Raw genomic sequence first — 288,358 nt, forward strand, 5'->3', positions numbered from 1 at the left:
TCGCGAACATGTGTTTGCTTCTTGAGAAATGTATTGAAAATACTCGAGTTAAAGATGCAAAGAATTGTTCTGTAAAAGTACATTGATAACATCCTTTGTTTCTCACGATCACATATCGACTTTTTACGACATACAATCGGCCTGCGAAGAGCTAATGAAGCTATAGTCTTTACTTACCAGCTTGTTTTTACTGTTTTTACTACTTAACCCTTCTTGTTTATTGGCTTCATGGCTGTGCCATATGTTAGTTCTTACTCCCCACCTGGCCTCATCCAATTATACACCACTTACTAATCAATTACATGCTGTTGTTGATTTTATGTTCTTTATTTTTAATATCCATTTAAATGATTATTGAAAAGCATTTAGAAGTTGGCGTGATGGATAACATGGAAGGTTGTTTTGAAAAACAACTTCCTTATAAAAATATAAGTTTACAATCCAATAAAAAAGTTGTATATCCATAGAACCAAGATGTAAATGTAATGCTGGTCTCATTGGAATACAGTTTTGTAATATTCTGCAACGTTTAACGCGGCGTTGGTTGAGGGAAGGCTCCCCAAGGCGAAGTGATATAAGTGTAGGAGGGTAATTTGATCAGGGAGTGGTGTCTACACACTTCAGAAAAGCATTGGTCAGACCACTTTTGAAGAAACCAAGCCTCGACCCAACTATACATCCGTGCAAAAAATAAGCACCACCCTCTATTTTTACCAATTGATTTTGTCTGAAAAGAAATTCTAAACTTTTATAATTTGATACAGTAAGCATTTAACATTTCAAAAACCAAAACATCATTGAAATTACCATGTACTTTAATTAGGATAATTGCGTATATTTAAAACAGGTGTTTTTCTGTCCTAAAACACGTTACCATATTTTGCAAAGTGAAAGTAATTATTGATTGTCATGTTGCCTATAAATTCGTTATTTACTGTGAATGGATAAAAGTTTGTAAACTAAGATTGAGAAAAAGTTACAGTCAAACTAAAAAAAAGTTTAAACTTTTAAAATACAGTAAAAGTTGCTTTACAAACAAGACAAACAGATTTTAGCTGTCATTATCAGTATCCGGCAAGGAGAAGTGTTTATTCAATACAATAAACTCAAAATCATGAAAGAATTATTCCAAAATCTTATTAATGTGGCCTTTGTCAGTTTTTGGCAATTAGCAATCTGGATTGTTGGAAAAAGGACTGAATCTTTGACATCTGGTTCTTTCTGATTATGCATAATTAAAGCTTACTTGATGTGTAAATGTCATCTTCGTATATAACAGAATTGTAAATTTTAGTCAAAACCTCATTTAATTGTGTAGTTTGAGCAGGAGAGGAATAGTTATTTTGGGTAAACAGTCAGTCCCATCACATTTTCATCAACATATTCTTTCATAAAGAATAGAGAAGGTTATGGTATTTGTAAAACTGTCAGTGGATAAAGCTTCTTTAACTATAGGTTAATTAATTGATGGCTGTATCCTAACTTTTCTGTAGCATCACGTCTCATTTTCAAAATAGGGTGGTGCTTAATTAATGCACGGGTGTATATTCTGAAAAACTACTGCCCCGTTTCTAATTTACAGTTTCCATCCAAAGCCTTGGAAAACCTTGTCTTGAAACAACTAAACGACGATCTTGTCAGTCATAACTTGATGGTGGTGTATCAGTCTGCATACAAGACCAAGCATAGTACAGAAAAGACACCTACCAGAGTCTAAAATGAGGAACATGGATCGCCAGGAGGTAGTACTACGTGTGCTCCTCAACCTTTCAGCGACCTCAGACACTCGGTCGACCACCAGGTACACCTCAACAGACTGGAAAACACCATCGGAATCACTGGAATAGCTTTAGACTGGTTCAGATGATACCTGTCAGATAGATTGATGAGGGTATCAGTAGAAATGTGCTTCACACATTGTACGCATGTGGGGGAATCGAACCCGGGTCTTCGGCGTGACGAGCGAACGATTTAACTACTAGGCTACCCCACGGCCCCTTGAATGATGACAATACGGAGTACATGATCATTGGCACCAGGGCACAGTTTGACAAAATGACAACATTCCCACTCACGATTGGTGACTCAAGCATACACCCCACCAACCAGGTGAAGAATCTCGTGTTTACTGAGACAATGTCACCAGACCAGCAAGCTCTGAACACATGCAGGACACCAAACATTCATCTGAGGAACCTCGGGAAGATCCGACGCAAGTTTGACACAGATGCGACAAAGCTTCTGGTCCACTGGTATGTAACATCGAGACTGGGTTATTGCAACTCACAACAGTACGGAGTTGCAAACATTCAACTTCTTCAGAAAGTCCAAAACAGAGCGGCGAGAGTGATCACCAGGACCAAGCCACACTAATCCTTAAACAACTACACTGGCTACCTGTTGAGCAAAGGATAAACTTCAGGACGCTGGCTCTCACATATGGAGCAGTGAATGATCCAGATTCCCTTGTTTACCTCAGGGACTTGATCAGTCAATACACACCTGCACGGAGTCCATGGTCGAAGAACAAAATCCAACTTGTCATCTCAAATAAAAGGACAAAACAAGCCAGTCACGCCTTTTCTGTCTCTGCCCCAACCCTCTGGAATTCCATCTCCCTGAAGATAAGATGTGCAGAAACAATTGACTCCTTCCGCAGACTGCTGAAATCCTCTTCTCAGAAGCCTATTCCTACTATACATTGTGATGCGCCTTTTCCTACTATACTTTGTGATGCGCCGTTGAACAGCCTCGAGTTGGATACCATGCGCCATAGAAATGCATTATTATGTTATTCAGTTTAAGATAAATATGCAGCAGAGAGGGTTCGGGTGATCCTGGCACAGTCAGGCTGGTAAGGCTCATCATCAGCTCAGGGACCGTGTCCCCTCTACAAGCATCCCAGGCAGCGAGAGAGAGAATGTGAAAACGTGAACTCTGATTGTATGGTGATAAGAGGTACTACCAGTCAGAGATTATGTCATGATGTGTTTTATGACGTGTGTGTGTCGTGACTATGTAAAAACTAAATCCTGATTAAAAGTACAATCGCAAGCAGATACTTCACCTAACCGTTATTCGCAGTCGCTGCAGTTTTGTACGATTCAGACATGTATGCGTCTGCTATCAACAAAGTCACCAATATCAGCCCAGTTTGGCAGATGTTGAAAGTGGACTTCCATAGTAAGTTCAGTGCCCTGCCTAGTAAAATTGAAGATGCTACTTCGCATGCAGTAACTACTGACCCCGCTGCTTCGAGACACCAAGGCAAAAGTTAATATGACACGCAAACAACAAACCGTTACTACCGCGAATATAAACTTATAACATTATAAGTTGTTCACTGGTCATGAGGGGACATAAACATATGCAAAGTCTTGTCAATTTTTCACCTGAAATAATTTGGAAACGAAAGGCACACGTTAAAATAGGGAATTGCATCGGACAAAATGGTTGTCACTGATGCATCAAATTTCGAAATGTCCTCCACATGTTTACCATGAAACGTTTGAAAGCTTTACTGAGGCCTTGAATGTTGTATCAAATCTTGATCAAACAAATTCTGAGCAAGAGTGGTACGAGGCTATTTGTAATCTTGGTGAAAAGAGCACGCTCGGTTGTACTTCTAAAGTGAACACCAAATGTGTTCTTTAATGTAGCATATTATTTTTATCAAGTGTTTTGGAAGTTCCTTGCATAAGGAAAATAAAATTTTGGTATAAACGGGAGGTCAAACGAGATGTGTGGAAGACTTCAGCAGATTCAGATTCAGAGACCGGTTTCTTAAAGGACGCAGAGTCTGTTGTATTCTACATTCTGGTTTCTACGCGCAGGGTGTGCAAACCACGTTATCAGTTTTAAAGGATGAAAATGAAAGTAAAAGTGATTTTGTTAGCACAATTTATTTTATTGATCTTTCGATTAATTATTGAAAGACCCATTCCATTGTTCGAAGAATTTATCAATATGGGTACGTTTAACGAAAATTGGTTGGGTACATATTGTGAAGTCCATAACGGAAACCGATCACACGAATAATGTCTTGGGTAGTGCCAAGTAAATAAACTATGTGCCTAGTTAACCATATACACAGATATCGACGTGGAAAGATTGACATTCAGTAAGTGTCGTAAAAACTTAATGTGCATGTTGTATTATATTAGTTCTTTTTAACCGTTAGAACTGGTCTTCAGCAACCAAAGCTAGTCGTAAGATCAGGTGTTCATGCCCGCTAACTTGTTGACACATGACAGCGTATCTGAAATGCGTAGATCGATACTCATAATGTTGATCACTAGATTGTCTGCTCCAGACTCGATTATTTACAGACTGCCGTCATGTAACTCGAATATTGTTGAGTGCGGCGTTAAACAACAAACAAACAAACAATATTAAGGTAACTCTCATATACGTCTTTAATGCAGTGTGTAGACCAATATATTTCCCTGCCTTAAGTCCGACGTTGATCCGATGTAACACAAGGAGTATTGAGTACAAAGGACGTTTATCGACTATATAAAGGTCACCGCAGTTAATGAAACGTGCACTCATTTGGTATCAATGCTGACAAAGCTTTCAAAATTCCACTGTGTACGATACTGTAATTGAACGTAGTGTATTTTGGCGCAAACGCAAGCCACGGAGTCAATTCATTCAATAACTTCAGTGTACAATGAAACTATTTGTATTGTACTGCGTACTACCGAGGTAAAATCTGTAAACATGTAACACTTCATATTTTTACATGTTTGTGAACAGCATGTTATTTGACAATGAGATCAAAGAAACACAGTACTTGCATACTAAGAAGCTACCTGTACTGTACTACTGAGGTAAAGTCTGGGAATAAAAACATGAAAAAAACACAACAAAAAACAAACAAAACAAACTTCAGTGATTTGAACGCTTTTGCGATAATTACTTTCTTTCTGGTACAAAATTGCCAAATAGATTGTTTTGTTAAAGGATGTTTAGAGAATATGGATTATTTTCTGCTTGAAGTCTGGTATTTAATTTATAAACTTCTATTCCCAGACGTCTGTCTTTGTTTCCACATCCCGTCTATTGTTAACAAGGCGACTTAAGGTGGAGAACGATCCCCTCACAAATGGATCTTAATAGACTGGCTCGTGCTGCTGACAGTGTTATCCGCTTACATCACATAAGCACGTCGAAATAAAAAAATTAGTATTACTGTTTATATCCGAAGTGACAAGAATACAGAACTCAACGTGATATTTTCAAGGATAAAGCATTACATTTTATCGATTTTGATAAACTTCTTAGAACGGATACGTCACACTTTCACTGTGAACATACTTAAAAGAGTTTCAGGTTTCAAGTGGCCTCAACTTGGATTTCCAAGAGGTCTCCTCTCTGCTTGTGAAGTGTCATACTATTCCAGAATCAAATATTTACGAATTCAGAAATCAATAAAAACAATCTAAAAGATCTCAAAATCATACGAAGGGAGGCGGGTCGGTGACCGAGCGCTACGGTTACACCCGAGGGACTAAACACACTTGAATACGTGCAGGCTGTATGTGCGGCAGAATGCGTACGCAGTCAGCATACATACGCACGCACGTATGCATGCACGAACGCACTCATACATATATACATACATGGTGGTAAAGTAACATAGTTAAAGCGTGCACTCATCACTCCGAAGACCCGGGTTATGAGGACAATGTGTGAAGCCCATTTCCGGTGTCTACAGACGTGATATGCTGGAATATTGCTAAAAGCGACGTAAAACCATGCTCACTTTATGTGTATCACTGTAATATCCTTAAGTTAAGCAAGCGCGTGCATCAGTCCAATGTTTGTTTGACCTGTATAGCCCGAAAGTTGCACGGTGAACGGGCAGAGGTGTGCAGACATAGGAATGATATGCACGAAACCTGTGTCTGCACGTATCGAGACATAATCGTTCCACATAATCATCCTGATGATTGAGGTTGAATAAGTAGAAAAAGATTCCTGTGTTCATGTCCTCCACTAAGACGCACTTATTCTGCTGGTGTACGTAAAACGCAAGCTGGTACAATCGGAAAGGACTTCATATTCATGGACGATAACGCAGGACCTGTTCGTCAGAGTATCGTTGATACATGCTTGCTTTAGGAGTCCATTGTTCACATGGTATTGCAAACCCTGGTACCAGACCTTACACTAATCGAACAATATGTGGAACGAGATGAATACCACCCTCGCAAGACCTCCTGCACACGGCAATGTTCTTTCTGAGGAGTGAAATTATCTATTCAAGGAAGGCATCCAGATATGAAAACCACCCTCTCAAGATCTCCTGTACTTCTGGCAACTGTACAGGAACTCGGCAATGTTCTTTCTGAGGAGTGAAACAATCCATCCAAGGAAGCCATTTAGATATGAAGACCACCCTCTCAAGATCTCCTGTACTTCTGGCAACTGTACAGGAACTCGGCAATGTTCTTAGTGAGGAGTGAACACAATCCATCCCAAGCCACCACTGGAAGAGGCGACGGTGACACGCTGTGATCACCTCACATGGACTACATACACACACTGAGTGTTTTTCTTATTGACAATGAAGGAGTTTTCGTGATTTTTTTACGTTTCTATTTTGGCCTCATGCTCTCAGTATGAAGGTGATCTAACTGATTATTCATCGCAGTTGAATGTTTGTTGAGACTTCTCTTCATGATCACTCTGTACTGTTTTTGGCGATTTCAAAGGATGCACACTTTTTCAGGTTTGAGTTGCATGGTTTCTTTAGATGGTAGCTTTGTAAATATTGCTATCGTTTTGTGTCTTGCTTTCGATATATGAGGTGATCATGAAACTGAAGTAAACTGTCTACATGTCCATAGGATCCATATTCTTCTTGAATAAAATATGTCTAAAATAAAAATAGTGCTTCCTAAAGTCCCACTTTACTTTGTATACTGGATAAGAAACGTTGACAGTTTATGTGTAATTCTATCGAGAAATCATCCTTTTGTTAAACCTTGCGAAACATTTCTTATTTTAAATCAAAATTAAGTCAAATTTCCCTAGTCGTTTTAACAATTACATCGACTTATTCGTCCGTAGCGGAATCCAGGGCAAACGAGCATCAACAATATTGGCCTTACACTGTTTGTAGAAACTCCTTTGTGCACGCTCACTTAGTGACAAAATGACCTCATCTAGTGTTGCCCTACATTCAGTTTCACCCACAGTCGTAAATGATAGATTAAGGGCAACTGGACGTACGCAACATCAGCTGACCCCCGTGGTCCAAACCCAATAAACGAAGAGCCAGCCAAACCTAATTCATTACGGACTTTTGATCTTTGCAGAGGACAAACAGACCTCGAGCTATTGTAATTAGGGACGAATAAAGAAAGGGTCGCACAACTCATTAACCTTACAGTAGAAGAACATAATGCATAATTGTCCACTGCCGCTCAACACAATCTCAAACAAACATCGGACTGATGCACACGTTTGCTCAAATTAAGGATATGACAGTGATACACATAAAGTGAGTATGGTTTTACGTCGATTTCAGCACTGTTCCAGCAATATCACGGCGGGGGACACCAGAAATGGGCTTCACACGTTGTACCCATGTGGGGAATAGAACCCAGGTCTTCTATGTGACAAGCAAACGCTTTAACCACAAGGCTACCCCACTATCCCGATATACGGTCGTGTTCCTCAAAATGAAGAATCTGACATCCAAAATTCTCGCCTTTTGTGAGATATCAGTGTTTCCTAAACTGATGCATGCTGGGAAAAGAACGCGTCATTCGTGTCTGATTTGTCATAAAGTAGAAGAGCATTTAAGAGAATGTGACCAAATGTGACAGGTGTGTAAATATGGACATCATTTTAATCACGTACAAGGCGTGAAAAGATCTTAAATGTTGTTCGTTGATGACAAACATGGAAATACCCATGGCTAGAAATCGTGGATGATGAGGTTTCGATTTATCCGACAGTCCATATGCTCTCGTAGGTCTGCTTCCCCAACCTTAAATCACTCACGAGGGTAACCGCAAATCTGATTAAGGAATATGTTGTAATTTTCCCATGGTTTTATGGATGTATATGTATTTTTACTTTATAACAGTGCCCATGACATTATAAAACAAGGTCCAGCAATGACGAGTACAAGTAGCAACACCACAAACAGCCAACATACATTTCCTCGGAATATCTCAAACAAATGTTTTTCTTTGTTCAAATGTGTTAATAAATGTGACAAAACCACCACCACGTCTATGAAGAATCTCTGCTAAATAGAATCATCGATTGTACAATTCCGACTCTATTATGTACATGTGTTTGTCTGTCACCCCTTCGCAACATTACAGGTGTATGTAATGCTTCACGGTCTGTAAATAATCGAATCAATCCAGTGATCGACGTAACGAGGTGCGATGACCGCGCATGCGTTAATAAACCCAAGGCTATGCAAAGACAAGTCAATTGTTCACCTGAACATATTCAGGAGCGGATGGTCAAAATCACTGATGCATCAAATTTTGAAATGTCCTCCACATGTCTGTTATAACACTATTGTTAAAACTTTAGAAACTTGAAATCATGCTTTTTGTCATACAGCCTCGTGGAGAGTTTGTTGTTGTTGTGAAGCTTTTTGCAGAGAGATATTATGAATCACATGAAGCGATCTCACTTGTTTTTCTATATTTCAACTTCTGGGTGGGAAAATCAGTAGAATGGGATTAGCAAATTGATTGATCATTGACATATATGAAGCTTAAGCTAAAGTATTGGTAGACAAACCAGTGATCAACATCATGAGCACTGATCTACACATGTGCCAACAAAGTCAAGCAGGATTAAGAAAGGGACGTAGAACATCTGTCAACATCTTCAGACTAAAAACCATTATTGACTGTTCCAAATCTATAGCATATATCTGACACAATGCTTCAAGTTATAATTTCCTTATATACCAATGGCCTTGATAAAGAGGAAACAGGTGAGGGAAACTCCACATACACCTTGGGAGGACTGTCTCTGTGATCAATGCTCAGTCCTTGGGGAAAAAGACCACTTCATGTATTGTAATAAATATTCAGGATGTAAGAAGCTCTTATCTTATTCTCTTTCCTCTCAAATTAATTACACTTTTGGAAGCTTCATCATAACACTGACTGAGTTTGGTTTTACGCCGCTTTTAGCAATATTCCAGCAACATCACGGCGGGGAACACCAGAAATGGGCTTCACACATTGTACCCATGTGGGGAATCGAACCCGGGTCTTCGGCGTGACGAGCCAACGCTTTAACCACTAGGCTACCCCACCGCCCCTTCATCATAGCAGAAAGATTTAGCCTCCTTTTTACAAATAATGATCCGGTCAAAATAGAAACAATAGCTGTGGATAATCATATATAGGTCATTACAAAAATGTATTATTGTATGTAATGTTTCTCTGACGTATTATGATTCTGAGTGATTCCACATGTAATGTTTCTCTGACGTATTATGATTCTGAGTGATTCCACATGTAATGTTTCTCTGACGTATTATGATTCTGAGTGATTCCACATGTAATGTTTCTCTGACGTATTATGATTCTGAGTGATTCCACATGTAATGTTTCTCTGACGTATTATGATTCTGAGTGATTCCACATGTAATGTTCTCTGACGTATTATGATTCTGAGTGATTCCACAAGTAATTCTTATGATTCTGAGTGATTCCACATGTAATGTTTCTCTGACGTATTATGATTCTGAGTGATTCCACATGTTATGTTTCTCTGACGTATTATGATTCTGAGTGATTCCACATGTAATGTTTCTTTGACTTATTATGAATCTGGGTGATTCCACATGTAATGTTTCTCTGACGTATTATGATTCTGAGTGATTCCACATGTAATGTTTCTCTGACGTATTATGATTCTGAGTGATTCCACATGTTATGTTTCTCTGACGTATTATGATTCTGAGTGATTCCACAAGTAATGTTTCTCTGACGTATTATGATTCTGAGTGATTCCACATGTAATGTTTCTCTGACGTATTATGATTCTGAGTGATTCCACATGTAATGTTTCTTTGACGTATTATGAATCTGGGTGATTCCACGTGTACTGTTTGCACATTAAATGCCTTGTATTTTGCATTTGGTTATCTTGCTATGCACATTCACCTGATGACGGACAAAGAATTAACTCATGTCATGTTTAACAAATACAGAAGTTGATCAAAACACTCTTTGACACATTGATCACTTCCAAATGCACTTCCAATTCCAAATATCATATACTAACGAAAACGGTAACTGTGGTTCATATGTTCAATACAATATTCATGTTCTGAAAATGAAATCTGAAATACACTCAAGCAAAGAGGGAGACCTCTATTCGCCCAAATCCTGACCTATTGCATTCTTTTTACGCACCAAGTCCACGTGGATGTAGGATGTAGACGTGGAACCAACGAGCACGACGGTGATGGGACACATGTTGACAAACAAAGTAACATAATCTGGCCGAATCTAGAAGTACAGACCATTCTGGAGTGTCTTTGTTATCCAGGTCATCTGTCTTCCTGCATGTTTAGAATGTAACACGTTTCAGAATCTGAACATTCAAGCATCAGAGGACACGTCGGAAGTGTCAAGGAAAACCATGAACGTATGTGCATATGAAAAAACATACTGCACTAGTGTCAATAAAGCGAGATCACTACAATTAGAAATCTCCGACGGCCATGTTCCCCTTCAGCGTCAGCCTTCACAAATACACGCAAAGGCAAGACAAGTATGCACCTAAAAGACAACGGAACATATTGTTCAGTTGAAAATATGGAATTGTATCAGACATCATGATGATCATAAAAGCATCCAGTTTGGAAATGTTCTCAAAGTTTCAACCGTAATCGTTAAGGATAGATTTACTGAGCCCTAACGTTCAGTAACTGAGATGAAACAACTTTTGAGGAGGTGTCGTGTGATGTTTTTCTCTCCACAAAAAGAGCCTGCTTAGTTGTGTCTCTAATTGTGTGACAGTTACTCGTCACGTGCTGCAGCTATTTGAAATGTTGTCTGGAGGTATATTGGACGTTCCAAGGTCATCCATACTGCAACTATATAAAAGGTATCCCATTCGACTTGATCTACCATATCTACCACAAGCATGACATACATCAACACAGGAGCGGGATGGTGGGGCAATCTAGTGGTTAAAGCGTTCGCTTGTCACGCCGAAGACCCGGGTTCGATTCCCCACAGGGTCACAATGTGTGAAGCCTATATCTGGTGTCCCCCGCTGTGATATTGCTGGAATGTTGCTAAGAGCGGCGTAAAACCAAACACACTCACTCAACATGGAAGCAACACCCAGAGTAAGACTAAATATTCTCAGTAACATTAATGAGGACCATCGACTGAACAGAAACAATGTACTACCTGCTAAAACTTGCCAATGTGACATTTGGTAGCCATAGATGTTTCGTTCTCTGCCTTCTGACATAAAGCACAATTTTATTGTGAATTTGAACTTAATGTATGAAGAGGCATTGTATGTATTTTATGAAGTTGTTTTGTGAGTTGATCATCTACTGCTGGTTTACCATAATATCTGAACCATTAATGGGTTGGACAAGCTGTGTATAGACATGTCCATGTTAGCAGTCGTTTTCATTTTGAACAGTCCCGGGCGAGAGCGAACGAAGGATTACACTGTCACTGTTAGTGTAAGTAGATGAAGAATGGCGATTGCAGAACAATCAACACAGCATCATCAGTCAGCATCTCTCATGTATCCACAACAACGTGTCTTATTGAAAACAACAATCCTCAATAATCAAGTAAAAACGTTTTAAATACTCAATTTCAAATACAGTCGAGGCTTCGTTCATGTCATTTCGAAAACAACATAAAAGCGCAATCAAGAATATACATCTATAGAAAAAAATCGATTCTTTCAAAAGGTCCATGGTATAAAGATACCGATACGCTCATTATGTCACCGAAAAGACAAACTCTCAGAACGCCATGTTTGTATTTTTGTTTGCCTGGGACGATATGTACTTGTATGACGATAGAGGACACGACTGCACTAGAACTTCATTAAGTAATGGGATAACGGATAAATTCTTAATGTTTGATTAAGTAATGGAGACATAAAGTGGGTTGTTCAAAGCCGTTATTCAACTGTCATTAACTGATGTTATTTTTTGTCTGAAACGTCGCATTAATCTTGGGTAATCAACAATATTTTCCCCACAACAACTAAACACATCCAGCTTCTGCCGCCTGACTCAAAAGAGGTATACTTGCAAACTGTATCATTTCATTTTGTGGCGTACCTGTTTAGACGTTGATGGTCTAATCCCTGTATATTAGCACAGGCTATTAGGCATGCTTCATGTTCGGATAAAAGAAACCAATTATGTAAATGCCCCGTACGGACATCATAATGTACGTATAATGTAATTATAACTTACAAATCAGCAAATGTAATGGTACATTGTTTCATAGTGGCTTCTTGACACTGTAATGCTACAGAGGAATACAGTCTCAACTATCCTATATTCCACTGGGTTTAAAGGGCGTAGTAACTGTTGAAATTATATGAATGAGTTAGTCCGTATGTTTTCACGCCGCTTTTAGCAATATTCCAGAAATATCAGAATTGGGCTTCACACATTGTACCTATGTGGGGAATCGAATTCGGGCCTTCGGCGAGACAAGCGTACGTATTTAACCACTAGGCTTCCCCATCGCCCCGGAAATTATATCAAGCACCGGAAACACGTGATGCCTCAAGCTTTAGGAAAAGGGTAAGCATGACCTGCACTACTGGTCACGCCCACATTCAGACTATTTTCCTAAATGACATGTAACAGCCAAGTCAGCGAGCCTTACCATCCGATTCCGTTAGTCGCCTCTTACGACGAGGATGGACTACTGAAGACCAATTCTAACCTGGATTTGGAAAAATCTCCTTTATTAATGGATGAACGCTAGGATTACAGGTCCTGGCGTGGCAATAACAGTACCTTAAGTTAGAATTAAACCGGGATAAACCACCAGAGATCCACTCTTTACCCGTCAAGCAACTGCAGAAAGATTCATCTCAAACAGCGAATAGGGATTTTACAGCATCTTTTTGACGTTGCAAGCTTTTGCTGGCTTGAACCACAACGCTCAGAACGTTCAGATCGCGTGTGATTAAATGGGAACTAGGATTACTTGAATCGGTGTACTCAACATATTATCAGGTGTTCGAATGAAGGGATTATTTTACCTGTAGTCGGTCACATGGATGTGTTGTTAGTTACTAATCAATATTGCGGAACATTTTTTCGCCCAAGTGTTGTCATTCGAATCTTGTGTTGTACAAAACATTAGTTGCAAATGCCCAAATATCAATTCAATTCTGTATTCCGTTAGTGTCATGTGACCAAAACTGCGTGTACCTACATATCATAGACAGGTGTTATAATTCGTTCAAATGTTGACATTCAAGTTAGTGTTCTACAGGGGGGCGGTGGGGTAGCCTAATGGTTAAAGCGTTGGCTCGTCACGCCGAAGACCCGGGTTCGAATACCCACATGGGCACAATGTGTGAAGCCCATTTTTGGTGTCCCCCCGCAAGGTTGTTCCTGGAATATGGCTAAAAGCGGCGTAAAACCAAACTCAGTCAGTCAGTAGTGTTCTACAGACTGACATTGCAAAATTCCAAATTAGGTGAGTGAGTGAGTGATTTTAATTTTAGGCCGCACTCAGCAATATTCCAGCTTTATGGCGGCGGTCTGTAAATAATCGAGTCTGGACCAGACAGTCCAGTGATCAACAGCATGAGCAGCGATCAACGCAATTGGGAACCGAAGACATGTGTCAACCAAGTTAGCGGGCCTGACCACCCGATCTCGTCAGTCGCCTCTTACGACAAGCATGGGCTCCTGAAGGTTCATTCTTACCCGGACCTTCACGGGTCTCCCAATAAGGGTACACTCGTTGGTTGACATAGGTAAATTAGATTTTGAAGGATATAACTAATAGTTTGTGGGTACATAATTGTTACGTTCGCTTTCTCTAAGAGGGTACTTGTCTTCCACATAACACAGTCTCATATTTCTTACAGTATTAATATATATTCCGATCTTAATACTTTACTGACGCGAGAAACGTCGAAATTGGGTGAGAGCAAGCCTTAATCTTTATAGTAGTTACATAACTAACGTATAGCTCTGTACCAAACGAGATTTTGAAAAAGGAGTAGGATAAGGTTTTGTTTACATTTTGAAGTACAATATGCAAGTCTTGTTCATGAATACATTCCAGACGAGATAAGAATTCAGATATGAAACATTTATGGTAGCCTACGTACTGCTGTTTCGCTGAAACAATTTCACGTCAAGTGACATAGCGACATCATTGGTGTGAGTGAGTTTAGTTTTACGCCGCACTCAGCAATATTCCAGCTATATCGCGGCATCAGTGGTATGAGGAAAGCCAGCTCGGGATAATCGTATTGGGATGAATACCCGTGAAGATCCGGGTTAGAATTGAACTTCAGTAATCCATGCTTGTCGTGAGAGGCGACTAACGGGATCGGTTGGTCAAGCCCGTGACTTGGTTGACACATGCTATCGCATCCCAATTGCCTAGGTCAATGCACATGCTCTTGAACAATGGATTGTCTGGTCCAGACTCGATTAGTCACAGAACGCCGCTATATAGTTGGAATATCGCTTAGTGCGGCGTAAAACGAAACTCACTCACTTGGGTGATGTCATGTCATCTAAAGATGAGTCTCGCACTCGATTTTCAGGACCGAAAGAATCTAGTTTGGAGACATTATAATGGGGGATTTATGGACGCTAACGTCGTAAAGCGTGAACATTATTTTTTTTTAGGGTTTTGCCATATCTAGGATGGAAAACTGACGTCCGTATCAAAACTGAACCAGCTGGGGTGGTCTCACAATGACTTTCTGATCTGCGCTTAATCAAATTCAAACCATCATTGAATGTGTACAACGTTTTGCGCAACCTTTCATGTTTTTATGCTGATGCGCACAACAAGTGTCCACAACACGTTATGGTCAAGCACTCAGTCTTGACGTCGAGGAACGTCAGCCACTGGTAACGGTGCAACAAGGTATGATATCTGTTGCGTTTTGGCAACATGTACACAATGTTTGTTACGTCTAAGTCACAACCAAGCACTTTTCAAAATACTTATGTGGATGTTTTAGAAACTAACCCCAGGTGTGTATTTACTACATTACGTCAGTATATGTATTGAGGATTTTAACCATCCCCGATATTTTTGGAACAGTATAATACCACGTTTTGTCAAATTTACAAGGTACACAATATCAAAGTGGAATCAATCGGCAATACAGCAAGAACTTGTAAGTCACAATCAAACACTTTTCAAAATACTTATGTGGATGTTTTGGAAAGTAGTCCCCCGAAACCCTAGTATGTATTTTCTATATTACATGCACATAAGCTTTCCACCATCACCGTTGTTTTGTTAAAAGTATCATGCAACATTATGCAAGGTCCGGACGAAATAGTTCCCAAAAAGAAGCATCAACAGAGGAGAACAATGTATTTTATTTCGGGTCGAAATCTTCCGAATACATGACAACATATACCACGATACATATTATACACGTAAAGGTAAACCGGAAATGCTTTGTAGTTCCCATTTTTTTACAACTAACAGTTATGCACATGTACAATGAAAAAGTGCTTTAAATGTAGACTGTTTGACAACGTTTGCATTTTTGTGGTCCAACGTTTACGTATGTTCCAGCCTTGATCTGTTGGAATAGTGGTCAAGTTACAGGAGTGCGATGGAGTGAACACAGCACATGACAAGACATTCACAGTACTGGATGTACATCTTCGTTACCTCCTGTTAGCAACTGTTCCATCCTAACTAATGTTCCATAGAAGCAATGATTTTATCTCACGGGAGATGTGAACTTCCTTCCCTGATGAGATCCGGACGCGCCAAACACCAGCTTTGAGTAACGAAAAAAGTGGCTGCGATGTTTCAATTAGCTGATGTCGCGAAATCAGCACTGATTGTTCCACATTGACAAAAGCAATCTGCTTGTTCCTGAAGTCGATAAACACGCCAAGGTCCAACGCCCATACACTGGTCTCAGACTTGTTACGGTAAATGCTCTTCGTGACCGAAACGATTCCGTCATAAAGTAGTCCAACATCCACCTGTGTGTTACTCATGATACAGATCTCAACTCCTACTGTGTTTGGCATATGTAGGATGGAAAAGTGACGATCCTGATCGAAACTGAACAAGGTGGCATTGGACCCTAATAGAAACAGAGGTTCTACGAGTTCATACAAAGGCGGGGGCATGGTGATTTCCACCTGAAGAACAAAATAGACAGAGACGGGTCCTGAAAGGCTTTGAGAGGTTCGCGCTGCACTATCAACATCTGGAATGGCGGCAGGGTTTCGGTGAAAAGTTTGACCGTTCTCTAACCAGCCATTTGCATCAATTTCTACAAACCCCAAAAAGTGTTCTTGGGTCCAGTGAAAGCTTTGGACCTGTGAATAGGATTGAGAAAACATATTAAAGGATTTGGTGACTGAAATGAATATTTTTTTTTTGTTATCCCGCTGAATGTATCCCTGTCAGTTATTCAAAACTTCAGAATACAATATATTTTGTTGGTTTCCACACTTCAGGTGATCTGATCAAAGATATATGTTTCATCCCGAAAACTTAATATTACTACCCCTGAATGCATTCGGCCGCCTAGTATTGTAGTAAAAATTCTTAACCCACAAATCAAACAAGTTGGATTGGATTACATCTCCTAAAACTAGCAGACTATTCGTAGTTATTAACTTGAGTGTCAGTTCCCATACAATGTTTGCACATTTCAGAACATCATGGGCCACACGAAAGATCCTATGTACACGAGAAACATGAGAAACCTGACTGTTACCCATTAGTTTTAAGTAAAACGATACCCAACGAATTGAAGTGAAATGTAACATTCACATTGTACTATTGAAGCGCTATGTAATATTCACATTGTACTATTCAAGTGACATGTAATATTCACATCGTACTATAGAAGCGACGTGTAATATTCCAATTGTGCTTTTGAAGCCACATGTAAAATTCCATTGTACTATTGAAGCAATATGTAACATTTACATCGTACTATTGAAGCGAATGTAACATTCACATCGCACTATTGAAGTGGCATGTAATATTCCCATTGTACTATTGAACCGACATACAATATCCCCATTGTACTATTGAAGCGACATGTAATAGTTACATCGTACTATTGAAGCGACATGTAATATTCACATTGTACTATTGAAGCGACATGTAATAGTCACATTCTGTTAGTGAAGCAAAATGTAATATTCTCATTGTACTATTAAAGCGACATGTAATATTCCCACCTACTATTGAAGCGACATGTAATATTCACATTGTACTATTGAAGTGACATACAATATTCCCATTGTACTATTGACGCAACATGTAATATTCTGATTGTAGTATTGAAGCAACATATAATATTCCAATTATAGTATTAAAGCGACATGTAATATTCCCACCTACTATTGAAACGACATGTAATATTCCCACTTCGCTATTGACATGACATGTAACAATTACATGGTACTATTGAAGCAACATGCAATTTCCCCATTGTACTATTGAAGCGACATACAATATTCCCATTGTGCTATTGACACGACATGTAATAATTACATGGTACTATTGAAGCGACATGTAATATTCCCACCTTCTATTGAATCGACATGTAATATTCCCACTTCGCTATTGACATGACATGTAATAATTACATAGTACTATTGATGCGACATGTAATATTCCACTATACTTTTAAAGGGACATGCATTATTCCAATTGTACTACTGAACCGACTTGCAATATTCCCATTGTACTATTGAAGCGACATGCAATATTCCCATCGTACTATTGAAGCGACATGTAATAGTCACATTGTACTATTCAAGTGACATTTAATATTCCCATTGTACTGTTGAAGCGACATGTAATAGTCACATTGTACTTTTGAAGCGACATGTAATGTTCCCATTATACTACTGAAGCGAAATGTAACATTCACATTGTACTATTGAAGCAACATGTAATATTCACATCGTACTATTAAAACGAGATTTCATATTCACATTGTACTATTGAAGCGACATGTGATATTCACGTTGTACTATTGAAGCAACATTTAATATCACATTGTCCTATTGGAGTGACATGTTATATTCCCATTGTACAATTGAAGCGATATGTAATATTCCCATTGTACAATTGAAGCGAAATTTAATATTCACATTGTACTATTGAAGTGACATGTAATAAATGAACTGTATACTCTAATAACAGAAAGTCAACTTTATAAACAGATGTCATTAAAGGAAAGTAAAACAACTAGATATAACACAGATTATACTTGAGTGAATGAGTGAGTGAGTTAGTTTGGTTTCACGCCGTTTATAGCAATATTCCAGCAATATCAAGGCGGGGTACACCAGAAATGGGCTTCAGACATGATATCCATGTGGGTATGGAACTCGGGCCTACGGCGTGACAAGCAAACGGTATAACCACTAGACTACCCAACCGCCCCAGATTATACTTGAAACTAGTGTGAGATTATAGTTCATATCTGTAGTGCGCCTAAATCAAAAATTTGCTCAAAGGCGCAGGTCATAGGCTCGTTTAAACAGGTGGGTCTTCAGTTCACTTTGAAATATGTCATTGATTTGCTGGATATTTAGCGGGAGTTCATTCCAGAGTGCAGGGCCTGCTTTGGCAAAACTCCTGTCACCGTAGAGTGTTGTTCTTGTTTTGGGGACATTCAGTTGTTGAAGTGAAGCTGAGGTTGGTATCTGTATAAACGCTGTTCCAGATATAGAGGGGCTAGACTGTGAAGAGCTTTAAACACGAACATCAGTAATTTGTAAACAATCCGATGGTGAATTGGAAGCCAGTGTAGGTCGTATACGATTGGCGTAATATGCTCGTGTTTGCGTGTTCCATTTATCAATCTTGCCGCTGAGTTCTGTACCTTCTGAAGTTTGCTCAGGCATAGCTGGTTCCATCCCTACAGCAGTGAATTACAGTAATCCAACCGAGATGCCTGAAAATCATGGATAAGTGTCTTGGTTGCCGCAATGCCAACATACCGCTAGATTTGACTGATATTTCGCCGGTGGTAGTAAGCAAACTTGCAATACCGCATTCGTATGATGTTCAGTCCCTTGTGTTGCCTGACAGATGAAACCTAAGTTTCTGGCTTGAACAGATGGCCTGATAACAAATTCTCCAATGTGAAGGGGTGGTGTTGACATCTTGGAGAGCATTTGTCTGGAACTGATGATCATGAGTTCCGTTTTGTCATCAAGTTTCAGAAAATGGGTCGATATCAATAGCTTGATATCCTGTATGCATGATGACATGCAATCAAAGGCATTCGTCACTGATGTTGACACCCGTGGCCTAAAGCCTAGATACAACTGTGTATCATCCGCATATATGTGAAAGGATAGGCCAAGTCTTCTGGCTATTTTTCCAAGAGGAAGAGTATAGATTGTGAACAATACGGGCCCTAGGACTGATCCCCGAGGAACTCCATATTTAAGGTGATGCTTACTTGATGATGAGCCATTGATGACAACTGTTTGTCACCGGTCAGTTAAATACCCATTGAACCATGCAAGAGCGTTACCTTTGATTCCAATGACGTTTTCAAGAAGGGCAATGAGAATGCAATGGTCAATGGTATCAAAAGCTGCGGATAGGTCCACCAGGACCAGCACAGCAGAACCCTTAGTATCAACTTCAGTAAGAAGGTCGTTCTGTACACGCAACAGGGCCGACCCAGTACTTTGACCACCCTTGTATGCTGATTGCATGACTTCACCAAAGTTGTTGGCTTTCATGTGGTCCTGAAGTCTAGCTGAGACTACTCGTTCAACCAGATCAGAGAGAAACGGAAGGTTAGAGACTGGGAGGTAGTTCCGTAAAACATCAGCATCCAGACTCGCTTTCTTTAGTAGAGGTGTGACTAGTGCTTCTTTGATAGATTTGGGAAATATGCCAGTTGACATTGATTGATTGACGATCTTGGTGAGAACTGGTTTGATAGGATTGACGCACAGTTTCAGCAGCCAAGTGGGAATCGGATCAGAAGAGCACGATTTTGTTTGACTTCGTTTAAGAATCTTTTAAATTTCCAAGTCGGTATTGTGGTAGAAGGATGACAGCGTGTTTGGGTTGGTAGTCAATAATGTCTCATTTGTAGACGACATGTTGGCTGTTGGCACCTCCAGTTCAGATCGAATCTTGAGAATCTTTGAAACACTGAATACCTTTGTTTGACTTGTGGCATTTGTAATTGCTGTTTTAAAATGGCTAACTTTAGCCTCTTCAATAAGTCGGTTCACAACATCACGCTGAGCTGCATGCATCTGTTTATGGATTGTCAGTTTAGTGCGTCTCATTTGCCTTTCTAACTTGCGTCGGAGTTGCTTGGCTCTCCTTATTTCATCCGTGTACCATGATGTCTGATGTCGGATGGTAACTTGAGATTTCTTGGATGGCGCATGTTTGTCAAGAAGTGAACCAAGTTTATCATTGTTCCTGTTCATGGAAACAGCAACGTCATCCGACACAATATCTGAGCTTACTGTTTGAATGTCCTCAGCAAATGATGTCACATCAATGTCTTTCCACTTCCTACAGAAAACTGTCTTCTTGGGCTTTGGTGGTTTTGGAACACTTGCAGTCGCTACGATGCAGCAGTGATCAGACTTGACGGAATGGTCATATTTAAAGTTCCATAGTCGAATTTCATCGGATCATGTTATGAGAAGGTCTGAGGTATGTCCATTTCTATGGGTTGGTGATAGTACATGTTGGATGAGACGCTTGCGCTCATAAAGAGGCGAAAATGTTGAGCGTTTTTGTCGAGCTCAATGTCCATGTGGAAATAAAGGTCTCCACAAACGATAACCTTCCCACGGGTGATATTCCATTTATCCTAAATATCATCGAATTCGGAGAAGAATAAATCAATGAGTGCTTGATTGGGGGTCTGTATACAACGTGAAGAAGTACTTCTTGATTGTAGACTGATATCTTTAAGGAGAATATTCAAATGAGACCGCCTTGAACGGCTAAACAGTCTTACAGTTTACGGTGTCAGGAGAATAAGCCCGCATCCACCACCGCGCTTGCTTTTCCTTGGAACATGAATAATTCTGTAGCCACAAGAAACAATTTTGATTTTGGCAATATCATCGACGTTACCATCTCGTAACCACGTTCCGTTATGGCTAATATGTCAAGGTTGTTTTCAACTATTAAGTCGCTGATAGCTCTCGCTTTGTCATTGCCAGGACTGTTGGCTTTGACTTATCGAACATTAAGAAGACCCATGTGTAATATCCTGCAAATCTATCTTGAAAATGGAATTTTCTAGATTTACCTTTGGAGGAACAATATCTTCAATATTCTTGACAGAATGGTCTTACGGTACCCTCTCGGGAGCACACTGATTTTACATTACTTTAATTCTCTCGGTGGCACAACCACAAACAATGTCAGTTTATTATCATACACTTCCAGTTTATAGGAAACATCGGTGTACATGCAAGACATTGTATTATCTTTACAAGAAAATACTTAAATAAGAACAAATACTGATAAACAGATCCTTCCCAGATGAAGATGTAAAACACTGATCCCTATGATAGAAAAATCAAGTCAAAGCGAACGATGTAAGAACAAGGCTTGCCCTCCGTCCCAGTTATTATAATCCGTTTATTATAATCTAAAACTTACGTATGATTCGTTGTCTCCCCAACACACACGAACACATTCCATCTTCCTTGTGGAATACCTTGCATACAACAATTTCCTTCGACTGATCATCAGGGTAACGGAGTTCCAGGATGGCACCCCCTTGCTCCTGATCGTAGTGGGCGCAGAGGAACACCGAGAACAGTCTGTGAAGCAGCATCACCCTCAGCCAGTTTACCTCACTGTGGAATCAGACTCAGTTGACATCTGCATATATAATGAAACAATAATGAAGGCTTTATCGCATTGCCGTTTTGAAACGCATCCAGTTCAGAATCGAAGAATCGGTCACGTGTCATCAGAGCAATGCTAACGTAGGTGTATGTATGTTCCTGTTGTAAGAGTGAAATTGTTAAGTGAATTACAATTATTTCGGCATTATTACGTGTCCATGTGTAACCTGTATATGAATGAAAACAAAAAAAGACGATGTAGATACTTGTCGACAATGGTCAAAAATAAATGACTAGACTATCACAGATTGACATTTAGCACTAGTTTGTTACCATAAAACGGTATTTCTATTCGTAACAACTGATGGTAGGTCATCATACTAGAGACATGGGTATTTACACCATCCCCACATTTCGTCTTCCATCACGATCAGACTCACTTAAATAGACGCGACAAAACCCACCCCTATTCCATAAGAAATCTGTGTTTAACGCCGAGTCGATTGTAAAAGTGTGACGATATCAGAATATATATATTTCAGTAGTATTAAAGTTGTGCGATCTTGTTTGTAAACAAAGCGTGTCTGGACCAGACAATCAAGTGATTGTCCTAATGACGGACCATATGTGTTTATGAATCACTATAAAATAGTGACGATACCAAGTGTTTGCGAAAAGGTGAGCATATCCTGCCCCACCGGTGGCACCCGTCATAAACATATGCTTAGTCTAGTCAACTGTCCAAATGATATATCGGGAACGTATGATATAAGTCAAAATAGCGAATTGCATCGGATATCATTTTGTCACTAATGCATCAAATCTGGAAATTTCCTGTACATGTCCACCATAAAACGTCTTGAAAGCTTGACTGAGGCCTTGAATGTTGTAGCCTTGATCAAACAACTTCTAAGCAAGAGTGGTATGGCGCTCTTTGAAATCCTGATGAAAAGAACACGCTCGATTGTACCTCACAGGTTGTAAACATCAAAGGCTTGAGCTGTTGGAATATTGCTCGACCTGACAGGGAAGGTGACTATTGGAAAGTTGAAATCATTCCTTTGGTCATACAGCCTTGTGGGAGTTTTGTCACTCTGAATCTTTATGCACAAATCTAACTATAAAACAATTGAGGCGGTCTCACTTGTCTCCTTAATTTCAAGTTCAGCATTTCACATTTTGCTTATCGGTAAACTTCAAATGACATTTGCTTTCAGGTATGTAGGTATATCTTTATTCAGCACGTTTGTTACAGATAGTGCTGAGCAATGTTGACAATCAATGTTGTTTTGACAAAACGGAACTCGGTTCGTTTCTGAGATTGTAAAAATGTAAGCAAATCCTTTGAGTTTTTGAGAATCCACATGGTATTAATTCATGGTAATTAATGGTAATTAATTTCGAGACATTTCTTTCTTGATATTATTAAGGAGTATGGTTATTCTTTGAGATAGGGATTTGGTGATATATTTACTGGAACCAGCAGTAAATCCCTCCTTCACTTTAGGGTAAATATCTACATTCCTAATCCCGTGATATGTTATATATACAGTTGCTAAAAGAATGACCATAGCTCAAAATCATGTCATAACCCACCTATCTGTCATGGATGCCGTGGCAATTGTGAAGAGAGAAAACTCTGTGATAAACCTTCTGCATGGGTAAACAGTCCTTGAAGTCATCTGTCTTTTTCCAGAGGATGTCCTACATGTAAACTTCAGTCTAACATTTCACGAGTGAAACGTGACCGTAATATCACTTTGTGGAAGCAAAGAAATTCGTCCTGGCTCATGAAAATACAGGGTCGTCTTATAACGCTGCTGCTTCTGTTTCAACTCCCAGATCTATTCTATTCCATCTCAATCAGTAAGTTGCCAGGTCGAATACACGTGTGCATAGACTCCGTCCAAGCAAGACGTCCTCAAGATACAACCCACTTCACAAATAATAATTTATTCAAATGCATTGTATGATTCGTCGTTATTTCCTACGAAACCATCAGCTGAAAGAAATCCGAAGCAGACACAAATGAGAAACAAATTGATAAAAAAAACACACCTGTAAATTTAGACCTGAATCTAATAAAAAGAAACAGTGTGGTAGAACACCAAAACGGGCAAATGATCATCTCCAACTCTTTAATAGGTTACTCGAGGGCAAGGATGGTGAGGGTCGATCTCCTGTTACTCCCCGAAGAGATACATGTAATTAATTCACCTGTAGCGCATTGGAATTATAGAGAGCTAAGTGTGAATGTTAATGATTTACAGCTATCAGTCCAAGACTTTAAACCAACAGCATTCTGCCTGCAGAAAACATATCTAAAGCAAACAATGAATTGTGACGTGTATTTAATGCACATTGCTATTTTCTCCTCCGGATGATATGGCCACTGGAGGATTTTTAATCTTTGTGACTTAAAAATAATCGACAAAAGGGAGTGCATTTGCTTTATGCTCTTTATACATTCCGCCTTCATCACCTCTTCTAATCCTATCTTCAAGCTCTTTTTGACCAACTCCCTAAACGACGTGTGATCATGGTTATTTAAATGGTCACAAATACTAAAAGTAAGATATTGGAGGATTTTATTTCAAATAATGATTCATATATTTTCAATGATGGATCAAAAGCATATTTGCATCCTGACACAGGGACGTATTCAATTAATGAAATGTCAATTATAGATTCATGCCCACTGAACGAATGGAATGGTCAGTCTACGATGACCTATGTGGAAGAGACCATTTTCCTACAATACTGAAACCTGCGACCACAGTTGATGTAAATCCATTATCAAAATTAAATTTTATAATGCTAAAGACAAAGATCCCGGGCTGTTTAGGAGGGGATAACTGTGTCTGCCAATACAGAAGTCCATCAGTGGGTCCACAACACTTTATTCTGGATTCAATATGTATACATACATGAAGTTACAACAATGACTAGGCGGCATGTCGGAGGCGATGGTCAGCCAACCTGCCTAGTCGCTGTCTCAGGATCAAGTCCCGACCAACACAAAGCATTCTCAATTTATCCCTAAGGGTCTGATCAGACTGTCACGTGTCGCATTTACGACAGATGTGTGGTCAGCCTGCAGTATCCCGCACCTCATGCACAATGCCATGCTTCAGTGGCCAACCAGCCTTTGTCTAACTTTGATTATAGGCAGCTAATGACTCTATGGTGGTGGCCATGATGACAATGGTCAAGCTGTGTTGATTTCATTTCCATTGACAGCATGGCCGTTACTTAGAGAGATATTCAATTTGCATAACTCAAGGAATATCAAAAATATCCCCGATAAACACTGTTCAAACGTGCCTACGATACAAAACTAGTAATTTTAGGCCCATGAGACACCGCCTTTTCTTCATACGGCAATAGGCAAGCAAGAACGTTTACCAATTAAAGGAGTGTTAATTCGCAGAACGGATGGGTGGGTTACAGCTAAATGATTTCAACATGAATTCCAGTATTTGAATACCGACAAAGATTATGTGTGGTACTAATTGAAGCGAAGTAACCAAAAACATGAAGTGCTGAAAGCCCTCGTCGAACCATATAGTCTCTTCACAGAAATCCAAAGGGTCTCCTTTCGTTGGTAGATGTTCATCTTTTTTTCATGATGAACCTGAGTATCGCTATCAAACAGTGAAGAATATTCGTTAACAATTTCCTAATGGAGGAACTTGAATAATTTAAAGTAAACTTAATAAATAGTACATGGCCATCCATTCTCGTAAAGAAATCATTCTGACGAGTATATTTCCCTTATTTACACACACGCTTGCTAGCCACAAATTGGCTTTATGGAAGAATATGCTCATTTGTTCATATCGTGATAATTAATTTACACTTTTTGAGTATGCATATTAGATCAGTCTATCCATTATCATACAAAATGCTTGGAAGCTTGTCTAAAATTTCGATATGATTGAATTGGAACAGTGATGATGGTTGTAACTAAAATGAAAATGATTTTTAAGATGACTTGATCTGGTGACATTTTCGTGTGAACGGGCCATTGGTTACTTGTGTTGTTCAGTATTATTGGTACAGAAGGCGCAAAACAGTGGGCATGGGTGTTGTTGCCATGGTTATGTCCTGTTCAGGACAGGGATTGCCGTCAATAACATCTAACCATGGACGAATACACTCACGTCCAAAAGAAACGATACAAAGAATAATTTGACTATAACATAAAGAAACAGCACATAATGTTTGAAAAGACATTTGTATTTGATAAACAGATGAATAATCACCATAATTTTTCAGAGATTCATCTAATTATCGATGACAACAAACTTGGAAAAAGTCTTGAAACAAGAGAGTGTCATTTGTCCAGTATTCGATTAGGTCACAATGTATATACACATCATGATACTGTGAATTTATCAGAGCGATCAGTACCTGGTATGTCCACCTCGTGCATCAATACATGCGGCAACTCGACGTCGTACTGAGTAGACCAAACGCCGGATAACATGCTCGGGTATCCTCCTCCACTCCTCTTGGAGAGCCTGAGCAAGCGTCTCTCTGTTTCCTGGAAGCACAGGTCCTGCACGCAAGCTGAAAGGGTGACATGTCAGGTGACCGAGCAGCCAAGGCAACACGTTGACGTTATTTCTTTGGAGGACATCTGTGGTAACACAAGCTGTATGTGGAGGGGCGTTGTCCTGTTGAAATATGATGCGGTTTTGGTGTTGTTGCAAGAAAGGCACCACCTCCTGGACGCAGTTACGTTGGTAACACTCGCCTCGTCTTCGATAGACTCGAGCCCTGCCATCATTATCGAATATGAGGAACTTGCTCTCGTCAGAAAACATGACCCTTTGCCAATGCCTGTTCTGCCATTGTCGAACGGTGCGTGCCCACTGCAGACGTCGACGTCGATGTTGATGCGTTAAAACTACGCCTCGAAAGGGTCTGTGAGCACGAATACCATGCCGTCGGAGTCATATACATTTTTATTCAGAATATTTATATTTTTAATTTTGTACAGTTTCTTTTGGACGTTAGTATAAGTCTGTTCAGTGTGAAAGCCAAAATACATTTTGAGTGAGTTAGTGGGTGTGTTTAGTTTTTCGCCGCACTCAGCATTATTCTAACTATATGGCGACGGTCTGTAAATAATCGAGTCCGGACCAGTGAGTGAGTGAGTTTAGTTTTACGCCGCACTCAGCAATTTTCCAGCTGTATGGCGGCGGTCCGTAAATAATCGAGTCGGGACCAGACAATCCAGTGATCAACAGCATGAGCATCGATCTGCGCAATTGGGAACCGATGACATGTGCCAAACAAGTCAGCGAGCCTAAAATTTCTAACCCAACTACTCTTCTACCAGTATTTTTCAATGCCTGTATTTTACCTGTTCTTAACAATGGTAACATGCGATCCTTTTGAAGTACATTTAAATAATGATGTTTCCTTTGAAATTAGAATGTTTTACATATCCGTTGTCTCTCCAACGTTATATTATATCACAAGAAACAAATTCCACATGAAGTTTACCTAGCACTCGGACGTCACAGACAATGCAAATAGAAGGTAATCTGTATCTAAAATATAATACATGTGAAACACGCACAAATATAAACAATGTTGCAAAGTCATGTGTTATTGGGAAGGGGATGTAGGTTTGAGCTCCGTTCGTCCGTCCGTCCGTCCTTCATAATACATATACAGTGGAAGCCCTCTAAACCGGCATCAGGTATCTCGGCTCTCCTGTTGATTGGCTGAATGTGTATTAACAACACAGTGGATTACCACCGGCATTAAAGTCATTGATGTATTGATCAAAGAAGTATGGATAAGGATAAGGCCTAAGTAGGTGAGGTAATTTGGTGAGTGACACGTATCTCTTGTATTATGAATTAAGGTTAACCTAAATTAATTGTCGTGTGAATGAAAACAGTATATTTCACAAAGTTACCACACTGACGCATGCTTGTTTTTTTGACTGCTCGCAGTAAATTCATCCCCATGCCTGGTCCTATTTTGAAAGAGAAAGCTAGTCAGTTTGCTTCAGAATTAAATGTGAACGAGTTAAAGGCATCAGATGGTTGGCTGGCAGGTTCATTCTCAGGACGTGGACAACCTGAAATTTTGCATTCGCAGGACGTGGACAAACGGTGTACCTTTGATGTCGCGTGTTGTTTTTGTAAGGGATTACCTTGTAGGGAAGTGCTAAAATGTGAACTGTTATCCGGAATTGTTAAGATTTCATGAACTCCGTTCACTCTTGTAAGCATATGACTATGACAGGTGAGTGAGTTCACTCAGAAATTGTGTTGATTGATTTCATATAATATGTTCACTCAGTAGTAGGGGGAATAGCGGTACGGGATCAAGTCCAACAAAAGCCTCTGCAAAGTTTTATTTCACAAATAAAGCTTTTGTCAGGCCCTTAGATCTCGTACCAGTATATCTACTACTTTTGAACCCCCAGTTAACTTCCCGCCCACACGTAGCACTGCTGTGCCGCTATGTCGTGTTGACAGGGGGTAACATTGTACCATACGGTATGATCAATAATTCCTGTCTGACGAACCCTCTCCCTGGCCCATCTCTCAAGTAGTACAAGTTCGGGCTCGTCGGCTTTGATGTCCACTTTATCTATGTTGTAAGTTTTGACTGACCATATAGGATCGGTGGATCGCTTACGGCTATCACCCTCGTGTTCTCCCTGCTGGTATAGATACCTCACTAGGGCCCTATCTGGTATCTGTTTCTCCTTCCCACGCAATGGTGCAGCCGACTCTGCCACTATTGATTTTATAGAAGCCTTAAAATCTGTAGGGTACCATGAGTTTCGGCAACCCCAATGCAATGGAACCAAAAAAGCCCAAGATTTCGAGATTTTCCATTTAGACATTTGGTGCCCAAGCATGTATACAGCAACCTATTGCATTTCCAGAAATATGGCAACCGAAGCAACTTTCGAAAATATGGGCTTGCGAGTCGAAAAAGCAGTGGCATACCACCTCCTACTGGAAAATACCGTGGGAAGCAATCTTCTCCCGGACATTGCCCGTGTAGACTATCTCGATTGCCATCTTGGCAAAACAAACCTCCAACCACTGGAAGGCCTACCTACATTTGTGGACGATATATACGTATTTGGCTATCTTCGGCGAAAAGACTGTGTCTATAGAAAAGGAGCCGTGTATTGCACCATCGGAGAAAAAGGAACAGCATCTATTGTAGTTTCCAATATAGCGAGTGCAGTACGCGAATCTTTCGAGCAAGAGGAAGGCTACGTGCAAACCAAAATCGTACATACGCTACAACATGCCATAGATGCCCCCTCTGCAATACGGAGCACTGTACGAAGAATCGAGAAAGAAACCAATTCTGCGGCAAAGATACAATGGGAATCTCTACACGTAGACGACCCGATATTTGGAATATTCGTGGCAAAAGTAGATGTCTCGGAAATACCTATGGAACAAATACAAGCCAATATATCCAAATTCGAACGATTTCTATTGGCACATGGCTATGGCCTGTATTCTATCGACTATACGAGGGATTTCTCCGGCACCCTAGATAGAAAGTATCTCGTGGAATACCTCCAAAGGATACACGACTTTCGAAACCAAAGAGATCTTGCAACTGCCATGGACTGTGAGGGACCCACCATCCTGGACAATACAAGAAGTGTAGGCAACCACGTCTGTACTTGGGTTGGAACCTGGAATAGCTATACCATGCGAACAAAAATCTACAACAAAGTAGTTTCCAATTTCGAAGCGGGAGAAGTACGAGAGCACATCGGTGGCCATTTGGCAGACTATGCGGATTGTTCCAACGAACACCTGCGGAAAACCTTTCTCCATCCAGATGTCCAGGCTAGAGGTTGTACTCGCATAGAGGTCTCTTTGTACGCGCATAGAACCAACACTCACTCCGATTAGTATACACCGATGGGTGAGTAAATTTACTCGAACGTTTAATCAGTGTCAAGAAATTGTACTATATAATTCTGGCAAAATGAGGTAAATCATGCATCACTTTCGTTATGGCAAACATACAGTTGGATTACAAATTTCTTCCCATATCCTGAAGTGGACTTACTTACAGAATCCTAAAGAGAAGACGAAAAAATGACTGGTGTTCTTGGCAATGTACCATCAAGGATTGTAAATCAATTGTATGATTTGTATCAATTGAGGTTTGTCGATGTGTAATAATAAAATATGCAAACTTGCAAGAAAGATACAAGGCCACCAGGAACAGATTGAACCGTGGGGACACCAGCGCCATTGTGTTTGTCTTATTTATTAAAATTGTAAAAAGTACTTGTTTCGTTTCCTTATAATTTCAAGGATTGCCCGAAGCCTTGCAATCACACACTCTGTCTTTTGTCTGGCGTTAATGAGCTCTGTAACACATTCGCACGAAGTGGACACTTTTTTCTGGACTTTGTTTTACACGACACAGGGTGTTCACGTCCCGAGAATACCCCGGCTATGATGTTGGAAGACACGACATGAAACAGTGCAAAGTGAGCGTCAAAAGTGCCATTGTAGATCAGAGTGATGTTGTCAAGCTTAAGTCCCTCCTCCCGACTTTGATTGACGGATATGCACCTAGTGAAGATGTCTTTAACTGCGATGAGACCGGATGTTATAAATTTTGATGACTATCAAGACGTTGTTCAGTTCTCTATACCGGGAGTTTTTCCAGGGCCAAGGAATGCCGGTTTAGTATATATACTGAAAGCTATAGGCTTGAATACGACATGATACGAAAAGGTGAGCGTATCCTGCCCCACCGGTGGCACCCGTCATAAACATATACTAAGTCTAGTCAACTGTCCAAATGAAATATATCGGGTACGTATGATATAAGTCAAAATAGCGAATTGCATCGGATATCATTTTGTCACTAATGCATCAAATTTGGAAATTTCCTGTACATGTCCACCACAAAACGTCTTGAAAGCTTGACTGAGGCCTTGAATGTTGTAGCCTTGATCAAACAACTTCTGAGCAAGAGTGGTATGGCGCTCTTTGAAAACCTAATGAAAAGAACACGCTCGAGTTTGCCTGAAATGTTGTGAAACGTAAACACCAAAGGCTAGTGCTTAGTATATAAGTACTACTTGTGGGTATATAATTGTCACTTCACTGGCTATAATAGGGGCATATTAGGAAAAAGTGGAACTTGCCTTCCACACAACACAGTCTCAAATTCCTTACATTATTAATATATGTTCCGGTCTCAATACTTCACTGACGAGAGAAACGTCGAAATTTGGTGACAGCAAGCCTTAATCTTTTTATAGTAACATAACTAAAGTATAGCTCTGTACCAAACGAGATTTTGAAAAAAGGAGTGGGATAAGGTTTGTTTACCTTTTTGAAGTAAACTACGCGAGTCTTGTTCTTGAAAACATTTTAGACGAGATACGAATTCAGATATGAAACATTTAGGGTAGCCTACATACTACTGTTTCGCTGAAACACCTACACGTTACGTGACATAGCGGCATCATTGGTATGAGTGAGTGAGTTTATTTTTACGCCGCACTCAACAATATAACAGCTATATGGCGGCATCAGTGGTATGAGGAAAGTCAGCTCGGGATAATGGCATAGGTTTGAATACCAATAAAGATCCGGGTTAGAATTGATCTTCAGGAACCCATGCTTGTCGTAAGAGGCGACTGACGGGATCGGGTGGTCAGGCTCGTTGTCTTGGTTGATGTCATCGTATCCCAAGTGCGTAGATCGATGCTCATGCTTTTGATCATTGGATTGTCTGGCCCAGACTCGATTATTTACATACCGTCGCTATATAGTTGGAATATCGCTGGGTGTGGCGTAAAACAAAACTCACTCACTCATTGGGGTGATGTCATGTCATCTAAAGATGAGGTTCGCACTCGACTTTCCAGACCGAAAGAATTTGCACTGAACCACAAAAGAAATGTCGCACTGATAGCGGTTTCTTAAAGCACACACTTTAATTCACTCTAATTAACAATCAAAACGGAGGATTGAGTTCAAACTTGGCAATTAACACATTTTCGGGAATCACTGTTTGTTCACACAAACAAAATCACCAAAAATGTACCATTAAGATACCTCAAATTTAGTATTGTGTGTGGCCTCCATGGGCATCGATGGGAGCGTTGCATCGTCTGTGCATGAAATTAATTAGCCGGTTGATGAAGGCCATGGGCACTTGGGTCCATACTCTGAGAAATGCCTGCTCGAGTCCATCCGCAGTTGTCGGCCCTGGTTGGAGGTCATTCAGTCTTCTTTGAATCTCGTGACAATAGTGTTCTATTGGACTTAAATCCAGACTGAGTGGAGGCTATTGTAGAGTTTGGATGTAATGTTGTCTTAGGAAGTCCAATGTTGCTCTGGCAGTGTGGGCACGAGCGTTGTGATGCTGGAATATGTGATTTCTGTAATTTCCAAAATGTGGTACAACGTGGGGTCTTATGACTTGGTCGATATAGCGAGCAGCTGTCACGTCAATTCCTCATCCTGGACCCACATTCTGGAACACCACGGTGTCAACTAACTGTTTCAGACCGATTGCACCCCATGCCATGATGCTTGGACCACCCCAACAATACACTCATTGGAAAACAGTTCCCCACGCCTTCACCATACTCTCACTCTGCCATCGACTGTCGAAACACAATATCGGCACTGATTGGTCTGCTGTGAGTCCCAATGGCCTGGCGTGCTGTTTCCGTCCCTCTTGGGAACCGATCCTGCAGATGGTTGCGCACAATCTGTCGGTCTTGACGTTGTGATGTTACTGAAGGTCTCCCACTGCGTGGACGGTCTTGGATGCTGTTACTGACCTGATACCACTTCTGCAGTCGGTTGATTTTCCTAACATGAACATTAAAATGATTGGCTACCGTCCGTGTAGTCTGGACAACTTGAAATCGTCCCAAGACTTGGTTCCTCTGTTCTCTCCTAAGTCGTAGCATGGAGATTGTGTCAAAACAAAATGATTTCAGGCGAGTTTGGGACTCACTCTCATTGGTAGGGTTGTCACGACATGGACATGCATTTTCGTTTTTACCTTTACCATGTCTGCCTTTTTTTGGTGCGTTTGGTCGATATGCTTTTTCATCAGAAAACACACTGATGTTGGTAATGACTGTCAATTCAGATTGAAAAACATGTTAACAAAACGGTACAATCATAATAAAAACACCACCTTGTAAGAACAAACTTTTGCATTTGGTTTTGAATGGCGACGTTTCTGTTGTGATTCACTATAGTTTGGAAACATTATATGATGCATATATTCTCATCAGCAGCAAAGGGTCCACAACACGTTATGGTCAAGCACTCAGTCAATACCTCGAGGAACGTCAGTCTCTGGTAACGGTGCAACTAGGTATGATATCTGTTGCGTTTTGGCAACATGTACACAATGTTTGTTACGTCTTAGTCACAACCAAGCACTTTTCAAAATACTTATAAGTTTGGGAAACTAACCCCAGGTGTGTATTTACTATATTACGTCAGTGTATGTAATGAGGGTTTCAACCATCCCCGATATTTGTGGAACAATATAATGCAACGTTTTGTCAAACTGACAAGGTACAAACTGGAATCATCGGCAATACAGCGAGAACTTGTTAGTCACAATCAAACACTTTTCAAAATACTTATGTGGATGTTTTGGAAACTTGTCCCTCGGAACCGTGGAATGCATTTTCTATATTACATGCACATCAGCTGTATTGAGAATTTCCATCATCACCAATGTTTTGTTAAAAGTATCATGCAACATTATGCAAAGGTCATGACGAAATAGTTCCTAAAAAGAAGCATCAACAGAGGAGAACAATGTATTTTATGTCGGGTCGAAATCTTCCGAATACATGACAACATATACCACGATACATATTATAAACGTAAAGGTAAACCGGAAATGTTTGTAGTTCCCTTTTCACTTTTTTTACAACTAACAGTTATGCACATGTACAATGAAAACGTGCTTTAAATGTAGGCTATTTAACAACGGTTGCAATTTTTGTGGTACAACGTTTACGTATGTTCCAGCCTTGATCTGTTGGAATAGTGGCCAAGTTACAGGAGTGCGATGGAGTGAACACAGCACATGACAAGACATTCACAGTACTGGATGTACATCTTCGTTACCTCCTGTTAGCAACTGTTCCATCCTAACTAATGTTCCATAGAAGCAATGATTTTATCTCACGGGAGATGTGAACTTCCTTCCCTGATGAGATCCGGACGCGCGAAACACCAACTTTGAGTAACGTAAAAAGTGGCTGCGATGTTTTAATTAGCTGATGTCGCAAAACCAGCACGGATTGTTCCACATTGACAAAAGCAATCTGCTTGTTCCTGAAGTCGATAAACACGCCAAGGTCCAACGCCCATACACTGGTTTCAGACTCACGGTAAATGCTCTTCCGTCACAAAATAGACTAAAACCCACCTGTGTGTTACTCGCGATAGATATCTCAACTCCTACTGTGTTTTGTACATCTAGGATGGAAAGGTTACGATTCTGATCGAAACTGAACAAGGTGGCATTGGACCCTAATACAAACATATGTTCTGCGAGGTTATACAAAGGCGGGGGCATGGTGATTTCCACCTGAAGAACAAAATAGACAGAGACGGGTCCTGAAAGACTTTGAGAGGTTCGTGCTGCACTCTCAACATCTGGAATGGCGGCAGGGTTTTGGTGAAAAGTTTGACCGTTCTCTAACCAGCCATTTGCATCAATTTCTGCACACCCCAAAAGTGTTCTTGGGTCCATCGAAAGCTTTGGACCTGTGAAAAGGATGGAGAAAACATATTAAAGGATTTGGCGACTGAAATGAATATTTAAAACGTGTTTTTATCCCGCTGAATGTGTCCCTGTCAATTCTTCCAATATGTTCAAAACTTCAGAATACAAGCTATGCATGTTATGTTGGTTTCCATCAGGTGACCAAATCAAATATATGTTTCATCCTGGGAACTTGATGTTAATACCTCTGAATGCATTCGGCAGCCTAGTATTCTAGCAAATAATCTTAACCCACGGATCCAAGGAGTTGTATTGGAATACATCTCCTAAAGTAGCAGACTATTCGTAGTTATTTACCTCAAATTACCCGAGTGTCAGTACCATACAATGTTTGCACATTTCAGAACATAATGGGCCACACGAAAGATCCATTGTACATGAGAAACATAAGAAAACTGACTGTTACCCCGTACTTTTATGTGAAAGCGATACCCAACGAATTGAAGCGAAATGTAATATTCACATTGTATTATTGAAGCAACATGTAATATTCACATTGTACTATTGAAGCGACATGTAATAGTCACATTGTACTATTGAAGCGACATGTAATATTCACATTGTACTATTGAAGCGACATGTAATAGTCACATTGTACTATTAATGCACCATGTAATATTCACATTGTACTATTGAAGCGACATGTAATATTCACATAAATGAACAACTCGTGTATCTGTATACACTTCTGCCAACATTCCACTTTTCGAGCCTGGTAAATTTTAAAAATCGTTCATACATAAGGTATCCAAAGTGCTGACACATGAAGAAATGAAGAAGTTGAGTTTTGCATCTGCTCCTGACCATTAAAGATTCCGGGGTAGGATACGGTTGCTCTGACAAGATCCGACAGCAAATAATGGTGGCCACATGTAACCTGTCAGATTGTATGTGCTCTGTAATGGATCGTTGATCAGTCAACGCTTTCAACCACTGGTTTCCCATGATCAAGTTCAATATACTATTGAGTGAGTGAATTTAGTTTTACGCCGCACTCAACAATATTCCAGCTATATGTAATTAATCAAAATCAATTCAAACCCGGATCGTGAAGGGTACATTATATTAATGAGTTAACATGGCTTTTAGCAATAGTCCAGCAACATCAAGACGAGACACCAGACTAGGCTTTAAACATTGTCACAAAAAATCGATCGAAGGTCTTCGATGGGATGAGCGAATGATTTAGTGAACACTATTTCAGCTATGTCGTAACCCCAGAAAGTTAAATATTAACTAAACTTCATAAAAAAGCTGTCATCAAGTTAAAGTAAAACAACTAGATATAACACAGATAATACCTGAGTGAATGAGTGAGTGAGTTAGTTTTCACGCCGCTTGTAGCAATATTCCAGCAATATCACGACGGGGGACACCAGAAATTGGCTTCAGACATGGTACCCATGTGGGAATTGAACTCGGGTCTTCGGCGTGACAAGCGAACGCTATAACCACTAGAATACCCAACCACCCCAGATTATACTTGAAACTAGTGTGAAATCATATTTAAAACCCGGCTATAGAATCGCCAGCAACCAATTCTGGGGACCGTGGGGAATTACAATACTTCTGTTTCCTAAAGAGATCCCGATAGGGTTCACACTATCCCGCCAGATGCTTGCGATTATACACAATTTCATCCAGCAATTAAAATTCTGAAATATAATGCGAATATACCTACGGCAGGATCAACTTTCTTGAGGGAATGGTCTTACGGTATCCTCTCGGGAGCACAATGATGTTACATTACCTCTTGGTGGCACAACCACAAACAATCTCAGTTTATTATCATACACTACCAATTTATAAGAAACAAGGGTGTACATACAAGATTTTGTACTATCTTTAAAAGAAAATACCTAAATGAGAACAAATACTATTATTCAGATCCTTCCCAGATGAAGATGTAAAACACTGATCCCTATGATAGAAAAAATAATACAGTCAAAGTGAACGTAAGAACAAGGCTTGCCCTCCGTCCCAGTTATGCTAAATCCGTATATTATAATCTAAAACTTACTCATGATTCGTTGTCTCCCCAACACACACGAACACTTTCCATCGTCGTTGTAGAATACCTTGCATACAACAATTTCCTTCAACTGATCATCAGGGTAACGGAGTTCCAGGATGGCACCCCCTTGCTCTTGATCGTAGTGGGCGCAGAGGAACACCGAGAACAGTCTGTGAAGCAGCATCACCCTCAGCCAGTTTACCTCACTGTGGAATCAGACTCAGTTGTCATCTGCATATATGATGAAACAAAAATGCAGGCTTTATCGCATTGCCATTTTGAAACGCATCCAGTTCAGAATCGAAGAATCGGTCACGTGTCATCAGAGCAATGCTAACGTAGGTGTATGTATGTTCCTGTTGTAAGAGTGAAGTTGTTAAGTGAATTACAATTATTTCGGCATTATTTTCTGTCCATGTGTAACCTGTTTATGGATGAAAACAAAAATAGACGATGTAGATACTTGTCGACAATGGACAAAAATACATAACTAGACCATCACAGATTGACATTTAGCACTAGTTTGTAACCATAAAACGGTATTTTTCCGTAACAACTGATGGTAGATCATCATACTAGAGACATGGGTATTTACACTATCCCTTCAGGTGTTAGCGATTTTGACAAATATAGCCATTTATCAATTAGCATAAACAACACTTATTTGTTTACATTTCGTCTTCCTTCACGATCAAACTCACATAAAAAGGCGAGACAAAACCCTTTCCACTTCCATAAGAAGTCTCTGTTAAAAGCAGAGTCGATTGTAAAAGTGTGACGATATCAGAATATATATTTGTTTCAGCAGTATTAAGCTGTGTGATCTTGTTTGTAAACAAAGCCAGTCTGGACCAGACAATACAGTGATTGTCCCAATGACAGACCATATGTGTTAATGAATCACTATAAAATAGTGATGATCCCAAGTGTGGGATCACCACCCAGCGGTGGCACACGTCATGAACATATGCTAAGTCTAGTCAACTGTCCACCTGAAATATATGAACGTATGTTATAAGTCAAAATAGCGAATTGCATCGGACATCATATTGTCACTCATGCATCAAATCCTGTTCATGTCTACCATGTAACTTCTTGAAAGCTTGACTGAGGCCTTGAATGATTGTAGCCTTGATCAAACAACTTCTGAGCAAGAGTGATATGGCGCTCTTTGAAATCCTGATGAAAAGAACACGCTCGATTTTGCCTGAAAAGTTGTACAATGTAAACACTAAAGGCTAGTGCTGTTGGAATTATTGCTCGACATGAAAGGGAAGGTGACTATTGGAAAGTTGAAATCATTCCTTTGGTCATACAGCCTTGTGGGGGGAGTTCGTCACTCTGAATCTTTATGTACATATCTAACTATAAAACAATTGAGGCGGTCTCACTTGTCTCCTTAATTTCAAGTTCATGATCAGGTGGGTAAATCAGTGGGTGGCAAATGGCTATCTGATGGTTAATAGATCGATATTAGAACATCGATGTACCGGAAGCTTAAGTTCAACGTTATCCAAATTACCGTGTTTTGATTTTGCGAACCCAAGCAGAAATTCAGATTCATACATAGGGATGCCTACATCTCGGCGAAATGTGTGAAGAGAGCAAACTCTGTGATAAACCTTCTGCATGTAAACAGTCCTGGAAGACATCTGTGTTTTTCCAGAGGATGTCCTACATGGAAGCCTTCAATCTAACACTTCACGAGACAAACGTGACCGTAATATCACTTTGTGGAAGCAAAGAAATTCGTCCTGGCTCATGAAAATACAGGGTCGTCTTATAACGCTGCTGCTTCTGCTCCAACTCCGCCTCCCAGATCTATCCTATCCCATGTCAATCAGTAAGTTGCCAGGCCGAATACATGTGTGCATAGACTCCGTCCAAGCAAGACGTCCTCAAGAAAGAACCCACTTCACAAATAATAATTTATTCAAATGCATTTTATGATTCGTCGTTATTTCCTACGAAACCATAAGCTGAAAGAAATCCGAAGCAGACACAAATAGAGAAACAAATTGAAAAAAACCCACACCTGTAAATTTAAACCTGAAACTAAAAAGACAGTCTGTTAGAACACCAAAAGGGGAAAATGACCAATTCCAACTCTTTAATAGGTCACTCGAAGGATGTGTCGGATCGCAACCATGGTAGGACACAGCCTGTTGCCCACAAGGATGGTGAGGGGTCTATCTCCTGTTAATCCCCGAAGAGATAACTATTTCACCTGTAGTGCATTGGAATTATATAGGGCTAAGGATGAATGTGAATGATTTACAGCAATCAGTCCAAGACTTCAAACAAACAGCATTCTGCCTGCAAGAAACATATCTAAAGCAAACAATTAAATGGCGTGCATTCAATGCATATTACAATTGTCTCATCCGGTTGATATGGCCACTGGAGGATTTTCAATCTTTGTGACTTGTTTTATGCTCTTTATAAATTCCGCCTTCATCACCTCTTCTAATCCTATCTTCAAGCTCTTTATGACCAACTCCCTAAACGATGTGTGATCATGGGTATTTAAATGGCCACAAATACTAAAAGTAAGATATTGGAGGATTGTATACATTTTCAATGATGGATCAAAAGCATGTTTGCATCCTGACACAGGAACCTATTCAATTATTGAATTGTCAATTCCAGATCTATGCCTACTGAACGAATAGAATGGACGGTCTATGATGACCTATGTGGAACTGACCATTTTCCTACAATACTGAAGCCTGCGACTACACCTGATGTTCCTCCATCATCAAAATTGGATGTTATAAGGCTACAGAAGAAACTAGTAATTTTGACGAAATAGGCCCATGGGCCACCGCCTGTTCTGCATATGGCACTCGGCAAATAGGAAAATGAAATGTAATAAGTAATTTCCAAGACTTACAAAATCATGTCATCAGTTTTGTGCAACATTATAGTAGCAGTAAAGGATTTGGCATGACCGGCCGATACATAGAACCGGACCCATTCAATCGCCCGTGTAGGTGAAGTAAGGGTCGAAGTGGTGTATTGGCCAAATGGACGCTATTCCTGGCTCCTGTGTCCTCAAACGCAAGGATCCCTTCCTCCACTGACATGGGCGCCACCTCCGGGAAACAGGTTGCCCAATTTAGAACCTATACCTAACTGAGAACGTTTAAACCAATTAGTACGTTACATTTCAAAGGGGACTTTGTGTAAGAGGGGTGTGTTGCTTTCACTTTAACACTTAGCAATATTCTATGTGACAGCGATCTGTAAAGAGTCGAGTTTGTGCTAAGAAAATCCAGTGATTGACATTATGACTAATGATCGATATCTTTACGACTGAAATATGATGACAGGCATCAACTAAGTCATCAATGCTGACATCAATTTTGTAGTCAACTCTCATGACAACTACAGGCTGTTGATTGTCAATTGTATTTCAGTTGACCTTTTTGACTTAGGCTAGAGATGTTAGTTGACTGCATAATGACTCAAGGAGCCTTTGTTGAAGGAAACATTTTAGCAATGAATTACCAAGCAAGAACGTTTACCAATTAAAGGACTGTTTATTCGGAGATCTGATGCATGGGTTACAGAAAATGATTTCAACGTGAATTCCAGTATTTGAATACCGACTAAGACTATGTATGGTACTAACTGAAGCGAAGTAACCAAATACATGAAGTGCTTAAAGCTCTCGTCGAACAACTCTTCACAGATATGATCCAAAGGGGGGCTCCTTTCATTGGTAGATGCTCATCTTTTTTTCATGTACCTGAGTATCGCTATCAAACAGTGAAGAATATCCGTTAACAATTTCTTAAGGGAGGAACGTGAATAATTAAAAGTAAACTTAATAATTAGTCAATGACCTTCAATTCTCCTAAAGACATCATTCTGACGAGTATATTCCTCTTATTTACACACAAGCTCCTTAGTCACCAATTTGCTTTATGGAAGAATATGCTCATTCGTTCATATCGTGATCATTAATTTACACTTTTTAAGTATGAATATCAATTCAGTCTATCCATTATCATACAAAATGCTTGGAAGCTTGTCTAAAATTTTCGACATGATTGAATTGGAACAGTTATGATGGTTGTAACTAAAATGAAAATGATTTTTTAAGATGCCTTGATCACGTAAACTTTTACAGTGAACGGGCCATTGGTTACGTGCGTTGTGCAGTATTATTGGTACAGAAGGAGCAACGCCAATGGCTGTTGTTGCCATGGTTATGTCCTGTTCAGGACAGGGATTGCCGTCAATGACATCCGACTATGGAAGAATAAGTCTATTCAGTATAAAAGCCGCATAAAGAAACAATAGATACGTACAGTGAGTGAGTGAGTGAGTTTGGTTTTATGCCGCACTCAGCAATATTCCAGCTGTATGGTCCGTAAATAATCGAGTCTGGACCAGACAATCCAGTGATCAACAGCATGAGCATCGATCTGCGCAATTGGGAACCGATGACATGTGTCAAACAAGTCAGCGAGCCTGACCACCCGATCCTGTTAGTCGCCTCTTACGACAAGCATAGTCGCCTTTTGTGGCAAGCATGGGTTGCTGAAGACCTATTCTACCCCGGATCTTCACGGGTCGAGTCTGGACCAGACAATCCAGTGATCAACAGCATGAACATCGATCTGCGCAATTGGGAACCGATGACATGTGTCAAACAAGCCAGCGAGCCTGACCACCCGATCCCGTTAGTCCCCTCTTACGACAAGCATGTGTTACTGAAGGCCAATTCTAACCCGAATCTTCACGAGTAACTACATTTTGAAAGAAGCAATAGAAACAATGTACGTACAACGTGGTGGTGGTGGTTAGAAAGCTGTACAACTGAAGGATATACTATCATAGAAATGTTCGGATAAAGCGTCTTTGACATATTTTGAACACTTAACTAAGGTCTTTGAATGTTCAAAATTGTCCGTATATATAAATATGTCTTTTGTTTTAAACAGCATGTATGAGAAATATTTGATTTCAAATCATAATAAATGGGGACATTTAAACATAAAATTCACATTCAGTGACAAAATATAATGACAAAATCTATAAAATCCTCAAATTTCTAACACCAACTACTCTTCTACCAGTATTATTAAATGCCTGTAATTTACCTGTTCTTAACAATGGTAACATGCGATCCTTTTGAAGTACATTTAAATAAATATGTTTCCTTTGAAATTAACATGTTTTACATATCCGTTGTCTCCCCAACGTTACATTATATCACAAGAAAAAAAACTCCACACGAAGTTTACCTAGCACTCGGACGTCACAGACAATGTAAATAGAAGGGTAATCTCTATCTAACAGAAATAATGCAGGTAAACATAAACAAATGTTGCAAAGTCACGTGTTAATATCCCCCGCCACGACCTGGTAGGGAGACATAGGCTGAGCTCCGTTCGTCCGTCCGTCCTTCATAATATAAAGACACACACACACACACACGCACGCACACCTATATATATATATATATATATATGTGCGCCTGTGCACACACCCATATATACATGTATGTGTATATGTTTCAGTAAATGTGTCAAATCAGGAAATGTGTAAATTTCCTGGAATATTTAAGAAATGTGGACATTTCCTGATTCACTCAGTAAATGTACACATTTCCTAAATATTCCAGAAATTTACACATTTCCTGATATGATTAATGGCATCACAAGTGATGTTGGCATACTTGTCTAACTCTTTGAACATTTTGTCTCTCCCACCATGACCTGTCAAAATGTGGGCCCATTCTCCTGTTTTCATTGCAAATTAAGCAATAACTTCATATCAGGAAATGTGTAAAAAAATCAGGCCCTAAAATCAGGAAATGTGTAAATTTCCTGTAATATTTAGGAAATGTACACATTTCCTGATTTGACACATTTACTGTAACATATATATATAGTTATATTATGAAGGACGGACACACACACATATGTGTGTGTGTGCGCGCGTGTGGGTGGGTGTGTGCGTGTGTGTATACGATAGCGGAATCCTTGTTTATTCAGTAAGATTTACTTGTAGAGACAACAGAAACTAAGGTATTTTTCTTGCAAGGCAAATAAGTATTTGCATGTTGGTAGCTTACTGAATCAGGAATGTCTAAAGTGTGTGTCTTCATCGTTTCATGTGGAAGAACCCTCCACACAAGACCAATGGTGCAGTCTGGTTGGATGAAGTAACGTGTTACAAGGCGTTTGAATGTCGGAAATTGCTGAAAGTTATAGTCTTGAATACGTCATACAAAACGTTGGTAAATATTTAAATAGCGAATCTATTCAATAGATACACAAACATTTAGCTGAAATCTGCAAATGTCATTCTCTGACAAAAGAATAGATTATATATGTACATGGGCATCAGTTTATCACCACCGACGTTTTCTTATAAGTACGGAAACTCTACGTTGTATGTACTGTGTGCATTATAATTTGTTCTCTCCAGTGTGCTCGGCCACATTGCAACTGTAGAAGTTGATTGTGTTTGCACTATATAGTATCAGATCCGTGATCTGATGGTCATGCTAGCTGACTTGGTAGACACATGCCATCGTAAACCAATTGCGTAGATCGATGCTCGTGCTGTTGATCACTGGATTGTCTGGTCCAGACTCGATTGTTTACAGACAGACGCCATATAGCTGGAACAAAGGTGCGGAGTAAGGACAAAAGCAATCAATAACATTCCACTCCTAATAAAGCGCGCACGTCGACGAGTACCGGACCTTGTCTCTAACGGCGACGGAAGACAGATAGTTACGAGAGATGGAGACGGTGTCGTCACCAGACCGTCAGTGAAATAAGGTTAAACAGCCCACGGCCAGAGCTCTAATGAAACTAATTCGGAGTCACTATCCCACTACACACTACTGCCGAAATATGCTGAGTAATGAGCTTTGCACTGAACATTTTTACATTAAAAACAGTCTGATAAACTGAGACGCCGTGCAAATATGATATGCCTTAACCCCTAGGTATTGGTATATGCACAATAGTAGGTATTGGTACAGACACAATAGTAGGTATGGAATATGCACAACATGATATGCACAATAGTAGGTATTGTTATATGCACAATAGTAGGTTTTGTTATATGCACAATAGTAGGTATGGTATATGCACAATAGCAGGTATTGTTATATGCACAATAGTAGGTATTGTTGGATGCACATTTTGTTATATGCACAATAGTAGATATTGTTATCTGCACAATAGTAGGTATTGTTATATGCACAATAGTAGGTATTGTTAGATGCACATTTTGTTATATGCACAATAGTAGGTATTGTTATATGCACATATTGTTATATGCACAATAGTAGGTATTGGTATATGCACAATAGTAGGTATGGAATATGCACAACATGATATGCACAATAGTAGGTATTGTTATATGCACAATAGTAGGTTTTGTTATATGCAGAATAGTAGGTATGGTATATGCACAATAGCAGGTATTGTTATATGCACAATAGTAGGTATGGTATATGCACAATAGTAGGTATTGTTATAGGCACAATAGTAGGTATTGTTGGATGCACATTTTGTTATATGCACAATAGTAGGTATTGTTATTTGCACATATTGTTATATGCACAATAGTAGGTAATGTTATATGCAGAATAGTAGGTATTGGTATCATACATACAACCAACTATTTCGCTCGTCACCCCAAAGACCCGGGTTCGATTCCCCACATGGGCACGTTGTGTGAAGCCAATTTCTGTTGGTGTTCCCCGCCGTGATACTGCTGGAATATTGCTAAAAGCGGCATAAAACTAAACTCACTCACTATAACCAACTACTGACAACACCAATAATATCCGAACGTATAAATAGAAAGATAATGTACACAGTTGTACTAAACGGGACTGTTTGATAAAACTATTCGACCCGCGCTTATTTAGGATAATTTAATTATTCAATTGACTGAGTTGAGTTTTACACCGCACTCAGCAATATTACAGCTATATGGCGGCGGCCTGTACATAATCGTGTCTGGACCAGACAATCCAGTGACAACAGCATGAGCATCAATCTTCGCAATTGGGATACGATGACATGTGTCAACCAAGTCAGCGAGCCTGACCACCCGATCCCGTTAGTCGCAACTTACGACAAACGTGGGTTACTGAAGATCAGTTCTAACCTGGATCTTCACGGGTTTATTTAAGATGAAATACGGTTCAGGCTAATGTCTGACATGTGGTGGAGTTAGTTTGACCTTTACACAGGTGCTCAGCTGTCTGATTATTTGAACGCTGTGCGTGTTTCGATAAGCCGTACACGTTCTATAGTTTGGAGATTTTCAACTCAGGTATGTTTTTTGAAACCACGTTTAAATGTTTCTGTGTAATACAGGTGTAATGAGTGAATGTGATGTTACGTAAAGGGCAGCAAAATACAAACTGACTGGCCATGTGTCATTTCCCAGAACTGGAAAATATGGTCCTGACCATGTCATAAATGTTGGTATTCATAATGTGGGTACATAATCCATAGACAAATTGGTTTGAGGGGAGACCTTGGGGTTGTGGCTTGGCACTGTGTGTAGGCACTAGTCACGAAACAAGACAAGAAGGTCAATATGTATACTCAAAATATTGGACGTGTCCAATGATCTCCGAGAGGGAAGTCTTACTGTTTTGGAAACATAAGTAGAACATTGAAATAATGTAGACAGTGATCGCGACATTAGATACATTTTGCAATGTCTACTTAGGTTCGCGCGTTAACAACGGAATTATCTAAAGCCAGGAAATAGATTACTTAGACACTACAGATTATTCGTCAAAAGGTCAAAGATAAACATATGACGAAAGGGTACGCTACCGTAAATTTAATGCAAACATCTTGATATGAAGGTGGCTTCTTTTCATTTGATTTTTGTTTCACACCGCACTAAGCAATATTCCAGCTATATGACGGTAGTCATATAATCGAGTCTGAACCAGACAATCCAGTGATCAACATCATGAGCATCGAACTATTGGGACAATTATGATACGATAACATGTGCCAACCAGTCAGTGAGCTTGACGACCCAATTCCCTCAGTCGCCTCTTATGACAAGAATGGGTTGCTAAAGACAAATACAAACCCGGATCTTCACGGGTGTGCTTTTTATACTTCACAGTTATTAACAAACCATTTCTTCTGATGAGTGAGTGAGTAAGTGAGGGAGTCATATCAGTGATACTTCAGTCCCACATATCATGATAATGTATGCACTTCGTTGCAGTTGTCACGCAAGATTATGGACGGGGTGTCTGTATACCAAGTGTGTTTGTTCGTCTCAACCCTCGGCTCTGTATATGCCGCCCTTCAACCGTCCGTCCTTCTCGCAGTGTTGTGGCTTGTCATTGGTTACATGTGTTACACGACACTACACAAGAAGTGTGTCAAGACACTGTCAGCATATGGCAGGGTTGTCCTTATCACCGGCTGTGATACAGGTACACGTGTACTTTGTCCATTATATTCAATATTAGCGACGCTTACAATAACAGGAGCCAAATATTTTATTGAGCTGTCAAACATGGGGGTCCTGAAGACCCCTAATTATTAGCTTTAAGGGTCCCTGCAGGCAATACGAGGGTCCCGTGAAGTAATGGTTTAGAGAACTGCATGTTTTGATAATTTCTTTAGAGCCTGGAATGAATAATTGATCATATAACTCATTTTGTGAAAGAAACAACCAAACACTCAGCAAAGACTGTGATAGATGTTTTATGGGTACAGTGAATAAGGACGCAGCAAATTTTGTCTGCGTCCATTCTCTACATATGTGCGTCGCTTAAAACCCTGGGTTTTGTATAATGTTATTGAGGCACTCCTGTTTCACTCCCGGTTGTCGAGAAACCGATTGTTCGTTTTGGACCAGTTAGGAAACAACTGTTTTCATAATTATACATACATATTAGGATAACTCATGGTATGAAAAACAATAAAATTCTGGGGAGAGAAAACGTATTACAAGCATTCGTATAATATACAGAATAATTCGTCTTTTACTATACGTGCTCAGTTTGAATGCATGTTTACTCATTGTGTTTGACTCGTTATATTGAATAAAATGTCTATTATGTATAAACCTGTAGGATGATCAAACCTATGTTATGAATACATGTACATACTATGTATTTAGCTGACGAAAGCTCACTATATGCAATATTGGTTCTTAGAAAGGATGTTTCACATCAAAGAACACAAGCGCATGGTAACGACTATGTATTTATAACATGGTAATAGCATTCTGTTATTTGTCAAGTTTGATAAAACCCTCACTATTTCAATGACCAGTAATTGATGTGATTATTCTCTTGCTTGACAATAATGAAAGAACGTTTCCAACTGAAGAATATTAGTTCACAGGATGGTGAGGTGAGGTGAAATGAGGTTTAACGTCGAACTTAAGATTATTACGCTCAAATGACGACGTGCGTGCGTGTGTAAGTGTGGCTGCTTGTACTAGCTCTAACCACTACACCACGGAGACGGTTTCACGGGGAGGCAGTTTGAAGAGCGACCCTAGCTTCAATGTAAATAGCTCCTCAGTACCCAGGTCGAACACAGCACATGACTTATCTCGCCCATCTAAATATACTGACGGACTAAAGAAAGTATACATCCATGTGTGATGGTGACTAAAATAGCAACAAACAAGAGATGATTATTCGTCGGGGGAGTACTTGATACTGGTATCATAGACGAATTTACACCTTAGGTTTGAAGTGTTTTGTCGAATGCTTTAGCCTAGTAACTGTTGTCATGTTTTGATTAAATCTATTTTAAAGTGTTTACGTTCTTTTCCCCAACTGTTTACTTAACGCTTGAACGGATCGCTTGTTAGTGCCTTTCTAACCTTGATCATGATGGATGAATAGTATTAATGCAGTTCGAATATCTAAATGAATTCCAAACAAATTTTGATGTGAATACGATTAATTTTACAATACACAAGACAAGATTGCCTGTTGATTAGAATGGATCTTTGAAAATCAGTCACAACACCAGGTGTTCGCGAATAGGGTAAGGATCTACCTTTAGCACCCGCCACCCGTACACTTTGTAATATGTTTGTTGCCGTATCCATCAGCAGTAGTCATGTAAGGAAACTATAAGTAAAGAAACTTGACAATCAAGTGATAGACGAAAGCCCAGAAAACAAACAAACATTTAAATATGTTCTAGATACAAGTATTATTGTCGAGCTTCAAACATTTCTCATGTTGCTGACTCAGCATAATTGATAAATGTTCCTGAGCTTATGGTGAAACTTTGTGGCTTCAGTCCACCAGCAGAAAAATTGGGCATGTCACCAAGCAACAGCACAATCTGATGCTTGATACCAATAGTCCGTATGTCTTGAGAACAACGTCATGCATCCCACGGTTAAGTAGGGCACATGTCAGACTTCCTTTCAGGTGGTTAGTGGTCCATCTCCAGCAGATACTTTGCTCAACGTTTCACGCAGTATACATCTTTACAACCAGAACGTCCCAGTTTGACTTACTCTTTCATGACAACGATGAGATCGAGCTTTGACATGCGTTTTCAATTTTGTGTCTTACTCCGGATGGTTTTCTTTTTGATGATGATTTAAGTTCAGGAAACATGAGACATTACACATCCAACAGTTATTCCACTTAGAAAATTATGCACATTTATGGTTTATCATTAGGAAAACAAGGTCCGGGGTTCAAGGTGGTTTGATTGTTGTAAGGTCTTTTCTATCAGAGCCAAGAATTATTCGTTCTACTTCATGTTCAACGATACAAATCCCATCTATACCATAAAATGTTGTCTGTCTGGAAATACATAAATGTTACCAATAAACCGTGTTTCCGTGTGTATGAAGGAATAGGTTACGGACTGGCACAGCGGCTGATCCTGGAGGGGTTCACTGTCGTAGCGACATGCCTTGACGTTGAGGGGCCAGCTGCTCGGGAGATGAAGAAGAACCAAAATGGTCGTGTGCATGTCTTGACACTTGACGTCACTTCCGATGAAAGCGTGGAGCTGTGTTTTGAAAGAACAAGAAAAATATGTAAAGGAACAGGTATAAACTCTGTATCTAATGATTTATTTGCTATTATTCTTTATAGTAGTATTTCGGCCATCGGCAAGGCAAAACATGACATGCGGCTTAGAGGCTTATTTTTATGAAAAAAGTTCCTCAGCCACCATTAAAAACGGCGATGGTCTAGCGAGAGGCATCCTTCGATGTGCCGCCAGCCTAGACCCAAAGTTCCGAATATTGACTGATCGCGAGTCCCGGTGGTGCGATGATAGAGCTTTGCAAGTGAAACAAGCACCGTCGTTGCTAAGTTAAACAAGATGGTCGTCCATCCTGATAACGCTGGGCCTGCCAGACCCGTCGTTGCTAAGCAAAATAAAGATGGCCCTCCAGCCTAGTAACGCCGGGTGTGGCAGACCCGTCGTTGCTAAACCCAACAAAGATGGCGGCCGAGCTTAGCAACGCCGTCTAGACCTGACGTCAGAGTATTTCTCTGGCTGTGGCCTGTCACGCGGGTATTGAATACAAAGCAAGGCACATACCCATTTTAGGGTTGTTGGCTGGTTGTAGCGAAAAGGATGTTTGAAAACAGTCGCTGAAAACATTTTTAGAAGCCACAATCAATTATTTTAAAATCGGGTTATATAAGCTTGAAAGCGTATGGGTTATATATAGCAATGTTAAAATCTACAAAAAACAGTTTGCTTGATGTGCATTGATATAAACAGTAGCTGTTGCCTAGCTGCTCTCGTCTGACTGCCTACGGTCGGGTTGACCTAATGTGGGTTTCTTGAAAAGTAGTAGTACAATGAGGGTTTATTATTTTTTACTAGGTTATGTTTACATCAACAAAACAGTTTAAGGTGAATCTTTGATGAGATCTTTGTTCTTGGTAAGGAAGGTTTGAATGATTTGTTGTCGACCCTGTTCGTCTTCGCCGATGTCAGCGTTTTTTCGAGTCTTGGTTCGAATCTCTTCTTTCATTCGGTGGTATTTTGCGATTTCCGACATCACCAAACGAAACTCTTCCTCGGAGATTTTGCTATCGGTGATCGCGGTGGAAATATGATAGTAGATCGTGTTTAACTTGGCTTCGGCCAGAACCCTGATCTCGTCATGCTTCAGCGGTTTCCGTTGCAGACGACATGAAATGAATTTAAGGGCTACTCCCACCACCCCCGATACCCCGGCGGTTATTTCTAACCCGAGGACGACGGGCGTGGCCACGATGGTGGATAATAAGCCAACGCCTGCTACACCTAATCCAATGCTAACTGTCACGAGAGATGTGTCCACATGGTCGATGGCATTGACGGCCCGATGGTATTTTTTGTGCAATCCGAGTCGCACGTCGCGTTCTCGTTCCAATTGGTGTTTAATTTCGCAGATCTGTCACAAACGAAATCCATCCACGGTTTTGAGCGTCGAGCCACGTCGTCCATGGCCGGATACAATCCCATCTGGACTATGTTATAAGCTTCAATTGGTCCTCCGTCACATCTTTGATTAATATATTTATAGCTAATGAGGTTGAGATTGTCATATAAATAAGCCCTTGATACTATAACGGGTTTCGTGGTATCAGGAAAACGACTAAAAACTCCCACCAGGTTGGTCGTCGGAACTGTTCCAGGTTGTATATAAATACGGCAACGTTGATGTTTATATTCGCTAACCCAACGTATGTTTAACCCATCCAAAAGATCACCTCATTTTCGGGGGTATTTCCAAGATAGCAATCTATAATCAGTGTTGAATGTAATTTCATACTGAAATCTGGATTTATAAAATCAAACTGATATGGGGGAATACCAAATATCAGTGCGGCTTGTTTATGGGTGGGGGATAACATAGAGCCACTCTGATCTGGCATTTGCAAAAGTATGAGGTGAGGTGCACCTCGCATCGAATGAGGTGCAGTCGTCCAAATAATCCCTTTATTTTTTATTTCGATGACATAACCATTATCATCTAAACTTATGTAGGGGTAGATGAATTGAAGGTTAATAAACCAGTCAACTTTTAGTATCTCTTGTCGTTGGTACACGTTGTTTTGTAATTGCAATACGTACAAGGCGTTTTCCGTACCGGGTTCGTCGAATCCTCGCATGTCCCCAAGATCGGAAAACGCGATGGTGGCGATTTGATTCGTGTTTGACACGTCGCCCATGGTCATGCTCGTATTATGGAAGAGTCTTCAATTGATTCTCAGACAATTTCTCGTGCGTAAACTTTAAGCTGATGAGGTGGATTTTTGGATGTAGAAAAATCCTCATGAGTGCGATTGTATTCTCCAAGTTAATCGTGAATGCTTCGAGACTCGCGTAAGCGTTGACGTTTTTCTGTATGTAAATCGAGCACACGTGATTTTGATGTTTTCGAGGCCAACGGAGGTTTACTTCCGTGATAATTTTTTAACATTTCGGTCGGGTGATGCCTCCCGAGAAAGACTTTGATATAAAGTGTAGAAATGTTTGGAATCCCTTGTGTGAAATCGTCCGTGTATTCCCCATTCAAGCACCAACTGTAAACTCGTATTTCGACTATCCGGTCGACTCGCTAGCAAATGACCCGCTTTATTCGGGATGAGGCTCACGATCACAATCCTTCGCTGTGAGGGGATGTAAGCCGCGATGAGAATCCCCTTATTGAGTACTTTCGTTAAATAATGATCCCTCGACTCCACAAACACATAGGGAGAAACGAGGGTGATATCGAGTAGCCAGTCGATTTGGGAGGAGAACAATGTCCATTGGTTATCATCGGTTAGGACGAACTGGTACAACATGTTTTTTAAGAGACCTCGGGTCTCGACATTGTCTAAATCACATAGACTGCCATTGAATGCCGGGACCATCACCCATTTGTTTCTGTCGTTGAGGACGAGATTGTACTGGGTGTTTTTCCTGAGACCTCCGGTGATGACATCGTCTAAATCTCCTAGGTTACCACCACCACCACCGCGGACTTCCGCTCGCCTGTAAGTGTTGTTTCTTAATTCTAAACCATATATTTTGCCTTCTTCCCCAGGGTTGTCGAAGCCGCGCGTGTCCCCGAGGTCAGAGATCAGTGTGGTAGGGCATTTTCTTACTCGCATGATCGTTCCGGGACCGGAAACTTGAGTCATGATTGTTTGATGTGCAATGTGGCACTGAAATAGCCGATATGCATGGGTTTATGTCTTATATCTAAAACGGATAGTTTGAGTTCCGTGATGTTGCCCTGCATTAACTTTCTGTACTGTAAGGTCGAAAACGATTCTGTTCTGACGTCGTTGCAGTTTTCCGTTTTCACTGGCACGGATCTCAGCAGTGTAAAAAGGGCATTCGCCTTGAATGTTGTCCGTCGTGCTTACCCAATCAAGATGAACAAACACCTCGTGAAAGACCATGAGGCTCGGTAATTTCGAACCCGTGACGGTGTCTCGGGGTTGTACGCTGTTTGACGGAAAACCGAGCGTTCTCGCCAAGGGCCTACCGAATCGGATGGGTTTTTCCCCATTCGTGAACAACGTTGACTGATGTTCGCCCATTGTGGGTAGTAGGTGAGATCACAGAGAGCGACTTCGATGTCCCCCAACGTGTTATCGATCGTGTGCAGCAGTAAAACGGGGTCGCCGTTCGTGATTCCCGGGAGCGTGATGTACATGTTACACATATACGGGACACTGCGGTATGCTTTCAATATGGCTACACCCAAGTACAAGCCGGGAGTGATTTATCCTAAAGGCGATATTTTTAAGTGCTACCGATCTCACGCACATAAAGATCGTGGTGGATGCGAAGGAGGGTTTCCACTTTCAAGCTCGATTTATCAATGTATTTGAAAAGTATAGGCTTTCAGTCACGAACGTCAAGGCAGTACACGCATGGTTTCACAACCTGATGCAGTTCTGGCAGAGTCAATTCAATTTCGCCGTGTGGTGCGTGACGATGGGATGTGGCGTGACCTTGAACGACAAGCGTCGGGATGTGCTGAGTCGGTCCGTGTTTATTTTCCACGTGTATTACCAGATCAGACGCATCCTGGACAAGGCGTAGGTTGCGTCGAACAATCCGTACGATCGGCGGGCTTATGAACGGATTTTACGGTGAAATCGAAATCGATCCGAACACGGATTTGCATATACCGGGTACGAACCACGGGTTGGGTATTTCCTACAATGATGGACTTCCCGTGATAGAAGCCAGCACTGCTTTGTTAAAACAAAATATCCTACTAACACCAGCCTATGTTCAGGAAAGTAATGAATGGAGAGATGATCGCATGAACATTGCAGGTCAAGGTAGGATTCCTTTCACCATCCAAAAAAGTCGAGCAGCTCCGATACGTTGAAGACGATTGGAAAACATATATGCTGGGCACGTCGAAAGGGTTCTCTCACGCGGGTACCGTACGGTTGAACGATTCGATTGGCATCATGGGTCAAGGGACGTACTAAGACACGCAGAAACAGACCATCGCCAGACCGGTGGATTTACTGAGTGTCATCCGGCGTTACCAGGACACATTGGAATACGCCCTGTTGAAAGTCGACTATGTGTTTCGTGTGGGACTGTACAAGGCTCGCGACATGCGACTGAGGATCCACAAAGTGGTGGGCTACAACAACGAAATCGTCATCACGACCGCCGATCAGAAACTGGGCGTCAACCCCGATGTCAACGTGATTCACGTCCCATCGCCCACACATACCGGTGAAAGGGGGATCGTGACGCCGCCACCAGCACCAGAGCCCAGCGTTCAACCATCACCACCATGCCTATCACCACGCGAGAAGGTCGACCATCAGCAACACCTCGATCATACAATGGTGCTCGCCGTCTCATTTGGATAAAAGTTCTGGCCGAGCCACGCGACCGTTTTCTACAACAAAGCCAGCAACCAGGACACGATGCTGCCAAAGATGCCGGGTAGGGCTTCCGCGGCTTTGCCGGCCAGTCTCGCCAGGGCTTCCCCAAGCTATTTCAACTGTTTTTTTATCCAGTCTCTGACGTTGCCACCTGTTTTGGGTGGTGGTGGTGCTGGTGTCGTACCCCCGCCGCCCGTCAGCGCTAAGACCAGGGTCGATACAATGAAACCCAAGCTGTCAGAACACTGGCGATGATGATCCCTTGTTCCCGGAACAACTTTCGTTGTGGTACGTCTCTCAAATCATCTTGACCGACTGCACCTGCCAAGGCATCGAGCTCGGCTTTCGCTTGTCGTAAAGCCTCGAGTCAACGAAAAGTATTGGAACCCCGAGATCACGAAAGTCGAGGTGACCGTTGAGGGCGTGCCGAACCAGCTGTTCAGCCAAGGCATGCGCGCTTACCATCAGGGGGACGAGATCCAAAAGTAACTGGCGATCAATCGCCCGCCAGAAATCAACGCGATCATCAAGGACCTTGGTCTCGCCACCGTGTCGGTAGGAGAGTACCTGACGACCAAGTATGCGCTGTGGCTGGACATGCGATCCAAAGACGACGATCGATTGCATGGCAGCGGGCATCGCATCGAGAACGGCAGCGAGGGGATCACCATCCAAATCACCAAGAAGGCTCAAACAGCCGGTAAATTAAACCTTTTTTTGTACGTGATCATGGATGCGCAACTTAATATAGACAATGGAAGATTTGTGCAGGCCATCTATTGATTTGCCTTGCGATTCGCATTGCGCCATCGTGTGCGGTCAAACGGGATGCGGGAAGATCATCTTTGTCTTGGATATGCTGGAAGGGTACTATCGGAAAGTGTTCGATCATATCGTGATTCTTTGCCCTACGATATGCGTCAATAAAACGTACACGGAGAGCGTGGCTGATGAACGACTCGGAGGTGTATAAAATCGACCCGGGAGTACATTTACAGGACTGGTTGCGAGCCTTTCACGAGAATTGACGCTGTTTATCCTAGACGATTGCAGCGCGAATAAAGAGATCACCAAAAAGAGAGACATGAAACACAGTGTTTGGGTCCTCACGAAAAACCTCACTGTCGGCCCTGGATACCAAACGATGGATTGCGAAGATGGCATCCACACTTATAGCTATGGGTACCAACAGTTGACCTCGACGCATTGGGAGTTTCCGAGACTCCTAATAAAGGAAACTCCACTCGATGCGTCGAGACAATTGAATGAACGATAGCGTGTATACATCATGTAGAAGGTTTACTACAGCCCTCGGGGTTACTGGAAAGGTGTGAGCGCCATTCCGAAGCTTGCCAAAGCCGCTCGCGTCTCCGAGGATACCGCAAAAAGCCTGGCTTAAAAAACAAGCCATGTGGCAAGTGTACCTGCCGGCTCCCCGATCCATCTCGAGAAGAAAGTTTGAAATTTCCATACCCAATCATACCCATCAAGCCGACCTCCTGTTTCTCCCGGGGAGCCGTGTCGCAGCTGTTATCAAAGCATGTAAAGTCCAGGTGAGATGAGGTGTGACTGGAGCTCACCGAAGCCAAGCGATCGTTGTGTCGGCTATCAACGAAGTCACTCGATTCCTCGATAAAAGACCCGTCGAAGCCATTCGAATGAAATCCGTGACGACCGAATCGACTGCGCCATCTCGTCACGGCCAAGAGGAAAAAACTACCGGACAGGGTCGTCATGAGGTATCTGTACCAGCCCGGTGAACTCGAAGGAGGGGGATAAACGTCGGCCACAGACCCCGTATGGTCCATGAAAACGTACCGGGTCGACCGAGTGGACATCAAAGATGACGAACCGAATTTGTATTACTTGCAAGACGGACCAGGTAGGGGATTCGACCGAGAGGAATTGATGATCGTCCCTCATGACACGGTATTGCCCCCTTCTTATTAAAGACTCGTCTTATGTATCTCATTATCATGTGGAGATTGATCGAGAAACGGTTGTTCAGACACGTCGGGGTGGACGTCAGTGGCCTCGATATTTACGCTTCCCTGCGTCGAGTCATAAGTCGAGGTAAATTCACCAGCCTGTACGATAGTTTAGGTCTCCTGGCCACCGAACGGTTACAACGTCTCATGGATACGTTAATCGATTATAGCCTGACAACCAGGGAACACACCGCCTCGTACTCAACCTACTCCGTAGCTTACTTGGACGAGTTCATGGCAGACCCACTCCATAAAGTCGTCGCGGAATATTATGGCTAAATTTAATCCAGTCCAAACTCTGTTTGCTTAACAAGCTTATGTAACCCGATTTTGAAATAATTGATTGTGGCTTCTAAAAAATTGTTTTCAGCTATAGACTGGTTCCCTTGAAACTTTTAACAGTGACCGGTTTTAAAACTGATTTCAAACATCCTTTTCGCTACAACCAGCCAGCAACCCTAATACGGCTGTGTGCCTTGCTTTGTATTCAATACCCGCGTGACAGGCCACAGCCAGAGAAATACTCTGACGTCAGGTCTAGACGGCGTTGCTAAGCTCGGCCGCCATCTTTGTGTGGCTTAGCAACGACGGCCATCTTTGTTTGGCTTAGCAACGACGGGTCTGGCAGGCCCAGCGTTACTAGGATGGGCGACCATCTTGTTTCACTTAGAAACGACGGTGTTTGTTTCACTTGCAAACGTTTCCGCCGATATCCCGTTTCGAACTCGCGTTAATGGTTTACGAGTTGTACGCTCTACCACCGGACCACCGGGACTCACGCTCAGTCAATATTCGGAACTTTGGGTCTAGGCTGGCGGCACATCGAGGATGCCTCTCGATAGACCATCGCCGTTTTTAAGGGGGACTGGGGAACTTATTTCATAAAAATAAGCCTCTAAGCCGCATGTGCGGCAAACCGCCCCTCTACTACTAGTCTTCCACGTGACATTTATTACGTCAAACGTCTTTTGTTAATATGATGGGTGTGTGGAATCACTGAGAACACCGGGTGCTCGCTAAAAGATAATTTACTATAATGTATAGGCGCAAACACTTCTTTAGTAATTGAATCACCTTAATCGATAAAAGCTGTGCAGCGGAAATAACATATATGCCGTTTTATGCATCAATTCAGGTAACTTGAATATAACCTGAAGCTGCTTTTGATTCCTTTTTGCTTGTGACTACATCAGTACGCATAATTCTTTTCATGATAATTCATCTTCCGTCTAAACTATAATTCATGATCAGGACTAGCATAATCAACGTAATGGGAATACTTGCTCATATTGCCCAATCGAAAACATGTCAGTATCTCAATTGTGTGACTGTTGAATAATGTAGCCAAGCACATAGCCTGAACTAATCCGATAATATTGAGATCAGATTGTATTAATCGATTCATCATTAAATATACTCGTGTAAATATTATATTATAATCGTCGTGGTATGTGGTACAAAAGTACCCTACAGGGAAAAGATACCCTCATAAATAACTTATCTTATTTCTTCCATACCCCCTTGCAGATGTGGTCTAAGTGGATTACTTCACACGGCCCTTGCCGGCTGTCAGGTGTTTCGAGCACAACGTGATACAATATTCACATTTAGGGCTTTTAGTAAATTAAACTTAGAATATTACAATGAATGTTTTGTTAGAGCGTGCACTGAAAACACGTGTGCCACTCAACTTCTGTCAATGACATTTCTTAGGATTACACTGTGTTGCAGCGATCCGCAGATATGCATGTAAAACATGCCTGGTACCTGACCTTGGAAGAAGAATACGCAGTATCGCGCTTGGCTAAAAAAATCAGAAGAATGTTTTTCCACTGACGAGTCTGAGCATCTGCTTCTCTTTGGAACAATCTGCCTCTCACCATCAAAGAGTCTTTAACACTAAGTAGATGTCAGTCAAAACTAAACACATTCTTGTTTTCGAAGAATACCATGTCGTTGTCCAGGTTAAAATACATACTTTGGTCAAGTGGAATCACATCCCATGCGCTACCCACGACTAAGTGCCATGATGTAGTCACTTATAAATAGATGCCTTAGTTTGATGTAGAAGTTGAAGTTGAAGTGATGACCAATAACGCAAGCCAACAAATACGATAAATGCATTGGTTATGTTAATTTCATTTTAATCAATTTATCCTTGTTTCAATGGGTCCAGAAATTTGGACTTAAACTGAGTTAACCAGGGATGTTTGGGAAGAATATCGTCAAACGTAACGCAATCACAAGATTTGATAATGTAACCGTGTAGTACTTTCTTATAATGATTGGTTTGTGCATATCTGTTTTGTTTTATTCGCTTGGCTAAGATGTTTAAAGTTACATTGATATATATCGATAACTTTCTATAGCTTTCAAACAGGCTGTTCCCTTCCAACGAGTTAATCGAACAATGAATGAATGAGATCAGTGATACTGCTTCCCGTGTTTCATATTTAGATCTATGTATGAAGACAAAGAGCGACGAAACACTCTCCTAAAGTTTGAATGACAACAGGGATGACTTCAACTTTCCAATAACGTTTTCCATTTTGGGGAATAATATTCCTGCAGCTCCAATCCAATATTTGGTGTTTATATTTCAGAATGTTCGAGATACACTCGAGAACTCTCGTTCTACTGCCATTTCAAAAGTGCCTATATGATTCTTGTTCAGGATTTGTTTAATCAGGTCACAACATCCAAGGCCTCCATAAACCTGTGAAATATGTGGAGCCATCTCCATATATGAAGCATCAGTGACCAAATTGGTATCCGATGAAATTCTCTAATATGACTTGTACGACACGTTCCCTTGCTTTTCCAGGTGAACACTTGATTTGTCCCTGCATGTGTTGGTGATTGGTTCCACTGGTGGGGCAGGAATTGCTGACCTATTTACGAACACCTGGTGTCATCATTGTTAGAAAGTTATATCGAAACATATGAACAAGTGTAGTTGGAATCGTACACTCGATTTTGCCTTTTAGAATTTTCTTATGAAAATGGAAGGGTCTTTGTCCCCTGCATTCCTATGTTTCAATCTGGGTTCATGATTCAATCTCATTGACCTAATAATACTGTTAAATGCTTCAGGCTTATGGAGCTTGGTCAACAACGCGGGAGTGGTCAGCTTCGGGGACGTGGAGCTTACTACTATGGACATATTTCAGAAAGTGGTGGACGTCAACCTCCTCGGTGTAACAAGGGTCACGAAGACCTTTCTGCCCCTTGTTAGATATGCTAAAGGTGATGCTGAATGAGTGACATAGTGAGTTTGATTAACTGCCGCTTTGAAAAATAGTTCAGTTCCGTCGCGGCGTGTGAGCTTGTCGATGGAAAGTCTCAGTGTTTCTTCACTGAAAGGATGATAGAGTGTTGACGCACCTAGTATAAACAAACACAAATGTGAATCTTTACGAAAATGTAAAGCATATCGTCTTTATCAAAGCTATATATACTTTGCCAAAACAGAAGAGGGGACACCTGCACTTTACGGGTACCTAACCTAACCTAACCTTACCTAACCTAACCTAACCTAACCCTCGCTAGAACATACAAAAAATGGCGTAAACTACCGGGGACCCATAAAAAGCAGTCTACCCGCCTGCATTTTACGGGTGCCCTAACCCTAACCCTAACCTTAACCCCAACCTAACTCTAACCCTCGCTAGAATTAACAAAAAAGGGCGTAAACTTCCGTAATCATCAAGATATGCTTCTGATCTATATGGACATGATATGATCATATCTGCTCGGAAGTTGACGATCAGATCTAATGGGCTGTAATGGTTGCTATGATGGGATGGTGGCGCAGTAGGTCGTTAAAGAGGTGGTTGTCAAATTCGAAGTCATCAGCAGCCACGTCACTAATAACTACTGAAGCCATCTCTGTTGACAAAACATGCACGTAAACGTTCAGCCCGTTTCAAACGCCGCATGGTCGAAGCCGTAACATACTTTATGATAAAAGTTCCCTGAGCATGTATATGTTCACGTCTATGTTCTTTATCTGAGTAACAACGGTCATATGCCATACCATCATTTACATGTTCTGTTCGAGGTCACGCACTTCATGGCCGTAGCTTGATGTCTTGTTCCATAAATCACCACACCACTCCTTCATTGTCTGGAACTGTTGTATGCTGTTCCTTCCTAAAAAAACGTCAAACAAAATATCCCTACCTTTTTGATCCATGCGGAAAGAACGGATATCGAGTAGCTGATATTGTTTTGTCCTGAAACTAGCATCAGTGATACGCTTTTTTACACAAATGAAAATAGGGTATCTGTTCACATTTGTAAATTGATCTCATCAAGGTACCATGTCAATAACGTTGATGTAATTTTATGTTCAGGGAGAATAGTGAACGTCACTAGTGTCAAGGGTTTGTGTGCCTATCCGTGTTTTGGGGCTTACAATATTTCCAAATATGGCGCCGAGGGACTGACGGACACATTGCGCCTCGAGATGAAACGTTTTGGAGTGAAGGTCATTGCTGTCGAACCCGGAAACTTCGGAGGTGCGACTGCGTTATGGGATGAAAGGAATGTAAGAACAATTCCACGTGATTTCAGTAAATACTGGATTGTGATTAGTAAATTAAAATCATTCAGAGGTATATCATTATGTTATACGGGTCTCTGATTTTCCGTACGCAATAATACATGGTTTACGGTAATGCACGTATTTCTTTTGCCCACCAACATGGTTCGGTTTTAGATTGAATTTAGAACTATTATGATTCCTTTATGCTACCTTTAATTTCAAAACACGGTAGGTTTATCTCCTAATGCGAGGTATTGAATATAAGGGACATAACCCTTTCTATAATCATCAGAATTGTCTTGAAGAAAACCTTTTCAAAACCTTGTGGTAGTAGATAGCTGTCTGTATGCTGCAGCAACAACGGTAAGTAAGTGAGTGAATGAGTTAAGGTTTTAAGTCACATACCACACAAAAATTACACTTTCTTCCTTTCATAATATTTTGGTATGATTTGGAATTGGTATATTTACCGCTAAGTGACGGTTTCTATGATTTATGTTTGAGTGAGTGATAGAGTATGATTTCGTGCAGGATTTTGCTAAATACAGCACTATAACTACGAGGGACACCAGAAGTAGGTTTTCATGTAGTGTACCAATGGACGTCAAGTCTTCAGTGTATTCAGACTACTAACCTAGCATAAGCCAAGGATGTTCCCACCACCCAATCCTCCCCCGGTATAAACAATAGTCTGCACTATACATATTCATCTCGAACGTAATCTTTGACACTGTGTACATACCATTTGCTCTAAACATAGTTGACATTTGTCTGCGTCTACCCGAATTTCATCAGCAGAAAATAATCTTGATTATATACGGAAACGGCTTGTATGGGTTTAAGAGGCACATTGGTGATGGAACTTGTTCCAGACTGATCAAACGTAAAGGTTGCGGTTTCAAACACATACACTGTCGGGAGATTCGGGCTGACTGTATAAAAAATTGCCTTCTCCGGCTGACCCGTTAAATCGATTTTACTTGTACCAATGTATATCCTTAAATTTGTCAGATTTAAATACATTTGTGTATTTCTGAATTCAATTCATACATTTGCTTAACAGATTTTAAGGCCAAGGTTCAAACCTATACACAGATGAGGTGTGGCCTCCTTGCCTTGTCAAAGCTGTCTTTCGATGCAAAGCAATGCAGTATTCAAGTACATTCCATGAAATATCACAAAATTGACTCACCGTTCCATGACGAAAGTAAGCCATAGTGTGGAGAAGTATGTTAGGAAGGCTCACGGTAAAATTTATGGATACAGCCTACAAAACATACATTTTGAAAATATATTTCTCTTTCTTTTAAATCCAGATTTGAATTTCCCACTGTGTCAGTCAGGTGATCAGAAGAGGTGCGTTTCTATAGAAACAGGCCTTTGAGTGGGTACAAATTTCATTCAGGGTTTCATATTTCAGGCAGGCAGTGAACATGACCCTTCCTATACCCCTGACAGCATGCTGTGAGGGGTTAGGGTTGTACACTTATTTGATGCTGATATCAATATGTTGAAGTTTTTATTTTTTAAAAAAGAGAGTAAAATTTGAAATTCCATATATGCAGATCAAATTAATCTCTTTAATCATCAAAATATGTAGTCAAAGGGTTGTTGGGCAGTTACTATAAGGCAAATGTTTATTCTAGTGGTAAATTCCAAAGTTAACCTTTGACATCGCCAGGCTCTTGCCAGGCTCCCATAGCCGTTACAATCCTGACACTCATGGGTTTTGGGGGAGGTTTAAACCCCGACCATTTAAATTTAAGAGGCTTCATCACATTTGTAATGAATCGCAAATTATTTTCATTTACGTATTTACCTATGTTCCTGAGTTCACCGACATTTGAATGTTGGCAATGCAAACTGAATGAATAAAACCCAACAGTATCTTTTATGTTCTTCTGAAGTTTTCCATTTAATATTTTTAAGTGCGTGTTCTTTAAATCATTCCGCAGGAGGTATTACTGGTTTTGTCTAACCTAAAACGCGACTGTCTCTAGGGGCCATTACAACGACATCTCTAATGAGTTGTATTGTTTTATGTTTTCAATCAATGAATACTATTAGGGACGCAGTACTAAAGTACGCCCGAAGACAGAAAATTAATTTAGAACCAAGAGCCGAAGTAGAACGTGTTTGAAAATATAGATCAATAGTGTTTTCAATTGATGAGGTGACGACAAAGACGGCCCATACATATTTCACCTTTGTAATCTTCCCCAGTTGATGCGTGGCATAGACACTTTAGTATGAAGATGAAAGTATGATGTAATTATGTTCAACTGCACTGAAAGAAAACATAACAAGACATTGAAATCCTAAACTTTGTCTTAAAATGATACAAGGATCTAACATAACATAAACCGTTAGGATTCACTTTTTGTTATAAATTGTAATTCAAATCCGAGTCCGCATCCCTAAATCCCATTCCGCATTGCAATACCACTTTTTGTAAAAAGTCAGATTATACACTGACCCGGCCTTCACATGTGCTTGCAGTGGAATACAGCATGGAAATCATAGCTGTTGTTCAACACTTTTCAAAACATATTTGCATAGCTCGGTGGCATCATGTTTGTTGGGTCGACTGTTTTTGGTGCCATACTTTGATAGTCCATTAGAATTGTAACCACAAGCACTTCAACACTCACCTGATAAAACAGAATTCTTGTTCTTACTATTGCGGCGTCATACAAATCATAAAGATAAAAAAATACTAAAGTCTCATTCTCAACAAGAGTGCTGTTCAGTTGAATTTGGTAAAGACAATTTTAACAGAAAGCGTGTGTTTTAGATCTCTTCATCACTTCAATGTTGCAATTTTCATTGTTTACAGCACGGCATGAGTACTGCCGTAGGGGGTCGAGCTGTAGATATTTACTCGTTACTAACAAGTGAGTCAATCGCAGGTGTTACCGGTAGAACATGAGATGCTTACCCTTATTTCGAACACCTGCTGTCATCAAGTGGTCATCCTTGAGTTCAGGTGGTTTGTAAATAGCTCTGTCGCCTCGAACAACCACTGTGACAGTCATGTCCAGGATTGTGTGCAGGAAGTAGGTCAAGTTCAGCCAGGTCGACGTCCAGAGAGATAGTCGGGCTTAATGTGTATTCCTGATGGGGAGCTATTTCAGATCAACTGCTGAGTAGGACTTTAACATAACCATACCCATTATATTTAAAAAGCGAAAAGTACGTTAAGACTATGTTATAGATTGAGATAGACGATATCATGTTGATTTCGAATACTTGACTTTCCAGAAATTACCTGATGTGTCCCAGAAGTACAAATATATAACAGGTTGGGATAAACTTAGGACGACAAAAACAATATTTACAGTCGAGCACCGTTGTGTCGAACTGTGATAACTCGATATCTCGGTTGTCTCGATATAACATCTCGGTCCCGGCAAATTTATCATTATTGAAGCTCTTCTAACTCGACACGGATGTCTCGATATTTCGGATATCTCGATATAATTTCATGGTCCCAACAAGCAAAAATACCCTTTTAACTCGATATTTGCAAAGAAACTCGATATTCATCAACCATATTCACCTATATTCACTTGTATTTATAAATATTCATTTTGAACTATTAGTAACTGAACTATATTAGTAATCAGTTTTGACTGTATTAGTAATCAATTTTGAACCCGGATAGTTCCAAGAGTCGTTAAATGGAAACAAAACATATATTGTGTTTTGGAAATTGAGGTAGCCTTGAATGTACGTTAAATGCGCTTTGCTTTGATAAATATAGTCAAAGAAAGATCAAACTGACCTGGGGGTAAGAATTTATGGATGTCAACTTCTTGATGGACTCGACGTTTCGAAGTATATTTTTCAGATCTTCATTCACCCGATGAAGGAGTAAGAATATACTCCGAAACGTCAAGAAGGTGACATCGAAAAAGTCTTGCTTTTATGTGTATCACTTCTAAATGCCATTCAAAACTGACCTGTTTTTTTATAGATTAGTGTATTTGTAACATCTTATAAGGGCATCAATAACCGTAGCATCTGGAATATCGGAGACAGGACAGCTTGTTATTTTTTCACGTCGGAATTCAATTCAGAGCGGGTGGAAAACACAGAAACTAATATGGACACCCTCAAGGGGATAAGACAAGTTTATAGTCACTCGGGGGTTGTAGGGTAGCCTAGTGGTCAGACTGTTCGTGCGTCTTTTTGAAGACCCGGGTTCGATTCCTCACATGGGTACAATGTGTGAAGCTCATTTCTGGTGTCCCCAGTGGTGATATTGCTGGGATATTGCTAAAAGCGGCAAAAACTTAACTCATTCACTCACTCGTACGTCATTCACAAGATGTTGTGGTACTGACATTGCAGACAGAACGGTTAAGACGGGAAATGGCCGAGATGATGTCGGCAGCTACAGACGAGGCCTTGACTGCCTACGGTGACGACTACCTCGACCAAATGCTGTCTGTGTTCAAAGAAGGCACCACCTATTCCCGTAGCAACATTGACCCCTTGCTGGATGACTTTGTAGATGCTCTAACCAATGAGCATCCAGCGTACAGATATGCCACGCATGGGGGAAGCACCTTATTGGACATAGACGTGGCGAGTATTTTAATTGTTTATTGTTTTCAGGTTTGGATTATTTTAAGATTATCACCACATCTGATGAAGCGAGTCAATGTCAATGATGTCATGTCGGGGAATAAAGTGAATTTGAAAGGGTGTAACATACTAAATACTCAGTCACATTGTTAACGTGTATTGTTGGCCTAAAACACAACCTAGAAGTGCTTGTTGGTTGCTCGGATGGTTTGCGCAGCAAGCTTAGCACTTGTAGCCAACAGGGGAAGGCGAACTTTGATTAGTATATTTACCGTATCATTTAATAGGTTTACAAATGTATGAAGCGTTAATTAATTACGAAGTTTAAGATTGTAACTGTGGTCGTATTCAATTGTTAAAGAAAGCAAAGTTTCTTCTCGGTTATTTGGATTCAATGAATGTACGTTCATTGTTGTCGAATCGTGGTCTACAAGACATTGACTATCGACACTACCCGTGTTAGTAGATAGACACCCAGTCAGTGTTTGAGAGACGAGACGATCTTTGTCAGTGATGCACTATCAGCCTTGCAGTTAATGAACAATACTGCTTATCATACTGAATTTCTCCATCACATCAACTGAGTCAAAAGAAAGTACACTCTTGGTCCTTTGGGATTATTTGCTGACCTGGTGTCCCCCGCCGTGATGTTGCTGGAATATTGCTAAAAGCGGCGTAAAACCAAACTCATTCAGTCAGTCAGTTATTTGCTGACAGCGCGCTATCCTCTCACCACTGCGTTCCTGCTGGTGCGGACTTATCGCTCCTGATGCTGATGGCGACACTGTGAGCTTCCGGATGTGTAGGTCATCTTTCTGGGTGGTTACTCTCGGTCTGTGCAGTGGACTCTCAGATACCTGGTCAGTCTGGTTGACGCGTGTCAGTCTGTTGATAGTCTGCCTTGTATTGCTGCCAATATGGCTGATGAAACACCCGACTGCGACACTCCAATGGCTCGTTCCAGCTCCGCTGCTGTTAATCATGGCATTTTGATGCGCACCTTTAACAGTTATTCCACTTACAATCTGACTAGAGTGTTTTATACTCTTGGTGCATACCATGCACGTGAAGTTGAAAAGAATCAGGATGTTTATGACATTCTACGCACAACACTGCAACACAATGTTTGTTACTTGTAAGTCACAATCAAAACACTTTCCAAAATAATTACGTTTGTCTAATTCCAGCTGTTGACAGTGTGGAAGAATTACATACCAACCACTTTCCTGGACTACCTAGTTATGAAGTACAGAGGAATCCCAGCTCGAGTAAAGGAAGGATGCTAACAACTCTCTGTTTACCATGTACCTTTCTTCTAATTCAGGAAAAACAATTGTTTCTAAGCTATTTCACCGAGGTCACAGAAGAATAGTTACGCAATATAGTCAACTCGTTGTTTGATTGGCATTCTAAAAGTTGGTGCTTCGTCAATGAAACATACAACTTTTTGGATGACAACTACTTGTTTATTGCATAGAGCTCTATGAAATAAGCAAGAAGTTGTCATCCACAAAGTTGTATGTTTCATTTTTATACTCAACTCAACTACTTAAAGATCCGAGTAAGAATTGGTCTTCAGCAACCCATGGTTGTCGTAACGGGATCGGGTGGTCAGGCCCACCTTATCCCAACTGCGTAGATCGATGCTCATAGTGATCACTGGAGTTTCTGGTCCAGACTCGATGATTTACAGACCGCCACCATATAGCTGGAATATTGCTGAGTGCGGCGTTAAACAACAAACAGACGCAACAAAACTTAAGAATCACCAATACAGTATTTGATGTTACAATAGGGCTTTTGAATCTGGAACAGAATGCAATACTTCAGCTGTTAAAGACCATATTGATGCGCATGTGTGTGAACTGTTTTAGAACTGTTTGAAAGGCATTCAAGAAGTTGTAAGCAGATGGAATGATAAATTTCGCTACCGCATGCTTGAAAACGGTATAAGTTTCTGTACCAAAACGTCATTACTGTACAAGTTCATCATCCATAAACATTTGTTATTCCCAGGAAAGTTTTTGATCAACTTACGACGACATTTTAAAGTTCTGACGAGATAATACGTAATTGCCTATGAATCAAACGAGGAGCGGTGGGGTATCCTAATGGTTAAAGCGTCCGCTCGTAACGCTGAAGACCCCCGTTCGAACTCTATCAAACTGTTGTTATCTACAAAACAGGGTGTGATGTAACAAAATGCTATTTATATAAATAATATTTTAAATCCTGCAAACCACTAGACAAAGACTGTAGAAGGTCTTCACCAGTGCACCATTCACTTATCAATATAACACGTGGTGGGTAACTAAGCCAAGTAAAAACATTTGGATACCGAGGCACATTTCACATGTACAGGTCAACATTAAAACAATCAATCGTAGGAAATCGGGAACCATTCAGTGTAAATATTTGTACTTCAAACCATTAATGATAATGCAGACTGGTCGTACAAAGGCCAATTGTTTTTTTCTATAATACAAAAACAATGATTATATCGAAATGAATGGTTGCATATGGTACTTGTTGACACATGTTTCTTTAGTCGTGCCTCGAGTAGTGATGATGTTTATACGTTTGGAAATCGATAATCTTAAAAGTATTGTCGCATTGATGTGCTTATATATACAGATCATCAAATACTTTCTAAACTGATACTATTATTGTATGAGGTGTGGGTCTTCCCTCGATAAATATGCAACGTATGTCTCTGTACAACGTATGTCTCTGTACAACGTGTGTCTCTGTACAACGTATGTCTCTGTACAACGTATGCCTCTGTACAACGTATGCCTCTGTACAACGTATGTCTCTGTACAACGTGTGTCTCTGTACAACGTATGTCTGTACAACGTATGCCTCTGTACAACGTATGCCTCTGTACAACGTATGCCTCTGTACAACGTATGTCTCTGTACAACGTATGCCTCTGTACAACGTATGCCTCTGTACAACGTGTGTCTCTGTACAACGTATGTCTCTGTACAACGTGTGTCTCTGTACAACGTATGTCTCTGTACAACGTATGCCTCTGTACAACGTATGCCTCTGTACAACGTATGCCTCTGTACAACGTGTGTCTCTGTACAACGTGTATCTCTGTACAACGTGTGATGTTTGAAACGTCCACGTTGCAACAGAACAAGAACCCTGTCGAGGTATACCCCCCCCAACCTCCTTCGTTAACAACTAGACTTTCAATACACCTTGTTTCGAAGGAGCCTCAGGGAAAATGATAGTTTTTGCTCGTACTAATTATAAATAGAAATAGTGGCATTGTAGCTTACCACATGTTGTTAACAGTTTCATGTAAACGAGGCCAGACGTTCATGAACGTTGACGTCGCCAGTAGTATTTAATGCTTTTTTTCTGGATAAGTACACAACTCATTAACAATTCGATGACATGAAAGGGAGATAAATACTTGCCAGTGTTTCAGAAGAGGAGATCTCCTTTAAGAGCATTTAGAATGTTGGTCTAAACGCTCTAATATCAATAAAGATTACTTGCACTTTAAACGCACCATAGATGGCTATCGTGGGTTGTAAGGCTGAATCGACCGTCTGGGAAACAGGTCTCTTTCATTATCAGTGGCAACAAAACTTCAACTTATCATATCAGTGCTTTGTTCGAAAACTGATCATTACTGTTTGAGGACGGCATTTGGAAAGAACAGAACAGGAAGGATAAACAAAGACGTGGTTTTTAAACACGGAACATTTAGTTGCCAAAACATACATGTAATAAGCAAACATGACTTTTTTTATAACAATGTTAGGTGTCGATTTTCAAATCGAAACAAACCCAGACATTCAACAAGAATGTAATCGCAAAACATTTCAGTGGGGAGCCTGTAAACAACTTAGAAATGATATACAATTACCAATTGTACTAGAAAGTTAACTAGATGAATAGATAGCGATTACAGCAAACCAGATATAATGACAGAAACACTAGTGGTAGTATAAACAGCAGTAATACAATCAGGGATAACCTACACATGGTCAACAATGGTCGAGCTTCTAAAACAGACCTTGGCTTGATATCTTGGGTGAAAAGACTATAAAGCGCGATGTATAATGTGAGACGATACAGACGTACTACTGGTCAACAATGGTCGAGCTTCTAAAACAGACCTTGGCTTAATATCTTGGGTGAAAAGACTATAAAGCGCGATTTATAATGTGAGACGATACAGACGTACTACTGGTCAACAATGGTCGAGCTTCTACAACAGACCTTGGCTTGATATCTTGGGTGAAAAGACTATAAAGCGCGATTTATAATGTGAGACGATACAGACGTACTACTGGTCAACAATGGTCGAGCTTCTAAAACAGACCTTGGCTTGATATCTTGGGTGAAAAGACTATAAAGCGCGATGTAAAATGCGAGACGATACAGACGTACTACTGGTCAACAATGGTCGAGCTTCTACAACAGACCTTGGCTTGATATCTTGGGTGAAAAGACTATAAAGCGCGATTTATAATGTGAGACGATACAGACGTACTACTGGTCAACAATGGTCGAGCTTCTAAAACAGACCTTGGCTTGATATCTTAGGGTGAAACGACTATAAAGCGCGATTTATAATGTGAGACGATACAGACGTACTACTGGTCAACAATGGTCGAGCTTCTACAACAGACCTTGGCTTGATACCTTATGTGAAAAGACTATAAAGCGCGATGTAAAATGCGAGACGATACAGACGTACTACTGTCTTCAAATCATTCCAGAAGTGTTCACACTATGCTGAAAAATTGACACTTGACCGCACAACTTCCGCACAGTTGCTTTCGTCAATTTGTAATACATTCCTGTCAACTGGCTATTGTCAAAATACAGCTTTATCAACTTCCACTGAATCTAAACCGGAAGAATGTAATAGAAATAAGTCCTTGTTCAACAAGACATTACACTCCGTAATGAAACAAGCTATGGCAGCTGACTTTAAGGCAGTTGAACTAAAACCATTTCATACTTATATACAGAGCTGTTAATACGTGTGTGCTTGCGTGCGTGTGTGTGTGTGTCTGTCTGTGTGTATTGATTTTACAAATAAAAGACAGCATACTAACCCATTGTCATCCACGTCTTACACAGACGATCCGCCCATTTTATCATACAACCAGTTGAATAATATATAAGTCTTAGTTGATGATTAGAATTGTTTTTAACACACGGCATGAAATGCATTATATCACCACGACTGCGATCAATGCCAGTAGTTAGATAGAAGAATCACCTCAAGATTGGACTAGATGTGATCGATTATAACTCATCAGCGACAAAGAACCCTTTGATGGCTAAACAGACCTATTTACCTCAAGAGCTCTTTCTATGCGGTAAATCAATTGAAGCTCACATGACAAGAAGATGCAGTCTAGCGAGTCGGTAAGAGGTTATCAGCCGCCACATGTGATAGTAGAATTTAAAGTTGGTTAAAGTTGACAAAATGAATTCAAGACTTGACGTACTGGGAATATTGTCTGTGTTACCCTTTCTGGATCCGTGTCACGGCCTGGGATTCTGCTATAATAAGACAATTTCAGCGGGTACTGTAGATCTGCGGCCTATCAACTATAAAGTCAAAAACTTCATGTCTTTAAACCTGGTTGACTGTGCCAAGGAATGTGCCTATGAAGAGACTTGTATGTCGTTCTCTGTTGACACAAACACAGGATTGTGTATCCTCAGCTCTCGTCCCCTGAGTGGTTTAAACACTCTGGATATGGATGGTTGGGCCGGTTTTGACTTCACCGGTGAGTATTCTTGTTTTTGGCTCTGATGACTCTTCACTATAAAAAAAGTGTGTGTCAGTTAATAGTTTAAATTCTTAAATTCGACTTAATCCTTTTCATAATCATACGAATCTTTGCTCAAAGCATAATCTATTACTATTTCGACCATATCATGAGTTTAACATCATGTCTATCATCAATTATTAGCCTAAATATACACGCAAGAACGGTGCAAGTTGAAATAGGGAACTGCATTGGAGTTTTTGCCACTTATACATCCTCAATGTGTTTACCATATGCCTGTTCCATTGATAAACTGAAAAAGTCTTAGAAAGACTTTTAAAAGTGGTACGTTATGGATGTCAACTTCTGTGTCGCCACCTGCAGGTGATCTGGTATTTATCCTCTGGGCTTCGGTCCTGAGCTGTTGATGTGCAGAAGGGCCGTGATTTTAGTTTTGCCGCTTGAAAAGGTGACATCTGTGTTGATTTTGTTCTTCACGGAGGGAAATCTGAAGGCTAACAGGGTATAGGCTGGGGATAGTGATTCTGAAGGGCAATGGAACAGGTTTGTGTCTTGGCTTGGAAGTCTTGTTGTTTTTAGACGAAGTGAAAGATTACCATTGAGTGAAGTAAGTTTTTTATAGGGTCCAAATCGCAGCTGAGGGCATCAAGATGCCAAATTACTTTGATACATCGGGTGATGGTGGCGATGATGGCTTGTTTTATCTGCGTGAGACAGCAGGGAGTGTTATAGATGTACTGGACTGTGTGAATCGGGGGTAAATATTAAACATTACGCAAATCAGAGTTCATTCAATTAGTGCATAAAGAGTCACATAATGAGACAATGGCCAGGGGACATCAATAGAGAGTGTGACCACCCTGGGCATCTATAACGGTTCCCAATTGAGCAGATCGATGCTCATGCTGTTGATCACTGGATTGTCTGGTCCAGACACGATTATTTACAGACCGCCGCCATATAGCTGGAATATTGCTGAGTGCGGCGTACAACTAAACTCACTCACTCACCCCATACACGCCAACACACTGATTGACGTCGTTAGTCGGATGATGACGTCAGCAGGAATCCTGTTCTATTAGTCCAAGAGAGTCTGTTCACGTTTCTGTCCTTTCGCTGGAGCTGGTACACGCTGACGATAAAGATGATCCCAGAGATTTGGTTTATGTCTGGAGAATGCCCTGGCCAAGGAAATACGTTGACGTTAACGTTGTGCAGGTATTCTCGAACAATTCTGGCGGCGTGAGGCCTTGCGATTTCGTGCTGCACATTGACTCCTATTGGTAGTTGTCGAATAAAGGTCTCAACACTTCATCCCCGTACCGCTGAACATTCAGATTTTCCTCAGATGATAACCAGTGTTCTCTGGCCACAAATGGCCGCTTCTTCCATCGAACGGTCGGTCTCCTCTACCTCGAAAAACTCGAACTCTGCCATCGTTTCTGAACCGACTGAACTGACTTTCATCTGTAAAGAGCACTCTCTACCGGTAACGTCGCTGCCCTCGACGTACTGTTCGTGCCCATTGCAGTCAGCGTTGACGGTGTAGACGGGTCAAGGCCATTCCATGGTAGGGGCGGGAGTCTCGTATACCAGCCATACCAAATCGTCAAAGGACTGTTTGTCTGCTGATGGCGTGTCCTAGTGCTGTCGCCGTCGCTGCCGTTGCCGTGACGAATCTGTTTCGGACGTGGATCTGCCGAATATAGCGGTCTTCGGCCGGTGGCCAATCTTTGGCGGTCTTGGGCTGTTTGCTGGTAGCGATGGTGGTCTGGCTGCAGATGAAGGCTCTTGCCAGCTGACCTTGTGAACATGTCTTGTTGCGCTTGCTTAAGTCTTGGCATATTCATGGTGGCTTTTCAGTTATTGCATGAAGGCTCTGTCCAACATTGGTATTTATGCCACAATCAAACACGAGCATTTGGACCATTGTCCCACAATTACTTTTTTCACGTTTTGAAATTTTGGGCCTGCTGCATTGTTATCGAGACCATGTTGCGTTTTGGCGAATGTTTTCTGCATGGGTTCAAACCTGTACCAGCGTGTTCATATTTTGTTTTACAGTTAACTTTCTTTTGCCCGGAACTCGTAAAGATCCGGGTTAGAATTTGTCTTCTATCAATGCTTGCCGTAAGAGGCGACTAACGGGATCCGTTGGTCAGACTCGCTGACTTAGTTGACACATGTCATCGTATCCCTTCTGCGTAGATCGATGTTCATGCTGTTGATCATTGGCTTTTCCGACCGCCGCCATATAGCCGGAATATTGCTGAGTGCAGCAATGTTTGTATCATGAAACCAGAAATCGGCGATATCTATCTGACAAATTTTCAATAAATGAAAGTCCCCATTTTTCATCATCTGAAAGAATTTACAGACTAATATAGCTGAAACAGCTACATTAGTCTTTTCAGACAACATTATTATGCTGATAATCTTTTATTAGCCATGGATAGCATATGATTGGTCGTTAGTAGCACCCACCAGTCAATAACACACCAGTAGAATTCATAAACTGCATCGAATGTCATTTGTTCTTGCTGGTGTATGATACTTGTAACCACATGTACCATAAAACCTATAAAACCTTTACTGAGGTCCTACATGTTGCATCACTGGTCAAACAACGTTTGAACACAATCGTAAATCGGGTGCTCGACGTTGATGTTTCTTAGACCGGAATAACATTTGTTGAATCGTACGTTTACCATCGTGATAACTCACTATTGCTAATACGATTCCGACAAGACTATGATATATTTGCAGATGGAACTCGGACTCCTGCGCCGGCTGCGCAACCTACAGAACTGTGGATAGATTCCGTCACGGGAGCGTCGTCAGAGTATGATGTTGCGTAAGTCTACTGATACACGTTCCTTTTAGCCAAGTAAAAGGGTAACGAATACTCATGAACGTTTCTATAACAACCACAACATTCAGTCACACAGACGTTTATCAAACAATAGAACATGGAGGATTCAACCCTTTTACTTGGTTGATACAGGTAAAGGCATTGGAACAATAAGTACGTTGAATTTCATAACTGAGCAAAATCACCGATGATACAGACATGTATACTATTAAAAAAAAGAAACGCACAACCCAGAAATCTGTTGCGAATATGTTCTATTTTCAAACATGTATAACTCGTCCACAAATAGACTTCAGTACATGACTTTTTGCATCGGTTTAGAAGAAGGAAATATCTATACAACCAAGTGGATAATTGTGGATAATTATAGATAACGGAGACGTTGAGCGCGATGGTGATGACGTAGTGCGGTCCCGACGTTCTCTTCCTGGCTCTCAGTCCAATCTCTCTCAACCTGTTCCGTACAGTTTGAGCGGATATCCTCCGAAGTCCAGGCACCCTGGCTGCTGTGCTCTCACCCGTGGCACGATCACGCAAATGTAGTACCCGGATGTACCGATCTTGGGCTGCAGTGGTGACTCGAGGTCTGCCTGTACGGGGACGGTCATTTGTTATGCCTGTTTGGTTGTAACGCTCTGTAAGCCGTGATATCGTGCTCAGACTAACATTCAGATGCCTGGTAACAGAAAATGGGTAATCTCCAGCGTGCATTCTTTCAATGGCGATGTTTGGTGTCGCAGCGTCAAGACGTGGCGTCGTGATTTGACCTTGAAACTCCTTCAAAACGAATGCCGATTTCCGAAAGTAATCTGGATTTTATAGCCAGACAGTGCATGCTCTTTGCTGCACAATTTCAACTTGAAGGTGATTTCTGTTGTGTTGTGGGGATGCCTTGTTAATCCTTGTAAGAAATCTCATCAAAATTAAACTTTTTAGGTAAAGTCGATTTTTTGCTTGTGCAGTTGTGTAAAATCATGTTATCACCAATTTTGTTACATATTTTGACGATTGTTTGAACACAATAGGTAATTAATAGATTTAAAAAATACAAAATGCCCATGCGTTTCTTGTTTTGAATAGTATATATATTATTCCACTTGATATGTGTTGTTTTAAGGTGATTTCTTACTTAAAACGCAAAGGTAAAGGTTAGGTGAGGTAAATGGGATTTTGTTAACCAAAGAAAGTGGAATTTAAACGCCACTGTCATTGTAAGCAAGTGCAAGGATAGTTGACTGTCATGTGGCAAACTCTGGTACATAGTCAACTCATGTATTTATCACAAGACAAGCAGTTGTCGGACGGGAAGGATCTCAACAGCTGAACTAAAACAATCATGATCTCATGAATATTACCGGTCAATATTACCGTTACCGGAAAGTCAGACAAAGTTGGTACATCAGATGATACCATACTCGCAGCATACCTCCCCCCATGTGTATCTTTGCCCGAGTCGATCATTATTTGAGAACTTTCCAGGTTTGATCGGGTGTGGATGAATGCTCCTGTAATATTTTCGAAATAAGTCATTGTCCAAAAATGTAGCCTCGTCTAAGAATATTGAATAACGCTAGTATCATGCGATGTTGAAAGAGGATTACATGCAGAATTATTCTTGCTTAGTCTTGGGGGTATGATATTACTGAGTTCAAGTTTGTGTTTCTAACTTGAATTGATTAACTTATTTGTCTTATATATTCTTGGACAGCATTTACTTAAGCTTTGATTTATTAACCCGCGTCTGGACAAAAGATCGATAGTATCTTTGGACAGTACGCTCTTTCTTTATAATGGATCCTTATACTGAACCGAAATCGACATTTTCTCTGATGTTGTACATAATTTCCACCAGATACAAAACATTCACGAGTGTTACTTAGTTCGCTAGAATAGGCGAAGGATTTGCTTTGTATGTTGGAATGATCTACATGCAATTATTTTGTAAGAAATGGGTTGTTATTGTATGCTTTGTATGGTGGAACAATAATAAGTTTGTCTTTCAATTCTCTGACTGAATTATGTGTCCAGAAATGTCTTGGTATGGCAGAGTTTATCAGTATTGTCAATAATCTGGACTAATTCACTCACAAATACATTCAAACAGTTCGTGCCCTCGTTTTATTGCACTTCAATAGCATTCATTGTGAATTTGAAATTATAGCCCCAATACATATTGCCTTGTCTGTGTTTTGGGGTCACTCAGAAATAGGCATCAATCTCGGCCATACTGCATATTATCGAGAGATCGGTATTGATTGCTATGTTTGCCATCGAATGTATTTTGCTACAAACGTTGCAGGATGTTGATGTACCTGAACCTTTTGAATGCTGTAGTGTTGGAAAAAGTGTATGATAAAGGTATGATGATCTCCACTTTAAAAACAAGATGGGGTGGTTCTGGAGATATTTATGCCTGATTTTATTGCTAAAATATTCACACCCCAGCCCTGGTTTGTAAATTTCAAATCTTTAAACACATTGACTCTTTTGTCAGTTGAATCATCACCGTTTTCTTTTGGCAGCGTTGAACAAAATTCAACACTTTAATTGTAGAGACTTGGAATTTCCTTAGACAAAAGGGGAAATAGCTTTGTGTAGAATTCATGGACGGTTTTATAAATGGCTAATATGACATCGAATTTAATGCGAACATTATATGATTTGCTGCCCTTACTGTGTCGATGAAGACACGGAAGATGGCGAAACCACACGCTAGTTTGTGAAGTCCCAGCACTGGACAGTACCAACATATCACATCCACAGTTCGCAGCCTTGACTTAAAACTGGGTATACTCGGTTGCAATCACTGAAGAGCATTTGATACTATAACTGGAGTACGATCCGACTCTCTATTTGTTCACATAATATCATCTCACGTGATCTATTTATCCTTTAAGCCAAACTTACCCGTGAAGGTCCGGGTTAGAATTGATCTTAGGTAACCCATGCTTGTCGTCAGAGGCGTCTAACGGGAATGGTGGTAAGGCTCGCTGGCTTGGTTGACACATGTCATCGGTTCCTACTTGCGCAGATCGATGTTCATGCTGTTTATCACTGGATTGTCTGGTCCAGACACGATTATTTACAGACCGCCGCCATATAGCTAGAATATTGCTTAGTGCGGCATAAAACTAAATTCACTCACTCTTTTTAAGCCAGACTACGCGATATTTGCATCACCAAATATCACAGACGAGACGAGACATTGACTCCAGTTCTTGATGATCGGTTCCTTACAAAACACATAGCATTTATTTAGAAAAGAGAAAAACATTTCTCTACTGAACCCACGATAAGAATACGTTAGATATGAAGCGCTTTTACTTCTTCACATCAGAGAAAATAACATACAACAGAAGAGAGAATGATGTCTTGCTTGCATACCTTTGAAGACTGGTAACACTATATTTGACGCTAATAAATAAACATATTGAAGAATACATCTATCCCAGCATCTGGCTTTTTTTACAAATAGCTTTAATATTTTATCCCTGTGACACTTGTCTGTGCTTATTTAACATGCAAGGACATACGGGAGAAACTGCACTTAACAGAAGTATGTTATACAACAGAATACATATCGCATTGTGTACCATAATCTGTGGATTCCTCCTTACGGAAAGTACAGACTGGAATAAACAGACTTTCTGTTCCAATACCCGGGTTCGGACCTACTTGTTCATTCCTGGTGTCTCCCGCCTTGATATTCCACAGGTGACTGCACAGATAGATATCTGTCTTTCAGCAATATTCCAACAACATCACGGCGGGCTACATTGCACCCATGTGGGGAATCGAACCCTTGTCTTCTAAACGCTTTAACCACTAGGCCAGCCAATCACCGCGAACAGGAAGAATGAAAAGCACTAGACAGATACTATGCCTTCTCGCTCTGTGCGTGTACAAAAGACGACAAGCTATGAGTATGTGTGACGTAAATCTCAAGGTTCAACTCTCGACGATACCGAGATATTCTCCAAGAGATTACCTCCAGTAAATCTTTGTAAACACCTAGGGATGTACATTGAGCAGACAGCACCATAGGACGACACACAGTATACCTAGACTCACAGTGACGTTATCCCATCATCATTTGAAGCTTCTATAGGTCAGCAAATTATTCTTAGCGGGGAATATGTCCAACAGATATTATGCAGATAGTGCTTCACTTCTAGAGATTTATTTTGCATTTAACATATTCATTGGAACCAACAATACAATTTGAACTTGAGAAACTGTGCGGAATTATTCATGTGCAAGTACACAATACTTGTATTTAAAATGGGTTGGAACTACAGTGTTCATACTTGAAGCCTTCAGTGAGTCTTCTGCCAACAGAGGCGCAAACAAACCACTAAAGAATCGGTCTCCATCATTTGTACACCAGGAGGAGATATTTTAGGTCCGCTTGGTAAGGTTGATGGGAAGTGTGTTGGTAACATAAGCGGTAAATCAGTGTCCTGTGGGTTTGGTTCATGATGTCAGCAATTGGGGTGAAGGTCACATGGCCCACCTGAGTTGTCTTCATACAACTGTTTCACTATAGCGTTTGTACATGTATTAGTTGGAGGAGATTTTAGGTGACACACTAATCAAGTTGGAAAGGGAATACCCCTTAGAGATATCCAATCTTCCAAGTGTTAACATTTTCAACCATACGCTCGTTAGCGTCATATATCCCTTGCAAGAAATATACATTAATAACTACAAGTAATTTATTAAATATCAACACAAAAAAGGTGGTTTAGACATTCTTGGGAAAGATAGAATCACCTTGCGATAGAGGGACAGGCCATACAAATGTTTACGGCTACGAAGATGACCAGGACACAGAGGGCTGACGTAGATGTAAGCAGAAGCCAAGAATAAAGAGGAAAACGTCCTGATTGACCACATATGTAGACACGCCACAGACAAAATGTAGAAGAGTGAGTGAGTATGGATGTACACCGCTTTAAGCAATATTTCAGCAATATCATGGAGGGAACACCAGAAATGGGCTTCACACATTGTACCCATGTGGGGACTCGAACACGGGTCTTCGGCGTTACGAGCTAACGCTTTAACCACTAGGCTACCCCACCGCCCCGAATGTAGTAGAACATTCTGTCTGTGATGGACTATGCTGGCATCGCGGCGCACCTTAAAGGACTAGGGACGCTTTGTAGATGAATGACAGGTCATTGACTACTTGACACGTATTGATCTTATAAGATTATATTTTTAAAGATGTTTATGATGAGATAAACGAAGTCAATCATCACGTCCATAGATGCGTTGCTGATTGCGACATTAAACAAAATTAATTTACTCCGACTCTGTCACGGTTTTCCCTTCAAACGGTTCCCTGTAATGTAAGGAGGTAAGTCTGCCATTAGTTGAATGGAATGCTGGATATTTAACTTACACAGTTTAACTACTCCAAATGAAGCATGGTTTCTTGTTGATGAACAGTCTACTGTGGACTAAACACAAATTTATCATGTTTAAATATTCCGAAACAGCATCTGGTCAATATGTTATGTGTTCTATATATCATGTGAGCTCCGCTCAAGCGGCTATATGTCCTTGTAATACTTGTATGTAATATCATATTGTTGCATCTTTCCAGTCATGGCGCAGCTGAAATAGCTGGCCCTTCTGACGTATACCCGAATCACGGCGATCTGGCAGGTGCTTGGGCCTCGAAAAACTGGAGCAAAGGCGATGAGTGGATCAAGGTGAAAACAGTTGTCTAAAGTATCAATAACTTGGCTTGAACACAGATCACTACCACAATGAACAGAATTCACGCTGTATGGCCGCAGCCTGCCAATAACTTGTTCAGTGAGAAGAACGACACTCACCTACTGATGTTATAAGCAATATTCCATTAATGAGTGGTGAAAACAATCTATAACAATCATGAGCACGAAATGTTTTCGGTCGCTCCTTACGACAGACATAATTAAAACATGACCAAACTGAGTCAGTGCCGATGTAAAACTCATTCTAGTTTGGTGAGAAATTTGGTTGCTAGGTAACAGCAGGTAGTTTGTAATCGGACAGTATTCATGCCCTAACATCGAGTAGCGAATAACTTACATTTGTAAATTACTTTGCTGCAATTTGCTGAAATTATCAGATTTTGGTACACTTGTCTCAGGTAAGTTAAGCGAAAGGTTTCGAATTGGTCTTTGATCTTGATAAACAAATTAAAAGAAAAGGTTTTCAGGTATGTGGTGAGCGGTTTGGGCAGTTTTTGTGGCTCAGGTGTTATACATGTAAGGAATGCACACTCGGAAACAGGAACAAACTATTTTCTTGTTATATTTTGTTTGTGTTTCTGATAGAATTCTTCTTTGCTGTAGAGTACTTACGAGTGTACCGTATGAACATAAAACTTCCCCTATTAGTTGATTTTTATAATATAAAAAAAAATCAAATTTCTGTGCATCCTGTGAAAATAAAATGTAAGTTTTGAGGCGTGTTTTAGCATGTGGATTCACTTCGAACATAGGCAACTGTGGGCATGTGGCCTGTTTATTAGAACATATTTCAATCAGTTGTCTGTGTTGAAACGTAGCAACCTACAACATGAAGTCCGCCGTGTGCTGTATCCGTACACAGTACAAAATAACATCACCGGAGTCGATAAGTGAATGGTTTTGCCACTATATATAAACCAATACGCCTACTTTACTTGGGCAACACGTTCTCCTGGGGCAAATGTTCCTTTAGGGAAATCGAACCCGCGACGAGCGGATACTTTAACCATTAGGCTGCCCCTTTCTAAATTAAAAAACCCTCGTGTGTACATGTTGTAACTCATTGTGCCATTCCAGGTAAAGATTGCCCAACTGCTGTACATCCTCCAGATTGACATTTATGAGACGTACCATCCGGGAGGCACAAAACACATTCAGGCGATGCAATCCAACGGAGTCTGGGATATGGTATGGACCACTTCGCAGTTGATCAAGCTCACAACGAGCAGAATTAACTCGATTACACTGGAGGTATATATCTTTCCTAAACTGTACAACAATGTTACTCACCTATGATAATAATATATGATATTTGTATAGCGCTAATATCCAGCTCAACTTAGCTGCTCAAAGGCGCTTTGTTTTCCCTCGATCATTGGATGTCAATCTCAACGGCACATCGTATTTTTCAATCTCAACTCCATGGGGACCATACAACTCTTGCAGCCATTAAGGCATACCAAGTTAATGTGGCATTCCTATCCTTACAAGGTACTCACAGCTGGGTGGACTGGGACATATAGTCACAGTAGTTTGTCCACATTGATGTACCCGCAACTAGGTGCTTGCACCTATTCATGTGGCTACAATCTGGTCATATACCAACGGATTCATGGGTTCGTTTAAGTGCACAGGGTTGTGTAATGTACACTAGGTGTTGTGATAACACTGAAAGAGTCTGCACACAAAGTTGGCTGCACGGTGTTTACACCCGGTCACAGGTGGGCTCGATCCAGGCACCTTAAGCTCCCCGGATCACTAGTCTGGCGCCTCAGATCGCTCGCCCACCCCCACCCATCTGTAATACCACACGGGTAAAGGTTTCTCCAGGGGGTTCTGCATATAATGTCATTACATTTGTCTTTACAGATGAATTATACGACCGATGAGTTGTGGATAACCACAAGTGGTGAAGCTGCGCAATACTGGGTCGAACTGGATGCGGTCAAGGTCATCGGATGGCCAGCCTAGGATATTTTCACATGGTGCATCGAATGCTCATAGCAGATACTAAGACAAGCCTGGTTGTTAACTATAAGCTTATCAGTACATTGAGGATGTTCTGGCCGAAATAGTGAACCACAAAATATTTGGGAACAATGAAAATCTGAAATAATGATTATACATATTTAATACCTTGCGTGTGTGGAAATACGGAAATAGAAAATACATTAACTAAAAGGAAAATATGTTATACGTTTTACTTAAAATGTTGAATTTTCTTAATATTATATATTTTTCCAAATATCGTCCAAGTACCAAGTACCATATCGTATATACCAAGCTGTTTGGCTTTTCTTGTCTGAGAAAACAGTTGTATGTGTTTGTAAGTGATACCTTAAACAGTGTTTCCTTAACTGTTGCACAGCGTAAACCGTTTTGAACATCTTACATGCTATAACATCTTTACAAGTTCATATTAAGCAAATATAGTTTGGCAGCCCTGTTAGTTCAAATGTAAGTGTTATTGGCATCTTAAAATGTTAAAAATGAATAATCACCATGTTGTATAGGAACATGCCAGGTTGTAGGCAGGAATCGGGAAGAAGCCATTCATTGTTAATATTTTGTTTAACCTTTTGATTCATAGTAAAAATGCATTGTATGTATATCTACAAATAAAGACATATTGCGTTAAAGTCATTTCGTTACCCATGAGAGGAAAAGTCATTGTTCTAAACATCGTTGAGTGCCAAGTTAGGAAGTACAATATAAATTTATGGAAAACAACTTATTTTATTTCGACGTTTCGATACAGATGCTTGTACCTTTGTAAAGCAGGTCAGGTTTGTCCATATTGTTCCAAACAGTCGCAAATTTCTTGCGTTAGAACAATGACCATATTGTACGTACGCTTCTGTGAATATCAGAGGCAATACAGGTCAAGTTAACTTTCATGAGGTCCACAGCTCTACCAATAGGCGTATCAATAACTGTTGTCGAATATATGTACATGCTATTAGATGTAGATTTCCAGGCTGAAACATTAAGTTTACCCAAATTGAGGCCGTAAAGGCTTTCGGTGAGAAACCAACAAAGAGCAAAGAAATGTGTAATATATTTTTTCAGCTAACATTAACTAAGTTTAAAATGAACACAACATTCTGACATGGGTTTTAAATGACTTTATAAAATAGAGTGGTAGTACAAATGCAATAGCGGTTTAATATCAAAGCAGTGATTACAGCAAAGAGACAGGGGTGTAATAGTCCCCAAGCTGCGGTTGTGAAGCTTCCGTAATATGCCTAGGTTGGGAAATCTGGATGAAATACAGCTCCTGGTCTTGATATCAGGTGAGATAAGTGAGGGAGTGAGTTTAATTTTACGCCGTACTCAGCAATATTCCAGGTATATGGCGGCGGTCTGTAAATAATCGAGTCTGGACCAGACAATCCAGTGAACAACAGCATGAGTATCTACCTGCGCAATTGGGAGCCGATGACATGTGTCAACCAAGTCAGCGAGCCTGACCACCCGATCCCGTTAGTCGGCTCTTACGTGACTGAAGATCAATTCTAATCCGGATCTTCACGGGTCAGGTGAGATGAGACAAGCACGCCGTGTCCAGTGAAACATTATGCAACATGCTGGGTTAGATGATGCTGAATGATTCCAGCTGATCCAGAAGATTCCGGACCTGTCGACTCCAGTAACTAGCACACCGCTAAACATACAGTGTAACAGAGTTACAACACTGGTTTTTCCAACACTGACACATGACAATATGTTTATATACCGACATACGATGGATTGATTTTATTGTGTACATTTGCCGTTTAGCCCGGATATCAATTTGACGAACATGAATATCTTGAGCTGTTGTGTCACAAACTCTACCTCTCTAACAGACCAAAAGCTTTGAAGATGCACATTTTGTCAGTTCTATGTGCCTCACATGGCGGGTCGGCCTTCCCAAGGTAACATACGGAATCCACTACCAATACCTGAATTACCGTAGCCGTTGTAATTAATTTGATTAGTTGACCAGTGAGTAACACTTTATAGTGGCGTCGACCAGGTATAGGTCATACAACCATACCATTCAATGACAACATAATAGCCTGTAATTTATAATGTCCACATTAGGAAAACCCTCCAACTGTTTGTAGGACTTTAAAAACTTATTTTAAACAACATCACTTTCCGCCGTTAGTCTTATCTACAGTTATGGATGTACCACGTGCCAGAGAGAATTTACCAACATGTTTAGGTATGGTCATCTGGCCAATACACTTGGCATGACCCTTCATCAATCAGCAGTTATCAGTGTTCTTATCGGAGAACCAGAACAGAAAGAGCAGCATGAAATGTGGCATTATGTTTCTGTATTACTTGTCATCCTCTCCACCCCCAGCATCCTCTTCCCAACTGCTTCCTGACTCCTCTGAAGACACGGCACGGATCACTTCAGTAGACGCCTTAGCATGAACTGAAGTTAAAAGAAAAATACGTCATACTGCGTGCTTATAACACAAGTACAGAGTCGAATGTAAATTAGACAATACAAGATTATATTATTAATTGGTTACATATATCCACACGATCATAATACAACTCAATGCGTAGATTACTATTGCTTGATTGAGGTTTCCATGTTGCCTACATTGCCTTGTTTCATCTACTGACAAGGCTTTTTAATAGATGAATCATTAAATAAAGAAATGATTATGCAAGTCGTGTCCAACACCGCTCTTAGACCCAGTCGTGCCCCGTTTATCCGGACCTTAGAGAAAACTCGGCTTTCGAACGAAAATTCATTAAAACGAATTCACAACGTTTTAAAATTACTCACTTATCCGGAAATCCGGTTTCCGTAACCGGAGGGTCATTTTCACATACTAAACGCTAAATTATATGCATTTTTTTCTCGAATATCCGGATGGCTGAGCACCTGTCAGTATGTTTAAACACGCATTTTGCAGAGTGGCCCTAACATGAAAAAAGCCGTCATTCTTTGAAGCTTGAGAGGATTAACTGCCCTTAATTAGCAAGGTGACACTGAGTTAAATTTGAGGTATCTTTATTTGTGGGTCACTATAATTACGCTGATGAATTGTTGTGATCAGAAACGTTGTCTGTCAAAATGGCAAGCCAACCAACAAAGCATAAACGCCATGCCATTACAGCGAGAGAAAAAAGAGAAATTTGCAAGTACAAACAGCAGTATCCCTCAGCAAGTCTGGAAACCCTGAGCAAACATTTTGGCACAGAATTCGGTCACACCATTGGCAAGTCGACAATCAGCGACATTCTAAAAGACAAATCAAAATGGCTAGAAATTGTTTGTTTGTATGTCTTTTTACATATGGTCCTCGGTTCATATATCCTGAAATTCATTTATCCGGACACTTTCAAGAAAATCACAAGTGTCCGGATAAACGGGGCACGACTGTACTGACTTCTAGATAGCAAATCTGTCAATGTGTTGGCAGGGTAACTAGCTCAGAATTAAACCGAAGAATTCGTCGAGCCAAACAGATTTTAATTACTAACAGTGAAATGAGTCGAGCGGTGATTATAACTCTGAAACGATGGGACAAGTCCAGCAAACAGGGTTATACAGGTGCAGGCTGCCTGACTGAACAGATACACACTTTTATTACCCACGTGGTCAACGTATGGGTAGTTGCATACTAATCTCGTACGTCACACGAATGCGTGTCGCGTTGACCTGTTTCGTAACGGCTTGACCTGAGATTCTAACGATTTGATTGGATAACCGATGACCTCTCAATTAGGTCACGTTGTGACGGAACTACTTTTTCATCCATAACAAACTCGTGAATTCATTCATTCTACAACTTATATGCATTGTGGAAATGTAAACATTGCGAACGTTGCCGTATCCACACTCCGGCGCAGTGATGACTTAGTATAACATCACTGCCACAGGCTGATTGGCATATCACGTGACCGGACTTTTCTCTTGTTTGTAAACAAACGCACATATTCATAATAAGAAGAGACTGGCCTTAAGCAATCTTTCTGCGCGCTCTTCACAATGTTTTACATTGTTACATTTATATTTGTCCATAACTACGGCAGTAAGGTTTATGACAGTACATATTTAGATATCAAACTGGCTGCATCGTTCATTCTCCGTCGGCTTCGATGACAGCACGTGGAGCCGTACAACCTATGTAAACAAAGGATCGCTACGCAAATCGAAATAGTGCTTTATGTTTTAGGATTTTTTCTCTGTGGAACTATACCATTCCATTACAGATGTTTAATTAGATGTGCAGACTCGTTAAAAATAAAAGAGTTAAGAAATATGTACATTATATTAAATGGACTGGCTGGCAACATGGAACTCTGGGTAGGAGAGTGTGCCGTATCGATAATTAATTGTGAGTCGAACTGAGACATTATATGCGTCGAAAAACATGAACGCAAAGTTCATTTAAAGTAATTTAATGTAGGAGGCTGTACGAGGCGATGACAACTGACATGCATCGTGACGTCGGTTACCAAGGGGGCGGAAAGAACAAGGCGTAGTGACGCCATTACAGTGTGACGTCATGCAAAAAGTGTACTACAGAACAACATTCTTCCGCAACCTCTTTATGAAACCGGTTTCGGTTTGAAACCGTAAAAATAACAAAAATACGCTTTTTTGTCACTTTAAAGCATGTAAGACGTGGGTAATAAATAAAATACCACACGAGGTCTCATAACATACGAATTATACGAAACTCGTGACCTTCTTATGGGAGGACACTCGTTTCGTATAATTCGTATGTAATGAGACCTCTCGTAGTATTGTCGATATAGGCAACAAAGACACAACAATAGGCAGATACAGAAACAATAGAATTACCTTGGACTTATTGATGTAATAATAATAATAATAATAATAATAAATAATAATCCCCAACACCACTTACTCATCTCCTTTACATGGATGACATCGAGCTACTTGCCAAAGGAGATACCAATTTGAAAGAACATGTTCTCCTTGTCGAGTCCTTTTCTAATGATATTGGCATGACATTTGGATTCGACAAAAGTACTACTCTCCATTTGAAACGTGGCAAGGAAGTTATGGTGGATCGGTCAAGTTACAGGGGTGAGGAGTTATTGAGCATCTTGTGGAAAATCAGGTCTACACCTATCTTGGAATGCAAGTTCGAGACAAGCTCCAGAATGCCCAAATTCAAGAAAAACCTCGGGTCGAGTACAAATCTCGCTTAAAGAAAATCTGGAGCTCAGAGCTAAATGCTCGAAACAAGGTCAAAGCCACCAATACTTTTGCTGTGCCAGTCTTCTCCTATTCCTTTTTGGAGTAGTTGATTGGACAAAAAAAAGACATCCAGAGTCTTGACCGCCTGACAAGAAGGATCATGTCTGATAACAGAGCCCACCACCCTCGTTCCTCTCTCAACCGTTTATATATGCCAATCAATTCTGGAGGTCGGGGCTTCATTAATGTGGAGGCTCTTCATGATAGAATTTTATTGTGTATTTTTGCACATATCTATTTATCGGATGATCGTCTGGTGATGCATGTCAAGACTCATGATGAAAGCAAGCAATTCCAAAGCTATTTTAAGCGTGCCAAAGTTGTTGGACAGAATCTGAAATTTGAGGTTGATTTTGTTGATGGCGATGTACTGCTGGACGGCGATGGGAGTAAACCAGGTGAAGTCCTTCACCAAGTCTGCCCAGAGTCGGTGTTTTGTGGAGAAGCTTTCTGAGAAGCCATTGCATCGTGTGTACATGCAGTGTGTAGAACAGAATAGCAATCTCACCGACTCCTTCGCCTGGATGAAGTTGGCTGGTCTCAAATGTGAAACTGAGGGCTTCCTTTTCGCTGCTCAGGACCAGTCACTTCCCACTCGCACTTGCCAAAATGTGATTCTTAAAGAGAATATTAACATGAAATGTCGACTTTGCAATGAATTTACAGAGACTGTCCAACACCTTGTCAGTGGATGCCCTTCTTTGGCACAAACAGCATATCTTAAATGACATGATGGCATGGCTCGCTGCTTTTACTATCGTCTCCTCCATGTCTGTTGCTTTGACTCTGAGGTCCATCTTTGGTACGACCCTGAACATGTCCAGGGCGTCATGGAAAATGATGCTATCAAACTTCTGTGGAATAGGCCCATATACAGCCTCAGAAGAATTCCTGCCAACAAACCTGATCTTGTCCTTTTTGATAAAGCCAATGAATTTATATATATCATTGAATTTTCTGTCCCTTTTGACACCAATGTGATTGGCAAGATTCAGGAAAAGCATACTAGGTATGAGGACCTCGCCTTTGAAATGTCTCGCTTGCATCCCAAGTACAGTGTCGTCAGGCTCCCCATTGTTCTCAGTGCCCTTGGTTTGGTGCCTCCTGATCTCTTGGCGCAGATCAGGAGAGTGCCCGGGTTCTCCACCGGGAGTACAGCCCTTCTGACACTCTGGGTAATGCAGAATGTTGCAGTGATGGGGAGCCTTCATATTCTCCGGAAAGTTCTTGGTGAGTTTGACTAGGCAGCGTTTCTTGGGAGAAGTCCCATTCGCTGTCTGGGCTGCGTGTAGAGGTGACGAGGGCCCTGAGCTGATGATGAGCCTTACCAGCCTGACTGTGCCAGGATCACCCGAACTCTCTCCGCTGCATTGTCATCTTTCATCTGTAAAATATAATAATAATAATAGTGAATTTATATAGCTCATTAATCCATGCTCAATGCATGCTCTAAGCGCACATATTTGTGGGTATTAAGAGTCATTCTAGAAAGTAGGTTTTAAATAAGTAGGTTTTTAGCTGAGATTGGAAGGAGGCAAGAGTTGAAGACTGTCTGAGATTGAGCGGGAGATTGTTCCATTCCTTTGCTGCATTGAAGCAAAGGAACGTTGTCCATAGTTCCCAGATTTCACAGATGGAACAGGAGCTTGTTTTCTGAACATAGTAATCGAGCTGGTTTGTACTCTGTGATCAAATCACACAGATATTGTGGAGCATCTTCAGACAGGCATCGATACACATGACACAAGATCTTATAGCTGATTCTCTGTCGGATTGGCAGCCAGTGTAGGTCATGTAAGATGGGGGTGATGTGGTCGTACTTCCTGCAGCTGGAGACTATCCGAGCAGCTGTATTCTGGATGTGCTGTAGCTTAAGCGTGTTGGTAACAGACTTGGGTGCACCGGCAAGGAGGCTGTTACATTAATAAATCCTTGATGTTACCAGGGAGAGAATCAGGATGATAAGAGATTCTTTGGTCAGGTACTTTCTGATGTTGCTGACATTCCTCAACTGGAAAGAGCAGACTCTGGCGATATGACTGACATGTTGCTTCGTGGACAGTCCAAAACAACACCCAAGTTCTTCACAGACCGAGTGACATCAATGCTTGAGCTTCCAATCTGAACTGCGGTGAGACCTGATTGGGGTCATCTTGCAGATGGGCCTATTAGCATACACTCCGTCTTGTCGTCGTTAAGCTTGAGTTTATTGATGTTCATCCAGCTTTTTATCTGTGTACAGCAGGTGGTAACGTCGGCAGAGGCTGCTTCTGCAATGGATGCTATTGGTCGGAACATTTTCATGAGCTGCGTATCATCGGCGTAGAGGTGTCTTGGCAACTTGTGCTGGTCGATGACATGACCCAGTTCTTTTGTATAAAGGGTGAATAATATCGGACCCAATACTGAACCTTGAGGCACACCGTAGTTTAGATGTACTGAATCTGAGAACTGTCCATCTATGTACATACACTGTGATCTCTGAGACAGATAGGAGCTAAAGCAATTCAGTGCAGAACCTTGGACACCAAAATCGTCCTGAAGTCGCTGCAGCAGTCTTTGGTGATCGATGGTGTCGAAAGCCGCGATCAAGTCCAAGAGAACAAGCAAAGCAACATTCCCCGAGTCGATGGCACATCTCAGGTAATTGACGACTTTGAGGAGAGCTGTCTCGGTGCTATGTCGAGGGCGATACGCTGATTGAAGTGGATCATACAAGTTGTGCTGGGTCAAGTGCTGTGACAGACGTTCTGCAACAGCTGTTTCGATGAGCTTGGAGAGGAATGGAAGGTTAGAAACAGGTCTATAGTGCTTGAGATTTTCTGTGGCAAGGTCAGGCTTTTTGAGGAGTGGCTTCACAATGGCATTGTTTAGAGAAAGGGGCATTTTACCTTCATGCAGGCAGCAGTTGATAATTGATGTCCAAGTTGGAAGGAGGATATCCATACAACTCAGTACAATGTTAGTTGGAATCGGGTCGAGTACACAGTAAGTCGGTTTAGATTTCCTGAGAAGTTTTAGTGTTTCTGGGACTGTGAAAGGGGGGAAAACATTCAAAACAGGTTTTTCATCAAAAGTATCGTCACATCCTAAAGAAGGCGCCAGTGTTTCGCTGTCATGGAGTGTGCATCTAATATTTTGGATTTTTTCCTGAAAGTACATTGCAAATGATTGAGCAATTTCTTTGGTGGTACCAATATCAGGTGAGGGATTATCCGCGGACTTTCCCATCAAGTTAAACATCAGCTTGTACAAGGCGTTTGAGTTAGATATGCTGTCAATGATTTTAGAGTTCATGAAATTCTGTTTAGCTTGTTTGATGACAATGCTGACCCTATTTCTGGCTGCACAGTAAATCTGACGGTGTACTTCCAGACATGACTTTCTCCATCTCTTCTCGGCTACTCGTCTCTCTGACTTGGCTTTCTTGACATCTGGACTGTAAAGCCAGGTAGCTTCAGGTCTGTGGGGGATTCGCTTGACCTTCTCTGTGGCATGTTTGTCCAGGAGCTCTAGAAGTACTGTGTTGTACATGTTTACATATGCTTCACAGGTTGAAGGAGGATCGGTCAACAAAGGTGACGTCAACAGATCTGAACGGAAAGTAGCAGTATCCATGTTTTTTATGTTTCTACACCTAACATATCTGACTGGATGCGATGGTCTTGCGATATCAATGTTCAGGGTTACTAAGTAGTGATCTGAGATCTGATAGTCGGTTACTCTGGAATTAGTTATGATGGGGTCAGTCTCTCCTGATTTATGAGTTGGCAAGGCTATGATTTGATGGCAGTTGTGAGCTTCTAGCATGCTGAGCATCTGTAAGGTATCACTTTTGGTTGTTACACCAAAGTTCTGTCCACACAAATTTGATGCAAAAGAATAGAAAACTCCTGATAGAAAACTGAGAATGACAATTGGGTTTTCTTTGGCGGGGGTGGACAATAGAGAGATACAATGTCAGTGGCAGTCTTGCCGTGAGTCACCTGAAACTGCATTGACTCAAAGGAGTTGAACTGGTCCACATGGCGAAATTTCACATGTGGCTGAGTAGCCTGTGTCCAATGAGAAAACTGATCGTATAATCCGAGGCCGAATCATTCTATAATAGACAATATGTGAATCCTGGATATATTATATTGATGAGATATCGACGAACATTCAGTATACATGTACATGTGAAACGCATAACATGATGCTTAATGAAGATTATACAATACCGGACCATCATATGTCCTGACAGTTTTATATCATGTTAGGTATAGCTACCTATACCCTAATGTCCTAGTTAAAAGCGGAGCAGTCTGATGGTTTAATATGTAGCTCGTCAAACCAAAGCATATGTAAGTTTATAATGCAACTAAACGAGCATTGGGCGGTCCGCTGCTCGTGGATGGTATCGATTCAAAGATTCGCGCAGTTACTTTTCATTACCACCAGTATTGTTTCAGGCTTCGTTTTTCAGTATATGCATTTATAATGTTCACTGAAAACTCACATAGTTGTTCAGCAAATATATTAACCATAGTGGAGGCAAGATACTTTTATTTATTTTTAATTTTTTAATTTGATTGTTTTTAAAGATGTTTTAGAGTCTATTCCGAAAACTCAACAAAGGACATTTAGGTTACAATACAATACAAGCATATGATGTACAAATCATGTGAACAGTTCATGACATGAAGACCAGAACTTATAAAAGGCGCTGATATTACACGCCATTAAAGAAGAGCACTTTGTTATCATATAATAATGTCTAATTTCATTCTGGAAAACATGGAAAGGTGGCACACTGTTTTTTTAATCTGCTTCCAAAAATTAGGTTTTTAAAGAAAATAATAATAATATTGAGAGGGTCATTGTTTTTGTCTGGGAAACCGAGCAATACCTGTTTTCTTGATACTTTGATATTGACAAGACCTTTATGATTTAGCCAGATTTTAAGTTTTTGCCAGATATGGTTGACTTTACTGCAAGACCAGAACACGTGATCGAGTGTCTCAATTTCGTTTTGGCAAAAGCTGCATTTTGAATTATTTATATACCCAATCTTAAATAACTTTATATTTGTCGGTAAGATGTGATGTAGTATTCCATATTGGATACTTTTATGGGTTACTTGTCTATTCTGTTGTGATGCGACGTGATGGTACAGATAATTACACCATTGTCAAGTGTGAAATACTACAGCACAGGCTTATATACATCACCCAAGGAGTAAGAAAAACAATATTAGGTTATGTATGAAAGTTATTAACAACAACAATGGATATTGGCGATGAGTCTGTAACAAGCGAATGAGGCCAGCTGTACGCGAGGAGAACCAAATATGTAATGCTGATAAGATTATTTAGAGACAATAACTGGAGTGTCCTGTTTCATCAACACAACGTAGTGAGATGTTTTGCTTCACATCTGATCTATACCGAAACACCGTATCATAAAATCATTCATAAAAATATCTTGGGTTTACTGTTGATCCAAAAGATCTAAAATGCCAGTCAGACAGTTAAGTTATTAACCATAATTCATAACACAATCAACCATGAATTTCTTCATATATTCAACAAATTTTGAGACGAGAAAAAATCTACCGTGTGAATTCTCAATAATAAAGGATTTGCTTGACCTTTTGCATTTTTCAAAAGAACCAAGATTAATGTTATCAAAACAAATAGTTGTTTTAAACTTTGCACAATACTATCCCACAAGAAAAATCTGTGGACAAACTTTATTCCTTGATCCAGGTAGTAAACCTATTTGGTACTAAACGCGGTTATGTAGATAATGTTACATTCCTTTCTTGAAAGGTTGAAGGAAAATTTACCAAAATTGAAAGCCAGTGTCATCTGAAGTTATAACAATATTTGACACGCTGTACCTTATCATAGATACGATCCATGTATACGTTTGGGGTAAGACATCCGTACCCATTTTGCTGATAGCCAACTTTTCAATAATGTGGTATAATATATCTATTGTAATTTTACAAGAGCCTCTTAGATTTATCATGTGACAACACTGATAAGGTACCTGTAATGTAAGCCCAGCATCAACACACCTGTAACGCATTACTGTAATGTGGGCCATGGCGCCTTGATTACATGAATAAAACTGTCTGTGTGTCTGTTTGTCCAACTTTCCCTTTATACAATATCCATGCAGCTCGAGTCGCTGGTGCTTACATTTTCATATTGAGCATGCTTCTCAATGAGCGACATAGAATTCAGAAGTTGTTTCAATCAAGGTTTATTGGCTCGTTATAAATCGTAAATCAATTATGATTTCTAGAGTTCATAACTTACCCAGTTTGAAATAATAAGAGAAATAGTGATCGGCATGAATGGTGCAGTTGCTGGTGAGGTTCAGAGCTTGGTTGTACAAATGACAGGTGCTTGTGGTATCGTCGTAGATGAAGGAGATACAGAGACGGTCGGTGGCACACGCTCGGGTACAGTCCAATATGGTCACATCCGCTACTTCACCCCTGATCCCCTGGCTGCACAACCGACCATTCAGATGGTCAGAATAGAGGAAGTTAACATACTCCCCGGAAAACACAGTCGGCCGAAGCACCAATATGAATAGAAGAAGAACAGGAACCTCCAGATGACGGCACGTTCTTGCCATGACATCAATCATTTGACACAGCGCTCTCAGTTTCTCCGATCAGATAATGATGGGATGCTTGATCCAACTGTCCAGCCTGTTGCGATGCAACGAAACTACACCAACGAATATTAGATATGACAAATCAAATATGAACTGACATAGTCTTGTACAGGCTGAGAAGTATTTGCAGTACTGGACGGAAATACCTCCACGGAATAATAAAACTTGATTTGTTTTCAGGGTTAAAGTTAATCCGTCAGGGTTTAGAGAAAAACGTGTAAGGTTATAGCGTGTATATGCCATTCTTGTGCAATAATAGCACTGTGTTTTGACATACAAATAAATATTGTCTTTTCTCCCATGGGCGTCATTAGTGGAATGTGAAATGTTTGTAAGTCAATAACCAGTGGTTTATAGAGTAAGTATTCACTTCATTTCGGTATTTCTACAGCTCATGTACATATGATCATTATTTACAACAAACTGTTAAGCATCGTTAGGGTTCGGTTTGTGTTATGGTCTAGGAGAGTGGGATTGATTGGTGGCAGTGCTTTGTTGTGTCATGTAAAATACGACACTCCAGAATCAGCTTCAGTCAATAACTGCTGGCGTTTCTCGATCAAACGGGGGCGGTGGGTAGGTTAAAGCGTTCGCTCGTCACGCCGAAGACCTAGGTTCGATTCCGCACATGGGTACAATGTGTGAAGCCCATTTCTAGTGTTCCCCGCCGTGATATTGCTCGAATATTGCTAGAAGCTGCGTAAAACCACACTCACTCACACAACATAGGTACAATTGGATAGACATGCTATATGCATGTGTATAAAAGTGATGTTTACGTTGACAACATTGATGTTGGCACGTCACAAGGACGATATTTCCATGTAAAATGGCAGAATTGTGGAATATAGGATACCCAAGGGGTCAGCATGTTCATTAGCCATTGTCTTTTATATACAATGTTACATTATGGGCGGTAGGGTAGACTAGTGGTTAAATAATTCGCTCGTCACCCCGAAGACCTGGGTTCGATTCCCCACATGGTTACAATATGTGAAGCCCATTTCTGGGGTCCCCCGCCGTAATATTGAACGAGTATTGCTAAAAGCGGCGTAATACCATACTCACTCACTCACTCACTCAACGTTACATTGTCCATGCTTGTCTGCTATATGTAGAGTATTTACAGACCGCTGCCATATAGCTGGAATGTTGTTGAGAGCGGCGTTAATCAACAAAACTCCTACGTAGACAATAACATGCTTTAGGCATGTGCCATATATAATAATGTAAAAAGACAAAGCAACAAGCTCTAACGAGCAAGCCAATTTTCAACAGCACTATTCGAATGAGAAAAAATGTCTTCAAAACTCTGATTCAAGCTCTCAGAATCTTATCACGTTAATAGATGTTGGACAGTTACTGTAGGTATTCTCTTCACAGGTCAGCATATCCTTGGTGTAACTGAGGTGTGTGTGGCAAATGTACGTCCTGGTCTTGATGTCAGGTGAGATAAGTGAGGGAGTGATTATAATTTTACGCCGTACTCAGCAATGTTCTAGCTATATGGCGGCGATCTGTAAATAACCAAGTCTGGACCTGACAATCCAGTGATCAACAGCATGAGCATCGATCTGCGCAATTGGGATACGATGACCACGTTAGCGAGCTTGACCACCCGATCCCGTTAGCCTCATACGACAAGCATGGGTTACTGAAGATCGATTCTAACCGGATCTTCACGGGTCCAGATCAGACTGGCGGTTTGCCGCAATGGAGCACCGTGACTGTAGGAAGGGTCTTCTATGAGATTTTGCGGGTGTTTGAGAGTGACGACGGTGCAGATCAAAGCCGCTGTTCGCCTGCGTTCATCAAAATGAAAAGTGACGAATCGCTGAAATGCACTGAATTGTAGACGAAGCTACTTGACTCTCTGTTGTGAATTAGACTTAGTGGACGAGTCAAGGAAAGGTTGTCAGTGATGCGATAGTGGTTAATATGTGGATAGATAGTGTCAGTGTGGTTCTCTATTCAGGCAAGTGTTGTGTCTGCAGAGTCGACCTTGCCATGTTTAAGGTGACCGTTTTACGCCGCTTTTAGCAATATTCCAGCAATATCATGGCGGGGGACACCAGAAGTAGGTTTCACACATTGTACCCATGTGGGGAATCGAACCTGGACCTTGGGCGTGGCGAGTCAACGCTTTAACCATTAGGCTACCCAACCGCCCCTTAAGGTGACAGGCTCCAGCTGTCCCGTATGTAAATGTATGATATGGTCGTGTATGTTTATATCTATATGACTTTAGATATTTAGTTATTGATAACAGAAAGTGCATGTACATTCTAGTACTCAAGAGTTTATCAAATCATTCATCTTTGCCTGTCCGATCGGAATTCAAAGGTTTCAGTTCTTCGACAGCATGAAACCCAATAGCTATATGTGCCTTTGTGTTGCCCAGCTCTCGCAGAATGTATGAATCGTCACTAAGCGCCCTGGAGGCCTCATACACCCAAACGTTTACGTGCACCTGATCATGGTCGTGTGTACTTGTCCACGAAATGTCCATTAATTACTTGGTTGTTTGGTTTTGAGCTTGTTTTTTAACGCCGCACACAACGATATTCCAGCTATATGGCCGCAGTCTGTAGATAATCGAGTCTGGACGAGTCAATCCAGTGATCAACAGCATGATCATCGATCTAAGTTTTGAATCTAACTGTGATAGTTTAGTTGTTTTACTGTCCCTTGACGACAGGTTTCATATTATACATTTATATCGTATTAATGTCAAATTGGTTCTTGTCACAATATGGCTGAAACATGTAACGATAAAATATAACTCACTCACTCACTCTAATCCTGATTATAGTAGCAGCAAATGTAGGTCCGAAATAACCACCCAACGAGTTATTGATGATCATCGATCAGCATGTGGAGCATCGACCCGCGAGCATGATGACGACACATCAGCAACTAACAACCGGTTTGTTATAGTATTCACGTTGTGACGTGCTCGTACATACAAGGCAGCCAGCGAAGGGAACCCGCTTTCTGGTATTCGGGACCCACAAGTTCTGATAGGCAGCTGAATTATTCCATGCATGTGTAAATGACATGTAACATGCCCTTGGCGCCCTCTGTGTCCGTTCTTGATGACTCTGCTGGACACACTACAGTGGACAGCGTCAAAGGGCACATGTTTGGACACGGTATTCACGTGTGTTAGTTGAATATGTTTGGAAAAGCAATGAACGGATTTGAGATTAATATGTGTTGGATTTTCTTGAACATGGCAGAGAAATTATTTGTGTATACTTGGAATGTGTTTGGACATATCATGAACGTGCATGACGTAAATCTGTATTGACATGTCATGAAAGTGTGTATGTTAAATAATTATGTTTGGACATTATCATGAACGTACAAGTGTTGAATCTATATCGACATGTCATGAAAGTGTGTATGTTAGTAGATATGTTTGGACAAGGTATGAACGTACAAGTGTTGAATCTAAATTGACATGTCATGAAAGTGTGTATGTTAAATATGTTTGGACATATCATGAACGGGCATATGTTTAATCTGTATCGACATGTCATGAAAGTGTGTATGTTAAATATGTTTGGACATATCATGATAACGTGCATGTGTTAAATCTATATCGACATGTCATGAAAGTGTGTATGTTAATATGTTTGGACATATCATGAACGTGCATGTGTTAAATCTGTATTGACATGTCATGAAAGTTATGTTAAATATGTTTGGACATATCATGAACGGGCATGTGTTAAATCTGTATTGACATGTCATGAAAGTGTGTATGTTAAATATGTTTGGACATATCATGAACGTGCATGTGTTAAATCTGTATCGACATGTCATGAAAGTGTGTATGTTAAATATGTTTGGACATATCATGAACGTGCATGTGTTAAATCTGTATCGACATGTCATGAAAGTGTGTATGTTAAATATGTTTGGACATATCATGAACGTGCATGTGTTAAATCTGTATTGACATGTCATGAAAGTGTGTATGTTAAATATGTTTGGACATATCATGAACGTGCACATGACATCATGTGAATGAAATGTGTGTATGTTAAATATGTTTGGACATATCATGAACGTGCATGTGTTAAATCTGTATCGACATGTCATGAAAGTGTGTATGTTAAATATGTTTGGACATATCATGAACGTGCATGTGTTAAATCTATCATGAACGTGCATGTGTTAAATCTGTATCGACATGTCATGAAAGTGTGTATGTTAAATATGTTTGGACATATCATGAACGTGCATGTGTTAAATCTGTATCGACATGTCATGAAAGTGTGTATGTTAAATATGTTTGGACATATCATGAACGTGCATGTGTTAAATCTATATCGACATGTCATGAAAGTGTGTATGTTAAATATGTTTGGACATATCATGAACGTGCATGTGTTAAATCTATATCGACATGTCATGAAAGTGTGTATGTTAAATATGTTTGGACATATCATGAACGTGCATGTGTTAAATCTATATCGACATGTCATGAATGTGTGTATGTTAAATATGTTTGGACATATCATGAACGTGCATGTGTTAAATCTATATCGACATGTCATGAAAGTGTGTATGTTAAATATGTTTGGACATATCATGAACATGCATGTGTTGAATCTATGTTTCAATGGCATGGACACGTGCAATCTTTATGTAATGTGTCTCTCGGATTTATCCAAGCAACATATATCAGAAATGCTTAAGAGCTCTCCAACACGCTACACAACTACAATTAACTTAGACTGGCGCTATGCTCCTTCGATCGTGGACCCGAATGATTCACATTTTGTCAGCTCCTGCGATTTGCGGCTGAAAAAATCAAACATTAACCGCTGACCGTTCTTTTCTGGTATGTGATATTTACTACATCTTAGCTGTTAGCATCCCTGACTGTTACGTGATCGCTGATTGGCTGTCCCAACCCACGGTTTGATTATACATAATGGTAGAACTACACGTCTCCCAGGCGTCACTGCTGAAACTGATGTTAATTACAGAACTTGAGATCCACGTACAGAGCCAGATATGGACAGGTGTGAACATGAAAGCACACAGTGATGAGGACACTTATCAAGATGCATTTTGATATCAAGGATACATTGGATATGAATTACTCAGCCAAGCAAAGCCAGGTCAGTTTATTTATTTTCTCAGATAAACATGTGTTGGCTGTTTGTGGTTATATTCCCTGTCTCAGTTTTAAAAAGGATATAGATGAGGTTGGACAAGTTCTTGCTTGATTGCTTGGATCCATAGGTCGTTGTTCGAACCTCATATTCGTCCCGATTATTATCAACACCTATTCTTAGTTCAGCAGTTCCTTAAACAAGGTTACAACATGTAATTACTAATTAGAGCTTTTACATTTTTTGTAGCATACATCTGACTCTACCTCATCAGTGCCAGAAAAGATATCCAATAGATTCCAATATTTCTGTAAAATCTGTATCTCCTCTCTTTAGAGGAAACAGTTTCATATCTGAACATTTTCTCTTTTGGTGTATACCTGTAAGGTTCTACCGATTAGACGAAGTTACAATACCTGAGAGGTATTAATACATTGAGGAACAAGATCTGGATACCTACAGCTGCTGTTATATGTAAACGTAAACGCGATAAGGAAAACGTTATTCCAGGCTTGCCAAGTGGAATACGTCAGGACAAGCTGACTGAAATAAGAATGAAAGTTTTCTATTTGGAACATGACCAAACATTTTTTGAGTGTTTTGTACAAGAATTATGAGTCTGCCCCAGTGGGCTTAATTCTGCTCCCTACATGCAGTAAGCAAATATGAAGAAACACCGGATACGTATGATGAGTACTATGGTATCACAGTTTGATTAAGCCTTTATTTTATTTTGTTAATAAATATATGTGCAAGAACTCATTTCGTAACCACAGCAAATATAAGCTAAAAACAGAGTCGATTCCGCAAATCCGACTACCGTCAACATGACTTCTTTTAGAGGCATTTTAGAGTTGTATAGATGAAGGAAAACACAGGTTCTATGGATAGTCAACTTCTTCATTGCACTGAGTGCCGTCAACATGCTTATGTGTATCACTATCAAATAATGATGGTACCAGATATTCTCGAAATGGTAAGTGTATGTTATTCCTTCTGTGGCACCTGTCACAAACACTTGCAAAGGCACGTCAGTACAGCATTCAAAATCAAACTTGGAGAACTATAAATATTGCTTTTATGACTGCTGTTAGTTTGGATTTGTGATCATCGCGGCTGGAACTGGTGTAGTTCAGGAGTCCTTGAGCGATGAACTTTATGTCAATATACCGGTTGTACATGTATGCAGCCAGAATTCATGGACTGGAAGTCAAACGTCGTGATATCCCTATTGTATGGGGTGTTTCCGATTAATAAATATACATTTTACACGTCAGTAAGTCGCCTGTTTGACACAATGAAGCCGTTAGCCATATATGTCAAGTCGTAAAAGAAATATAGTGATGCATAACGTGAAGGGTGTTCCATTTTTATGAGATGCATACTTGGATAAGTGTTATTAAGGCGCTTTTCGACTCACTAAATAATTTCTGAAAGCAAGTTTTAATACTCCTGGAACATACCAGAACGAACTAAATATAGTTCGATATAACCGTGGTTTGCTGTATCATGTGGTGGTGTGTGGTCCTGTGCATAGAGCTCAGGTCACAAATCCGTTGACGTTAACCAACGTTGGGCACGGAGTCTTTGGATTGTTGACCGTATTTAGCAGCTTGACTCCTGAGAGTTTCTAGGACTTCAGTCCTGCCCCATAACGAAGCACATGTGATACATGTGAGTTTGTTCAAAATTGCCTCTGTTCACCCAGCAGAAAATGGGTACCCGGTAGGATAAATCATGTGACTAAAACCTTCTAGTGCCTCACAGGCAGCTTGGGTTATGCGGGGTAATAATGAACTGTCTGTTTGTATGCGCTTCGAGCATGCACTTGGTGTATGGATATTAGCGCAGTAGAAGTACACATTACTATCATGTAAGCAACCTTTAAACCGAAGTATGACATACAGTTTACAGGTTCTAGCACTCTATGTACATGGGAAATGTACATGTTAGTGTATTGCAGGAGGTCCGTAATCCCGTCAGTGATTCATGACATGTGTATTGTAACATACATTGAAGCACATCAGCTAATTCCCGACTTCACCTCGCATCAGCAAGGGGGCGTTTTGATTGATGGAGGACGCCATAGTAATTATAGAGCATTATCATATGTCGAGGATCATCACCATATTAGTCAGAATACATACTGGTAGCTGTGCATGACGCGGATCACATGTTTGAAGTTTGACAGTCGAAATTGAGTATCAAACACATTAAGTCAGTGGTGGTTTTATTAAAAGCATTCATCCAATAAATCACAGCCTGTCCGTATGTTAGGCCATATAGTTAATGGAATGACACCGTGTGTGCTGCCAATATTCAAAAGCCAGGTCTGCACTAATGCACTGTGCATAGCAGTGGAAGATGTCAGTTTGGACCCATGTCAATCAAACATTCGGCACGTAGAGTTCCTACGTTGAGGAATTGTTGATTTTCATGAGAACTCAAAGGATCTCAAAGTACTTCCCAATGAAAGTCTTCAAATGTTTTCAATGGCCTGAACTTCATGTGAGTAGTTATGAACACGCTAACGTAAATTAGAAAAAATCGTACCACGAAGATTGTTTACCGAAGTAAAACAAATACTCGCTAAACGTGTAGATAATGTTACAGGGAGCAGACACCGACTACCTACATTTAGATATAACATTAGGTTCAGCCGAACTGTTATGTAATAATATCATGATAATATAGTCACTTCCTAATATACCACAGTGTGACTTGGACTGTTGACCTTGCATTGACCTTGGACTGACATGCTTGTCGTAAGAGGCGACTTACAATATTCTGGTGACAAGACACTCTCATTCTGTCAATACATGCGATCTTATCTCAGATTGTTTCTCGGGATGTCAATTACCGGGTTGTCTCATGGGCAGAATTGATTGAATATTTAAAGACAGTCGCCATAAAGCTGTGTTATTGGTGAAAAACAAACAAACATATAAACATAACACACCAAAGAACAAACTATAAACTGGCAATATCCAGCAACTTCATCCGAAGATACCAATCACTACTGACCTGTTTCTCAACACAACGAAACATATATCTTTATCCTCGCTTCACAAAGTCGTTCCCCATGGCAACCCCAAACAAAACGGACTGTAACATGTTATTGGAACCAACCAGGAACAAACTGCTTCCTGCTTCCAACAACCAGATCAGCAATATCACCAGAATACGGAACATTACTACACGACAGCATACCGTGAACCGTATCAGGAAGGCAGTTTTCACTTTGGTAAATCGATATGTCTACAGAAGCTTTGTAACCGGTGTTTTCCATTGGCAATGGCGTCTATATCATCATTTATAACAGCTTCCAGTATTTTCCCTTACCAGACAGGTAAAGGTATTTGACAGTATTGTCCCTTACCAAACAGGTGAAGGTATTTGACAGGATTTTCCCTTACCAGACAGGTGAAGGTATTTGACAGGATTTTCCCTTACCAGACAGGTGAAGGTATTTGACAGGATTTTCCCTTACCAGACAGGTGAAGGTATTTGACAGGATTTTCCCTTACCAGACAGTTATTTGACAGGATTTTCCCTTACCAGACAGGTGAAGGTATTTGACAGGATTTTCCCTTACCAGACAGGTGAAGGTATTTGACAGGATTTTCCCTTACCAGACAGGTGAAGGTATTTGACAGGATTTTCCCTTACCAGACAGGTGAAGGTATTTGACAGGATTTTCCCTTACCAGACAGGTGAAGGTATTTGACAGGATTTTCCCTTACCAGACAGTGAAGGTATTTGACAGACAGGTGAAGGTGTCCCTTACTAGACAGGTGAAGGTATTTGACAGGATTGTCCCTTACCAGACAGGTGAAGGTATTTGACAGGATTGTCCCTTACCAGACTGGTGAAGGTATTTGACAGGATTGTCCCTTACCAGACAGGTGAAGGTATTTGACAGGATTGTCCCTTACCAGACAGGTGAAGGTATTTGACAGGATTTTCCCTTACCAGACAGGTGAAGGTAGTTGACAGGATTTTCCCTTACCAGACAGGTGAAGGTATTTGACAGGATTGTCCCTTACCAGACAGTGAAAGTATTTGACAAGATTTTTCCTTACCAGACAGGTGAAGGTATTTGACAGGATGTTCCCTTACCAGACAGGTGAAGGTATTTGACAGGATTTTCCCGATTTGTCGATAAAAAGAATTAAGTACTAAGTAGACTATAAATCTCAATTTTAGGAATGGACTTCCATAACTTATCCAACGTGCAGGAACCTTCATTCTCATCGGGTGACACCAATGACGCAAGACACGCTCGACCCTCTACGGACATCTATGTACTAATGTATGAACGGATCTTTTGTGAGAGTGTTCTACTTGTACATTGTGTGCAACTGTGGATGGAGATTTGGATCCGTCGCCGGGTCACACCGTATGAAACTGCCGCAAGGCTTACATGTAGCCTATCTCAATAAAACCGGGCTAATATGCTCCACAGAGCTACACACTCAATGACACACACACACATACACGAACACGAACAAAAGTTACCCTATGACTTATATACGACCATATTCATGTATATACAATACCTTATATATTCAATATAACATGTGTTAATATATGTTACTGTTAACATCGACCATTAAATACAATTATCGTTCCTGTTGCAGTGAATAGCAGTTTCTATATTATCAACAGCATCGCGTCTAGCGCAAATGATATAACAGGAGACTGTACTGAAGATGGTTGAACTCTTTGTAGAAGCTAGATTATGACTGGTGCGCAATGCATAACACTTTCAGGTTGTAACATGAAGTGTGGATACTTTTCTGTGAGTGATGATAGTAGATGTTTATTGTCTTTATCACCCTGTGGCTTTGACATGTGTCTCGTATACTGTGATGTAGCTTGTAAATTCAAGTAAATTTAAGTCTTCAAACCCAGACAATCGATATCTTTGGAAACTGGTCAATCAGGAAACTGATTTTCCATGTCAGTTGAAACATGAAAAATAATCCGTGCAATCTTGGATTTCAACACGCGTAAGAATGGCGACAGTGGGTCGTGATCCGGAGTATTGATTCATCGCCTCACGCTGGTTTTTAAAAACATAAATTTAATAATTAGATCGAGAGATCAGAAAACCCATCTCCGACCCATCTTGACAGCGGTCGTGACCTTCTGAAAGGAATATTTACTCTCTGTTGACCACATTTATAGTTCAAAATAAAATTTTCAGTATTTATGTGGACATAAAATGTACAGCCGATTATTAGCGCGATCGTTTATGCCACCCTGACGCCAATTACTTCACACCAGTGGCTTGTCAGTACCGGCTCTTCACTACACGCCACATCGGTTCTCGGTAACCAGTGGGGTTGATGCAATGAGCCCGCTCCCTTATGACTGTCATGTGTAAAAGGGGCGGTGGGGTAGCCGAGTGGTTAAAGCGTCACGCCGAAGACCCATGTTCGATTCCCCACATGGGTACAATGTGTGAAGCCCATTTCTGGTGTCCCCCGCCGTGATATAGCTAGAATATTGTTAAAAGCGGCGTAAAACTGAACTCACTCACTCACTATTGTGTAAATGATGTTTCGATGCATATACATTCATTAGATGTACTGAAATTACAGTTTGTAGGGTGGTCCATATATCTGCAATTGTGTCAGGGGTTCGATACCCCCCCCACACACACACACACAAACACACTCGCGCGTGAAATAATGCTCGCTCACCAGCACTGCATATATTTATGCAATATTCAATGGATATCAGTTTACCGCTGCACGACGTCATCTAAACTGCATCCACTTGTCATGGACGTATCATACTTTGAAGTCTTCCTAAATCGATGATTCAAACTGATTTTGATGATGGTGTCAGGGTGATCATAAATGAGATGTGAGTGTGGTTGTGAAGGAAACCGGCTCTCATTATGATATGAGTTCCATTCCATTCTTCAATATTCCTGATCTCTCGAGAGGCCATTAGGCTAGAAATGCAGCTGTAAATACTTGTCGTAACAAAATATAAGTATAAACATGATTTCACATGCTAGCATATTTCTACATTTAATAACAAAAACGTCATTTCAAGCGTAGAAAGAACCTGTTATTCTCGTAGTGGATATCCAGAAAAATGAACGAAGCGAATGCAGATCTGTTACGCTGGAGGGATTGCCAGTCAAATTATTATAGGATATTTATATAGCGCACATATCCAGGCAACTAGTGCTTGCTCAAGGCGCTGGTATTTTTTTCCCTCGATCACTGGATGTCAATCTCAACGCAACATCATATTATCAATCTCAACTCCCTGGGGAGTATACAACTCTTGCAGCCACTAGGCGCACCGAGTTATTGTGGCTTTCTCATCCTCAATCGTTAGAAGGACTGAAACGTGAAGTGGGCACACTGTATGTTTACCAATGTGTAAGTATCGGGTGGCTGGTGAGGTGGAGTATTTGAAAGAAACAAAACCCCATTACAAATGGCCTGTAAGTATACCGCATCAAATTAATGATTATTGCATTCACAACGTTTAATGAATTTCCCGCAGACACGCGAGATAGTGGTTTAGTAATATTCTCCATCACTCTTGGAGCACAGGTGAAAGTGACTTACCGAACGTTCATACATCAGCATGTATTGGAGATAGGCAGATGAATCATGTCACGGTATCTCTGATGCCAAGATTATAATATACAGAGTATTTGCGAACCGTCTCTTTGGTTTGTATATTCCAATATACACGTCTTCTTTGAGTTGCATGTTTTAGAAGTTGGAGAGTCAGATGAGGAAACACTTCATGGATGAACAACCTCTCTATTGAATAAAGAAGTTGTTCATCCATACAGTTTTCCCTTAAGTATAATGACTTTATATCATTTTTCAGGACTGATCACCTCATTAAACACATGGCCAGGTTATTTCCCGTTATTCACTGTTTAAAGAGGCGGTATGCAATATACACTGTGGAAACCATATATCTTCTTTTGGGATGAGTGATATGATTGGTTTTCCCGACGCCAAATCTCATTACATGCCTTCATTTGGATTGATCAAGTTAAGGATTGGAATTTTATCACACACTAAATTCTTTAGATTTCATGAAAGTCATATCGATAAACTGGATATTCTTTTACTTGTCAGTCACAATTCGGATACCCTCTGGATACCCTACACGTCATCATTGACGACATTACTAGGAACACAACACACATGCCCCTGAATGTCCCATCCTCATGGTGGTGAAACATTAACCAATAGATACGTTAGTGCTGTAGCTTGGAGACCTGTGAAGATCCGGGTTAGAATTGGTCTTCAGTAACCCATGCTTGTCGTAAAAGGCGACTAACGGGATCGGGTGCTCAGACTTGCTAACGTTATCTAATCCCAATTGCGTAGATCAATGCTCATACTGTTGATCACTGTATTGTGTGGATCAGACTCGATTATTTACAGAACGCCGCCATATAGCTGGAATATTGCTGAGTGCGGCGTTAAACAACAACCAACAACAGGAGCTTGGGTGTTCTACTCCAGTGTCATGCATGCGGTATTTATGTTGTACGTTGCGGCCTGACGTAAGTTTTAACAACTAAATCTATGTAAACATCAACATCCATTATAAAATATACGTTTTAGGGAACATAAAGTAAGAACTATTAAACCGCGACGCGTAAATAGCCCCCGTCGATTATGACTGAACTTACAACTGATTACAACACCCAGTTTTAACTGTGAATACTACGAGGTTTGCTGAAACCACGCCATACTTGTTCATCTCAACAGCCCAGGAAAATACCAATTCTTTGATTGGCATTCTAGAAGTGAGTCAAGTCAACAGTGAAGCAAACAGCTTTATGGATATCAAGACCTTGTTTGCTGCATAGAGTGACGTTTCGGTGTAGATTCTTACACTGTTAAAGGTGAAGACGAAGACACGTATCGGCGTGGGATTTCTGCTCACATTAGATAGACATGAACTGATAAAAGTGAAATTCTGTTTAATCGGTGTGAAATCCATCGCATTGTTAAGGACCAATCTCGATGGTCGATACCACATGTACTCTACGCATCAGTGGCACTACAGACCTTGCCAAATCTGTATAAGAACCTACCGCCTGTTGCTCAATCAGAAATCGCCTATCGACAGTTCATGTCAAAAGAAGAAAACGATATGCCCCGATATATGAAGGACACGGCAAACCAAAATGTATAAAACTCGTAGCGTTCATTTAACAAGCTAGCTATTAAGTCAACGAATGTACGCTTGTCTAAGTTCATTGCAAACAGAGTTAATGACGTCTGACAATGTCACCTCGGCCAAATAAGAACGTGTCATTAGTGAATAGTTTTTGATTTCGCATATTAAAGTTGATAAGTCCATTCAAGCTAAACTCCTGAAGAGCCGGATACCGGCAGAATAATTTGCCATTAAGCTTTCTGACAGCAGAGAAACACAGGACGCCATGGTGAAGACACAAATCGTAGAAATGTATACGCCCCTGCAGACTGCCTTCTGTGCCATGCAGTGCCTGAAGAAGAGCTCATATGCATATTTCCGCATTCGTGACGACCCGCTCTCTTATTTATGAGAACAGTAAAGAATACCGTTGTAAATTGCTATTGACACGTGTGTGGAACCATTGCGACGGCGCATTTTCTGTTGTGAACAAACTGCAATAGCGATTCCTAACTTCTTGTCAAACGGGAACCACGCTCCCATTTAGTATAATCCTTCATGGCGTGCTTCTAAGACTTCTGAAGTCAGGAATGGAATCTGATTATTCCAAAGCTGTTGCTGTGAAGTTGTGAAATCCGGCTCGGGAACTGCCCGATGATCAGCGCGATAGGCAGTCACAATGAATAGACCGTAGCTATAGGAGAATATTAAACCTTTTCATGAGTCTGAAGACTTTTGTGTGGGAGGGACAGCGAAACCCAGAAATTGTCGATATTTCGGATAAGGTGCTTGCCGTTTGTAACTAGAGCAGGTTCTGTGGATGGCTAATGCTGCTCTTGACAACCAGTCAGTAATGCGAGGGAGGTTGCACGTTAAACGGCGTGGTATTCTATTCATATACAGATAGGAGGCCACTATCAGAGAAAGGCGCAAGGATCAACAAGTAAGTAAATGTTGCAGCGAGCACCTGTTGTCATCTGTTTTATGTATATGCTTAAGGTATTGTCAGAATCGTATGCCACATGATGTCAGCCCTGTTTGATAGAAATTATAAAATGATTTTCATTGATCTCTTCATGTAATGTTTGTCTTAAAATTACGTCCATGGAATCTGTTTGTCGGTTAATTGACGGTGATTGTTCTCTAGTGGTGACTTTATATATACTATTAAAACTATTGGGGCATAGTATATTTTTTGGCTATTATTTGGGAAACAAATTGTATGATTGTATGTGGATTTAGAAATGATTTATTATCCACAACGTGTTATGAATTCTGTGCAAACACGACAATTGCATGCAAGCGTTGTCATAATGCGTACGTGGACATGGTCAGGGTAAACTTCCAGGTTTACAGTGTTGCTGTATATTTCAGTGGTAAAGACCAGACTGAAGGTTGTTCTGATATTGTTTTAAACTATTGTTTTGAACTGCTCCATTTGTTACGTTAGAAACGGCTTCTTGCAATTTGCATTTTGGATGTCGGAACAAGACAGAGCATTGTGTCACGAGCATATAACGTTTCACAGTAAATAATTAGAAAATTAAAACAATGACATCGACAGACAAATAACGTTGATGAAAGCGTCGACCTTGGCCCTTTCATCAGAACGACTGTGTTCCTCACAAATTGGAGATGAACGTTCCAAAACTACAGGAGTGAATAGACAGACGTTTCGTAATCGGTTGCACAGATTTGACCTGCATGCCCACGTCCACGTGTTATCCAACGTCGTCCGTCACATTACTGCAAGACGTCGGTGGTGTCAAATACAGCAGCTCCAGACCAAGTGCCGTTGGACAAGCGTTATGTTTCCGAAAGAATCAAGTTTTACTTTAGACTTCCTTGAGTGGCGTGGACGGAATGACCGTTGTCATGCCCTCAACGCAAGCCAGCAGGATTGTAGGGGTGGGGGTGGGTGGTCATGTTATGGTGTGGGATGGGATCGCAGTAATGACACATTTACACGTTATACACGGACGTGTCACTGGGCAGTACTACCGTCACAACATACTGTTGTTAAGACTCGTTAGGGTGAGAGCCTAGTGGTTGCAAGAGTTGTATACTCCACACGGAATTGAGATTGATAATACGATGTGCCGTTGAGATTGACATCCAATGATCGAGGGGAAAAATACCAGCGCCTTGAGCATGCACTAGTTGCGTGGATATGTGGGGTATATAAATATCCTATAATAAAAAGAATAACAAATAAACTGAAGGTACACGTGGTGCCAACTGGGCACCGACCTGGACGTCGTTGTGTGTTTCAGAAGCACAACGTAAGATACCTTATAGAGTGCTTCCTACAGGAGAACATTACCACCTCGCCATGATCAGCTCTCACTCGACTTGTCACCCACAGACCATTCGCAGTGAACTTCCATGTAAGACTGTAATGTAAGAATGGAATGGAATTAACCAAGTTGACATTGAACGTTTGAGTAGAGGCGGATTCACAAACGAGAAAAAATGAGTTTGACTTTTCATGGTAAATGACTTAATTAACGACATCGCGCCTTGGCCAATCATCTGACAAAATGTCAGGACATCTGACGTTCATTGACTAGAGCAAGTCCATTCTAAGATGTGTACTGCGGGAAATACGCTACTGGTAATCAATTGGAAAACATAAATATTTAGACGTATGTGTTTAACTCGAGATTAAAGTAAACGAACAATATGCTTTTCTTCTAGTCAGTTAAAGGCAATGTTGTAAGGTATCAAAGTAGTACTAGATTGTAGATACTAGATCGTAGATATCATACATTGGTAACAGAAACGTTGATGAGCATATTTTTATTTTTATGATTATCTTTTCTTTCTTAAAATGGACGTTCACGAACTGACTTCGCACATTTGGAAAGATTAAGACCACGGTGACTGAGTGGACCGCTTCATTTATCGTATTGTTTACATACTAGTTACCTTTCGTCAGTTAACACCGCCATACATCACATACAGGAACCTCCTTTAAGTATAGTAGAATAGTTTGTTAGTTTATTGAGAAAGAAGGCACCGTATCGATGTGTTGATCTTACAAATAAGTTAGGCCACCTGATTTGCATATATATTGGATAGCGATACCAAAATAATCGTACTGATGTATTGTATCGATAACATCAGAGATTGGATGATGAGCTCTGTTATTCCATAGATGGTACATTTGACACACATGCTTTTGGGACTGCCATTTGGGCGGAGCTTAGCCTCAAAGTATTACGAACATTGATCATCAGAACAATCCTTGCCAATATTACACAAAGTCGTGAACATCCCTGGTATAACTTTTTCACAGCAACCCATATGTGTCCCGAAGGGCGTATCCAATTTGCGTGACGTCATTCACCGGATTATCTGGTCCACTCTCATTATTTACATTTACAGACCCAGCTGGAATAGTGTGGCGGTAAACAAAAAAAACAAAAACAAAACAAAAATAAAAATAAAAAAATATTTAAAAAAACAGAAAAAAACAGAAAAAAAGGCACAAGACAAACAAAATGGTTGGTCCATCTGCGATATATTGTTAAAATGGGCTACGTGAGCTATCAGTCCGAGGTGTCCAGTCGAGGTGCACGTTTTGTGAGGGAAATGGCAATCAGATTGTGATAAGAAACATTTGGTTTTCGACCTAAAGCCCCTATCGCACGTTCCTTCAAAGAAAGGCACACCCCAGTTTGGAGAGTCAAGGTGATTAAATCATTTGTTATTTTCGGATGCAAAAACTGTTATTTTGTTTGAACAGCTGTTGCTTTACTGTTATAGTTACCTGCTTGCTAGTTCTTATCGCTTTAAGCTTGTGTTTATGTTGTAAGTAACTGCACGTATTATGCTTTATTATATACCTGTTGTATCAACTTAAACTGGCGAATTGTAATCTTGTTTACACATATATGCCATGCACATAATCTTATATTCCTTACTATCAGTCTATTGAAAATATACATGATGATCCCAGCTATGTCAGCTCATACTATGAGTGTACCCGTAAAGATCCGTGTTAGAATTGGTCTTCAGCAGCCCATACTTGTAAGCTGATCAGGTGGTCAGGCTTGTTGACACATGCCATCGTATCCCAGTTGTGTAGATCGATGCTCATGATGTTGACCACTGGATTGCCTGGTCCAGGCCGTCTCATATTAGCTTAAATATTGCGGAGTGAGGCTTTAAACAACAGACAAGCATCATACTATGAGTGTGGTCTTTCTAGATATCCTTCTTACGTGCCCTTAATTATCAAAATGTCAGCGCCAGAGAATAATATGTCATCATCTGCCGTAGAGGGTAAAAAGGTGATGGAAATGAATAGACAAAATGTAGTTTATGGATGAGCTGTAATTAGTAAAAAAATTAACCAATCATTGAATAGGACGAATCCTTAGGTTGACAAGGACGGTTCGTTTGGTTCGTTTGGTGAGGTGAACATGGGTAAAATGTCACATTCAAGATCATTTCACGAAAATGACGGCGTGCATTCACATGTGTGATTGTATGCTTGTGTGTGTGCGTGCGTGCGTGCGTGCGTGTGTGCGTGCGTGTGTGTGTGTGTGTGTGTGTGTGTGTGTGTGTGTGTGTGTGTGTGTGTGTGTGTGTCTGCTTGTCTGGATTGACGCCCGTAATGTAGTGCTAACCTACTAATATACCATGCAACTGTTCAGCATGGACAGTATGAGTCAGTGAGTGGGTTTAGTTTTACGTCGCACGCAGCAATATTCCAACAATATGGCGGCGGTCTGTAAATAATCAAATTGGACGAGACAATCCAGTGATCAACAACATGAGCATCGATCTACGCAATTGGGATACGATGACATGTGTCAACCAAGTCAGCAAGCCTGACAACCCGACCAAATTAGTCGCCTAGTACGAGAAGCATGGGTTACTGAAGATCAAATCTAACCACAGTATGTAGAGATTCCGAGACCGTCAGATGTTATTCCCTTTATACGAAGGGTCAAATTCGGTAAACAAGTAGCATCTTGTGACGTCTTGTAATTGGCAGATTGTATTGTAATTGGCAGTTACATACTACATGGCGTTATTTAGAAAGAAGGAGTCAGATGGGTTTAACACGGCTTTGAACAACGTTTTAACCTGAGTTAAAGGGAGCTAATTCGTGAGATGCATGTTACGTTAAGTACACAGCAATCATTTCAGATCGCTCACATCATGTCGAAGATGGAGCAGAAGAGGTTGTTGCTGGAGGCGAAGGTGGCGTGTTACTGGAAGATGGTGGAACAGGAGAACAGGTCCACACTAGGTTGGTTTTCTCTAGTCGCTCTACAAGTAGTCAATGTCAGACAGTAACCAGTCTCCATTATCCGGCCGCGATATCCGTTTGGCGTGACAGAAAAACATGAGATGGAAATTATATGAATGGACCACTGCAAATGTGTTGACATCAAGTGTTCGATGACAATTAAGTGTGTCGATCTGGTATGTCCTGTTTTTGAGACAGTGTGTATGTATATTGGAACGAAATGTAGATTTTAGCTTAACGTATTAACTCATTAAAATTATGCTGTTCAGTCGCAAATTTAAATTAAATGATATTTTTGGACAAAGCAAGGTGATACATGGCCGGATACATGGCATTCACTAAACTACCGGTGGTGATATCGGAGCACTGAATTATACTATTGTGATCGTGTTGTAACGTGACTGCAATGTGATGTTACGTGGTTTCTTACACATTTTAACCGTACGACGACTACGTATAGTCGGACACGAAGAACATATGACCAGAAAAACATTCGCCAAAACAAAACAAACTTCAGGTCCAAAACACAAGGAAACCTCGCTGAAAGTACAGACGTACACAAACCCTAGACATTTTAGACGTTGTGGAATGGAATAGTAAATATTAATATCTATAATTGTTTAAAACAGTGGCAATAGGAAATGACAGCGCTTTCAATCACCGTCTCAATTTGTCACTCATAACGGTGGCTAGTTATAAGTGAAAGTTAAGCCAGATGATGTGGACTATATATCAGATGTCTAAACAGTAAAACCAATGCATCTGTCGTCATAGTACCACAATGTCCCAACTGTCGGATTTATGACGTCTATATGTATTTATCAGGTTATGAGATCGAGCAGCCATCGACGAACTGTGAAGTCGTGTGGGATGACGTGTTATGTTGGGACGCTGCCCCTGCCGGCTCCATCGCCACTCAGCCTTGCCCGGACTACATCAGCGGTTTCAACAGAAACGGTGAGTTCACGAATTGGAAATTAGTGTCGTGAGAAGATCGTATACTTCAAGAGCAGCTATTCCAATATTGAGTTTTCCATCAGGACCTGTTGACATCTTTTTCATGGGATTTTCGGAATCGTGGTCCCTATTTTTCCTCCACCCGTTTTCCCCTACCCCAACGCCTCACCCCACCCCCAGAGCATTAACCGGCTAACCGGCCTGCATCTTGATGGATATTACAACTGTGTAGACCACCGGACATTTCCCACTATGCAAGCTATAATTCCAATGCGGGGATGTCAGCACACAGAGTGGATAGTCTGGCGTGTTTATATAACCTCTGGGGATCGAAGCTGTGTGTGCGACTGTCGGAATAAATATTCACTCTGACGCCGACTTGAATATACCCAACCGTTTCTGCATGATAATTAATTATGTATTATCATAGGAATCAACAAGTAGGAATAGAAAACAGATCTTAATACATGATATAGGACAGTATTGAAAAAAGAATACCCAGTTTTTCCTATGCTGAGAAACAAATTCCGTGAGGTTTGAAGGGAAAATAGGTGTGCAAATTATATGAATGGATCACTGAATAACAGTGATGACACCCGGTGTCCGTGACCAGGGTAACTGTGTCCACTTGGCTAACACCGCTGAGACACATATACATAGTATGGATAGTACATAGTACAAAGTGCATACGTATTTATTAGGGGTGACTATTGAGGGGGTAATAACTATAGCAATAGTCTATTGCGACCAATGGACATTTTCCTTGAATTGTCTCATTTGAAGTCTTTTCCCAAATTAATCTATAGTTTATATGAAATAAAAACAAACTGAAGTAGTTGGAATCTCTTTTAATAACTGACAAGAAACATAACAGGGGCGGCGGGTAACTCTAAATCAAATTGAACGAATCTAGTACTTCCTGTATTTTGTACTGCGCATTTATCAACGGACCCGTGAAGATCCGGGTTGGAATTGATCTTCAGTCTGGTCAAGACTCGATTATTTACATACCGCCGCCATATAGCTGGAAATTTAACTGAGTGCGGCGTAAAACTAAATTCACTCAGTCACTCATTTACTAAACTATCAGTCGATTACTAAACTATCGATAGTCACACAGTTGTTCTATATTAAACTGTTATTGTCACTAGAACGTCGCACAATATTTCATGCTTAATTAACGTTAGTAAATGAAACTTTGCCAACGCCTGTCAGCATAGGGAATGTCATTGTGAAGGAACACTTTAACCAAGCTCTTCTTCTCTGACCGTTAAGAGGAAGATTTGACCAATAAGCCAAACCAGACAAATCACTTAACTGCACCTACTCCTCTCGAGTACGGACAGTACTTACAAACTACCTTTCAACCACTCGGCCCATGTCATACCGTTTTACTGCACAGTGACCTCCCACTGATTACATGCATTCGGACAAGACGGAACGATGTGTATGTGTGAGAACCACGTGGTCTGATTGATAGGAACATACTACAGAAGCTTCTATTATTAACTACAGGAATCTCGTTATTTGAAGCTGGCGTTGAGGGGGCAGTCAATGCCGTTTTGTAGTCGGGAACAAAGATGCAGTGATCATAGCAGGAAGACGTTGCGGGTGTGATACCAGTTACTTCCGACAGCTGTTATGCTGAAGCTGTAGAAGGTTCATTCTTATCATGAACATTGTATTGGAGATGTGGAACTACTAGTATATACTAACCTCATTGCGCCAGGTGTTTGACCGTGTTTAGTATTCGCTACATCGATAGAAAGACAAGAACAGAATTCACCAGAAAACCAAAGCGTGCGTTAGCATTAGTTGTAAGCGACTTGATATTACCTTACGTAATTATTTGAAATAGTTGAAAGGGAGCGTAAACCATATTAGATATGGATGGGACAAATTATCCACATGATCCCATGCATTTCATACAAATACAATTAAATATTACCAAATAGTTTATATAAATCTGATAATGTACACCAACTTCAACGACCCAAAATAGTCATGATGGTATGCTGAATACATGAATATACAGTGACAATATAGTTATGATAACATGCTAAATTTATGCATATGCACAGTGACAATGTGGTTATGTCTATATGCTGAATACATATATTCACCGTTGCCACCGTTACGACCATATGCTAAACACATGTTACAAGCCATCTATTTCTCAGCCACTGTTGTGTGTGTCATTGTAGATTCCTAAGTATTCACCTCTGATAGACCGGGGTAAATATTTAGTTTACAATTTCGGTACACAATCTATGGTATGTATTGGGCACTCAGGGCTGATCAGAATACCAAAAGACGATCCTTTGTTCTAACAGAGACCGCCACACCTCCGACGTAGCTGAGCATGGAGCACAGTTAAACCCCAGTGGGCATTCCACACGAGCTCAGTTCGTGGTCAAAGAGGCACTGGACAAAATGTGTGCCTGCTAGAATCGCTACTCGAGTGATGAATTGACCACTTTCCTGTTGAAGGAGAGTTTGTGTGTCCACAGATCATGATTTATTGTGAGGGTTTTCTGTCATCAAAACTACTGAAATCTTCACTCGGCTGATTAAATACAACTCGTGGTGTCTAGCAGGCGCTTCGAGGCAATCAACGTGGACATACATTGTAGACTGAAACTCCCACAGTTATCGTAAACAGTCCTGCTGGCGCATTGTTGATTGGTGTTCTTGTAGTCATCCAATACATGTGAACTACATTTTATCACAGGAATGTGATGTGATTATTAGGAAATCTAATCATCAACAAGAATCCGAATAATGAAAACTTCAAACTTTTCTCATATAAGATTCGGCCGCAAATGTATATTCATAGCATATCTTAGTCAATACGTGTTCAAGAAGATCGTGTTCATTCATATGACAGATTATATCACAGATTATCAACAGTAACATGACACGGCCGGGTGTTCCTTCCCTTTTATGAGTGGTACATGTATATCAGCTGTATGGACATCATAGTGAATGTGCACCTAATGTTGTTAAGCGACTGTCAGGACCGCCGTAAAGATTAATGTTAAGTGCATCATTTAATTGATTATTTGTTCCTTACATCACGTAAATATTACGGATTAAAACACGTACCTAGCAACCAGCTTATCGATATGGATGATCAGTCAGGGGGACTATGTTTTATTCCGTGTTATACTGCTTACCGTATCGATCACTGAATCTTCTGCTTCAGACATGATCATGTACACGACACCGTAGTAAAAAATGAACATGTACTTGTGGAATAGTGATATGTGCTGCATTACACAATGTAACATCTCATATATCTGACTGGGACATGGGCAATAACCACATTAAACTCAATTAGATCGTGAACATGTTTGAAACACAATAACATTAATAGTTCTCATAAAGCAGGAAATAACATATCGGTCAATGAAGTGAAATCATTCATGAAGACGAATTGTGACTATGACCTTAATTTTGGCAGGAAATAGAAATATCAGCCTCAGCACTTTGTCAAAGCCATGCAATATCCGTTAATCCGCTCAACTTAATAATTTGATGTACGATGCAATTCTCTAGTCTCTATATAACTATTCACATTTTAATTCTGGAAACCCCAAAGCCCAATGATATATTAATATACATATCATGCATATCATCTGAATCGGTGTTTATTGATATCCAAACTAGGGATGAAACAATGCATATAATGGGATGCATGCGACATGAGATGCAACATGAGATGCGACATGTCTCCACAATGATGAACAGCAGTAGTTGCCCTGCCACTTCTCCATCAAGCCAGTCAGGGCATCGAGGCATGTAATGTGATAGTAACAATTCCAGCCTCTCAGTGATGCGTTCCGTGTTATCATACGGCGACCAATGCGAGCAGTTGTGGCGCGTACATTGTCCTGTCCTGACAATTCATCTTATCTGTAGACGTTTGCTAGTCACTGTAGGAATATCTTTCCAGTCGATGGCCTTGCTGAACAATAACACATACATGGCTGCTGTAAAAAGCAAAAAGAGTCAAATAGCTTCGTGTATGTTGTTTATGAAACAGCCAAGACTACATGAGGGAATTAAATAAAAACAATAATTATATAAATCAAACAAGGCGATAATGGAAGTATCAGTACCTTTATTTCCATAGCTGATGTGACACAGTGGTGGTTTTACTGTACACGGTGTCTAACGATATGTGCAAATGATTGGTTGGACTTCTTTTGTGATGTATTTCAGGTAGAGAAGAAGGCGACTCCCGTCTATTAGCTATATGCACGATGTTTTTCAGCCATTCTCAGTTCAAATGTACAATTGCCAGTGGAAACTCGAGGGAAAAAAATGTTTCATGTTCGGTAAATTGCATTACCTTTCATGAAGTACAAGCATTAGAGAACCTGTTACTAAATATTCAGCACTCAGGCACAGACAATTACCCTGCAACAGCTCTTTATACTACTGTACCCTGAAGTTACAATGAAATTTACGTGACGACACCCAAGCCACAATGACCAGCTGCCTTTCAAATAGCAATACATTGAAATTGTCAAAAACAGCAGAATAAGATAGACAGTTTCACATGTCATCACACGTGGAAAAGCAATATGAACATCCGGGCGTGTACTTTATTTTTTCAGATTTTGTATATTGGGTATGAAAGCAAATGCCATTGTTAAAACTGATACGCTTTCTCCACGATAGTGCTAAAACAGAATTGCTGCGTTTCCAGTCACTGTGATACTGTATTGTCAGGCAATAATCTCACATGCTGGTCCCAACGATCTTAACAGTCATCTGTGTAACAACTCATTCTGTTTTTGAGTGACGTAAATTACAATGTTTCATTAATTTTGATACAAATAAACAATACCAAATGACAAACGTGCAACTATTAAATGCTTCTATTTAGAAGGGTTTCTCCCAAGTTGACAACTAATTAATGAAACCAACAACTTATGGCTAACCTGACCTTGAACATTAGATACATAGACCCTGATCAAAATACGACTGTCACGTAAATTATAATTACCAGTCAATAATTGCAACTTTAAATAGAAATGGGCATAGGTGATACTATCATAAGCAAGGACAAAAGCAGAACTTTCGGAGAACATTTGACGTATATGAACGTATAAAACATAGAAACCTGTACATGAATAAAAGCGGGTAGCTTAAAATCACTGGTTCGTGTGTTGTACTGGACACACCATTCTCATCAGACATTTTAGTCACTAAAGGCTCCCGTGGAACAACTTCTGCAGTCGCTTCATTCTGGGTCATAGTAGCTAGAATGGCTTTTACATTTTCTCCATATTTTCTGACATTACTTTTTGTTTCTTTCTCTACGTTTTCTTTTCTTTTTCAGCTCTAGACAGTGTACTGGTCTGCTTATAATACTTTTAACACGTTCCAATTCTTTCCTATTCCATTTGTTTCCCAATTCTGATTTTTCCGTTCTCTGTATTCTCTTTGTCTCTCTGCTTGAGATTTAGCTATAATACCTGCAATAGATGACCACAATTCAAGCAATAATGTATAGATTCCATCATTTAACATAATGTCACTTTCCTAACAATCCCAAATAAAGTAATGTAATTTACGTTAACAGCTAATACATTACTTCATAAATGCTTTATTATGAATCACATGCAATAACATCACTACTTTGAAGAGTATCCCAATAGCAATTTCTTTAAGGATAAAACATGCATGTTTTTAAGTATTATCATCATACCAACTGTGCAGTTTCACAAGTATCATATAAAGTACATCAACAAATAATCAAACACTGAAAATAGTTCTGTTTACATCTTTAAATTTAAATCCCCACGATCCAATCACATGTTTACTGCTTTATCACTTGATAGGAAACCATATGTTTCAACATTCAGCTTACTTTATACACCTGTGCTTTATACAGAAAAGATTAATGTAGAGGCAATGAAAAGTAATTTACGTCACAATTCCTGTAATTTACGTTACAGGGCCATGCACGGAAGGCAAAGAATGGTTTTCATAAATCATGTCTGAATTATGAAAGTATTTAAACTGATTAATCAATATATTATCGTAATGTTGCAAAAATGTAACTCGGAATCATTATACAGCATGTGTCAAGACAGTACAGTCATCCTTATCATTGAAAAACACTTATTCCACTTCAAAGTTCACATTCGAATGACGTGCTGAAATAACCACTGCTTCCAACGTGTGATTGCATAGGGTATTTGTGGTGCACTTTTTCACTTACAAGGAATTTCTGAACATCTACTAAACGTAAATTACAAAACGTAAATGACATCCTTATATTAAATGTCCAGGATGAGGGCCACATGACTCCGTTTTGTTGATTTAATGTTTGGAAACTTACACGGTTATGCTATCCATGTAAATGGATTAGGGCCAGCATCGATTCCTATGAGACTTATTTTACTGTGACCGTCACGTATGATTACATCCTTAACAAATTGTTCCAAGAACTACAGATAAAATGGGTTAGTTCGTTCTATTAAATCTCCTTGTCGATCAGTTGACATTTGTTTGAAAGCAATATTGAGTTCGGCATAGAATACAACCCATTTTACTTGCTAAACGTGTTTATATGTAGTAAATCTTATGTACATCAGTTATATATAACGTAAATTAAGGTTACTTCTACCGACAAAATTAAAACAAAAATGTCTTTTTGTTTCTTTCTCATTCTTGATTTTTATGTTCTTAAATATAAAAGCACCCTTTGAAGTTTCATTATGCTGGTTTATTACGTTTACTTGTAATTAATTAGTATTATCTAGAAGAGAATCATTGACGGCAATATGTTTTGCCGACAGCAAGAAAATCATAACCAACTGTAAAGGAACAGTCAGTTTCAGATATTTTCTCCAATGTTTGTGACTATTGCAGTTTACCAAAAACTTCTATTACATTTGACTATTGAATACTGTCGATTTCATAGGAAAAACGGTTTCACGTTAAGGATAGCGGGGCCTGTAACCAGTCGAAAGCATTTGTACAACTTAACTGAGAATGACTGTTTTGCGTTAAATGTATTCGCTATCTAGATATGACATAATATCCAATTGTTGCAAGTTTTATTTAATAAATGATGTCCTTTATTTCCTTTTTTGACTTGTACCACACGTGGGTAAACAATTGGCTTGCCTTTGCATCTGTTTATGAGGGGAAACCGGTGGGGCACCGGGCACTGTGATGGTGATAAACACATGATTTCGTCGGAATTACACAATCGATACTTTTAATGGATGTAATGAGGTTTTGTCGCTTATATTTAGTGGACGGGATCCGGAAACCATTTACCGATACTGTATTGTGCCTGCATGTGATAGATTGTATTATTTAACAATTATTCCCCGATATAATGACATTTATATCGATTTCATTTGCGTTTTCCGTTTGGCAGATGCACGATATTATTACCAATGTTTCATGTATACATTTCGTAGTATTACATTAAAATTAATTCAGGTGGTGGATGAAATTTGTCTTTATACACGTCAAGGTATATTACAGCTAAATAGATTCATAGTGATGTCCAATCATGCACGAAGTCTAAAGCCAACATGACATTATTTCTATTTTAGACCAAACCTGATCCATCCAATTGTTTAGAAGCATAACAACATCCCCATCAATGTTCAACCTAGTGATTTCAGTTGTCCTCAAACAAATCCTTCCTGTCCATTAAGTCAGTTTATGAAGTCAAAGGTGGCAGCATGGTCGTCACTTTGTGAAATTATATTCAGGGTCAAGCGATAATGTCGTGACACATCTGGCCACGTATAGATCATATCACAGCCAGGCTAATCTGGTCTGATTGCGTCTGAGTACGAGTATTCGATAAATGATATATGAGGCCGCTGAGTTGATGCTCAGGCCACAACAGCGCCTGGCAATGGGGGATCTCTGACCAACAGCTGGTTATTGTAGCAGATCACACAAGCTGATAGCAGTGTAACTAGTTTCATTTTATAGACTGAGTGCTACTATTTTGGTTTACGATGGTTTAGTATATCAGTTGGTTCATCGAGTAGTGGTTCATCGTGGGTGGAACTAACGCCGATTTCTGACGTGGAAACACGATCAGCGTTAGGCGGGTAGAGTCAAAGACACCTGTTTCCTCCATGCCTCCCAACGTGATGAAATAGAAGCAAAAAGGCTTCAAGATTCAAATACCTTGAACATTTCTGTGGCATAAATGTTCACTGAACAGGGTACCTGTTAACAAAGCGATATTGGAGATACAGTTATCGAAATGCCAATACTATAACATTGACTTACATATACGACCATCGTAGCGCTAAGATCGCAACACTAGTTTCGAATCCTGGTTTTGTGTAATATTTTATCTTTTCTCCTGTTACTTAGAACGACAACAACAGTTCTGATCCTTGATATATCAGAGCGGCGGTGTAAAACACAACCAACTCAGTCTTGACATAATGCTCTATTTGACCCATTTTACAGAGAACGCCACGAGACAATGTACAGTCAACGGAACCTGGTTTGTGTCCCCTGAGAGGAACCACACCTGGACCAACTTCACAGCCTGCTCAAAACCAACCATCGATCTCAAGTTTCATGCGGTTTGTTGACTAAGTTGGACTTTGATTTGTGTCTACTATAACATGACATTGCGTAGAGTACCGACAGAGAAATGATCATATTTTTGAAATTGGAACCCGTGTGAGTGTTTCGTTCATTGCGCCTAACAGGCAGCATGGCTGTATGACCCCCAGGAGTTGAAAAAGTATCGGAAAGTACGATAGTGTCCTACGACCGGGAGAGCAGAAGGTTGCGGGTTCGATCCCCGACCGTGTCATACCAAAAGACGTTAAAATATGGTACTTGTTGGTCCCTGCCTGGCGCTCGGCATTAATGTGTACTGGTCGGCTCGGAGTCAGTATAATGGGTCTGAGTGGGGTATTCATGCTTTACTGCTGCATGGTATCTCAGTGGGCTAGCACTATAAAACCAGCTTAAGTCTGGGCTAGTACAAGCAGCCGCACATACACATACACAAGCATGCACGTCGTCATATGAGCGAAATATTCTCAAGCACGACGTAAAACCCAATTTCACCTCACCTCACCTATGACCGGAGATATTAATGTACGAAGCGCCGTGAGCAAGCAATGTGCCTGGATAGGAGCGTCATATAAGTGGACTATTACTATAACTATTATGTCTTGCCGACCAACTCAAAAGACCATCATTTACTTTTGCTGCTGTCCTTTAAATGTGACGTCTCTTTATAATGTCGACTCGATCTTCTCTGAGGTATAAAAGTTCTTCTATTGACATAGGTCGGCGGTGGGGTAGCCAAGTATTTACAGCGTTAGCTCCTCACGTCGAGGACCCGGGTTCGATTCCCCACATGGGTACAATGTTTGAATCCCATTACTTGTGTCTTTCGCCGTGATATTGCTTAAATATTGCTAAAGCGGCGTAAAACTAAACTCACTATTGACATGTAGATCTATTAATGTGTTTTTAAATTGCATTATACACACATTGTTTACACAAACTTAGTATCAAAGCTTACGTTATAAATGCCTTATGAAATTCAAGATGGTGTACCTGACACAAGTCGACGGACTGACTGACTGAGTTTAGTTTTACGCCGCTTCTAGCAATATTCCAGCAATATCACGGCGGGGGACACCAGAAATGGGCTTCACATATTGTACCGATGTGGGGAATCGAACCCGGGTCTTCGGCGTGACGAGCGAACGCTTTAACCACTACGCTACTCAACCGCCCCCAAAGTCGACGGAACCTACAGTTTATGTCAAAATGATGTCGAAAAGGATTAGCAAGATCGCTAAATGCCCGTAAACTATTATCCCTCTAAAGAAACGTCTTTAATGTGGTAAATTCTTTGAGTGGCATTTTAGAAGTAGGGAAGTACAATATAGACAAACTTTATGGATAACAACGTCGCACTCACGAAATAAAGCAAATGGTATCCAAAATATTTATGTATGATGTGGTGAATTCCTCTGAATATTTCTGTATTGTCGACTAAAGGTAAACCCGGGCTTAAAATTTTAAGTTGTAAGCAACTTGTGTTTTCCAATGAAAATGTAACAACATGTTCATCCTTAATCTCACTCTAAAGCGAATTCTTGACGTCATAATCTGGCGCTAGCCATAATCTTCAATGTGAAGGAGGAATTTACGATCGGAAAATCGAAATTATCCATCACAGATCCATTCGCTGGGGATCAGAAGGTTTTCTGGCCTAAATGTAGGTCATATCCTGTGGATTATGACCAGAATACATCCAGGTCTTGTTGATGCGGATACAGCAGGTGGTTTTGTTTTGGATCAAACAGAGCTGGTTGCCACTGACAGAAAACGACAACATGTAGGAGACATTTATAACGCCCTGTATCTTTACTGATTTTCAGCCACCCCCCATATTTTCACCATTGCTAAAATGATGTCAAAAAGGCCGTAAATGCCCGTTAAACTATTATCCCTCTAAAGAGACTTCTTCTTCTTTCACCGCCAGTAGAATCTGATCGGCAGGTTATCCCGACGGATTATTGTCTAGCGTTGACGTTTTTGAAGTTCTTGTTCCGCTGATGCTGTACTTCTTTATTCATGCGGTTATTTTCTTTATGATATTTCGTTCCCGTTTGTCTCGGTGTAGTTCGAGAGAATCAAGAGGCTATTGTGACTATTGTTACTATTATAATTTATATTTCGACATACCGATATATCCTTCCAGGAGAACGCTGCCAGATTGCGGCTCATGTACAGCGTCGGCTACAGCGTCTCCGTCGCCTTCCTCGTCGTCGCCGTCGTCATCATGCTGTGTTGCAGGTCAGACTAACACTGGGAATGTGTGGAGGGAATGTTGATGAATGTCATGGCGCAATATTCTAGCTTTATCATCCTGTGAGTGAGTGAGTGTTGACAAAGTAAAACAGTAAAAACATGACACACTATAAACCATCTGTGAACGATAACACGCCAACCGAACTAGAGCTCTAATCAATTTTAGTCGACTCTCTTGTCATGCGTAGGATGGAGGGACCGATTCTGGCTTTGAAGCACCGTGTTGTTGAGGATGATACAGCCAAGGACTTGACATTAAAGACAATCTGATAAAGCATCACCATGACTGTACATAGCATGCTAATATCCAGGAGGATGAAATAGGAAACTCACAGGCTATAGAACAAGGCTGGAACCTCGTTCTTACGGATAGTCACCATGTATTGATTGCATTGAAAACGTCTAGATTTAAAGTAACGCATATCACTTGTATTCATTTTTGTTCGAAATTATGGGGGACAATTTCACTTGTTGTTGATACATGTCCGTATCAATTGAGTATCGCTCTATTATACCATCCAGGGGCACAGGCCCTCGTGACTTTGCAAGGATTAGAGATGTTTAAAAAACATAAAACATTGAGGTGACCCCCGACTCGAAACGCTTCACACTACATTACATTATGACAAGGCCGGACACTTCGGTATACCCTATCCGCCTGCTTTGCCGATCGCTACGCTACCATCGCATGCAATCGATTAAAACTTAATGTAAACATAATCATTGATGGAATCGATCACCGATTGGTCAAAGCAAGCCCTCTGGTTGATTGATCCCTGTTTATGAGACATTTACAACTGATGCTTCCTTTTGAGAAGCCATTGCCCGAAAAATATCCTTACATTAAGCAGTCGATGAAAGGAAAAATTCCCGCGAATCTATAAAGAATGTGCAGATTTGCAAGCTTTGACCAATCAGAGGGCTTGCTTCGACCACACCCTCGTTTTGTGCGGACATATCGTCATCCATTTGTGTCAAGATCGTTTAGTTGAGGGTCAGAATCGGGTTTCAATCGACTTGCAGAAATAACAATAAAGAATTGGTAGGTGTTATGAGTTGTGATCGATAGGCCAATCATCCATGATTATGTTTACATTAAGTTTTAATCTACTACATGCCATGGTAGCGATCGGCAAAGCAGGCGGGTAGGGTACACCGAAGTGTCCGGCCTTGTCATAATGCATAGTACTGTGTAGCATTTCGAGTCGGGGGTAATCTCAACAACAAAAATAAATTAATCTTTAATCTTCGCAAAGACACGAGGGCATGTGTCCAGGGGCCCGTTTCACAAAGCGATCGTAGCGCTACGACTGTCGTACGTTTACATTAAAGTATGGGAGTTACGATCATCTTAGCGCTACGGTCGCTTTGTGAAATTGTTCCCAGGATATGTATGCGTCCCTCAGCTGCTGCTGGATCTATTTATGGTCATGAAATGAGACTCCCGACAATAATCCTTGCCTTATCAAAGATAATACACATAATAATGTGGGTGTCACAAACAAGTAGTACGGAAAACCTGTACAATTACGTCAACTTATAAAAGGTCATAATACATTCATGACCGAAGTGTGTGTTAATTCTACCATATTTGTACATGCAATACGGTGTTTTACTGACATTGCAAAGTGGGTTATTGGTCACAAGTGGGTGGGACATTGGTGGGTGGTGAGGAACATATAAGGGAACATGCGTCAGTGGCGTCTTAGAGTCCTTAAAAATTGTGTTTTTAGTTTAAATTACATTGGCGATAGAATTTAATTATAAACTATTTAAGTCGCGAATGTTTTCCTCTGTGTCACCAAATACAATGATTTGGCGTCAAATATCTTCATCTGGAATTTACAAAGTTCTCTGATCCGTTCTACGTTATTTCAATTCTTATGCCAATAATGAACAGGTTTTACTCAAAATAATGCTCTCTCTTCCACGGCAGCCGGTACGTTATGTGAAGCATTGCCTTGTTTCTCTCGTACACATATGCTTGTTAAGTTGTTACCTGAAAAGAAATTTCTTTCTTTTAAACACACCTGAAAATAGAATCATTAAGTTAGAAATAAGCTATAAGTTATGTCTCTTAAAAGAGAATTGCGAGAAAACAAGATAAATTTATGCAGGTAGTTATTGCGATAAAAAGGTTACTTGTCATTATTGAGACTTGTAAGTAGGTCATAAGAACGGTCGATACAGTATTTCCTTCATGTGTGAAATTATATGTTGAACAAAAGCATAAGACATCTGACAAAATTTTGTAATCTAGTAGGGCACGTTGGTGTCTTTTTCATATCAACATGTATAACCCGTCTTTAGCACATGAAATATGCATTTGGGGGATCATTTGCAGTGTGTCATTTGAAACAAACAACGTGGTATATTTTTCCTTCGCTAGTTTTTCTGTTTTACTGGCCTAACGCAGAAGCACAGCAATGCCATATTTCTTTGCAAGCTTCAGCAAAATACGTTAGCGAGACGACGTTTTGTATTGAAACATTTCAGCTGATGAAACTGTACCTACTCAACTACCATCTTCACACAAACATGTGCTTTCTCAAATATGTAGACATGATCTCAACATTACACGTAAGGATTCGCCGATAATTATATTTTTTGCTTAGAGGAGTGGAATGGTCGGGTGGCCAAGTGTCTGGAGTGTAAAAAATCCAGGTTCGATTTCCCAGGTGGGTACAATGTGTGGATCCAATTTCTGGTGTCCTCCGCCGTCATATTGCTGTAATTTTGCTACAGACGACGTAAAACCATACATTACATGCATTTTAAAACAAGCCAGCGAGCAAATCAAATCAGTGTCAGTTGCTGTACAAAAGTTCACGGAAGAGTTATACTGTTATAATAGCTACATATATGTATATAATACCGAAAAACTGCTTTGAGAAAATAAATGACTGACACAAATAATAGTTTGAGGATCTGGAAGATGGATCGTGGTCAATTATGTCTGTGTCATCAATGTACGGCTGGATACACCCTTATCGAACATCTGTGAGCGAAGGCTTGTGACCAACAAGTCTTCAGTAAATACCAGGTTTTAAACTATAGGACATCCGTTCCATGGTAACAATAAAACATAATTACACATCAGATGAAACAGAACAGTTATTCACAAATACCATTATTATAGGTACGCTTAGAATGGATCAAGGATTTCTCAAATAGTATGTTTGGATAATATAGGGATAATATATTACACAACTCTCGTCGCTATGTGGCTGAATGAACGTCGATGTTAAGTTAACTTTCTAAATCAGCATATGAGACCATACAACTTTACTATATTCACGTATGGGTATGTACGCCCCGTTTTTGTTGTCTAATTGTTATTTTGTTGAGTATACTTCAGCGTATAACATGATAGTATTTTCCCATGGAATTGGTACTGGTAGAATGTTGTCTTTATCTTGTTTCATGAAGACGGATGCACAGCAAGAGTAACACCCTTCACGTCAATCTCTTCATTGCCTTCATTCTGAGGGCATCCGTCTCCTTCCTCAAGGATCTGTTGTTTAAAGGAGTTGGTCTGGACATGGATGTCAGACTCAAATCAGACGGGACCTACGAGTTCCTGGAAGGCCATGTGAGTTGTGATAAATGCACAACTGTCAATATGACACCAAAAATGTTGATACCCAAAATACCGAATATCCTTCTTCTTAATATCCTTGTCCTGCTAAGAGTATGAATTTATGTGTTTGGTATGAAGGTCATAGGCCCTTGGCAACTGAAGATTATGGCTTGCTGAGATTACATCAGGACATTTCTTGATATAACAAAGTCTTTAACAATTTTTGTACAGTTCTTAAAGCATTTCTTCAGATTACAGATAATAATGGTCGTTCTTGTAAGTAATATCAGAAATTCAGGTTATAGCATAATATGTTGTATATGTAATTCCCGTTTATGTCTGGGCACTGGGGAGCAATAGTAAGGTAGTAACGCAGATTGTGCGACATAATTAACAGATGTCGGACAGGGTAGACAATGTTTCGCTTGGAAAACGTTCTCAAGTTTCAAAGTCACAAAGATTCCATACTTTTACTTGCGCAATCGAGGATACATATTCAGGCTATATATTCAGGATACATACTCCGGCACTGAGCGGGCAAGGGGATATGGGCTGGGCATCACTACTGAAAGCAGAAACGGACAGAACCATTCATTGACATTTCGATTTCAGCACTGGCAGTGCAAGCTCGTGTTTGTGATCTTCAACTACAGCATATCAGCCAGTATCATGTGGATCTTTATAGAAGGCCTGTATCTCAACATGCTGATATACAAGACTCTAGCCACAGAGCGGAGAGGCGTAAAGATGTATGTTATTTTAGGCTGGGGTGAGTTAACAGACTCCCAGGGGTATTGGATGTTAATGTTAATATGACATTGACACGAAGGTGAACATCATGACTTGCATTGGAGTTAATTATCAACAGTATGAGACAGAAGGTATACATATCTGATCCGTCTAAACCTCCTTACACTCCACTCTGTCATGGGAGCATCTCGGTTCAGTCTACCTGGCAAAGAAGACATAATGTGTGTGACCTGACGCTGAATGCTATTTGGAGCGGCAGTTTTCGTACACATAAGCTCCTGTGTTGTAAAATATATGAACAGGATAAACAAAACACCGTCTCACAGGGGAATTTTGAACTTTCTTCAACAAATATTTTATAGGTCTGATATGGTGAGATGCTGTTTATCCAAGATCATGTTTAAAGTTTAAGTTAATTTATTTTGTAAACAGTAATTATCTTTATTGGCAGATATTCTAGTGTTATTTGGGGCGGTGGGGTAGCCTAGTGGTTAAAGCGTTGGCTCGTCACGCCGAAGACCCGGGTTCGATTCCCCACATGGGGTCAATGTGTTAAGCCCATTTCTGGTGTCCCCCGCCGTGATATTGCTGGAATATTGCTAAAAGCGGCGTAAAACTAAACTCAGTCAGTCAGTCTAGTGTTATTGGATTGTGACAACAGCATAATCGTTCTGATGTCACAATGGTCTCCAAAGTATCGTGATGCAATTTCATGTTAGCCATGTGTCCCATGATGGAAGGTTTGGATAAAACATTATGTTTTAAGAACTTATATGTTTCTTCCTTTCAGTCATGCCAATATTCCTTCTGATCCCATGGGTTATTGTAAAAGCTGTATATGAAAATACATAGTGAGTATATTCTGGTCACCTTGGGGATTCTGGGTAAGATTGTAGGTAACCTATACTAATGGCAAAGACTAAAAAGAATCTTTGGTCATGATGTCAATTACTGACTTGTCTGGTCCACAGTCGGCTATTTCAGTATATCTTGAATACCGCCTTGCGTTGCGTTAAACATCAGATCAAAATACATCTTGGTAATGCCTAAGTCACTGTGAAATGGGAATAACTCTATAATCTATGTGTATCGCATATTAATAGACTCATCGATTAAGTGTTACTTTTACTATATTTTCTTGCTTTTGAGCAATCATTCTAGTAAGCATTCTAATAACTCTATTGGGTTCTTCAAGATGAGCAATTGTACTTTCAGTAGTTTTAGTTATGTCTCAGTCATTGTGGAAGGGAAATAACTATGTACATAGTGTACTTTCAGTAGTTTTAGTTATGTCTCAGTCATTGTGGAAGGGAAATAACTATGTACATAGTGTACTTTCAGTAGTTTTAGTTATGTCTCAGTCATTGTGGAAGGGAAATAACTATGTACATAGTGTACTTTCAGTAGTTTTAGTCATGTCTCAGTCATTGTGGAAGGGAAATAACTATGTACATAGTGTACTTTCAGTAGTTTTAGTTATGTCTCAGTCATTGTAGAAGGGAAATAACTATGTACATAGTGTACTTTCAGTAGTTTTAGTCATGTCTCAGTCATTGTGGAAGGGAAATAACTATGTACATAGTGTACTTTCAGTAGTTTTAGTCATGTCTCAGTCATTGTGGAAGGGAAATAACTATGTACATAAATATCATTTTCTCTGATGAAATAATTCCTGCTTGCATTAACCAACCTTGAGGATATAATCAATGTGTGTCAGTGTAGTGATTGTTAATGCACTCGTTGCAGTCCCTCCCAACATTTCATTCCCTTTTTACATAAATCATTCATGTCTATTAAGAACTTTTGACAGAATATGAAATATGACCGTAAACTTTGTATTTTCAGTTGTTGGAATATTCAAGAAAATCGGCAATATTTCTGGATATTGAAGGGCCCAGGTGTCGCAATCGTCATTGTAAGTGCCAGTAAATGTGAAAATGTTATTAACAACATCACAATAATATGTCGTTATATATATTATACGTTAATGTTTAGAAACAAATATAAACATCTACAATCTCTGGTTCATCTGAATATCTTTCATTACTACCTTGTTTGTGCCGTTTAATTTACAGATTAACTTCATATCGTTTGTCGACATTTCCCGGATATTATGCATGCGTGCTCGACACAGCAAGACCAGCGCCGGGAAGGCGAAATACAGGTAAATATGATGACCAGGGTGTATACAGGTAAATATCATAACCAGGGTGTATACAGATAAATATGACCAGGATGTATACAGTTCAGTATGATGACCAGGGTGTATACTATTGTTGGGAATTGGATAAAACCTCATAATTGATGATTGTTTCATTACAACCGATAAATCATCGAATATAATTGGTTAGCGTCATTTATGAAATTTTCCTGTTTTTTGTTAATGAAAAAAAAACATAAAGAAAAAACATGTAGTTTTGGGGGGATTTTTGTGTGGCAAATTTCACATCTTGAAAAGATTACTACTTAACTAGTATGTTAGGAACATAAAATTCCATGAGTCTTTAAGATATTTAATCATGACTTGGAACAAGCTTGTATTGGTTATGAAATGTAACTTACAAAACCAACCTTGTGAAAAATATTGTTAATGCAAAAAGTGTTCCAGAATTGTTTGTGTTCGATTATGAGAAAACATGATCGATTGCTTGGTCGTTTAGTCACCGCGACCAATCTTCGATTATTTCAATTAATCGGACCACCACTAGTGTATACAGGTAAGTATGATGACCGGGATGTATACAGGTAAATGTGATGACCACAGTGTATACAGGTAAATATGATAACCAGGGTGTATACAGGTAAATATGATGACCAGGGTGTATACAGGTAAATATGATAACCTGGGTGTATACATGTAAAAATGATGACCAAGGTGTATACAGGTAAATATGATGGCAAGGGTGTATACAGGTACAAACATGTGATGACCAAGGTGTGTACAGGTAAATGTGATAACCAGGATGTATAAAGGTAAATATGATGACCTGGGTGTATACAGGTAAATATGATGACCAGGGTATATACAAGTACATGTGATGACCTGGGTGTGAACAGGTAAATATGATGACCAGGGTGTATACAGGTAGATGTGATGACCGGAGTATAGATGTAAAAATGATGACCAAGGTGTATACAGGTAAATATGATGGCAAGGGTGTATACAGGTAAATATGATGACCAGGGTATATACAGGTAAATATTATGGGTCTGTGTTATGATTGAATGGCGTTTGCACGAATTTGTGTTTCTATGACCGATACTTGGAAGAAAGATTTCGAATCAGTTGTGGTTCCGCCGCATCCTGCTTTACAGAAAAGTGTAGTAAACAGTGATGGTATTATGACGTCGTCACGTGACGTCATGAATGTCATGTAAATGAGCTTTTAGACTTCATGCAAAAAAGCGTGATCGTTAAACGTTTATATTTACGTCGTCGATTCAAAGGGAAATTTACCGACATGACAATATCCCCCGAAATTACATAATTTACTTTCCTACTTATTTGGACAGGAAATTAGCCAAGTTTATCCTGGTATTGATTCCGCTGTTTGGCGTGACGTACATTGTGTTTCTTGTGGCCTTCCCTGCTGAGTTCAACACACACTCCATCAACATGGCGCATCTCTACATAGAAATGGCGTATAACTCCTTCCAGGTAACACAGGGACACTCACGTCAATGGTGGATTCAGGTTTTAAAATCATTTTACATAATTCTGTATTTCAAGAAATAAAGAAAGTATTATACATCTTTCTTAGGGAAGTTTCGAACTATTGTCATTTTTGAAAGATCCAAACCAACTGTAGCTTGGAAGAGATGATTAGATTCGCAAGTGTTTAGTAGAATGTAACGTGAATAAAGCGTTCCAAATCACAAGTCAAGCTAGGTTCAATTTCTCGATGCTGCTGCAAAGCTGCTTGTAAACCATTAGCAAAAGCGTTCACTTGTCATCCGAAGTCTCGGATTACTGTGAAGCAATTCTCGCGTGATATAATTCGCCGTGATGTTTCTGGAATGTTGCGAAAAACCTTGTCAAAGTAAATTCACTCTCACTTGACGAGTTGACACGGCTGTTTCCGAACCACCGTCGCCGTTAGTCTCTCCGGGAACAATTATGGATGATTTGTAAAGCCGCTGTACAGATAAATTATTTTTAACAATACAAAATGTCTAGTCGTTAGTTACATGTTGTAGTCATGCAAAATTGTTAAGGAAACGGAACCTGATCGCGAAAAATATTATGTGCTGAACCAGATCATTTCTGTTTTGACAGGGTCTTGTTTTGGCAGTGCTCTTCTGCTTCTTAAATGAAGAGGTGAGTGAAGCTGCAGTAAAATGGGAATACAATATGTTCACGTTTTTTTTGAGGTTTTACTGTTTTATTGCTAGAAATCTCGCTGGACTGTGACGGGTGCATGTAGATTGCACCCATAGCTTAATAGATAATGATTCGCAAGGATTTGTTTAACGTTTCGAATACAGTTTTAAGTTTTGAGTGTATGTTAAGGCATTTCTGGGTAAGAATTCGGCTTCTAGTACCCACTGCGTGTGGTAAAAGGCCACCAAATTGGTAGGGTTGGGACTCGCTGATTTAGTTGATGCATATGCATTGTATCTACTCAAATAATTTAGACAAGAACTGGATTGTTTGGTTCAGAAGCGACTACACCCTGACTATACCCTGTAGATTGTTTTATCTTAATTCCAATGTATAGAATCTGTTCTGAGATAATATGATATATGCTAATGGAAAAGGGCAATTTCAGCTTTTGCTCTTAAGAAAACTTCATTTGTATGTTTTGTATTTTGTATGTCTTCGTGTAAATACTTTGGTTTGTATGATTGAAATATTGCATCAGCAGAGAAATTTGGACAAGAATTTTCAATAGAATTTATTGTGACGTTTCAACTTTAAATCAAAATGTCATTACCGCAACGGCGGCAAAAATACTGATCAATTTTGCTTAAAAACAGCTAAGAAATCGAAAGAGTTGTTAGGCGTCACATATGTGGCTGTTTATGAGTATGTTTGTGGAATAAATGGTCATTCTTTTAAATTATTTTGATGCATTTAATTTTTTTTGAGTTTTTAGCATGAAGGTAAAAATAATAACCGAGGCAACAATAGCTCTTTTTTCAAACAGTTATCAAAAAAGGATAAAACATTGAATTCCTTTGGGCCTCCCATGAGTTAAAAGGGTTCAAAGAAATAGTTGGTTGTATAATCATAAATACTTCGTAAAAGGTGTATGACTACGTACGCAAGGCAGCTGATTGCGTGATCTGGACTTTTCTCCACGAACAATTCAACTTGATTTCTAGATTTTACATAATGAATGGTTCAATATTTGATAGACATTATTTACGGTAACATGGATCAGCTAATAGCGCATTGACACATTCATACGATCACTCGGGGCGGTGGGGTAGCCGAATGGTTAAAGCGTTGGCTCGTCACGCCGAAGACCCGGGTTCGAATCCCCACATGGGCACAATGTGTGAAGCCCATTTCTGGTGTCCCCCGCCGTGATATTGCTGGAATATTGCTAAAAGCGGCGTAAAACCAAACTCAGTCAGTCAGTCATACGATCACTCAACCATGCCCTTTGCCGGTTGAGCGACACCATTTTCAACTCTGTTTTTCTTAAATGAGGCTTTCCCGTGGGATTATATGACTATTTGAAGCATTAATGAATTTGGTTACTTAATTTGAGTCGTGTCAATCAACTAATTTAGGTATATATAATACATGTAGTCAGTGTAATTTGCATTATAACCAGGGGAAAATGACTTTTGTTCCCAAAACCATTGGCAAACGGCATTATATCTAGTTTGGCATTATAACCAGGGTATTGTATAGGCAGGAAATCCGTCCTGGCAAAAACATGCCATTATATCCAGGGTGGCATTATAACCAGGGTATTATATAGGCAGGAAATCCGTCCTGGCAAAAACATGGCATTATATCCTGGGTGGCATTATAACCAGGGTATTATATAGGCAGGAAATCCGTCCTGGCAAAGACATGGCATTATATCCTGGGTGGCATTATAACCAGGGTATTATATAGGCAGGAAATCCGTCCTGGCAGAAACATGGCATTATATCGGGTCATTATAACCAAAATATAGGCAGGAAATCCGTCCTGGCAAAAACATGGCATTATATCCAGGGTGGCATTATAACCAGAGGCAGAGTGTTAGTGTTAGAAACAAGAATCATCCTCGCATGTCTCGCATTGACAAATGGGTCATTGGTCCAAATTCGTTTGCTTGTAGTTTCGGCTACTCAGTTTGACCCGATGATGATCGCTGGTTTGTGAGTGTTATTCGTGTTCGTTGTACCTAATGAGAATGAATGACACGCGAACGGATATTATACATTTCCCATGATACTTTAATCACTTCATTTCCTTCCAGGTTCACGGTGAGCTAAAACGTCTGTGGAGACGCCATCAGAGCCGAAGGAGCGACATGGCAGCTTTCCGTATGTCGTCCGGTAGTTCATGGAAGAAGTGCTCTAAACCATCGCCTGCTCTGGACAGAAGACACCACAGAGAGCAGATGAGGAAACAGGCTTCTACAAAGCCTGGGTATAACCATGAACACACTAACGAGTTACTGAAGACAACGCTGTTTACCAGGGCGTATAACGTCGTCAGTATCAGTGATGACATTGCTGGGGGTGGTGGAGAGGAGATCGTCCTCTTCCGGTGAAAGGGGTTTCTTTTGCCATGGACAACAATGCTAACACACACTCTGTTGGAGGAAACCTACTGTGTGACCACGCATAAGGAGGGCATCAAAGCTAGGACAGAGGGTCAAGACTTGTGTAATTGTAGGTCCACAATCTGGGGTTGTTCAGATCATTGAGTTAGGGAATCTGGAATAATATTCGTTAAATTTCCCATGTGTATATCACTGTAGTAGATGTGATGGATGTGGAGGCACACAGCAAGCAGCACGTGGTCGAATCCGGACCAGAGAAACCAGAGGATGTAAATCTAGCATGGTCAGCAATCCAGGCTGTTGGGGCACAGCCACACAAACGAGTATGACTATCAAGTACAGTACACGTTGAATCCCCAATGAGAAGAAACAAATACTAACCATGATGAATATGAGATGCCTCTAAGACGTATGTACATAGTCACCTTATGTGTGTACGTGTATATGTATGCCTTTATGATAAAATTCATTATGTTTTGAGAAGGTTAACTGTTTAATATACGATCACATGCCTGTGTGTCATTCATTGTATCAATGGTTCGCTTTATAATCTTATGTCAATGAAAATGATATGTCCCCACACACCTTACTGTTGCTCAATGTAATAGATGTTTTTGTAATAAAATTATCCATGGAAATAATATGTCCAGCTGTGTCATGATCTGAAACGTGCTCAAAAGACAAACCAGAGATGAAAATTATATGTATGAACCACTGAAGCTCGGGGGAAATCGTAAATGCTATGAAAATACTTTCCCCCGTGCGTCATAACCTTGTGTACAGACATGTCAACTGTCAGAACCGCTGATCACAGATTCATGATTAGACCGATTCAGTTTGTCATGATCCTTTTCTTGCCCATACCTTTATCCTGGTGCTGATGTGACGTAACTAAGGTACTTTTTACAGGATGTGAAACCGTAACATACTTACAAATGATGTTAAAATGAACATACTCATATTCCCACCTTTTTCGTGAACTCGTCTCGTATTTTGGCTTGATTCCTCGGGGACGGTACACATTACGTAAAGTCACATACATGTCCTGACCGCCCTCAGAGACGGTACATGGTATATACGGTCACGCCCGTCTCTGACCTTCCTGGAAAACGGCACACATTATGCATATTCATGTTCATGGCTTGAACTGTACATACTAAATGCAGTCACATTAGGCTAAATATCCTCGGAGAACAGTATTTACTGTATACATTTTCGTTTAGGTCCGGCCTTCTTGGGAAACTGTGCAAACTACTTACGGTGCCCTTTCCCGGAATTCTGGAAGAACTTTCAACATTATGTTATACAGTCTCGTAAAAGCACTAGGCTACGTCACCGCACTTTAATGAGAGAACCGGCCAATATACAACACAATGTGATATGAAAATAAAATTTATTCAATTATGGTAATGACATTTGCATAAATGCGTCGAAGACAGCACAATACTGAGTTTAACCGTAGCTGTGAGGTCATCAAGGCGGCTTAAGGCTGGGAAGATCAACTGGATAACGTTTGACGAGAACAGCGAAGCCATACCGTTGCCCTGTAAAGCTGCAAACGGTGTTACCTACTAGTTTGATTGGAGACACTTATCGTTTGAGGGACGGACCATTCATTTCCAGCGAGTTTGGGTACTGGTCTTGTGAGGGGGACGACGAAACCATACTGATCGTCCACTCGTAGAATGTACTGTGTGACTTGTTAGTTTCACCGGGTTGAAAACATATATCGTTGGAGGGATTGTCTAGCGATTATTGGTCTGCCCTGGGTTTCATTTAAAAGAAATATTGACTTCCATTATACACTGAACAAATATATTTGCCTTATGCTGTAAATTATGCACCTGATATTCCGACTAATATTTTTACCTACCGCAGTCTTAATTTCGGGATATACGCAGTCTTGGATAAACGATCGTCTAGTAACTGTGCGTATATGTTGAAACATGAAACACAGAACTGTCGGAGCGTTGATGTAAGTATGTGATGTATCATAACTGCACATAACCACATTCTACACAGGCAGTGTCCATCGTTTGTGCAATATCACCACTGATAGACCAGCAGGAGAACCTCATCAGCAGTGAGTCCCTGACCAGAAGAGGTAGACCAGGATCCACTGATTTACATTGTGGAAATTATAACTGAACTTATATCCTAGACATTGATATTTGTGTTCCTGTCCTGTGAAGAGAAATAGGATATGGTAATGAAACATAGTACATGGGTCCGTCACTTTGTAGCTGGACAAACAGCACAGCGGAATATACTTTGTCAGTCTGTAGATAAGATGTCCCAATCTCAGATGTATTCACACTCAGTATTCTATCACATTAACGTTCGGAGGTATTAAGACTCAACAGATATGAGAATACTGCCGTCATTCCAAGATCGATAAGAGACATATGAAGTACTTGCAAGTCTATTACGAAATGACCATCGTAACAGTGTTCCATGATATATTTTGGAATTACACTTTTTTCCACCGCAAAAGGAACTAGAATCTGTACTTTGCAGGTAACGTGTAATCCCAAATATAACATGCATTGTATCTGACCACATTCTAAAAGGCATTGTGCATTCGTCATAGCATAACGTCTTATATGTCAAGGCCTTGCCTGTATATTTGTATGTTACATTCCGCGATGGAGTAAAGCCACATGCCAATCACAGGAACATCCAGAAACATAACATGACAATCCCCTGGCGGTTCCATTAAATACATCCTTATATCATCCCATACAAACATGATCCCATAGGAATTCAGTCACAGAATTAGTGAATTTCAATTGGATAAATTTTGTACCCAATAACTACAAACATTCTGTCACACATTCTCTGCGCAATTGGTAGCAGTTACGTCCCTTGATGGCACAGAGACTTCAAGAGAGCTACATTCAGTGTTTTGTTCAGAAAGAATGCGCTTTGCATTTGCAATTAATGCTTTTTTCAGCAGATGATCTGATTTGTCATGTTCACATGAGGACGTTGGGCCAAGTTTGAGCCTGCCACACTCTCCCTGGCGGCGTTCTGAAGCAGGAGAAGACTTGCTTCCAGAGGACTTCCTCCATGACGATGCACCCAAGGATCTTGTAAATGCGGCATCGTCTGCTCGTCTGGATTTGTGGCGGTACCACATCTTTTTAATCTCGGCGTGGACCTGTAAAGTTGAGAGGAGGTTTATCTAGATGTATTAAATTATAAATCAAGTTAAAAAATGTTTCCAGATATTGAAACTTTGTCCTCAATGAAACACAGGTGCACCTTACACGTACCAGTCCCAATGTAATTGGACAAACAGGTACATGAGAAAGGGTATTCGTGATTACAAGTATCAAACTTTAGACATTTAAAATTCCATTAAACAACCTTCACCTATATATATATATATAGGTATATATATATATATATATATAGGTGACCCGTCCGATTAGTATTGTGCCACGACAACACTGGCACATCAATACCCTAACGTATATATCTGTGTTGGAAGTAGAAGAAAGTGGACATACCTCTTCATTCAAAAAGCAGAACAGCAAGGCAAGAAGAAACCCCTGAAATACATACCAAACGTTTTGTTTCCGAACTAAACACAATCTAAATGATAACGCAATAAGGTATGAAATAAAATGTGATATATTAAAGTATAGCTCATCTATCAAGTTACTAATCAGGAAACTAATCAGGATACTAATCTTGAAGTTATCAGGTTTGCGTGATACACAGATAATAATGAGTTGCTTCTCGACAAGAGAAAAACAGGCACGGATGTCAAAGACATTGTGCTTTGTTTTGATTGAAACCTTACTTGTACATTATTAAAGCATTATTACAATGATCTGTTGATATATTTCATATCGATGAGTACAAGTGTCAAAATCATTTCTCTAATCACAACAAATATCTGCTACAATTATAATCTATTGTACGATTTACCCTTCAACATAAGCATGTGTTAATTGTGTACTTTAACTTATAAGTTGGTTATTATTCAAGGTGTTCCTGAAAAGGCGATTGCATTCTGTATATTACGTACAGTCATGATAACAATATTATCAGGGTCCCAATCCACAAAGCGTCCGTAACGTTACCTGTCGTAACTCTATAGTATATCATATATAGGCTTACGAATGTCGTAGCGCTACGGACGTTTTGTGGGAACGGTAAATGCACAAAACTGGCTATTGTACATGTAGTCAGACATCCCAACTGAAAGCACTAACTTGAACAGCTTGAACTGGGTGCCCGATTTTCGTCATCAACACAGATGCATTTGTCGATGCTATGTCGAGACATTACAACTGACACCTACGGTGGAATGGGTAGCTATGTCCAGCTTCGTGCCATTATGATTCTTACCGAAGCTATAACAGAACGGAGGCGCAATACATTGTATAACAGAGTAATATGGAAATCATGATCAAGAGGGATACCTGAAATGAGTTGTAGCCCATTTCTATGTACAGATAAAACACGTTGTAATCCTCCTGTGTGAACTCAGCAGGAAAGGCGACGATGAGTATAACGTACATCAAGCCGAACAACGGGATGAGGACCAGGATGAACTTAGCCAGCTTCCTGCAACATAAACAAACACGTTTCACAATGTACATAATTCATAATTCATTCAGTCGTCCTCTTTTTGGGGGTTTGGTTTGGTTAGCCTAGTGGATAAAGCGTTCCCTCGTCACATCGAACTGTACACACTTTGTGTGTTTGACATACTTGTTGGAATTTGTCAGCAAAGAATAGATTATTTAATATTTTCTGTAATAACTAAAATATATCAGTTCATTTGGTACTGATGTGCACTAGCAGTATAAAACGCCCTCTATTGAAAGTATTAGTGGAATAACTGTTAACACATAAAAAAGCCAAGATTATCAGTCAGTGAATTAGTTTTTAGCAATATTCCATCAATATCACGGCGGGGGACACCAGAAATGGGCTTCACACATTGTACACATGTGGGGAATCACACCGAAGACTCGAGTTTGTTTCCCCACACGCGGCGGGTACAATGTGTACCTCGCCGTGATATTGCTGGAATATTTCTAAAAGCAGCTTGAAAACATATTCCCGTTATCTGGAAATAATTACTTCAAATGTTCAACAAAACAAACACGAAGAAAACAATACCATTTGAATCAAAATTGTAGTTCAAATGGTGTTGGGCTTGATTTATAGTTTGCAAATTGTGCTTAAAAGACATTATAGATAATCATGTTCAATTTCACATTTAAAAATATTCACCCAGTTTAAAGACTAGAGGACGCTGACATTACATGTGCCCGATGACATTTTCCCCCCAAGACTCGTCAACGGCTGTACATGCGTGAACTCAGTTAAATAACGCACGCTCCAAGTATATTATGCAGATTACAAGCAATTCATGTGTCAATGTTTTAGATGCGGAAATGTATGGTTTAGAATGTGAAAATGCCCAATTAAGTACCTCTGTCAGGTCAGATATATTTACTTATTCAAAGGAGGGTTTTTTGTTACGTCGTTCTTGTGAGTGAGTGAGTTTCAGTTTTACGCCGCACTCAGCAATATTCCAGCTATATGGCGGCGGTCTGTAAATAATCCAGTCTGGACCAGACAATTCAGTGATCAACAGCATGAGCATCGAACTACGCAACTGGGATAAAATGACATGTGTCAACCAGGCCCCGATTTCTCGAAACAAACTTAAGTTTTACTCAAATTTCAAACTGAGTTTGACATTTTGAAACAGCTGAATTTTTAACTCAGCTGCATTTTTAAAATAAAAAAGCCCAAACAACATAAGTATTCTATTCGCCAAACTCCAATTGTCTACTATGTTTGAGTTTAATATCGATTTCAGTTCAACAATGGGAAATGCGTTTTCTCAAATTTGAGTAATAATTTGAACTTAAGTCAAAACTCAGACTTAAGTTTGTTTCGAGAAATCGGGGCCAGGTCAGAGGGCCTGACCACCCGATCCTGTTACACCCCAATTAAGCATGGGTGGCTGAAGACCAGCAGTTACTTTAATCCGGATCTTCACGGGTCGTTCGTGTGATGTAAAGACATATGTTCCGTCGAGCAATTATATACTTTGCCCTGTCATACAGTACATGCATATACTGTACGGGATGTCATGCAAGGGTCCATGGTAATACCTACTTGTACTTGGTTTTTCCTAAATGCCGCTGGTTCGCCCTCACTCGTAGGAACAATATACGGAATATGTCCAGGAAGAAGAAAAAGTTAATCTGCAAGGACACAAATGAGTCTCATTACAACACGATCGTGTGATAAACCTTAGGTTTAAATATAAAACGTCAGTGCGAAATCTGCACAGTCTATCCTCAGAAACACGTTCCTTTTGGTGAAAAGGGAAAAGATATGTGAAATTTATATGGATGGGTTATTGAAAATATGTGACGACAGCCAAAGGCCCGGGTTCGATTCCTCACACGGGTACAATGTGTGTAGCCCATTTCTTGATACTGTTGCAATATTTCTTAAAGCGGCGTAAAACTAAACTCACCCACTCACTCACTATCACACAATATCCCACAGGAGTACCAGGCAAGCAATTGATCGAGTTTGATAATTTTGAACAGCGATTGCTGTGTAGAAGAGCCAATATTTCGATATTTATAAGCGCAGAAAAAAGTGTTTCTTAATAAAAAAGACTAGACAAAAGGAGCAAAATGACAGAACAGAGTGACCAAGTTGTTTCAGAGTTATGTCCCCTAGATTGGTCATCTTGGGCGTTTCACGTCTCGACACACACTTTCTGTTCTCGTTCACTCACGCACGCACGCACGCACGCGCGTCAATATGAAAGAATCTAGAAGCATGTCTAGTGAACAATAGCCATATGAAAAATACCGCGTGATCCTTAAAATTGTTTGTGGTACATGACAGTGTACTCTTATACGTTGTTCAATCTGCCATGTCACTTGTACGAAAGCAGTAGTAAAGAAACGGTGGGTCCTAACCATACTATTTCATCAGAAACGACAGAAACATAAATACATGTAAACATATAAACATGTGTCATGATTACATAGATGACCTGCAAATTATGAACCATAGAACTGTTTCAACTTACTAACACCACCGCTATTCCTGGACCCTTCAGTATCCACAGAAACTCTGGCCGTGCCTGTATGTTCCAGCAGCTGGAGAAGTAGAACAAGCCTGGATCAGGATACACATAACGTCATCATGTCCAGAACACAGCCTTACATCTCACAGAGACATGTGGTAGATACTGCTGATTAAATACCTCTACACAGACAGCACATTATAATGAAACAGTACTACACGATAACTTTCAAACAACATTGTAACGTAGTTGTTATTGAATGATAATTAAATCCATATATTTTCATCACCTAGTTCCCCTTCGAAATCAATGAATGTGTGCATAATTTGTCGTTGGAGGTGACAAATCAAAGGGCTGATATGATTCCTGGTTTGATCATTTGCGTGTTGCCGGTTCCTTGGTGTATCTGATATCTACTTGATATCTTCACAGCCACCGGTATGAAGATGGGATGTTGGTGAGTGAGTGAATTCAGTTTTACGCCGCGCTCAGCAATATTCCAGCTATATGGCGGCGGTCTGTAAATAATCCAGTCTGGACCAGACAATCCAGTGATCGACAGCATGAGCATCGATCTATGCAATTGGGAACCGATGACATGTGTCAACAAAGTTAGCGAGCCTGACCACCCGATCCCGTTAGTCGCCTCTTACAACAAGCATGGGTTACTGAAGATCAATTCTAACCAGGAACTTCACGGTTAGAACGTACTTATAGACACCTGCATATCCATTTAACTGTTCCAATGAAATCGATATACACTTTAAACAAATACAACAATGTGTGTTGGAAGAACAGTATTTCCAAGATAGAATGGTCACCAGACACAAGTCTCTATCCGGTATCAAAGTGTCATCTGTATATATACGCATTATCTGACTTAGTGTTAATTTTGTAACATTTGTTAAGTGTAGTCCCAGACTTGGAATACGTCCGTTAATACTTACAATGTATTTTCTAGCAATGCTTTGACGACAATCCAGGGTATTAAGAACACCAGAGGTAAAACTGAAATGAGACACAGACCGTTAATCCCTTTGTGCTGCAAGTGAGATATGGGATCTGGCATGTGTGATGTGATATTTCTAGGGATCAGACAAACAAATCTACTGCATACGTACGTATTTACGCAAGAGAAGGTCTGTCTAATATGACCGTACTGAAACATCGCACTTTCTCCTTATTGTCGTACTATTCATCGTCACTGATTTAAGCGAGTTAGTAGTAAGCCTGTAATTAATGTCTAATGCGTCACAATGAGTAAGTGAGTTGAGCTCAGTTTAATGCATCTTTAGACAGTGCAGTTAGAGTGTCTTGAAGTGGAGGGAAGCCCGAACTGATTTAGATCTTATCTTGGTAAAACCCATTTGTATGATTTTGGGGGGCGGTGGGGTAGCCTAATGGTTAAAGCGTTGGCTCGTCACGCCGAAGACCCGGGTTCGAATCCCCACATGGGACAGGGTACAATATGTGAAGCCCATTTCTGGTGTCCCCCCGCCGTGATGTTGCTGGAATATTGCTGAAAGCGGCGTAAAACCAAACTCAGTCAGTATGATTTTGGTGTTGACAAAACTAGAGGCAGGTAAGTGGTTCCCTATTTTTGTTCCCACGGTAAGCTCTGTAAATAGGTGATGGCCCATACATTTGGTGCAGGCCCTTAGATACTATTTCCAGTACCTATCAACATTGTTATGCGATAGTGCAAAATTGCAAGGTTGAGTCATGTTTTCACGTCAATAGTATTCTTCTTTTGGCCCGATAGCAATTGCAACAAATTCATCTGGTTACATTATTCGCTGCGAGAGCAATTTTAATTTCCCCCAAAACACTGCATTGGGACTGCCATTATCTTTCCACATCATGAAAACCAATCGTAGCCAACGAGAAATCGGCCACCGCCTGTCTACAGGTAAGTCAGGAGCTCAGGTAAAAAACATAAATAGGGAAACCGCGTTTCGAACAGACGATGACAAGTTTCCAAGATTGAACTACAGAATAAACTAACAGGCCAGTAATTCAAGCGGGCCTACCACTGTGCAGGGAACATGACGCACACATGATATACAGTGGAAGTGTAACGTACCCCAGCCCAGCACTATATAGTACGACACGCCGTTCCGCTCTGTAGACAACGTCCTGTATATGAGCATGTGGAGATACAGGCCTTCTATGAAGATCCATATGATACTGGCGGTGATGGTGTAGTTGAAGAGACAGAACAACAGCTTACACTGCCAGTGCTGTGGGAGAGAAACAATGGAGTTCCGCATTTTTGGTAACCGAAAACTAACGGATTTGCGTCTAATTTAGAAACAGTAACAAGGGTGTATTGAAGGAACGTTGAACATAACGAGGAACGAGAAACCAGATTATCAATTTCATTATTCTAAAAACATAATTATTATATATCAGATAGTTAAGTATCAATTAAAAAATATTCAGGACATTCCTCTGAAAGTCGCCATGTTGTTGAGCCTTGGAACCCCATGAGAATCAGATTTGTTTTTCTGACTGATTGTTGTTTAACGTCGCTCTCAGTAATTTTCAAACTATAAGCATGGTTATATCCAGGTTAGAATTATTGGTCTTCAACAACCCAGTAGTAGTGACGACTAACGGGATCAGGTGGTCAGGCTCATGTCATCGTATCATCGTGGGGACGTCAGACATCGGGTTGTGTTTGTTTCCAGAATCGATTATTTACAGACCGTCTCCATACAGATCGAATACTGCTGAGTGTGGAATTTAACAACATGCAAACAAACAACATCCATCAATTCCCCAGTAACACAGAATCGGTAGGGATGCTGGAAGGGCAAGTACTTACTGAGCCTTCCAGGAACTCGTACGTCCCGTCTGACTTGAGTCTGACATCCATGTCCAGACCAACTCCTTTAAACAACAGATCCTTGAGGAAGGAGACGGATGCCCTCAGGATGAAGGCAATGAAGAGGTTGATGTGAAGAATGTTGCTTTTACTTTTTAATCGCCTGAAAAAACAACAAATATATATTAAGTAGAGCCTACATCCAGAGGTATTACTGTCTGTAATACAAGTAGAACATTGCCGATGTGCAAATACATTTTGATATGGAAATAATATCATAGTTTGATATTGCAAGGGAAAGGTAAAGGGTGATATGTTGATATTTCTGAACAGTATATTCACATACTGTTAAATGATAACGCTTTGAGTTGCACAGACAGAATGGTACAAAAGTGAGTTATGCTTTCTTAGATGATTCTTTAAAAGGGATGTAAATTTGAAGGGACCGACCTGCAGCATAGCATGATGATGACGGCGACGACGAGAGCAGACAGAGACACACTATATCCCACTGTGTACAACAGTCGCAGCTTGTTGGCTATGTCCTGAAATAAGGGAATCATACAGACATGTTTACAGTGGAGGAAGTGTTACATTAAAGACAGAGTCTTTTATGTGGGTATTTCATTGTTGTTAACGTGGTAGGTATGTGTGCATATTTGTAAAGCTTCAGGTGCATCGTTTGGCGGTTATATAGCGTGAAGGGGTAATTGCATCACCACCAGGTGTCGCCAGTGCAAGGATTGAGAGCTGCGATGACTGCATCAGATATTGTCAGAAAGACAATACGCTGCATCAACGTGTTCACCTATTCCTGACAGCAATGTGCTCCAGCAGCCTAATGGTTGTCAGCTTTGTGTCGGTAAGATCAAGGGGCAGGTAACTCAATGTTTGTTGGGAAACGTACACACGTACGGCATGATATCGGAGGTCAATGGGGGGCTTCTCGCAGGCACTGAAGTTGGTCCAGGAATAGTTGTTGGCGGGGTTGATCCACCAAGACCCGTTCGCATCACAGTACCGTCTCGCAAACTCTGAAATAATAAGAAAGTAGCCTATATAATGTGCTCATGCCTACATGTATATTTGCTGCCCTTGTTTGTGTCGCAGTTGTTACAATTGTATGACGTTGTATTTGTTTGTTGTTGAATGCCACATTCAGCTGACATTTCATAACTATGTGGGGCGGTGGGGTAGCCTAATGGTTAAAGCGTCGGCTCGTCACGCTGAAGACCCGGGTTCACATCCCAACATGGGGCCAATGTGTGAAGCCCATTTTTGGTGTCCCCCGCCATGATATTACTGGAATATTGCTAAAAGCGGCGTAAAATCCACCTCACTCACTCACTCATAACTATGTGACGGCCGTCTGTAAATAATCGAGTATGGGACAGACAATCCAGTGATTTAAATCATGACTATAGATCTACTGTGACAAAATTACACATATATCTACATCAATAGCCTGCCGAGAGTGTATACTTGTCAAAGCGAACACGCATTGCAACTTCCGTAAAATAATATTTAATTTTCTTAAAAAATATATAACACAACAGTGACTCTCTTGATTCGTAGCTTTACCAAGTTTTTCTTGAAACGTCATCCATCTTATTTAGATTTCTTAAGGTTCCGACATGATTAATTACAGTTACAGTTTGTGATGACAACGTCGCCGTGGTCGACCACCTGAATGCGGCACAACTGTATCAGAACGAAATGTCTCTTGTAAGCACCTGCAGACCACATTGTTCAATAGGGAACCATTAACACGACAATACAGCACAACACTACATCTCCTGACTGATATAATGTGTAAGTTTTCACACAACACATTTACTTTATGGCACATGTCACTGTGTTTATCGTGACGAACGTGTCAGTGATGAGACAAACGTGTCAGACTGATCTACCAATATCTGCTGGTGTCAGAATATATAGACACGAGGAACGCCGAACGAGTCGCACTGACATGGGGTCCATGTCGCTTTTGATCCAGAACTGAAAAGACGGTTGGTTGGGTTGTTGTTTAAAGCCGCACTCAGCAATATTCCAGCTATATGGCAGCGGTCTGTAAATAGTCGAGTATTGTGATTAGTCTGTCTCACAGTCCCTGAACCATATTCTTTCCCCACTGCCTAGTCCTCCCTGCAATGCTATAGCCCTAAATGAAGCAAGTCTCCCTAGGGTTCTTTTTCAAATTAAATGGGTTTATTTGTCACATACGTTATATTAGGGATTACACTTTCTTAGCAAAGTACAGATCCTACTACTTTTGTTGGGTTGAACCCCATCCGGGATTCGAACCCACACCCTCTTTACTTTACTAAGAAGGTGTAATCCTAAATATAACATATGCTACATTTGATCACTGGCATTGTGTATTCATGGGTATATTTGTTAGAATCGAAATTATATTTATTCTGAGGTGAGGTGAGGTGAGGTGAGGGGAGGTGAGGAGGTGAGGTGAGGTGAGGTGAGGTGAAATTGGGTTTTACGTCGTACTTGAGAATATTTCGCCGATATGACGACGTGCATGCGTGGGTATGTGTAGGTGCGGCTGCTTGTACTAGCCCAGACTTAAGCTGGTTTTATAGTGCTAGCCCACTGAGATACCATGCCGCAGTGAAGCATGAATACCCCACTCAGACACATTATACTGACTCCGAGCCGACCAGTCCCTGTTGTACCCATTAATGCCGAGCGCCAGACAGACACCAAGTGCCATATTTTAACGTCTTTTGGTATGACGCGACCGGGGATCGAACCCGCGACCTTCCGCTCTCCGGGCGGACGCTCTAACCACTACACCACGGAGGCGGTCTTATATTTATTCTGAGACTAAGCGTTCGTAGCCCTAAGAATTCTTAACTTTGATGGTAGCCAGTGTGTTAAGAATGGGCTTAAGACGTTCGTAGGGCTACGAACGTTTCGAGAATAGCTAGCCTGACCACCGGATCCCGTTACTCACCATCTAAGTAATGTGAATAGGAGGATAATAGCATCTACATGGGACTCGTGTATTTATCTATATATGTCACTTTGGGTTCAACCTTCAGTAACATTTGGTGTCGATTAGCTTTCCATTTGTTTGTTTTCTCCGAATAATTCAATGCCAAGGCAAGACAAATATTTTTCTACGAGATCTTATGTTTGGGTGATGATCTTGGTTTCCTGTATTTCTGACACAATGACAAGTTTAGGAATGTTCTTTATACAGATGGAAATATACTCAGTGTTTTGTTTATCAATCAATCCCAACACTGACGTCAACTCCCAACTGATCTATTTTCTTATATCACACACCTGCTGTGGTTTATATGATTTACTCAATGGCTACTTCAGAAACAAAGAAAAACGGTTGTTCGTGGTGCCAGAACTCTAAGAGGTGGAGATGGTTTCCACTTTCAACAAAACACCTTCACAAGGGCTCTTATTCCAATTTTCGTTTATTTATTCGGTGTAATGAAGTTGATGTTACCCTATTTATGTGTGTGCTCTATATAGCCCAATGTTTTCTCCGTGGTTCGTAAAAACAGAAGAGAGCAAGGATGTTTGCTTTGAGAAACAAAAATACTTTTTATACCAAATATTCTCTGTGGATGAAGAGATGGACACAGTATGTGCCTTTGGTCTTTTGAGCGAACACGTTCAAGTTCTTCAATTAAGTGAAGTCCGATCCTTTACATATCGTATGTACTTTAAAAGAAAACAGTGTAAAAAGTGTTGGAACAGGCCTACATGTAGGTGCGCACATTGGAGTGCAAGATTTCTATACCTGTCTTCAACGAAAAGAGGACGATCGAGATTGGCTGCTGAGGGAATTATGTTTGAAGTTTTGCTTTTTTTAGATTTGATGTAAGCTTATGATTACATGTATATTGATTAACAGTGATATTTGAAAATGTGAATCAGTCAAACTTATGTATTACAGGCACGTGCTGTGTATTCGAACAAGATGGAGAAATTAGCAATGCTCTGTGTTTGCATATTCCCTCCGTTCTGAGCTAACAACTGGGGAGATGTATTAGCCCAGGCCAGGAATGTGGCGAGACTGAACTGGCGTCAAATCTGTCTAATGACAACACGTACATGTCGTGACATGTCATTAGCTGATTCAACCTATTCACCGATCGTTTCAATCATACGAATTTCAGACTCCCTCGTGCATAAATATATTGACCAGAATAAGCAGAAGTTGGAATAGAAACTATTAGCATCCTCCATCTTCATATCTTCCGGCAGATATAGCAATGCTGGGACCAGCAGCATATGACCATTTGGTTGTCCAGTAAATTTTCATAAACATGCATGGTCCCAGACCTGTCGTCCCCAATGTAGAACTAACCCATCCCATATAGAGCAAGGAGAGTATTGCAGGAACCTATATATCAATATTTAGGCATATATTTAAAAGGGAATATTTTATGACGGGAAGACAAAATTCATGATATATGGTGGATACATACCGCTGGCTTTCAATCGCTAACCGTATGAAAGAGTGAGTGAGTGTGAGACAAGGTGTGTGTGTGTGTGTGTGTGTGTGTGTGTGTGTGTGTGTGTGTGTGTGTGCGTGTGGTTTGATAGATTTCTGTAAGCATTGAATGAGTTCCACATGGGCCTTGACGTTGCCCATTCAGTATATGACTGGATACAGTCGTCACCAAGGGCACTCATGTGCGACCTTCGTACTCTTCGTCTTAACGAGTACACTGGAAAACAATTTATAGTAATGTCCTTTTCTATCAAACACCAATGGACAATTGAGGGACACACTAGCTTCACACACTACGATTCCAAGTTCAATATATATTTTATCAAACTGAAATCATAGAAACATCGATTTCTAACTTTTCAGGAACTAACAGTTCAAAGTTGTTTCCTCTAAAGTATAAAGTGATAGTGTTTTTATGGTAGACGTGAAAAGGTCGAAGACATTTATCACTTTGTGAGATAGGGCTTCAGTTCTGTTTGACACGAACAACGAGTGTTGGATGCCGTTGTCTCTTTGGCAATGACAGAGATCAATGGCGATCACAAGATAGCAGATCAAAAGGCTACACAGGTCATAATCATTCTGAGGGAATGGCACTCTTCACAGCACTTCGAAATGATAATAACCAATGTTACAATGTCGTCATTAGAATATTCGAATTCTTGAAACATAAAACATCGAACTAAAATATGCCTACAAAAACAGTGATGGATTTGCAGACAAAATGAAAAAGTGAAACAGCTTCTGAGGAAATGCATCGGCTTGGAGCTCTAATCAATTCCACCGTTTGCAGCCAAAGAACCCCTTTGGAAAAACATTCTCCCCACCTCTTGTAAAAGGTCACTAGATGGAGCACTGACATTTACCACAACGATAATGAGTCCTAGTACTGGGTTGTTGCCGTGTTGTCTGTACGGTCAAAGCAGTTGGTGTTTTGACATTGTCACGGCCTGGGGTACATGGTTCTTACGCAAACAAATGCCGATATACTCAAATATACCCCTTTTATGAGGAAAGATATAATTTAAAGAACCTACCAGTGCTTAATGATGTAACTCTAATGAACTGGAAATAGAGATTTAACGTTCCCTGTAACTTCATTGCACTTCAGTGGCAGCTTAATGTAGGAGGGAAGCCTGTGTATTCTGCAAAACCAGTGGGAATACCTAGAATACTCATCAGGGTATGACTCCTTCTACTGTCGCGGGCATTCTACAGGTCATTGTTCCGGAAGAAACATCTTCCCATCTATCGTACATTGACCACCCTACATTGTACATATTCGATGCCGTTCATATGGACGGTTTTTTCCTTGCAGCATCCTCTTGTCGAACTGTTGAGTACATTAATATATCAGTTTACACTGCAGGAAGAGGAGATTTATGACTCAACAGATGGATGGAAGCGGTTGTTGACGATCCTTCATTGCACCACTACCACTGTGTAATAGATTCACGTTAACACGCTCAGAGTAGTGGCAGGTTTCATTCTTCACTTTCTCCTTGTTTTTCAAAGAAGTATGTAAACGTACATCCACTTAAAACGGCACATGTGTTAACACGTGCTTTGCTTCATATTCGTTAAGTGACAGATTTGCACTGTTAATACAGAGCCAGGGTAAACACATGGAATTACTGAGGAAGGAAGCAAGCCTGTATGAGGCAACATAGGGTTCGGAGAAAACTGAACCTGGGATTCTGAAAACTTAGATACATAATTCTGATATTGATATGCATTGACCGATAACGGTACAAATAACGAAGCCTATAATCGTGGGTTCGAATCCTTGCTTCGCCATTATAATGTTCTACTAATTTACACATGGTCCTTTGTTTCGCCACAGAGCTGAACATCTGAGATCTCATACATCAATGGGTTACTTGTGTCCTCCACAGCCCACATAGACTAAGGCTTAGTCCCTGATTCCTGAATATGTATAATTTTGATAGTAACAAATAAACCCATTTAAATTGAAAAGGAGCCCCTGTGAGTTGCGAGATTCGGACCTGGGGAAATCTAGACTTGCTTCATTTAGGGCTTTAACTTGGTTCAGGGACTGTGAGACAGACTACAGACCACAGTGCTGCCCAGCGTCTGTCCACTTCATTAATTACAGCCTCCCGGGACATCTCCTGGACTGTGGTGTTGCCGACAACCGTGCTGGGCTTTGTTGACTGATGAAGGCAGGGATAACAGTATAAGGATGAAGTGAAACCAAGCACCTCGTCCTTCGCTCAGATAGCGGCAAAGCCCGTGTTTGGGTATTTCATTGTTAACGTTCCTTGTTGCACGTCAAATGAAAATAGACATAAGCGTGTGGGTTTATCGACACAATAAACACAATTCACATGCGGATATTGTTTTTAAGAACGTCACGTACTTTCAAGCAAGGCAAATACCTTTTTCATGTTCACAGGATGTTTTATGTTTTATGGTTTAATTTTTTAACTGTTTTGGTTTATGTTTCATGTTGTACAGTTTTATGTTGTATGTGTCATGGTTTTATATTATGTGATGATTAACATATCCCAAAAAGAGATGCTATTCGATATGCGCTATAAAGTTCTACCAAGGTGCATTCAAGGTCATTCACTTTGTTTGAAGGCAGAAAAATTCTGTTTCCGTTAGATCCTCGGTGCCATCATCATTATACTGAACACATGAAGCTATAGCACATTGAAAGTTTCTTTTACAAACTTAGTCATTAACGACTAATATCCAAAATAACGCTTGTAGCTGGCATACATAATTAGTTCTGTTACTGTTCTAACAGTAACAGGCTACGAACTAAAACTGAACAGGCTTCGAGTGATTCATTCATCCATGTAACAGTAATGGCCTTCTTTCATAATTAGTGTCGACTTTGAGTCGTTATTTCAAATTAGCCAACTGAAAGTTTAGTTTTTCATACATGTACAGGAAAACAAATTGGCTAGATGACGCCTCATAATCGAAGATCCAAAAGATCTAAAGGTCATTGATACTATTAATCTATAGTTTATCAGATTACAGGATTGATGTTTTTTGTTGGCCTACCGAGGGAAGTAGTAAGGGGAGGTCCCCGCTGGTAGTTCCTTCCACTTATCGTGAATAGCATAAGATGTAGATTGGCAAATCTGAGTCTAACCATCACGCTACGTGTCACAGAAATGAATTAAGTCTATTCGTAAGCCGTTTTTCATTTATTTCCTTCGGCGCAGCACTTTCATCTTCATTTATTAGTAAATACACGTCATCAGTTTACATGAAGCCTTTGATCCAATTGAATATCAGAACATTAAATACGTAACCTCAAACGTTAGGCCACGTCGCTGAGTTACGTCCCGTAGTCCTGTCAGTTCGTTGGGTGCAGGTTCATTTCCACATTTAACCCGATCTGGATATAATTCTTGGTTTATAAGCCGCCTTCATGGTGGAGTGGACACAGCGGCTGATCTTAGAGGGGATCCTTGGGGTTCGATCCCCGACCGCCTCATCCCAAGACGTGGCGTTTTGCACTTGGGGATAAAACAAGGACTGGTCGGCTAGAGCGAGGTACTCTGTGGTGTGTATTCATATTGACTTCTGAGTGCACTATTATGCTGGCATTATTCCGAACAATTGCAAACAACCAGTTATCATGTATCGTCTCAGTTAACAGTCTGCGCCCGGTATAACGTGCCAGTCGTAGATGTTGTACATTCCAAGCGTTTGTTTATCCTACAGCAACATTTTCGTGCAGATAATCGAAACTGATTATTCTCTGAAGTTGATGTTTTTCACGTTCATATCTTCAAAGCGAAATAAACTAAGGGAGCGTATTTTCACATCCTTGTATCGGTTATGGCCGCCTCCGTGGTGTAGTGGTTAGAGTGTCCGCCCGGTGAGCGGAAGGTTGCGGGTTCGATCCCCGGCCGCGTCATACCAAAAGACGTTAAAATATGGTACTTGTTGTTCCCTGTCTGGCGCTCGGCATTAATGGGTACAACAGGGACTGGTCGGCTCGGAGTCAGTGTAATGTGTCTGAGTGAGGTATTCATGCTTAACTGCGGCATGGTATCTCAGTGAGCCAGCACTATAATACCAGCTTAAATCTGGGCTAGTACAAGCAGCCACACATACACATGCATGCATGTCGTCATATCAACTAAATATTCTCAAGTACGACGTTAAACCCCATTTCACCTCGCCTGTATCTGTTACACCAATATACTACTATAACAGTACAGTACTAGCCGCAAAAAGGAAATACATATTTCACATCCCTTACCATTTTTGTTGAAACCATTGACATAATCCGGGCAGTGCTGTTGGGCCATAGTTCCCGGGGGTGTCTCATCCCAGCACAGTAAGTCGTCCCAGGCCACCACACAGGGGGTAGGGCCGTCCGCGGGGTCTGCAATAACAAACACCACTGGTCAGTGAGGGAGGTCATGCAATATGGTTTAAACAGCAAAATATGTTAAAGGTGAATTTGCCGCTTATAGATAAAAGAAATCGTGAACAACATTACGGAATTGTTGTCTGCTCGGTCATTGCGTTGTTGCCCGCAGCCTACATGTACACAACCTCTCAGCGCTGCAATACGCTTCACGCACAAATGTCAACTTATCATTCAGAGGCGAATATAGTCGTCATAAACTTAATTCACGCACAATGCGTGAAAGTGTTATGGGTACAATACGTGAGGTCAATTTCAGGTGTGTCCAGTTAGATTTTGCTGGAATTTTGGTAATAGCTCGCTGTCCGACCGACACTCTCCAGTGCCATGGCTGGCCACTCTACTCTAAGATACTCTCTCCAAACAAAGCTATACGCTGTTATACTTGAAACATTCCACAGATCAGACAGTCAGTGCAACAAGTTCTAGATGCCACCATGGGAAATGTATGTGTCAGATATTTTATAGATACACAACGAAAATCACTTTTAATAATTAGCCTTACAATAACAACACTCTCCATTGTAGAAGTTCCTCTTTAACATCATTGTAGGAATTTGATCTATTGACTGAATAGTTTCTCTGCAACTTCATTGTAGGAGTTTGATCTATTGACTGAAGAGCTCCACGTCACCTTCTTTGAGTTTGAACTGCTGACTGATGAGTTCTACTTCCGCTGATGGTCTGGTTGATCTATCACAGATTAGCATGAGCGGACTGCTTCAGAGGGTCTACATGCTATTATAAACAGCTGTTCATTTTCAGCCTTATCTCTGCGACACCTTCCATTTACTCCTGCCGGGTTTTAAAGGTTATCAACGATATGTTCCTCTTTCAAGTCAGGGGCCTTTTAAAACTTAACCAACATGTCTATATAAAACAGCCTTCACTGCACTAAAACATTAGTGCACTCCGTAAAACATTCACTGCACTAAAAACGGAGGGCATGCCATGACAGCATGATTAATTAAGTTCGGTACCTCAGATAAAGCATACACAGATTGTTGGGAGTGATAAATTATTCCAGTCGAAAACATTCGTCTTATGAAGACATTTCAAACTCCAAAAAGCGTTTCCTGAAGAAATCGGTAGTTACGAGTTATACACCAGACGGCGATGATTACGGTGAAGATAACGTTGATGTATTCCCTGTTGAACGTAACAGTAGACGCCGTTATATCATCATCTGATACTCACGTTACTAAAAGTAGAATCTCTGACATGGAAACGGAACACGGATTTTGATTTTCGTCAAGTCTAGCAGATACGCAAAAAGACTGAGAGATCTAACGGCAGTAACAACTATTGATATGGCGGGGAAGGTTAGGATGTATCTCCGTTAGGAGTGGTTATTCTTTTGCACTGACGTTGAATATTTAGTTGAACTGGGTGCAAATTTCTGGTGGTGAGGGGCGGTGGGGTAGCCTAGTGGTTAAAGCGTTCGCTCTTAGCTTCACGCCGAAGACCCGGGCTCGATTCCCCACATGGGTTAAATGTATGAAGCCCATTTCTGGTGTCCCCCACCGTGATATTGCTGGAATATTGCTAAAAGCGGCACAAAAACCAAACTCACTCACTCACCCTGGTGGTAAACTGAAGTACACGAAATTCATCATCAGCACAGTAGCATTTATCTATTCAGAGTCAACTACTAAAGACATGTTTGGTCCGAGACGTTGATACTGCCTCCCATGAATGTGGTGAAACGGAACATTTTTCTATAATCACGACGATCGGAATTTCTACACAGCAACCATAACTCAAATATATTTTACTGGATTTTCTGGTCATTGCATTACTTCGGGCTGTCCTCCCATATGAAGCTGTCACACCGTGATATAGAAATACTGTTCAGAGTGACGTTAAAACACTCACTCACTCTGTAAATCCAGGGAATTGAGTCGTATATATGGCTGCGTCGGTTTAGATAAGTGCAGCAACATGCGATCAGCAGTATGTATAATGTGATCATGTTACACATGAACAGGTATATTTAGGCACCAACTGCAATAAAATATCATATATGCGCATAAACATCTTTGAATTCTCTAAAGTTCGATCGTTTAATCGTTTAGTCATACTGGAGCTAATTGGGACGGCGATCTTTCATATGGACTCGATTATCAAATATGATTATAATAAATTATGATAGAATGAATTCATGATACCGTGGCTAATCTGATTCCTCCGTGGCGATGGATGGTTGTCCTTTCGTCATGACCAGTACACGTATATAGAAGCGACAAGCTAAAAGCGATTGTACAATTGTGACTGTATCGTGTAATGCATTAAATCAGCAGTTCATCAGTGGCTGTAATTGTGTGTTGTTGTGGTGGTTTTAGAAGGAGTTACAGAACTGGCAAGAGAATCCCTTTTACTCGTTTAACTCCACCTAAAACGTACAATAAAAGTTCTGCATACCCTAAAGACACTTTACGCTGCATAAACAACTTCTAATCAAACCAGCAGATTCTGAGTAATCGTGATCGGTATCAGTGCAGGGGTACCTTTGTGAGGTATTATAACCAGTTTGAGGTGCCATTACTCCCAAACGTGTCGTTAATGTGAGCATTTACAGGCAGGCGCCGATATTTCCAGGGATAGTTTACGATAAAACATACACGTAGAATAGTTACAGTTTAACATGCGTCGGCAAGAAGTCGGAAGCAATATCTTGCCAAAGTATAATAGGATTGGTTTGGGTCTTCTCTTCGCGGCATGTAACTGTGTATGATGAACATTAAGAGCAAACCAGCAATGTTCGTGATGGAGGGAATGAGGTATGAATGGTGGTTCAATATTCATGCTTCAGCCATAAATGACAATTTTGTCAAGAATGGATTGTTCACATAACATCAAAAGGCACGCTCAGTCAGCACTTCAAACGGCTTTGAAAGATTTCACAAATACCTATTTCGTCACCATTAATTAGTTTTAGGATATATAACCACAAATTCCAAAATAAAACGAGCCCCTGAGATTACACAATCATGCATACAGTGAACTTAGCCCAGCGTTCGTTTCAAACTGTATTGATCTGGGGTTGTAACTTCATAACACAATATAACGGTCTCAATTTCTATACTCTAGAGAGTTATATCAAAACTTGAAACACGAATAAGCTTAAAAATCAATCACGATTATCCAGTATAGGTTTTAAAGAATGTATATATCCATGATTTTTCACTTGTGTACCGTACCACTGCGGGTGGTTATACAGTACAACCAGAAATAATTGAGAATTTAAGATTGTATTTTTTTCCCACTCATTACTCACATTTTAAAAGTGAATATTAACAGAACATAACTCCAGATTCAAAGACAGGTGAACAGTTAGTATTTTGTCAAGTCACCATGGGCAGCAATGCAGGCTTCAATGTGGCGGGGCATACTACTGATCAAAGAAGTTACAAAGTCGTGGTCCACGCTGTCCCAATATCGGACCACCTCTTCTTTCATTTCAGCAATATTTGTCAGATTTTTCTTATTGACACTTTCCTTCATAAGTCCCCAAACATTTTCTATTGGATTTAGGTCAGGGCTATAGCTTTGCCAATATAATAATGTCATATTTTGGGTCCGAAACCAGGCCTGTGAATGCTTTGAACGATGTTTTGGGTCGTTGTCCTGCTGGAAAATCCAAAATTTCCATAGAACACGTGAGCAGATGGAAGTAAATGTCCCTCAAGAATGTCTGTGTACCGCTCACTGTTCATATTCCCTTCAAATACACAGAGGGGCGTTGCCCCTAACACATATATGCCACCCCACACGTTAAATTTCGGACTGTACTTTGGGCGCTGATACAAAGGTTTTTCAGTTTGTTTGGTCCAGAATTTCAGTGTATCAGGAAACAGCCACACAGAACTTTCATCTGAGAATATCACATTGTCCCAGTTAAAATTTCTATGCTGTAAGCACCAGTTCAACCTTCGCTCCTTTTGTTCAGATTTCATGATCGGTGATGGAATTCCTCGACTTTTCTGCCAACCCATTGCATGCAGATCAGTTCAAATTGTCTCCTTTCAGACAGCCACAGTTCCTCTATCAATCATATCCAGCCTTAAGTTTTCTAAACTCCTTCCTTTGTTTTCAGAAACAAGAATACCAAGCGCCTCCTGTCACCGCCAGTCAATTTTCTGGGCCTACCTGCGCCTCCCTGGTGCTCATTGTCCATATCCATTTGCAATATTTTTCAAAACACGATAAACAGTGGACAAAGGGAAGCCTGTTCTACTTGAAATCACTTTAGCTGATCTGATGTCCTTGTTATAATACTCTAAAATCAACTTCCATTTCTCTAGATCATCCATACTGAGGATCACTGAAAATGTCGTCTGCTAGCAAGTAAACAAAGGGGGGATAACTCTTCACAAACTAATGAAAATGGATTAACGGAGTTGTCTCTCTTGAATGAAAACAAGCACTTGACAGCTGGTCAAGGTTGTTTATACTAGAAATCCAATTAAACATATTCCTAATTTTTCCAATAATTTCTGGTCATACTATAAGGGAAGATTTTAATAAACAGTTGTATGGAGACGATTAGCGTGATTTTAAGGAAACTATGGGAGGAAAACCCATGTTGATGCAAGTAACCGACGTTTACAACACCAGTAAATACAATGATACGATGCTAACAACATAACCAAGTGAACTGGGATTCGAACCCACAATCGGACGCTCGCCTGCCTAAGCCAAGGTTAAGTAATGACGTTTCCACAGAACACACTCATTCATGCAGTGGTAGATCAGGGGCGTAGCTTCCATATGATAAAAACCCGGGCTTACACATGATTGTTGCTAAAAAGGGTTGGCAAGCCCTCAAAAGCTTAGCAACCTATCGGGCTTGCTACGCGCCTGGTCTAACATAAATGAATAATGTTGCAGAACAACATCGTCTACTACAACTACTACTAGTGCCATTGCTGCTACTGCTGCTGTGGCTACTACTACTACTGCTACTACAATTGCTGCTGCTACTTCTACAACTACTACTGGTGCTGCTGCGACTACTACTACTACTACCACTACTACTGCGACTACAACTGCTACTGTACCTTCTCCTACTACTACACTCCTACAACTACTGTTGTATAGTGGTGTATGTCCAGCTTACAACAGTATTTACATTTACATAACACCATGCCCACACAAAGTATGCCTGTTGCACTTACAGTCCAATTGCACATGACAGACACCCAGGAAGTTGGTAAAAAGTGACAACGGTAACAGCCTTTCACTCAAAACTGTCGTTTGCAATAAATCACATGTTCTGTAAAAATGTTCTCAGGTGAGATCGAACAGATGTTCTCATGATGGTGATTTGTTTTTTCTGACAAAATTTTCTTTCCTTCACGACACGATTGGAATCCGCATGTTGTTGTAACTCATTTAACACAAGAAGTATGCCATCTCCAACATGGATGGATGGTTCTGCCAAACTGCCACATCCTTGACTCTGATACACTGACATGCACAGATTACTCTCTCTGACAGACCCACATATTCACGTTTATCTAATGCGTAACTGTTTGAGTGAACTATGTCCAAGTTAATTCAACACCCCATAGTCAGAAAGTAATCAGTTTATCTCAGTGGGCGTGAGATGTAAAACTGTGATGAAACATTGATGATGAATCATTGTTAAGTCAGTGACGAAAGCAGGTTCTCTGGTAAAGGGGAAGCATGCCCTGCCTAACGAAACATTCACGGCCGTATAGAGGCTATGCCCTAATGTTCAGCAGTGAGCCCCTCTGACTTGTGAGTGAGTGAGTGAGTGAGTAAGTGAGTGACTTTCGTTTTACGCCGCATTCAGCAATATTCCAGCTATATGGCGGTGGCCTGTAAAAAATCGAGTCTGGACCAGACAACCAGCGATCAATATTATGAGCATCGATCTACGCATTTGAACAGATGACATGTGTCAACCAAATCAGCGAGCCTGACCACCCAATCCCATTAGTAGCCTCTTACGGCAAACATTGGTTACTGAAGATCAATTCTTACCCGGACCTTCACGGGTACTCTGATTTGTAGAGGACGTTAAAACTATTAACTGAATTTCTGTGTGACGCAATTTGATTGGTTAAAAAGGCTGTTAAATTGGATACGATATCGGATATAGCCTTGGCCTTACCATAGGTAAGAACTAAGTACATAATACGAAGAAAAAAACAATGGGTCTATTGGAGGCATGTATATGGAATTACTGTGTGAAAAACGCAGTCTATAAGTGTATAAGTTTCCTGTTCCTGCCACTCTTCATTAGTATTGTTAAAAGCTGCTATTTCATACTTCATACTCATACTTCATACTCATAGGCCTTAATATACACAACGTGTCAGTGCATGCATATCAGTTTTGAGATTGTACATCCGACGAAGGATGTGTGTGCGTGCGTCTGTGGGAATGTGTATGTTTGTGTGTGTATCTATATGTTTATGTGTGTGTGTGCGTCTGTGTGTTCTTTTGTCTGTTTACGTCTGTGTTCGCGTTAGTGCGTCTGTGTGTGTTTCATGTGTGTGCGTCTCTAATTTTGGGTATGTGCGTCTGTGTTTGTGTTGCTGTATGTTTGCGTATGTGCGTCTGGTGTGTGTGTCAATTTAACATGGTTACCCTACGAAGACATACTCTACTTGTATAACTCCATAATACCATAATAACAAAAAGGACCATCTGGTGTGTGTGTCAATTTAACATGGTTACCCTACGAAGACATACTCTACTTGTATAACTCCATAATACCATAATAACAAAAAGGACCATCTGGTGTGTGTGTCAATTTAACATGGTTACCCTACGAAGACATACTCTACTTGTATAACTCCATAATACCATAATAACAAAAAGGACCATCTGGTGTGTGTGTCAATTTAACATGGTTACCCTACGAAGACATACTCTACTTGTATAACTCCATAATACCATAATAACAAAAAGGACCATCTGGTGTGTGTGTCAATTTAACATGGTTACCCTACGAAGACATACTCTACTTGTATAACTCCATAATACCATAATAACAAAAAGGACCATCTGGTGTGTGTGTCAATTTAACATGGTTACCCTACGAAGACATACTCTACTTGTATAACTCCATAATACCATAATAACAAAAGAAGACCATCTGGTGTGTGTGTCAATTTAACATGGTTACCCTACGAAGACATACTCTACTTGTATAACTCCATAATACCATAATAACAAAAAGGACCATCTGGTGTGTGTGTCAATTTAACATGGTTACCCTACGAAGACATACTCTACTTGTATAACTCCATAATACCATAATAACAAAAAGGACCATCTGGTGTGTGTGTGTCAATTTAACATGGTTACCCTACGAAGACATACTCTACTTGTATAACTCCATAATACCATAATAACAAAAAGGACCATCTGGTGTGTGTGTCAATTTAACATGGTTACCCTACGAAGACATACTCTACTTGTATAACTCCATAATACCATAATAACAAAAAGGACCATCTGGTGTGTGTGTCAATTTAACATGGTTACCCTACGAAGACATACTCTACTTGTATAACTCCATAATACCATGCATCTTCCTTGGTAACAAAAAGGACCATTTTTTTCCGTCTTATAATATGCCGCGGCCGGGATCAAACCAACCACCCTCCGCTCTCAGAGAGACACGCTATCCAGTACACCACGATGGTGATTCAGCGTAATGGACGTTGTTGTAGAAATAACATCATTCCCAGCAGGATGTGATATTCACATATTTCATGCAATATTTATTAAAATTGTAAATGAAATAGACGCATTTCCGATAGCGTATTTTTATTCCTAGTAAATAGGTCCAGTTGGAAATCCTAATTAGATCAGTTTGCCTCATCAAATTCAACATGTGCAGTGGCTTGTCACCAAATGACCAGTAATAACATCACACAAATACTGTCTATGACCGGTAGAGAAAGGAACCACCATTCCTTAAATACACTATACCGTTACAGCTGTCTACCCATACACCAATCAATCCCTAGCAGGAAATTATACCACATATTCCCGGGTTGGTATACAAATGCTCAGTTAGGGCTTGTGATGGATGTCACACGGTCATTATGAGGAATACAAACTGAGCATAAATACTGTACAATATCCATGTTCATGGTAGCTATAGTCAGAACTACAGCCCTAATGTGGGATAATATGTGTCGATGCAGATCAATAACCTCCCGTGATGTTTATTGACAGGAAACTAATATGGGGGTCTACCGGTATTGGCGTAACGTTTCTGTGTCGCTTCACCTGTTGGTCAAAGGATACAACCTGCTACAGAGAGGACATTGGTCTGGAACCACCCAATTAGACAGGTCCATGAATAATGATGGTTTGTGGAACACTAATCGCCCTTGTAAGCCGAAACTAGATTAATAACATGTTCTGCTTGTGCGCTGTACTGTCAGGCTGTGGGGAGAAAATGAATCCGTTATGAACCCTTGAGGACGCTGTACAATTGAATCAATCAAGTTATCAAGCTTCCTCTGATTTCCTCCCTGGAAGTGAACATAAAGGTGACCAGTGGAATAATTTCATTTGTTTCATACTTAGGTCACGGTATAAAGATTCAGAGTGACAAAATACTAACCCCCATGACTGAATGAAATGAAGGATGGCTTCAACTTTGAAATCTTTTGCTTAATGTATAGCAATATTCCAAAAGCTAATTTTTATTGTCAACAATTTACAGCTTTCGAGGAAGGTCGAATCAGTCCCTTATTTCAACTTGTATTATATGTCTCTTTCAGGTTAACAACTAAATACTACATGTATGCAACCCACGAAGGTATTCATTTTAAAATCTGCCTTTCAAAGAATCCTGATACACATCAGTTCCAGTTGTGAAACCCAATTCGATATATTTTAATTCAACCTTGCATGCAGGCTACATTAACGTGCCTGTGCATGTATTTGGGACGAGTGTCACCTGTGTGGCTGGATATGTAAACCTTGTCGAGAACATCTGGGATCATCACAAAATGAGGGTGATCATTAATACATGTTCATTTTATAGTCGGAATCATAGAATCTGCCTTGGGGGGTATTTCTATATGATTACGAAAATCTGTTTATCGCTGTTATTACACTCATTATGTATTTGAGTTCAAATTTCACACAAAACCTAGTGTTCTATATCACACCTAGGAATCCTTATTAGTGAGTGAATATTTATGGAGTGTATTCAAAATATCTAGTGATGTAGCGAAGGTGTATTGTACTTATGTATTGGTAAATACTTTCAGTAGGTGTATTGAAAATATGGCGTGGCATTACCATAACCAGGTGTACTGAAACTATGTGCTGACCTTAAGTACTTACAGTGACAAAGGTGTATTGAAACTTTGTATTGGCTTTAAAAAGGTATATTAAAGCTATGTATTGGTATCAACATAAGTAGGTGTATTGAAGCTAGGTACTGACCATGGCTGGATGTATTGAAGACACGAACCATCTTCCTGTAACATCGGACCTTGGCTCGCAGCAGGAGCTTTCTCTGCTCCGTCTCCGACATGACGGACACCACCTGCAACATCACAACGGCGAATCATGACACATTCCACACTCATTGCATTCTGTAATCGTTTCATTGATAAATAAAACGACAAAACAGTGTCCACATCCATCAGAAGATTCTGCCCAGAACAGAGTCGATTGTACAATTCCGTCTATGCCATAAGGATGTGTTTATGAAGCGCCATCAAATGGTGATAATACCAGTTGTTCGCAAGAAGGTGAACGTCTCCTGCACCACCGTCATGAACACACGCAAAGTCTAGTCAATCATTCATTTGAAAAGAAATTCGGGAACGTGTGGTACAAGTCAAACTGGGATTTGCACCAGATATCTTTTTCGTAAAAAGAGCACGCCCCTTGCAAATGTTAATGGTTGGTGCCACCAGTGGGCAGAATAAACTTACCTTTTCGCGTACATCTGGTATCATCACTGATTAATTTATAAACAGTATCCTGTTTGCTGGGATTTCTTATTGGTTGTTTTGGTCCTTAATGTACTGAGATATTGTTTACAACGACAGTGACCCGATTCAGTTAATGACAAATAAGCCAGCAGCACACTTATCACACTCACATGATCTGTCTGGTCCATCAACACCCACGTGAATCAGCCCAGTTAAAAGTACACAAGAACACTCTGCCTCTGAGTGAATACCGATCACAACGACAACCATGGCATACCGTTGACTTGAACAACTGTGTCGCCATGAGACCCGCCACTGTCTCCAGAGCTAGGAACTACAATTCCCTGACATCCTGTTAGCCTCTGATAACCCATGTAGGCGTGTTCGAGATCGTGCTGTACTTTTCAAACTAAATAGTACTGTGACAGCCGGCATGTGTGTCGTGTTTGATAGATTTATGGGCTTGCGGTCAAGGAGATGTCTACGACTAACTACAGTCACATACTTGAACGTGCACTACACTTATTAGTCTGTCACACAGTCCGTGAAACACATTATTTTCCCTTCCGCCCAGCCCTTTCTGTAATTTAAAAGCCCTGAATGAAACACGCCTAGATTTGCCTGTGAATCTCCCAGCTTCATGCTACTTATAAATGGAGATAGTTAATATTTTAGCAAACTGTTTACATTCAGAAACTAAGGCCTACCTAAAAGGTCAAATTGTAACTAACTCTCATCTGTGTTGCCTCTAGAGAGCTGTGGAATAGATGCTTACATAGCTTATGTTTATGCAATGATATACTTGGTAGTATTAAGCAACATATAGCTTAAGGATATATTATTTCATCAGTGAAATAAATTGGTTTTTGAAAGAAAATGCATTCGCGATCGGCTTTGTGATATGATCGTAAATATCTGGAGTGACTGTAAATTATATTTGAAATTAGACGAGTCAGCAAGACATGTAAGTTCGGATTGGTCCAAATATTGGTTCAATAGTATCGCCCTCTGTGTATTCTTTCAGAGCCAAAACAATAAAAAAAATAGCAAAGGCCCTGAAGCAATGTAACTGTTATGGAAAAACAATATTTATAGTTTTTAACGCCGTTTAGCGGCTACATGTTGTTATTGTTACTCCCGTAAATCTGCGCAAAATCTACGGACTCCAAACATTGTGTGTGGACAACTTAGTGTACTGGGGTGGTGGGGTAGCCTAGTGTTTGAAACGTCCGCTCGATTCCCCAAATCGGTACAATGTGTGAAGCCCATATCTGGTGTCCCAAGTCGTGATATTGATGTAACATTGCTAAAAGCGACGTAAAACAAAACTGACTCACTGACGTATTGAACTAGTCCGGTCTTAGAGATCTCGCCCACTGAGATAAACACAGGGTTACAACAGTCCCATCTTCTACCAAGTAAGGCACAACCATCAGATCCCCGGGCGGTTCCAGGCTACACGTATGTGGTATTCTACTAACTTAATACGCAGGTGTATCTGGACAATTAATTCATTTTGGCCATAAATATGACTGTGTAGAGTGTAACTTTCTGAATCAGCTTTGGCCAATGTATATGAGACAGGGAAAGGTGTTGACTGGTCTGTTAAGATGAATAATATCACTCTTCAACCCACTGACCCGAGGTGGAGATGAGATCACACAAGCTTAAGTACATGTATACATGTAAACGCTAGTGGGCAATAGATCAAAGGCATTATTATATTGTCCAGTTTGTTAATCCTAGCACTAAATTATGGATATATAAAATGGATCAAGATAAAACCTGAGATCTGGAAACTGATCTGATGACAAATGCAGTCAAACGAAATAGATAGTCCCACATACACACTTTGCAAACCAAAATGTCAAATTACCGCGTCCGTATGTACATTGTACTTGATCAATTAACAGCAACAACCAGTATAGGTGAGGTCTCAGGATGTGTCATTAAAATGTCCTCATGAAATCGGGATAATGTCATTAAATCGGGGGAAATACACGATGGAACCCACTTTATTTTCATTGCCATGCACAAAGACGTGTCAGAAATTGTTCAGTTGACATTCATCCACTTTCGAATGCTATTTGAGGACATACCTTGTGTGTGTGTGTGTGTGTGTGAGTGTGTCTGTGTGTGTATATGAAGAACGACAAAACCCTTGTCGACACCAGGTGTCATTTAACAGATTATTGGGACACAACTGTCAAGCAACATTGGTGTCTCTCATCCTGGTAGGAGAATGTAGAGAAAGGATGCGCATAACAAAACTCACGCACACTCGATCAATCCTTGTAACAATATATTTAAAGTAACGAGCGAACAGTACAAAACGCACGTTTACATTAATATTTAGATTTTCCGTTTGGATATTATCTTACTAGAATATACCCAAGGTGTTATACTGTTTGAACATATAACGACTTTGCATCTCAGACAAAAGGATGCATGGAGCCTGAGGTTCTTGGAAGCAACGACCAATAACTTTTGATCGATCTCTGCAATGCCATACTTTTCTCAAATCACGATCAGGATATGGCATTCATATGAATTCTGTTACCAGATCCTGTTTTCAGCTGATTTGCTATCAGTTTGGATGTTGTATTGCTGCTGACGGAGAAACGTTTGCAAATGGTCCGTGATAAAACGCGTACTCTCTGTGTGATTGTACACTTCCCAAATACCCGAATGAGACATTAGTTAACCATGATAGCATTCCAGTGTAGCATGATTTAATATCAACTGCTAATGTGCGTGTGTTGCTTCGCATACAATTACATAAAATCCGTCACGAATATAAAGTTATAATACAATAAGTTGTAATTTTGACATTGTCTGGTGTGTTCGTTCTTGAAAGATCAAAGCTAACCAATCCTAACTAATCAGTTAGAATCCTTGAAACAAGAACAGTCGAATCAATGATGCAAATGATACTCACGGAGATAAAACTAACTTTTTATGATTGAGAATAACAATTTGTTTTCTTTGATATTTTGATATTGATTTATCATGTTCATTACGATTCAGGGCACTAATCAATGGATTGATTTGGTCTTCTCAAAGACTTGACGATGAAAGAGTTGGGTTGTCTTCACTTTGACCGCTACCTCAGTATATACCCTGTAATGGCGTATTCAGTAGGTTTAGATGGACGAAAGCCGAAGTAACACAGGTCATGATCACCGAATTCTTGATACAAAAAGGAAACTATTGTTCAAACTTATTAGTATACCCAACAAAGAAATACCCCTCCCAATCCCAACACTCACACACACATTCCACGCAACATAGAGTAACACGTGTACACACACATCATACCTTATTACTGAGCTACGACAGCTGTGTGTCATTCTGAACGCAAGTACAACAAGGTGTACAAACCCTCGTCTTCAACACCAAAGATGCGTCCTACATCTTATTGCACTTGGTGTTGTGTTACGAACCACTGAGACAGTGAATATTGTCGAGACGCCTCATTTGTCTCCTCTGGTTTCGGCTTCCTGCACCCAGACACAGCTGATGAGCTTTCTCGCTAGCAAGCATTCGCTAAGTCGCGCCACATTGGTGACTTGTGGGATTTGGGTGGCTGATTGCCTTGTTACTGTATATGACAGAGCTGGTAGACAGGTAGTCTGTCTCACAGTCCCTGAACCACTTTATTTTCCCTGCTGCCAAGCCCTCTATGCAGTGCTAAAGCCCTAAATAAAGCAAGTCTAGATTTCCTCAGGTTCTGAATCTCTGGTCTCCCTGGGGCTCCTTTTCAATTTAAATGGGCTTGTATGTTACTATCAAAATTATATATATTCAGAGACTAAACATTAGTCTAGTAGACAGGGAAAACCTGCTAACACATTTACAGTCAGACAGCCAAGGAGAGGAGTTCTCTGGAGCGGAGTGTCACCGCGTCTGCCAAGTAGGAATTATTGCGAGGTGAGACTCAGGAAGGACAGTGCAATAACACATGTTTTATTTAACCTGTCTGCTCAGTTCAATTACACCGTCACAGGAGGCAATAATGTAATTTTGTTGTAATGTGTCTGCATAATATGGAATATCGTCTTTGTCGAAATAAGTTTGCGTTATCTCAGAAGGTGCATTTGTAGATAACCTTTGTGAGAGTCACGATAATAACATTAGGCATACATTTCAGTCCTCAAGCAATCGTGATTATTCTTGAAACAGGTTTCCTTGACCGAAAATATTGCACCGAGAATGATCACACAATGTTTCTATGGAACCTCAGTACCCTAGCAACGAGACGACTATTTCATATGATATCGTGGTTGTAGCCAATCAGGATGAACTGATTTGTTTCGTTTGTTATGACGTGAGTGGGAAGTGCATAGCATTTCAATTTTCGAGGTGTTACACATGTAATAAGCACAGTCTTAAACCTTCTTGAAAGCAGTTAATTGAATATTCTTATGGTCTTTAAATCACGTCACTGCTATCGGGTATGGGTTAACGTGTGTGCGCTTTGGTCTCTGTAGTTTAAATCCTTGAAGGGCATTTAGAAGTGGAATACATAGGAAAAGCAAGATTTTATGGATGTCAACTTCTTTATTGTGAATTGCACGACGTTTCGGAGTGTATGCTTGATCCTTCGATGAAGGACACTCCGCTCCAGAGAACTCCTTCCATGAAGGAGCAAACATACACTCCTAAACGTGGAGTTATTCACAATAAAGAAGTTGACATTCATAAAATCTTGCTTTTCCTCTTTAGTTTAGATGAAAAACAGTGAACTAGTGACTGATGCTTCATTATATGTCAAAGTCGTTCATAATCGTATACCTGTCACATGAAACAGCACAACAGCCACATAAAACAAAAGTGTAAGTCACAAAGAAAGTTCACACTGACGACACTTCTTGCTTGGGAAACACGTTAACGTGTAGAGAGAAATAGAAAGTCAATTTACAGTGATGACACCCAATGTTTATAACATACATTAAGCTGAAGGGAAGTGAGAGTCGACGTTTACAATGATAAAACCATGTGTTTGGCGAACACTCTAACAAGGAAGTTCGCATGGATAACACCGTGTGTTTGTGAAGAGAAATTTACAAATGGAAAAAGACAGGTGTTTGTAAAAGAATTTAACGTGAGGTACATATTATACAGTGATGACACCACGTGTTTATGTTAACATTTACGTGAAGTGGAAATGGCAAAGAAACTATACTGATCATGATGGCATTGTGTGTATACGTATTGTATGTTTACGTGAAGTGGAAATGAAAAGGAAACTTTACATAAATGACACCATGCGTTTGGGAACAGTATTTTTGTTATGACAGTGATTGACGACACCAGGTGGTTGAAATATATGCCAAGCAGAAGGAAGTGTAGTAACGACTCTAGATGGTTTAGTAACACATTTACGTGAAATGAAGATATATTATAACATGTGTTTGTGAAACGCACGATGGCATTTGAACAGCATGTGTGACATAAATCATGTTATAGTATTTTGAAATAGAGAATTTACGTGAAGTAAGGAAATATTACCTACAATTGGCCGTGTAAAACTGTCGAAGTGTGATTAGACCACATCGCTCAGGCCAGCAAGTGGGATGCTTGTAGAGCAAGTACAACATACACAGGGCAGCACCGACATGTTTGTATTGGCTAAACACCCTGCACAGTGTCAATTGGTATCTCAGCAATGTGCACGTGCTGGGTTAAGACGTAATCATTCCCTAACAATCCAGTTATATATGCCCAAGGATTAGGACAGTTAAGGCACGTTAATCGGTAACTGGTTTTATTCAATAAACTGTGTCAGCGATGACAACTTGTCTTTGCGAAGGGAATAAGCAGGCCTTGTTCAGGTAGCACGCCCCTATATAAGCTGACCATCGTGAACGGTCATTTCATCTCACCAACCACATAAAGTGTCTGACTTTAGTTAGTAAACCAGGTCGGACAAAACGACTTTACATATGAAACAAACACTAGTAATCCCTGAATACTGAAACGGTTTCGGAAATATATGTTTAAGCAATACTGGCCTCAAACACACCAGCCATGCTGCAGATGTTAATGTTTTCAAAGTCACATCAGGATAAACATAGCTGATACCTCTGCAGTGAGCTGACTGGGTGCAGCCAGCCTATCTCCACTCTGTGACTTATCGAAGACAGTGTAAAACTCTCGTTAAGAGTACGATGTTAACTCGTGCGACTTCTGAACACATCCGTTGGTCCAATTCCAGATCTTTATGTTGTTTTATTAACGCTTTTTCATCCCGGGTAGTCAAGACCGCTATCTGTCAATCTGCTGCTGTTCTTGATAACATGTCCTAGCCTTCATTTCTGCACATTCCGACTCGCATTCCACCGCCAGCATGAGTTAGATGATATTTGGGTTTAAAACGTTGCAGGACCGGAGGAAGTATTTAATACATTAAGATGGTAAAAGAAAAGTAATGATGTAATCAGAACTGATATAAAAACATGCATGACAATGACATAGGTATGCGAATTAGATAACCGGAAGTGGAGCTATGTTTACCGGTGCTTTAAGTAAGAGCGCGGTTTGATTCGAAAGCTATATATCAAGTAAATAATACGAGAGACATAACCAAATTACGGGGAATCAAGGTTGTTGCCGTTAGCTATTCTGTCAAACTCTGTTCAAGTATATTTTTTTTATATTTAATCCCAGGAACTCTTTTTGCAACGAATGATATGCCAGAATCTTTCATAGGATATTGATCTAGCGCACATATCCACGCACTAGTACATGCTCAAGGCGCTGTTTTTTTTCCCTCGATCATTGGATGTCAATCTCAACGGCACATCATATTATCAGTCTTAACTCCCTGGGGAGTATACAACTCTTGCTGCCACTAGGCGCACCGAGTTATTGTGGCTTTCTCATCCTAACGAGGTACCCATTCACAGCTGGGTGGACTGGGACACATAGTCACAGTACTTTGTCCAAGTTCACTGCACGTTTCTGTACCCGCAACTAGGTGTTTGCACGTATTCATGTGGCCACCATCATGTACCAACGGATTCGTGGGTTCTTTTAAGTGGACAGGGTTGTGTACTGTATACTAGGGGTTGTGACAACACGGATAGAGTCTGCACACAAAGTTGACTCCGAGGTTTTTACACCCGGTCACAGGTGGGCTCGTTCCCGGCACCTCAAGCTCGCTGGATCACTAGCCTGGCGCCTTAGCCGGTCTGACCTCATCTCGCCTACACCGTTATCAAAACAGATTTAGGGTAGACTTCACATTACGTAAAAGCTGTTATACCTTTAGAAAAGCCAGCTCTTAGCCAGCTCGCCCACCGCGCCCCCAGACCAGAAACGAGTTGTTACGATTGTTTAATATGAGAAATGTCAATCTCGTCCCGTTAATTGGTTGATATGTGCCAGAGAATCTAACACTCGGGATGAATCCTAGCTCTTTGTATCGTGTATACAATTTCCACCAGTTCTTTTGAATTCCGTCCAATTCTTGTAGCTTCGTGTTATTTGACAATTTTCAAAACACATTTATGCAAACGAAACGACTAAACGATAACATCAAAGCCGAACATCGTTTTGTCCAAGTTGAATTGACAATTGTAAATACTTCGAGTTATCTGATGTTCGACACAACCGAAAACTAATTGATATAGAGAGCATATGAAGGGACCAGTGTTTTACTTCGAGACAACCGAAATCATTGTTCAGCTACCTGTAAATATCTTAGTCATGACCTATTTTATAGACACATCCTCTACACATACACAAGCAAGAAACTAAACCGAGAAGCAAAAGAAACAATACACAATAATCATATTTGTTTGGGTTAAATTTTCAGTTGAAAATATCTTAATAGCGAAATCACATGTAAAGTAAACTGCACTGTTATCAGCACTCAAATCAAACTTCGTCGTAAAGGTAACAAAACCATATTTTGAGTTAAGACTTTACAAGAATGGTTGATGGTTCAAAAAGATATGATTAAATCTAATTATACTTCATTGACATAGACAAAACCCGCATCCAATTAATCACTGAAGGGCCCTTAAATATATGCTTTGAGTAATCCTAGGTCCGTAAGTGTTTGTACCTCCCCCCCTTCCTCAGTTTATGTTGTCTTCGAGATGATGCAATACACGACCAGTAGGTCGCACCTCCATCCTGGCGTCATAGATGTTGGTGATTCCTAACGATCTGGTACAAGGCACAAACATCAACCTGAAAGCCTCATCAATGTCTGTGGGTAAGTAGAGGAACGATTTAGAGCCACGTTGAGAAGGAATCATTCAAGGATATCAACAGCTGGTCTAATTATCACAGATGCTCGCGGAGAGATCGTTCACTGTTGTTGGTATTCTAGATCACTATCGTTATACACCTGTCCTTTGCTGGTATTTCAGATGGTATCTATCATTTTGGATTGAATTGACTTAATTGTGTATTTTCATGAATATATGCCCCAAATACTCGAAGAATGGATTCCCATATTGATAAACAAGCAACTGGTTACCAGGTATTGTCATTTAGACGTGATGTGAATGAGTGTATGTTGCATTCGCAAAACTCCAACCCACTTTAAAGTTGCATTTGGTCTTTCAATAATAAACCCATGAAAATTCAATTGACAAGTCAATACAACTCACGTGAACCCTTTCAATCAATGTTTTGTCAATGCCGATCAGGGGGCCATCTAAATACAAGCGTCATTCATTCATCCAAGATCAATAGCGTTACGACACAATATTCCCAATATAACACAGTTCGATAAGCCGTCCTTCGCACACCTTGTATTTATAAGTGACGTTTAACTCAGCATTCTGTTCATTAGCCTGTAGATGTTCAAAGCGGCCACAGCTTTACCCAAGGACCTCCCACGATCCAGGAAGAAAGCCATCTGTCAGATCTGGGAGAGTAATTAACATCTGTCTCAGTCACGAGTGTCTCTGCCAAGAGTATATCCAGCGTAACATGTATCAAACACTCCACACTGTTTGGGATCCGGACAATGAAGGGATATTAACTGAGATGAGGATGAAGATTAGTGAACGTACACATATCCCCATCCTTTCATCTGACAGACACACAGTGTAACAAGGTTGCACTGTCAGGAAGTAAGTGATATGTATTGATTATCACCTATAAAAACAATATGAGCATGGAGTTATCTGCCTCACGTTTTTTTGTTGTAAGAAAACAAAAGATAAATTGAAAATCGACATACGGTTCAAATTAAACGGAAGATTATCCAGCTCCCCAAAGTGGAGAATGCCTGCGTTAGTGTCGTGTTTTTCAGTTGAACATTTGTTTTTGTTTGTGACGTAGACCAAGGATGGGTCAGGATACGCTCACCTTTGTGTGAATACTTAGTGTCTTTGATACTGATATTACCCCACCATGATATTGCTGGAATACTGCTAAAAGCGGCGTAAAACCATATTGCTCCCTCGTGACTGATATTGATATTAAACACCGATATTGTCAGACTCGTACAAACGAGTATGGACTGTAACCGTCACATGAGTTTAGTTGCATATATTTCAATTTAGCATATTTTTATATTTGCAGAAACAATTTACCGATTGCTTTAAAAGGACCAAGACGCATGTGTCATAATACCTTACATGTTATGAGGGAATCGGGTAAAATATATGGTCTTTGAACAGTAATTGTCAAAGAAGCTGTCGATTCAGAGCAGCTGGTGAATAGTTTGTTCTTGTATTGAAGTTTTTACATCGAACCTCATGTGTGAAACACAGAAGGTATTGGTAATGATAAAACCATATTTAGAAATGGCTCATCTAAGAGGGTTTCAAGAATCGTTCCAAACTGGCTTTTAAGCATGAGTACAGCTTTGAAGATTTTGTATATACACACATCTCTCCATTTTGAAAAGAATCATCATTCTGTCACGGATTTACCCAAACTTAGAAATGTGCCTTTTTCACTCATTTCAGCCACATATGTGCATTTGACTCGGCAGGCCTCGGATATTTGTAACTTTATCAACTGGTTGTTATATTTGATTTTAAAGGACACTCGGGTGAGAATTTCTATATGTCAAATATAAACAAATTGTTGTCAGAAGTATTAGCAAAACCATTTCAACATTTGAGTTTCTACTGATATTTCGATGTTTTCTGCAAATGTAAAATTTATCAATTCCGCCTGGTCAAAACGACCGCTATCCAGGCTGTTAGTGTACTGTAATCCAGCTGACAATAAGTGATGATAACATCACTATTTGCCGTTGGGTCCTGTGGATAGAGCTCAGGTCACAAATCAGTTGAAGTTAAGCACCGTTGAGCGCGGAGAGTCTTTGGATGGGTGACCGGTTAGGCAGCTTGACTCCTGAGAGTTTCTATGACTTCAGTCCTGCCCCACAACGAAACACATGAGGTCTTACCTTAGGCAAGTGAGTTTGTTCAAAATTGCCTCTGATCACCCAGCAGAAAAATTGGTACCCGGTGGGATAAGTAATATGACTATAACCTTCAAGCGCCTAACAGGCAGCGAACCTGCCCCTCTGTGGTGTGGAGTATTGCGCGGTATCAGTACCCTCTTTATTATAGACGTATAGACGCAAGCCACAGAGAGTGAGTGGAGTGAGTGAGTTTGGTTTTACGCCGCTTTTTAGCAATATTCCAACAATATCACGGCGGGGGACACCAGAAATGGGCTTCACACATTGTACCCATGTGGGGAATCGAACCCGGGTCTTCGGCGTGACGAGCCAACGCTTTAACCACTAGGCTACCCCACCGCCCCCAAGCCACAGAAAACAACACTAGCGAGAGTGAAGCGCTTGTTCCTCAACGAACTGTCTGTGCAAGTTTATTAAGCATCTTGCACTTTTGTCGTTGGTATATTTTGCGACTGACCCTCAAAATGTGGCGACACATTCTTCACAAACACAACTTATATTTACAAGATCTATTCGAGTTATTTGAGCAAACCAAGATGTCAAGCACGTAATGAAATATTGCCTGTACTTGCGTGATCTTGGGAAATTGTGTAATCGCTGACGAGTAAAAAAGCGGACATTAATGGAATAAATTAGGGGACGGGTTACAGTGTTAAAGACTTATCAGGATGTGGCAAAGTTAACTGCGAAGTTGAAGTAATCACGCAGTTTGAGTCGTCCCGAGGGGATAGCGAGCATCTCCGTTAAATTGCACACTGTTAGTGGGGAAGATTGTGCCTCTGTGGGAAGATATTCCTTCGTTATATTCAAAATTAACTCTTTATGTCGGTGTTTACCCTCATGCGAACAATACATGGTGCATTTTGACCTTCGGTTTCATCTCCCATTTCGAAGTATTTACTGCCCCTGTGGGTGCAGGATGTCGTATTAAACGTCTTTGTTATTTACTCAGAATTTACATTTTTATGTGCGATTGACCTCAATGACCAGAAAACCGTGCGTTAATGTTAGGCACTGACAGTTCAGGGAGGCTATAGAATACTGATGGCGCCAATCAATTTCTTTCATGTAGTATGTTGGATTTTACACTTCCACTTTATTTTCAGATATACATATCTGAAATGCCATGTATAGATAAATTCTCAGCAAGATGCTCTAAACATTTTATGATATACACGATGTTGTAGATGAAATGATATTAAAATATCTCCTAGTGCTTTAATCATGTAGGGATTCCCTAGTAGAACCGAACCCCATCATTATATACTACCCATCAAAAGTTTAGAACTCACTATATATTATGTATTATATATATGTGGTTACATCGAAGATGAATTTCTCCACTAACTTTGGGGAACCAACTGCAAACCTTATGCAGATGAATTGCACGAGGATCATGCATCAAATTGCTGAAAAGCATGTGCAAATATCGTGCATGTCAACAGCTGCGTTTTGGTGTAACGTTTTGTTAAGAATTCGCTAATTGTCACTTAGTTTCATCATTTATTGTATAACTGAAAATAATCTTTTCAAAATTTAATTTACTAATATGTTTTACAATACATCAGTTCATGTGTAAACAGTACCTTTAAACAGTATGGAATATTTTGCCAAATCTAGTTCAGAACAGTTGACTGAAGTAAGTGGCTACATTTACACTAGTGAGTCTAAACTTTTGATGGGTAGTATATGATTGTCATTAGAGTTGATTAAAATGTGAAGTCAATGTCGTGCACAACGCTGCCTACTCTTTACCACTCTCTTACTATGGGTTCTCGCCTGTGTGGTTTGCCTGGTCCACGGTCATGTATTAATAGGTCGCCTTGGACTATTACCGACAAGCTTCACACACGTTACATCTCGCGTGCTGTGTATCTGACAGTAAAAGAACTCCTGGACTCGTTGACTGATACAGACACGTACATATACATATATATTATCTGTATTTTGTGGTACCTCGATATATGAGCGGTGTCAGATGTTAATGACAGCAGTACGCATTAAGAAATGATTCTATTCATCGTGATAGGTTACATTTGAACATAAACGTTGCCATTGTATAGCAACAAAAGTCCTGGGCCTAGATTTTCGAAGCTCTCTTAGCGCTAAGATAGTCGTAAGTGCCATACATTAACATTAACTTACGACTATCTTAGCGCTAAGAGAGCTTCGAAAATCTAGGCCCTGGTTAAGTGGCCAGCTCGCTCAACATCGGTACTGTCACACTATTCTGAACACCTTTAATTATTGGAGAACACCCGCTATCACCATTGTATGTCCTATATTTCCGTCAAGCTTGAGTTGCTCTATCCTTTACACACTGTTATTATGTTATTTAACAGTATGGTAGAAATATTAATCAACCAACTGCGTGATCGAAGACAAACACGTAAGACCCTCATCGGTCGTCGGTGAATCGTCAACAGCATGTATCATCAATTAGAGACTTCTATGTATACCGAGGGGTAATCTACAACAGGGATAGGTCACTCGCTTGCTTTCTTTACCATTTGTACTGATTAGCGTGTGCCTCAAATACACCCTAACAAAAAAAATTAAATGATAAAACTATCACTGTTACTTGCAAACACCTTTCCCCTGATGGTATATTCCCCTCATAAAAATTAAAGGTGTAAGTGAAAGATGTTTGAGAACAATAACTAGAAACACTCAAACAACGCCCTGTAGTATTTCAATGGCAGATGGGCGATATGTCATATTTTTCACACACCTCAAATACACCCTAACAAAAATTGTTTAGTTATAAAACGATCACTATTACTTGCAAACACCTTTCAACTAGAGGTATATTTCCCTTCTAAAAATTAAACGAATATGTGAAAGAAGTTTTTAGCGATATAATTTAGTCTTTCTTCGCTGTGTACTGAGAATTGAAGCCAGTGAGCTACAACATGCCGACTTGAAAATTTACTACAAATCTACTGTACTAATACTGACACTAATAACAATTATTTGACTTAAAATGAAGTGACAGAATAGGTAACTTATCTTCTACATGTAGGTTTTCCGTTGTCACAACACTCAGCGAATGTAATCAGCTGTTGAAAATATACCGGGCTCTATCTTAAAAACTACGCTGCCGCCATATTGCCTACACTGGTCACGTGACGAGCCGAGGCATACACTAAGGGGCTTTTCGAGGAGTGACCACTCCCCGTTATATAGTCTCCCTGGTATACCAGAGGCACGGTGGGGAAACCTAGTGGTTAAAGCGTTCGCTCGTCACGCCGGGTTCGAATCCTCACATGGGTACAATATGTAAGGCCTATTCAGTTGTTCCTGCCGTGATATTGCTGGAATAGTGCTAAAAGCGGCGTAAAACTAAATTCAATCAATCAATCAATCTAAGTATATGAGAACATCAGGAACAGTCGGGGATACTCACCGAAGTCATCATGTGGTGGTTACACTCCCTCTAAGACACACAGCCTACACAGGCAATAGAGAGCCCGAGGGTCTTAAGCCTTGCGTCGACTACCTCCCATGCTCCCATGGCCTTCGTCTAAGTGTTCTAAGATCACCAGCCTGATCCGTGTACTCAAGCTGGTCGCGTTGTGATTAGAAGCATATAAATGTGATTGAGTCGATCAAACAGTACTTCATTGATCCAATATGAATTCTTGGAAATGTGCAGGATTAACGATCTGAAGTGAAGTCAGGAATCGTGTAGAATCGATTGATACAGTCCGTGATCACGAATCAGTGTTGCTGATGCAATGGGAGAGTTAGCAGATACAGTTAGAACCTGCAAAACGCATTTACCTAACTAGAAATACAGGTCTGTGATGAAAAACCTAATTACAAGTACGTGGAATGTTGGCTAACTGAGGTGTCTGATTCCTTACGGATGTTTGGCTTGTTGGTATGTTGGTTTTCTAACGCAGCAAAATGTTCAAGATGTGATATGACCCTTGTTAATACTCTCATTTGTTAGAGGCAATCAAGTGACTGACATGGTGAGCAACCACTCACCCCTTATGATTACATAACACACATCAGCCAAGTCAATTAAATGCTGGATCGTCTTCCCAGAACAACAGCAGCGCCTGATCCACTGCATGCCAATAATCGCTTTGTTCTCTTTTCAAGAATGTGGACCAAGACAAATTGAACATGACAGACAAATAGAACATTTCCGACGGCCTGTTTGAGTTTCATGCTGTAGGCATGTGACTGTCTCCACAGCAGCCCCAGGACACGTCCGGTAATTTATCTGAGAGGTTTCATAGGATTTCCGGTAAAGAAACAGTTGCTCAATTTAGTCCGACGCACCATAGTGAGATGCCACTCCGATTCGTGCAATTGTTGATTGGTTTCTGCATATCTTGTAGCAAGCATAGGAGTGTCGACAGCAGGCAGTGATCATTACGCGAGGAAAGAGCTGTTCCGGAGGTCGATGAGATGTTCCATTTGGATAATACATCTTACATGGGTTTTCATAGACACCCGTAGAACAGCCTGTTGATTGAAGTCTCAAACCTGACTTGTTCAGGAAGGCAGTGACACAGATTGGAAGGTTTAACCACACATTTATATAAACTAATTATTTAAGAGAGGTTGATCGTTGGAGAGATTATCCTTGATATGAAAGCCGGTTTGTTTGTTGAGAAGTTTATCATACAATAAAGTCTGACATTGACGGTAGAAATCACTTAATAAATTAGAATAAATTATGCTTAAATTAAAACCTCAGATCAATTGTGCGCAAACACTGAATGCTATTCACCATTGTGTTGATCGAATTGGTTCAAACAGAAAACGATCGATTTCATTTCAAGAGAAGCTTGTTATATGTGTTAGCGCTATGTTAACAATGTCGAATTTTATGAGATTATTGGTATATCTGATATGAATGTAGAAACTGATCGTCAGCCGAGCATCATTTGTACCCCTGGTGATACCCACGTCATGCCCATGCTCCCTGTACACTAATTTCACAGTGATATCAATGATTCCAAAATAGGAAGGCAAACTTATCATATTGTTTATTTTCTCAGGAAGCTCCAGATGTCATTTACTTCATCCCTGACGAATTATTCCGAATCTTAAAACTTCGTTAAAACTCATATCGTACCCTGAACCCATGTTTTTGCCGCGATCGGGTAAACACCGAGTACTTTATTGATTTCTTTCACCATCTAGTATATTTCGTGTTTTATGACTGATGTGCCTGTAACATATGGAATCCGAGAAGGGACATTTTCACGTTGTCGCATTGTCGCGTTGTCGCCCTCTCAAAAACAAGCAAAATGAGGCACAATTAATCAAAGCGCGAAAACGCGACATTTCACCCATTTGTCGCATTGTCGCGATGTCGCATGTCGCGTTTTGAATAATATTTTTCTATTGCTCCAAAGGGCGACAACGCGACAATGCGACATATATTTTGTCGCATTGTCGCGTGTCGCGTTTTAGTTAATATTTTATAATACATACTATACTCACGCGTCATGTTATAATACATACTATACTCACGCGTCATGTCGCGTTGTCGCATTGTCGCGTGTCGCGTTTTAGTGCATTTTTAGGCTTTCTTTTACACATCTTAGATAGGGCGACAATGCGACAACGCGACATATATTCTGACCTTGAAAATTGTCGCTATGTCGCGTGTCGCCCTTTGGAGGAATAGAAAAATATTATTCAAAACGCGACATGAGACAATGCGACAAATGGGCGAAATGTCGCGTTGTCGCATTGTCGCGCTTTGGTTAATTTTGCCTCATTTTGCTTGTATTTGAGAGGGCGACAACGCGACAATTAGACAACGCGACAATTTCCCTTCCAGGATTCCATAGTTACATGTATTTGGTAAAATACCATAAGATGATCGCAACATCGAAACTGTCACGTTATTCCCCGCAATTGTAAATGTTGAATTTGTGATGATGTTATGTTTTTTTCAGGGGCATTTTGTCTTATAATTATATTTTCTGATAATATTTAGTGCGTCCGTCCCCGGTAGTATTAGGAGCTGCTGGATTCGTCAATGTGTCTCTCATTGCACTGGGGTGTATGGAGCTTTGAATCAAGAACAGGAAAGGGATCGATATGTCTTCAGACTTTAGGCAAGACAAATGATGATAGTATTGAATCAGCTCAGGTGCATATTTTGGGCAGATTTCATCCTCCGTTATCATATTGGTGTTACACGTGGTACTATCTGATGTGTCACTTATTCCAGGTTCTGAGGTCAGTCAAGCTCGTGTTCGTCATCCCGCCATACGTCATTACTCAGGCTAGATGTTATAACTGACAGGAGCAATCAGGCTAGCGCACGAGTTGAACGACACCTCCATTGTCCTCCGCCCTTTGCTGTGAGGTTGTAAACTAATTAATTAAATAAACAGACATCCGATGTCATTCCATGTATAGCATGCATTGTCCTACTCTGATCAATTCCTAACTTGAACCTAAGGCCTGCGTAAACAGAATACTGTAACCCGACATCTACATCAGATTAGAGGGCAAGTTCAGGAGATGAAAGTTCGTTTAACTGAACGATATCCTGTCTATTTCCCTGTATCTAGAAGCAGGGAGACTATATAAGGAGAGCATCCCTGCTAGAAGGTAGGCGCCACTATCACTAAAGGTACACAATATAAAAATATCATGCTTCAGTCGACATGCAATCATGTGCAATTCTACTGGAAACATGACTATTTATTAACTGCCCCGTTCCAAAGAATGCATACAGTTGAAAAGACATTTGACCAGAAATATACAAACTGTTACTAGGCTGAAACGATTGCAAAGAAGTGGTAAAAAAACACTGATATAAAAATATTCCTATCAAATCACCACCTTCCAAACACAATTCTGTGATTGCTGCATATTTAACCACCATTACACATGGATGCATACTTTCTGTTGCAACAAAGAGAAGATGTAGTTTCACAGGTGATTGCACCTATTCCAATCCTTTGCTTCAAATCCTAGTCATGCCTGGACTGTTAGCTATGGTGTCTGGGTATGGTCCTGTGGCTTCAGTATTTGTTAACGTTCACCATGCTCACAAATAATCACAATACCCTTTCATGCTGCAATCGATAACCCAAACTATGTGTTAACGGTTAAACGTCGATCGATGCTGCCTGCGAACAACATCATGAATACATCAAGTAAATATAACATTTCTGTGCTTAGGAATATCTTGTACAATTCAACTTAAGCAACATTAACAATGCTGATCTCTGCGATCACACATGACAGTGTCGACGGTAACGGACAAACGTTGACTAATCCGGACTGCTTTATAATCGGACAAATAAGTCGGTCACAGGCTTGTTCGTAATAGGCAGGTTCCACTGTATTGAATATTCTAAAAAAACAGATTCCAAGTGGCAACTGAAACTCAATGACACCAGGTGTTCGTGAAAAAGGGTAAGCATGCTCTGCTCATGTAGCAACCGTCATAGATAAGACGTCACCTAAAGGTAACTACGTGCAGTCCGACACTTCACAGACATGTATGCTTCGACACCCAAACTGTATGTTTAAGGTTGCCGTCTCTATCGATGCTGTCTGCATGCTATACAAAGAAAACATGTAAAAGCAAGTTTGTCTCGGCAGCTTCTAATTTAAGAACAATTAGGTATATTGTCTCAGGTTTCTGTTATATTGTTCACGTGCAATTCAGTAGGCGGTATGTGTGGATGTGATAAGTATCAATCTCTGAGACGGACATGACAAATGTCAATAGTTTTGAAAGAATGTGGATAAACAGTACAGTAATGTATGACTACTTCAGCATAAATTTGACACATTTTTATAAGAACCTTTCGATCATCGGCTAGAGAAGACTGACATTTTGTCACAGGTTCATTGATAGCTTCGAAAATCTCTCCCGTCACGTCGGCCATTTTGACGTCCAGTACTTGATGTCAACGTACGTCATGCCACTGTGACTGACTTAGTGAGGCAGTAAAGAGACCTTTTCGTGGTATGATGATATTGCTTGAATCTACTACAATGAAACTACGACAGATGATGGCTGTATCGGTGTCAATGTCGTCACACTTACTGCATGAAATTATGTCAAAGTGCTTCAAATTACACATTGGCCGTCGAGCTATGAAGGTCTATACTCCATGGAAGCAGGAAATCATTTTCAACTTGAATAACACGGTGCACAAACTATAGCTATATATACACCTGCCAGATAAGTTATCTTTGAAATAGAAGATTATAAAAAAACCTAGATAAATCGCATCTGTTATGAAGTCTGATAATTGTGATTGCATTAGAATATTTACACTTGGCCCTCCACTGCCACTCTCGTGATGATTGATACATTATATCTACCTGCTTGAGTTCAGTACAGGAAGCTTGTTGATGTAAACTTAGAGCGGGTGAAGGAGATTCGCAATTGCGTCCAACCATTTCATATTTTTCTTTTAAAAAGGTTAATATGCTAGAAGTTAAAAGCACAGTATGACATATCCTAATTAAATACCATTACAATCTGTTCCTTGTATTTGTGGATAATTACATGATGCACGGGATTCGCAGTGCCAATTCTGGTTATAGGCACACCAAGCTAGACATCTAGTCTCTGAAGTGAACATATTTAACAGAAAAAATACAGGTCCTAAATTATATCCATGAAATATAATAAGAAGGAACCAAGAGACTTTCGTCATGTTTAGAACCTGACCCTGAGCTGTGGTAATCTAGACTTGGCACATATTCTTGACTTGCATGAGCTATTTTTGTTTCAGTGTCTGTATGACACGCTACATACCATATTACCGGAGGAGATTTGCAGTGCATGGCAAGGACTGATGGATTGAACCGATAACATCAAATATACCACTTGCTCTTCCTCGTTACTAATAGAAACAGCTAGATTTAGCATAAAGCGAGGGATACATGTATTTGACTGACAAGAACAATCTACATCCCAAACCTCAGAGCACTACTGTTAAGGACGGTCACTGATTTTTCACTGGTCCATTCCTATAATTTTCACAGCAGTGCTCTTTACGCCAAACGGAATCTGTTTTTGTGGATAGCCAATACCGGTTATTCTAACGTTTAATGTACACTCATTATGTTGTCACAGGACGGGTATGATGCATGGTGGGTGTGTCAAATCTACTACTTTCATTTCCATTGAGAAGATTGTTTCACCTCTTCCAAACCATTAGTATCTGGAAGAAGAGGGCGTGAGAGGTAGATGAGCCAAATCACACAACCGCAATCACTACTATATTAATTATGTAAAGGAACACCCCCAATACAGTCGTCGAAGGAATAGTAATTCGCAGTGGGTTCGAATCTCAGTTTGGATTATGTTTCCAGGTTTCCCTGCACATGATTTGCTGTTGTTGGCAGTACAAATGCTGTAGTTGTCACACCTGTCCTCCCACATCAAGCTTAACACCGTTATAAGTCTAAGACATTATCCACAGAGGCATTAAACCCCATATGTTCACATGTATATGGACGAAACAGCATATTCGCCTTTGGCTTTTAGTATAGTTGGTTTTGGCGACGTCCATGGTTCGGCTCCCATATTGGTACGATGCATAAAAGCAGTTTGATTGTTGGGATATTTTTTTTAACTCGAAGTACAACACATTCCCACTCAATCTGACATGGATCCCGGAGTCGTAGTAGTCATCTTGTCATTACCATTCCAATACACGCTTTGGTTTTAAATCAATAATTACATTTAACCCAACAATTCATCAAGCCCTGTGTTTTTAGTTCCAAACTTGTGAGAAGAGATGCCATGATTCAATTCCAGGAGATTCAATAGGACAGATCATATAAGAAGCTTCACAGAATACTTTACCAAGCGTTAAGAGACAAACAGAGGCAGTTAATTCAAGACAAAGAACACACCAACCGAATGTCAAAAACAGCTTTTGGAAAATGCAGCGTTTGGCGTATTTTTGTACCATAGATTACAGCCTCTTTGCAACCTAGCACTATACTATACCTGCGGGAGGTATCAACAGGTTACGTGATATTCCTTTCCGGTAGAACATATATTTTCTCAATTTTTATCGGAAAAGGTTTGATCATGACAGGTGTCTTTGGAGCGCACTCTGAAATATCACTTACGCCCATCCTAACACGATGAGAGATGGATCGCAACAACTGCGCGCATGAAACACCGTTATTAAAATTCTATCAAGTTAGTAGCGACCTTTGTGTGGTAAATCCTGTTTGTTTGTGCATGCTTGGAGGATGAATAAGCGTCACAAACGAGGTAATAGACAGAACGGTATTCCAGTACGTACATCATGAGTTGATGAAACAGGATCACTGTGGAAATACTTCAGAAAATGTATTAAAAAATATATAATTACGTATTCATGACAGTGGGAAGTCGTTTTGTGAGTTTTCGCACGAGTTACATGTTGACGTTTCACGTTTCAAGCTTTTATTTAGATGCAGACTATGTCATAACAAATGCAGTAGCACTCAGTGTTCATGTTGTTAAACATGAATACCAAACACGATTTTGACAACCTTTAATTGTCCAACGTGATGAGACTATATATTACACGTGTAAACACACGATGTGTCCTCTTTTTTTGTGTAAAATGATCATGTGGACGTCAAAGACATGGACCTTTTACTTTCATTTCTTTATGGCCTCAAATCATAAAGTGAGACTGGGAAGACATTCGGATTTTAGTCCAAAGATACTTTGAATTCCCTTACATATTTCTTCTTGTAGTAAGACCCCGTAGATGGTTTTGTTAAGCGATTGCCATAAATGGGTGTTCCAAAGTTTAACTTAATAAAAGAAATCGAAGAAGCATTCAATGATACGTTTCCAGCACATATATTGTAAACCGCCAAAGGAACACGTGCCTAATCTTGCCTATCTTCAGACACAGATTCTATTTGGCGTTAATTGCAAAATATGTGAACATTATTTAAATGGAACACTGAAAACCAATTCAAAAGATTCTGCAAACTGTATGTAAATCTAATCTGGTACGTACACCAAAACAGGAGCGATTATAGAGGGCGCGTAATTGATCAATGCTTGTAACGTTACATTGTAACTCGGGGACTTCAACAAATTGTATTAGTGTCGACAGAACCCAGTGGGACAGTTTCAAATCATCGCTTGTGTATGGTCTGAATCAAGAATTTAAAGAAAAAACTTTGCTTTGAGGATATAATGTCCCCCTTGATCCATAACAAACAGTAGCAATCTTCTGACTCAGAAGGAGAGACATGACTGACGTATCTCTCTGAATTCACTGTATGTAAGTTATCGTGACCTTAAGCTCAAAGGAACACACGACTAATGCAGTATGAAAACAAACTTCAAACGGAGACAATATAGCAGCCGCCATTTAGTTATGTATTTGGTCATCGCAATTCCATAGGTGTCTTGCGAAAAACATAAAGAAAAGTAAATTTAACTTTAAACGTCAATGTCACTTTTTCCAAGTTTGTGGCAAGTGCCTAGCATCAGAGGTATAATGAATGACACTAGATGTATCTTGTAGTAGATTTCAATACTGACGTTTCTGCTTCCAGACTGAAATAACCGATGTGCTTCAGATCAAAGAGGTCGAGTTTAAAGTATCGTTTGTCACAACTGTACATTATAAACCATCAATGCAAGATAATAGCCTGTCTTCAGACAGATTCCATTTGGCGTAAATGTCGAAAAAATTGTCATAATGATATGAACTGAACATTGTTATGCTTTAAAGACTTTTTAAAAATTCTGCACGATTCATTAAACTAAGACGAAATATCACTCCCGTGTTTCTATGCATTTATTACTGATTGGTAATGAAAATTAATGACACAGCATCTTTCAGTTACGTCGGGATTTGTAATCTCTATTTAAGCATCGGATTCCAGTAGAGATAGACTTACCTTGAAGTTCTAAAGACGGCATTGTAATGGACGGCATCATATGGCTAATTCTAGCAATGGGGCCTTCTGGTATGGGAGTGAAATGTAATACCAGGCTTACTTCAACATCGGATTTGTCAGCGAATTAAATAGGATAGAATTCAAGGAAAACGAGCAACTCTGTGTCCGACTACATAATCTCTGAAATTAAGTAGAGACATTTAAAAGGTCGTACTTCGGATGAAGTCGAAGCCACTGTGCCAGGTCTAAGTAAAAGATTCCTGCATGTACACAATGCCGGATGACATGAAGTGTTGATTCATCATGGTCAGTTACTACATCCCTCGCATAATAGGAGCGGTGGGGTAGCCTAGTGGTTGAAGCGTTCGATCGTCACCCCGAAGGCCTGGGTTCGATTCCCCACATGGGTACAATGTGTGAAGCCCATTTCTGGTGTCCCCCGTCGTGATGTTGATGGGATATTGCTAAAAGCGGAGTAAAAATAAACTCACCTCTTACAATAAGTTATATTATCTAATATAGAACTATACGGCTGGAATAGGCATTCGAACGTCGGCTCATCGCGTCTAGTTCCCGGTTCGAACGCCAGAAATGGGCTTGCTTCGGCACTATAATTACTCTACATTTACCTCCGACATTGATACTGCTTGTCTTGTACATTTTCAGCAGACAACAATGTTTAACCTACGACGCCATAACTATCCTTCACACTTTTCTTTAAAAAAATACCCGTGAAGGTCCGGGTTAGATATCTTCAGTAACCCATGCATGCTTGTTGTAAGAGGCGACTAACGGGATCGGGTGGTCAGACTCGCTGACTTGGTTGACACATGTCATCGATTCCGAATTATGCAGATCGATGCTCCTGCTGTTGATCACTGGATTGTCTGGTCCAGACTCAATTATTTACAGACCGCTGCCATATAGCTGGAATATTGCTGAGTGCAGCGTAAAACTAAACTCACTTACTCATTCTTTAAGGAAAACGTTTCTTAAATACCTGCATGGACATAAATGACTAATTATCTTATCAGTATTTTTTGCGCCTATTTCCTCATGAAGAAAACATTGACAAATACTATAATGGATCATAATTACTGAATCATGTATTAAAGCAATGACCATTTACAAAGAACAGTTGCTTGCTGTATATCATGTTGCCACCTGTAATATGTTCGATGTTGATGTGTATCCAAGATGTAAGTGTCTTTATAGCCGTAAACTATTGCTTGTTGTTGTATGGAATGCAGGTTGTGAAACTTGGTGAGACACTATTGTACTGATAACGTGTCCCCATGGACCTTGTTCAATAAATTGATAAATGATCTAACAAGGGCGGTCACTTAAACATTAAGATTACTTGTTGAACGGGGCCCAGTGTATCTGTTCACAGACCCTGTTCAATCAGTCTTGGGAACCGGTACTCTAATCTGGGCTATTGTTAATTACCACATGCAAGTGGGAGGCAACACCAGTTCTAATGCCCCGCCGCAGGTTTATGATCATGCCATCAAACCAACTATTCGCAAGTAATATACGCAATATTACTGACCACTTTTGATATATTGGAGCTAAGCACTTAAATTAACATCGGACGAGAAATGACCCTAAAATACAACCTGGGCTGATTTATCGCTCCTGAATCATGTCATATCGGCCGGTTACCATAGCCCATTTCCATGCAGGTCAATGGATATTAACCAGCCCATTTCCCAACAACGCCAGCCTCTATTGCTGTAAAGTGATGAATGAACATTGTCTAAGCTTGACGGCGTTTTCTAAAAGAGTGGAATTTCTTCATGAGCAGCTTTTGGCAGTCACTTAGAGCCAGCTAACTAAGCAGAATTAGAGGAACAATATTGGTGATTCGGAATATACATGATACATGAATATACATATCAGGTGGACTAAAATCGCATACGATGAGCATTCATGTTCACGATGCATAAAACAGAATATTCGTCAAGGTAATTACTTAAACGTTTTGTTATGGTAATATCGCCATGCAAAAACAAAGGTACAGCATCCGGAAGACTGTCAGAATAACAGCAGTACGGCATCATAAACTTCTGTTTCGAGGATATATGGTGATTGCTTCAAGGCTTAACATGACAGGAACAACACAAGTAAGAAATATATGTATCGCAACTGGTTAAGGTTATGTCGTAACTGAGGCATTGCGACCAAAGTGTAGACTGTTGCCAGTGTTATACTGCACTACATTCTGTAGACTATGGAACCTCGGTCAAGTCTGAGGACTATGGAACCTCGGTCAAGTCTGAGGACTGTGGAAACTCGGTCAAGTCTGAGGACTGCGGAAACTCGGTCAAGTCTGAGGACTGTGAAACCTCGGTCAAGTCTGAGAAGTGTGGAACCTCGGTCAAGTCTGTCGACTGTGAAACCTCGGTCAAGTCTGAGGACTGCGGAAACTCGGTCAAGTCTGAGGACTGTGAAACCTCGGTCAAGTCTGAGAAGTGTGGAACCTCGGTCAAGTCTGTCGACTGTGAAACCTCGGTCAAGTCTGAGAAGTGTGAAACCTCGGTCAAGTCTGAGAAGTGTGGAACCTCGGTCAAGTCTGTGGACTATGGAACCTCGGTCAAGTCTGAGGACTGTGGAAACTCGGTCAAGTCTGAGGACTGCGGAAACTCGGTCAAGTCTGAGGACTGTGAAACCTCGGTCAAGTCTGAGAAGTGTGGAACCTCGGTCAAGTCTGTCGACTGTGAAACCTCGGTCAAGTCTGAGGACTGTGGAAACTCGGTCAAGTCTGAGGACTGTGAAACCTCGGTCAAGTCTGAGAAGTGTGGAACCTCGGTCAAGTCTGTCGACTGTGAAACCTCGGTCAAGTCTGAGAACTGTGAAACCTCGGTCAAGTCTGAGAAGTGTGGAACCTCGGTCAAGTCTGTCGACTGTGAAACCTCGGTCAAGTCTGAGAACTGTGGAACCTCGGTCAAGTCTGTCGACTGTGAAACCTCAGTCAAGTCTGAGGACTGTGAAACCTCGGTCAAGTCTGTCGACTGTCGAACCTCGGTCAAGTCTGTCGACTGTGAAACCTCGGTCAAGTCTGTCGACTGTGAAACCTCGGCCAAGTCTGTCGACTGTTGAACCTCGGTCAAGTCTGTCGACTGTGAAACCTCGGTCAAGTCTGCGGACTGTGAAACCTCGGTCAAGTCTGTCGACTGTGAAACCTCAGTCAAGTCTGTCGACTGTGAAACCTCGGTCAAGTCTGTCGACTGTGAAACCTCGGTCAAGTCTGCGGACTGTGAAACCTCGGTCAAGTCTGTCGACTGTGAAACCTCGGTCAAGTCTGTCGACTGTGAAACCTCGGCCAAATCTGTCGACTGTGGAACCTCGGTCAAGTCTGTCGACTGTGAAACCTCGGCCAAGTCTATCGACTGTGGGACCTCGGTCAAGTCTTCATACCGATAGACGTGTATAATGTATAAAAGTTAAACTATCTTCAAACAGTCGTAATCAATGATACACGGGTATTCTAAGATTATCTGTTATGAAGTTTGTCATATAGTAGGTAGTATGTGTAAACATCACATCCATCCTCAAATAGTTACCCAAAATACGTTTGCAACGTACACGATCTGCGTACAGTTCCCCCTACTGTGGATTGTTGAGAGCACTATCAATCACTTGTCTGGTCCAGACTCGATCACATAAAACCCGCCGTCATATAGCTGGGATATTGCTGAGTGCGACGCAACTATCAGACAGACCCATTAAACTGATTAAACTGTGATATCACTGAAGCACCCTTGTAAACGCATGGTGCATGCACACAAGAATCGGTATACCTGTCACACATTTCTCTACTAATAATTGCATGTTATGAATAATGCATGTTTACCTGGAGGTATTTTGCAAAGTAGCCGTGTGCTATTAAACAGACAGAGACAGATACAGATACTGACGATCGCGAAATGTAGAGTTGTACATTCATCATAACCAGATAATGACAAGCAGGACAGTCATAAACCTAGTGCTGGACAAATTACAAAGTTTGTGAGTCACCAACCAACAGAAACTATCTAACAGACATATACTGCATTGTACCGACAATGAACAAACAGTTGAACACAATTAAACATTAAAACTGTTTCAATGTATAAATTGAATAAGATGACAATTGCAAATGTAAGTGTCAACACAGCTGACGTAAATGACAGTATGCAAGTAACAGTAGAACAGATGGAGGAAACAGTACAGCTGGAAGAGTGAGTGAGTGATTTCAGTATTTTTGCCGCTCTCAACAATATTCCCGCTATATGGCGGGTGCAGTAGCAGTATTACTGATAACAAAACTGCCCATATAAGTAACAGAACTGTTTATATTTATAACGGTTCTCTTCTGATTCTGTTTATGTAACAGTTCTAATATGTAACATTACAGCTGATGCGTGTAACTTTTCAGCTGATGTAAGTAACACTACTATTGCTGGAAGTAACACTACTGCCGATAGCGGTAACAGTACTATAACAGTCTTATATTGAAGAAACTTGACGAGATAAAAAAATGTGAATTATTGCGTTTACAGATAAACCAATGTTTGCCGAGGTATTGAAACCGTTTTGCTGATCAGCTTGAATGATCCATCACCCTGGCCACACTTATCAGACTGCACAAACTAGTAAACTAAACGTGGAACTGTTATCGTTGTATATTAATGCAACTCACCAAAGCTTGTGTTGATAAATTCCTCGGCATCGTTGTTTGGTAGGTAATCACTCTACGGTAAACTCACAGTGATACAGCTGAACGTCCCCTGCTCATATTGAAGTCTACTGACACACTGGGCCCTGGCGCTTCCACTCCCCAGCTTCTGATCACCGCGAGGCTTGAAGACTCACTCACAGCACACAGACCAGGGTAGCTTCAGAGCCTATCCGAGGCCGTCACTGAACGCCAGCAACGCCCAGTGCTTGTAATGAATAGGCAGTAAGGGGTCGATTGTACGATTGTCTACAATAACGTCCTGCGGTCTTCTTATCGGTAGATGATATTCTTCATGTTTGGTTGAAATTATTAATGTTCATCGTTCAGACAGTACACGAATTTTCTGAATCTGCATGTCGAGTCATAAACACATGTCTCATCTTGTTCTTTCTCTGTGGGACCTCGTTAACGTCTTTGTACATGTTCATCACAGAGAAGCAGGGCGATGTTGGGGTGACGATTATGTGTAGAGCTGTGTAGAAACTCTGCTATATCTGATAATGGCAGATAATACTTAAATACATATAAAACTGATAAACAAAGTTAATTAACGCTCGTCGGACTTCATCCAAGGTTTGGTGATTTTTATCTCCGAGAAAATTAACCTGCCTTCGAAGGTTTCGAAAAAGAAGGTACATAACCATCACAAACCCCGATGGCCTATTTAGGGTTTGTGCTTTTAATAGTTAAATGTCAATTCCCAAAACAATCCGTTTCGATTATCTACCAAAATGTGTTCCCTTAGGAACATGCAAAATAGTGAATCGCTGAATCGCGTTTCAAAATCTGCGAAATCCTCAAAAATTATCCAGCTGAGTAAAATTATATATAACCAGTAACCAATTTTCCTAATACTTTCGTGCACTTGTCATTGCCACTCGTGGAGAATAAACTCGTGGAGAATAACCGTCAAAACTAGATCTATCAGTCTTTGTATGCCGCTGGCCTTGTCCACTCAAATTTATCAGAAAGCATGTTCAGCAACTCCCACAACGCAACCTATGAATAGAGTGACAGAATGTCATCCCCTCACCAGGGCTAAGGTAATTACAGGGAGCTGAAGACGTGGTGATCTTAATGCTCTCAGATCGAAAAAGATGGCAAAGGTTAGAACGGAGATTCTGTTTGAAATGACGGATATTTAAAGTCCTTTGATGAAAGTACCGTGTGGACCCCATGTTGTCTTGAGACTGCTGAGTATACATTAACTAATTGTACTGTCAGATTGGAAAACATTGGATTGTCATAACGTAAAGTGAACGCGTGTGTAAGGGTTTTACGCCATTTAGGTATATATTGAATCTTTCGTCGGTACGAGCCACACCAAAATCACTAGACTTATGATGCGTGGTCATAACTGTCCTGCTTGACAACCAAATGAATAGCTACTCCGCAATGTGTAAGCGAAGAAGATTTTACCGAACACATTTGTCTACTGTGTTATTCTGCCAACCCCAAATCAGGAAATAACATCTGACATTTGTCCCTTTATTCTGTAACATCCTTTGTAAAAAACGCCTATTGATCTCGGTCAGAGCCCTAATTCAGAGTCAATATCTAGTTTCTGTTATAACAGTTACGTAACACAGATACTTTTGAGTTGTGCATATTTTTTTATTAGGTATCTTTACATAATCGTTATCTGTCAACATAACAAATATAAAATGACGTCTAGTAGTCTAGTGTCCATGACAACAGCGCACCACCTGACAAGTTTATCATGTTGGTTTGGTGTCCGATAGCGAATTTCATCATCAGAAGCACATATCTGTGCAGATGGGTGGTACGTACAGCCCAAAATATACAACTTTCTACCTTTCCCTCATACTTTCTAAATAAGCATCTGCTTAAGACATCCAACGGAACATATTCCCGTAATAAAACTCTTCACCAACTGATGCAACACGATTACTGTAGGAACGTTGCAGGCATCGTAACGAGCTCCTTTATTGATTCCAACCAAAGGTGAGAAAAAGCAGACTTGGGAAAACAGCAAATTCTGCACAATAATGAGTGAAAATAGAACGTGCGTGATGAGTTACTGTATGCCGGTAGTTTATGTAGAAATGTGTACAACGCTTTACGTGTTCTCCCACGGGGTTTCTCTCTACTTTGCAATAGTGTGGTCAAATGTCTTGACCCTTACCATCGAACCTCTGGATCATAAAAGATATTGTCAGAACAACTGTTGCCAAATATTCCCATCCTCCTTCAAGTTTTCATATTAGTTCCTACAGTTCCTGGGATCATTCCCTTCTCAACCCTGATTAAATATCAGTCTTTGGCAGCAATCACAGCCATTCTCTCGTGATTAGCTAATGTTGTAAACGCCCACATCAATTCACTGTTCCCTCCAACATTAGGCTGACATAACTGTAACAGTGACACACTTCAACGGGGCGTTTAACCAAACCCCCTCGGTTGTACTTTTGTAAGCCTGCATAACTTGCTTTGGGCAGTTTCAAAGAACAGATAACTACACAAAGCTGCTTAATATAGAAATAGGCAGTGTTTTATATCCGTGCCCTCTCTGATCAGTAATGTGGTGATAACGAGCTCATTAATGACTATTTACTCGCCTTAGGAAATATGATGTCCGATGAAGCACTACAAGAGACACAAATTGTGAAGATAATGTTAAGACTTCTATTTAATTTTCCATCTTACGGTTAGGTTGATGAAAGTCATAAAAATCGTATGAACGGAAGGACGAAACTGTCGATGTGGTTATAGTTAGTTAGTGGATGTGTATGGTTTACGCCGCTTTTACCAACATTCCATCTATATTACGGCGAGGATCACCCGAAATGGGCTTCACACTGAGCAACCACTGGACTACTTAACTTCTCTGTTGAGATTATAAGATCAGAATCTCTTTGAAGTAATTCATGATGTTACTTACTTTTAAATATATCGAGGGTTTTAAATTGTACTTCGATTGTGAACAAACATAATCCAAATATGAGTTATATACAGTTGGTAGCTTTGACTGTCGTCTTTGTAAATCAAAATAGATCCTCTAAATTACAGATATGTATTAGTGATGACACCAGGTGTTCGCGACAAAATATGGTCTGTTTTCTACTTTAAACGACGTTGATTTCATTAGCATGGTGCTTGTTCGGTGTTCTACGGCTCCGAAGTTTACTTGTGTAAGCGTTCCAGAAACCTAGAATTTCAAATCTCACACTTGTAAGTGCGGTTCACCAAAGAGGTAAGACCTGCATAGGATTGTCTTCACACTCCAAGGTGGCAAGCCGTCTTATTACAGGAATATTGTTTAAAGGGGCGTCACGCTGAAATAATAGTCTTACTCAAACAAACATTCCAGCGCAGTGATGAATTGCCCCAACAAACTATTGGGCATGTTTGGCTCTGATGGAGCTTTTAGTTACAACCAACATGCGTTCTTATTTATCAGGGACATCTTCACCAAATCTGTGGGAAATACGGATGAATACCCGTTTACCCAAGTTTCAGTCATGATGAGAGGACTCTGTGTGTCGAGGTTGACGGCAGCTCGACGTTTGTATGTATGTATATAATAACCTTCGTATTCTTCAAGAACAGGGTTAGAACCGGCAATCAATACTTAAGAGAAGACTAACAGGATCTGGTGGGCAGGCTCGCTTATTCAATCGATGCATGTTTGGGTCTTCCAATTCAGTAGATCGATACTCTGGACCAACCCATCGTCATGGGTTTTGGATATTGTAGATTACATTGCTAAACAACAAACTAACTTCGCAGTTTGGTTGTTTCCCGCTCCACATAGCTTCGGTACAATAGAACACAATTTTACGGGGTCCATCATGATACTGCCCACTGATGCATCGATTGTTGTTATGTACACGGTACAATGGACAACCATAACGCTATTGAAGACGTGTATGAAAAAAAAGCATGAGTGACACATTGTGTCTCAGAAACATTACTTTTCCCATCTCTAACTAATTTTTGTTCCGGATATCCGAATAAAATGATTTGGAGTACAACCCCAGGCAAATTTAATTTCCAGTAATTTCTTCAACAAAACATCTTTTACAAAACATCACCACAGAAGATTGAATTGTCAGTCCCTTAAGGCACAGCCCAATGAACATGACGAAACATTGTAAATACACATATGACATGAAAGCACTACAGACGCTGACACAAGAAACGAAAGAGGACCAATATGAACGCTAAACTGATTGACAAATACTCCAGGTGCACTCTGGGCTCACCCACTTAGAGGATAATCAGATAGTTGCCATCCACAGTGCCAAGTGTTGAAGCACCTAACACTGAGGGTATATGAGTTCCTACATCCCCCGTGAGATGGCCAGAGCATCAACAATCTAGACACTTGTTCTCAGCTTAATAAGGTGAGGTGGTTATCGGGAAGTGGCTCTTCCCTGTCAGGAAACCTCTTGTTCGCATCCAATTAAATGTTGCATTTTAAAGTATCACTAATTTACCCGGTAATCAGTATGATAATCTTGCACGCTCTAGTTTCAGATTGGAGAGGAACGGTCAGAGTGCCAGAGTCTTCATGAACGTGCACTTTCTATCCACTTGTAAATGCCCAGACACATTATATGAAGCACCCTTCACGCCTAAAGGAAGGGAAAGGCAAGACTTAATACGAACATTGCTTTGAACTGAGATAAGTCGGATATTGTATTCTTCTAAATTCAACGAAATGGCTGTGAAGTGTATATGGTTGAACTAAGCCTTACGGTTTGGTTATATTCTTAAGTTGTGAATATCCTCATCCAAAATGCCAATGCACAATGTAATAGTGGCATATTCATTGCATGCCTTCAGGCAGTATATCGACATATACAGTTATATGTGATATTGTATATATCTACCCATCTGGAAACGCTAATTTCAGAAGTATGATCATGACTCCAAGGAACTGAGACAAGTACGTGTTAGAGGCTTCTCCATTTCGTGTAATTTCCGTCCGTCAAAGAGATGCATGTCACATTATTTTTCTTTCTGACGTTGTCAATTGTGGTAGTCATTGCTATGATCACATCCTGTTTATACCATTTGCAACTAGCAGCCTACGTCCTGTGTTCATGAACTACCGGAGACGGAGGGGGTAGCCTTGAGGGGTTAAAGCGTTTGCTAGAAGACCCGGGTTCCATTCCCCATAAGGGTACAATGAGTGATGCCTATTTCTGGTATCCCGCGCCGTGATTATGCTGGAATATTGCTGAAAGCGGCGTAAAACTAAACTCACTCACTAAACTACCGACAAGAAATATGACAGGTAAAAACATGGATCAAAGATGGAGTTGATCATTAAAGAATTCGGATATACTGGCTTGACTGATTCGTTCGTTTCTGTTTCTGTTTGTTGTTTAACTCCGCACTCCACAATATTCCAGCTGTATGGCGACGGTCTGTAAAATAATCGAATCTGGACCAGAGAGTCCAGTGATTACCATCATGGACATCGATCTACGCAGTTGGGAACCGATGACATGTGTCAGTCAAATCAAGGAGCCTGGCCACCCGATCCCTTAAGACGCCTCTTACGACGAGCATGGGTTACTGAAGATCTTCACGGGTAAATTCGTTCGTACGAGCAAATAGAAGTCATTACGCTGATTAGCCCTCGTGTCGCTTCCCCCAATGGAAGTATGCTCTCCTCTTATCGTGTTGTATCAGATAAAAAGATTTGATCTTAATTAGATTGATCAAAACAAAACCGACACAATGACTTGATTAACAAGGCTCAAATAGAAGTTATAGCCTCCATGTAACATCCTCTCTAACACAGGCCTATTATGTTACAGTGTTGCTATGTTACTGCTAGGGTATACCGATAACCTACAATCTGATTTGTGCTTTACATGGTCTCAAAGCTAGAGTGGCGGTTTGGTAACCTAGTGGTTAAAGCGTTCACTCATCACACCAAAGGACCGGGTTCGATTCCCCACGTGGTAATGAGTAAAGCCCATTTCGAGTGTCCACCGGTGTGAAATTGCTGTAACATTGCGGCGTCAGACTCTCATTAAGTCGCCAGTGGTAATTATCTTCAACGAATACTATCTGCAGATTCATTGATGTCGAAACACCCGTTTCATGTTATGCCCTTTCAGTATAACCTATGACATTGTACTCTAGCATTATATGAATACACCCGACACCCTTTGTCATTAATTCGTTAACCAATATGTATTGACTGGGGTTGGTGTCTACTGAACTGTAAAACGTCATCGGCAGAAAATAAGCATTCCCTATTACCTGCAGGAACAACCGCCATTAGGCGGAAAAGACAAAATAGTGGTTCCAACTATCTCAATACGATATGAATGCTAACCCATTTGGTGCCGTCAATCATTTTCAGAGATCCATTCACAAACATAGCTAATTTGCCTTTACACTAATTGGAATCTATAATTGAGACTGATTATTGACGCTTTGTGTTTAATTTATCGGTATGTTTACCTTACATTTCCAGGCCCCACGGCTGCTGATTTTCAGCATGCGATATATACACAGAGAACTTAGTTAAGCACCCCCTGACATCTCTCATGATTGGATTGAATGAGCCCCGATCGTAACCCTTTGGGTCATATCTGGGACATGATTGGTCGTCATGTCGATTCTCCTGTACAGAACCTCGCCCATTTGGAAGCTGTTTTACACGAGGAATGGCGTAGACTGCCCCTCCAGAGGATCAGGAGACTTACAGGGGGTATGAGGAGGAGAGGGGTTGTCACATGGAGGTTACACTCGGTATTGACCTTGAATCGTGTAAGACATGCAAAATGTCATTTTGAATGTTTACATTCACCAATAAATTCAACATTAAACATTCCATACTTGTACAGACACGGTTTTGTATGAAAATCAGTGAGTTTTTAAATGAGCATTTATCATCATAAAATCGACATGGATCCCAATCATTTTGTCGTATTTTATGAGTCAAAGGATCATACGGGTCAGAAAAACTCTGGTCTCCATGAGACATTATATGTACGTGTCATTGCATTGCAAAAATACAGGCGGTGCTTAATTAAGTTATCTGTGTGTATTATGTAGAATCTCAGTGATGTTTCTTGTCATACAGCAGCTAACACAGCTGGTGGTAAAATACAAACAGCTTCCGTCTGCGAAGAACAAGAGTTCACTTAAGTCGACAGTCGAGTGCTCGGATGCCGGAAATCTCTGCCAGACTCCCACTTGCATCCTTCCAGCATCAGTCGGATGACATCTCATGTCAGTCAGCAGGAGGAAGGAGAGACGAGGCAAAGGGACACTCATGCCACGTCAGCAGGGATTCATACAACAATTCACTGTAGGTTTGTTACATGAAGACTGTTTACTGTAAAGCGGGAGAACGACTCAATCACAACTGTATGTAGTGGTTAATGAGGGCTGTAAACTATCAATAACAACGACAAGGATCTAGACGAACAGTGGTATACAGTACCTTCCGATCAATGTTCTGTAACAGATGCTGGCATCACCAGACGTATTTCATTTCAGTTGAGACTGTAACCAGTGAACGAGTTCACATAATAAGATGGGCGATGTGTCCGAGTGAGTGAGTGAGTGAGTGAGTGAGTGGGTGGGTGAGTGAGTGAGTGAGTGAGTGAGTGAGTGAGTGAGTGAGTGAGTGAGTGAGTGAGTGAGTGAGTGAGTGAGTGAGTGAGTGAGTGAAGGAGGTGAGTGAGTGAGTGAGTGAGTGAGTGAGTGAGTGAGTGAGTGAGTGAGTGAGTGAGTGAGAGTGAGTGAGAGAGTGAGTGAGTGATGAGAGGGGGCAGGGAGTGAGGTTTACGCCACTTTAGTCAATTTTTCAGCCATTTTACGGAAGGGGACACCACAAAGAGACTAACGCTTTGTTTCGTTTGTTTGTTTGTGTAGCTTTTAACGTCGCACTCAACAATATTTCAGTTACGTGGCGGCATTGACAAACAATCAAGTGATTCACATCATGAGCATCGATCTTCTCTGTTGGGATACGATGGCGATTCTGACCACCCGATATCCCAGAACCGCCTCAATCATGGATTGATAAAGACCATTTCTAACGCGCATCTTCACGGGTCCCTAACACATTGTTGGACGTATTGAGCCCGGTGTGTAACCACTGTGCTTCACAAACAGACACTGTTGTCATGTAGTAAGTATATAATGTTAACATAGAACACATTTTTTGGGTTTTTTCCACGGTACGAATTGCTCATAGTATACTGAGAGAAACAAATAAAGGAACACAGGATAATTCGAGCGTTCCTTTAATATTTTCCAGTTTCCATGACCAACTTTTAAGCGCTGTGGGAGGAAATCTGAGAAATAAATAAAGGAACACTGCCATGATGTCGCTGCCAGGTGTCGCTGCAGATGGTTACAGCATCCGGTACACGTTACCACTACACACAGTGAATGTATAATTGATTACTTGATTGTTGTTTAACGCCGCACTCAGCAACATTCCAGAAATATGTCTATAAATATTCGAGTCTGGACCAGACAACACATGATCAGAGATCAACAGTATGAGCATCGATCTACGCAATTGGGATGCGACGACATGTGTCATCCAAGTCAGCGAGCCTCACCACCCGATCCCGTTAGTCGCTAACGACAAGCATGGGTTACTGAAGACCAATTCCAACATGGATCTTCGCGGGTCCATCGTGTTAAGAAAATCCATTGAAAGCAGAATCTATTTCAGATTCCTACTATATTGTTGGCATTTGTTTATGAATCTCTCACATAAAACTCAATAATTACATTGAGTGCCGTGTTGAAGTGAGTGTGGTGCCAAAACAGTGGTATGGATAGACAACGTCTTCAGTACAATATGTGCGATGTCTCGGAATAGATGGTCACTAGCTTGATAACGGTGTCAGTCTAATAAAGAAGCTGTTAATCCAAAGATATATCTCCCCTGTTCATCAAAATCAATGTTCGTTTTGCCACACACGTTTAATGAAGTCGGTGGAGATCTTCTACTTCCTTGTGGAAATCCATTGTGTCGTATTTGGGCCAAGACAGTGTTAATTAAGGTCTTCAACAGCACTTGATGATTAGCGTTAACAGAATGTAAAGGATACACTCTTACCATTCCTGGAACAAATACTCATTCCGCTATATTGACATCATGAACAGTGATTTTTTCCATGGGCTTAAGCCACATAAGAATAAAGACCACAAATAAGATGTGAAGGAATATCAATGATGAAATATGGGACACAGAAGTCAGACTGATCCCGTTCCGACGTCAGTGCATTATCGATATTCAGAAATATACGCTACTTACTAACTGTTGTTCTAACATATGTTCTGCAGACTAGTGAATAAACGCGACATAATTTTCCCATACAAGACATTTTCAGTAAAACGCCATGTCTCACGGGAGGCACAAACCACAGACACAGATAGAGGCAAGACATTGTGTCAGACCATTGGTGACAAATGTTCAAAAATGTCTACCCTAAACCAATTAGACTCCATCCCCCTCCCTCTTGACTTCAAATAATCAGAGTCGTACATGGATGATCACTGATAGGTAAATAGGTCACAATTATTTAATTCACGTTTGTGTTTGGTTTTGTCATCATTATCCCATTTGCCACGAAGATATCAACATAGTTACTTTATAACTTAACCGTTATAGTAATGGTGCACCCAAATCTCCTAAAAAGCCTGTATCCGCACCTGAATTATGGTAGTGTCTCGTTCTACATGTAGGATCATAGGGTCCCATACGTACAATACACTGACATTAACACATTTAGGGCGGTGGGGTAGCCTAGTGGTTAAAGCGTTCACTCGTCACGCCGAAGACCCGGGTTCGATTCCCCACGTGTGTAAAGCAAATTTCTGGTGACATAGATGGAATATTATTTCAAGCGGCGTTAAACTAAATTCACTCACTCATGAACACATTTGGTCGGCATTGTTTCAGTGTTTAACATTCAGATGGTCACGATGTATAAGTGTCTCATGGTTGAAGAGGCCTATCGAAAAAACATTATAAGAAACACAACGTGATGATGAAGCTGTAATTGAATGGGGCGGTGGGGTAGCCTGATGGTTAAAGCGTTAACTCGTCACGCCGAAGGCCCGGGTTCGATTCCCCACATGGGTGTGTAAAGCCTATTTCTGGTGTCCCCGCCGTGATTTTGCTGGAATATTGCTAAAAGCGGCGTAAAACTAAACTCACTCACTCACTCACTATAATTGAACGTTGCTGAAGGAAGACATTTGTAATCGTAAATAGCGTGACATAGAAAGATGATTACAGTTTTTATCAGCGCTAGCCATCACTGATTTATCGCTAAAATATATTACGCCATCTCCAATAACAGTATATGAAGGCTTCATGCATGCATTATGACATTAACAGCAGTCACTGAAAAAGCCGTCGACGAACTTATGTGTGTTGGATCAAGGTGCTGAAACAAGATTGTAAGTCAAGTCAGTTATTGATTAATTTGATAAAAGGAACAATCGCTGAACCGTATGGTTATAAAGTTACAATTTAAAACACCGCTTCAATTAGATTCCATGACTGGCGATTCTATTTCCCCCGTGCTATTACTACACAAAACGAACAGTGGTCGTTGAGCTTCTGAGACGCCGTATGCTCAGTGTGGTGAGGCAGATGCAGACATATGTTATTGAACCAGGAGACATGATACCTGTTTACATGTCAAACACAACATGATTGTTCTAGTATTTGCTTGCATTGAGTCAGACTAGTCGACAACGCAGCTATTATTGTTGTTGGGATTCCTAATTGGCGTGTGTCATGGTGCCTTGGAACTTGTAGTGAAATCAAAATCAAAATCATTTGATCTTAACCAAGATTCAGCAAACGGATTTGTGACAGATACCGGTCCAAGGGAGGAAACTCGTTTGTCCTTGATGGCCTTTTTGTGACCACATGTGCAGCTTGCACTCTGGAAATTCCACAACATAGAATACCTCGGAGAGTCAAAATGTGAGTAAACGATGGTGATAACATGAGTGAGCATGTTTTTACGCCGCTTTTAGCAATATTCCAGCAACATCACAGCGGGGGACACCAGAAATGGGCTTCACACATTGTACTCTTGAGGGGATTCGAACCCGGGTCTTCAGCGTGATGAGCGAAGGCTTTAACCACTAGGCTACCCCACCGCACCGATAGTGATAAAATACTGGATCGGACATTTATACGTGTATCAGAAAACCCATCGTCATCACTGCAATTATCATTACAACCGGGGACTGCGGAGCAGTCAAATGATAAGGCGTCCGCTTGTCACGATAAAAGTTTGCGCTGACCAACAAGTACGATGGACATGAACTTGGACAAAGTACTGTGACTATGTGTCCCAGTCCACCCAGCTGTGAATGGGTACCTCGTTAGGATGAGAAGGCCACAATAACTCGGTGCGCCTCGTGGCTGCAAAAGTTGTATGATCCCCAGGGAGTTGAGATTGATAATACGATGTGCCGTTGAGACTGACATCCAATGATCGAGGGAAAAAATACCAGCGCCTTGAGCAAGCACTAGTTGCCTGGATATGTGCGCTATATAAAATATCATATAATAATACCATATTTTGACGTCTTTTGGTATGATGCGAACGGGGATCGAACCGGCGACCTTCCTGTCTCCGGATGGACGCTCTAACCGCTACACCACAGAGGCGGTTTATATACCCAATGATTGGGCAGAATTATGATGGTTAGTTGTTTATCATGTTAGTGGTAAATATGATACGATTGTTGAATACAGTTTGAGCATTCAAATGTGGGGTCACTTTGTGCACGTCCAGAATTAATGGATGTTTGATTTACGTGTAAATTCTACGGAATCCAAACTCTGCGGCACCGCTTCATATATCGGGCATGCAGATATGTCATTACTTCATTAATATACAACACAACGTATGTCGCATTGTCAGGAAATGCTCAGAAATATCTACTGATTTGTAGGAATTCTGATAAATATCAATCAATGACAGTATAATGAGGTGCGATACCCACTTGGATAATTATATTAATTTCCCCTTATGGCACATTTGGCACGATTTTGTAACATTAACCCAAATGGAAGCGATATATTTGCCATACAGCGTATTGTGGAAGAGACGATGGCTTATCATCGATTTAATGAAGTGAACCATAAAAACCTCCCTGGTGCCGACGTTTAACACGACTGTTGATGTTAGCAAAGAATAACATTCTTTGCGTTGGATGAACTTGAAGATAAACTATAAGGCTATATGCATTATATCACCTGTTTCATATCATCTGATTACTGAACGAACATCTGCAATAATAAATGATTTAAACATTCCTTTGGCGAGCAAGTCTATCAAAAATCATTTGCTTGTATTTACGTTGGTTCGTCGGTTCTTTACAGAGTGGATGAGTGAATTGAACATGGCGCCCCTTGATCAGTATTACCGTTATATCACGACGTGGCAGCTGGAGGTGGGAAAGAAGCCTGGACTGATGAAGATCTCGGACGCCTACCACACTGGTAAACTCACGAGTATTGGTCTGACCTGGGGCGTGTCCGTATACATTGTCAGATTAACTTGTTGTTTGAATTATAAATAGACAAATGAAAATATTATCTGACACTGATAAACACCTATTTTCATTCTCATAGAGACTAAAGAAATGAGTTATTTAAGTTCTGCTTTGTAGAAAGGGCAAGTAGTTCAAAATTTGGAAAATGAATAAATAGAAATGATTATGATTCGTTCGGATGTATGCCAATAAAACGTTTGTCCCATCTTCCATTGAAAATGTATATACAATCAGGGTATAGTAAGTCTTTTTGTTGCTTTGTAGTAAAACATTTGTAGGGACTATTTTCTTTCCTAAATCTATTCAATCTTAATTGAAAAATATATGAATCCATTTCTTGTGGCAGAAATGGAATAGACCCACTCTGTACAAGCCAACTGTCATCCAAAGTCTGGCTGCCCAATACAAAAACCAATATATGTACACATCGTGACGTTAATTGTTTGATCGAAGAATTGTGTATATCAAATAAAGCCAGAATTAAGATCACTGACTAAGGACGAAATTTACCGAAACTGGCACATCAATACTATAAACCCTTGGCTTGACTCCAAAACCTGAAGTTATATCCATTCATCTTTTGTGCCGCATTTGGAAACGCCACTATAAAGAAAACTATATTGATGGATAGAGCAAGTATTCCACCAAACCCTTGTCTGAAAGATTAACCTAATTCTTGATGCAATCAGGAAACGAAGTATTTGAAACAGGAGGATTTACTACCACATCGATTTTTGAAAAAATGAAATGATTTGCTAAAAGGTTTGATATCTAAGAAAGAGACTTGTTCAATTATATCTCTGTACAACAATCCCCACAAAGATATTCCAAAGGAAGGTCGGGGGAATTATCAATTAACCATAGATAGAGTTTCAGGACCATTTATTACAAAAATGAAAGCCAATTTCTACGTTTACGGAATAAAATTACAGCTGAACGTCCTCATAGATAAAATCTTGTGAACTTTGGGGACAGGACATTACGTCAACACACTTCCATCCCACGACACAAATTGTTTCTTTCTCCGTTGACCTGTTTCTTTAAGCACACGTGTCTGTTTAATGCTCGAAAAGTCAATTCTGATTAACCTACATCTGAAATCAAAGAGACCGATGGAACCAGCTCATATGTGTCATATTCAGATCCATAGATAAAGGGTCTGAGCATAATTGAACAAACAAAATGTAAGAAGACACCTTCCAAAGGTTGCTTGGCAGGAGGGATGACGTCCATGTTGCAATAGTTAACTTTCCCCTTTAAATCTAACAACGTTTCACAGATTTTGACGCGCAATTGAGGATGATCTTTCCCTGAAGATTTCAAAGAGTAGCAAAATATACGAGTTTAATGTTATTTGATCAGAATGCAAGGCCTGAGAAAAGATTTCGAAAGGTTTTTCTGGTAGACAACGTGGCTGACATTTCCATATTGACCTATTAGTGACAAAAATATGTCCGATGCAATTCCAATGTTCACATTGCAAGCACCTTCATGATAAAGTCAAAACCGTGCAATGGACTTTATGTATTTGGTGATAGTATTCTTTTCTTCATCGGAAACTTGACTGTGTTGAATTCTCCATCATAAGGGATAGATATTTTAATGTCAAAACAGTAAAGGACCTTTTTAGTAACGTTAATTATCATTTAATCATTGATTTTTAAAAGAGATAGATCTGTTAAATGAATTTTGATATATGTTTTGTAAATTGATAAGGTTATATAATTGGTCGTTTAGATTATCAACTTCGATTGTTAGTGGCTGTACCCTCAAAGGGGTTGAAGCATTGTAAAATTATTGTCCTCCTGAGAGGGTACGTAAGTCCCAACACATTGAGAGTGAATTTAGGCTTGCCATGTTTTTAATCGTAGAATATGTGTGCTTTTAATTTATGGCTCGATTTCTTTTCTGTCGCCAATGGCTGAAGGGATGGTGTAAATCCAACTAGGGTCCATGCAGGTAGCAAAAGTAATGTAAGTCCCCATGGTCCCTGGTATGGTGATCTACCTTCAGTTATTGGCGACTTATAGCCCATTTTTATACTGTATTGTTTTCCCCTATAGTTAAAACGTTTTAGATTTAATTACTAGTTTTACATACATATCTGTGATATTCTAGTTGTTTTACTGTCCTTCGTCGGCAGTTTTTATAATATGCATATATTTCATTATAATATCAAATGTTCTCGTCACGATATGGCTGAAATATTGCCGATGTGACGTTAAATATTAACTCACTCACTCACTCATTCATCGGAAACTGCACAGTTTCCTCGACGATGATTCAGTAAACATGCACGTGCTTATTGAATGATATTGTCACCAGCACATCGTATTATAATAATGTACACATCGTTCCCATTGTACCTCCTCATTCTACGGAGTACACGTATTCATGTACGGACTTTCATAACGAAACCACTCATTACGTGTCTAAAAATCTGCAAAAAGTTAATTTGATGAATTCAAACACAGTTGTCACTGAGGGTCTAGATAGGGGTCGAGTTGATACTAAGATGGCTTGATTGTGCTTTTCTTCATTTCATTATGATAACCAGCATATATTCAAACTCACATCGTCCCAGTGTATGTTAAACTCTGTGTGAGGATTAAAGGGTCTCAGTGGTCAGTCAGTCAGTTCTCTATGTATCTGGGCGGTGGGTAGCCTAGTGGTTAAAGCGTTCGCTCGTCACGCCGAAGGCCCCGGTTCGAATTCCCCCATGGGTACAATGTGTGAAGCCCATTTCTGGTGTCCCCCGCCGTGATATTGCTGGAATATTGCTAAAAGCGGCGTAAAACCATACTCAGTCACTCAGTCAGTCTCTATGTATCTGTGCTTTGGAAGAATTCCCAGAGGATACCATCGAATGTCAAAGCAGTCCATCAATGTTTGCGATTTCATGTGTGGTATCGCGTCAAACGTTTGAAATTCAAAATGTTTCGTTCACAAACTCATGGACTTCAGTTTCGAGGTCATGTGATATGCCTCTAGTCAAGTTGAAGAACTACATTGACGAACCTCCTATGACAGAATCTATTGCTTCTTAAAACAGCTTACGTTATAAAATAAGGGTATTAAGGCGATTATGTCTCCGTGCATTCTACGTATCTTTCCAAGCCCGCTCTCACAGACAATACACGGATCTTGGCACGCCTATCATAACATTTTCGCAACCCAAACACATGTGCATTAATCTCTCGCAGCGAATATATTCAAGCAAGCGCTATATCAGAGAGAGTATTAACAATATTTGCCTAACGATATCAGGTGTAAGTGTAGCTACATCTACTTGGGTAGCTTGGAAAATCCTAATTCTTGGTGTTTTGCCTTGGAAAAAGCATAAAATCTAAGACGTAAATATTTGCTCTGTTCTGATATTAGATTGCATAATGCAGTTCCTGAAGTTGAAACAACTGTTTTCATGCTAAACCTTGTTCGAGAGACAATTTCAAATAATAATAGATAGTGTACGATTCCAGATTACTTAGGTTATTTGTAAGTAATGCAATTTAGGAAAGAACGGCTTAATTTCAGCATAGATTTTAACTTGGTTAAGGGACCCTCCTCTGTCATTGATGACCCAACTATTGTTTCATTATGTAAAAGTTTCTGACAACTTGCGTCACCGCTAACTATTGGCGCTAGCATCACATTGTAGGAATGACAAATGTAAGCTATTAATTTTGCAATGTGGAATTGCGATACAAAATACCAAATGGTGACATTTGTCTACTCCACCTCAAAGGGTCTCTATTGACGTGTATTTGTTTATGCATTACAGATTGCACTACACTCTGGTGAATCAAATGTAAGCAGTAAATGGAAGTAGCTTCTTGTACGGAACATTATGTCGATAGTAATGACACTATGTGCGCAAGTCGAATGTGCTATTGTTAACTGAGATAAAAGATACCTCTCATTGCCGAGAACAGCGATGTGTTTTCTGAATCAGCTGTATGTTATTATGTGTGTGTGTGTGTGTGTGTGTGTGTGTGTAAAGCCTACACACTGACGAGCCAGGACAAAAAGCGTTAGTAAACAGAAAGTGGATAACCTAACCACATGTTTTCTTTGTGGAGTAGATGCACTCAATGTGGGATGTCTGATACACTTTTTCTTTGTGTGTTTTTGTGGGTTCTGTTTGTTTGGTTTTTGCCCACATTCAACAGCAGTTTACAGATGACACAGAGTCATGAATAGGTAGCTTTCGGCGTTGCGAATCTATTTCTAAAATGTACATTGTGTGTGTGTGTGTGTGTGTGTGTGTGTGTGTGTGTAGATGTGTGTGTGTGTGGTGAGGGTTAGTTGTAATTGGGGGTGGAGTGAGGGATGTGTGTGTGTGTGTGTGTGTGTAGGTGTTTGAGAAGAGGGTTTGTTGTAATTGGGGTCGGAGTGAGGGAATGTGTGTGTGTGTGTGTGCATGAGATGAGGGTTTGTTGTAATTGGGGGTGGAGTGAGGGGATGTGTGTGTGTGTAGGTGTGTGTGTGTGATGACGGTTTGTTGTAATTGGGTGTGGAGTGAGGGATGTGTGTGTGTGTGTGTAGGGATGTGTGTGATGAGGGTTTGTTGTAATTGGGGTGGAATGAGGGGATGTGTGTGTGTAGGGATGTGTGTGATGAGGGTTTGTTGTAATTGGGGGTGGAGTGAGGGATGTGTGTGTGTGTGTGTGTGTGTGATGAGGGTTTGTTGTAATTGGGGGGGGTGGAGTGAGGGATGTGTGTGTGTGTGTAGGTGTGTGTGATGAGGGTTTGCTGTAATTGGGAGTGGAGTGAGGGATGTGTGTGTGTGTGTGGTGTAGTGATGTGTGTGATGAGGGTTTGTTGTCATTGGGGAGTGAAATGAGGGTTCGTGTAATTAGTGTGGAGTGAGGGATGTGTGTGTGTGTGTAGGTGTGTGTGTGTGATGAGGGTTTGTGTAATTGGGGTGGAATGAGGGGATGTGTGTGTGTGTGTGTGTGATGAGGGTTTGTTGTAATTGGGAGTGGAGTGAGGGATGTGTGTGTGTGTGTAGGTGTGTGTGTGATGAGGGTTTGTTGTCATTGGGAGTGGAGTGAGGGTGTGTGTGTGTGTGTGGGGGTGTGTGTGTGTGAGGGTTTGTTGTAATTGGGGGTGGAGTGAGGGGATGTGTGTGTGGGTGATATGAGATTAAATTGTTTTGGTGCAGTTTATGTCAAACAACGATGTGTGTGTGCTTGGGGTGGGGATGTTGGGTGGTGTGGTGGTGGTGGTGGTGGTGGTGGTGGTGTGTGTGTGTGTGTGTGTGTGTGTGTGTGTGTGTGTGTGTGTGTGTGTGTGTGTTTCAGTAGAACGTGCCATACTAATAATGTTTCGTGGAACCCTATGCTTGATCCTCTGACATTGATGGGTATATCGGATGAATCTTTGTCAGTGTAAACAGCTCAGAACTATCAGAGCCCAAATCTTAAGCATTCTTTGAGTAATTGACACTTCGGTTTAGAAGAAAGGTAAGGTATCCATTTGACATAAGTGTACGAGAGACCCAACAATATCAGGAAATTCAATATCAAAAGAGAAGAGATGACTCATGGCTTTAAGTTCATGTTATTTTGTACTGTGAAACACAATCTCAACGCAAGAGCAAAAACATTGATTTATTTAGTGTGAGTTCAAATATCTCTCATGAATTCGACACTCGTGACACTAATGCACTAAGGATTAAATTCCTTTGATTATGTCTTACTTGGTTGGACTGGGTTTCAAAGCAATATCATGTAACAAATGTTCAACTGAGCTGAATGTGGATTCATTAGTTGCCAGTGACCTTTACTCCACATGCAGTATAGAGACGGTCCTAGAAAAGTCAAAAATAAAGTCTGCCTGAGAGAGGCTTTCAGCTTGAGAACAAATGATGATGCACATCTTCTCAGGTGCTCGAGTTCTCTGTTATAGCGTCGGTTTTAACTTCGGAAGTATATGAATACACTCTGATTATATTAAATGTTACCTTTTTGTAGTGGAAAAGCAGAATCATTCATATAGTCTGAAGTTGTAACTACACTACTTGGAATACCAGCTACATGAACGTATGTACGTACGTATGTAGCTGGTTGACCTGTTTTGTTCTGTTTACTGAAAATACTCTATTCTGTGTTTGGTTATCTCATTCTCATTATTAATGCCATCATCTTATTTCTCTTATCTTATCATCTTTATAAAACCCCAGAGCATCTACCTGTTCAAGCCTTTTGCTGTTCAGGGGCGGTGGGGTTAGTGGTTAAAGCGTTGCTGAAATTTTGAATGGTGATGTATCGGTATATTCGGAAACGCTTAGACAGTTCATGCCACCTAATTGATATACTATTTTTTGTCAAAAGTGTCAGTGTTATCAAATCTCTGCTTCGATGTGCGGTATAAGTAATATTGTCACACTTTCATACTGTTCACAGCAGTGTAGAACATGCTACGCCACACCTCAGGATTAATCAGATTTAGGAAGCTACCGAAACAGACTTCGTTGGGGGTAAAATCATGAGTACATATATTGACATATATTGACGTGGATGGATCACTCAAAATTAATTTTGACACCTGGTGTTTGCTAAGTCACATTTCCTTGACCACAACCACCAAAACGGTTGTACACGTAGCGTAACATATGCCCGCCTGCACAAAGCGAACTTAACGCTACGACTATCTCAAGTATATGTTAGATCATCATCGTAGCTCTAAGATTGCCGTGTGCAAGCAAGCCCAGTTACGTATAAGCTTTATGAACATTTGATCTTCTCTCCAGCATCCGTGATTATCACCATAAAATAAGCAGAATAAAGAAGTAAACACTTACAGCTCCAGTTATCTTAATGAAATTTCCAACTTTGAAGAGTCTTTAATTCGCTAGATTATTTTTTTCACTACCGGACATTTAAGGTTTTCTTTCGCCCAAACCAGTTCAAATTGAACCTTTTTTCAAATTCGGTCATGTACCTTAAAACGACTTATGGATTATACTGAGTTGAAGTGAAGTTATAGTGAAGTGAAAGTTTTACCGTCGCATGTCTGTGTCTGTATGCCTGGTCTGTATGTCTGTGTGCGTGTGCGTTTTATTGTGTGACTGCCTGAACTCGTCCCGATGTCAGTCATGTGTAGCTGGTCCACAAAGCTACCATGTACTCATAGACATAGACAGGGATACAGTAAACCTACTCTGAGAGCCTACCTGTCCTTAACCGCTTAATACCGAGCTTCAAGCAGGGTAACAAGAAACACCACATTGTATCACCTTGTATCATCCACTGCTGGGGATCGAACCAACGACCATCCCCTGCCCGGTCTCTATCCACTAGACCAATGAGACCATTTTTATGAATTAAGAAGGCCTGTAGAATATATATGTAACAAAATAATAACAGTGGATGCGGATGAGGACAGCTTCGTCAGTTTTATGCCATGCTGAAGGACACTGGTTCCTATGTTAGTTTTATCCCTTGCTGAAGGGCACTGGTTCCTATGTTAGTTTTATCCCTTGCTGAAGGGCACTGGTTCCTATGTTAGTTTTATCCCTTGCTGAAGGGCACTGCTGAAGGGCACTGGTTCCTATGTTAGTTTTATCCCTTGCTGAAGGGCACTGGTTCCTATGTTAGTTTTATCCCTTGCTGAAGGGCACTGGTTCCTATGTTAGTTTTATCCCTTGCTGAAGGGCACTGGTTCCTATGTTAGTTTTATCCCTTGCTGAAGGGCACTGGTTCCTATGTTAGTTTTATCCCTTGCTGAAGGGCACTGGTTCCTATGTTAGTTTTTTCCCTTGCTGAAGGGCACTGGTTCCTATGTTAGTTTTATCCCTTGCTGAAGGGCACTGGTTCCTATGTTAGTTTTATCCCTTGCTGAAGGGCACTGGTTCCTATGTTAGTTTTATCCCTTGCTGAAGGGCACTGGTTCCTATGTTAGTTTTATCCCTTGCTGAAGGGCACTGGTTCCTATGAAGGGCACTGGTTCCTATGTTAGTTTTATCCCTTGCTGAAGGGCACTGGTTCCTATGTTAGACGTAAATCAAGAACGAACGAACTAATGCACTAAGGCTTAAATCCCTTTGATTATGTCTTACTTGGTTGGACTGGGTTTCAAAGCAATATCATTTAACAATTTCAACAACGTAAATCAAGAACGAACGAACAAACATAAAGCAATAAAGCTAAGAGTAAATGTATGGGTTTCAGTTTCCTTTGAAGAAACCATTCCGTACAGTAATCTTTCAGCACAGCATTAACCATTAAAGTCAATACATGTATAAAATCACATACACATTAAACCTGTTGGAAACAAACAACTTGTTTACCATTTGCCATTCGTGTCAGATTGCCCTATCTAACGTCATAGTTCTGATATAACGGATATTCAAGCACTCGCTGGAGGCTACATCATGCGCTGTGTACGAAGCAAAAGCTTAAGACGGGGATTTTAATAATGTATTACAGGAAGTTATGTAGACTCTGCGCATTTGAACACTTTTCGCTGAACATTATGTAACGGCATGTGTGGTCTGAGAGTTAGCAGAGTTACTTGTCGACAAGCTGGAATCTTAGAACCGTGTTCTAATCAGAATTGATCGTACATGATAACCTATCAACGTATGTTGTGACTATATACTGTGTCGTGGAATCTTCTTATCCTGTCAAAACACACGAGTTCCTCTATTTACAAAGACCCGCAGTTCGTCGCGAAGCGAGTGCGGCAATGGCTGTACTAGAAGTGCTGGAAAAATCTTCACCATCGTCATTCCTGCAGGCTGGATAGTTGCAGCCTGTATCTTAACCAGGTTGAACAAGTCCTGGGTTCGATTCCCAGACGTGTATTGGTTCAGTTTACACCATTCATTGTTCCTATGTCAGAAAGTGTCATTTAAGCGGTTACGGTAATATTTTGGGACATAAAATTAAAAGCAGACTTTCCCACATATTTATGTTAATTACTAGACAAAAACATAGTCATGGAAACGGAGAATCCCGAACTTGAAATAAATCCACAGAGCAAATCACAAAAGTACTAAATAGTTTGCAGCCGATGATACATCATACATTTTGTATTCTATTATATTGTAATCACATCACACCCCTGTCTCCCACACATTTCACATTTCCCACTCCTACCTCCCGACTAACCCAGCCCACTCCTTTCAGAATTACACATTTCACACACACCCTTCTCCCACAGACCATGTAAGGTAATACGATATTAATTACTCACTGTTGTCATTGTGATTGATGGGTAATGCTTCCCCGACCAACTAACAGGAAACAGAAATATGTTAACTTATCCTGACCAAACATATTCATCACATTAACCAGCTTCATCTATACTCAGGACAAATATACCACGGGACACAGCATGGTGGAGCGGACCAGAAGATAAATGAGTTTTACTCAGCAGTGATAGTAATATGCCATCCCAGGCTGCCACGACTCTCTGACGCTGGAATAAGCGTTATTCGTATAAAAACTATAGAGAAAATAAAAAAAAAGAGAAACTCGTAAATCTTTTAAGCGTTGTGTCACAGTGGAAACTATTTTTGGTTGGATAATGTACTGCAGGTTCCAGGGAAGGCCCTCATGGGTTTGTCTTCTTGGATGGGGTGGGCGGAAGAGGGATTGGAGCCAAGAAAACTTCCACAAAAGGATTCATTTGGCAAACAGCAGGGATGGCAGTTTGGTCAAACCATGCATATGTTATATTTTTCTGTTTCCAAGACAGATGAAAGATTCTTTAAAACCGTATTCAACTTTAAACACTTTCAAAATATTCACAAGTCCAGAACGAGCGTGATGTGGCCAAATATTCACGCATATTTATAATCTATAACAATATCTCAAACGTAATTCACACTGTCTCACAAAATGCAGGAAAATATTTTAATATTGAGATTATCACAGCCCATGGCAAAATACCGTACACAAGCCCCGACAACGTAAAAGAGCAGACACAAAAGCAGCACACACATACGAACTAACACACAGAGGATTACTCAGATACGAAAAGTGTGTTAGTCAAATTCTACTACCCTATTCATAACCTAGAAACCTAGTCATGTTCGATCTTAGGGACATTAATGTCATGAAAACCTATATAATGATACCAGCCCAATCCTCGGAAGACTCTGGAAGTCGATGCTCTTGAGGGCGGGTGTTCCGGATTCTACCTCGTTGACCGATCAAGCATTCTCTGTCCTTTGTCTGGGGGCATTGTGACACTGTGAAGTCCGTAATCGACCGTGGTCCGAAAACGATAGCGCTGAACATTAATCTGACATGTGATATATTTTCGTGGTCACTTAAAGGTAGCAGTAATAGTTCCATATAGCAATGGCTTCTTTGTAATTGCTAGAACGGAACTGCATCAGACACAAATAACTCACGGAAGGGAGGACCGAACTTCGTCGACACCGCACTTGGGAAGAATTTTTCAACTTTCCCACAGCTGTGATGTTTCACGAGTACCTATTTCAGTACCTATTTATGCACTGATACCTCCTCCGGTAAGGTTTGCATGTTTATCTTGATATGTTGGATGTAGAGTTAAATAAACTGCCCATCGGTACCTGCACCTACTTTGTGGGAATCTACACGGTTTGGCAGAGAAGCCATGGTGTTGCCACAAGGCACCATTTGGTCCTTGTACCTGCCCTGACGTTCATGTACCTGTGTATCCCGTTGCCTGCACAAACACAAAATACTTCGTCTGGCTGAAGAGAAACTTGAGATACTTTAGTTGATAAGTAAGGCAATTAATTCCACAATTCGACGTGAGTTTGATATGAAGCACCTAGCTCAACAGTATTTGCGGGATGACGAAAGTAATGGAGCCTTCCCAGACAATCACGTGATTGGTATTATGACCACAGTTCCACGCCGGTTTGATCACGAGGACACGCCAGGGAAACCGAATTTTTAGTCACCTCTTACTTGAGCATAAGTTACTTGGGCAATGTCCACTCTTCAATCTCAACGGACGATTAATTATCAGTGAAATGGTAAATGGGTTCACTGAAAACTATACTCCCTGAACTGGAACAGAACAGCTATGGACCGTGGTCCGAAAACGATAGCGGACTGCAAACTGCACTAATGGACAACTACAGGACCACTGTATTGTGTAAATGGAACTGGGGCACACAATCTGTCACATGTGAAAATACAATTAAAGATATTACAATGAAATAACACAAAATACATATCAGTGATGCTGGAAAATACTGACTGGGCTAAAGCGAAATCATGGTGCTACGTACCATCATGTCTTTTACACCCACTTCCACTTTTACACTCTTATTCTCTCGGACTTTGTCTATACAGTTATAAATCATGAAACTGTCACAGTACACGAGAACATATTCTCAGCACATAAAATTAAGTATTTTATTGTTAGAAAAACAAACTTTTATCTCAAGGACATGTGCCCATAGCTCTCACGAATAGCATACGATCTTATGTACAGTGACTATTGTATTTCAGCTTTCCGACCAGTCATCACGTCAATGCATAGACAGATGTATACATGTATATGTTACCGGAGGATTGGAAATAACTGAGTTCCTAACAGCTTATATATACTGGTGGAAATAGCACCAGTGTATATATAACTTGCTCGAGACGGCATGGTGACGTCATTCAAATCTTATTGTTGCGTAAGGTCGGAATGACGTCTCACTACAAACCGTGTTAGTATTCAATATTCCTGACGTAATACAATTGTAGTTTTCTATGACGGCGGTCATGACCGACGCATTTTTCTGAAGGGGGCGTAAAACAATCAGAGGATGACTGGTGATAAAGATTTGATCACACTCCCGTGTGGGCCAGCAATCTGTATGCATGTCATCTCCGCTGGAAGGTCTCCCGTGTTACTGGCAGCAGCGATACGGAAACTCCGACCCGCGGTGTCTGGCTCATCCCGGTGACTTCGATATATGATGTTTAGGTCAACGTCCTTCCTAACTTGTTGGCGAGATATTATCCACATCTGTACGGAATAATATTTCGCCCCTCTGGGGAAATCCGTTTATATGCAGCTTGATAAAAAGATCCATCCATTAGAATTATCTTGGCTTTGATAATTTTTCAATTATGTTCAGGAAACGATGCTTGGAGCGCAAGCTCCTCACATCTAACGGCAAGTTATACATTTCGGTATTTTTGAAGATCTGGTACATAATGGGTCAGCTATATTTGACGGCGATCTTACTTACACACTAGTGAACACAATACTGACATCACATAATGCTTAAATTACGATGTCGGTTGGCTGGAACCTGCTTCATCCATATCATCATCACCAGCATATTCTAGTGTTACCAGTGCAGTGTGAATCGTAAGTTTATGCCCGAATAACTGTCGATTTTCCAAACCTGCATGTTGCTGTCTGACTCGACACAATTGGATTCAGAATATCTAAAAAAAGGATAAATGTCTTATAGAACATACAGTGTATGAGACCTTGACGTATAATGACAATGCTTATTAGAGTTTTTTGGATGGAGACATGGATTGCCTTGAGTTTGTGACGGTAATCTTGGTAAACTATCTCTTTACGGGAACACCTGGTGTCATCATTGCATTATTTTGTGATATCAGAATCACACAACAACCATTATGTTTTACAGAAATGGTTCTATTTACGTAATAATGCTTCAAATAGTTATATTGCCTCTAATTATCCCAACCTGTAATCCAGATCAAAGTAATAATAAAACCAGCCTCTCCTTTCGTCTTAGGCATTTCGTCAAGGATTAATAAGTGTTGTTATGAAGCGAATTAAGGATTGCAAAAAATCTAGTTCAATATGTTTTCCAGTAACACAAAGAGTATCTTGCAGACATTTTCAAATGACCTTTTCGTGCTGTGTTTGAATTAGTTTCCTCAATGCACAAAGTGTGGCAAGAGAGGGGAACGTTGAACCCATAATTATATCTCTGTGAATGCATTGGCATCCCTATTGCCTGTTTGTGTGCTTCCATCGCAGGTCCTTGCACACTCTCTGTCAATCGTGAAACTCAAGTGTTCAGAAGGAGGGGATGAGTGCGGAGCGACTTTAATGATGTCTGTCCAGGGGGTTGGGATGGCTGTGTATAATCAATAGCAACGCTTCTCTAATTTACAGATTTAGACGAATTTTATTCAGTAGCTATTCATGATAACTTTCTATTTGTTATTTGGCAAATACGTCTAAACGTTGTCAACAACATATGATATGTTTATTTTCAAGTAAATAATCGGTGATTGGTATATGTCATAAATGATAAACATAATATGTAGCACCAAAACAAGATGGACACACGGACCTGAAACTACATGGTGAGTGAGTGAGTTTAGTTTTACGCAATATTCCCACTGTATGGCGGCGGTCTGTAAATAATCGAGCCTGGACCAGACAATCCAGTGATGAAGAGCATGAGCATCGATCTGCGGAATTGGGAACGATGAAATGTGTCAACGATGTCAGCGAGTCGGACCACCCGATCCGGTTAGTCGTCTCTTTCGACATGTGTCTTACATGTGTCAACCAAGGTATCGAGTCTGACGACCCGATCTCAGAAACTACATGGTACTGGTGTAAACACGGAGATATAATCTTAAAGGATAGAACGTCATAAAATGGAAACTACTCTGGCTACATCCCAACATTTAGCAATATAATAGCGTTGAAGGAAATTGTTCCAATTACAGAATATGACAGCGGAGTATATATAGGACAGAAAGATGAATTGCCGTGGTGGTTTAAAATCGCTGACATTTGTAATGATACTGGGAGAACGTCTTTTGATAGTGAAAGGCAGGTGAAAAAGCAAAAGAAAAATGTTTAGTAGTTGTTCAGAGTAATATTGACGAAGGGCTGCATAGAAATGTATATCCTGTTTAGGAGTCTTGTCTTGGCAATTCTCCCACGCTCTATCTGAGACAGAAATCTGCCCCTTTGGAGCCACCGACGGACATGCTGCACACGCTAATCATGCCCACCACCACGCCGACATCGGTCAGGACGAAATACACTCAGGGGACACTCATCAACTTGCGACGTTGTTCACAGTCACTCATGTCCATATGTTCTGGGTGTCAGCGAGTACGTTTGGTCGCCTCGTAAATCTCTGGGGAATATTCACTCCTGATTGCCCCGTTCTGTTGTTCTGTCTAGCGTTGTGAATGTTTTGATCCATTTAACGAAGTATGTGAGGAGTGTATTTTAAAAAGAATACGAGTATTTGTGATGGATCGCTGAGTAGAAATGTTACTGCGTGAACAATTCGGTCCTTGAGATCATTGGTCCTATTCTTTGTTCACGACAATACAATCTTTCCACATGGAGAATATTCCTTTTGATGTCAAATGGTATTAAATTTGTTAAAGTGATATCGTCTTCTTGTAGCGCCAAGTGCTGAGGCAGAAGTAATTTCTGGACTGTTTTCCATCTTAATGTACAGGAGAAATAACGACACAAGTTACTTACAACTGAAAAGACTCGGTAAAATTGGTCCAGTGGAAACCTTACTGCGACTTTTAAGTTCAATTTCAAACGCATTTTAAACTTAGGTGGTCATTTTCAATTGTATAGCAGGGATATTCAAGATAAGGTGCTGAATTGGCCTCATTTTGCAGGTCGTTCTCCAAAAGCAAACGGCTGCCTTGGCGTAAATCTCATCATATGAGTGGAATTAACTCTGCTGACGTTTTGATTTGCGGATGCACATATGTGTTGATTTCGAAGGTCTTCAATGTAATTAGATAAATATTCATGTCTAAGTTTAATAAGCAGAGCTCCTCATTAGTGCTTGTACGTATACACAGTTAACTCACTCTGCGCGATTTTTTTTATTCGAATAGAAAATTCGCGCCGAGTGAGTTCAGTGTTTGTTCGTTGTTTAACACCGCACTCATCAATATTCCAGCAATATGGCGGCGGTCTGTAAATAAGCGAACCTGGACCAGACAACCCAGTGATGAAGAGCACGAGCATCAATCTACGCAATTGGGATACGATGACATATGTCAACCATGTCAGCGAGTCTGACCACTTATCCCGTTAGTCGCCTCTTACGACAAGCATGTGTTGCTGAAGACCAATTCTAACCCGGATCGTCACAGGTTAGTGCGTTAACAGATCTGTCCACACCATTTAGTGTACGTTCTATGGCCTTCGTCAAACTGAATGCCACAACATTACGCCACGACATCACCACTGCTGTAGCTGTCACTGCCACTTTCATACAGCTTTGACAGCAATTTTTCATTCAGAGTACACTCTCATAATGTGATTTTTCTCTCTCTCTCTCTCTCACACACACACACACACACACACACACACACACACACACACACACACACACACAACAAACCACACATTTCCCTATTCCACTAAACAATTTCCAGTTCACTACAATTCCAGTTACAAAAAGTCCATTCCAACTTTAAGACTCACCTTTCACATCATTGACGCGTCAACTTGGTCAAATACCTAAACATAACTTCTTTGAGTGGCATTTTAGAAGTTAGGAAGTACAATATAGACAAACTCTATGGATAAGAACATCTTTATTTCGTCCAAGAATCTGTATCGAAACGTCGCATTCACGAAATAAAAACGTTGTTATCCATAAAGTTAGTCTGTATTGTACTTCCTAACTTCTAAAATGCCACTCAAAGTAGTTATCACATCTACTACAAATAACGTTTGAAAGCTTTGAATGTTTTAGTGTTTTAGTGTTGCTCACATTTGTGAGACACCTCTTAAAATCATCGTATGTAAGTATCGCTAGAAATGAGTGAAATGTAGACACCAATGCTCGGACCTCCGGGTATACTGTTCCAATGCTAAATGTATAACTAACCAAGGAGAGAGAGTTCAAGTAATAACTCGCATGTTCGTGTTGACATTTCATGCCACTGAACTTTTATGTATGGATCGAAACAATGAAAAGGATAAAAGATGTTTCTCTTGCCTCTTTATGTATATATATGGCAACAGTTAAAAAAATGTCTATTTTTACAAACTATAAAGGCAAATAAAGGTATCAAATCCCCATAAATATCCCTCATTCGTATTCAAGAATAACACATTCCGTCAAGTCTTTACGTTCGTCTTTATAGGCCTACTTAAACAACAGTGTTATGTTTTATATGAGAATTTCAGTTGCATGTTGCACACAGAAAATATATCCTCTAGAATTCTCGAGGATTAAGTATGGTCGTATATCAATGCATTTTTAATATCAATTTGGTATGAAGAGACAACATATTCTGCAATAACACTTTGAAACATGAGTTACTGTAGGCACAAGCCAGCAATAAACACGCGTTTGAGTCATGAACGTCTACTGTAACACATCAACATAGCTGCCAGTGCGCAAAGTGTATGTGTAAAGTTCTCCATAACTTGAATTTATTGAACTTACCCTCCAAATACGTAATATTAGAATCGGTGATGTTCGATTTGAACTTGAACAGCAAACTCAAAGTAATCGATGATTATGTCAGTGATTTATCCACCAGGGGTATCATATGATGTTATGGAAGAGGGTGCTCAGTAACAGACAATCACGTATTTACCAAGAGCTAAAACGGCCCATTACCAGGGCGACATGATGTATCATGAAAGAATCACACAGCATTTGTCAGCATCGTTGGAATTTGGCCACGCTGCTAGCATCATATCAGGGCGACATGATGTATCATAAAGAATCACACAGCATTTGTCAGCATCGTTGGAGTTTGACCACGCTGCTAGCATCATATCACAGTCGACAACAGAAATATTGATTAGCATCAACAGCAGACCCTTACGGATCCCCAAATCAATGTACTCCTATGATGAAGTATGAAATACCAAATATCGATCTACAGGATCGTGATTGACCTGTGCGCCTTTTTAAGTCCTGCTGTCATAAACAGTGTTCTATATGTCAGTTATGTAACGCGTGCTTCTAAATGAGAGTGGGATCTATCGCCTAGCGATCTCTTAAGACCGACGGTGAATACATGAATATTTCGCCAGCAGAAATATGAACTGCTAATTGACACTTGTAGTACACAGTTCTTTAGTAGTCTGAGTTGCTTACAGCGAAAGTTGTTTGTAACAGCATAAATCACGAACAGCTATGCTGGGGGGAGACTAACGGGCTATATTAGATACAAGTAACACACCGACATACATGACTCAATTGTATGTTATATCATCACTTTTAGGGAGCTGGATGGGTATATTTTAAACAACCCAGGAACACTCCTGTCCAGGCCCCGATTTCTCGAAACAAACTGAAGTCTGAGTTTTAACTTAAGTTAGAATTTTTACTCAAATTTGAGAAAATGCATTTCCATGTTGAACTGAAATCAATATTAAACTCAAACACAGTTGGCAATTTGGGTTTGGTGGATAGATTACTTAAGTTGTTTGGGCTTTTTTATTTTAAAAATGCAGTTGAGTTAAAAATTCAGCTGTTTCAAATTGTCAAACTCAGTTTGAAATCTGAGTAAAAACTTAAGTTTGTTTCGAGAAATCGGGGCCAGGTGTCTGACTGGGAACACAACTCACTGTGTACCTTCCTACCTATTTATGAATTCTGCTACTGTTTCATCAATATTGAGTGTTGATCCTCCCTAGATACTACTAATTGTGATTTATTGACTATTTACTCTCAGAATGCATCGACAATGCCTTGAATAATTCGATTACAAGGTTACTGGGTGCGACATGATTTCAGTGTCCGATAAAAAATATTATGGATGGGGTCTAGTTTCATCAGTAACAGAACCTAAATAACCCCTGGATCAATAAGATTACCTTGTGTAACATCCCAGACCGTAATTGGAAACAATTCAACTGAAACAGAATCCAGTGGCCATGGAATTCCACAGGAATAACCCCCCCCCCCCCCTTCTTCCCAATTAAACGAAGTTGTCACAATACAAAGATAATTTGCTTCTTTGAAGCATGCCTGATTAATTGTAGAAAAGAAAGGCTTCAAATTTACAAACTGTTTCACACGTTGTCCGAAATGTAAAAACAACAAGAAACAAACACACAAACACCAAAAACATCGATCTGCAGGAAAGCCTACTCGACCCGTTAAACTCTTCATATAAAGAACTTGAATCAAAATGATTCATGTTGGAAATCGCCGGGTCTTTCACAGTGTGACTGTCATAAACTGACTCATTAGGTACTTGTTTGCAATTCGAACATTACATACGTACAGATACATCTCCCTAGTCCGGAACCTGCTAATCCAGTAGGCTACTATCCTCATTGATAGAGTTCAACTAGAGAGAGTCAAACATCTAGGGAACAGCGATTACCCGTCTCGACAGAGAGCTGTTGTGATTTCTACGGATGTACCCTGGAGCTCACAGATCTACCATGTATTTGCAATGCTGTAATTCTGAAGTGATTCAAAGCCGCACTGCCAAATCTCTTGGCACTCAGCCAGGGCAATGTGGGGCACGTAGACCGGAGATCTGTGTTCATTTTCAAGATTCTGCAGAATTTAAGATAAGTGTTATTCTCAATCTCCAATACGGAAATCACATCGAAATCAGATATCCCTGTGATTGGCAATAAAAAGATAAATCGTAATTGTAACCTCGACGGGCATTATTTTCTGTTTTCTGTTCTCAAAACCACATCCTTCCTTCAAGAAGAAGATTTCCGTTTAAGTAATTTCCTGGCTAAGAAATGACTTCAGGATGTTCTTCCATTTCCTTACTGTTGTGTTGATTCTATCATTGCTATATCTGTACGACAATTAAAAAACACGCTGTAAACAACTGAAAAAACAAATATTTAACAACTGCAAATGCATTAATGAACTACTTCGTTAAACATTTCCGTGAAAACTTTTTTCGGTCTGAATACATCGAGCACAGACTGGCTTAATTGTGTCACATATCTCCTTTGGGGTTAACCCAAACATGTCGAAACTGCTGTGTCCGTTCAACACCAGCTACAATGTTATCTGAGGCGGGCGTTGGTGTCTGTTATATCTCTCTCTGTATACAGGAATGAAACAGAGGCTGGCGTTTGTGTCTGTTTACTCTGTCTCTGTACATTGGAATGGATCCCTAAAATATCCACAACTACAGGTACACCTGCTGTTGAGCGAATGGAGCAACCGTTATTGCTGTTTCTCCGACATGTTCGTGCCTGGGCGACAACATTTGACGCCTTCGCCGTCGGTTACAGCATGACGTAAGCCCACTAAGCACTCCATTTCCTGGCGTGTATTTACTGCAGTATGTTCCTGTCAGTGGCGTGATTCTAATATTATTCTCAACTAATAATAACCAGCTACCTATTCAACCCTCAAGTATTCATTGTTTATAATGTTTATAAGGTATTTTGTCTCTTAATGTAAGGCGCCGTCCCTTGATAGCACCCTAGAGCCATACCCACTCACCCTTAAGGTAAAAATGCAGACATCAGACCGTCATTTAGGGTGCTCGGGGCTTTTTAATTTACAGCTCTGCATGTTGCAGATTTGATATTAAGCCTTTCTCTAAAAGCACCACCGGTTATTGTTAAATTCGGTAAGAATATAAAAATAACTTGCCTTGCATGTGAAGAACAGTAAGAATAATGCAGAATAGCAATGCATCTCGACATTTAAGAACCAAAATTAAAAACAAAAGTATATGTTAATACAACATAATTGGGGTTTGGCGAATCATTAATACATATGTTGTCAAATGATATGTATTCTTCAATTTGACACAGGACAAATTTGAATTTTAGGAAAATATTTGACACAAACCAATCCATGCTGACTCCCAGCATGTAGGGGAATGGTTGCTGACGACAAAACGTTTGAAAAAAAGAAACGTTTAACAAAAACGTAACTTTACACTCACGTCTGTAGTGAATCACTAAAACGCACCCTACATGAAATGCAGGAGCATCATGAAATTGTGTATCACCCTGAGCTGAAGCCTATGACTGTAGGCTTGTAAATACCACATCAATGATACCCCACATGCATTGCTTTAAGCCACTGTAGACGACAAGAGAATGAAAAGACTGACAGAAGCTCAACGACACAACGCCATCGGCCGTTTACAAGGACGGACATCGCAGCATGATGTGGCAAGACACTTCAGCGTGTCCAGACAGACCATCTCGAACCTCTGGACCCGATACACAAATACTGGAGGTGTTAATGACAGACCCAGGTCAGGTCGACCTGGAGTTACCACCACCGCCTAGGATCGCCACATCCGGTTGAGACATTTTCGTTCAAACACCATGGCCGCATCATCCACAACAATCTTAATCCCTGGACTGCACACAACACTTCAGCAAGTGTATCAAAACATTCCTCAAGACAACATTCGGCATCTCCTTTCTTCTATGGGTCACCGCTGCCAAGCTGTTATCGACATTTTATTCTGACCAAGTGACTTTAATAGCCCTCTGTGGTTTTACCAAACACTTTCTGGATAATCATGTTTTGGAAATTTGTAAAGTGATGATTTTACTGTAACTGAGCAATGATGTCATGTTTGAATCGATTAAATGCACTCAGTAAGTAAACTCGAAAACACCATGTCAAGTTTCTTTATTTTGAAGAGTATATATAATATGCCCGGGTCACTAGCATAACCATGGAACACCGTTGTCCCGAGGGTAAACATGGAACACATTGTCCCTAGAGTAACCACATAACACGTTGTCCCTCGCGTAACAATGCAACACGTTATCCTTAGCGTAGCCACGAAACATGTTATAACTCGTGTAACAATGCAACACGTTGCTTCTATCAATGCAACACGTTGTCCTGTTGTACTTAGCGTAACCATGGAATACAATGCAACATGTTGTCCATAGCGCAACCATGAAACACGTTGTCCCCTGTGTAACCATGGAACATGCAACCGGTTGTCCCCAGTGTAACACTGCGACGTGTTGTCCCCAGAATAACAATTCAACACGTTGTCGCTAGTGTAATAATGCAGCATGTTGCCCCCAGTGTAACAATGCTACATGTTGTCACTGGTGTAACATGCTACATGTTGTCCCTAGTGTAACAATGCAGCATATTGCCCCCATTGTAACAATGCAACATGTTGTCCCCAGTGTCACAATGCAACATATTGCCCCAGTGTAACAATGCAACATGTTGTCCCTAGTGTAACAATGCTACATGTTGTCCCTAGTGTAACAATGCAACACGTTGTCCCTAGTGTAACAATGCAACATGTTGTCCCTAGTGTAACAATGCAACATGTTGTCCCTAGTGTAACAATGCAACATGGTGTCCCTAGTGTAACAATGCAACATGTTGTCCCCAGTGTAACAATGCAACATGGTGTCCCTAGTGTAACAATGGAACATGCTGTCCCTAGTGTAACAATGCAACATGTTGTCCCCTGTGTAACAATGGAAGATGTTGTCCCCAGTGTAGCAATGCAACACGTCCCTAGTGTAACAATGCAACATGTTGTCCCCAGTTTAACAATGGCAAGATGTTGTCCCCATTGTAACAATGCAACATGTTGTCCCCAGAATAACAATTCAACACGTTGTCCCCAGTGTAACAATGCAACATGTTGTCCCTAGTGTAACAATACAACATGTTGTCCCCAGTGTAAGAATGCAACATGGTGTCCCTAGTGGAACAATGCAACATGTTGTCCCTAGTAAAACAATGCAACATGTTGTCCCCAGTGTAGCAATGCAAGATGTTGTCCCTAGTGTAACAATGCAACATGTTGTCCCCAGTGTAACAATGGAAGATGTTGTCCCCAGTGTAACAATGCAACATGTTGTTCCCAGTGTAACAATGCAGCATGTTGTTCCCAGTGTAACAATGCAACATGTTGTCCCCAGTGTAACAATGGAAGGTGTTGTCCCCAGTGTAGCAATGCAACACGTTGTCCCCAGTATAACAATGCAACATGTTGACCCCAGTGTAACAATGCAAGATGTTGTCCCTAGTGTAGCAATGCAACACGTTGTCCCCAGTGTTACAAGGCAACATGTTGTCCCCGGTGTAACAATGCAAGATGTTGTCCCTAGTGTAACAATGGAAGACATTGTCCCCGTTGTAACAATGCAACATGTTGACCCCGGTGTAACAATGCAAGATGTTGTCCCTAGTGTAACAATGCAACATGTTGTCTCTTGTGTAACCAAGGAAATCATTGTCCCGAAGTCACACTTTGTTTCGAAGTTGAAGGTACCTACATAAATATCTTATCGAGTTATCCGAGGTACTACAGATCCGACGAGCAGCTTGGCATTCGTGTATGTATGTTTCTTGACGTGATTATTGACCGGTAATTTTGTATGCTGAGGACCTAGATAGTCTTCAGTCAGCGAGTCATCTAGTATTTCTCTGACATGAGTTTGTTAGTTTCGAAACCCGAAGCAGTCAAAGACATATGTTGTACATGTAATACTGTAATACATCTGGGCGAATGCTTTCCAGTACCTCTGGAAACAGATACTAGTATTCATTACACAATAACAAAATCACAACAAAGTGTGTTGTACAACAGAAAAGTGAAGTACCTTATGGATTTATATTCATACATAATAAAGGCAGCGATGAGGAACACATTACATCGGCGGTCTAGCGTAATGAACGCTTGATGCCAGGTAACAGGTGTTGTTTAGTCGCAGTCGTACAATAGACTCTGATTATGGATATTTATGTGGGTTTGTCGGGCTAATTACATATGTACATATATTATATATACTAGGTGCCACTGCTATAGTTACACACGACAAGCGTCAAAATTACCACAGGTAAATAATTTATGTCTTTTAATTTTACAAAATTGAACTCCAGTGCCATCGCATCAACTGGCATTTGGAATCCCCTAATAGTTCTTATTGTACCACATGTCTAAATTGGAATGGTTTGTATCCATGGTGAGTTGGTCACTTCGTTGATGATGAAAACTACCACCAAGTCAACCTAACCATGCAAAATCAATCCAATCAGACAACAATGTCGGACCATGCTGACACGAGGCACACATCCTCAGGCTTGTTGATTCACATGGACTGTCCCTGGCAGTTATCCCACGGTGTCATTAAGTTTTCGTTGAGATAGTCCTCTCATCTCGAACTGTATCCAATCAAACTCAAATCAGAGAGCAACTACTGACTTGTTGCAACTGACCACCGCATAAGCAATCAATTTCACAAACATGGTGACACTCGTCCCACACACCCAGAAACAATTAAAATAAATATTTGCTATTTTTTGTTTCAAGAGTTATGACGACGGCATGAAGATAATTGAGTCTGGAACAGAGAAGTGATTGATATCGCGACCACCTCTCTACACCTCCGGGTACGATGAAACGAAATTAATAGTCTGGGTCTGACAGGGTCTGACCATTTTGTCTCCTCTTACAACTCGCGTTGGTTGATGGAAACGTAATTCCAACAAAATTTCTGTTGATATTGCATGAATTGTTTTTGTGGAAGATGAGTACGGAAGAATCTTTACATCGTACAATGAAAGGATTCTGGGTTCTTATGGGGCATGGAATTGAATCTCGTAAGGGTAAGTCATTCAAACACTTCTTATATGCATAGACAACTTTGTGGCACAGTTCATTGTTATAAAAAACGGATAAAAACGAAGTAAGATTTTGAACTGTATGCAGGCGCAATATACATAGTCATCACATATGGATGCTTACCAGTAAAACATCCTGTGATTTTTGTATGAGAAAGAAACAAAGATATTCTACAGAACGTGTTACGTGGGAGCGAGGTGACACAAGAGCTATCTGAGGCATTGGCAAAGAAGAGGTTACTTGACACGATGTGTTCCTTAACAGTTCAATGAACTTGGATTAGAGACTTGAAGACAGTGACAAGTGCGTGGTGAAAACGCCACACAAATTGTGATAAACATCGGGGGTAGATCATACATTGAAATATGTTGATTTAGTATTTAGATCCATGTACAATAATCCTGAATATACCGTGAAATGATATCCCGACATGACGAGTACATGGTGTGTATTTTTTATATTTTTATATTGTTTTTATTTTCATGAAAAATAAAGTCTTCCATCATAACATTCGTTACATAATGACACATACAAATACATGAATATAATCATCCAACATATCAGGCTGTGACACAGTTAAACCTCCGATATATAATGGTGTATAGGGTGTTGTTTGTAGTGCCACATGGTGTGTATTTGACGCCGCTCTCAGCAATAGTCCAGCTATATGTAGGCGGACTGTAAATAATCGAGTCTGGGCCATACAATCCAGTGATTGACATAATGAGCATTGATGTGCTCAAAAGGAATTCGATGACATGCATCAACCAAGTCACCAAGCCTGACCACCTGATCCTGTTAGTCGCACTTTACAACAAGACGGGGCTGCTGAAGAAGCCAACTAACCCGGATCTTCATGGGTCAATTGCGATGATGAAAATAGGACAGGAGATGACCACACTTCTACAGGTCATCCACGAGCTACAGGTGATTAAATCACATGGATAAGAAACTCTTACCTGACCAGCATCCTTGCTCTGCAGCACGGTGAGAGATGGAACCACGAATACTAGCGTAACTCCGAGACTTATGGTAAAACACATAATGCATATCCTTTCATAGGGGCATCTCTTGCAGTCTTCCTCGTGGACAGACACAGTGATCATCTAGACTGATCCAAGGTTCTCGTAACAACATCTAATGAGGCTATCAACTTTCAATTACTTGTCGACAACATCCTACGTCTTTCATCATGTGTGTCTCTATCTTCTTTACCTCTATGATTTCAGACACAGTGGCGGCTGGGAAGTGTGGCGAACAGTGCGGTAACTTCAGCCAACACTTGAAAAAACTCCGGAAAAACTCGCGCATGAACATGCACGCACCGGGAGAATCAATCAAATCACGGCGATTTAAACCTGTTGGAGGAAGAGTTGTTTTGATGTTGTCAGTGACAAGACTCACACGTTCCACTGGTATACCATGCGGTGAACATGCCTATGTTAGCTGGTGAAAACTGTTGGCTCCGGATCGATCAGGGAATGCTGGGATTGGCGTTATCGTCGCCTGATTGACCGTGGGGGTTCATCCAAGCAGTGAAAGCCAGCTATAAAAAGTCAGCCTATAGGCAGGGTTCACATCGCTGATAAAGGCAGGGGTCCACTGCGACCTGTTGAATGGTTTTCACACAAGGAGTGAACAACAACAGTGTGTTTTTCGGGGGTACATGGATTTAATGTGTGTGTTTTGTTTTCCATATAAATGTTGAATCACGTTATTTGCCGATTAACCTGATCTTCATCCAATTAGGGGAGTTTGCTGGATGAACAAAAACACTAACGTTGTCGTCACCGCTTCCGCGTAGTGATCAGAGCTTCAGTGAACAAACCTTTATTGAAAAAAGTGTACAAACTCGAAAGGTTCTGAGATAATTTCATGTTGTCGAATATAGCATCATACAGTTGTCTTTATTTGATTTTGAAATGGCACGTAAGGATCAAAATCATTTAATACATATTGAGTATAGATGGATCAAACATTTTACCGATCCGTTCAATCCTTTTCGGAAGAGTGTAGGATTGAATTCTTTAGATTTGTTCACCGATAAGAAGTCTTCTTTTTCTCGCTAGGGCGGTGGGGTTGCCTAGTGGTTAAAGCGTCCGTTCGTCACGATGAAGACCGACCCGGGTTCGATTCCCTACATGGGTACAATGTGTGAAGCCAATTTCTGGTGTCCTCTGCCGTGATATGCTAAACGCGGCGTAAAAGCATACCCACTCACTACTCACTATTTCTCGCGATGCAACTAACCACCACAAACACATCCAGATAATCCCACAGTTGATACCATAATGCTTTCAAAAATATGCAACACCAACGATGATAATCAGAAAGGCGAAATAAGGTTAACGATTCGTCAAATGTAACACATGTTAAATTTAGGATTACACTTTCTCATTTATCACATTCTAGATCTTCTTTGTTGGGTTGAGTCCAATCTGGGATTTGAACCCACACTCCCAGAGTCAGGCACCTCGTCGCCAGCACACAAAGTCAACCGTCTAACCCACTCAACCACCGCGGCTTCCACAAAAATTGAAGGTGGACAACTGGTAGTCAAGATCACGGACTTTGTATACCCTTCTGACAAGTTTAAATAGACACGGCTTCCAATCTATGAATTGTGTATTCATACGGTTCGTCAAATCGTTTATTGTGTATTCACGTAGGTTGAGAAATCCTTTCTCTCCCACCTCCCTTCCATTCTGGGACAATCAATTCCAGTATTCAGTATTCTAATGTTCATCTCATTTCTGTCATTTCAATCCCCAAAAGACCAAATACTTCCAATGGACGAAGGTTGCCTGTCACAACAAATTGAAGATGTCACTCATGAGCCATGTTCATCAGGATGGAAATTCCAACAAAGTCTTTTCGTAAACAGAATGCAAAACATACAGGATGACCGTCAAATAGACAGGAGTACGTGATTGCGCCCGGCTTAAATTGAGAAGGAACAGCAGTCTAAATGCAATACGTCAGTCTGTGAAATGTAGGGCAGGGTATGGGTTTAAAAAGACGATCCATAATGAGGTGATTTGTGGAATTTATAGGATCCTGGTACATCTAATGGACGTGAGGACACTCGACTGGCACTACTTTACCTCCTTAATGATAAGGGTCCACTTACCGTGGGGTAGCCTTGTGGTTAAAGCTTTCGTTGGCCACCCCGAAACCCCTGTTCAAATCTCGACATGGGTACACTATGTAAAGCCCATTTCATGGGCAACCATGAAATTACTGGGATGGGAACTGCTGACAGTCAGACTGTGTAGGCCACAACACAATGCTAACAATTTTGGCATCATTGTAAGACCCCTAGCTACATCTCTGACATCAGCCCCTTTTTCAAATTATCTTTTTGTCAGCGTGTCTGGAACATGCCAGTCTCCTCTTGCTTCCTCGAAAATGATACATTTCAGTCATTTGATTACATTCCAAGAGGCTAGTATTTGCCTCATTTGATAGATAATGATTGTGCTTTATTGTAGACCTTCTGACAACTCCTGTAAATTCCACAGAAAATCGTATTTTGTTTTATAGGTCGTTTTACACTTATTCTCACAGAATTTCTTAAAGATCTAGGTCTGTTTAAATTTATATAATCTTTTGTCTGTTTGTCTGTGATTTCTTCCTACAACATACTGACATGATACCACGGTTATGCATGGTGGCCATGTGGACTGTAATGCTCGAGAACTGGAGGTCTGTGGTTCGATTCCCTGACCATGTCATAACAGAATACCACTGTTCTGTTCTGTGTCCTTTTACAGTCAACCGATTGACGAAAAGTAACTCAGTATTTTAATTATCATATATGTTACAAGAGGAGAAAGTAAAGTTCTTATTTAATTAATGAAACCAAGTTCGACTTAACTGAGGCGAGTTTTACACGGTACCACACTCGCGGTTTTGCTGTAAACAAATTTTAAGGCTGTTGTAAAACCAATAGGTCGCTTTACAGTGCACTGTACCTGATGATTAAGTAGTCACTAAATGTGTACTAGTTCCACAGTTCATTACAGCCCACAGAAATCAGTGCCCCTTCATGAAGTAGTGACGCATTGTGTGAACATGTCAAGGACGTATTCTCTACTAGCAGAAGTAATGACACTTAATGTTTTCTATAATATTGAAACGTACTGTACATATAATTGAAGTTATTACTTTTCTTTTCCTTTCGAGGTTTACCCAGCTACAGTTCTTGCAGGGTTTAGAAGATCCTTCCTCATCAACCAAGAACCATTTCCCATATGTGAGCTTTCTGTTTCCGCAATTTTGGAGAGCATGACCTTGGGCGACTTTGCAAAACTCACATGAGTTTATATTCACCAATTAGTTTATATCAGTGAGATTTCCGACCAGAGTGTGGGACAATTTGTGGATATCGAGAAATTATATCTCACCTTTAACTTTCTTACCAGTGTATCCTGGTTCTATTGAGACATTGTGTAACAGTGTTTCAAGTGTATTATTACAACATTTTTATTTTTGTGTTTCTCATCGCCCGACCGACTGTAGTTTGGCCGCTGACCCGAAAATAGAACAGTTGTAATTTGTTTCCACTTACTCTAACTCACTATGATACCCAGCGCTTAGCCATCTTGAAAATTTACCCTTGTCCTCTATCTACAACCTTCATCCAAACACTGACACACGACGTAGGCAATTAAATGAGAAAAACACTCCGGAAAAAAACCCTCCAACAACATTTTGGCTTTTAGCAATATTCCTCCAATATCACGGCGGGGAACACCCGAAATGGGCTTCATTGTACCCATGTGGGGAATCGAACCGGCTCTTCAGCGTGGGGAGCGAACGCTTTAACCACAAGGCTACCCCACCGCTCCTCTCACCATTAAGAAGACCAGCGGTTCTGTAGAGATCGCTTTCACCCTGGATTCTCAGTCTAGGCCATCCTGAAGCTTAATTAACTGTTACAGTGGGGTGAAAATTATCTCAACGCTCTCTTTGTTGTTATTATCACTGAGTATTCATGTCTTGCCAAGTATAATTCCAAATACAAACATGGGGGTCGAACCACTGATCTGCGGATACTGCAACGACTAAGGTCGCATAACGCCCCAGAAACCAGGTTCCCCCATGCATCAGCCACGCTAAACTATCAAGGCGAATTCCATACAGATCACGTAATGGCACCATGCGTATTGTACATGTTACGTATACAAGATCAACCTCGGCACTTACTTATCTGGAAAAGAGCATTTAAAATATGTCAGACCTACGATATGATTACCCGTGAATATCCGGGTTAGAACTACGGGTCCTAAGAGGACCAACGTAATCGGGTATCAGGCTCGCTGACACAGGTCATCGTATCCCAATTGCGTAGATCGATGCTCATGATGTCGATTACTGCATTGTCTGGACCAGACTCGATTAGTTACAGACGGCTGCAATATAGCTGGGATATTGCTGCGTGCGGCGTAAAACAACAAACAAACCTTCCATATGACACTGATGGTTCAGTGCTTCAGACTCCAGATACTTAGTGGTACCAGAATAACCTGAATTAACACCGATACAACACAGTGTGAAGACGCTAACAGTAGTGATAACATCTCACAAAGAAGTAGAGATAACATGTGTGTGTTTGTGTGTGTGTGTGCGTGTGTGTGTTTGTACGCGCTATTGTGTGCATGTTTGGGCGCGTGGTTGTGTTGGTGTGATTTTATTATCAATGTTTGTTTTACATAACAGTGATATTTTAGTCTCATAGACCATATGGCCAGATGCTGTTTTAAATCCCCGAACAACGAATTGTCTTTTATTGTAATTCAGCATGTGCAGAAATAATCTATATGTCTTCTTCTTTCTTCTTCTTCTTCACTATTGAACTGGCGAAGGTCACGGAGCTGCAGCTGTTTGGAGGAACAATCGGTTACAGTTAACAGCAAAAACAAAATTTGACACTGACATGAAGAAAATGTCACTCAGTCTTGAAATTAAAAGTAATGAACTAGCTTGTTCATTGGTAGGAAAAGGGAGATTGTCGAGCATTGATTTAAAGCTGCGGTGCGACGTTAAGAGCCTTGTGTTTCTAATGAAAGACAAGGATGCTCGGATTAATCTCCTGAGAGACGAAGTCAGGGCCAGTATTGGCACTGTTTCAAGGAAGGCGAATGACATGGATATTAAGTTGGACTGTGTCAACAAGAGGAGAAGCGATGTGTACACAGGGTCACCAATAATCGCTGATACAGTTAGAAGTGTTGAAGTGCACCTCGTCAGTCCGGGCACCTGCTGATACAGACACTTTAGCCAAGATTGTGTGAGGTGGAAGACAACATCTTGAGTTCTGCAGTCACCTGACACTGTTACAACAAACCAACAACAATCTAAAATGAACACACCTGGCAGTGACACGGAGGAATCACCTACCCAGAGAAACAGTGTGAACATTGACACTGTCACCAGATAGAACGACATAAGACAGCCAATGCCGTGAGTTTTGACAAAGTATTGGACAGGTCATTTCAAGATGCTTCACCTCGATACAGGAGAAAACGACTTGTTTTATCTAATGTTAAATATGATTGGTAATTTAATACGATACGAGATTAGTGACTACGCTAAAAAACGAGATGTACATGTGTATATCGTTTTTGCCAGACAACTGTGACACTGAACCCAAGTTAAACTACACGTGGAAATATCGATAATAGAGTTGCTGAGAAGGTGTTATAGTGTACAAGATGGCAGTCTCTGCATCCAAATCTTAAATCTAGAGAGTGGGTTCTGTGTACCCGTAGAGGTGATGACGTGGTATGAATCTAGAGAGTGGGTTCTGTGTACCCGTAGAGGTGATGACGTGGTATGAATCTAGAGAGTGGGTTCTGTGTACCCGTAGAGGTGATGACGTGGTATGAATCTAGAGAGTGGGTTCTGTGTACCCGTAGAGGTGATGACGTGGTATGAATCTAGAGAGTGGGTTCTGTGTACCCGTAGAGGTGATGACGTGGTATGAATCTAGAGAGTGGGTGGGTAGAGGTCTGTATACCCGTAGAGGTGGTGACGTGGTATGAATCGATGAATCGAGAGGTGGGTTCTGTGTACCCGTAGAGGTGATGACGTGGTATGAATCTAGAGAGTGGGTTCTGTGTACCCGTAGAGGTGATGACGTGGTATGAATCTAGAGAGTGGGTTGATGTGGTATGAATCCGTAGAGGGATGACGGTGATGACGTGGTATGAATCTAGAGGTGTGGTTCTGTATACCCGTAGAGGTGATGACGTGGTATGAATCTAGAGGGTGGGTTCTGTATACCCGTAGAGGTGATGACGTGGTATGAATCTAGAGAGTGGGTTCTGTATACCCGTAGAGGTGATGACGTGGTATGAATCTAGAGAGTGGGTTCTGTGTACCCGTAGAGGTGATGACGTGGTATGAATCTAGAGAGTGGGTTCTGTATACCCGTAGAGGTGATGACGTGGTATGAATCTAGAGGGTGGGTTCTGTGTACCCGTAGAGGTGATGACGTGGTATGAATCTAGAGAGATGACATGGTATGACTTTAGAATGGATATGTTTGCTTGTCTCATATCTATCAACATGCTATATTGTATTGTCGCCATTACTTAAAGAAAGCAGCGAGTGCAATATGTGGACTCTGGTTCTGTAGGACGATAAAGCTAACCAGAGATGATGAAGAGGACATGGCGGTGGAGCTAGTTTAGTTAAGACAACCCAGTACAGGTACACATTTATTTGTAAATCTGTGTATGGTAGTGATGAAGCTGGGAGACACTGTAAATCAGCGGAACAGACAGATAAGAAAAGCTGAAAGGGACTGACTCAAATATACAGACCTATGTCTGCCAAGTGAACATTGATGGCTTTTATAGAACTGCCTGGAAACAGAGGAAGACGGACGTGACATGTACATCTCTATGGTATACTGACAAGACAGCTAGCACACATGAAGACATGTCATCTGTATTATGTGGCCTGGTACTGTAAGGATCTACTCTCTCCCCTTGGTAGGCCTGAGCTTGACACGGACTTTTAGTGAGGAAACGAAACAAAAGAAAAGTGAGTGATGTAGCAAACAGTGACATACTATATGACAATCGTGATTGAAGTGAAAACAGTAATTAAGAAGCTGAAAAAGAGTAAGTCTCTTAGGGCCGGTTGTATTGAAGCACCGCCATTGTACAGCACCTACATTGTGCTGACAATCTTGTGTTCAAACATCTGGCCCACCTCTATAATCTGATGATTAGTTCCTGTTACACGCCTGTAATGATGAGAACAGGAACTATTATTTATCATTTCCATTACCATGAGTACTGTCTGCTGAAAATAGATTCCGTTGCTGGATTTGGACTATGTCATGACCATGTGTTCACTAATCATTACCCGTCAGTGTTGGTGCCACGTATTCCCAGAAAGGTGAACATACCATGTTCCACCAGTGATACCATCAACAAATACACACAAGGCATGGCAGAAACTCGGAGATATATCAATATCGTAATAATTTTGCTGTTGAATAACTGATAGTCCTTTTGTCTCTGAAACAATTTTGTGCTCCTCATGTTTTCCATGTTAATTTCTTTAGTGTTTAATGCTGCTCTTAAAAAGTTCCAGTTTGATGGCAGCGGTCCGTAAGACTCGAGTCTGGACGAGACAATCGATTTATATATTTGGGATACGATGACACATGTCAACCAAGTCAGCGAACTGATCCCGGCATTCGCCTCTTATGACATGCATGGCTATCTGAACATAAATTACAACCAAGGTCTTTAAGGATATATGTTTGTAAACCGTTATGAAACATTTACTAAGGCATTGAATCTTGCGACAAATGCAGAACAAACAGGGAACTTAACGTAAATGGTAAATCCATTTGAACTGTAAACTTTGATCAATGGGATTCGCAGCTACATTTTAACATATATTTAGCTCCAACGCGCCATCTGTATTTGTGACGAATAATTTTCATATTTCCCAATCTATTACTAAAATTCTTGAAAGGCATTTAGAAGTTGGACGAAAATGAATACATGACACGTTTTATGGATAGCAACTTTATATTCTTTATACGACGTTTCGGTGCTAGTTCTTGCTCCTTCATCACCAAGAATTAGCTCTGACGAGTCGTATAAAGAATACGTTGTCATCCATAAAACGTATCATGTATTCAGTCTATTATTAGTGGACTATTTCTAGTCCCGCATCACACGCCATTATTTCCGTTAAAGTCATCGAGGAACAATTAACGCGGCTTCTCTTATGTTTACTCTTCTATCCCAGCTATGTACATGAGGGCGAATATACCGGGATCCGCCACACAAACCCGTAAAGCAAATATACCCTAATTTACACCTGATGCATCTAAAGTAATCTACCTGAGCGGTCATTGGGAAATGCTGTAATCTGACGTCAACAGATTAATCTGTGAATTCGTCGTAAAGGGGTTTGAAAATAACTGTACACATGTGCTAAGAGTATTATGGATACGAACATTTTTTCTTCCTCACCAGACCCGATGAAAAGAAATATCAGCCATACTGATTTGCATACTGATAAAACGTATTCAGGGCATATGGAAACATCTCTTCCGGAAACGCATTTGGTGTTATTCATTATATTACGTTTTACCGTTGAAATCATGTCATTTGTAAATGATTAAATGTAGATCTGATCAATGCAGTCCCACTGAGGAGAGAAAAATTGGACATGCAAAAGTAATGCGTGCAACATATGACATATCGATTGTTGAGTTCCGTTACATAACCGTCACAGAAGCTGTTGTGTTATGTGAATTCGAATGCAAAGTGAATATGAAAATAATTGAACTAATTTTGTTTTAAGATATTTTCGTTCACATGCCGCAGGCACCGACGAGTGCTGCGGACGTCAAAGTGAACGAAGACCAATTTCTCACGTGGCGAAATCAGTGATTTAATCCAGATGATTGAGGTACTTCCGGTACAAGCTGTTAGGACATACTTTGTAGGATCTGATGATTTTATGGTCTTGAGGGACTTGGTGTTCCAATTTTTCCAAAATATACCAGATGTCCTCGAAAACAGTTACAAATATGACAAAAAGTAAATATCGTTCAGTTTCCCAAATTAGATTTTTGCTTCTGAAATCTTAATTATTTTATCGTTATGGGTATACATTTTTCTGGTTCTACTCAGCGGGAAATGCGTATTCGTTAGAGAGTGAGACATGTCTAATATACACACTAGGGTGAACGAGTATGGTTTTACACTGCTTTTAAACAACATTCCAGGAACATCATGGCGGGGAACACCAGAAATGGGCTTCACACATTGTACCCATGTGGGAAATAGAATGCGGGTCTTTGGCGTGACGAGCGAACGGTTTAACCACTAGGCTAGCCCCTCCATCCGATAGGTTTATTGATTAATGAATAATGAATTAATTCATGCGGGAGAAGGTTTTATTCGGAATTTACAGTAGGAAGAAACAAATAAGCAAAGATTTAAATCAGAAGAATTATTTTGCTCTACAACACGTTAAATACAGTTGTTATTGTTTTTGCGCATGGTGCCTTTTGCAAAACAAAACCTATTTTAATCTTCAATGTTCTTATTCTTGTTTTTCCCTCTGGACAGTCAAATCCTTAAACAGAATGTGTCGCCTGAAGGACTGTGGGAAGCCGCCGTGACGTAGCATCAAGACTATAAAATGTCCCTTCTACTCAGTCAGTAACATTTATTCATCCTCGATGTTTGATAGTAACGATCAGTATCTGGTTACAAGGTGATGGCTGTACATCAGTTTATTCATTCTTCGTATGTTATGAACCATTGTAATGAGGCGTATATGTTTAGGCAAAAGCAAGACTAAATTCTGATCAATATGTAACGTTGTCTTTGCGCTTCGAGGAATGACGGGTTGGTTATCTGTTCCGCTTGATTCAATTCGTAAAATTATTTCACAGAGAACAGTTAATCCGTACTCAGGAGTCGCTAGTAGGCTACATTGTAGTTTATTACCTATAGTCTTTTTTGTAAGAAAATTGTTTCATAATCTTAAGTGGAAACATCAGCTCAGTCGGTCTGTTGCTGAAGCGGCATCTAATAAAGCCGTCTGTGACGAAATGAAACCTTCATCAAGCACATGTGCTCATTGCGCTATTGTCACATCAAGGTGCTTTGTACCACCGTGGGTGTTTTCTTGTCTTGAGTCTCGTCAGCAACATAAACTTTTGAACCATTTGAATAAACTATCCAGTCAGGATGAAGCAGTGAGTGAGTTTAGTTTTACGCCGCTTTTAGCAATATTTCGGCAATATCACGGCGGGGGACACCAGAAATGGGCTTTACACATTGTACCCATGTGGGGAATGGAACCCGTGTCTTCGGCGTGACGAGTGAAAGCTTTAACCACTAGGCTACCCCATCGCCCCCAAGATGAAGCAATAGGGACAATGCCTGGAAAAGCAGAATCGCAACAATAGCCATGCCTTAAGGGTACTAAATCAATATCCCTATTCGTGAAAGAAATTGTAGCATCGAAATACGTCTTGCTGTTAATCAAAGGGTCATAACGGATCTGTGGCGTGGAGCTGACTACGGAAGGATTTAACCGCGTCAAGTAGAATTATCTAACGTACAGTGATCATTGATCCATTAATGTCGAGCAAAATTCCTGCAGTGTCAGCCTTTGGTATTAACATTTCACAATGTTACAGTTGAGCATGTTCTTTTACCAAGATGTCAAAGAGGATCAATCGATTATTGCTCCGAAGGTGATGGATCAAGTTTGCAACATTCAAGTAAAGCTTGCGAAGCTTTTTGCGGAGAAGGACATTTCCAACTTTGAAGCATCAGTGACAATACCTGTCCAGTACAAGTCCTCTTTTGGTCCAGATGTCCCTGTCTTCTTTAAGATAAAGAACTCATGGGCGTTTGCGTATGTTTGTGACGGGCGCAATCGGTTGGGCAGGATACACTCAACTTCCCGCTAACACCTGGTTTCATACCTGTCTGATAGCAATTCATCGACAGGTGCTCATTATATGGTCGGATATTCCACATTTGGCAGAGATTTCTCATGCATGCGAAAAGCTTTCAGCCGTTATTATTTTAGGAATGGTAGCATATTTTCCTATCTAATCAAGTCACTTGTGATATCAAGGTAATCTATGGTGATTTAGAGAGGCTAAACGCCATGGGTATATGTTATAGAGTTATAGCTACAATCGATGCTGCGCTAAACTGGCTATAGTTGTGATGTGTCATACTTTTCCTCATTAACACGAACATTTTGGTATTGTTGCAGAAAAGCTTATATTAAACGATGTTATATTAAATTTTGTACCTCTTCTACTATTCCATCGCAATGCCGTTGTAATAAATAGCCCCAAAGGTCATACCTACCGTTCACGTCCTTTTCCTGTGCAGAGGGCTAAACAGAGAACTAAAGTGTAATAAATAGAATAAATCTATAAAGTCATTAGTGTGTAATTTTGACATTGGAAATGAGAAAGAAGGAAGACGAGTGTTAGAGTGCAATATATACCCTTCACATTCCAGATGGTTATGGAATGCACTGTAGACCAACACAGAGTAACAAACACCCACCTGCGGCCATTACATCTCCCCAGTGTACTGTCTTGTACATCTAAAATACGATTTGATTCCTGCTACTGGCGCTTGCAACTGTAACCATTACCGTGGAGAATGCAGTAATGATGGAATATGCACCATTTACACAACGTACGGAGAGACATAACCGTTGGCGACCGCTGCAACTCCACAGAGACTGTGTTGATAACACGCTTTGTCTCTTGAACGGATTTATCTCCAGGCATGAAAGGCACTTAGCCTTGCATTTCTTTTCTTTTTGAATAATTGGCATTTGTTCACGTCAGGTTTGAGGAGGAATGTGGTCTCATATTTGAAAATATTATATTCTTTCATACCAGAGGGCACGGAGTGCCTTGTCGTCTGAGCCGGCGTGATATTTTGCATCCCTTCAAGCGTGCTCGATACAAAATCTGGTGGGGTCGAAGTCACGATTCGTTAATAATCTTTCATGTGACTGAGTATTTCTTGTGAACATGAAGGTACAGAGCTGAATTATAGAAATAATATAATAAAATTATAACCCAAACTACAGCCTCTATTGTCTGTCGGTATGTGCTGCCATTTTATGCTATGATACATGTACCCTCGTATATATACATCCTGCCTTACCTATAGATATGTATCCAGAAGATGGGACATTGTATTGCAAGATCGCAGTAATGTCTTACAGTTTCACGGTAATACTGTACTATGGTTGGGTGGCATAAAAATTTGAACTTGAGACCTTGCTTTTCAACATGTAAAGATCAAGTACTGTACAGGAATCGTGGTTGACACGGCCCTATGTGATGTGAATAAGGACTCCAATGTCCTATACCGTAAGAACGTGTTTATGGGTCATTATATCGGTGTTGATACCAGTTGTTGTCCAAATGGTGACTGTATCTATCTCTGACACTGGCACACGTGATGAACAAAAAGTAAGTCTATTCATATGACCGAAAACGAAACAAATCCGACATGTCAAACCAGACCCTTGCATAATACATATCTATTTTCACTTATGCATGTCCATAACATTGTCATTTCAGTAAGACATTAGTGGGCGCAACAAAACCTGCGTGTACACCGCTGAATATATGATTTGATAGTTTCGTTCGTTTAGGAGCATCCAGCACACGTGGCTATAATTGTCTGTTCCGAATCTCAGTGGGATTTACGTGAGCCTTTTGCCCTTAGACGTGACTTGATCGCAGCAAAAACAACAACATTTTACACCCAAGTCCGGCTTTCACATATGATATGGCTTAGATATCGCTACAACGTAACTGCTTCACAATGCTTTGTTGGCCATTGTGACGTCAGAATCATATGACATCACTCATCTCTCTGACACAGATGCTTCACTCCCAGACACCGGCAATTATTGGTTACATACAGAAAGAGTAGGATACGTCTGAAGTTTTTTTGTGTTGATATGTTTAACAGCTCAATACACTGCGGGGCAAAATCTGTATATAATAAGGCATCAACGTGAGATGAAAATGTTTCTTAGCTGTATCTAAACAAACTGAGCACAGCGACGAACATGAAACATTAAAATAATGACTGAGGCACAAGATAACCACACTTCTTGTGTTGTATAACATAGCCTTGCTACAATTCTATTCAATACCAATCTGTGAAAAGCGCATTAAACTAAAATACTCGTCGTGGGCATTTGTCCTGGGATTATTGTTATGATCATCATTATTATTGATGTTAGACGACGGTATATGACCACGTGTATTTTGTTCACTCAGCTTTCAAGGGATGATGAGCTACTGGCCTGAAGCATACTAGCATAAAACATGCCACTCTGATTAACTCATGCAGCTGTTGCCCTTCTAGGAAGTTATTACATTTGTATATTTACACAAACATTGATAACTGAATACTTTCAACTAATCTATATTCATGAAACCTGCAGTTCAATTTACATCGCTGCAGGCGCCTCTATAACAAAGGGAGAACATAGTGGGAGGTATCGATATATTCTTATCTTGCAAGTACATTATCGTGCACATAGTGCCATCTCTACACCACGGGACGCCACTCGTGTTACACTGTTGAATGAGCTATTGTAAGCAAACTCGATAAACACCTGTCACGCTTACCCTATGTAGGAGCTACCAAGTAAATCTAAGGATTTTCTGTTATTGGTAATTTTAACATTTGGTTCGCTTTGCCTCACCTGATGTTCACGAGATACATTTTCAACACTATTTGGGTGAAACGCACTCTTTCTCGTCTTGCCGTAGTGAATAGGAAGCATATTTCTGACCCTGCTATGGTGCATTGCAGTGTATGATGCTCGATTTTGTTACACCTGTCACACACATATATATATAAGGTACATTTCCGTAACCTTTCTGCAGTGCTCTAGCTACGTTTTCCTAGCCCTGCTGTGGCGCACAACATACTACCCGTGGAGGTCCGAGTAAGAGTTGGTCTTCAGCAACCCATGCTTGTCGTACGAGGCGACTAACGGGATCAGGTGGTCAGGCTGACTGACTCGGTTGACACGTGTTATTGTATCCCAGTTGCGTAGATCGATGATCATGATGTTGATGACTGGATTGTCTGGTCTAGACTCGATTATTTATGTATAGAGCTGGAAGATTGGTGAGTGGCATTTAAACACCAACCAACCCGCAAGATACTTGTCTCTAACCCTGCTTCAGTGCACAAGATACGTATTTCTGACCCTGCTGTCGTGCACAAGATACGTATTTCTTACCCTGCTGCAGTGCATAAGATACGTATTTCTTACCCTGCTGTCGTGCACAAGATACGTATTTCTTACCCTGCTGCAGTGCATAAGATACGTATTTCTAACCCTACTGTCGTGCTCAAGATACGTATTTCTTACCCTGCTGCAGTGCATAAGATACGTATTTCTTACCCTGCTGTCGTGCACAAGATACGTATTTCTAACCCTGCTGTCGTGCACCCTGCTGTCGTGCACAAGATACGTATTTCTTACCCTGCTGATACGTTTTTCTAACCCTGCTGTCGTGCACAAGATACGTATTTCTTACCCTGCTGCCGTGCACAAGATACGTATTTCTTACCCTGCTGTCGTGCACAAGATACGTATTTCTTACCTTGCTCCAGTGCACAAGATACGCATTTATAACCCTGCTGTCGTGCACAAGATACGAATTTCCTACCCTGCTGCAGTGCACAAGATACGTATTTCTAACCCTGCTGTCGTGCACAAGATATGTATTTCTATCTCTGCCGTCGTGCACAAGATACGTAATTCTAACCTTGCTGTCGTGCACAAGATATGTATTTCTATCTCTGCCGTCGTGCACAAGAAACGTATTTCTAACCTTGCTACAGAGCACAAGATACGTATCTCCCTAAGCCTGCTGTCGTGCACAAGATACGTATTTCTAACTCTGCTGTCGTGCACAAGATACGTATTTCTAACCTTGCTGTCGTGCACAAGGTACGTATTTCCAACCTTGCTACAGCGCACAAGATACGTATCTCTCAATGCCTGCTGTCGTGCACAAGATACGCATCTCACTAACCCTGCTCTAGTGCACAAGATACGTATCTCAATGCCTGCTGTCGTGCACAAGATACGTATTTCTAATCTCGCTACAGTGAACAAGATACGTATCTTTCTAAGCCCGCTGTAGTACACTACATACGCGCCTCTAAGCCTGATGTACGAGGTGTACGAACTGCATTTCTGTGATCCCACTGGGTTACTGATAACTCAGGTAAATGGAGAAATCTGAGTGAGTCAACGGCAAAGTTTTTCTCTTCATCGCAATGATTACGTTAACAGACATGCATGCATATATGATCACAAACCTATGGTTGCATACAATGCTTGTTCTATTTTCTGCATGTTTTAGCCAAGAAGACGCCACCAGCATTAGGTCTATGCACATTATTGATAGATATACAACGATGAACAAAATCAAGACATCTTTTTAATTTGTAACAAACCTTTTCTAAAAGAGTCATGTCAACAGACATAAATATGCAGAGAACCATATGCCTGGAAACAACCACATTTCTTGACAGCAATGATGTATGATGTGATTCCCTATTTTCACTTGTAGTATATAATCTCGTTTTTTAAGTGCTTAGTTGACGTGCCTCTGCGTGTTTGTGACTGTTGTACTACGTGGTGGAGTACGATGAGAACACCTGGTAGCATTTCATTTTTGTTACTAAAAACTAGGGGTGGGTATTGCAGAGAATGTTCATATTTCGATACATTGCGATATGTATTGCAATATATTGCAAGAAGTATTTTTAAACAAAAAACTACTTATCGGCGAGTTAATGCTTGATTTATAAAGCAAAATCGCAAAATGTCACTGTGCTTGATTAGGCTTTAATAACATCTCTTAATCATGACAAAATAAAAATTGTAAATAATATTTGGCACAAATGAAACAAGGAATTATCCCAAGACATCCGAGTGTTACGAAGTTTTCCGTAGCAAGTCAAAATACCGGTTTTCGATCAGCGTATCGCAATACGCCAACGGAAGTGGTCTTACATTCAGGCTTCTGCTCATTAGTAATGTGAATATGGCTTATAGAGAGTATTCAGCTTTGAAGCCAAGTCGGCATTCCCCGACAGCAGACTAAAATCAATGGAAAATTATTCCGGAAAGAAAAATGTTTTTTTTACCCAGATCATCAATCATCGAGCCCGTTGATACTTGTGCTGAAGTTCGAAGTTTGCTTTGTTCTTCTGACCATGCTCCTCATCAAATAGAAACTTGTCGACTTTCGAACGAACCGTTTAATTATGGCATAACTGCTGAGAAAATGATGCCGCCGTCTCATTTCAGCGTCGCCAGGAATTACTTCAGAAAAATGGAGTGCACATCTTGAAACGTGTCACAATACAAGGCTGACTGTGTACTAAATGTACATAAAGATATAATAAAACAGTAACATTACCCAAGGCTACGCCCCACTGAAGCTAGGTTTACTTTTCCTTACAGGGATAATGGTTTGATTGATTCATGCTTATAGTGAAGGTCTCAGTGGCACGATATCCTCAAGGGTTACATGTGTGAATCTGAGAGGTGCTTGCTTCATTTCAATAAAATGTGCCTGGTATTTACAGATCCTTATGAAAAATTATCATCAACATCTGTCATAATTCATTTATATGTAAGTTTACGTGATTATGAAACCAAGTGCATTTTAAACACTATGTTCGTTTTTCATATTTCAATAAAAGCGTCTTATTGTAGCTCGAACTCCACTTTGACCTATACTACAGTCACATTGATATCAACTCTGTATGTGGGAGTAACACATGTAGCAGGTTCCATAGGGAGGGCAGAGTATGATTACCCTTCTTCACGAACACCTGGTGTCAGCACTGTGTTTTTATGTCTCCATTAATACCATTTTAAACACTATTTCTTTAGATTATGGAATATTTTTTTTCACTTCCTGTCCTGATTCCTTGCTCCACGAATACACATGCGCAGTAATTCCCCACCGGTCCAATTCCTTACCTTGGGTGATCGTATTTTCACACTTCCTCTAATGTTATAAGAAATATTGCAAATTATCTTACACGCAAATCTGTTTTGGGATTGCAGCTGCCAATACCGACAGGCAAACGATAAGAGATCATGTCAGAAGCAACATTTATGAAGATATATCCTGCGTCCTTCACACTGTCGTTAATGAGTCTCTAATGTATAAAATGTTTCGTGTTAGAGCACATGTATTGCATCTTAACACTTATCCTTTGTATTTTCATAGTCTGAGAATGCTTAGTGTATAAAGCAAAGGTCACGCATTTTATCATTGGTTCCTTGAGTCCGGATATATGAACGTATGTGTTCAAATAGTATGTTTCGTTAAATAGTTCCTTGATTTTACTTTCCAACTGCGAAGTGATGACGGTCGTGTTAAAAACATGACTTTCACGAACAATCAATTTGTTTTTCGCCCCAAATATATTCAACGAATCAGATATTGTCTGATCCCCTTCCTCCACGACTACCAAGGACACGTCATCTGAACAAGTCGATTATCATTCATTAACGCCGACCAGCCAGACCAAGTTGATGGAGTATCTGTACTTTCACAAGTTAGGTCAGGGGCGACCAACGCGTCCAATACGATGACCACGTGGTCGCCCCACGCAGCCTTACCTGTGTCTTCGTATTAACACGTGGTTCCTTCCGAAGTCATACACGTGAGAACATTACTGTATGCATATTTAATAACCATCAATCCGTAGGCGTTATGTTCGTTAATGGATGAGGTCACTGGTAGCAGTAAAAGGAATATATCCTTACTCATTACGTACTTCAAAATGTCCAGATGAAGGAGATGTTGTGTTTCTTGGTATATATATTTAGACGTAGTGCAGGTGGTGAAAAACAAACAAGATTGTCAAAAGGGCGTGTGATCGGTCTTTTGTCAAATGTGACCTACTGATTGGTTCTCTCAAGTGATGTATACAAGTCTCCCTGGGGCATATGGATCAGAATTAGTCACCGAAAACCTGTGCTGGTTGTAAGAGCGACCAGATGGATTGGGTGGTCAGGTTCTGCGACTTGGATGTGGGCGTGTCATCGTAGCCCGAGGAAGTGGGTCGTTGCTCACTGTATCAATAACTATACTGCTTGGTCCAAGCTCGTTTACGGGCTGCAGTTTTATAGCTGATATATTGCTGACCGTGATCAGGGCGGGGGACACCAGAAATGGGCTTCACACCATGGGTTTGTACCCATGTGGGGAATCGAACCCGGGTCTTCAGCGTGACGAGCGGATGCTTTAACCCTTAGGCTACCCCATCGCCCACATAATACGAATAAGAATAAGAATCTCATTGGGAACAGAACTTATTGATAAATATCTTAACTTGCAACAAATGATGGATAATACAATTATGACAGTATCATGCACGGATCAAGTGAAATCTATCCATAAGAAAGAATGAAGTATTAACGTGCAAACATCCTGAGAATTGGGGGTGTGGTGGGGTGTGGTATGGGGGGGTGGAGGTGGTGGAAGGTACAACTTGCGTCGTCTTCCATCTGTCTCAATATCTTTATCAGGAAGTGACGAATCGAAGGTTGGATTTACAGTTATGCAATCAATGTAACAGTTGGCGATGAGAGGCATCCAACGATGAAACGTTAATTCCAGTAATATAGTCATATGTTTCGATTACAACATCTGTAAGTGTATTATCGTGGTCACCAAAGCTGATATTGTCCATGGACCGTGTTGAATTAAAAACATCTTTGAACGATGCGATACTAGTTTAATATATCTATGTATTTGCATGTGTTGATTCAAACGTATCAATATTAAATAAATATAAATAGCAACTGCTTACTGAAACACATGGTCTCCTCGTGTTATTTTAAACCAAGGAAGCTCATTTACATAAACTAATGATTAAATTGTTTTTCACACCGGAGGACAGGATTTCTAGCTACAATGTGTGAATATAAGCGAGAAAAGCGATATGAAGGTTTGGTTGCGGGATTCCGAGTGTATGATGTTGTTTAAACATCAGCATGTGGTGCTTTATGTATTGATGATCATTGTCATTTAAATGTATCTTTTTACCTGAGTGTCAAAACTTTATTAATTATGTGCCTACACATATATACCAAGATATGTCACACATACAACGTGTATGTCGCTGGTATACGCATTGTCAGTATGCGCGAAGAATATTCTTCGATTAAAGGTGTACCAAAAACACCAAATATCCTTTTCATTCTCCAGATGAATGATTAGAGGTAAACATTTATCCATTGACTATCGATAAAAATTAACCAGTGCATTTGAGAAATAGTCACACTTGCAATTTACATTACCGAGTAATTGTGGTTGTCGATTCCTAGAAACTGGCTAAATTGACATGTCTGACTAAATATAGCTTGGAATCTGTACTGATCAAAAACACGACTTGCGGTCTTACCAAAAATGTACCGGATGATTCTACATAGACATGTCCAGACTAAAGGTCCAGAGTCGGACAATGTTTCAACGTATATTTACGGTTGCGTCAATCGTCGACATTGTATTTTATATGTGACTGACAAAATACAAAAAAGATATGTCCATTCTTAATTCAAGTAAATGTTCCCCAGCACATAAACCTGGAGACAACCTATGTGTATATTTATGTTGCTCCTTTCGAGTTTTTTCCCAGCTTTGCAATTGATTGCTCGCTGACACATCAAATATTCCATCAACTAAGTGATATCCATGTTTGAATGTTTCTCTACATGAATATACCTTCTGCAGACTCGAATTATAATGTATTTATATACAACTACTGTTTCTTTTATGGGTCAAGATTTTATTGCAGCACACATGTTCTGTTACTGATGATCATTTAGACATCGCTGGACAGGTACAGGATTATTCAGAGGTCATGTTCAGCCAAATTTCGTTCATATCACTACGTATTTTATATGACAATGCAGATCTCTCAATTGAAGAAAATCAGAATATCTTGAAATATGTCCAGATTACATCAATCAAACTAAACGATTCCTCTGTTCATCTTAAACTGTGATAGTCTCAAACTCAAGATCTCTTATGCATATCTTCTCTGTTTTAAACATATTTGATTGAAATCATGTAAATATCAGTGTGCCCAGTCGTTTTTTCAATGAATAAAGTATGTTTAAATCAAATAAAACATCACATCACTACTAATAACATAACTGCAATATAGATATATTTTGTTTCCTTTAAACGTAAATGTTTAAGCAGTTGTTAGCTAGTTTAAAGCCATGCTTATACACCCCCTCTCTCGGTGAGGGAGTGAATGGATGAGAATACATTTATACTACATGTACAGTAAAAGATCAGAGTATCAGATATTTAAAACTGACAGTTAAAATAATATCACTATTAAGAACAATACAATATAAAAACAGGTTATAGATCGCCAGTATGTGAAAGTAGATCACCACTCTACACCACTCTACACACCACACCACACCACATGTCATTAATTGTAAAAAACGAGCATCTAACCGATGATAGTGCATTCAAAAGACAACCTAATAACAGTAAACTGTTCTTGATCTACTGTAGCATTGAAAACCACACTGTCGACGTTTAAACCATAATTATATTTAGCACTATGCGGGGGAAAAGACTTAACCCGCAGGTTAGTATTTATAGCCATGCTTTTCTTGGCGATGGCGATGAAGTGATGGCCGAGGGTAAATAGCCGTGTCTATATCGAACAGGTGTATGGAGTGAAGTGAATCATCAAGAGAGGTAAAGGAGTGTTTTATATCTCCGACAATCTCTACAGAACTGTTTGAATACTGCTTCATCCCCTGTGATAGGTTCATCCTCAAATATAGAAGTATATGCTGATGTTAACCGTCTATATGATCTTGACGTTTTGGTATGTCATATATCATCTCTACAACATTTATAACAACATATGTTCCAAGAAACAATGACACATGCGAGTATGTCCGTTTGAGACCAGTAGACTCAGCTTAAAAGTTCTGGCTAAACGGATTGTACAGTTGCCTAAGGCGCTACAATGTGTTGTGCAGGGGCGTCCCTCGCGTACATCAGACACCCATAATACTGGGTTCGAATCCCGGTTCACCGTGATTCTGCTTCTGGGTTCGTCAGCGTCGTACCTTTGACCGTGGGTTTCACCATAGTGAGTCAAGTCAAAAGGTTTATTGTACAGAAGGTCTCTGGCCCATATACAAGAGAGTATGTACACATCATACTGTTACACACAGGAAGTAACACGTTCTTTAAACAGTATATTTCTTTTAACTAGTGCATTTTTAATATATAGTGAAAGGTTTAATATATGGGATTCGTTCTTAGTCGTTAAAATATATACGAAAGCTTTCAATAGCGGCATCTCTATCAAATAATCTTTAATAGACGTCCAGGCCCTGAAGCACGTCGGACGTTCTTCCCTCGACGTGGTATAACAGAATACTGTTCAAAGCGGCTTGAAATTCAAATAACTCACTTACTCATGCACAGGGGGCGTTATTATTAGAATATCAAATGGTCTCTCTTTATTTAACATGTAATATAAGTAAATTAAAAAAGAAGTTTATTATTTTATGCCACAATTAACAGACGTCTAGCTTCTAGGTGATCAAGAATGATTACCTGATATGTACTTTAACAAACCCGTGATGTAATGTGCAGGGTCCCTTTCAATCAACTATGCCACCTTGCCTGACCCCACCAGAAAGTTTTAATCAATTCGAACGACAAGAATAGATTACTGGCGAACAATTATATCCTGGATTCTCCTGGGGATTCTTTTGATGGACCTTTTACTTTTTGCTTTCAGAATCTGTCAGTTAATTTATGTGTTTCCTGTAATAATAATGCAAAACGGAATCCCGAAAGGGATTGAAATAAACACACAGTGGCAGACAGATGAAGTATCGGTACGTTTAGCCATCATTTACCAAAAAACGTAAATAATTTTATGAAAAAGTCATTATATTTCTACAACGTGACATTTAAACACATTGGAGAATATGGCGGCTTTTCTATTTCAAGGTCAGGAATACAGTGATGTCACCACCTAAAGCAAATCAGAAACATTGACACAAGCCCTTCGTTATCGCCATATTCCCTAACTACGTAACGTTATGTAACGACACTCCATATTTCATATTAGAGAGCTTCTGGGCGGTTGAAAATTTGAGTTTGTGGTGAATTGAATGGTAACGGTCCTCGCGATAAACGTACAACAGGTCTGTCGATACAGCTGAAGTAGTACAGGTTCACGGACCTGTTGTGGCTATTTCAAAATGACAGCAGCAGAGAAAGTCTTGACGTTTTATTGACGGGCAGACTCTTAAAATATCCAGACCCGTGACGATCCGGGTTAGAATTGATCGTGAACCCATGCTAACGACTAACGGGATCGGGTGGTCACCTTCACTGACTTGGCTGACACATGTTATCGTATCCCAGTTGTGTAGATCGATGCTCATACTGTTGATCTCTAGATTGTCTGGTCCAGACTCAGTTATTTACAGACCACCGCCATACAGCTGGAATATAGCTGATTGAGGCGTTAAACAACCAACCAACCAATCAACCAACTAACTAACTTAAAATATCCATGATATTATAAACGGGTACTTTGTCGTTGTCAGAGAGGGACTAGACACAGACGTACTATTTGATAGCGATGTCAGGTTGTAATTTGATTTTCCACAGTATTGCGAAGCATAACACTATACCCAAAACATGACTCAGACATGAATACGTATAAATGACTGTTGAGGTTCGTGGCTCAATATCTCATAAATATTCAAGTGTAAGGAAACGTTTTCATGAAGTTACAACCTGTGCGTTTCTAAGATCAATTTTGAATATACTCTTGCCTCTTGCCTACCCATACATGTAATTCCACGTATATTTTGCGAGATTGAAAATGGTGAATTGCTGCATGGAAATAACATCCTATTGGAATTCTAAGCTTCAGATAGTGAATAGGAGTTCGGTCTTAATTCATATTTGATAGTCCAGGAACGTCGTATTCTGGTCAGTTAAGTATTCTAAATCAGAAAACCCACTTAATGATTATGATCTGTTCTGATAGTCATATTTTATGCAGTGGCAATAAAATCAGATCAGAGGATTTTTTATAGCGGTACTGAGAAGTCAGCTCTGACTTTTAAGTGATTGTCTTCTTTGTTATGTATAATACGTTTCTCCACACACGTTCCACGCTGTAGATGAACTGAACACCCCTGTTCAGAACTGTCATCACCACAGGCGTCTACAGAATAACACGATTAGTTAGGGTATGTATAAGACGATTATTGCCTGGAATAATTTCAGATTTCTAAACATATAAAGGAATCAGTATTGATTATCTGGACGGTGACGGGGCGAATTTCTGTGTATTTACAGTGTTTTATGCCAGAATTGGTTTGAAAAAATGTTTTGTATAATGAATAAGAAATCCCAGCATTTTACCCTTGCGCTTGTGCTTGACCAAAGTTGGAAACCTATAACAACTGTCTTATCGAGCTTGGAACCACATCCAGCTTAATTCATGTTCTAAGCCGCGTTGTAGTACTGGAAATGCGGAGCGTACTAACTTGTCCGTGTACTCTTCTCTTCACCGAGTTTCACGACTCACTGATATATGTTTCACCGCAATTGTTACTTTTATGCAGCATGAAATCTGTCTGAAACCTGTTCTTGGCGTTGACTGTGCACATTAACATCTAACAAACACTAACCCGCTAACCCATCACTCATATGCTTCCATTAGGTAATAGAAACGCACACACGTATTGATATATATGTAATTCCACATCAGTTCTCATGCCAGCGCTCCAAAGAACATGATGTCAAAATGTTACTGTACTATTGGCCTCATGGCCACTCTACGAAATAAATCTGTCTGTCTGTCTGTCTGTGTAATTCCACATCAGTTTGTGCAATAACAAGATAAACAGACACATTTTGAAGTTACAAGACAGACAATGGTAACTGCTCCGTATATAGATTTCTATGCAGATGCAAAACCATGAACCTAGCGCACAGAATATGCTGATATACAAACATCGTAGGATGCTGTGAAGTGTTTTAACAGACTCCAATTAATGTACAATGAACATGAGTCCATTGCATGTAGTATAATATGAAGCGGTCCATGACTTGACGAAGAGAAGCCGTGGTGCGAGAGACATCCTTGCATGACTGTGCAGTCAGTATCTTGTCAACTTTATCACCCTACTCCCTGGGAGGTGTACGTTTTTAGGAAAGATTACATAACGTTCACCAGATTCAGGTTTTTATCATCCACATTGCATAGACCCGTGGATGATTTATCTGTAATACAAGATGTGAGCATAGATAGAACTGCTGAAATATGTATGAGCAGTTGCAGATTTTACTCTACTTTTTCAGATGTTTTGGAACTTGGAATGTTCTTTTTTATATTCTAGCTAATAACCTCTCATCAACAAAACATTATATGTTGAAGGCGAGCATTTCCGTTGTATGTATTGGAAAAAACATCACTCATATGAATACATGTAATAGAATATTCTTAGTCCCAGACAGTGTGTATGAATGTTGATATCATCAAGTCTGTCTGGTGGAATCAGCCGATACTGCCAGAAGAGTAAGTGAGAAGTAGCTAATTCAAACTACAGTACGACCACTCCACCATGGTAACAGATTGGCATCAAAACATAACCTATAAAACCAATTCATGAACTATAATTTGCACCCTGATACAGCACACATAATTCTGTCAGATTTACTTTGAAATTTATAGAGGAAGTCACTGGAACGAAACAGCCACCAATTTGAGAATGAAATTGAAAGGATCTTCAACATAATCTCCAAATGGTTTCACACAAAAGTTGTTCTGTAGGCGCAGTGAACATTACATGGGGACTCTGAATTACATTGCAAGCGGTGTAAAAGTAAAATAATGTCTTAAGGAATCGTAAAATACGAGGACAAACGAAAGTTATAAGACGAGCCTCAAATTTAAGCATATCACTGAAAGAGAGTGAATGAATGCACGAGTGTGTGTGTGTGCGTGTGTGTATGTGTATTAAACAACACGTTGCTATGAAGATTTCGATGGTTGTATTACGCCATGTCAGCATAATGTAAACTGATTATGATGCAGGCTTAAGACGTTTCCCACTTTGGAGAAACCCACAAATACAGACTGAGGCTAACAAACCAAAGAAAACAATCGTCATGAAGCAGAATTTGATTTCACCACATAAAGATCCTGCCCAATTTGACTTTACCTGATTACCAACATTGACTTCGCACTATCGTTTTGTGAATAGATTAAAAATAAAAACATATCTCAGTACATCTTCTGTATAAGCTTTCACAAAATTGGAATCTGGGACAGGTTTTGCAACCATTCCCTCCAGAATATTCATCGTTTCTAATGGAAGCTAGGAACATCTTGACAAGAAAATGAATAACATCATGTTATGCGTGTTCTCACGAAAGATTATGGCAAGAACTGATATATTTTTTATTCGCGTCTTTCAGTCTGAATTTGTTTAAACGATTTACAAAAGATTGTGTTCATTTCTGATTAGCATATTGACTGAATCAGATGTCATGGGAGGCAATGTATGTCTTTCACCGCCATCCACATCACCGACACATTCACTGTAACCATTATCTACTTTTGTGACCGTTGTCATGTTATCGGACATATAAGATAAAATGGGATCAGGTTAAGCTGCTCTTTTAATGAGCGTTTGACGGTTACCCTTGGATATTTCCGTCAAATATTGACCGGTCGGTTAACACAAAGACGTTTACTGAAGTATTTGCTCCCATAGGGGCATGTTGAAAATGAATGAAAGAATTTGAAAATTAATGCATAGCACATTGAAAACGAATAAATGAATAACTGAAAATGAATGAATCGGTTATTGAAAAGGAATACATTATCGAGAGTGAATGGATGAATGGATATATGGCTTATTGAAGTGAATGAATTATTGAAAAGGAATGAATGAATTATTGAAATGCACGAACGAATTATTTTGAATGAATGAATGAAACAAAGAATAATATAAGGTTTATCTCATGATTAATTCAAATATATTAAGCGTCAGTGACTTATGATTTTTAGACACATTGGCAATGCGTCATATTTTATACGATGTATGATGATATCGTATAAAAAGGACATTCCAAAATGTATTATGAAATATATCACAGACATTGTTAAAAATCTATTTTGTGAACTACTAAAGAACAAGCCGTATACTAAACAACACAGTATGAAAACAATTATACTTTTACACCGTCCTGACCCCTTCAGTTACAAACCAATGCAATGAAAAAACCCCACTTTACTGGGCACATCAAATCTGAGCAAATAATCCTTATTTCTGTTTAAAACTGAATGCTTGATTGGTGTTACTTTGAAATATATTTTAATTACCTTATGATTGGAAAATCAAATGAGCTTGTCTGTAATTCTTCCATCCCAAGAGTCAGACACTCTTTGTTCCTGATCAATAAATCAACTTTTCAATAAATATTCATGCATATATCCAGGATGTTCAGACGCCACCGCTGTAATATGACCTCCGCGCGTCTTGACTAGCATCCCACGTATGGATATCAGGTTGCTGGTTTGAATTAATGACGTTTGGTAATATCTACTTGGGTTTCATAACTCTTGCATAACAACCCGACCATAACTTCTAATACTGACTGACTGACTGACTGAGTTTGTTTTTACGCCGCTTTTAGCAATATTCGAGCAACATCACGGCGGGGGACACCAGAAATGGGCTTCACACATTGTACCCATGTGGGGATTCGAACCTGGGTCTTCGGCGTGACGAGCCAACGCTTTAACCACTAGGCTACCCCACCGCCCCATAACTGTAATAACAGGCTTACAGTTTAGTGCATGAGATAACATGGGGGGGATTTATTGTCACGGCTAGCTACGATGTAGCGTCCGCTTTTGTATTGCCAATCAAGCTAACATGGCTGGACAACCAACAAGCAAGCAAGAAAATATATTCTGTTGGGCAGTTGTTAGATAATTTATACAATTCCAAACTTTCGTAAAGGTAAGAACGGAAAATCAGAAAAAAATATTGAAAGGCTGATGATTCTTATATTGTTCCAAAATTAAAAGTAGTTGAAGGCTGTTAAGATTAATCAGAGAAAATGGAATTGCACTCCCAAGTCCATATTCCTGTTCATCTTGATGATCATCAGTGTCTCTCGGAAGAAAACCCCACCACTTTAAATTGTATTTCTTTTAAAACAGAGAAAATGAACCAACTGAGACTAATGCTTTCTCAAAATGACCCGTGAAGATCCGGGGTAGAATAGATCTTCAGCAACCCATGCTTGCCACAAAAGGCGACTATGCTTGTCGTAAGAGGTGACTATCGGGATCGGGTGGTCAGGCTCGCTGACTTGGTTGACACATGTCATCGGTTCCCAATTGCGCAGATCGATGTTCATGATGTTGATCACTGGATTGTCTGGTCCAGACACGATTATTTACAGACCGCCGCCATATAGCTGGAATATTGCTGAGTGCGGCGTAAAACTAAACTCACTTACTCACTGACTTTCTCAAAATGAAATCATGAAGATGCCTCCAATCTTCTACTTACATGCGATTGTATTCTTAACAGACGATTCTTAACTTACCAGAAAATAGAATTTCTACGTGTATTTTCACGGAATCCCCAAGCTAATTTTTTCTTATAATGCTGTTTGTCTCCAAGTACCAAACCAATCACACATCCCATATATTTTTTACAAACAAAACCTTTAACTGACGTTGGGCGATAATTGAACATACGTGGGCAACAATTGCATAAAGAACGAAGAAACTGCCGATAAGTCCATATTTTGTTTCATATTAGCAAAGTCTCAAAGCAAGATCATGAATAAATATTGGAAACATAACATTTCAAAGACTCTTTTTTGTATGTAGGGAACTGGGATGATGTCTGAAATATTGTACTGCCTTTTCCGTATAATTCCTTCCCTTTTTGCATTCAACCGTCGGTTTGCAAGGCTTTGGTACTTGTGTGTCAGCATGTGTATGTAGGGGATATTAAAGGATCACTTACAGTAATGACAATCGCAGGGTTTAATGTATAAGTGCATGTTGCGTGAAACGAAGCCCAAGTGACCTTTTAACATTTAACCCTAAAGAAAGTGGTTTAAAGCATTAAATAAATGAAATGGTGCACGGAACATTAAAATTGATTTTAAAGACTTGAATCTATGATTTACAGATCAAGTGGGGAATAACTTCTTGTGGCATAATGTATATATTTGTTAGAATCAGTAAACACCTACTAGCTTGTTATGTGAGTCAAAATATACATCAAATTTTCTCCTTATTGTGTGTGTTCGAACATGGAGGGATATTCTCTGATCTGATGATAGATACAGTGCTGAGGGAGCTCATACAAATGATGCAGTGTGGGAGAAGGACGTTGGCAAACAAAATGCAAAGTGACACGAACAATGTATTAGAAGATTTGTATGACGAGGAACAGGGCCGTAAATGATGCCGTAATAAGCAGCCATATCTCATCAAAATACTCCAGATGCATTATCCCCTGGAGGAAAAATAACAGTAAGATTGTATTGCCTCAAAACAACGTTATCAATATGTTCAAACGGGAAATGTTTATTTTGTGTAAAATAATTCCATTTCAAAACAAATTCCACTGATGCAAATTAAGAGACATATATACTCATCCAAAAAAAGTTAAGAACCACCCAAATATTCAATATTAAGTATCATATGGTTCACAATATGAACTAATAAATACTTTGATATTGAAAATTGGGTCCCTTCCCTTTTTTAGTTGAGAACATTGAAGCTCACGTAGGGTTCTATAACGTGTAGAAAGGCCACTCCCTTGTACTAGGTTTTGAAAATCACACTGGACTCAATTTCGTGAACAGATTTAGGTACACATGAACCGTATGTTTGTTCCGCTGCCTGTTAAATATTTGATCTGAGGGCTCTTCAAGTTCACAATCTAGATGCGCCAAATGATATCATTGTTGACATCAACTATACACCAATTGTCCACATGCACCCAGCTACAGGGATACACTCGGTATCGGTATGGCACTACTAGGCGCAATGTCCAAACTGACGACATGTGAAACACCAGAACGAGTTTGTTACAAATACCACACCGGTGATTTTGGAGGATTTGAAAGTACAAAGGAAATAGCAGGAAGTTCTTTATTTCTGTCAATGTCTGCTCTCGGTGGCACAGAGACACAACATGCGACAAAGAAGTCGCCCAGTTTAGTCTCCTCTTACGACCAGCAGATTCTCTGCGGGTCCGCACTGGAACTGCACAGAACTGAGCTCTAAAGTCAACATGTCTCAGTGTAAAAAAGTGAAAGACAGTACAAGACCTTTAGCTACAGCTTGTCCTACACCAAATCAGAATCATTAGTAAGATCAGCCGTTTTTGTTGAGCACGTGATTGGATGATTCTATGTGAGATTTGTAGGTTCCTAACATGTACATTTAGTAAGACTGATCATATTGTTTTAATATGTAATTGCTTTTTTTAAAAGTTAACTTATAGTGAATGAGACCACAGATGTTATCAAGCAGTTGACATTTGATGCGGAACGGAGGATGGGTTGTTTTGCTCCTTGGAAAAGGAACTGGCTAATCTAGCCCGAATTGCTACTGCTTTAAGACCAACCTGTGCACACATGCCTATTTAATAGCTGCTGAAAGCATGGTCATATTGGAATTTAATACCTTTACTCCAGATGTCCATGGACAACGACTGGCTTGTGAAACCTGCACATGTTCTTTTCAGCGAGCAGAGCTACTGTCGTCGTCGTCCTGTCGGCGTGATAACCATCCACGATCGTCATGGAAGTTTGAGTCACATATTCTAATAACTATGCTCGTTTTACCAAAGCGGTAAATGTCAATGACTAATCCTGCATCACGACAGGATCTACTTTCTTGACGGAAATCTTCTTCGAAGTGGCGTATAAACAACCTACTTCTTTGAAATGTTTTGTTATCGTACTTCTAAACAACACAACATAGCCATGTTTGCGTCCTTCACTCAGATTCTAATCAATCTATAATAAATTAAAACCTTGACATTTGTCTTGAAACTTTAAGTGAACATTATGTTGTTTGGATTAGCACAAAATATGTTAATGTATTGTGAAAAAGGAATCGGTGTATGTTCAATTTGCACGGTTCGTCGGGCGTAAAATATAACATATTTATACAGCTATATAATGTCTGAAATAGCTGCCCAAACCAAGACAAATGCGCCGGTACGAATCTTTTCCTTTGCTGACCATTCGCTTCAAGAACGTATTTGTCTAATTCCATATCTCACTGAGTATCTTGGTTTGTTTAAAGAAGTAATTCAAATTAAAACCAAAAAAATAAAATTCTTGAATTACTTTTGCTTGTACGTGCGCTGAAACCAAATCGTTCAACAACCCATATTCAAAATTCAATTTTCGTTTAAAATACATCGATGACTCAGACTCAAAGAAACAAGATCCTTATGAGATCTCTTCTGTATCACACCATTACCGTTGGAGAGCAAGAAGGGTTGATATCATTCCTAACTTGCTTTGCATGTCAAGTGTCCTTTGTTTCGATAAGAGCACATAAAACGACTAAAGCGTTGCTAAGATTTCTAAACAACCTATCACGTCCTAACAAATTTACCTTGAACTTGTGTCAAACTTTGCTTTATTTATAATGAACAGCACGAGAATTAACCGTTATATAATGGAATGTATATGCTTCGTGTAGCCGCAAATTTGATTAAATTTGTAAAGGAAGCGATTTGGAAGAAACGCTATTGCGATTTGATAAAACATTAATTGAGTATCTCGATTCCTCTGCTTCAAGTGGACGGGTATCATGGGTTGGCATAATGAGATCAGCTGTTCGAAAAGTGCATTAATGACTGTATGGTGTTCAGTATACATGCATGGATATTCCTGCTTATTTGTGAAACTAAATTAGGCATTTCCTGCAATACTTTAAGATACTTATGACTCTCGCTTAATCATGTTACAGTTTCCAGTACAGTTAACGTCAAGTCCACTGCCCGTGGGAGCATACACAAAGGTTTAATTCTAACACTTCCGTTTCCCTGCACAATAGGTGGGTAGCTGGATCAACGAATGGTGCAACATTTTATTGGACATGTATCACAAGGATATCGGAGTCAAGAAACCTCGTGTTGTTTAGTATAGGCAGCCCACGCTTTTATTATGATGAAGTCACGTTAAATTCTTATACACCACTGAGTAATGTTTCATGTAAACATGATAATAATTGACATCACGGTTTATATTTCTTTCTTTATGTTTTTAAGGAGTGAGTGAGTGAGTTTAAGATTAAGAGTCACATTGACAATATTGCAACCATATCGTGACTATAGTAACATATACTTTAATAATAAATAAAGTTTTTCCTAAAATCTGTCAACAAAGGACAGTAAAACAACTAGGGCATCACAGATAAAAATTTAAAACTAGTTTGTAAGCATTAAAACATTTATTACTGTACAAGATAATGCAATATAAAAATTGGGCTATAGGTCACCAACAACTGAAGGTAGATCACCATACTAGGGTGAGTGAGTGAGTTTAGTTTTACGCCGTTCTCAGCAATATTCCAGCTATACGGCGGCGGTCTGTAAATAATCGAGTCTGAACCAGACAATCCAGTGATCAACAGCATGAGCATCGATCTTCGCAATTGGGAACCGATGACATGTGTTAACCTAGTCAGCAAGACTTACCATCCGATCCCGTTAGTCACCTCTTACGACAACCATGGGTTACTGACGATCAATATTCTAACCGCATCTTCACGGGTCACCATACTAGGGACCATGGGGACTTACATTACCTTTGTTATCTGCATGGACCATGTTTTTACGGACTCACCAAATAATTTCGCTAAAAGGTGAGCTAAATTTCGTTAAATTGTTCACCTGAAATAATTAGGGAACGTATGGTAAAAATCAAAATATGGAATTACATTGGACATCGGAACCTCTTTGTAGAGGTAGACATTTTCAGTGTAAGAACATAGTTGCTTGCTACGACACATTTAATCAAGAAAGGTTGAAACCGCATTATAGGCCTCATACAATCGTCATGAAGAAATAGTCAGTATATCCCGTTATAATGCGTTTCTGACAGATAAATCTGATACCATGATTTCTGAACTTGAAATGGACTGACAGGCTGTTGGTGCAAATGTATCAACAACTGGAAATGCCTGTGATACATGATGATCATTAAATAGTGAATCACCCACCACCAAGCTCACAGTCAAGTCTTCACTGTGGAAAATATCAGCGTCCATTCTACGGTGGAGTTTGTACCTCAGTTTGGAGAACTGCGACTGGAACAATGCCGGTTACAGTAACAAGCTTATTCTCTCAAATCACTAATAGTCACTATCCAATCTTCGTGTTTAGCGAGAAAACGTGCTCAAGTATATCGATACTGGTGGCGCGTGGTCCTGTGCTCAAAGCTCAGGTCACAAATCGGTGAAGTTAAGCAGCGTCGAGCTCGGAGAGTCCTTGGATGGGTGACCGTGTTTGGCAGCTTGACTCCTGAGAGTTTCTAGGACTTGAGTCCTGCCCCACAACGAAGCACATGTGACACATGTGGTCTCACCTTAGGCAAGTGAGTTTGTTCAAAATTGTCTCTGTTCACCCAGCAGGAAAATGGGTACCCGGTGGAAAAAAGTCATATGACTATAACCTTCTAGCGCCTAACAGGCAGCTTGGGTTATCCGGGGTAATAATGTGCTGTGCCTTGATTGTTAGCGCTATGAGCATACCTAGTGTGGAGTTTGGCGCTATATAAATGGACACATTATTATTATTTAAGTATACTTTCTGATGAAAACTTGATCAACATATTCATCCCCAAATAATCCACACAAAACATTAGCCTAGTGTTCATACCGATCATACTGAGCGCCCGAGTTCGATTCCCGACACGTGTGGAATCAATATGTTGCAATCCTCGACTGTATAGGGACGGTGGGGTAGCCTAGTGGTGGTTAAAGAGTTCGCTCGTCGCGCGAAAGACTCGGCTTCGATTCCCACATGGGTACAATGTGTAAAGCCCATTTCTGCTGTCCCCCGCCGTGATATTGCTGGAATATTGCTAAAACCAAACTCACTCACTCACTCACTTTCTTAATCTGAAAAAGTACGTCCACATTGTTTTACAGAAACAAATTTCATGAGTTGGAGGAGCAACCTTAAATATATTCATTAAAAAATAGCCTTAATTTATTTTGCTAATCTTTACATAACATATACCTGTTGCTTGGTGAATGGGATATCAACGTCATGCTGGATGTGGCTTTATGAATTAACACGAATAGCACAAATGCCTTTGATGTTGAAGTATTGACATTTGGTAAATTATTACCTCTTCAACCTTAAGCTTTGGATCAAGACAAACTTCCCATGCGCAAGTAAACGTGTTACAAATAAACTCTGTGGTTACGGATGAACCAGTCGTCTATGTTGCTGTCTTCTGCACACTAGAAACCTCTGATTGTGGGATCGAATCCCTGTCCGCTCGAGCTACACTTCTAGATTTAGGGCTTTTAAAGCTGGATTACTGTACAAAGCTCAGTTTAATCCATCCATCTCACTGAAACGTCTATATGGCACGCTTAACATGTTACTAATTAACTATTAAATAAATAATGTTTTGCTGCTCATAGCAACACATTCAAGATGAATTTTCACGCCGTGGGGCGCTATAAGGATCACAGTCCCTGTACCAACTCATCTCATCCTGTACCAATGCACTTCTGGTCGGCAGACTCATTTCAAACAAAATCAGTTGCCGAAGGAGACACCCCGGGTTACATGTGTATCAGTCTAGAGGTTGAGCTGAATTCCTGGGAGCCCATTTGTCACACAGCATCACCAATTAAAGACTTAAACAACTCGTCGTAAACCATCTTGCAATTGTGGACAGGACCGCCGTGCGATGCACAGATAACTGGTGTATCCTGATAAAGCAAATAAAAGTGGATTGATAAGCCAAGGTATCGCAACACAAAACCAAGACACAAAGACCAATGTTGTTTTTACGTTTTGATTCCCAAGTTGAAACTAAGAGGTAATCGGAAAGCATTCCGGAAAAAACCCTTGGTGTGAACCCGACAAAACAAAGCAATGCGATATAATGAAGAATTGTATTCTAACATTAACTAAGTTTATAAATTGCTACATGTATTACAGTGGCGGTACACAATATATAGTGACAGTACAAATTGAAACGCAGAAGCAATAAAGACAAAGATGGTAGTATTCACCTGCGACAACGGTCAAATTTCCAAAATATGCTGCGTGTCCATTATTTTATAATAAATAATAAATGTGCATTTATAATGTGCGTAATCCAGACAGATATGGCTGCTCAAGGCGCTACAAGGGGAATATGTAAAGATAGAAGTCAGAGGAAGTGTTCACTGGATTTTAATGTCACTGTGATACATGGAAAAACATATGGGTCTTCAGTCTTGATATCAATTGCTCAGAGGCTGGACTTAATTTCAACTCTGATGGAAGTGAGTTCCAGAAGATAGGGGCAGTGCTGGAGTCAAAATGTTCTACTCGATATTTAGGAACTTGGAGGAGATTGTCGTCTCTTGATCGAGGTTTACGTGCTGGAGTGTATGGAGTCAAGAGTTCAGATAGATAGTCAGGGCTGGCGTTATGGAGGCATCGGTAGGTGATACAGAGAACCGTGAACACTATTCTAGGTTTTACTGGCATCCAGTGGAGGTCTCTGAGCACTGATGACCTATAATGAACGTATTTATGAATATTCTCCATCTCCTTGGGTCAGAATATAGTTGACAGGCCCATGGGTTGTAGTACTCTGTGTTCAATCTGAACATAGCACACCAATGACCCTCACTGACCATCCACGTGTAACTGTATTACACTTAGTACACAATGAATAGCACTACTGCCGCATGACACTATCATATCTCATATCATGTATAACAGGTAGGAAGCTCATATTGTGCCCATACTGCAGAAGCTCAACATTTCGGCGAAACCCTGAGCCAACATCTCTGAAGTGAACATATTTTACATGTGAGGTGAGGTGAAGTGAAATTGGGTTTTACGTCGTGCTTGAGAATATTTCGCTCATATGACGACGTGCATGCGTGTGTATGTGTATGTGCGGCTGCTTGTACTAGCCCAGACTTAAGCTGGTTTTATAGTGCTAGCCCACTGAGATACCATGCCGCAGTGAAGCATGAATACCCCACTCAGACACATTATACTGACTCCGAGCCGACCAGTCCTTGTTGTACCCATTAATGCCGAGCGCCAGGCAGGGACCAACAAGTACCTTATTTTAACGTCTTTTGGTATGAAGCGGTCGGGGATCGAACCCGCAACCTTCCGCTCTCCGGGCGGACGCTGTAACCACTACACCACGGAGGCGGTCCACATATTTTACAGTGTTATTTTAAAAGTGTTTTAATCACAATACAATACAATACAATACAATACAATACAATACAAAGGAGCCCGGAGACTGGTCATTTTCGGACTGTGGTAATCAAGACTTGTCACACATTCTAGAGTTGCATGGGCTGTAGTGGGTACTTTGTCACAGGGTCTGTATGACATGTACAGACTAGTAAAACCCATGAATATGAAGTCTCAGACTGAGCACCATCATCAGGGCAAGACGCGGATTCGAACTGGAATCTAGCACGCCTAAGTGATAGCTCTACACACGGAATCATGGCGCATGAGCCGATTGCCACTTTTGTACCACGTGGATAAAATGTCCTTGAATTATCAATATTGAAAGTAGACGTGTTCCGAGAATAGTACCATAAAATTTCTTCGCATTTAAGACGGGTTTTGTCGCTTATACTCATATAGAATTACATGTTGGCGGGGATGTTATGTTATTATACCACAGACATTCTGGTAGCTAATGGTATTGCATTGCGAATGTCATATGACTGGTTCCAGTTGCCCCTGAGCCTTCCGTCAAAATCTTATTAGCAACTTTTAGAAGTAGAACTTCTTTTCGGGGAACGAGATATATCATGGCTGACCTTTAGACTTTTTAAGTCCTGGCAGTTTTAGGTAGAGTCAAGTTTTACATCGAGGAGTTTAAAACCAAAACAGTCAGTCGCCCAGAGTACATTCTGCGTCGTTTTCGTTTTTTAAATAAAACATCTTATCGTTGACACCTGTGGGTGAATTATGTATTTTGTAATGAATGTATTCATGAATGGCCACATATATACATAAAGTGTCGCAAATGTATGTCCTGTCCTATCGTCATCGAATGGCACACAATTGGGTAATCTTTGAAAACATGATTCCATGATCATAGCTGTCCAGATTATAGATGAATGGCAACATTTTGAAAGCCGAGAGAGCCGTGTGGTCAATTACCAAGCATATCTCCTGGTCACTGACATATCAGCTTCTTGAGCAGTGACGTGCTTTGGTAAGTTTGATCTTAAAAACGGTGTAAGGACGTCATAGCCTATGTCCCTTTGGCATTCCAAAACGTCTTTCCACAAAGAAAACACATCCGTTTCAACGTCTGACGCTTCCCTAGTTGTTGTGGAAACTAATTCACGAATCTCCAAAGCAAACCAGATCTATTCCTTGTGCAATATTTATAGACATACTCTTCTCGGGGGTATTTAAATTTTACCGGAGTAATAATTCCACTATCTATGACGGACTCACGTTTTTGTTTCATGCTGCTAATGACGGGAGCAGGCTGAATTGATCGACATGCATTGCTAGTCACGCCACTGTAATCGTATTGCGTTAACAGAAAGTGTGGATTTCTCTTGCAAGCATACAACACCATCAAAGACAGTATAACTGTGGATGAATGTAGAGATGCTGTACCCTGTGTGATATTGCAGGGTCAGTTCGTGAGATGTAGGTTACATGTAAGACCAGAAATTATTGAGAATTTTAGGAATATGTTTAATTGGATTTCTAGTATAAACAACCTTGAGCAGCTATCAAGAGCTTGGCATCATTCAAGAGAGACAACTCCGTTAATCCTTTTTCATTAGTTTGTGAAGAGTTGTCCCCCTTTGTTTACTTGCTAGAAGACGACATTTTCAGTGATCCTCAGTATGGATGATTTTGAGAAGAGGAAGTTGATTTTAGAGTATTATAACAAGGACATCAGATCAGCTAAAGTGATTTCAAGTAGAACAGGCATTCCTTTGTCCACTGTTTATCGTGTTTTGAAAAATATTGCAAATGGATATGGCACTGAGCACCAGGGAGGCGCAGGTAGGCCCAGAAAATTGACTGTCGGTGACAGGAGGCGACTTGGTATTCTTGTTTCTAAAAACAAGCAAAGGAGTTTAGAAAACTTAAGGCTGGATATGATTGATAGAGGAGCTGTGGCTGTCTGTATGGAGGCAATTAGAACTAAGCTGCATGCAATTGGTTGGCAGAAAAGTCGAGGAATTCTATTACCGATCACGAAACCTGAACAAAAGGCGCTAAGGTTGAACTGGTGCTTACAGCATAGAAATTTTAACTGGGACAATGTGATTTTCTCAGATGAAAGTTCTGTGTGGCTGTTTCCTAATACACTGAAATTCTGGACCAAACAAACTGAAAAACCTTTGTATCAGCGCCCACAGTACAGTCCGAAATGTAACATGTGGGGTGGCATATCTGTGTTAGGGGCAACGCCCCTCTGTGTATTTGAAGGGAATATGAACAGTGAGCGGTACACAGATATTCTCGAGGGACATTTATTTCCATCTGCTCAAGTGTTCTATGGAAATTGTTTGATTTTCCAGCAGGACAACGACCCAAAACATCGTTCAAAGCATTCACAGGCCTGGTTTCGGACCAAAAATATGACATTATTAGATTGGCCAAGCTACAGCCCTGACCTATATCCAATAGAAAATGTTTGGGGACTTATGAGGGAAAGTGTCAATCAGAAAAATCTGACAAATATTGCTGAAATGAAAGAAGAGGTGGTCCGATATTGGGACAGCATGGACGACGACTTTCTAACTTCATTGATCAGTAGTATGCCCCGCAGCATTGAAGCCTGCGTTGCTGCCCATGGTGACTTGACAAAATACTAACAGTTCACCTGTCTTTGAATCTGGAGTTATGTTCTGCTAATATTCACATTTAATACGTGAGTAATGAGTGAAAAAAAAAAATGCAATCTTTAAATTCTCAATAATTTCTGGTTGTACTGTATGTTCGTAATACCTTGGTCCCAGCGTATGGTTGTATGCAAAAGCACAAAATACACGTAAATTAATTACCGATTATCGATCAGTGTTCTTAATCTGACCGTTGGACATATGGGTTCAACAAACTCCTCACACTTACGTCAGTTCTGGCCTTGTACGTAATGACGTTTCAGATCACGCACACGCATGCACACACGCAAACACACAGACACATCCTTCTTTAAAATTATAAAATTTTATAACTGCTAACAAGTGGCAGGATACGCGAACTATTTCGCAAAAGTCTGGCATTATCAGTATGTGTGAGTGATATAGTCGCAACCGTACACGCGACTCTGCTTTTCATTGTGTGATTGTAGTGAGTAAGTGAGTGAGTGAGTGAGTTAAGATTTGAAGTCATATCGTGACTAAAACAACATACACATTAATATTAAATAAAGTTATTTAATAAAATCAGTCATATCGTGACTAAAACAACATACACATTAATAATAAATAAAGTTATTTAATAAAATCAGCCAACAAATGACAGCAAAACAACTAGGTCATCACTGACAGAAATTTAGCATTTAAGCATTAAAACATTTACTAAAATTTACAATATTGGCTATACGTCACGAGCAACTGAAGGTAGATCACCATACTAGGGACCGTGGGGACTTACAGTACGTTTGCTATCTGCATGGACGGAATTATTCATGTCGATGCGATGTAACTGTTGAAAGCTATATTTAAAGTCAAGAAATTAGAATGGTTAGTACCAGTTTGATCCCATCAGATATGACACTTGTTTGCAGGAATTCAAATTCAAATTCTTTTATTCCGTATAAAGGCCATAGGCCCAAGTACAAAAACTCACAAAATAATAATGCAAGTGACAAAATGGTTAGATACACATTTTAAGCACTTCTTAACCTTAAAGCTTCTTTTACAAATTTTGCTAAGTTAATTAGGATATTCACTTTGTCACAACTTAATAACATGTTAAATTTATAAATAGAGGGATGTTTCCAGACATTTTCAGGAATATACTTTTGTCTTAAAATGGAATAAACTTTACATATTAACAGAAAATGGTATTCATCTTCTATACATCCATTCATACATAAATTACAAAATCGTTCATCACGAACAATACCACAACGTCTACCAACATTTATCATTAAAGGCAATTCCCCAGATCTTAGCAAAAATAAAAGCCTTCTATATTCGCGATCCTTTAGAGTGGATAAATAATATTCAACTGTCAATAGAGATTTATATTCTTGATAGAAACATAACTTATTTGATTCACAAACTTTAGAAAACCAATCTTGTTGGTGGCAATCTTTAACCCTTTGCACAAACTTACTAAGAAATAAAGAACAATTACCAACTTCCTGAGAGATCCAAACAAATCCAAAACCATAAGAGAACAGTAATATTTTAACCTTTGAAGCCCATGTAACACGATTGCAGTCGTCTAAGGATTTACACAGAAGATAGCATTGCTTAGGATATCTATGATTAGGCATTGATAGCAACTTTAACCAATACTCAATACATCTTTTATGACAATGTTTGCAGGAACGATTTGTTTCGACTTTCTGTGTACACATATATACTCGGCGTCATTTATGAAGGGTCAAGCTATTAGTAACACTATTCCTAAAAGTTGTAAAATCTTCGTTTTTTAAAAAATATATACAACTGAATGTTTTACAAACTTCCTTAACAGTATGGAAAAACACACCAGGCCGTTGATATGTCATTATTACGTTCTTTAAAGTCCGATACATTATGTTACAAATGGCACATTTTATATTCAAATTGTCAAATTGGTCCGTAGAATATGCATGCGCGTTGACCTCATCGCCCCAGAGTCACAACAGTCCGAGATGATAGGCACATGGGTAACACTGCGTTGCATGACAGATTCCTTATCGGAACAGATCTTTGGGCAAGGATAACCCCTACTGGATGTACTCCACTGCATGTGGTCGACGGTAAGAAAAGTCTTACCGGACAGCGTTATCATAGAGCCTCATAGAGCCAGCATTATCACGGAATTCCTCAGGCAGCAGGGTGTAGAGTGGATGGAGTGACCAACATGCTCGCCGGACCTCAACCCAATTGAGCATGCCTGGGATGACCTCGGTCGACGTGTGTACACACGTCACCCACCACCAGTGGATCTCAGAGGACTCCGCATAGCTCTAGTAGAGGAATGGAATGCGATTCCGCAACCTTTCTTTATGGACTTGATAAGGAGCATGAGAGTAAGGTGCACCTGTGTCTTGGACGTGCGAGGAGGGTACACAAGGCATTGAATGACCGAGTGCTTCATGTTTGTCATTTTCATATTGGGGGGTAGGTCTATACAACTGATGTTTGCTAGTGCAGTTTTAACTTTGTATCTGTATGTCACGATGTGTCACGTTTGTGAACACATTGAACATTATGATGATACTCGTTTCTTTACTTGTGCTATATATCATTTGATTCTTTATTAATGACGCCTAGTATATATACTGGAGTGTTTCCTGTGTTGACAAACGTTATCTGTACTTAATATCAGTTGAAGTAATGTCATGAATAATCTTGATAATGACGTAGGAGTGTAGTATAATCATAACATCATTATATTATTTACAAGTAATGTGGCGGATCTTCAGGCGCTCGTCTGAGCTGTATATATAGATGTACACTGTAATTTCAAAGAAAATTCCAGTAAACAGAACGTTTAACAGAATTCCTCGAGCCATGTTGACTCGGACGAAGGTCCTAAAGTAGCCCGTATTAGTTTAACAATAGGTGAAATCATATAAAACCAGCTCGCTTTAAGGAAACAACTGGAGGCTGTTTTCGTTCCTGACTGACCACAGTATTATTCCTGGACCACAGAATCCATTCATACTGGACATGACCAACATTTACAGTGTAAATATGGATATCTTCACTGACCAGAGGGCTTATGGGCAAATGTTCGATACATGACTGGAGGGACAAATATAATTTGGCCAGTAGCTCGTGACACATTCATCGACTTTATTTAGGCATGAAAGAAGCATTCGACATTGCTCAGACTGTTGACCCGCAGACGAAAGGCTGGCACGAGCGGGCAGCAGACGCTTTTAGAAGTTTATTTAATAATAGGTACAGATGTATCGGAAATGTATGAACGCGATTCCACTTGACTTCTAAACAATGAAGCGACCTGATCGTCATGCAATGGTATGCCTTTACCCTTGTTTCATATTATCAAATTTCATAACTGTTCACCAGTGGCAAGATACGCTCACAATTTCCCTAATATCTGGCATTATCAATATCTGAGAGTGATAAATAAATCATGATATAGTCACAATCGTACAAACTATTCTCATAGTCTCATGCTTTTCATGGTATTTTTGTGATTGTGGAATTAATAAGTGTCGATCTTATTTAATTTAATCCGCGTTAACTTTGAACTAAGATATGAAATTGAGGCAACAAATATCAGTATATTTAATCACTTTGGCCGAAAATGTCCTGGGCATTAATGTTTTAAGCCAGTCTGTCACAAAATTATCGGCGGCCACCGTCCTATTTGTAATAGTGCATTTTGTGTCGTACATGCAGGGTTTCCTGGCGGATCTCAGGCTCGTCATCATGTTCGCTTATAATTTGAGCAACGTAAATGGCAAGTCAGGGCCGGTCAATGGTTTTTGTGACGTTCACCCTGACTTGGTCTTCAGGGATTAAATCACAAGAGTCGATGACGACGACGTCTTTGTGATCTACATGAGGAGTCGGCTTGCTGCTAATGACGTCATTATCAGCCGATGCGAGGTACAATGTAAGTGCCACTTGACCGCAGCTTAATGGCTTTCAGGCGTTGATCACGGCGATGTTTCAGCGGCTGGAGCGGCAGTAACGGCAGGCGTGGGAGGATGTTCAGCACGCCGTCATTCATACTGGCAAGAGTTGTCACAATACAAAGACCTAGCATTTGATTGTGATTTTTGGAGCGTTGCACATTACTTCAAGTCTTTATCTTAGACGCATATTCAGTATAAAGTTAGTCATGGACACTTGATCTTAATGTCTCAGAGTGGCATTTATACATAGGGTACATATCAACATATATGGTACATATTCAACGTGTGCAGGACGCCTGTGTGGTGTTGTGGATAGAACGTCTGCCTGGGAAGCAAAATGTCGGTGGTTCGATTCCCACTTGCATGGTACCAATGGACGCTGAAATGTGGATTTCGTCAGTCCCGGACTGGCGCTCGGCATTAAAGGGTCTGCTCGGTGCGAGCTTATTGTGTCTGACTGAGATCCGGTTAAACAGCAGTATAGTATCTTATTGGGCCAGCAATACAAAACTAGGGTTGACCAGCAGTAGCGCGCAAGCACACTAAATCATACATACACAAACACCACCCGTTACAAACACGTGCAGGGGGAAATCGATGTTTCAACGCAACCCCTCCACAGGCCGCTTCCCCACAAAGATGAAAAAAGCAAGATCCTCCCCACAAAAGACAATAAGAGGTTAATTTAATGTCACACTCAATCAGTCAATATATCAAATATCCATAATACGTCTACCAAGCTACTTTGAGGTTTGAGGTAGAAGCTGTCGATATTTATAAACAGCTTATTTATGCGAAATCTTATTATCTGTTTTTATGTCACTCCGTGGAAGTTGTCTTCAGACTTCGTTCGAAATATTGGCCATAGAATGCCCATTGTTCCTAGGGCGGTGAGGTAAACTAGTGGTTGAAGCGTTCTCTCGTTACGCCAAAGACCAAGATTCGATTTTCCCACATGGATGCAATGTGTGAAGTTCAATTTTAGTGCATTTTTGAAACACTTTTTACACTATTTCTCTCTGGTGTATTTCATCACACACACACTACCCTGAGGGTGGTAATTTTCTCTTTCCCGTGGTTAACCTTCCTCCAGCTCCACACAGACCCGAGTTCTCCATTTGAACGGTACACACATACACAAATATCTACAAGCTCATTTGATGTCTGAAATGGGTGATTGAGGCACTTCTGTCATTGTGAAAATAGGTCTTCTTCTGCAGTGACATTAAGCCTAAATAGCCTTGACGTCAGATGCAAAAGCATTCATTATGAAATAATTTGCTACCGATCCGTAGTCGAGGATATTAACAGGTTGAGACACTCATCTGTGTCTGCTCTTTGTGTGACCTGTGCCACACATTCTGGACCCTCTGTGTTATTTTGCTAGATTCGTGGCAGCGAGTATTTCACAACGTCTGTGACGGGCACATTCAGGCTTAAACTATTGTTACCATGAAAGTCAAATTACTACTAACAGTAAGTTAGAATGCCCCATGTGTAACAGCCATCTTCATAATATAACTAGACGATCATCACACAGTCAACCTGAGAGAGAGACAGACAGACAGACAGACGGGCGGGCGACTGCCTCTGACCATTATGTTAAGTAGTTTACTCTTACGTTATGTCAGGTCTAGCTCATTTGGCTGAACAAGGGAGATTATGTCATGGTCTGTGTGTTCATTAACACCTCCATTGCCTCATTAACATCTTCATTGTCTCATTAACGTCTTCGTTGCCTCATTGAATTTCCTCTTCGTTACCACTGAGCTCATGAATCTGAACTTCACATTCTTGTTCCCACCTCTCATGACCTCCTTAAGCCCACGTCGAGTTTCAAGAGGCACGTGGGACCCAGTCGCCGTAGCCGCTGCAACCGCTTAGTTGCGTCCTTCGGCAGTCCAGAATCTGTTGATTGTGGGTTCGAATCCCGATTCGTCTTAATTAGTTATCAACATCACACCCATGCTCGTGGGTTTTACCAGAGTGGTTAACATCTAAGACCTGCATCACATCAGACTTCAAGCTGCCGTGATATAACTGGAATATTGTTCAAAGGGGCGTTAAATCCTGCTCACTCATGCCCGTTGATTTCACCAAAGCGATTAACGTCACAAACCTGACACAATGACATTCAACACTCGGTCCTGAAACAAGGCTTGACTCTGGGAGAAGAGCATCTGACATATCACGGTGCGTTAAGCACTTCAAAAGGCAACCTAAGGTAATCTATTCCTGGTCTAATGGAACATTGATTACCATACTGTCCCAGTGAAACCTTATATTTAGTACTTTCAACAGGAAACAGGCTTAATTTGGGGCTTAGTATTTATAGCCATAACTATCCAGGCCAGGTTTAAAGAGACAGCAGAGAGTAAATGGCCGTGTCTATAACGGACATATGTATGGCGTAAAGTAATTCAACAATAGAGGTGATGAGCTTTTAAAACTTCGGACAACCGTCTGAAGATGTGTTAAAACGCGGCACCGGCTTAAAATAACTATATCCTATAATAAAGATGTATTTTCTCCTCTCAGACCTGTGGTGGTATAGGACATCTGAACATAGAAGGTGCAGCTATTCTACAATCAGAAACAGTACGATATATTGGAGTTTGATTTGTCAGACAGCTAATTACCATCTACGTAACATTGGAAAACTCAGACCATATCTCAACAAAGATTTGACAGTCAAACTTACCGTTGCAATTATTCTCTCCAGAATAGACTACTGCAATAGCCTCTTTGTTAATATTAACAAAGACCAGATAGAAAGACTTCAAGCCATTCAGAACTCTGCTGCAAGAATTATCTTCAGATCTTTCCATTACTGAAAGACCTCCATTGGCTCCCTGTAGCTCCTCGCATAGACTTCAAAATTCTTCTGACTGTGCTTCTATGATCTGGCTCCATCTTACCTGCCAGAACGGCTGCACACATACTCTACATCTAGATCTCTTAGATCTCAGCACATGCATCTCTTTACAGTTCAAAAGTACGCTTCCTCAACCTTATGGAGTGAGCTGCCTGCATCCCTCAAAATGGTTGAAACCATGCCTTCCTTCAAAACTCATCTAAGGACTTATCTCTTTCGAAAGATATTTCTGTAACAATCACCTTGTCTGAGCAACGCACAGAGCACACTTGTGTGAATATATGCGCTATAGAAATATATGCGCTACAGAAATGCACATATTATTATTATTTACAGATTAAAGATAAAAATGCAGCAGAGAGGGTTCGGGTGATCCTCGCACATTCAGGCAGGTAAGGCTCATCATCAGCTCAGGGCCCTTGCCCCCTCTACACGCAGCCCAGACAGCGAATGGGACTTCTCCCAGAGAACACTGCCTAGTCGAACCCACCAAGAACTTTCCGGAAAACATGTAGACTCCCCAACACTGCAGCCTTCTGCTTTACCCAGAGTGTCAGAAGGGCTGTGCTCCGGTGGAGAACCCGGGCACTCTCTTGATCTGCGCCAAGCGATCAGGAGGTACCAAACCATTTGCACCGAGAAAAATGGGGATTATGACGACAGTGTAAGGTTTGTTGGCAGGAATTCTTCTGAGGCTGTATATAGGCCTATTCCACAGAAGTTTGAAAGCATCATTTTCCATGACGCCTTGGACATGTTCAGTGTCGAACCATGGATGGACCTCGAAGTCAAAGCCACAAGCATAGCGGAGACGGTAGTAAAAGCAACGAGCCATGCCATCATGTCTTTTCAGATATGCGGTTTGTGCCAAGGAAGGGCATCCACTGACAATGTGGACAGTCTCTGTGAATTCATTGCAAAGTCGGCATTTCATATTGATAGTTTTGTTAAGAAACACATTTTGGCGATTACGAGTGGGAAGTGGCTGGTCCTGAGCAGCCGAAAGGAAGCCCTCAGTTTCACATTTGAGACCAGCCGACTTCATCCAGGCGAAGGAGTCGGTGGGTTTCTATTCTGTTCCACACACTGCATGTACACACGATGCAATGGCTTCTCAGAAAGCTTCTCCACAAAAGACCGACTCAGGGCAGACTTGGTGAAGGACTTCACCCGTTTTACTCCCATCGCTGTGCCATCCAGCAGTACATCGCCATCAACAAAATCAACCTCAAATTTCAGATTCTGTCCAACAACCTTGGCACGCTTAAAATAGCTGTGGAATTCCTTGCGTTCATCTTGACTCGAATCACCAGAGCATGATCCGAAAAATAAATATGTGCAAAAGTACACAAAAGAAATCTATCATGAAGAGCCTCCACATTAATCAAACCCCGACCTCCAGAATTGATTAGGACGAAGATGTACGATGGCAGGCAAGTCGTCTAATGCGTGGCCATTTGCATTGCAGGGTTCGAATCCCGGGTAACCCGATTATGCTTCCAGGTTTGTTGACACCATAAACGTGCTCTTGTGAATTCCTCAGTATCTTTCTTTCAGCACAGAAGCTTCGTTTGGTTGTACAATGATGACTATGAATTTTTTCACGCGTCTGCTAGCAGCGACGAAGATTACATTCTGATGCAGTTTGTAATTAAACCAAGAACTGAGAGAGATTTCCATGTTTTATATAACCAGATAATGGATGCAATTTTGTAATCAAGGATGAGCTTTCACTTCAAATTTTCTTTAGTAGAAAGAGGGATGTCAACGAAATTACTATTGTTGGTATGTAAGTGAGACAAAAGAGTAATTCTCTAGGTTACGACGGAGAGAGGAGAGGGAGTTGAAGTTTTACGCCATTCTTATCAATATTCCAGCTATTTCGCGGCAGGGGACACCATATGGGTATTTAGATATGTACCCAAAGTGACAAGATACTCACCATACACATTGTTGGTGGCACTGCTGTAACTGAGATTAGCAAAATCAACACTCAAGAACATGATGTACATATGTCTGCATGTTTGATCTGACAATGGCTCAAGAGAGAGCCTATCTGTATTAGTGATGGGCCATGGGTTCATCTGCTTCATTAACCTGAAACTGGCAACGATTTAAAAATCATATAATCACTGGAGAGAAATCAATTTCTTTTGTATCAACTCATAAACCAATTACCTCGCTGCAACGATCAGATGCCTACGATGAAATATGGGCGGAAATGTAGCCGTAATTTGTGGAGTTGGGCCTGTAAGAAAGATTGGTATCGGTACTGCATGATCGTCTTGTCTGACATCTTGTGTCATAAACGTTAGTGCGACATCCTTTGGGCTTCAGGTTTGTCACACCAAGTTCTTTTACGGACTGATTCCTGATTAACGTTTAGTTTGATTGGAATTCAACACGTAACGGTACATTTCTTGGAACAGATTTTACACGTGTCATAAGGTCTTACAGCTCCTGAAATGTAAAACGACAAAGCATAAAACGACAGCAGATTTGACATAAGATCAAGCATTGTTGAATTGTGTCAGTGTGTTTGTTTCTAATATGGGTGAGATATTTAAATAAAGCTCTATATAAGCCGAATTAAGTTAAAATGAGGTGAAATTTGTGCCATGATACTTATAAACATACTTTTATTCATTTGCATCCTCGAAAACATGAATTTTGAGCAAAAGTAAATGTCCACAAGGTAGTTTAAATTTTCGTAAAATAATTTTAATTGTATTTTTTTCAACCTTATCATCTATTTGTGATAACAGCATGTTGAATTTTGTCAAATCCATTGGCAGAAACTGGCCACAGTGAAGAGAGTTTCTGGACGTTTAGGTTTTCTAAAAATACATTGCGATGAGTTCTGTTGTTTTGTCATATATAATTTAATACCAACATTCCAGACATATTTCGTAATAATGACAAATGCTGTGTGAGGTTGATATTCTGATCCTTGTCCCATGACTTCGGGCATCGTTCACATGCAGGCAAATGTCATTGGGACGTGACCACCGGATTCAATATAGCCATCTTTACAAACTGTAGATTGCTTTGGGAGGGGCTACTGTAGGTTGGAATATCGACAGGGTGGATCTGACTGGTACACATTATTTGGCACAGGTGGAATATACCGTAAATGACATGTATGTTATTGAAATTCTTCCCGATAATGATGGGGTATTCGGTGGTTAAAGCGTCCGTCGTCGCACCGAATGCCCGGGTTCGATTGCTAACACGGGTTCAATGACGCCGTTGTCTGGTGATCTCCGCTGTGATACGGCCACATTCACTCACTCACACAGTTGTATCTTTTTCACTTCATAACTAAGGTAAACATCTTTTTGTCTGAAAAGATGTACACCCTTCATCTCAGCTCCTTCATCCCATCCATACACTCAGTGGAATACTCAGTATCTGTACTTAATCTGAAGCTCTGTAAAAGTTGATTTCGTAGTCTTATGTCATTTCAATAACCCAGCGACTCCATCGTAACATTCTTTAGGTCTCGATGACGATGTCTGAAAGATATCTACATCAGAAATAACGTTGAGAATGTCGCAGAGTATTGATCTCTGCCTCAACAACAGACTGTCATACCTCTCACGCTTCTGTCCGGACATCGCAGTATAAGTCAATATATGTAAACTGGACCATCATGGATTAACAACCTGCATGTAAAGGTTAGTCCGACACGTGGAAGAGTAAATTACCTCCATATAATGGCAGGGTGTACACTGGTTTCACATCAGTAGGGAGTCTAAATCAGGCCTACCAAAGAAAACTTTCCCACTGTGCAGGTACAACAAGGACTGGTCGGCTCGGAGTCAGTATAATGTGTCTGAGTGGGGTATTCATGCTTCACTGCGGCGTGGTATCTCAGTGGGCTAGCACTTTAAAACCAGCTTCAGTCTGGGCTAGTACAAGCAGCCGGACATACACATACACACGCATGTACGTCGTCATATGAGCGAAATATTCTCAAGCACGACGTTAAACCCAATTTCACCTCACCTCACCCACTGTGCAGAAAAACGCAGAAAAGCCCATATTAATCGTTTAAATAGCAACATAAACATAATACCTCACTACTGAAACAGTAAAAACGGCAACTTTAAATCGCTATAACTGCATAAAAAAACGAAGAGCTTGCAACTTCGATTTTGCGCATGCGCACATGGAAGAGGAAGTCTCGACCGCATGTTGACATTTTCCAGCTTGGACAAAAGTTACATTCCCTTTTTAAAGTATTTCTGTTGTGTTATTTGGCATTTTTCATCATGATACTTGTTTGCACACTTGTTTAGTTTGCTTTCCATTCGTATGGAATGATTGACAGCAATTATTTCGACACATTTATTATTATTTAATACTTTTGTCTACGCGAGGCGATTCACGGTTGCTCGGAAATTGGAAAGAAGCGCGGATCGTAATGCGCATGCGCAGTAGAGGTCAAAGTTCACTGATATAAAAATGTTGCAGTTTCATAGTATTTCGTTGCGTTTGTACAGTTTCAGTAGCGAGGTATTATATTCATGTTGCTATTTCAACGATTAATGTGGGCTTTTCTGCGTTTTTCTGCACAGTGGTTAAGTTTTCTGTGGTAGGCCTGTATATGTTACAGTGTCTTATCAGCCTTTCCAAAACCAGTTATTTTCTTAAGCCTTGGGGATGATTTACTAGCTTACATGTACCGACAAAGTGGAGAATAAAGATGTCGGACTTTGGAGAAGGCATGACAAAGTCAGATAGTTTTCTATTTACATACAGTAGAAAATGTTGATAGGTATTTAGTATATTAGAGTACGCCTCACAGACACATTTAAAGGCAAGTCAAGTAATCATCTAAACAAACAGAACAGATGGATTAAGTCAAATAAAAAATTGCCTTCCTCATCCCAATATACTCAAACCATGATGCACACTTTAATAACCTGCACACAGTCCCTCCATCACTAATCACAACACCTTCACATCAGCACAGTCATACGATTATAACTGATATTGGGTACATTCTATAGTGATACAAGTTTAGGTTACTATGGCAACAAGGCAACAAGTAATTGGTGATTAATATGGCAAGAGAATAACAGTCTCCGTGTTTGGCATCAATCCCTGACCTCTGTCAGTACGAACCCAAAGTTCACATACACCATCCCAGGTCACTGGCGTTGTTAGCCGTCCTCCGTAGTTCCACTGTCCGAATCGTCAGCCTACAATAGACACTACTCCAACTTTGGCAATTTCTCCTGGTGATCTTCACATCACCCTCTTAGAGAATATCAAGTTCAACAGTCCATCGTTGACAAACCATAGGTCTTCATGACGCGCTCTCAGTAACACCATATCCAACACCACTGAAATACACGTCTGAAGCTTTCACCAAGACATTCGCTGGGTATCTCCCTCTCACCCCAAACCTGGTATCTACCTTCAGTTTTTGGCGATCTATAGCCCGTGTTTTATATTGTATTGTCCTCTTTAATTGAAATGTTTTAGCTTTGCTCGCTAGTTTTATTCATATCTGTGATTCTCTAGTATTTTTACTGTCCTTCTTCGACAGGTTTTAATCTTCAAAATGTTTTCTCTTTATATTGTATAAATTGTTTTCGTCACGATATGGCTGAGATATTGCCGATGTGACGTTAAATATTAACTCACTCACTCACTCACCCCAAACCGTCACGCTTTTTAACTCCCTGATCGTGCATGAAAATCACGCACTCCTTCGCACAGCCGGTTGCGTTCCCGCGCCCCATTCTCCCGCCATACACACACAAGGACCAGATCGTGACACTGGTTCAGCTTTGTATATTGGCAGTGGCGACTGATAATCCAATTCCCTCCATCGGTTGTGACTACTGCATTACTAACACACATTCTCTTTGTGACAGTCATTACGTCAATGTTGTCCGAACAGGCACGAAAAGTACAATAAATCTAGCTTATTCTCGGTTATGTAAAATCAAAGATCAATCTCTTCATTCATTCATAAACATGTAAGTAGAGGTTTTGTCCGTCGCCGCCGCTGCACAGTATTACTTCTATTTATGATGTCCCTGCTCAAGTAACATTTGAACGTCAATGCAACTCAAAACTACTTGTCAAAATCCGGTTTCCACATAAACTCCTAAAATTAGCGAAGAACTAGAGTACAGACGTCACAACTCGGAAACATATTGATGGTTGCGTCTTTAATTGAACGTTGATATTCTCCACACACGAAATGTCAGAGAAATTAGGTACGCCAGATATGAGAGTAAATGATCGCAATGTATGCTAAGACTACCTAAGCTGACTGAAATTGAATAACTGGCACTGACGCACATGTATTGACCGTATAATAAACACGTTACACCAGGACACGACCTTGTAAACACCTCGTGTCACTCCTTTCATAACTCAATGAAGTCGGAAGCGTTTGAAACATGTTATGTGACAGGATACAAAATAAGGAAACATTTGTAAAAATTGGTAAAAAATTTATGGCAATGTTTCCGCTTATTGGTTTTAAACCTTGCATCAATAAATGTACAACAATTTGATCTCTCAACCTCTCATCCTATTCTGCGAACAGAGAAAAAGTGCCCCAGCCGTAATGTAATAAATTTGTCGTTATAGATTTAGTGATTTTGCTGTAGGGGCGAAGATGGCTCGGAACAAACTATGGCGTCCTTCGCTCAGCTTTAATGTATCACACAAACCCCCAATTACCGTGTAATGTTTGGAATCTTTGAAAAGATACATCGGGGATGCTTTGGTTGTGCCCCAAGAAGGCAATATGGGCTCCGTAAATGGAAATATTTTCATGCAATCAGCAAAGTGTGAAAAAATAGTCATTGAGTTGAAGCGAGACAGGTTACTCTTCGCCTGAGTGTCATCGTCCAACCCAAACAACAGGTATTCCGTCTGCCTTCCGGTAGTTCCACTTTCAGATAGCTGTTTGAAGGAAGGCCCAAAGGAAATCGGACGTTGTTTGGAAACGTATATTTTTTTCCTTTTAGGTAAATTGGATCTGAAGAAGAATCCACTACAGGGTGTGTTCTTGTCATCGCCCTGTTGGAGGGTTTATTGGTAAGTCCTGAGCCTTACGTGGAAGGAATTGCGAGGCTTCAGTCCTGGAAGGCGTGTCACGGTAGCAAAACCAGAAACGATCCAGAGGATGGACGATATAATGAAGCATGTTGTAACTGAGGGTCATATTGGTAGTTCAGAAAGCATTTTGCTGAAGAGGGTTCCTTCTGTTATGAGAGAATTCAGTCAAGGAAGAGTACCAGATACAGCTCAGTAGGTTCCAAACTACTGCCATCGTATCAATAATTCCCAATGGTTCTGTTATAACAGAAAAGATGATTTCAAAGATGCGTGACTTCCAGCCTCAATCCAAACAATAATCTGCAGCAGGTCCCTCAAGTATGTTCAATAATTATTTCAATTAATTATTTATACTGTTGATTACTGGATTGTCTGGTCCAAAGTCGATTGTTTACAGACCGCTGCCATTTAACTGGAATATTGCTGTGTGAACCGTTAAACATCAAACAAAGAATAGTTTTATTTTATTCATCCATCATATGCTACAAATATTCTCACTGTAACAGTTTCGTTAGAGAATGAAAAGATCAAATGTGATTTTTCAGACGTTAGAGAGAGAGAGAAAGTATGCTTTGCAACGTTGCGACATTCCAGATTGTTCTGGGAGTTGAATAGTGGCTTGGGGAATGGCGTCTTGGGCTTAATGACCACATACCTGGTTATCATCAACACGTCTCTTTGAAATTATGAACGAAATTCGAAAATATTTCTCAATATGTTGTAACATTACAAATAAATGCATGTATGTTAATTAACGTAGTAATTATGCCGATTACATATCATATCGTATGTAGATTATTTCCACAATGAATGATGTAATGTAAGAATTTTATTTTATTGTACAAGGGTAGAATCACATAAGCTGACACCAGCGGAACTAAAAAGAAAACGTTATGCGATACGACCACATATTTTCAATGAAGTGGTTGAGCATTATCTGACATTATTACACGGCGCCACTAGGAAAACAGAAATACTTCCTTATGACACGTTTTATTTTTAGAAAGTTGCATCCGGTTGCAAACACAACCACAAAACAAATATAACCAAAACCGCCGCGTGACGAAAAATAACTCATTACAATGTGTTTTTCTCAACAGTGTACATCAATATCTGCCAAATTATCATCTTGATTCAGCCCCTCAGATGCACGATACAATATCATTTATATTGCTTATATAACTTAGTCTATTGTTTTGCCAGAAGTAAAATATGAGCGGTTTGTCCAGATTTCCTGTGATCAGTTCACTTAACTGGTTCCACTGCTGAAATTTCTTTCCTCTGCATATCCTCTGGCCTTGATTTCGATATTAACTGTGCATCCGATAATCGTCTGACACAGCTACTGTTTATCGTCAAACTTCATTTAAGAAGCAGCTGTTTAAAAGGAAATCACCATTGCTTAAGTCTGTCTAGTGTGGCATACCTGCATTACAATACTCTGGCTAAACCACAGCGGCCTTTAAATGAATGCGTCTGAACAGGATTAACCAGTGATTGATAATCTGAGCGATAACACCTGTCGTCAGGACACGATGGTTCGTACAAGCCAGTTAGTCGCCGTGTACTACGCTGGACCTATCGCAGTCCGGATGCAAGATGGAACCCTCATCCGATATAGTACAGTTCTGAGATCCGTGTTGACATGTCTTTAACCCCTAGGTTTTTAGATCAGCATACGTGTACCACTGCTCGTTGTACGACTCACAGACAACATTCAGCTCACCAGTCAGTCAGATTCGGGTCTCTGTCGGGGTCTCCATGTCTGAAAGAAATTGAGTTTGGGAACAATAAATGTTGAACGGACGGCTAATATATATTAAATGAACCCTACTCTAACGGTCGATAAATTAAGTTACGACTCTACCTTGCATAACAACTTACTGTTAGCATTTACTGATCGCATAGCCTATTTATACGTTATACGTTGATACATGATATGAACTTTCCGTCTTCCATTCAGTAACATTCATTAAGTTTCAATGGCAGCTTATTCCATTTTAACCTCAACACTTGACGGCGAGAAGGTCTTCCTTATTGCTGTCTAGCTCATAACATCATTCACTCCGTTGAAATGTCAAAGAGCAAAATCCACAAACGTTTTGAGACCGTTAATAATGATCCGCCCACATCCAAAACGAACATTGTATTATATCTCAAAGAGCGTGACGTCAGTAATTGCGAACTATATCCGCGATAGAATCTGCTGAAGCTATTACTAGCATATCAATGTCAAAACACATACATATACGTTATAGGAGCTGATCATCCAATCAGAAAATTATGGACTCAAACATGATATCTCGTTGTTTCATTTCATTTCTCAACGACAGGAATAATGTAATAGTCGATATATCCACTAAACTAATATTCAAAATAAATGATCATATTGGGTGAAACATGTTAATATATTTCATTCTGGTTTTCCATATTATCTCATCGAATCCATCGAATGCCCTAGGGAATTTTCTTTGAGAGGCATTTTAGAAGTTGTAAAGATTAAGGAAAACCAAGTTCTGTGGATAGTCAACGTCTTTTATTGCAATAAGTGAGACGTAGCTACTTACACGGTTATCAAGCAAGTGATACAAAGTGTTGAAACATGGAGATTATATACATAGTTACATTGGACAGAGTAGGTTTAGCAGAGTAGGTTGATGTACAGAGTGATTGGTTGAGATTGGGGGTATTATTTTAGAAATGATTTAAATTTAAATAAATTAACAAGTCCATTGTCGAACATTTGTCATCCTGTATTAATGGGGAAATGTCAGGTTAATGCTGTTCTTCTTTTGAGATTACTGACATTAGAAACTTTAATAAAATTCGAGGCGTGTTTTGTTTTTATAATATAATATGCAAGTGGCCAATATAGTTATGTGAACAATTATTCTTTGAGTATATTTCCATTGATATGAACCTGTTTCGACGTCTGAAATGTTTTTCATTTTCATGTGTACGACCGAAGTCAATTGCTGCGCGTAATACCAAAAGTCACGGCGGTTAAGGTAAGGGTTTTTCAGATCTGTTCATGTCTTCATTAGGACAGGTTATGACTGATGTGGTATATGTCGTTGACAGGCATATTTTACACACACAACATCATACATATGAAATTAAGTAATTGAAAAAATTGAACAATATATAACATGTTATTAAAATAATAATACTAAGCAAAGCAGCACACACATATTAAAACAAGAAATTAAAAATGGAAAATCACAGTTTCCGTAGGTTTATTCAAATATGGAAATGCTAACCAAATTACAGACAAGTTATATATAGATCGTAGACTGTTATCACGACAAAGACATCCGAATGGTTATAGCCGACATCAAGGATATAAAACGTCAGATTCAAGCAAAATTCAACGAGCTAAGCAACAAACCTGGTTATTAACCACCTTAGGATGGATTCGAACTATCATTCTGAGAGTTTTTCTTTTAAATTAATGAGTTTCTTGTTGTTAGTTTTGTTTCGTGAAAACAGGCGTCCATTCCAGCACCAAACGTATTGGATAACTGAATATGGACATTTCACGGGTTACGTCTCAAGCGCCGCAACCTGATCGGATGCTGATGACTGTATGTTTCTATATCTAAGTTTGGCAGTACCATACCCGTGCATCTCTTTGAACCTTGCACTCACAAAATTATATGAACAGATCACGTACACATATACGACTGATTAGATCCTAAATTGGATTTTTTATAACATATTTAGGTTATGTCTTCATATGTGCTTGTTTTCACTGAAAATATCAAAACGTCAGTCAACATTAGTCGTTTGAATTATTTTGATCAAGATATTGCTTTTTAATTCCAATTTGCCATTGCGACTGCACCTCTGACCTAATTACCACAATCTACAAAGGAGGACTTCTTTAACCCCTATATTTGTTCCTTGATGAGTCCACGAATTTCTCTCCATCCCAAAATGACCGAATGATCTGATACATTCATCGTGGTAAGCTGCCACTAGCCATGTCTTCATTATACATCTATTTCGCATTCCTGATTCATTAAATGAACGTGTTTCAAGCACGTAGGGATGTTAAGAACACATTGAGGAGCAATGCAAAAAGGTCATTTCAATTATTTTCTTTTGTCAATACCTCTAGGAGAACTGATCGTATGTAACTGAAAGAAATAGTTCCATGTGACTTTGACTGTATTAGTTTCAACACACATGAATATATTAATCTAGCTATATGTATAAATATTTACATACATAGTGTTAGAATAATAGGTTTGAAATAGACCTCATCCACATTTGGATTCTATATAGAAGATTGTACAACACTCCAATATCCTTATCAGAAACAGACAATACATTAAACGCCACCAACATCTTTGATGTCAGTGTAAAAGGTAACTGACTATCGTAATCATCTCTCAACAAAGATACAGCATGCTATTCTGGACATGAGGGAAATGGCTTAAAGGTACCCACATATGAAGATCATGGCCGGCAAGGTGTTGAAGGTCAGGTCTTATATAACATGCCCGGTGGGATTGTGCTGTATCAGAAATACGTTAACTCTTTCCACGTGAAAACTCTCCAGTAATACTGATCAGTCGATAATGTGCTATACAAAACGGTAAAACATACTTGTTTCTATCACATAGATTGTAAATCGATCTAATGATTATATTTGAATTGTTTTATATTATTGTTGTTTAAGTCTTGTTTTCTGTCAACTAACATTTACGTGAAAGTTGGATTGTCTATAGGGTGGTTTTATTTCGTTTTTCTTCTTAATAATAAACGCAGTAATTTCTTATATAGATTCGAGAATACCACACATATGAAGATAGTTCTGGAAGTTTGGATGTAAATATTAACGACAAAACCACATCAATAATACATATATCCTAAAAGTCGACTATGAGCAAGTGTTATTGATCCCTTTATTCAGAATTGAAGGCCATGTGGCCAAGAGTACAACAGGTAATGCAACATTGTCATGGTGTGTAGAGTTGAAATATAATTCATAATACAATTATTTTAACGTAGGTTTTGCTTCAGGAATATACATATTCCTTTAAGAACAGTGACACTGTGTATCTTCATAAGGGCTCGGAATTTGACAGTTGAAGGTGGGCTGTAGAAATAGGCTGGAATACATTGGGATCTGCATCGGTTATAAAATGGACATATTAGCAACAAGTGATATTCGTCTTCAAGCACGTTTAACGTACATTTGTTGCAAACTAATTCTTTATATGGGACAATTATCTTTGAAAAACGTTGTGTTATTAATCACTATTAAATAGTAATCTCCAGTAATACTGTTTGTTCAATCCCATATGCTTTTAGGTGATGCGTTATTTAAAATGGTAAAACACAATATTCCGTCATTTGTTTCTATCACATAGATTGTAAATAGATCTTATAAGTAAATGTGTTCATTATTGTATCAAGTGTTGTTTTCTGTTAGTTTACATTCACATGAAAGTTTCATTGTAGGAACAATATTGGTAGAATGTGTTCACGTCTGTATACTTTACTTGTACTATGTGTTCACGTGGTTTTCAGAATGAATAAGTAACCGAGACGTTAATAACTGCCGAGGATGTGCTATGTTTAAAGAACGTAAATACTAACGAAAATATCATATCTACGATGCATCTGAGTTAAACGTCGATTGTACAATGCAGGCTTTATTACGAACACGTGTTTTTGAATCACTATCGAATAGTGATGATACCGGGTGTACGGGAAAACATGTGGGTGTGCGTCAGTACTGAAGCCGTATTGGTACTTGATCAAGTTTTACAGTCATACGCTGTTTGTAAAACAACAATGTCATCGGAGGACAGAATAACAACTAGCAATAAATCACAGATTGATTTTAAGCAAGTCATAGAATATTACAACTGTGTGACTATTTGGTAACTATGCTATATTTGTATGGGGCTAGACTTAACGCGATCGCCAGCTACATAGGTAAAGTCATCAAAGCATGGACCATGGATACGTTTGTAAGCTCTGTTATCTGCATGGTTTAGCATCGGTATTTACACCTATTCCTTAGTTACTAGTGTTTTCAGGTGAATTATATAACATACCTCCCAGATGGCCATTTCGTTGCCCCTGTGGTTAAAGCGTTCGCTGTTCACGCCAAAGACCCAGGTTTGATTCCCTACACGGATGCTATGTGTGAAGTCCAATTTTAGTGCATTTTAACACACTTTTTACACTATTTCTCTGGCGTATTTCATCACACCACCCTGATGGTCGTCATTTTCTCCTCCCCGTGGTTAACTTTGCTCCAGCTTCACACAGACCCGTGTTCTCCACTTCAACAGTGCACACATACACAAATATCTACAAGCTCAATTGATGTCTGAAATGGGTGATTGGGGGACTAGAAGTCTAACTTCTGTCATTGAGAAAATAGGTTTTCTTCTGCAGTGACATTAAGCCTAAATCGCCTTGACGTCAGATGCAAAAGCATTCATTATGAAATAATTTGCTACCGATCCGTAGTCGAGGATACCAACAGGTTGAGACACTTATCTCTGTCTGCTTTTTGTGTGACCTGTGCCACATATTCTGGATGATCTGTGTTGTTTTGCTAGATTCGTGGCAGCGAGTATTCCACAATGTCTGTGACATATTCAAGATATTTTCACCACGGAAGTCAAATTACTACAAACAGCAAGTTAAATTGTTCCATGTGTAACAGCCATCGTCATAATATAAGTAGACGATCCACACACACAATCTTCAGTCGTATTCCGTTTAAATTCTATTACATCGGACAAAAATACATGTCCGTATATTGATGTCTGTAGTATCATACATCTTTATGAACTGCACACACACGCACGCACACAGGCGCACACACGCACGGGCCCATCTAAAATGAATGCGCTTCATAGATTGTGTCCATATCAATAATTTTCCGTGGACCTTGTCCTGGACGAGCAACTGCCTATGGCCAATATGTTAAGTAGTTTACTGTTACGTTATGTCAGCTCTAGCTCATTTGGCTGAACATAGGAGCATATGTCATGGCCTGTGTGTTTATTAACATCTCCACCTGAGCCACCTCAGGTAGAAAGGTCACCTGAGGTAATCTATTCCTGATCTAATGGAACATTGATTACTATACTGTCACAGTGAAACCTTATATTTAGCACTTTCAACAGGAAACAGGCCTAATCTGCGGCTTAGTGTTTATAGGCACAACTATCTAGGCCCACAGCACAGAGTAAATGGCCGTGTCTATAATTGTCATATGTATAGAGTAAAATGAACAATAGAGGTGATGAGTTTTTAAAACTTCCGACAACCGCCTACAGATGTGTTTAAACATGGCGCCGGCTTTAAATAACTAAATCCTGTAACAAAAGTGTATTTTCTGCTCTCAGACCTTCATGTACGGTGGCAGGCAAGTCGTCTAATGTGTCGCCATTTGCATTGCAGGGTTTGAATTCCGGATAGCCCCGAAAATGCTTCCAGGTTTGTCCGCACCACAATTGTGCTCTGTGTATCGCCAAGGTATTACACGTCTTAGACCAATCCTCCCACGTTTGGTAGACACGCAGAGATATACAGAGATATGTCAAAACGACCTTAACTAAGGTCATTTACTCACCCACTCAACAAATCCAAACTGTACAGCGTGTCTTATTCCATAAAATTGGCATTGCCTTTCCCTGAGGATTAATTTTATGTCGAGCATATTTGAATATCAGTTTTGACATCACCTATGACGACCGTCATTGTTGTCATTTCACAATGCCGTCTACATATTTGTGTGGACAAGAGTTTTGTCCTGGAGCTGTTTGTCACCTGCGAACACCAAATTTACACACTGTATCCATTGCAGTAACTAAATCACCATGACACAAAGGGATAATGAAGAGAAAGAAACACAAATTTCTTTGAAAAATTACATTACAATATTGCAGATGTGTGTGTAAACGTGAACATGACAAGCCAAAACAGGAAACCACACTGGACACGACCTTCGCCATATCATAATTATCTGTCTCACCAGGGCCGGGAGACATTAACTGTAATTCCTCAATATCTTTCTTTCAGCACTTTACAGAAGCTCCATTTGCATGTACAATGATGACTATGAAATCATCCACGCGTCTACTGAAAGCAGCGACGAGGATTACATTCTGATGCAGCTGTAATTAAACTAAAAACTGAGAGAGCTTTCCATGTGTTATTTAAGCAGATAATGGATTCATTTTTGTAATCAAGGATCAAAATCTCCTTTCGTAGGAACTAGAAAACTAGGATTAACTTGATGCAAAAAGATGAATTCTGTACGTTACGACGAAGAATAAAATGAGAATATGATGTTCTTAACAGTATAATCGAGCGCTGAAACTCTTAACATGCTTATATCTATGTGCACGCAGCATGTTTATTCGCGTCAAACAATGATATGACAAATTAGATGAAAAAGATGAAACATAAACTCAATATAAATGAAATGCAATAAAAGTTCTCGACTTTTCTTTACCATTGAATCTTTCTGTTCGCCATTGTTGCTTGGTGTGACAAAGTGATAAAATGGGCAGCATGGCAAAATATCAGGAATACTGACGATATGACTTCAGTAGGCGATGCTGTTCCTCTAATTTATTCACCTGAAATACCAATGACCAGTGAAACCGCTTCTTGACTTACATATTTAGATATGTAAGTGGCAAAATACTCACGATACACATTGTTGGTGGTACGCGGAGTGGTAGAAAGCTGTTTGACCACA

At 40.2% G+C, this 288,358-nt stretch overlaps 5 protein-coding genes and 1 long non-coding RNA gene across 8 annotated transcripts; 3 read left to right on the plus strand and 3 right to left on the minus strand.

The window, feature by feature from the left end:
- Window positions 1-45,122: 45,122 nt before the first annotated feature.
- On the plus strand, window positions 45,123-66,256 carry LOC124288047 (17-beta-hydroxysteroid dehydrogenase type 6-like). The gene is made up of 7 exons (XM_046724616.1): window positions 45,123-45,194; window positions 46,119-46,332; window positions 48,738-48,938; window positions 58,830-58,982; window positions 60,092-60,285; window positions 64,636-64,872; window positions 66,060-66,256. Exons 2-7 carry the CDS (start codon window positions 46,134-46,136, stop codon window positions 66,156-66,158), a joined length of 1,083 nt encoding a protein of 360 aa, XP_046580572.1. The 5' UTR covers window positions 45,123-45,194; window positions 46,119-46,133; the 3' UTR covers window positions 66,159-66,256.
- Window positions 66,257-70,152: 3,896 nt separating this feature from the next.
- LOC124288037 lies at window positions 70,153-81,893 on the plus strand. 2 transcript variants are annotated; one of them, XM_046724600.1, is made up of 5 exons: window positions 70,153-70,643; window positions 73,413-73,500; window positions 79,130-79,238; window positions 80,343-80,453; window positions 81,135-81,893. In XM_046724600.1, the coding sequence occupies exons 1-5, from the start codon at window positions 70,337-70,339 to the stop codon at window positions 81,234-81,236; spliced, it is 717 nt and encodes a 238-aa protein (XP_046580556.1). In that variant the 5' UTR covers window positions 70,153-70,336; the 3' UTR covers window positions 81,237-81,893. The 2 variants fall into 2 exon arrangements, with proteins under 2 accessions (XP_046580556.1, XP_046580555.1); XM_046724599.1 differs by having other exon boundaries at window positions 70,158-70,643; window positions 80,343-80,516.
- Window positions 81,894-82,975: 1,082 nt separating this feature from the next.
- On the minus strand, window positions 82,976-93,257 carry LOC124288039. The gene is made up of 2 exons (XM_046724601.1): window positions 92,814-93,257; window positions 82,976-83,694 (listed from the first exon to the last, which is right to left on the minus strand). The coding sequence occupies exons 1-2, from the start codon at window positions 93,148-93,150 to the stop codon at window positions 83,594-83,596; spliced, it is 438 nt and encodes a 145-aa protein (XP_046580557.1). The 5' UTR covers window positions 93,151-93,257; the 3' UTR covers window positions 82,976-83,593.
- Window positions 93,258-98,145: 4,888 nt separating this feature from the next.
- LOC124288015 (parathyroid hormone/parathyroid hormone-related peptide receptor-like) lies at window positions 98,146-135,241 on the plus strand. The gene is made up of 13 exons (XM_046724534.1): window positions 98,146-98,315; window positions 111,630-111,732; window positions 112,558-112,689; window positions 121,159-121,277; window positions 123,428-123,522; window positions 126,967-127,129; window positions 127,730-127,886; window positions 128,658-128,718; window positions 129,713-129,782; window positions 129,943-130,031; window positions 131,381-131,525; window positions 132,144-132,185; window positions 134,290-135,241. The coding sequence occupies exons 1-13, from the start codon at window positions 98,241-98,243 to the stop codon at window positions 134,584-134,586; spliced, it is 1,548 nt and encodes a 515-aa protein (XP_046580490.1). The 5' UTR covers window positions 98,146-98,240; the 3' UTR covers window positions 134,587-135,241.
- Window positions 135,242-135,974: 733 nt separating this feature from the next.
- Window positions 135,975-227,672, minus strand: LOC124288014 (parathyroid hormone/parathyroid hormone-related peptide receptor-like). Of its 2 annotated transcripts, none has more exons than XM_046724532.1 (13): window positions 227,395-227,672; window positions 162,869-162,971; window positions 153,251-153,376; window positions 145,425-145,543; window positions 144,960-145,054; window positions 144,510-144,672; window positions 143,766-143,922; window positions 142,630-142,690; window positions 141,686-141,755; window positions 140,749-140,837; window positions 139,032-139,176; window positions 138,111-138,152; window positions 135,975-137,758 (listed from the first exon to the last, which is right to left on the minus strand). In XM_046724532.1, exons 1-13 carry the CDS (start codon window positions 227,539-227,541, stop codon window positions 137,426-137,428), a joined length of 1,650 nt encoding a protein of 549 aa, XP_046580488.1. In that variant the 5' UTR covers window positions 227,542-227,672; the 3' UTR covers window positions 135,975-137,425. The 2 variants fall into 2 exon arrangements, with proteins under 2 accessions (XP_046580488.1, XP_046580489.1); XM_046724533.1 differs by lacking the exon at window positions 227,395-227,672 and adding an exon at window positions 190,332-190,494.
- Window positions 227,673-247,882: 20,210 nt separating this feature from the next.
- On the minus strand, window positions 247,883-259,436 carry LOC124287990. The gene is made up of 3 exons (XR_006901354.1): window positions 259,416-259,436; window positions 255,514-255,516; window positions 247,883-247,959 (listed from the first exon to the last, which is right to left on the minus strand). It is a non-coding gene; the product is annotated as an uncharacterized LOC124287990 (long non-coding RNA).
- Between the last annotated feature and the right edge of the window lie 28,922 nt (window positions 259,437-288,358).

The sequence above is a fragment of the Haliotis rubra genome, unplaced genomic scaffold (genome assembly GCF_003918875.1).
Source record: "Haliotis rubra isolate DU_JTF1 unplaced genomic scaffold, ASM391887v1 Scf41, whole genome shotgun sequence".
Classification (NCBI taxonomy): domain Eukaryota; kingdom Metazoa; phylum Mollusca; class Gastropoda; order Lepetellida; family Haliotidae; genus Haliotis; species Haliotis rubra.

Bases quoted from the DNA above. Each gene is read 5' to 3' on its own strand.
- LOC124288047 (XM_046724616.1), top strand. From the start codon at position 46,134: ATGGACGGGGTGTCTGTATACCAAGTGTGTTTGTTCGTCTCAACCCTC. The intron at 58,983-60,091 runs GTGATGCTGAAT...TTTTATGTTCAG, and splicing joins CCTTGTTAGATATGCTAAAG to GGAGAATAGTGAACGTCACT. The intron at 60,286-64,635 runs GTAAGAACAATT...CTGACATTGCAG, and splicing joins CGTTATGGGATGAAAGGAAT to ACAGAACGGTTAAGACGGGA.
- LOC124288037 (XM_046724599.1), top strand. From the start codon at position 70,337: ATGAATTCAAGACTTGACGTACTGGGAATATTGTCTGTGTTACCCTTT. The intron at 70,644-73,412 runs GTGAGTATTCTT...ATATATTTGCAG, and splicing joins GGCCGGTTTTGACTTCACCG to ATGGAACTCGGACTCCTGCG. The intron at 73,501-79,129 runs GTAAGTCTACTG...GCATCTTTCCAG, and splicing joins TCGTCAGAGTATGATGTTGC to TCATGGCGCAGCTGAAATAG.
- LOC124288039 (XM_046724601.1), bottom strand. From the start codon at position 93,150: ATGATTGATGTCATGGCAAGAACGTGCCGTCATCTGGAGGTTCCTGTT. The intron at 83,695-92,813 runs GTAAGTTATGAA...TTTTAACTTCAG, and splicing joins CTCTTATTATTTCAAACTGG to TTCATGCTAAGGCGTCTACT.
- LOC124288015 (XM_046724534.1), top strand. From the start codon at position 98,241: ATGAGGACACTTATCAAGATGCATTTTGATATCAAGGATACATTGGAT. The intron at 131,526-132,143 runs GTAACACAGGGA...CTGTTTTGACAG, and splicing joins TGGCGTATAACTCCTTCCAG to GGTCTTGTTTTGGCAGTGCT. The intron at 132,186-134,289 runs GTGAGTGAAGCT...ATTTCCTTCCAG, and splicing joins TCTGCTTCTTAAATGAAGAG to GTTCACGGTGAGCTAAAACG.
- LOC124288014 (XM_046724532.1), bottom strand. From the start codon at position 227,541: ATGATCACTGTGTCTGTCCACGAGGAAGACTGCAAGAGATGCCCCTAT. The intron at 145,055-145,424 runs GTACGTGTGTAC...CCCTTATTTCAG, and splicing joins TTGACCTCCGATATCATGCC to GACATAGCCAACAAGCTGCG. The intron at 144,673-144,959 runs GTCGGTCCCTTC...TTGTTTTTTCAG, and splicing joins ATCATCATGCTATGCTGCAG to GCGATTAAAAAGTAAAAGCA.